The 288358-nt window shown below is 44.3% G+C and overlaps 1 protein-coding gene across 3 annotated transcripts; it reads right to left on the minus strand.

Annotated features, from left to right (window-relative positions):
• Positions 1-20479: 20479 nt before the first annotated feature.
• MYO10 (myosin X) lies at positions 20480-242119 on the minus strand. Of its 3 annotated transcripts, XM_081232993.1 has the most exons (42): positions 241601-242119; positions 230513-230557; positions 229425-229795; positions 195617-195715; positions 144719-144877; positions 128905-129092; positions 117461-117595; positions 115957-116074; positions 115245-115350; positions 114575-114678; positions 105922-106051; positions 104454-104572; positions 103030-103176; positions 102078-102178; positions 101900-101966; positions 101289-101381; positions 100804-100872; positions 99783-99865; positions 97514-97622; positions 95085-95165; positions 58047-58171; positions 57840-57954; positions 52029-52135; positions 50732-50965; positions 50335-50380; positions 48720-49586; positions 47312-47435; positions 43682-43925; positions 40164-40259; positions 37094-37187; positions 36334-36389; positions 34447-34589; positions 33995-34189; positions 32791-32948; positions 30298-30421; positions 29573-29870; positions 28719-28926; positions 27898-28034; positions 26449-26569; positions 25602-26054; positions 23358-23549; positions 20480-21958 (listed from the first exon to the last, which is right to left on the minus strand). In XM_081232993.1, exons 5-42 carry the CDS (start codon positions 144833-144835, stop codon positions 21857-21859), a joined length of 6006 nt encoding a protein of 2001 aa, XP_081089119.1. In that variant the 5' UTR covers positions 144836-144877; positions 195617-195715; positions 229425-229795; positions 230513-230557; positions 241601-242119; the 3' UTR covers positions 20480-21856. The 3 variants fall into 3 exon arrangements, with proteins under 3 accessions (XP_081089119.1, XP_081089117.1, XP_081089118.1); XM_081232991.1 differs by lacking the exons at positions 229425-229795; positions 230513-230557 and adding an exon at positions 115449-115462 and having other exon boundaries at positions 115245-115329; positions 115950-116074; XM_081232992.1 differs by lacking the exons at positions 144719-144877; positions 229425-229795; positions 230513-230557.
• Between the last annotated feature and the right edge of the window lie 46239 nt (positions 242120-288358).

The following is a 288358-nucleotide window of genomic DNA, read 5'->3' on the forward strand; positions in this document are numbered from 1 at the left end:
TTGACCTGCCGGCAACGCAGAGTCTCACGTTTCTGACTTGTCTTTGAAAAGAGTTGCAACAACCCTGTAGAGAGTGGCCAGGGAGGCATGAAACAGCAATGTGGAAACAATCCCAGTACTTTTTTTCCACAAAAGAAAGACCATCTTTCCCCGGGTATTGTCCCCTCTCTTGGTCCTAGTGCAGGAGCTTTTGAAAGATAAAGGATGCTTTATTGTGTCACCTGGCCTTTGCTTAGCACTGGATACAGCCCAGGCGTTGCGATATTCGGAGATTCGTCTCTAGACTCCACAGCTGGAGGGAAGAATTGCAGGGCAGAGGAGGTGAGGAACCCGATATCCCCATTGCCCAAAACAGCATGATATGCTTTCAGAAACATGTCTGCAAGATCCAACACATTCCTCCTTCTCCCCGGAATTCTAATTATTGTTGTCAGGATAGGTTGAGATAGTAAAAGCTATTGACAGCCAAGACACATAAAAGCTCAACTTCAGTTGCTACGTGTGGTTTGCAGCACTTCTCTCCATTTAATGATAAAGTTCCCTACTCACAGCTCTGTGAAATCTTTTCCTTCTGTCTCTTTATTTATTTATTTATTTTTTTGTGGTACGCGGGCCTCTCACTGTTGTGGCCTCTCCCGTTGCGGAGCACAGGCTCCGGACGCACAAGCTCAGCGGCCATGGCTCACGGGCCCAGCCGCTCCGCGGCATGTGGGAGCTTCCCAGACCGGGGCACGCACCCGCGTCCCCGGCATCGGCAGGCGGACTCCCAACAACCGCGCCACCAGGGAAGCCCTCCTTCTCTCTTAAAGTAAAATGCTACCCAACACTGTTTTGCACAAAAAAAACTGGACTGATTGCTCTAATCTGTCCTTTTCACCTCTGACCTCTAATCTACCAGCAGGTAATGTCACAGGAGTAGGCACTGGCCTAGACATATAAATGGGTGCTACTGTGTGTTTTTTCTTTGTCTAATTATCTTTGTGATGTGTGAATAATGTATTCAGTGCTAAAACTACGTAAAAATAATGCTAATGACGCTTAAAATAAACCTTGTCCCCTCGTTTCAACAACATGTCTCGTTTAGAACCCCTGTGGGTAACCTTACCGTTTAAGGTTCTCTTCTGAATTTTGCATCTCTGTGTCCTGGAGACAGAGTGATTAACACTAATGAGCTAGAGGATTTGAAAATATAGATCCGAGGAAAACAAGGAAAATGGGTATGTGTCAGAGGGGAATAAAAAAGGAGAGAGAGAGAGAGAGCAAAATAGTTGTAGCCACTGAATCTAAGCGACAGTTCAGGAAATAACAGCTCAGGCAAAGAAAACCAAAATACTCACAGGAACTCTTAAAAGAGGCCACTCACTTTTCTCTTCCAAAAGTAGCTAGAAAGCTTGTAATAGGAGAGAAAAACAATGAATAATTAATTCCCACTCGAGGAGGTCACGTAGGCAACACCAAGCTAAGCCTTGAATGAGAGGGAAATGCCCCAATATTGGTTTCTTTTTTTCCCTAAAATGTTTCATATTAGACTCCTACAGGAGGTCCTTAAATGAAGGAGCTGTGCATTGATGTTGTATTGTATTAGTCCCGCAGATAGATTTTTGTGTGCTGATAATTTTGTTAAAGCAATTCTACCCTCCTATTCTTACCATATCCTCTAGTCTGTATTCCTAACTTTCCCTAATTTTTTTGCCACTGAGTCAGGAGAACCTAATAGTTCAATCTAAGCAGAGAGAAGTAAGAACATCACGCAACCACGGAGGGATCGGAAAGGGAGAGTGTGCCTGGTTTCCAAGGCCCAGCTCACAAAAGGAATTAGCTATTTCTGTTTTGGGTTGACTGTTGCGCTTATTAGAATTGGAATATCCAACCCAGAATAATCTGTGTTTGATAAGCATTCTGTAAGGGAGGTGCTAACCAGAAATGAACCACAAGATGGTGGCCAACCATACCCAGTTGGGGTACTCAGTTTTACGTGTTATTCCCTAATAATACACAAAAGAGCTTTATCAAGTCTTCAGGAAGGTTAATTTAAGGGACCTGAGGTCACACTACAAGATTATATCCCGAAAAGGTACTATGTATCTGCCCACAGGCATACACGTCAACACACACACACGTGACCAGCAAGGATGATTTCAGAACATTGACTTCCAACCCCTTCCCACCTGCTTTGTGGTTACACTCAACTCAGCAGACTGGCCCACCATTCCGGTCCTGTTGGAGGAGGTCACCGAGAGGACGTGACCGCTAACTGAGCCTCAAGCTGGACCCAGGCAATTGGAGGCGCCTCACTCCCTCCCCTGTCCTTGGAAGATATGTTCAGCCCATCGTTCCCACAGCCGGAGCTGTTCCAAGGATGCAGCCGTGAGAGAGCAGTGTGGTGTTGAGAGCGTTTGGACGGTCAATGTAACTGAAGCCCGTTAAGGCCTCTGTATAAACTCTTAGGATTCTGGTGGGCGGGTGCGGAAGTCCACTGTCTCCCCCGATGGGCTGCTAAGGAGTGTGAGCTTTGGGGCCTTCCTTAGGTGGGCCTTCAGCAGGAGAGTAAAGTGGCCTGGTTTGTGTTTCAGAAAAGTATCTGGGGCAATGGCTTCCATAGAGCCCGGCAGAGACACTGGAAGAGACTTTTTCCTTGTCCTTCGCTAGGAGAGGGGAGAGGAGGAGGAGCAGGGTTGGGACATCTTCGGAACGGCCGGTTGGGCAGGTGGGCACAGGGGTGTGCAGCTCAGGGTGCAGCAGGGGTCCTGGACAGGATCCAGGTGGAGGGAGTGGCCTGTACAAGAACTTGCCAGAGGGCAGGCCGGGATGAGTTCAGAGGCCAGATCAGATGGACTGCGGGGCTCAGAGAATGTGATGAGACTTCCGGACAAACAGATCAGACCGAGGGGAGTTTTGAGTATCAGTTGCCAAGTTCAGACACAATTCTGTGAGCAGTGGAGGATTCCTGAAATTGGTGGACTTTCTGTTTTAGCGTCGTTTCTTTGTTTTTACCAAGGGAGTGATAGACTGAAAGTTCCAGTCTCCTGAGGCCCCAGCTTGATGTCCATCATCAAAGCAAAACCGCGATGTGCTCATCTCTAAATGCGGGTCTCCGAATCAGGCCTTCAGTCTCCAGGGCTATTCTCTAAGCTAAAATTAGACTAGTGGAACGTACTGGAATCGCTGCAAGCATTACATCCCACAGACATCCCTTCAGAGTCTGTATTTGGCTTGTCACCTGTGACTAATTTTAGTTCATTAGAAATCAGGCACAAAACCTGGTGACTTTTGAGGCTGGGATAGTGGCCCAGGCCCTGTTGAGATCATGCAGTCAGGCTGTGTCACATGCATCCTCTTAGACCCGTGCCTAAATGGGCACAGCCAGGGCTGTTCATGGGCACGCTTAAGCTTTACAGGACTCAAGTGACTTCTGAGCCATCAAAGGAATGTGGAGATTATATTTAATATAGTTCACAGTATAGTACATTTGCTTGGAGGCCAATTTATTGTAAGTTGATGGTTTCTGTCTACCCCACTGCTCTCTCCTGTCCCACCCCTGCCCTAAACCAGGCCCCCCAAAACAGCCTTGGGAGCTTCCTCTGGGTTGCAGGGACAAGGGCCCAGCTGGGACTGAAGGCCTTTCTCCTTTCTCCAGGGAGAAGATGCACATGAACTCAGGGTCCCACAGGCTCAGTGGCCTCAAGCTCCCCAGGTGCTAGGCCGCTGGATTTCCCAAACTCTGCCAACCGCTGACATCCAGTGCACCTGTAGACCGTTTTTTCTCCCACTGATGAGGGAGTTCTTGCTCTTGCCCTGTACGCAAGGGAGGTGACGGACTTGGAGGGAAGAGACTCCTTCTTCGGGCATGTCTACCCCAGTGCGTCCCTGTTCCTTATGAGTTACGCCTCTTTCTTAACCCGTCCTGTGTGGGGCTGTCTGATTCCTCACAAGCCCTGTTGGGGAGGACGGCGGGGGGGGGGGATCATAAAGACAGCCACCACCCTGGCACAAGAAGGAGCTTTTACAACTGCCCTGGAAACCACAGTAACCCGCAGTCCCCAGGGCAAGAAATACCGGAGTGAGTTTTGATTCTGGTCGCTCCTTTCTCTGTGTGGAGCAACGATATGTCAGGGTTGCCCACGACAGTCCTGGCTTATGCCTACTGTCTGGCGTGGTTAATTTTTTTTTTAATAAATTTATTTATTTATTTATTTTGGGCTGTGTTGGGTCTTTCGTTGCTCTGTGCAAGCTTTCTCCAGTTGCGATGAGTGGGGGCTACCCTTTGTTACGGTGCACCGGCTTCTCACTGCGGTGGCTTCTCTTGTTGCAGAGCACGGGCTCTAGGTGCACGGGCTTCAGTGTTTGTGGTTCGCAGTGCTCCGCGGCATGTGAGATCTTCCCGGAGCAGGGCTCGAACCCGTGTCCCCTGCACTTCCAGGGGGATTCTTAACCACTGTGCCACCAGGGAAGGCCCTGGCGTGGTTATTAATAGCACTTCGTTTTCTTTCTCAACGGTGTTGGGTTTGGATGATAAATTATACAGGCTGCCCATCCATCTCTCATCTGTCACTAGCCGCTGAGAACGCTTCTTCTCAAAATAGAGCCACCTTCCCTGTCCAAGCTTCGTCACTTGCTGCCTGTCTAAATTACAGTAGCCCCGTGCTTCCTTCTCTTCTGATCCACACTGTACATGTCTCCTCTAAAACACAGCTCTCAACATGGGACACCCACCCAAATGCTTCCAACGATGTCCAGTCACCTAGAACCGCTAAATCAAAATAATCACAAGCCACCTTCTAAAGTCCTGGGTCATCTCTAAAAGTCGTATTCCTTTTTTTTTGCGGTACGCGGGCCTCTCACATTTGTGGCCTCTCCCGTTGCGGAGCACAGGCTCCGGACGCGCAGGCTCAGTGGCCATGGCTCACGGACCCAGCCGCTCCGCAGCATGTGGGATCTTCCTGGACCGGGGCACGAACCCGTGTCCTCTGCATCAGCAGGCGGACTCTCAACCACTGCGCCACCAGGGAAGCCCCCGTATTTCTTTTTAGGCAGATTAGCTGCTCGCTAATCTGGACACTTGACTATCGTCAGATGAACTCACTCTTCACCGAGTCCACACTCCAAGCAAGCCCTCACATTCATGGCTTTGCTGACACGGTTAAACTTTTTCCCATCCTCTCCAGCCCTAGCTTCTCTCTCTGCAACTCAGCCCGCTCCTTGTCCGGAAATCCTTCCTCAAGTGCAAGGAGCATGGGATTCAAATTCATGAAGATCTGAATTTGATTGTAGATCCCAGTGTCCAGGCACTAAACATTATGTTTTATTGATCCTAAAACACACCTTTCCCCCCCACCCACATTTTAACATACCTGAGAATGAAATATGCCTTAAAATCTGTGTCACTTTAGCATCAGTAAAATATAGTAGCTCTCTGGCTTTGTGTTCTAACACAGACTCTCCGAGTCTTGGTTTCCTCATCTTTTAAAACAGGAATAATACCTGAGTCTCAAGACTGTTTTGGAAATGACTTGAGATAACTATAGTCGAGACCCAGGGTGGGGACATCTCCGTGGGAATCTGGATACTATGTCCATACATTTTGTAATCATCACCCAGTATCTCACGGGAAGATGTACCACGTGCAAAAATTGCAGTGGCAACAGATACCAAAAGTTTGTGTACTAATAGAATTTCACAGAATCCTCTGCAGTGTGCTGAATCAGAAACTAGTCTCACCCACAGGGGTGGCTGAACCACAACATTCCACTGAGAACTCTGTTCAGAGGAAATAAGGGGTAATTGGTCAAGTAGCTTTTAGTTGGAAAGATATCATTTGCTTCAAGAAAACTACAAAAACAGCTTTGTCCTTAATTTATTCCTAAGTAGAAAATCTTCAAAAACTGATTTTATGTAAAAAAATCCCCAGGTAGATGAGTATTGGGTCCCAGGTGGATGTTTTGATAATATTCGTTTGGATAATGTTCACTGCCCTCCCTTGTGAGAGATCCTCCCCTTTCTGTACAAAAGTTTGCCCACTCTGAGAAGCCTGGCAGGCAGCCACCCTGGGATACAACTAGCTGACTGGCAAGGGAATCGTTCCTTCTGTGTCCTTGTGTCCAGGTGAGAAGCCCATCCTTTGCAGAAGAGCCCCAAGTACAGATCATCAAGGGTTGTGGTGTAGGATTTTAATTGGAGCTGTCAGTAACCATGAAGAGCCTGAATCAATAACACCCCATGGCAATGAGCTCACTTAGGGAGCAGGTGTTGGTTTCTAACTATTTTCTACCAAAAAGAACCAAGGCTCCTTAGAGAATTGTCTGATAGTAGGTCTGAGTCAGGAACGTGTTGCATGCTGGAAAGCAAAGACATGTTCAAAGACAATTTAATAGTTCATATCAAAAGGACACAGAAGCCAGCTTGAAAGGGATTCCACTGACCAAATCTGGGAAACTTTAAGGATCAAAAAGAATAGGGACTTCCCTGGTGGTGCAATGGTTAAGAATCCGCCTCCCAATGCAGGGGACACAGGTTTGAGCCCTGCTCCAGGAAGATGCCACATGCTGCAGAGCAACTAAGCCCGTGCACCACAACTACTGAGCCTGCACTCTAGAGCCCACGAGCCACAACTACTGAGCCCGCGAGCCACAACTACTGAAGCCCGTGAGCCTAGAGCCCATGCTCCACAACAAGATAAGCCACCACAATGAGAAGCCCACACACTGCAACGAAGAGTAGCCCCCGCTCACCACAAGTAGAGAAAGCCCACGCACAACGATGAAGACCCAATGCAGCCAAAAATAAAATAAATAAATTTAACAACAAAAAAAAAAACAGAGGAAGAGATTGAGGAGAATAAAGAAATATAACAGCCAAGTCAATGTGTGAAAATTGATTGAATTCTGGGTCCAAAAAAATAGCTATCAAGAACATTTGGAGGGAAAATTAGGGTAATTTGAGTCCAGACTGCATAGTAGGTGATCTTGTTGAATCAATGCTGCTTTTCTTAGGTATGATAATGGTGTTATGGTGGTGTGAGAGAATGTCCTCCTCCTGAGTGATGCAATACGCACCATTTAGGGGTGAAATGCCAGAAGAGCAGCCATCTGCTTTCAGCAAAAAGGAATTGTGTATATATATATATATATATAGAGAGAGAGAGAGAGAGAGAGAGATAAATACCGAGATAGAGGAAATGGGTGCAGCAAGATGTTGGTGAATCTATGTGAGGGGTATCTGGGTGTTGGTTGGTCTGTTCTTTCAACTTTCCTGTGGGTTTGAACATTTTCAAACAGATGTTTTTTAGAAGACTGTATGAGAGAATAGGAAATAGAGAACATTTATATATATATTTTTTCTTTTTTCTTTTTTTTTTTTAAACACAGATCTCTTCTAGTTCCTTTTGCCCGAGACTGTGACCTTTAATAATTTCTCTTTTCCAAGAACTCTTGCTTGATTTAAAATCACTGTGACAACAGAGCATGGGAATCATAGCAACAGGAAATGAAATATTTCTGCTTTCTGAAGAGAACTGTAGCTTATCTATGTAATTCAATCTTCTTATATTGAACACCAACTATATACAAGATCCTATGAGAGGCACCGTGAGTGATACAAAGGTAAACAACAACATGGTTTCTGCCTTCAAAGGGCTTAAAATCTAACACATAAACAGGGACTCAACATGTTTTGAGTGGTTATTATGAGCTAAACAAAAGACTAGGACTAGGGATCTAATTATGAATAAGACACAGTCCCTGTGGTCAAAGAGCCCCTTGTCTTTTGAGAAATACAGACACATACATTAATGCCAATATAATAAAACAAGATTTATGAAAATATCTTTATCGTTGTCTAAAAATTATGCCCAAGCAACCAGGGACAGCTTCAGAACAAAGAGTAGCTCTGAGCTAGGATGTGAAGAGGAGCTCAGAATGTTTTCACAACAGATTGGTAGGCATTCCAAGAAAATGGAACAAAATATATAAAAGCATGAAGGTGTGAAGGGATCATGACATGTTTGGGGATCCACAGGTAGTTAAATATAGCTAGAATTTGGGGTATTTATTGAGGAGTAAGAGAGATGGAACTGGGAGTCAAGCTAGTTGATCAAGAGATTTCATGTTACACTGAGGAGTTTGAGTTGCATCCTGTAGGTGATGGGGAAGCTTTGGTGGTAAGTGACGTGATCTGATTCTTATCTTAGAAAGATAACCCTGGTGGTGAAGTGGCAGGTGAATTAGGAGAAGATGAGGGAGAGAGACTGGTTAATGGACTTTTGTAATAGCACAGGCGAGAGATGCTAAGAGCCTAAACCAAAACAGGGGAGGTGGAGACAGAGAAAGGGTAGGTGCAGGAGACATGTCAATCGGCTCTGGTGACTGAATGAATGTTGGGAGGTGAGGGAGAGGAGGTGATCCAAGATAATCCCTGTATTAGGGTTCTCCAGTGAAACAGAACCAACAGAATGTCTGTGTGTGTGTGTGTGTGTGTGTGTGTGTGTGTGTGTGTGTATGGGGACAAGAGGGAGGGAGATTTAAGGAATTGGCTCATGCAATTGTGGACACAGGCAAGTCCAAAGCCTGCAGGGTAGTCTGGGAGGCTGGAAATTCCCACAGGAGTTGATGTTCAGTCTTGAATCTGCAGGCAGTCTGGAGACAGAATTCTGTCCTCCTTAGGGGATTTCAGGCTTTTCTCTTAAGGCCTTCAACTGATTGGATGAGGCCCACCCACATTATGGAGGGCAATCTGCTTTACTCAAAGTCTACTGATTTAAATGTCAATCACCCCTAAAAAAATAACTTCACAGCACCATCTAGAGGTATTTGATAAAACAACTGGGCACCAAAGCCTGGCCAAGTTGACACATAAAATTAACCATCATCCCAGCCTCTTAAAAGACTGGTTATATTTTTGTGCCATTACTAAATTACGGAATAGAGGAGAAAGGCTGGAGACAAATTTGAGGAGAAAAATAACAACAGTTTGGAAAATGTTGAATTTCAGTTGGTCATGTTGTGTGGTCAGTTGGAACAGATGTACAGGGACAGATCTTTCCAATGGGCCAAATTTAGAGGTCTTACTGGAAGCCATAGGACCAGATGAGGCTAGACCACGAGAGACTGTTCATTCATTCAACAACAGATGTCTTCTGGGTGCCTCTATGGGCCAGACAGACAGGGGACCATAGTGTACCCAAGATAAAATTCCTATCCTCATAGAGCTTAAATTTTAGAAGGGTTGGCAGGTAATGAGCAAATCTTCACATAGAAACATAATTTCAAATAGTGATAGGTATAATTTACTGGTGCCTAACAAACCATCTCGAAACTTGGTGGCCTCAAACAGCTTTTATTTGCTCACGATTCCATGGGTTGGCAACTGGGAGAGACCAGCTGGAGTGGCATGTCTGAGATCCATGCTATGGTGTTGGGTTTACTTATGCTTTTGCCATCAGTTGACAGATGCTGCACGGCATTTGGCTGGGGTTGTCAGCTGATGTGTCTCAGTTGTCCCCCTGTGGCCTCTCCAGGCTAGTTCAGGCTCCTCACTTGGCAGTTGGGGTTCCATGGGGGCAATCTCCTATTGTTCAAGCACTTATCAGGCCTCTGCTTGGGTCACCCTTTCTAATGTCCCAATGGCCAAGGCAAATCATATGGCTAAGCCCCGAATCGTCATGAGAGGGGACAACATGAGAGCATGGAATTCATTAGGAAGTGACCATTAGCCTAACAATCTAACCTGTGCTAAGTGCAGTGAAGAAAATCAGAACAGGGTAAAAAGAGAGAGAATTAACTCACAAGAGGGGGCTTTAATGGACAGGGTGGTCAGGAAAGTGACTTTTGAGCAGAGACCTAAATGAAGTAAAACACCTAGTTATGTGAAGTTCTGGAGGCAGGGGCATGCCGGATGGAGGGAACAGCAGGTGAAAAGATCCTGAAGCTAGAACCAGCTTGACATGTTCAAGAAACAAGGAGAGCAGAGTGCATCTGGGCGATGAACAATTATTAGTTACTGCTACGAGGCCAGGTTTTGCTTCCTCACAGAGTTTTGGCCATGTTCTGAATTACTGAGTTTGCCAAATAAGTACCATATGGATAACTTATTATTGTAGATAATGTCATTTATTAAGTTTTAATTATATAGCTCTCCTTGAAAAAATTAACCCTTTCCTAAATATCTTGTGTATCTTCAGACATACAGTTATATATTCTGATTTCAGTTCACTTGAAATTAGTTCAAAAAAACAGGATTTCAAGGAAGAATGAATGTTAAATCACACACAACATGCACTGAGGCCAAGCTATTCTGACCTGGCAATGAGACCACATCTGGCACAGCAATTGGGATGATGCTTGGTTGACTTGGTTTTCACAGGGTCCAGACTTGTGCATTAAAAGGCAACATGATGGGGGCCTCACCTGAATTCTCTAGCTCTTTAGGGATGACATTGATTTCTGCCATTTTCCCCGGGACGCCATGTCAGTTTTGACTTGTTATCCTGGTCACGGAGGGATTCATTTCAGAGACTTCTCCTTGGCCCTGTGCACTCTGGTAGTCTTCCCCTAAGCCAAGGAACCAGTGTGAAGTTGTACAACTACCAAGCATTTGGGGTCTCAGGGAATGACAACCAGCTGGGGCCACAGACACAGTGGACCCACTGTAAGTTGGATCTGGGCAAGGTCTCCATTTCTAGGCCAGACCCAATATTCCTGTACTCTATCAGAGGCCGGTGATGGTGATTAGTGTCTCTAGGTATTAATGTCTACTAAGAGACCTTGCCCAGTAGTCATCAAAATACTTAGGTAACCTTCAGAGTTCAGTTGCCCAAGAAATCCTTTGGTGAAGGATTAGGAGACCCAGGACCACATACACTTGTGGTTTGCCTCCTGCAGACACAGTCTTTTCTTCAATCAATGGAACTGGGTCCAAACACTGGCTCAAGTCTGGAAATTGGGCAAGTGACTATGACTTTTTATTGGGATGGTAGCCTCTTAGCCTTCTGGTCATACCTCCTTGACTTCTTTTCATTGTACATGTTGAGCAATCTCTCACTGGCTACCCATCTGTCTTGCTCCTGGGGATTCAGGAACTAATCGGATTTTGAGTTAATTCCCTTGAGTGTTCTTTTTTGGCTGGCGGAAGAGTTTTCCATATTCGGGGAGAAAGAGTCTTCATGAATAGTTCCTGTCTAGAGGGGCAGCTGCCACCAAACTTTCAGTCTCCCCTTATATAACATACAGTTGTTACTGAAAAGCCTGGAACTGCATTTCTCGGCGTCTCCTGCATAGAAGTCATGCTGCGTGACTAGATCTTGCTAGAGGACTGTAAGGGGAAGTGATAACAGTAGGTAAGAGGCGTACATCCTTATCCAATCAACTGCTCCTTCTCTGCCACCTGTTTCTGCCTAAGGTGACCTTGGAAGGTAAATGTGGAAGAAGGCAGAGCCTGCGTCAGCCTGGACCCCGGAATAACCACAGGAGTATAACCTCCCAACGTGATGCCCATATTGGACTGTTATGTAAGCAAGAAATCACCTTTAATCGTGTTAGTCCACATGTAGGAGTTTGTTTGCTAAAGTGACCCTAACACATGCTCTCTATAAATTCTATATCAAATCTACATTAAAATTGTTTCTGCCTCAGTAGGTTTTTACCAGATTTGAAGGTATGTTTGTGATGGTCTGACTCATATACAGATTACAGGACAGTATCAAATTCACTCTGAGAGGCCCAGGGATGTTTTACAGAGCTAGGTAGCTATTCTTCACCATAACTGGAAATGAAGTGTAATAAAATGCAATATGAATACAATCAGCATGTACATATTTCCTCTGTCCTCAACTTCTTAATATAAGCCATCATTTTAAATACCTGCCCCTGTATTGTGTTTGTGTCATGTACCTCCTCAGGTGCCCTGGCCTTGCCCATCACCCAGGCTCTCAGCATCGAGCTGGCTGACAGCCACCCTGCAGGCCCACACTTTTCCACCCCTTGAGGCTGACCCGCTGTGCGTCTGAGGCCTTTGGATCCTCCTGACACAGATTTAGAGGAAGCGCTCCCCCTATAGTGCATGTGTGTTAGTTTCCTATTGCTGCTAGAACAAGTTACTACAAACTCAGTAGCTGAAAACAACACACGTTTATTTTCTTACAGTTCTGGAGGGCAGACAACTGCAATGAGGCTCACGGGGCTAAATCAAGGTGTTGGTAGGGCTGCTTCCTTCTGAGGGCTCCAAGGGAGAGTCCACTCCATGCCTCTCCCAGCTTCCAGAGGCTCCTGGCATTCCTTGGCTTGTGGCCCCTGTTTGCATCACTGTGACCTCTTGCTTCCTTCTCATCTGCTACTGCTGAATCTGATCTCCTGCCTCCTCATGACACGTGATTACATTGGACCCACAGGGATAACCCAGAATAATCTCAAACTCCTCAATTTCATCACAGCTGCCAAGTCTTTTTTGCTGTACAAGGTAACCGAACAGGTTGTAGGGGTTAGGATGAGGATATCTTTGGGGCCCATTGTTCAGCCTGCCACCATGAGGGATGTGGATTCCTACGTGGCTTTTAAAGGCATCAGATTAAAAAAAAAGAAAAAATGAAAAAGAAAAAGGGACTTCCCTGGTGGTCCAGTGAGTGAGACTCCACACTCCCAATGTAGGGGCCCCGGGTTCGATCCCTGGTCAGGGAACTAAATCCCGCAGGCATGCCGCAACTAAGAAGTCCGCATGCTGCAACGAAAAAATCCCGCGTGCTGCAACTAAGACCCAGTGCAAACAAATTAAATAATAAATAAATAAATATTAAAAAAGAAAAAGGCACCAGATGACATGGAAAGGTGAGGGAGCTGACTCCCCACATAGTGAAATTCAACAAATGGGAACCAAAAGGCAGGACCTAGCCAGGACGAGACTTTTTTTTTTTTTTTCCTCTCTCTGGAGGAGTGCTCTGGGCAGGAATTCCCTGGAGAGCCTGTGCAGAGACATCCCATGTGGCCACAGAGAGGTTCCTGCTGAACACCTGGCTGGGTCTCTTGGTGGCTCATGGGAAACTGCAGTGGGCACGGTGATAACGCTCCTTTGCATTGCTTCCCTTCCTCCTCTGCCTCACTGCCTTATCCTTGCTGCCCTGGGACTGCACTTCCCAAGCATCAGCAGTTAATCTCTGCCTTGGGCTCTGTTCTCTAGGGAATCTCAGCTGGGGTGCCCCCTCCTCCATTGAAAGTCAACATTTATTCCATTTATTCAAGAAATAATTACTGAGCATCTACTATGTTCAGACACGGTTCTAGTTAACAGAGTCACAGTAATAAATACGAAAAGATTTCTGCTCTCACGGGGCTTACATTCTAACTGGGGAAGACAGACAATAGACAATTAAACAAGAAAATATCATCTAGTGGCCAGTGATGCAATAAAGTCTAGCCATCTTATATTTGGTGGTGAAGGAAGGCTTTTCTAGGGAGTTGACACTTAAACCGAGGCCTGAATGACAAAGAGTCACTTGTGCAGAAGCTGGGGAAGGAGAGGTGACCTTAATGGCAGGTGTCAACTTGCCATCTCACATGGATGATTCTAGGTAGCATGCCCTGGGTGAATAGCAGCAGAAATTTACTTTTAAAAAATGCATGATTCTACCAAGCAACAGAAGGCCAGATGGTTTAAAAGACAAAATAAACATTTCAGCAGAGGCTTCCTACTAACCAATAAATGAGACTTGCTTTGTCGTCAAAGGATATGTTTTGTTTCATTTTAGAAATTAGATTTTTCTTTACACTAAGCATCATTTAAGAGGAAGGACCATGAAATTAAAAGTGATGACTCTACCTTCCTCATCTGTATAATAAACTGGGTTATAAACCCGTTTCCTCCTATCTCCAACATATTTTTGTTTGTAGGATTAGCTGACATTGGGTACCGCAGGCATCTTTCTCCCCAAGCTTCTCCACACACTGTCTCTCCAGCATGGTGACTGTCAGGCTCCAAAAGCACATGTTCCAAGAGAGTCAAACAAAAAGCTGCTGTGTCCATTTTCATGATTTGGCTTTGGAATTTGAACGCTGTCCTTTCTGTCACATTCTATTTATTAGAAAGAGAGGAGAATCAGACTCCACCTTCTCAGGGGTGGGTTATCAGAGAATTTGTGGATGCGTTTAAAGCCACCATGATTGGTCCTCTGGCCCCAATTATCGACATTTCTCCTTCATGCATTTCTGAAATCCAGCTGAATGTATGTTGCCAGTTCCACGATTAGGACTCAGTTCCACTAACTAGGCATCATTCTCCATGGGCTCTTGGGTATACCCTCCGAGTCATCCTTCTTTTTCCATAAATGCCGTGGATTAGTGACTATTATGTGCCTCCCATTTCCCTCTTTTTAAAATTAGTGTCCATAGCTGTTATTGTATGCCAGTCCCATTACTGTATGTAAAGAACAGAAGACTTGTCTCTTTAGTGCACAGATCTTCCAGTAAGCAAGAATTTAATCAACGAGCTGTACTTGGGACCACACCCACGGAGCCTCATTCACACCAGAGCTTGATTTCGATGACGAGGTCCTGGGCCTCCAGCCTGAACCTGATGCCTCGGTAGATAAGACTTTGATGAGTCTTGAGAGGGAGGGAGTGGGTTTTTGCATGAAGGGTGATTTAAAGCCAGCGGCTGGGAAATGTGTTCTGTAGCTTAGCATCTGATGGTAAAAGCAGAGAAATGACAGATGACTGGGGAATGGTGAGCTGTCTCTGCAGCAGAGAGCTTTGTGGAGGAATTAAAATCTAGGTTGTCACCGATGAAGAAAATATGAGCGGGGAGAAAGGTCATCTCAGGCAAGAGAAAAATAGGAGCAGACATTTGGGAAAGGGAGTAATGTGGGCATGTGTCTGTTTACATTAACAGTGCATGTCTAATTAGAGGAAGCCGGTAGTGGGATGGTGGCAAACTAGGCCACATAGGATGCTTGTGGCCCTATAAAGAAACATAAAGGAAGTATTTGGATTTTAACATAGCTTTGTGATAAGAGCAAGATTTCAGAGTCAGACGAACCGGGGTTTGAATTTTCTGTCCATTGTAGTTTTGTGATTTTTCAGCCAGTGTGGCAGATTACAAAAATAGCCACAATTCTCCAACCTCTGGTTGAGTGACTCTGCAGAACTTCCATTAGGCCATGGAGTCTGTTTCCGCATCTCTTGGTTCTGGTCTGGCACTGGGTCTTGCTTTAGCCAATAGAATGTGGCAGAATTAACCATGTGCCTGTTTTAAACCTAAGCCTCAAGAGACTTTGCCTGTCCCTACTAGCTTTCTTGAGACCTTGCCAAATGCCACGTGAATCCGCCAATGCCAGCTAAGTGGGGGATGAGCAGAGCTCAGCCATCCCATCTGAGGCCCCAGACACAGGAGGAAGCCAAGGTAAGATCAACAAAGGTGATCTTTGTGCAGCTGGCCTGCAGAGTCGTGAGTGAGACCAGCAGGGAACTGCCCAGCTGAGCCCAGCTCAAACTGCCCACCTATAGAATCATGCCCTCCATAAAGGATTGTTGTTTTTCAGCCACTGGATTTTGGAGTGAATTGTTAACACAGCAAAGCTGTTACAGCTAGTTAAATAAATTACTTTCTAAATCCCAATATCCTCAACGTACAATAGGTTTGCCAACACCTACATCATGGTCACTGGGAGGACACAATAAGATGACGGTCGTGGTGTACCAGGCACTGTAATACGTGCTGAGCAAACGGCAACTAATTCCGTTGGTCACATCAGAGAGATGGTCAAGGGAAAAACACAGTGAAAGGAGAGCGTAAGAAGGAATTACTTAGAAATCCACATTGTGTTCCCTTCTGCCTCGTGGAGTTTCTTCATTCGCTGTTCCACGGGCATGAGTTCAGACAACACACCACGAATCTGCATTTTTTGGCTCATTATTCACTTTTGAAAACCCTCCTCCTAGCATTCTTGTTTTCTGGACCTTTCAACACATACGCAATGGTCCATATACTCTTGCTCTGATACAAATCGACTTCCTATTTTATATATTTATATATTTTATCTCCAACTGGGCTCTAAGCAACTTAAGACAGTTCTTGGGTTTCCTTTGCAAACCCCACTGAGATAGTGTTTTGCTTTTTTATTCAAACAGCAAGAATTTAGTAAATACTCAGTAAATTAAAGTTAATTAAATTTTGTTCTGGTTGGTGTTGATCCTTGGGGTTATCTTATCTCGAATCAAGAGGCCTATTGAATTTCCTCAGTGTCAAGTCACTAAGTAAACTTACAAAGAACAATTCCGCCAAGAGATCAGAGTTATAGGAATTATTCATTTTCTTTCCTGGCGTGTCAGGAGGGAATGGTGAGAACTGGCAATTGGTTCCCACCGAGCAAATGTCTGGATGCCTCAGAGGCAATAGACTCTGTTTACGTCTCAAACTGCTAATCAACTCGATCCTGTTATTACTTGAAAGAGAAGCTAAAAGTTCCTGGGAAAACTAAAGATAGGCACTGATTACATCCTCTGAAAACATATTTAATTTTCCCACGTAATTTTCCCTCACTCAAAATGCTTAAGGCTTTCTAAGCGCCTTCTTTTTTACTTCCTTCAGAGGTTTTCCTCTGAATAAGATGCTGATTTTTACTGAAACGTTATTATTGATGTGTCCTTGCCATGGGGCGCAGGACCCAGCTTCTACCAGCTTTGGAGAGCCGACCGTGCACGTCGTTTCAACTCTGCGTTCAGCGACGTCACCTTGGAGCTTGAAGTCAGCCATGGTGGGAATATTGCCACCATGAGAATCAGCAAACACTACAAAGTGGGACCGTTTTCCCCTGGGGAGCCTGTAAATGAACTGCTGCCAGAGCTCCGGGTGCCTGGGAATTACAGCTCTTGTCATCCTGAGTACAGACACTGGGTCTCAGCAGGAAATGTCAGGGTCACCTTCCCACTGCTGAGCAGCAGATGCTCTAGGTAGGGGGACTGACAAAAGGGGGGCAAAATGAAAGCAGGGCCGAGATATGTGCTGCTGAGTCAGAGCCAGCTTATGGGCTGAAACATGGGTAAGGTACAGCGTGCATGAGACAAGGCCGGAGACAAGTGGGGCAGAAAACACAGGGTGTGTAGTAGAGATGCATCTCTTGGTTAGAAGGTTACAGAAGAGTTTTAAGTAGAAGAGGGACGCCTCTGGGCGTCTGGTCTGTGGAGGACAGCCTACACAGGTCAGGGAGGGAGGTGAAGGGTACCAAGGGTGGAAGCCTAGAGGCCAGTGAAGATGCCATCTGGGGCTGGGGCAAAGGGGGCCGTGGCATGGCTTCTGACCTTTGCCCTGACACCTTCACCCCTGTGCTCATGCTCCCAGGAATCCTTACCCACTGCTGCACGGCAAGACCAGCTCAAGGTGCCCCACCTCTTCCCCTTGGGTTCCCCCATCCCCCATCCCAGCCACATCCACCTACCTGCTTTGGGCACCTGGAACACTACTTCCTGAAATTTGCCTGCCCCCTGCTGTGTGACCTTGGGTGGGCATTTAGCGTTTTCACCTGCATTTGTCTGATCTCCAGAACTTCTCGAGAGCTGAGGCTGGGACTCGTTCACTACTTCTGGCTAAGCTCAGCCCGTGACGCTCCCGGCGGGCACCGTGCTGGCTTTCTTGGGGGGGGTGTGGGGAAGACAGTTTCTGTCCTGGAGAAGCTCTAGTCAAAATTTGGGAACTGATCAAGTAGAAATGAGAGGTGATGCTAAGCCAATCTGTGATGAGAAATGCAGGGAGGGAAATCAGGGAGGTCATTCAATATAGTGGACAAGAAACACAAAGCAACAATCTCCAACCCGCAGACTACATTCCTTGCCTAACGTGTGGAATCAAAATTCTAAATAGAGCCAACGATTGGTTATAAAGGAGATGGTATACTTCTATAATCATCTAAAACAGGGGTCCACAAACTCTACAAAGGCCCAGAGAGTAAATATGTCCAGCTTTGCAGGAGGTCCTGTCACAACTGGTCAACTCTGCTGCTGTAGGGCAATCACACCTCTAGACACCACACAAATCAACAGGTAGAGATCTGTTCCAATAAAACTTTATTTAAAAAGCTGGTTGGGCTTTGGGCTGTAGTTTCCTGACCCCTGACCTAAAAGATCAGAATTATATACTCCAAAAATCGCAATGCCAAACCTCGAATCCAGGTCCAATATTTCCCCGCATGTCAATGATGCTTCTCTGATCAATTGTACAAAACAGGCATAAAGGTGCTGGTTAAATTTAGTTTTATGTGTACTTGTTTTGGTCCCTATTAGATAGTAAGCTTTGGTGGGTGAGGATTTTCATGCTCTCTAAAGCACGTACGTTTATACCCAGTAGACATACACGTATTTCTAGAATATATCAAAGATCCCAATGGATAAGATAGATTAAATACAGAATTTTACTATAAGTGTATATGTGATCTCAACTTAAGGTGCTGAGCAAAAAGTCTTACAAATAAGAGTTTGCTTTCTTACATTTCTGAACTATTTTAAGAGAGAAATCAAGGGGCCTTTTTTTTTCCTCTCTCCAAAGCTGTCTAGGACACAAAAAGGATTAGGCACCTCTAGAGGTACCATGTGGAATCACATCTAAAATATTCTGGGGAAAAAAGCAAGGTGCAAAAGAATTTGGGCTTCCCTGGTGGCGCGGTGGTTGAGAGTCCGCCTGCCGATGGAGGGGACATGGGTTCGTGCCCCGGTCTGGGAGGATCCCACATGCCACGGAGCGGCTGGGCCTGTGAACCATGGCCGCTGAGCCTGCGCGTAGAGAGCCTATGCTCCGCAATGGGAGAGGCCACAGCAGTGAGAGGCCCGTGTACCGCAAAAAAAAAAAAAAAAAAAAAGAATTTATGCTTTTATGTATTTTTTAAAAGGGAAGGGGATGGGAATATTTACGTGAATGTATGCTTGAAACATTTCTGGAACAATATTCCAGAAAATGGTAAAAATAGCTGTTTCTGGGGAAGGAAAATGGGTAAACCGGGGATCATGGCTGGGAGGAAAAGTCACTTTACTCCCACTGTTTGAATTAAAAAAAACCTCACCTATGTGTATCCTCTTTCAAAAGAATTAAAAATTAAGACAAATGAAAAAACAACTAGGTTTCTAAGTCGGCAGCGATGCCATGTTTCATATTGATGCCTTTCTCTGCAATAAGCAGACTCAAAATTACTCCACGCACCCCATTCAAACCTATTAATCTCACACACAAATGAGTGCGTGTCAATCTGGTGAAATCAGAATAAACTCTGGATGGAGGAAAAGTCAGTATTAGTTTCTTAGTTGTGGTACTTTCTGCAGTTGTGTAAGACGTTACCACTGGGGACACCCAGTGAAAGGTGTACAGGCCTCTCTTTACCTTCATGGCAACTTCCTCTGAATCTATAATTGTTTCTAAATAAAATGTTACAATGAAGCTATTGACGAGGAAAGGCCTTTGTGTAAAGAGACCTGGGTCCTAGCTCTGGTGTTGCTGCAATGCCTTAGCCAAGTCACTTTGCTTTTCTCTGCCTAATTCCTCATCTGTAATTGGGGGTGCGGGGCAGCCTTGTGGGGTGTGAGAAGTTACAGAGGGAATCCTGAGTGCTGGGCAGTGGAAAAAGCACTTCTGCCAGCTGCTCACAGGGCCTGAAATGAAAACAAAGACAAGAAAATATCCGAGTCTTAGCTCACCTTCCCTCTCATCACCTCGAGGCCACAGGTGCTGGGGCAGCACCTGGCTTCAGGTTGTCTCCCAATCCCTGTGGAGTGGGGAGAGGGGTCTCACGGACACACAGACGCACCGACACACAAGCGGTTAGAGAGGGACAGGAGGGACTGGTGCTGCTCACGTGCTGTGTCTGGCCGAGGAGCCTGTGCAGGTGAGACCCACGTCCCCGGCTGGTTCTTTGGGTAAATGGATCGCTAAACAAGCCCCCCCTGTCTTGTGCTCACAGTGATCAGGGCTGCCAGTGGATGCAGGACCATGATTTCGCCATCAGGCATCTCGGGGCTCAGCTATAGGAGGCACTCCGACACCCACAATTCAAGTCCTTAGCTTTCTGTGATTTCATCGAACCTGGTCTTTTACCTTCTCAGCTTTCTTGGAGTCATGCTCTGTGTCTAAAAAAGCATCTGAGATGTCTATATGTGTTTGCTTTCAGACCTGGTGATCAAGTGCATGAAACACACAGCTCAGCTTCAACCCTTTGAAGCCCAAAGCATTAAAACCAAAACCCAGGCTTCCCTGGTGGCACAGTGGTTGGGAGTCCGCCTGCCGATGCAGGGGACACAGGTTTGTGCCCCGGTCTGGGAAGATCCCACATGTCGCGGAGCGGCTGGGCCCGTGAGCCATGGCCGCTGAGCCTGCGCGTCCAGAGCCTGTGCTCCGCAACGGGAGAGGCCACAGCAGTGAGAGGCCCGCGTACCACAAAAAAAACAAAACAAAACCCAAAACCCAACAAAAACAAAGTCCATATGGTATTTAGAGCTGCCCCATAAAGAAATTACACTGCATGTTAACTAATATCTTTTATTGTCAGACTTTCTTGAGCCAACAAACAATGATTCCGCATGGCTGTCCATAGGGGTAAGGCAAATTTCCTTTTTCTTTGTGGGTAGACTTAGTTGGCCTAAGTCTTTACAACTTCTCTGTATAAAAATAGAAGTCCAAGACCAGATTATTTTTCTTCTGGTCATAAATGCTGATTTATTTACAGGGGCCTTGTTCAGACCACCATTATACACGTGGGATAAAATAGGTGTGTATTTTATTAAAACCTCAGCACTGAATGTCAGGGTCCTTTAAAGATCCACTCATGTGTTATGCTTTCAAGGAAGGTAGCATCTTTCCCCCATATTCCAACATGGTTATGTTGCAATCTACCCAGAGTGATACGAGCTAACCTTCCAAGAAACATTTTTTAACTTAAATCTCATAGAAACTAATGACTCCAAAAGGCCTTCATACAGTTCTAAAAACAGCCTTGGAGCCAGCTGTTTAAGAGTGGTTTATAAATACAGTTATCTGTAGGCTGCATATCTGTTTGTAATACAGCAGACACAGATGGCAGACTTTGCTACACGTGAAACAAAACTGGAGTCAAAATGTGGCTTTCGGAATACAGCAAAGACAGGAAACTCCAGGATTCTGAGTTGTTAATAAAACCACCTTGTAAAGTAACAGCTGACGACTCTCACTCTGAACTATTAAAATATACAGACGTTTCGCCATTGCACATCCTCTTTCCCTTTGCTTTCGATGCTCACGGAACAATGATGGAAGTGATGGGTTTATGGACACATGCGTGCACGGGTAGGCGCATGCACTTAAAAGATGAAACACAGAGAAAAAGTTAATATATGTCCATGAGGAAGGCTGCCAGCAGCACTCCAACTAAAACAGACCGTCGTCCTCTTGCTCTCCCTCCGTCCCCCCTCCCCGCTCCCTCACCTTCCCTCCCGGGGGAAATCAGGCTGGGAGGTTAGTGCAGAATAGATGGATCAACGCCCCCCCTCCACTCCCCTCAAGCTTAGCACGTCTCCCTTAAAAGGGCGGGAAAGCATTTCTCTTCAGTAGCACAGTTAAGGTGGATTAGTGTCAGTTCCACAAGTTAAGGCACTTCTGGCTGCTTTGGTGGCAGCGTGGGTTTCGTTTCCTCTCTTTTTAAGGCATGTGTCATCTAAAAGAAGTAAAGCTTTGGAAACTGGGTCGACAGCTTGAGACACTGATCACTGGAGTGGACAGGATGAAAGGTCCCCGGAGACACCACCCTCCGACGAGGGGCTTCTGGCAAGCCTGGGCAGCCTCGCCTTGGGCTGCAGGTGCAGGAGCCGGCTGGGGCCGAGGGGGCGGCACGTGGAGATGCTCAATTCACGTGGACCCACGGCCACCTTCACCTGGAGCTGCCCTGGCTGCTCACGGAGCGTGAGGTGCTGTAGCGCTTCTTCACGATCATGCTGATGTAGGCTTTCATGAGCTTGGCCACGTCCACCACCTGCCGGGGGGGAGCAGAATCAGCCCATGGTCACAAGTTTCTGAGGGGCCAGGGGACCCAGGCTAACGACCAGACATCCTCTGCCCAGCGCGGGCAGGCGGGGGCCCGTCCTCCCAGCAAAAGCCACCAGCCTGCCATGCCAATCCACGGTCCAGGCTGTGTAGGAAGCCAAGAGTCAGAGCTGCTTTTCCCTCTTCCTCATTGGGTAGAAGGGGGAACTCGTGGCCTTTCCACGTGTGACGTGTGCCACCTGGTGGTTGCCTGATGTAAAACTGTCAGATTTTGCACGATAAAAAGCCCCCCACCCAAGGACACTAGTGTGTGGGTAGGATCAGGGCTGGGATCACTGTCCCCATTGAAGATACAGGTACACGACAGAGCCCACAATCACAGCTTTTAAAGACTGCATCCTATCGTGCTGGTCAAAACCTCGTGATGCAGCTGGAGACACAGAGCTGAGGCCCGAGGAGCTGGCAAAGCCTCGTGTGCCCGTTCTGTTCCCTGCCAGCTCTGGGAGTCCAGCAGTAGCTATTTCATGGTGCGTCCACCGTCACCCCTTCTGGCCCGTCCCTCCTGATGGCTGGCCTGCGTCCCTGTGAAGGCACCCTAACTGGCTCCCATTTCCCTGATCTCTCTTCCCTTCCAATCCCCCGCACACTGTTTGTAAAAGCACTGTTGTTACACATCACACACAATCAAAGAGCCCATGGCAGTTCCGCGCTGTTTACTGGAGTTGTGCAAACCCGGCAGCCTGGCGCCTGGGGCCCTCCAGTCAAAGCCCCACCTCTTTCCACCCTGCTACACAGCACCTCCTCTCCATCACTGTACACCAACAGCCAAACGGGCAGTGTGTGATTCATGCCCATTTCCCACCTTTGCTCGTTAGCAGCTCCCTATGTGGAGACCTCGACAGGCTTCTCGTATTATCGCTATTATCACATTTTACGCTTTGGAGCGGGATGGCATACATATATAGAGATGTTTTTTGTGAGCTAGAATTAGCTCTATCCAGGTCACTCCCTCCTGCTCCGTGGACACTGCCAGACCCACGTCTCACAGCTGTGATCCACTGCCGCCTCGTCTAGTAAGTTTCACAAGGCTTTATTGCCAAGCTATATATATATATTTTTTGGACCTCTACATCACTTTCCTTTCTCTTCTTTTCCTACAAGGGTACAAGGGAACCAAATTTCCCTGTTGCAGAGGTACACAGAACAAATGTGGGGCTGTCAGATTTTGGCCTGTGAGAAACCTGCAGCTGGGGAAGGAGCACCATGCTGTACCTTCCTATATCTTCAAAGCGAAATATCCAAATAAAATTACTTGGTCAAAGGCATCAGGAAGCGGGGTGTTGTCTTCCTATTTTGTCAAGGCCACGGATGAAAGATTTGCCTCTTACCTCACTGGTTTCAAAGAGCAGCTCCCTCTCATCGACGACGATCTTGTACGTGTTGGCCAGGGGGGCCCCGAAGGAGAGAATGTGCTCATACTGGAAGACTTCCAACGGTCTCCCCTCCCCGCGCTTGTAGACAGACACAGCGTCTGCGCTGACGCCCAGCCAGAGGTCCTGGGGAAAGCCGCCTTCCTTGCACTGCGGGGCAAGAGTTAGTGTAAGAGATCATAAAAGTTAGAAACAGAACATAGAAACCACAAGAGAGGCTTTGAGTCCAGCACTCTGCAAAGAATGCTGAGTGCATTCAGCGTGTCCTTATGCTGGGGGAATTGAAATACAAGATATGAGAAATGGTGGCTCTTTGGCTGCCTTGATGGATTTCTGACCAGCTGATCAATCCTGTGCATCCGGGGAATCCTACTTGGTAAATCCAACATCGTGCTTGGACTCTCCACCTCTCAACATCTGAATTAGCTATGTGGAGGCGGCCGTAGCCGTGGAACTTGACAGTGATTCCCCAGTGAATCAAGCAGCCCGAGCCAGGGCTACTCCCTTCTATCGCTAGTTCTGCCTCCCCGTCCTGTTTTGGATGATTATTCTTCAAATACAAAATCTAGGATCACAGAGGGAAATTCTCCCAATCTGTGCTGAGCAGTTTGGGCTCCTCTTGAAAAACACGTCTCGTGACAAGGAGCCGCAATGACCTTAAGTGTGTATGGTGGTCAACCTCATTGGTTTAACAATAGACCTTCCTGCATGGATCAGTGGAGGAAAATAAGAGCCGGGCTGGCTGTAGGGGATGACAACACAGGGCTATGGGAATCAGGAGGGATACACACTGGTGACACAAAAGAGGAGGTACTTGTACAAAGCATCTGATTTATACTTAAAAACAAATGTAATTGAATCAACCAACCAACCAACCCAAAGAAAGCATCCAATGAAAAGTCATGAAAGGATCTTGGAATATATGATCAACATTTAGATTTTTATAGAGCTTCATTTAAAAGTCATCAGATAACATCCTGAGTGATTATGATCATAAGAAAAACAGACCAAGGGTTGGTTTATCTAGACCAAGGGTTGGCAAACTTATCTGTTAGGGGACAGATAGTGAATATTTTAGGCTTTGTGGTCTCTGTCACATGTACTCAACATTGCCATTTCAGTGTAAAAGCAGCCAGAGAAAAATATATAAAGGAATGAGCCCTGCTGTGTTCCAATAAAACTTTTTTTTACAAAAAAAGGAGGCAGGCAGGATTTGGCCCACGGGCTGCAGTTTGCCAAGTCTTGATCTCAATCATTAGTAAGATTTTCTTTCAATAAATGGTCTACTTAAAAAAAAAAAAAAAGGTCTGTGTCTTTATTCCCGTCTTACCCCTAGGTTCTTTATGACCTTTTTTTTTTTTTGCTTACATTCCATATACATGTGTTAGCATATGGTATTTGTTTTTCTCTTTCTGACTTACTTCACTCTAGAGCATGGACTTGAGGATTTGGGGACAAAGAGAGAGAGTGGCATGGACATATATACACTACCAAATGTAAAATAGATAGCTAGTGGGAAGCAGCCACATAGCACAGGGAGATCAGCTCAGTGCTTTGTGACCACCTGGGTGGGGGATAGGGAGGGTGGGAGGGAGGGAGACGCAAGAGGGAAGAGATATGGGAACATATGTATATGTATACCTGATTCACTTTGTTATAAAGCAGAAACTAACACACCATTGTAAAGCAATTATACTCCAATAAAGATGTTAAAAAAAAAAAAAGGATATGAATCAGTACTGGGTTGATGTGAATTTAGCCAAATTCAAATTGTGAAATACAAATTCTTCCCTTCAAACAGTCATGGGAAAAAGATAAAAATGTAAAATCCAAGGATATCCAAATTTTCTAATTTTATGGACACAGTTCTAAAAAAATTTTTTTTTTAACTTTAATGCAGATTTTTACCAGCACTTTGTCGCTGGGGCTATAGCTTGAATAAGAAAGAATCAGAAATTATTTATGAATAGAGGACACCTTAATTTTCCACTCCCTTCTAACATTACAAGAGCATTGACTGTAAAGGAGGAATAAAACTTTGGGTGGGTGGCGGGTGTGAAGGGTAAAATCTGGGGGCTCTAACAAGAGAGGGTGAGAGAGCCAAGTGTTCCAGCAGGTCCTCCCTCCCCAGGAATCTGACCATGGTGGTGGTCGCACAGACCCCGGTGCAGCCCAGTCCGAGAAGCAGCAGGCAGCTCTCACCTCCACATCAAAGAGCGTCGACCCGTACCCGGGCCACTCCTTGATCAAGGCCATGTACTTGGCCATGGCCTGCTCCTGGCTCATCCCCTGAAACTTCTTCCACTTGCCGACGATGCTGGCCCGCGCGGATGAGACCTCCTCCTTGACCCACATGTCCAGCATCTGCCCCTCCTCCGCCCTCTGCCGCACCGCTGGCCCCGTCCGGAAGCTCCGGCGCAGCGTCCCCTCCAGAAAGCTCGTGCGGCGCTTCTCCAGCCGCTCACACGGTGCGAAGCTCTTGGTGGACTGGCTGATGCGGGCCTTGAGTCTCTGCAGCGAGTAGACCTCCTCCAGGGGCGGCACCGGGGCGTGGGGCGCGTAATCTCCCTGCACGTACTGCAGCCGCAGGGCAGCCAGGACCTGCAGGTTTTCCTCGGGGGCCGGGTAGTGGCCGTGGACGACGGCTTCGTGGGCCTGCAACAAAGCGGTCAGCGGCGCTATGGGCCAGGCACGGCTGTGCGACACCACGCCCGCCTGGCTTGCTCCCTTGTTCCACCAAAGGCCACCTTCCTTAAAAATCGTACCCTAACCCTCCCGTGCTGCAAGGGTCTCCCTCGCATGGGTACCACTGAACACGTATATCTGTCTGATTTCTTACTGCTCCCCACTACCCTCTCCCCCGTCCCCGGAGTTCATATAATACGTGTAGAAGTTTCCGTCTACAAATGAATGAAAGAGCAGCTGACCCTGTCCACGCTGGGAATTCTACTGCCACGTGTGATTTCCAAGGACTAGCAGTTAATGCACGAGGGGTATGAACGGGTTTCACCCCTGCTCGTCTGCAAAGGAGCCTCAGAGCTCTAGGTACCTGTTCAAACATGAACGCAAACTCCACGCTGTCTTCTGGCACGTTGTCTGTGTCCAGGAAGCAGTAAAGTTTGAAGTAGAATTTCCAGGGCTGGTCACCCACCTCTGATGTGGCCGCCAGCCTACGGACGGAAGTCGAGAGAGACTCAGAAAGCAAAATGAGAAATGGGCCATGGGTGACCCACAGGGAGTTCACTGCATATGGTGTATTCTCGGCAAGGATTCAGACATCCTGTCTGTGCGCAGATAGCAGAGAGGGTGGAGAGGGGGATGGCGGGAGAGAAACAAGAGCCAGAGTGAAGTTTATCAGAGTTCCCTTGCTAATTGTATTTACCCAGAGGTGAAAAACACACTTTCATCCTAGTTTCACTTTAAGACAACAAACAGGCAGGCTTCAGGTAAACCGAGCTAAGAAGTATTTCCCGAGTGTCCCGGTCTGGTTAGTCCTAGCTACGCATAGAAAGCAAAGAAACAAAGCCTATTCCTTAAAGAAAGCCTATGCCGACTCTCAAACTATAATATTTATAAAAATTGACACGAAGATTTGGGAGGCTATGTTTACAGAAAGTAGGAATATCCCTCTCCATGCCCCCTCTCCCATTTTGGTTTATTTCCAACAAAGCACTTAGACCAGGCCCAACCTGAGGAGAGGATGTCACTTCCTCTGGGACTTGGAAGTTTGGGGCTGTTCTAAACCTCTTGGTCCCCTGACACATTTCTTAGTTAAAGCTACTCCTGCCCCTTATGCAGCTGGGGAGGGGCAGGGCCCAGCCCTGCTGGAGTCTCGTTACTGGTACTGGCATCATGCTAAAGGAGGAATACCTTTTTTCTCTTTTTTTCTTGTGGTACGCGGGCCTCTCACTGTTGTGGCCTCTCCCGTTGCGGAGCACAGGCTCCAGACGCGCAGGCTCAGCGGCCATGGCTCACGGGCCCAGCCGCTCCGCGGCATGTGGGATCTTCCCGGACCGGGGCATGAACCCGCGTCCCCTGCATCGGCAGGCGGACTCTCAACCACTGCGCCACCAGGGAAGCCCAGGAATATCTTTTGTGTTACTTGGGGGGGTGTGAATATTGTAGGTCCAAGAGATACAGAATGCAGTCTGAAGAGTTTATAAGGTGGCTTCTGTCTACTCGCCCAGCTTCAAAGCTAATGACAAGTGAAAATCTGAGAATCAGAAAATTCCAAGATAAGGGTGACAGCAAGACACCGAGAGAAAGAATGGGGTAGGGGATCAATGATGGGGTGAATCCTATTTGAGACAGTGGCTCTATCTAGGAATCAAGAGAAATAGGCAGCAGAGAGAGATGAGAAATTAAATATGCTTTAACACAGGTAAAATGAGATGAACTCAAATGGACCCTGAAGCCAAAAATGGAATCAAAGTTCAAACCCTCTTGCTCTTAACGTCTTTCCTCTAATCTGCTGGCACTGCAGGGAGAAGGAACTTACTTTTCAAACTTTGCTAATACATCTGCTACGATGGTCCGGCTTTCGACGGCTTTATCGACGTGTCCGTTGTACTCAAAGAGTGCAAACATGTTCCTACTGTCCTCCATGGCCAGGCCTCGGATCAGCTTCTCCACCACCTGGAAAACACGGGGCCTTCAGCTTCCGAAGCTGTGGTTCTAGAATACGCCTTCACCAGAACCCAGAGGGAGCTGCCAGCGAAAGTGAGGGTCCAAGCAACCTCCCAACACTGTCGTGTACGGAATCTCCAAGGCGCTGTTTTCCCCGGTTCTACTGAAATCACTTCTCTCTCTTCCTTGCCAAAGAGAACACAGGTTATTTTGCCCACAGCTAGGGGCAGATGCCGGCCGGTTTCTTGCAAACCCGTAAGCACGTGAAAACTAAAGCCCGTTTGCCTGATAAATTCACGAACTCATAGCGATTTCCACTGATATGTCTGCTACACCAGCTTTTCCGGGTTTTACTGCACTATTCCTTTTAGCCAATTGGTTTTAGGGTACTAAGTTTAAATGGAAAAAAGAAGGAAAAATGAAAGCACGTTCACCTGACCCAACGTGCTAGATATTTGTGTGGCAAACAGAAAAACACTGCAGAAGTGAGAGGCTAAACCCTTGTCACAGCGGACATATCTGAGTCAGGTCTGCAATCTCTACTAGGTATTGACTGCTTCTTGGATTACGTCTGTTTCCTTGGTTACTGAGCAGCTGCGCTATGCCAGCCACAACTGTGCACGACAGCCAGCCTAACTGCGCCCAGTTTTCCGGACATAAGTAAGCACGTGGGCAGCTGGGCCTCTCCCTCACCTCCCCGGCTGTGGTGTGGGAGCTGATAGTGATCTTGCAGGAGCCCCCGCCGTGGCAATACACTGTGGACGTCATCTCCTGCCGATGGATCAGAGCTTCGATTTCATCTCGGGAAGGCACAAACTCTCTGCATTTGGTTTTCTTGAGAGATTCGTAAATGAAGAGGGCGTATTTTTCCATCTCGGTTCCTGGAAACTGTTCCCGTATCCTAGGAGCCAAACACGAACTGTTAATTGCAAGATTTGAGGATGGCTGGCTACAGGGAGCCGGGCAGCCTCAACGTGCTGCAGACCAACACGGTGAATGGGGTCCCAGTGCAGAGCAAACACCAGCCGCTTGCCTAGCTCATCCTGTGCTGTTTAAGGACCAAAAAAAAAAAGAAAAAGAAAAAGAAAAGAAAGAGAGAGAGAAAATCCAAAGAGCCCAAGTATGACCGGGAGCAACTTCTGCTACTAGCTGACCTCTGCAGAGCTATTGTATTTGAAAGAGCCACGTGCCTCATACTATTGCATGAAAATTCTTTCTCCACAGTGAATCAGAAGCTAAATCAGACAGCCTCTACCTGTTTCATCTGGAACAAATATCCAAGGTTTTTTCTTTTTTCCCTGTTTATACAGAGTAGTGGTAATTAAATTTATCAACGTCTGACACTTCAGGACACTACACCCCAAGGGACCTCTCCCTGGATCAGCCCCGTGTGGCTTAGAGAGAAAAGGGTCGTCTGTGCCCTGTAAGCCAGCTCGGGTGACCTAGGAGCCCGACCCACACAAGGTGTCTTCTGTTCCAGGTCCAACTTATCCGAACTGTGTCCACCACACTCCCGACGTGAGCAGCGCCACCCAGGCCACTCGTACCTTCTCAGGTGGAACTTGAGGTACTTGAGGATCCCCCGGCTGGGCAGGAAGGTGCAGCTCAAGCAGGTAAGGATCTTCCAGCTGCACAAGTTGCCCACGCTGCCCGGCTGGGGCACCTTGTTGGTCTGTTTGATGAGCTGGCAGTATAGCTCGTCTCGCAGAGGGCGGAGGTCGTGCCCCGTCTGGAGGATGCCCTGGATGATGGGAGTAGGGTCAGACATGGACTCCAGCTGCTGGAGGGAATTGAATAGTTTGATGGCTTCATCCTGAAGTGTCGTGTAGCCTTTGTCTTTGAGCACTAGGAGAAGCAGAACAAACACGAGTCACATGAGGGGTCTGGAGAAGTCACCCTCTGAACAGCAGACAAGAGGCAGGAACGGGGACCAGAGCTACGGCAGGATGCAGTGCCCACCACGTGCTCTGGACACTCGAATCAGCCAAATAGAGGCGCACAAGTAACTGAACTATTTTACTACGCAATAATGCTTACTGTAAAGCTGGTCTGTTGCCAAGCAGGTTCTGCATTTGACATGCAAGACAACTGTTTAGGATCTGGTTCTCCAGTAGATTAAGGGTACTTGGCGTTCCTGGGGAGTGCTGGCATGTTTTTTAATACAACAACACTGACATCACTATAACCAACTAACGCTAATATGATAGAGCTAAAGAGTTAACAGGGAAACCACAGCACAGTGTCCCGGGTCCAGGAGGAATTCAGGACTCACGGTTGAGGTTGATGTCTCCGTAGGGCAGGGGCAGGAGTGGGGAGTGCAGGGGCCGGTGGGTGTGGCGCAGGATAGGGTTCCGCTTATAGATCTGCTCCACCACGTCCGCGTTCAGGCAGTTCTCCTTGAGAAGAACAGAGCCGTTAGGGAAAGCCCACGAGCTTATCGTCAGAAACGTACACGTAAAAGGACAAAGCCATCTGCATCCTCCTGAACGAGAATGTTTTTCACAAGTCACAAAACACCTGTAGCCTAGGGATGGAGGTGGGAATCCAGCATGAATCACCTCAAGCACGAAGATACCCACAAGTCACGTTTGATGACAAATCACACACACACACATTTTTCTTACACAGCTCATTCTCTTTCTTTGATCTGCATATTTTCCCATGTTATTGAAAAACCTTCTCTCTGGAAATTATATATACTGAAAGAAATTAAACTTTTCTTGCTAATTATTTAGCCATAAATCATTTGGCCAAATCATGTCATCCTTGTCTATAATTCATTTTAAAAACACATTTTGCTAGCTCTCTTATTGGTCTTTTGTATCCTCCCCCTGAAAATGACACGTTAATACGTTAGCAGCGAGACTGTTCTTCCTTGGGCCTCCCTTCTCACTCCTGAAATTTAAGAGCTCTTCTCAGAGAATTTCATCATGTATTTATGTTCCTAAAGCATTAATTTGGGATCTGAAAAAGCCAAAGTTACTTTTAGAACTTTAAATCAACAGAAAAGTTGCAGGAGAGGCAATGAATCATTCTATCGTGGCAAGTTCATTTCTGCTATGAAACTTTTTCAATCATACCCAATTGAAAACCAGAAAGAAATATGTTTTAATCACTTAAAAAAATTGGTATGGACTTAATTAGGGCAACCTGTCTCATTTCTTAAGAAGCATTGCTTCATATCCAAAAATTCTATTTACTCTTTTAACGTCTGATTTCAAATGAATTAGTAAATATATTTGTCTCATTTCTTAAGAAGCACTGTTTCCCATTTAAAACTCTATTTACCCTTTAATGTCTGATTTCCAATGACTTAGTAAATATACGGGTAAATAAGATACAGCTTTGAAGAGAAAGTTCAGCTGATATGTGCTTTTTTTCTCTCCTTTTTCACAAGAAAGCTTCAACAAATTCATTTTTTAAAGACTAGAAATGACATTATTAGTTTCAAGCTCCTTGGGCTCCATGGACAGCTCTGCAGTTTGTAGGAAAACTGACCTGCAGGAATTTGGCTCCAAACACCCAGAAAACATATCATTTTGGAATCAAGAGGCTGACTTGAATTTGGTGGGTAATAATATACTACCAATATATGAGACCCTCTCCCACCTTTAAAAAGGTGCAGTTTGCCTCCTGGATCTAATTAGCTTAGTTCCTTTGATGGACATCAGTAAATAAATACCCACCTCACTATCATTCTGGCATCTTTTCTGTCACAGCTCTGGCTCTTTCCTTTGTATAGGGAACCTGCCCACATGGATAACTTGGAGGAACAGAATAAAAATAATTCCCTTGACCTGCAACTGCATCAGGGGCTGACCAGCTAAGTGAGCAATGCAACCAGAATATCCCATGTCTCCGTTTCCATGCCTGGAAAATGAGCGCCATGATCCTTGTTCATGGCTGCCATTTAATGGTTCATTCGTTTGCTTGTTCATTCATTGGATATACACTCACAGCCACTAATCTTTATAAACAGGAAATTACAATCGAACAAGTTCAGTGTTGGTCCAGAGACCTGGGAGCTTCTTCTGTGAGTTTGGAGGCACCTGATAAGGATTCCAAGCTTTCTAGACCCATGTGGCCTCTTAGTGAATCCACTTGTGTGATCTAGAAACTGCAGTGAAAGTAGAATTTTTTTTTTTTGCGGTATGCGGGTCTCTCATTGTTGTGGCCTCTCCCATTGTGGAGCATGGGCTCCACGGCCATGGCTCACGGGCCCAGCCGCTCTGCGGCACGTGGGATCTTCCCGGACCGGGGCACAAACCCGTGTCCCCTGCATCGGCAGGCGGACTCTCAACCACTGTGCCACCAGGGAAGCCCGAAAGTAGAATTATTGTGTTACTTCTATAAGGTCCCCAACCTGGGCTCAAGTGGAACCTGTGACATGGAGGTTGTCCCCAACACAGATCACACCACATCCCTGTGACTGGGGAGCCCCACACCCCAAATTACAGACCACCGTCCCTCTGCCTACACAGTTCTACAATCAGGTTTGCCTCAGTGGCGATAGGTAACACCTCCCCAGAGACGAGATAATTTTAGTGTCAAATTTCAATTTGACGTCAATTTTTGCATTTTCTAAATGCAGTCTAGCGTTTAGATTTTTAAAAGCCAGGATATATACGAACACAAAATTAACCAAGAGTTAGTTCTGATTACAGAATGAAAATGAAGCTTGACTAACGTTGACGTCTTGATGTTCCCGTGGTGAGAATCCGTGAGCTACTGTAAACCACTATGAGCTGGGCTCCCTCCCTCTCACCTTGATATCCTGAATCAGCTGCTGGGTCGGGGTGTCAATCGGGGCCTTGGTGTCCGTCACATTTTGAATGGCGCTGGACCACCTGGTGGCCTCGTTGAGCAGCTTGGTATAGAGCCGGTAGCAGTGCTTGCGTCCGTACACGGTGACGTTCCAGTAGCCTGCAACAGCAACACGCGTGCGCACACACGTACACACACACACGGCAGCATGAACCTGGGGGACCAGGGTACTGTCCCCGTGCCGGAGTCCCAGAAATCCAGCACCCAGGCCATCTCCACCTGAGCCCCTTCATTAATTCAACAGCTACTTGCTGACTTCCTCCACGTGCCCTGCCCTGCACTAGGTAACCAAAGACACGTGGAATTTACCGTTGCGAAGGGAAGACAAACATTAAAATGAGAAGCCCAGAATTATAATAAATATATAATTAGCAAGGCCTGCTCTCAAAGAAGGAACAGGCATAAACAAAAGTCCAGTTCAAGGCTCTGGAACAAGAGTGAAAACTCTTCCCTCAGATTGCTGACTTTCTTTTTCCCTTCTTGTTCCTTGTCTTCCTTTCCTTTAGATTCTCCCTTCAAAAGAAACCATTGTGTCAAGCAAGCAGTCCCGGTGTTTAGAAACCAGCTGAAAGTGGAATGGAGCGACTACAGTAAAAAAAATACATGAGTATTTTTTTGAATGGAGGAACTGTACTTCAAAAGCACAAAATTACGACTAGCAACAAAAAATCAAAACAAACAACCTAGAAACACCTTTTGTAATACCGAAAGGGAAAAAAAAAGCTTACGTGACCGCTTTTTATTATGCTAGGTTATGTTCACTGACGTCAGGGTTTACCTTTTTTAGGCTGCATTATGACTCTCACGGTACAACGGTGAGAAAGACAAAAACACAGGCATAGAAAAATAAGGCTTCCTGTAGGAAAACTTTTGTCTGTTTACATCTCCTTGCCCTTAGAAAAATCTTTCTGTAACCCAATAAATCAGGACCCCTTTACTATGGTTTACATATCAAGTGTTCATATAGCTAACCACAGACAGCCTCAAAAGATAAATCAGCAAAAGAGATTTTTTTGGGGGCGGCGGGGAACGTAAACACCCCAGGTAGGAAGCTCACTCCTTCGCTCTGAGCAAACCCACACCTCCTATGACTGGACAGGCCATGTCTCAGGCCCAGCCAGTCCTGAGCACACCACGCCGCTTACCTGTCTCTTTGAAGATCTTCTCGTCTGGCGGGACGACCGAACAGAGGCTGTTGAGGACCAGGGTGCCCAACTTCAGGGCATTCTTCTCCGAGCTCTTGTAGTAATCCAAGGAGTTGTGGGTTAGCACAAACCACCGTTTCTTCAATTTCAGTGAAGACATCTTCGGACTGTTTTTCACTTCTTTGTGCAACCATCCTGGAAAGAAAGAATGAAGTGTCAGCTCAAAACTAGGATGAGAAACTTCACATACCAGGAAACAATTTGCATCCGGCTTACAAATGGGTCAGATTTCTATATATCTGCTACAAACGGCCACGATCATTTCTTATTTGATGATTTTTAACAATGTCAAGAGACAAAATGACTCAGAAAAGTGGCTCAAAATGGAAACATGGCAGACATCCGTGTAAATGAAAACAGGACTCCAAGTAAAAAAGCATCAGTGGCATCACCTCTCACTATAAATTCCTGGCCCTCCACTCTGGTGTCCCCCTTGGATCTCTGCAGCAGTGTTATCCAGTGGTGCATCTCCTCCGGCGTATCTGCGTTGCAGTGAAGCACCCGGTTGGCCGTGATGATCACAAATGAGTTGGGTCTGAGCAGTGGGGCGAGAAGGAAGCAAAACCTCTTAGCTCCACTGAAACCACCACCTCCGTTTGACCCAAGACAAAATGCCTTTTTCCCAGCTTATGGGTCCCAGGGATAAAAACGGCAGTGCTATTTGTATTTTACGTTAAGGCAAACCTTGCTCATTTCTGTAGGATTTATTTTATGCCTCATTAACCTTTAAACCTGGAGCAACACATTCTGAAGGTCCTGGAAGGGAAAACATTTCTTCATGCTGAACTTTCCAGATGAAATTCAGTTCCAGGAAGGCTAACTAAGGTGACCGGGAGGGAAAATTTTTTTTTGATGCCTCTCCAAAGTAAATTTCTTCCTGCCTCTGGGTATGGCTTTGGATAATATTTCTGTGGGTGGATAATGAAATGTCAGATACCAGTAACAGGAGGTCAGTAAAAAGGTATAGGTGGAACATCTCATCCACTTGATCATGCCTGGTACAAAGAGCTACCTGGGTCCATGCCTTCAATGCAATCTGACAAGGGTGCATTTCCCAGGCAGGGATAACCTAATAATGGAAATGTACTCTCTCCTGCGTCTCTTTTTAGCTGGCAATGCCCTGAGTCTCTCACAGGCTCTTGCTCATATTAATTCCTAATCATCGAAGCTGGTGACTGTGAACAATGTCTTGCAAGTTTTCAAATGTTCGCTGAAGTTAAGTGCTGCAAGAGTTCAAGGAAAAGGAAGATGAACAGGACTATAATATGGACAGACAGGTGCTCCTTAAAAAACAAGATTTTTCTGTAGTTGGGAAGGAAGAAAGGCGAATACTTGAGCAAGAGAGAAAAGCCTGGGTAGGGATGGAAGGTTCTCGCGTGGATCATCGCGTGCCCAGCCTGCCTGATGTAGGGGTTTAGGAGGAGAGAGACGCAGATCAGAACTTGACTGTCAGACAAGCATCTGGGCTTTAATTACTGACGTGACACACACGTGTTAAAGGTTCCTGAGCCAGGTATGAGAAGGTGTAGGGTGACTAGTAGAAACAAAGAATCTACGGTTCAGAAGAGCCTTCATCAACTGTGGGGCGATGGACACCCCGGAATTCTCACTCGGCCCAGGAGACACTATTTTTATTGTCAACTTGAATACATTTCTACTCTCTCTCTAAAGCTATGTCATTGAAGGCAGAAGTCAATTTTGATTCGTACTCAGAATTCCTAAGCTGCAAAGCAAAATAGAGATGGGAAAGACGAAGGTCACTGGGTACAAAGACCCCCGAGACCGTCACCGAAGATGATCTGCCTTCAAAAAACAGAACCAAACACATGCTATTTTAAGGGCACAGGTAAGGTAGGCATGTCAAGGAAAATAAATGTTTGTGGTTTAATTTATTAATACTCCACATATAAATTGTCATCAAAATCCTTTTCAAATTCATTATGAAATTTTAGAAAGGGGAACTACACCCACCCCTGTGCTGGGATACAGGCATTTTCATCCTGCATGAGTCCCAAGTCTGTCCCTGTATGACTGTCTAAATTAGGTTTCCAAGGTCTCCCCTACTCCTGACCCCTCCAACCCGCCGCACTCCAAAGACACCCAGAGAGGAAGACTGCGGATGAGGTCAAACTGGGTACCAAGAAGGAAGTCTTTGATTGCTGGGGTTGACCAGGTGGGAACACACAGCCTAGAGTTGTTCCCCTGCCCAGAGCACAGAGCCTGTGGGCGCACGCAGGTATCCAGCAGTTACTTTTCTTAAGAGTCACACCTGAGCTTACCTATCAGGGCTGTCCGAGGCGCACACAGAATCAATTAACCCCACATCCAAAGTGCCCTGGAAAGAAGTGAAAAGCAGAGAAACTGAGAGAACCATTCAAGTACAGCACACATCATGATAACACCCCTAGATGATGACTCTCTAAACAGGAAAACAAAAAAGCCTCCTTCTTTGTGTGTTCATTGCAAAATAGTAGTTATCTAAGGAAATGACCCCCTTCATTCAGTACAGACAGCCTCTAGACAGGGCAAAATCTACAGTCCATTCATTAAATAAAGTATAAACGAATCTTTCTGTCTTATTCCTAAAATACTTTCAGTGAAGGGTGTTTACAAACTTCTTTCAGTCATACAACTTTTCTGATTTACACTATGATCTATCATCAAATTTTATAATTGTGAGAAAATCAAACTATCTCTGAAATATGATTTTGTGGCTCTGTTTATGTGCCTGGGATACAGTAATGTCAGAAAGAATACAATTTGGAATTCACTATATCCTTTGGAGAAAAGTGTAATGGGCTTCGCACGGTTTCATAAAAATTGGAATTTTTTTTGAGGTGGGAGAATCGTAATCTATTACTACTTACAATCTTCTATAATTTACTCTGTTTTTCTATATGATTTTTAACCAAGATGTTCCCATTTCTCTCTTTAATTATACTATTTCTTATTTAAAAAAAAAAAAAAAAAGACTGTCTACAAATTCCCAGTCCCCTCTGTCAGGACGCCTCCCTCCACACCCCACCCAGGCTCACGCACCACGGCGTTCTGCGGGTTTGCCTGCTCATCGTGCATCTCCCGAATCTCCTGGTCTGTGGATGCGTGGACCTGACTCAGCACGCTAAACCACTGGCTGTGGGGAGGAGAGAGCAACAGTCAAGGGGTGGCCAACCTCCGCATGCAATACAGTGACACCATTCTCCACATCCTCTGGGAAAACGACATCTCCTCTGAGCAACTTTCTTTCTTTCTTTTTTTTTTTTTTTGCGGTACACGGGCCTCTCACTGTTGTGGCCTCTCCCGTTGTGGAGCACAGGCTCCGGACGCGCAGGCTCCGCGGCATGTGGGATCTTCCCGGACCGGGGCAAGAACCCGCGTCCCCTGCATCGGCAGGCGGACTCTCAACCACTGCGCCACCAGGGAAGCCCTGAGCAACTTTCTTTTAATATGTCTACTCCTCATGGGTAAATGTGGGTTTCATAATACCGAGGAGTGAAGTTAGAAGAAAGAGTCAAGGTGCCTTTAAGTACCATCTGACGCAACTTCAGATCAGTGGGAAGACCCTTACCCCCTGGCCCCAAGGACCTTAGTAGACATTTAATAATGATGATGGTTAAGTTCCTAGAGAAACTGGCAGCAAAAAAAGAAATACTCAGTTCTACCCACACAGTTAGATCAAGGGTCTTTGCTGAAGATATTATTTATAACCTAGGGAACATTCAAGTGCCTTCTCAGTTTTAAATTCCGAGGTAAGAAGGCCAATAATGTAAGAGCATCATCTCAGGGTGGCCACTGGATGTCTATTTTCCCTGCTCATTCCCAGGTGGGGTTTCCAACCACCTGATAGGATTTCCACTTAAGTGAATAAAACCACAGGAGAGCTGGAAATAGAAAACAACTGCCTGGAGTAGAAAGTAGAAAATTATTTTGACCAGAGAACTCTTTTATCTTCATTTCAAATGAGTTTTCTCACCGGCAGCCACATTAGAATCAGATAATAAAAGAAAATGTGTCAACTCCAGAAAAGTCAAGCAGAACAAAAGTCATGATGTAACTAGAAACACAATACATGCTTGAGGAAAATGACCATGAATATCCATCCGTCTCTGTCAGTTCATCCATCCATCATTTATTAAGCAACTAAAGTGAGAGGTACCAAATATGAGAGAGATGCTAGGACATCCTTCTCCTGGAGGGGGCTAATCAGACACATATACACACTCCTATAACTAAGACAGAGGAGAAAGTACTTGGTACCCAATGCGATATTTAAGTAAAAAATTAATACCTATATTTAAAGGTAAGTCATGTAAGTTACTTACAGCAAAGCACTAAAATCTATCTCCTGTGATTCCTGAAGGAGCAAGATGTAACCAAGAGCTTGAAAATACTCAACATATACAGACTCTTAGGGAGACCAAGGGAAACATCTTTATGAATTGGTTCATCAATTCTGGTTATCCCAAAGGCAAGACTTCAGTCATTGCTTTATAAAGCTCAAAAATATACGAAATCAAACACTGAACAACACAAACATTCAAAATGTAGGCCACATGGGATCAGACACACACACACACACACACACATAAAATTTGCTGTTCTTTCCATCTGTACAGGTGACCTCCTTAATACAAATCTCGCCCCTTAAATCAAGTGCAACTTGAAATCTGAAAAGGAAGTTTTAAAAACGTGTTCCACTGGTCAGGGCAAAAAGTCCTTGGCTAAAATATTCCAAATGTTAAATTTAGCAGGTTCATTATGGCACAAAATAGACAGGACAGCTGGGCCTATAATTCAGCTGTAAAAGCTGTGGGCATTCCCTGGACCACAAAAAACCACACGTGGTCTCTAGGAGTCCCAGACGGAATGATGGGGCTCTAATTCCAGGTCTGCTTGTTTTTCCAGCTTGTGTCATAATTTATGGATCCAAGTGGGGTTTTAATTTGTTCCCATGGGAAGAATTATTTTCTTTGCCCTTAATGCTGCTACCATGGTGTTATATCAACACAGAAACATTCAAAGGGCAAGGGGTCGGTTGTAAAGGCCCCGAGAACTCACTAGAAGATTTTAGTGATTTTTCTGAGCTGCAAAGTGAAGAATACAGCCCAAAGGATGTCAGCCTCATAAATCAGAAGGTATTTTCTGGTGTTGCTCGGAGTGGATGACAGGCATCTCCATTGTGACCCTATACACCCACAGGGCAGCAGGAACAGAGACAGACGCTCCACTGTGTGACCCTGCCATGCATCACACGGAGAAGCAAACACCAGCTCTTCTTAATTTTGTGCCACATCTCAGCACTACGATGGAAACCAAGGTCCAGAAAAGTCAGACAACTTGCCCCAGCCAATGAGGGACACCACTGTCCTCCGAGCTCAGTCAAAAATCTAAGCTCCTTAAGAAGCTTTGTGCCTCCATTCAATAGAATTGAGCTTGCGTTACTTTACAGATTATACTACCTTTTCTCTGTACCTCAGTCTCCTATTCTGTAAAACTGGATAACAGTGATACCCTATATAGGGTTGTTGTGAGAATGAAATTGGAGCTAACATATGTGAAGCATTTTGGAACACTGCCTGCAATATAGTAAGTTCCCTAAGTGTTAACTATCTCTTCCAGCCGACGGAATTCTTCACTATCAAGGCCTTAAGCACCCTCCCAACGCCACAGTTCTAGCATTTATTTAAACAGCCAAGGGTTAATGTTCCTGTTTTTTCAACCCTTAAGCAAACAGAAGTTGCTCCCTTTCAAAGCTCAGAAGCTTCCAGAGGGTGGCTTTCAACTGTGTGTAGCAGCACAATTTACATATGCAGCTGGTGACAATAAAAGCCTGAGTGTAAATTAACAAGGGGTCTCTCCAGTGGCATGTGAAGCTGGAAATCTGTGCTTACTGTATGGAACACAGTGCCCAGGGAAAGGGTCCCCAGGAGACAAGTACATCCATCTCTTCCGACTCTCAGTTCTTCAACCATCCTAAGAGAAAAACCCAACTAGAAAATCAGCTAAAATCTTTTCGGCGCCAGTAGGCTCAAGAGTGATCCGTGTGATGTCCAGGCCTGCACAGGAGCGAGGATGTCGTTATGACCAAGTCGACAGCACAGCGCCTCACCTGGCGTCTTCTGGGGATTCAGCGATCAGGTGGAAGGTCCTATCAGTCATAATGATGTCAATCCCGTTTTCTTTGCTGGTGTTATCTATGATCTCCCTGCAAAGGAACACAAGCACCAAACTCAAATCAGGAACACAGAATTCTGAATAAGGGGCAAGAAAAGAAATTTCACAGTAACTGAAATATCAGATACCAACACTTCAGCCTTGATTTTCTGCTTTTAGAAACGATGAAGACCCTTGTGGCCTCTAGGGGGAGGCAGGCTTTTCTCTCTCCAGAAAGGCGATCTGCTGGGTGTGTGTGTGGGGCGGGTGGGCGGGGGGGACCTCTCTTCCCCGACTGGCCCACCCAAGGCCCACCCAGCTCAGGTCCTAGAGCAGCAGCCCCTACTCTGCCTGCCCCCTCCCTTGGCTCCCTGACTGCTCTACAAGGGAAGGACCCCCACAAGGCAGCCAGTCTGGCCTGAGCTCTTTCCCTCGTTCATCACAGCCTTCCATCAAGGTTTAAGGCAGGAGCTGACACCTCTGACTTACTCTGATAGGGAAGAGCAGCATTTGTGTGTTTCTAGATCTCAATTCCATCTTGATCTCATCCTAACACTCTCTAAACAACACTGGAGGTTGAAACTCAGTGGACCAGGTTAAGATCAGGGTAAAACACAAGCAGCTGTTAGGATGAGATCAGAGATGGTGATATATTTTGTGAAGAAATGTGCTGGGGATACAGCCAGCTTGCTTTGTCAGCTGAAGTAGTACAACTGTTCACAGCAAAACATTTATTTTACAACTATGATATTAAGCAGTCTGGTTAGGAAAAAAAAAGACTGTATGACTTTTTAGCTAGAATCACTGAGATGAGATAAAATATTTTTTAAAAAACCAAGAAGATCAGAATTCAGAGAGGAGTCTGTGATGCTTCCTGGGAGTGGAAGGAGAGAGGTGGCCCCGACTGGCGGTGGGGGTGGGTGATCAGCACGGGAGCCTCTGGAGTAGGACAATAATCCCCGGGGGAAAACTGCCCAGACCACGTCATCCTGGACCAGCCACTCTGCTTCCTGAGAACTCAGCTACCCTGCGTGTAAAACGACGGGGTGTCGTGGCTCTGAACAGCAGCGGTCCGTCAGAATCCTGGGAAACGTTCAGAAAACCCAGGTGGGGCTTCCTAGGGTGGAGCCCAGGGACTCGCATTTATAAAAAGCTTCCCTGGAAATGAGGGAGTGATGATACTACTAGAGCCACGAAAACAGTCTGGAAATGACAGGATAAATGAGGTGGGAGCTTCAATAATAGATGGTGAGTGAAAGAGAAGATGAAGGGGGTGGTGTGTAAATTGAAGGAGACTTGAGCAATCTGTCATCCAATTAAAAATTATGAACCTTATTTGGATTCTGATTTGAAAAAAGAAACCAACCCAAAGAACAAGAACACTATCAACGCCACGTATAAGTCAAGTGGGGAAATTTGAACAATGACCAGAGTTTGGACGGTAGAAGGAGTTCATGTTCCTTTTAAAATGTGATAATGATATTGTGACTATATATTAAAAAAGGTCTTGATCCTTCAGTGTGTACTAAATATTTACAAGTGAAATTATATGACGTCAGGACTTGCTTTAAAAAATGTAGTTTAGGGCTTCCCTCGTGGCGCAGTGGTTGAGAGTCTGCCTGCCGATGAAGAGGACACGGGTTCGTGCCCCGGTGTGGGAAGATCCCACATGCCGCGGAGCGGCTGGGCCCGTGAGCCATGGCCACTGAGCCTGCACGTCCGGAGCCTGTGCTCCGCAACGGGAGAGGCCACAGCAGTGAGAGGCCCACGTACTGCAAAAAAAAAAAAAAAAAAATGTAGTTTGTAGGGGGGCAGTGCTGGATAGGGTCACAAATGAAACACACTGGCCATCCGTGGGCAACCACCGAAAGCTGGGAAATGGACACACGGATCTCATTCCAGTCTCCTACCGACGCTTGTCTATGATTGAAGTTTTCTATAATAAAAAATATATTTTTTTCTATAATAAACTTCAGAATATAAAATTAATAAAAAACTCTTACGATGGTGAAACCTTAACAACTCATTGCCTTTTCTCTACAGAATGTGACCAACAGCTGAGGAAGGGCTAACACTTCCTTACCTCTACAATTTTCACAGAACACCTGGAGAACAGGGCTTTGTTAAGCATGTGTTTGCTACAGAGTGAGTAGCAAAAGGAACATCCAAAAATACATGGGTGAAATTCACCATCACAATTCTCTCTCTCAGCCTCCTGGCATCTGTGGCCCCCCTCCTACAGGGTGAAGAGAGGACCATCACGGTATGCAGGGCCAGGGGAAGACTGCAGGAGGTACAGAGCTATGCCACGCTGCTGAAACTTGTAGGACTCGGATTCAAATTCCCACAAACTCATCTGACTATGGAGCATGGTCTCCTAAGGAACCTCAAAGGGGCAGCCTTGAAAAGCCTGATACTCTGCTGTCTGCACTTCACAATTTGGCCTTAAAATTAAATACAAAGACTTTCTTCCCTTGAGTAAACTTTCCACTTTCCAATGAATCATTTTCTAAAGTTTCTAATGCTGGTTGAGCAGGAACCATATGTCGTTTTCAGGTCTACGACTTCAGGAGTTAATTTGGTCTCTCAAAGCTTATTTTTACCCGTGTTCTGAACGTGTATGGTTGCTCAGTTTGAGTGGAGTGTGGCTACACCAAAATAAATTTCATGCTTAGTATCTAATTACCCAAGAAAACAAGCTGCCCCTCAATTCCCAACATTTTCTGAAAACCTTACTTAACTTTTAACAAATAGGCCCTCAGTGGTTCAATGCTTTGGTTCTATAAGAAGGTGGCAAAATGGAATTCCCCAGAGGTCCAGTGGTTAGGACTCAGCACTTTCACTGCTGTGGGCCTGGGTTCGATCTGAGGCCAGGGACCTAAGATCCCACAAGCTGAGTGGCATGGCCAAAAAAAAAAAAAAAAAAAGTGGCAGAAAAAGGGGGTGTGTTGGATTCCAACACCAGCTCTGTTGCTCTCATCGCTGGGTATGAAGAGGTTAGTGTACCCAACAAAGGTGGAAGACAAATGATTCATTTCACACACCTCCCGACTGGCTGTCTGCTCCCAGTTTAGCCATCTATTGGCTACAGCTGGGCTTGGAGAAGAATTAAAAGTGATAGATTGACCCATAAAAGGATGACAAGATGCTCAACCAGTGGCTCAAGATCCACACCACGATTCCTGTGTGCCGCCAATGACATTTCCAAAGAGCTAGTTGTATGTCCAACTAGCATCTTATAACCCAGAGCTGAATGTCTGAAAATTCACAAAAAGTGAATTTCACAGACGAAGTTTTATTTCCCTGATTTCCTAATAATTCAACCCACTGAAAGGAATGATGAGGACTCACCGAGTACCTCTTACAATCTACTGCTTCAAAGAACTTGCCCCAGACAGCTTGTAGGCAGGGACTTAATTGATGAAGCAGCCCCGAGCCCCGGTCAGCAGCCCTGGCCAGGGCTCATCAACATACTTGGCTGTCCGGACTTCCACGGTGCCCTTGAGCTTTTCCTCGCTGTCATTCTCAAAGTACATCAGCTTGGCCTGGCGGAGGACGAACCAGCGCTTCTTCCAGTTTCTCCTGGACAGCGTGGAGGAGCCGCCACCCTTCTTGTGCAGCCAGCCTTGCTTGAGGGCCTCCTGCTTGGAGCGGAACCACAGGAAGGTTTCGTCCTTGAGGACGCACCAGCGGCGTTTCCAGGTGTTCATGAGGCCACCTGTCTCCCCAGGGTTGGGTAGGAAGGGGTTTAAGAAAATCCGTCATATTGGATCATAAGATCAGTAGGTCTTCAGGTCCAGCCCATCCTTAACTTTGCACCAAACGACCCGCCCTCAGACACCCACCGATGATGGGTGAGCGCACTGCTGGGTCGTGTTCAGGGGGCACTGGGCAGGTATCACACTGGCTTGGCTGGATTACACAAGAACGCTTCCTTTTCTCCAAAGCAGCTCCTTCTCACTTAGCTGAGAAATCCTGGTGAGGAGCTTAACAGCAAGAGCAGTCAGGGACTGATACTCTAACCCCGGGTTAAGGCAGGACCAGGGACGGGAGGCGGGGGAGGACCGCCTCCATACGGATGGACGATGCTTCTGCCCAAACGCCGCAGGAAGGGGAAATTAGTTTAAAATGTGTCAAAGTTGACACATTCCTTCCTTGTTTAGTCAGTGTGAGGAACAAAATTTATCAGTGACTCCAGAGTTTAGCAATAAACCCTAACTTACATCGGAAAAAAAAAGCATTATCATCCGAAAATGGCTTCTACGTATAAGGTATAAAATTTAGGAAACAAAACAAAGTAAGACTCCAAACCAAACAGTGACAGTACCCTAAAAATGAGAATTTAGCTGTAATTTATTTAGTGGAAAACTTTTTTTGGTGGAGACAAATTAGACAAGGATATGCAGACATTATGTCTATACAGAATATATTTCTAATACTCTTCTAGCAGGATAATTTTATTTTAGTTATTCTAGATTCCCCAAGGATGCTCAAAGAGTGACATCTTACAACCATGATTCAAAAATCTGCTTCAACAAACCCACTGAAGAATAAATACTGCATCTACTTCAGTAATTATGAAGTGTCCACAAGTTATTTTTTTGATCAGCCAATAATAAAAATAAGGAACATTTAAACGTGGATACTGAAAGTAAGTATAAAGAAAATGGCTTCCTTTTACAGATTAGAAATAAATTTAAAACAGACCTTCTAAGATTAATTTTTTCAGTGGTTGCTTCAATGATTACAGATCTCAACTTCACAGTGGAACAGAAGATGCAAAGACAACACTGGTTTCTCTTTGCAGTGCAAGGCGCGCTTGCTTCGCTGGCTTTTTACAGACCACTGCCCTTTCTCGTATCTACAGCACTTCCTGCTCACCTAGCTGAGAAGCCTTTGTGATCACACCAAGCGCCAGAGCTGTTTCCTAACAAACAGCAAACTTGCCAGGGGGTACCAGAAGGAAACTTTTTTTTCCTTCTTGATTTGTGGCTTTAATCTAGGTTTCTCAAAACAAGCCAAGAGGAAATTGTAGTACAAAGTTATCCTATTATCTTATCGCCTTTGAATGATAAAGGTTATTCACAGCTGTTTCCAAGGCACAGATTACAACAGTCATCCCAAGAGCCCTCACCACCAGTCACTCTGCTGCTCTTACGTCATTGATGGGACTCACTCCCAGCCCTACCCCCCCAATTCCGGGTGTTCCCTTCATATTTCGTCTAGAGAATTTGATCAACGCTCTTAGTTTCGTGACTGTAAACACCTTTAGTAGTAGTAGGCTGGTGCAAACTCACCTACGCTCACAAAATAGAATCTGATGGTTGGTTAGATTTTCCTTATCATTGGTTTCTTTGAAACTTTTGGTCACACTTTAAGGCTTTATTAAACATTAAATGGTAATGTATCAGAGATTAAGTGCTGACGCAGTTACACAATAACTCTTTGTTTTATTAAGAGATAAGTGTGCCAAAACTTCACTTGCTTACCTTCTTGAGCTTTTAATGCTTTAATCTTGGGATTTTAGCACTCTGAATGTATCTTTATTTTTTCCTAATCTTATTTGTTTTAGTCAGACAAGTATACAATAAAAGAATGCCATATATTATAAATAAGAGTGATTTACAGGGAAGTTTTGAGCTAACTTAGGGAACTAGATTAATTAGGGGGAGAGGAAAATATATGAATAATAAAAAGCTTATATTTATTTATTCTGAGAAATGCATGAGAAAATCTTAAAATGCTACGATTAGATACTTATTGGGTTACTAGGTTCTGATTTGTGATTATACATTTTCCTTCATCCAATGAACACTCGATTATTCGGTTAGAATTTCTCAATCTTTTTCATTCCAGCGCTCCTACAAGAATTTCCATCAACCAGTGACTCTGGCCATTAGGAAGCTCTCCCCTAAAAATAAACCTGGAGGGGTATCTGTGAGCACCTGGGGGATCTGAGGCTGAGAACAGCAGAACTTTGAAAAGCAAATGAATGATGTTAGCAGTTAGACAGACACTGAAGATGAGGGGGAAAAAATGAAAAGGAGAAGACATAGATGAAGAAGAGAAAAGAATATTAAGGAGGGCAAAAGAGATATGAGAAAAGATCAATATGCCAACAGAAGAGAGAAGCAAAGGCAAAGAACAGAAGAAACAGGGAAAGGGAACCCAGAATAAAAAGGTTTTCATGGGGGAAGAAGAAAAGGAAAAGGGATGAAAGAAAGGTGGCAGTGAAAAAGAAAGTGGAGAAAAGGGTTGGAGAAAACATAAAACACTTGAACCATCGGCGCACAATGGATCTCGTGATCTCTGCCCCATCCCCAGGATCTGGCCTCTTTCCCCTCATCGAGTCGAGGGCCGTGTGAGAAACCAATCCGCTCTTTAGATGACCCGCATAAAACTCCTACCAAAAATTGGTGATGATTTCTCATGATTCCTGTCACTGATTTGGAAGTCAAAGTCAAGAACATGAATAAGGCATGGGTACAAGGTCCTGATTAAGTACTTTTCCAGAAGAAGGATGCTTCAAGGTCCCCAAATATTAAGGTTCAGTACAGTACATTCGAAGTTCAACAGCAATGCAAAAATACAATTAAAATTCTTCTTGTGAGCAAGGGATAGACAGTAGGCGTCGCAGGCAGTTTAAGCCAGGGGTGATCCTCTCTCAGATCCTTACTTTCCCATGTATAAGGGTGTCTAATAGTCCTGTGGGAGGGAAGGATGCAGCTTCATCATGGTAAAGGGCTGCACCAACCCCAGCAGCAACATACACGTGTGTTCGTATGTATGTGTGAGAAAGAGAGAGAGGAAACGATGTGGGAAGGAAGCAAGGAGGGAAAAGAGCACAGATATGAGAGAGACACGGAGGCAACAGGGAGAGAGGGACTGAAAGCGGTGACAGTGGTTGCAGACCCTGTGTCCTAACGCTGCACATGGTCCAGTAGGGTCCCCCACATCACACCACCACGGCATCCTCCATCCACCTAACAGGACCTCACACCAGGTAAGGGGTATGTGGGATGACTTTCTCAGCCCCCCACCTTCAGCCCCAGTTTCCCATCACTTCACCCCCCACCCAGGCACCAGGCTGGCTGCAGCTCGTACCTTTCATGTACAGGAAGCTGTGGAAGTAAGGCAGCGTGACACAGCTGTACACAGAGTCCCGCCGGAATGAAAGCTCATCGTCCGTATCAAACCGAGAGTCGAAGTCCTCTTCACTATCTTCAAACTGGACCAGGAGAGAGAGAGAGCCAACAGTGAGCAAAGAGGACAGAAAACAAGCAAAGGAAATGCCTAGCACAGGTCAACACTGAAAAAATGAAAACAACGGACACAGAAGCAACACGCTGCTTCGTCACAGCGCAACGGAGTGAGGTCATCAAAAGAATTCAGAATTACAAAATACTGACTTTGGGTGTCAAACGGTCAGTTGACTTGATACGTAACACGAGACATATTTTAATCCCAAGGCTATGTATTCAAAGTACAGCGCTGCTGTTTAAGCATACAACTTTAATCAAACCATCCAAGAGTTAATTCCCTTTAAGTTATTGTGCTAAAAATATCTTCAAGGACTTCCCTGGTGGCTCAGTGGTAAGAATCTCCCTGACAACGTACAAGACACGGGTTTGAGCCCTGGTCCGGGAAGATCCCACATGCTGTGGAGCAACTAAGCTCACGCGCCACAACTACTGAGCCCATGAGCTACTAGAGCCCATGAGCCACAACTACTGAGACTGTGTGCCACAACTACTGAAGCCTGTGCGCCTAGAGCCCGTGCTCTGCAACAAGAGAAGCCACCGTGATGAGAAGCCCGTGCACCGCAACAAAGATAGCCCCTGCTCACCACAACTAGAGAAACGCCGCGTGCAGCAACCAAGACCCAACACAGCCAAAAGTAAATTAGTTAAAAAAATAAAAAAATATATTCTTAAATAAATAAACAAATAAAAATATCTTCAAGCCTTAGAAAGTCAAGGGAGTATTTAACGCACGGACAACGGGAAGAAATAAAAGTAAACTATAAATAAATCTAGAAGCTGGAAAGAGCACGTTTAAGCCCTTAAAGGTTCCTCCCTTACAACCAGAAAAATATACATAACGTCCTGCAGTGGGTGGGTGAAGCTACCGTCAGGAAAGGTCTCTGAGGTGCCCCTGGCAAGTCTCGTTCCAGTTTAGGGCGGGTCTCATTTCCCAACCTCCTGCAAAGCCAGCACAGACACAGCCAGAGTCTCCACTGAAAATGCCAGTTTTCTTAGGCTTTGGGCAAGACGCAGTTCTGGGTTTTGCGTTCAACCTCCAACAGACACCAAGTTCCACTTACTCATGCGACGACCGCTTTTGGCAAGAGAGAGGGGTTTAAGGCCAGCCTTAAGAGCCTGACTTTGGAATCCTGGCCCGTTCTATGGGGGATGTCTTCATCCAAGGGATGGTGCAACGGGGGAGCGGATGACAGACAACTTCCACCCCGATGCGGGCAAGCCGGGGCCCCGGGAGGACAGTGGGTACTCACCGAAGACTGGGCCCCCTCCGAGCTGAACCGGTAGGCCCCCGAGCTGTTGTAGGTGCCCACGGAGCATCGGTAGTCTGGGGACCACTGGCTGCTGTAGGAGTTGGAGAAGGTCACGCTGCTGCCAGAGGTGATGGCCCCGTCCTCGTAGTCGTCCTGCTCACAGCTGTAGTCGCCGTCCGGGGAGGGCAGGCCCCCAGGGGTCTGGGGCATGCAGTACGTGGGCTCCCCGGAGGAGGAGTCGTGCTCCGAGGGGGCCAGCAGCACGGTGCTGTCGGCGCCGGGGCTAGTGGGCACCACGGTGTCGTTCATGTAGGGGTCCTCCTCCGAGGATTCGTCGCTGGTCCGGATGCCACTGGTGCGCTGGTCCGAGTGGCCGTGCTCGCTGGGGTTGGGCGAGTCCTTGAAGGCGTCGTCGTCGGCCTCGAAGCCCTCGTCCACCTCCTCCTCCGGGTAGGGCTGGCTGAAGTTGAAGCTGGGCTTCTCGCCGCAGGCACCCGCGGCCAGGTCGGCCCGCGCGCCTGCGGAGCCGCTCCCCACGGACAGGGAGCGCTCGATGTTGCGGACGCACTCGTCGATCTCGTCGAAGTTGAGCGACTCCAGGAACTCCTGGGCGGCGCGGCAGGCTTCGTCCTCCAGCCGCCGCAGCTCCTCGTCCCGCAGCTGCTGCAGCTTCTGCAGGGAGGCCTCGGTCAAGGACAGCTCCTGGCGCTCCTTCACGCGCTGCAGGTCCTCGATTTCCTTCTCCAGGCGCAGGATCTCTTCCACCTGCTTGTTCTCCTTCTGCTTCTCCAGCTCCCGGGTCAGCTCGGCCTCCCTCTGACTCTCCTGCAAGGCTTCCTGTTCCCGCTGCTTCCTCGCTGCTTCCTCCTGGACACAGAGGAAGGAAGGGGTCAGGTCAGGAAGTGACGCTACGGAGAGTGCGAGCAGCGTCCCTCCTTTGGGATGAGATGTGCTTGCCGGGGGCTGAACTGCATCCCCCCCTCCCCCAAATAGCTATGTGAGGCCCCAACCCCCAGTACCCTCGGAATATGTCTGGATTTGGAGCAGGGCCTTTAAAGAGGTGATGAAGTTACAATGAAGCCATGAGGTAGGGCTCTAACCCAACTGCCTGGTGTCCTTATAAAGAAAAGGGGATTGGGACACACGCACGGCGCACCGGGGAAGCAGGTACGCAGGTGCAAGACCACGTGAGGACACAGCAGGAATCTGCAAGTTACAGAGAGAGGCTTAAGAAGAAACCAACCCTGCCAACACCTTGATCTTGGACCTTTAGCCTCCAGAATTGTGAGACAATCCATTTGTTGTTTAATCTGCCCAGGCTGTGGTACTTACGTTATAGCAGCCCGAGCAAACTAATAGAGTGATTACACTGGTCTAGAGCTATCATGCTGCTGTGATTCACACTGAAATCTTAGGCATTCACACATTTTTACCCAATTGTGATGGGTTAGAAATTGCAGCATAAACATCTCCTCTAAAATTCTTCCTCCTGTATATTTATTTTAGCTTTGAATCCTTCTCCCTATACCTTTACTTTAGTTTCGAATCATTGAGGCAAAGTGTTTGAACTGGGAAGGTAACAGACAAGATGTCACGTGGTCATGGCATTCTTCACCTGTTGGGCGCGGAGCTCAGCTTCTCTTCGTTCCCTCTCTCTTTCTCTGAAAAAAAGACAGTGAAAATAAACGCAAGCAATGAAAAAAATCCGACATCCGCTTTTCAGAGAGCGAACTTTTTAACAGAAGCTTTGCAAAAGACAACTTAGAAGGGTGAGGGAGGGATAGGATCTCTTCCTTTGGCGATACACCTATTCTTTGCGTGGATAAAAATACCACAAAACTGGGTCTTCAACGGGGCCAAGGAATTTTATCTGAGCCACCAAGTGGTATTGTTTCAAACAGCAGGTTCCATAGCATCCACTGGGAATTCCTGCTGCGAGGCTGGATACAGAGCATAAAAACTCCAAAGGTGTCCTCCCGTCTGTTTCATCCAAGCCGAGAAAGGTCCCATACCTTTCCTCCTCCGCCCGCTTCCTTTTTTCTTCCTCCGCCCGTTTCCTCTTTTCCTCCTCTGCCCGTTTCTCTGCCAGCAGCTGCCTGTAAACTCTGCGGGCAATCTGACCTCGGAGTTGCTTCTGGAAAACCACGGCTGCTTTTTTCAGGTGCAAAAACCTCCTCCTCAGAAGGAATGCTCTGTAATTCTTCTGTATAATCACTACACAATAAAGGACCTTCTTGTATTGCTTTCTGAAAATGAGAACAGAAACAGCACAACAGAATAACTGTGGAGGTAATGAGGCTTCGAGCTCTTTACATGAGTTTACGTTAATGTTACAAGACAAGACAGCAGGACCTCGTTTGGGGCTGATCCGCTCATGACAGAGACCCATTACAGGGAGCCGACAAGGAGGCCCTTGTGGGCAAAACAAAACAGAAGAAAAACAAAAGAATAACAACAAACGAAACTCAAGCAAGACCCTATCATCATGTTGGCTAAATAAACACATCACTCCTAATACTGACTTTGAAAAGTCCTGGCAGGAAGTTGGGTTGTAAACAGAACCAAGAGATGTGATATATTTTCCTGCCCTTATGAGGGAAAAAGCAAAGGATCCGCCACAGCAGGACGGCTGTGTACTTGAGAAAACGTAACATATTGTGACGAGCAAGGGTTCGGGTGGCCCGCAGGTCTGCAGAGGTGGACAGAACTCAGATGCACAGGAGAAGAACCTGCCTCGTTCGGCTGACCCTGGAGAGGGGGCCACTGTGGACCCAATGGGATGGCACCAAAGTCAACAGGCGAGCTGCCTGTGGCTTCAGTATGTGACCCAGAGGAACTAGGGAAATGTTTAAATGTGTCGCCCAGTCCCCTGATGTCGCTGCTCTGAGAGCTCAGGAGGCCCTTTTCCCATTTCCTGCCCAGGTCAAGCTAACGAGGTGCTGGCATTGCTAGTTACGAGCCCTGCGCTGGGACTCTCCTTAGCCTGGTCCTGACCCGAAGCCATCCAGGTCTATTTTAAATGAAAGCATGTGGCCAGGGCCACCCCACCTGGTGACACACGGGGGATGCCCCCTCCTGTCCGCGCACTTTTTTTTTTTTTGCGTTATGCGGGCCTCTCACTGCTGTGGCCTCTCCCGTTGCGGAGCACAGGCTCCGGACGCGCAGGCTCAGCGGCCATGGCTCACGGGCCCAGCCGCTCCGCAGCATGTGGGATCTTCCCGGACCGGGGCACGAACCCACGTCCCCTGCATCGGCAGGCGGACTCTCAACCACTGCGCCACCAGGGAAGCCCGTCCGGGCACTTCTTACCGTGCCAAGTAGCCCAAGACGTGCGCGCGGATCACCATGGCCGCCCGCGTCACCTCCTCCTCCCGCAGCTTCTCCAGTTTCTGCTCCAAGGACTCGCGGAGGAAGACCTGCCCAGGAGAGAGCAACATGTCACATCCACAGAATGCGGCAGGCACCGTAAGGCGTTGCTGAGTCAGCTGTGTCTTTGGTGGGTAGGGCTTTTTTCTTTCTCTGATTTGCTCCAAACACAAACAGCCATGGTGTCCAGCACAGGGAATCTCAAACTCCTGGTGGGGAAAGGATTTTTTCTTTCTTTTTTTTTAAACTTCCCATCTGTCACACACTAAGACCTTTGTAAAATACAGTAAACAATATATTACTGGAAAGAAAAAACCAAAGGGGTATATAAAATCCAAGTCCCGTTTTTTCAGTTATTATTAGTTCAACAAGCATAAGATGACTGTGAAATTGCCATCAAGTTTATAAATACTTATCTCACTGTGGGCTGGGACAAATAGTTCATGTGCCAGCACCAGGACTACATAAAGTCTAAGTAAGAAGATATCTAGAGAAACTCGCTACATTAAAAAGGAGAAGGAGGGGGGAGGGGGGGAAGAGGGGGAGGAGGAGAAGAAAAGAAAGGACAAAAGAAAGAAAGGGAGGGGGAAAAATCCAAGAAATTTGTAAAATGTTACTTTGCCATCACATGGAAACTCTCCCTTCATGCCTCTCAAATGATTACAGACAAAGCCTCTTGGGCTCAAAAATAATGCACATAAAAAAATTGACATTTAAGAATATAATTCTATAAACTGTTTGCAATTAGAACTGAATCATTTAAGTTATCTCGGTTCAGCCATCGCAAGAAAACTATCAATAGAATCGGGACAAAGAGATTGTAACTATTTGCTGGCCTGTTTCTGCCTGTGGGCACCTCAATCCTAGGCTTACCATTTATATAAGCCTAAGTGTGTCTGGTAATTGGCATTTGTATCAGAATTCCTAATATTTGAAAAGGTATGAAAATACTGAGACCCTCCCTCCATCATGGTAGCTTTTAATTTTGTAATTTCCAATGGGATGCATAAGGAAGTTTTGAATTATCTCCTAAAAACAAACAAATTTTTTTTTATTCTTTTCTGTTAACGGTCAGCTGGAGGCACTGGTCGGGGGCTGGTTAACCGACATACATCCTCACTCATGATTTCTCAGTTTATGCTTCAGTGAGTCATTCTGGCCTATGATGATGCATTATGTCCTCTTGATGGCACATTTTTCCAGACTCTCTGCTCTGGCTCTTCCAAGACATTTGGGCAGAAAAGCAAATAAAGAATCCCACCACCATGTGACTCACAGAAGCCTTACCTCCTCCTGCTGTGGGTTCCGGAGCATTTGTAAAACTCTCCCACCAAATAATTCTCTCAGAAAAGCTTTTCATACAATGCTCTTCCTATAATTGCAATTAATATGCTCTGCTGATGCATAAAGAGACTGCATCTTGAGCAAAAAAAAAAAAAGTTTAATGTAAGAAACAGCAGCTACGAGCATAAAGCTTGTTAGTTCAGCAATGAGAAAAAGTTTTCAGAAATATGAAGCTGTTTTCATCAAGGCTGGACTTCAAAGAAATATTTAAACTTCTCTTTGAGACGATTTTTTGATATTAAGGATCTTAGTCTAACGCTGTTGCGCTGGTTAGTGTTTAAAAGAAAAAGTAATGAAGTCAAATCTTGAACAAGAGTGGTGATGGTGGTGGTGACATCATAAAACAAAAGCATCGATGCCAACCAGCAGTACATTCATCAGATGAACAAATAGGAACCTTTATGAAGGAAAGAGCGTCTCACACCTTATCAGAAGTCTAGGGACTGTCTTGGTTGGAATCAGAGTCAGAGAAATACCTGCCTTAGTTTCATGCCCATCAAAGAGAGCTCTATGCTCTGCCTATTAGATTTACTTCCACATCTTTATCTATCAATAGCTTCTTTCTCTAACCCGAAGGGCAAACGGAGTAAAATGCTTTAGAGACCTGACTTGGCTTCATTAAGAACATCCACCCTGAATTTATGTAACAACACACAGAAAGTGATGCCAGTTCTTCCAGCCCAGTGGTGTCCGCTGCCACGTTGCCATGTTCCCAGGATGCGGCCAAGATCGAGTCAGCAGGATCCAGCTGCTGTGAGCGGAGGCATCGGCCTCGTCAGGCATCATCAAGCAGCTCAGGAAGGGGTAGTGCCCACTCAGGGGGCTGCTCGGCTAACCTTGACTCAATATCCAATACGAATAGTTTCTCATGGCTTTTCCTATCATTTGCTTAGATAGATCAAGAGCCTATGGATTATTCCAGTAAAATGTCTTTATAGAATACCTCTTGCAGGCTTTATTGCCAGAGAAGAAATAAGGTCTGGCAATGTAGTCCACGGACCAGAAAAGTAAAACGTGCCAGAGTCACAAGGCAGAGGGAAAAGGCAAAACCAGGAAGAAAGAGGGGAGCAGCTGTTCACCTCCGTCTCCCTAAACTTGGCTTCTCATCAGGGACGTACAGCAGGATCTCCTGCTCGGGCTGTTCCAGAGGCTTGGACAGGCCTCCTAGCTTCTTTAGGGATGCTTCCCCAGCAGATAAGAATCCTCGCCTTCCAAAGACCAGATGTGTTTTAAGCCAGTGAATTCAGACCTGGCACCATGTTTAATTTGCTGACTACAGCGCTGCCCACATTTCCCTCTGTCATGTAAGTGTTGACAGAAACTTCTTTACCAGAAGATCTAGATATTTGTTAGAGGTTCAAGGTTTTAAATGCAAAGACCTCTGGCGGCAACACTGACTGAAACACTGCTAGAGTATAATTAAGTGTATAAGTAAGTCAAATGTTGGTCAAGGTCAAGGCTATTTAGTGGATACAATTCAAATGCTCTCATGTTTCCATTTACTTCCTAATATTTACGTGAAATGATAAGCTTCCATCCTACCTCTACTTCCAATGTGTCACCAGTTAAAATTTAACTCCTCTTTAAAGATTTCCTTTTCTTGAATACTCTTCTGATCATGTCAATTCACAGTGAGCTCTCTCCTGGAGCTGTGTCCTTATTCCTTCGAGAGATCACACTGCATAATATATCAGTTGTATGGGATGACTTATCTCCCAAAAACTTAGTAAACAGGGGGCAATCCCCATGTCTTTATGTCTCCGTATCCCTGTGCTACACCCAGTTCTAAGTCTTGCTGGGGCCTGATTTCCATCGTAAATTGTAAATGAAGTTGGATTGATTTTTCAGAGCTCAGAAAAGAGACTGGTATTGGCTGGGTGAGTCAATTATCTTTGATGTTATTCCATGGTATAAGGCAGTGAGACAGGAGGAGGATATCAGTTTATAGAGAATGTAATACCTTTTTAATTAAAAAAAATCAGAGCAGACTATATTATACTGCCAAGAGCTCTACTTGAACCAACTTCTTTAGAAAGTTCTTTGAGTGACTCAACATCCAACAACCTTGTGCCATCACTTTACAGTTTTTTAGCATTTTACAGACACTGACTGAGCTCCTACTATGTGAGCTCCTACTACGTGCATTGTGTTGGGTAGAAGAACGAACAATGAACTCTACATTCTCTACTGGGTGATTGTAGACAAGTCACCCGGCAATACCAAGACAACATGACAGCATGTTAAGTGTTATAACAGGGCAGAAAACAGAAAGATGTCAATGACAGAGGAGGGGGCTTAGCCCAGTTTAGGGGTGAGTTTTGGTGCAGGGTGCAGTGAAGAATGTCAAATAGGATTCCTGTCAAAGCCTGCATCGAAGCAGAGACTTGAAGGAGGAGTTGGCTAAACGGGGTGGAGGGGAGGGTGGAGAATTCCAGGTAAAGAGACCTATACACCTGGGAGGACACACCCCAAGGTGACCCCCAATGAGTTACACCCTTGTTTAATCCTATTAGTGTGGGTGGAACCCGTGACTTTCTTCTAGAACATGGCAAAGGTGATGGGAAATCACTCTTATGGATATGTTACATTATATAAGACTCCAGCTTAGGAGACTGGAGCAGGAGTGTCTCCTGCTGGCCCTGAAGAAGTGGGAGGGCCTGGGAGGGGTTCAGGTGGTTAGAAACTGGGGGGGGGGGCACCTCTAGAAGCTGAGAGTAGCTCCAGGTGGCAGCCAGCAGGAAAAGAGGGTCCAGTGGGTCTGCAGCCCCAGTCCTACAATGGCAAAGACTGGCATTCTAGAGCCACGTGAGCTTGGAAGAGGACCCCAAGCTCCAGAAGGGAATGCAGTCCCAGCTGACACTCTGAGACCCTGACAGAGGACCAGCTAAGCTGTGCCTGGACCCCTGACCCATAGATACCATGAGGTAATTGGTGTTTGTTGTTAAAGCTGTTAAGTTTATGGCTGACTGTTACACAGCAATAGATAACTAATACAATACCTCTGCGTGCCATCTCTACCTTGTTAGATGTTTGCATCTTAAATCCCTGACCAGCTGAAATCCTTCAAGAGCAGAAGAGTATGTTCATTATACAGTTTCCTTTGCTAAGTGGCCTCCAGGTGATGCCTAAATACTTGTCATTAATCTCACATCAATATTATAGACTGAATGCTTGCCACCCCCTACCCCCAATTCTTATGCTGCAGCCCTAACCCCCAATGTGATGGTATTTCAAAGTCAGGCCTTTAGGAAGTAATTACGTTTAGGAGGGTGGGGCCCCGTGATAGGATTAGTGCCCTTATAAGAGGAGGAAGAGAGACCAGAACTCACTCTCCACCGTGTCAGGACACAGTAAGAAGGCAGCTGTCTATAAACTGGGAACGAGACCTTCACCAGAACCTGACCATGCTGGCACCCTGATCTCAGAATTCCTGGCTGCAGAACTGTGTGAAATAAATGTCTGTGCTTAAGCCACCCTATTTATGGTATTTTATCAGAGAAGCTCTGAGATGAAGACAGTCAAACTGCAAGATATGTGTCTCTTTTTCCCTCTTCCTCCTCTTTCTTTTTTTTAAACAAAGAAACTCCTAGGTTAAAAACATAATGGGAGCAGAAGCTTTAAAATATTTCTCTGATGCTGCATTCCTACTTGTAGAGTCAGGAGGATGAGGCTTGAGGAACACCTCTTACTTTTGAAGACAACCATACACTCAAAGGCTGACAACCCCCAGGTGCCTGCATTTCTGCCTCTCCTGTGTGATAAGACCCTGGAGGTGGGTGGCAGAAGGAGAATGGAACCCCAGATGAGAGCCCTGGAAGTTCCCGATACAGGGAGAAGAGGTCATACTGCCAATTTTATGGCTAATTTTTTCTGTTGAGGCCAGACTGCTTATCACTCAGCTAAGGGGTAAAGGCCTCAGTCACACCTGCATGTTTAAAAAAATGGATTTCAACTTGGCTTTCCAGACTGGACTTTGGGTAACCTACCAGATTTCGGACTACTTGCTGGTCTCCCACACAACAGCTCCTGTGGTGCAGGGAGAACATTCAGTATTCTATTCTTATAATGCAAAGTTAGAGGGTCTGGGGTATCACTTCTTAGATGCCAGAGGCTGCCCAGTTCTTCCCTGGCACTGAGTTGCCCATCAGCCAACATTTGTTGCCTGACTGAATGAAAACACACGCACTTAGGATCCGATGCTTCAATGTGTCCCCAAGAACAGAGTTCCTGAAAAGTCAAGGGCTTCAGATGAAAGATTCATGTTGGGAGGACAAAGAGTATGGCTAGCATGATACCATGTGTATCTTCCCAACACTGGAAAAACAGTTGGTTAGCAGTCATCATAGAACACCGAACTCAAACATCTCTCAGGGGGTTGATGGGACGGTCGTTCTTTCTCCGAAATTTTACCTTCGTCTTCCCCAGCTGCCACTCGCTGTTGGAGGTGTCATAGAGCTGCAGCAGGGCCGTGCACTTGCCCCTCACGTCCTCGGGCAGAGCCACGTTCCTCGTCAGCACCTTATATCTGCAAAAGAAGAATGCGCAGCGTCACCTTGTGCTAAAATCCTTTCCCCAGCCCCTCTGCAAAGAAAGAGGGTCTCTGCAGCTCCGTCTTGCCTTTTGTAAAAATCCTGGAAGGGTCTTCGGACAGCATACCCAGCTTTCCGGATCCTGACTGTCTCCAGCATCCCAGAGTACCGCAGCTGGTTGACCACAACTGCCTGTTCAAACTGGTCGGGCATCTAAAACATGCCAAGAGGTGAGAAGATGCCGTTAACAAGACCGCCCCCCCAGCCATGGTTTTACACACACACATTCTGAACCTACACAAATATACAGAACAGAAAACAAACCCCACCCCACATACCCACAGCCTAGCTGTAACAGCCAGCACCCGTGTCAATCCTGCCCCCTCATCCTTAGCCCACTTGCTCCCTGACCTTGGATTTTTTTTGAAGCAAGTCCCAGATAGTACACACTCCCACTTGTAAATATATCAGTATCACTTTTATTTTTTGGCCGTGCTTTGCGGCATGCGGGATCAGTTCCCTTACCAGGGATGGAACCCGTGCCCTCTGCAGTGGAAGTGCGGACCACTGGACTGCCAGGGAAGTGTTCCAGTATCATTTTTTAAATAGAACCACAACACGATCATATCTTAAAAGATACCAATAATTCATTGATATTAACATCCAGGTTCAAATTTCTGATTATTTTACAAATATCATAAACGGACCACCATTTTTAATGCTATGTTTTCCAAAGAATCTTAAGGGTCATGCAAATATCACTTTATTTACTTTTGAAAATTCAATTTCCAGGCATTTTTTTTAGCTGAAGAATGCAGTGACCCAGTGAGGGCTGGGGGAGGGGTTAGGGGCTGGGGAGGGAAAGGAGAGCTTGTAAGTGGAGAAAACAGACAAAAATGAAAAAAAATTAATTTTCTCAATTTCTAGTCAGAAACCCCATTTATCGAGCTCCATGCTATGATCACTAAATAAATTAATCCCAGAACATACAAACAAAAGACAGAGGAAATCAAGCCAAGACTTAACATTCTGAGCCATATTCTCTTATCTGTTCAGTTGCCAAACAAACTGGTGTTGCTGACAGGACAATGGTCTTTCAGGGTAAAGCCCAAAAGTATGCCATTTCCCACTCACAGCTTTTTGGGCAGTGATTTGTTTTTTAGTCCAAACACCCCATTCCCTTTAATTAATTCATATTTTCTTATCTTACACAACTGTGTACAAAATGACTGAAAAATAGTGCCATAGAACACAAGTACATTGTTAAAAAGTGCAAAGATGGTAAAGTGGCTTAAATTTGCGAGCCTTAAAAACACAGCCAGTCATTAACACAAAATCAGGCTGAAAGCCATGTTATTCTGTACGCTTTCCAAGCTAGCAAAAAAATAAATCTGAAGAATGCTCTGCAAATCTCCTTTGCAGCGTTTGATGGAAAAGCTGCCATCATATCCAGCAGGATGACTTGTCTCATATTTAATTTCTCTTACAAACACTGGGGTCAGATGTCTCTACTCAGCAGTATTCTACCGGAGTCTAGCCAATAAATAAGGGCGAATATCCAAAGAACTGGGGCTCACTGGTTTCTGGTCTTAATTATTTCAAATATCCCTAGACGAGAAAGAATAAAATAAAAGCATGAAAAAATTAGCCTTGATAACTCCTTTACCTTATCTTTGGATTGAAACACAGAGAGAGAGGCAACTGCTCTGAGGGTATTTGGTTAAAATGCTTCTGTTAGATTTGGGAAATATAATCGGAACAGTAGCAATCCACAACGACCAGTAGAGAGCTAATATAAAACAAACACTGAATAAGGCATCAGACTTAGTTAACTTTGTTAATTCACAGTCAGGGAAATCTACAAATTTCATATTTAATCATTTGATGCTCAAAGACTTGTTTAATAAATTAAAAAAAAAAACTCTCTAAATCTCTCTCAAACTTTCACTGTTCCTGACCCATACTTTTTTCCTTGCTCCTTTTCTTTCAATCTCTACTTAACAAAGTCCGTACAATTCCTTAGTTTGGCACTAGTTATTGAAAAATATTACTAAAGGGACACCCCATCCAAAAAGTCCAGCCGCACTTACCATCTTCCAGTCCCTCTGAGGAACATTCCACCTTCGGTTTGGCTCTCAGGCCAAAATTCATATGGAAAACAACTGCCACACTGACCTTTTCGCCACAGCTAAAGACACTGAACAATAATGAACACCATTCCTGTGCTTTAAAAAGTGCTCGGTCACCATGACAACCCCTTCCATTCTCGGGCTAATTAGTGTGGTGTGGTTGTAGGATTTCATACAGCCTGGGGAGGGGAGGGCGGGTGGGAGGGAGCCACCAGGAGTGGCCACTCTTTCCAGGCTCCCATTGTGATTGTGTTTCTGCCCTTCACAGAAATTTAACCAGGGGAAGGGGGATCTGTTCGCAGATTGTCGCCCTGGGCAACACACAGGGCAATCACGAGGGGTGTAGACCTGTATTTCCATTGGTGGGTCTCAACTTCCTTTTCTTTCTGGTGAATTGAATGTTCAAAGATGACACAGCTGGAGGGTGGACAAGTCACAACTCAAAGGCATGTGGCCTTTCAAAACTTCAGCTAATGCACTCCAGTCTGTACTGGTAACTCGTTTTCCAGAACTGGATGTCCCCCCTCCAAAGGCTGCCGGCAGTGTCCTAACTGTGGAGTTTTGACGGCCGACAGCAAGGGAGGATTTGGGAAGTGACAGTTATAAACCGGGGCAATTGTAGTCCCAGGAGTCCGGTCTTGATCCGTTTACTGAATATAAATAATTAAACACCTACTATGCGCCAAGGTTTTGTGATTCATGATTGCGGGGGAAACAAAAGGCGGGGGCTAGGTTCTTTTTTTGTCTTAAACCAAAACTCCTCACCAGAGTAGTACATTCATTACAACTGATGAAGCCACATGACACATCCTAATCACCCCAAGTGCATATCTGACGTCAGGGTTCACTCAGCCCTGTACATTCTGTGGGTTTTGATGACTGTAATCACACATGTCCATCATCAGAGCATCGCACAGAGTGGTTCTGCTGCCCTAAAAATCCTGTGCTTCATCTATTCACTTCTACCTCTCCCCAACAGCTGGCATCCACTAATCTTTTAACTGTCTCCACAGCCTTTTTTTTTTTTAAGACTAATTTTTTTTAAAGAGTAGTTTTAGGTTCACAGCAAAATTGAGAGGAAGGTACAGAGATTTCCCTTATACCCTCTGACCCTCACTTGCATAGCCTCACAGGGCTGATTCTGTTTCCAAGGACCCTGAAATTTAGGAGGGTGACAGGTATGCCAAACGCCACTACTTATGTGGTAGATGGCCTACTACAAAACCATACTAAAAATTAAAGTTACGTTCCTTGGGAACACGGGACAAAGAGAAGTACTGAGGGGGTATGGGTGTCACGTGAATTTGAACCCAGGTCTGACCCAGAGTTTGGGTCTCACAACTCCTACTCACTGCTGGAGGGGAAGGGACATTCTACACAGAGAACACAGCACAAACCAAAGCCAAGAGGTGGAAAGAGAACCTGGCATGTTCAGTAGTTCAGGCCGGGATGGAACGCGGAGGTGGGCAGGGACGTGAGCTGTTGGTGGACACGGCACTCAAGTTTGATGCCACTGTTTGCAGGATCGGGAGCTGCCCGCCGGGGGCAGACCTGTGCTGTAGAAGGATCCCCGTGTTGGTAGCAGCAAAACTGGAAACAAGACCAGAGGCATGGCTGGGTCTATTTTGATATCATGCCCATCATGAAGTGTTAGGCGGCCATTACAAAAGAAGACCAAATTAAAGATGCCCCAGTTAACTCTCAAGCCTTTTTGAAAGGTGAGAAAAAGAAGATGAAGAAAAGTATGTATAACAGTCTCATTGTTGTAAAACAATGACCCCATCAAATAAAACACCTGCTCTATGTATGTACACGTGTGTGAATATACACATTTAGATACACAATGTGCAGAAAAGGATAGAAGGAGACATGCCAGGCTGTTATTGAGTGGGGGGCACTATTGTGGGTGGTGGGAAGAAGAGACAGCTGAGAAAAAAGGGGGGAAAATGAGACGGCACTGAAAGAAGGAAATAATCACGTATGTACAATATGAAAAATTTCTATTTGGTTGTATATCTTTGAAGACACTTAACTTTTTTTTTTTTTTTTTTACAAATTAAAAAAAAATCAGGTACAGAATGGATTGTAGAGGTCCTACTTTGAACAGCATGGACATAGAGGCAGAGAAGCAGGGAGATCAGGGTCAAAGCTGCTGTAAGGGAACCTTAAAGTGCAAACAACCCAAATGTCCATCAACTGATGAGGAGACAAACAAAATGGTCTTTCTATCCATAAAATGGAATATTACTGGCCATAAAAAAATGAAGCACCGCTACATGCTGCAACATGGACGAGCCTTGAGAACATTATACTAAGTGAAAGAAGCCAGTTACGAAACACCACGTGTTACGTGATTCCATTCATGTGAGACGTCCAGGACAGGAAATCTACGGGGACAGAAGGTAGAGTGGTGGCTACTAAGGCCTGGTGGAGGGGATGGGGAGACAGAGGGGGGAGAGCCAAGAAGTAGGGCATTTCTTTTTTTATAAATTTATTTATTTTATTTCTTTATTTTTGGCTGCGTTGGGTCTTCGCTGTTGTGCGGACTTTCTCTAGTTGTGGCGAGCGGGGGCTACTCTTTGTTGTGGTGCACGGGCTTCTCGTTGCGGTGCCTTCTCTTGTTGCAGAGCACGGGCTCTAGGCGCACGGGCTTCAGTAGTTGTGGCTCGCGGGCTCTAGAGCACAGGCTCAGTAGTTGTGGTGCACGGGCTTAGTTGCTCTGTGGCATGTGGGATCTTCCCGGACCAGGGATCGAACCGTGTCCCCTGCATTGGCAGGCGGATTCCCAACCACTGTGCCACCAGGGAAGTCCCCTAAGGGATTTCTTCTTGAGGTAATGAACATGTTTTAAGTGTCTGTGGTGATGGTTGCACATCTCTGTGAATCTATGAAAAACCATTGAATTGTACACTTCAAATGAGTCAGTTGCATGGTATGTGATTTATAGCTCAATAAACCTTAGGAAAAAAAGGTATTGTAAAAGCCAGACTGACACGGAGGCATTTAAAATGGACAAAAAGAGACGGGTGCAAGAGAGTTTGTATCCTGGAGACAGGGTTTACATATGTTTAGCTTCAGGTAATTTAATTCTAAAAAAAAAAAAAGTTAGAACTTTCTCCTCTACAATCTGAAAAAATAAATTTCAGAATGCCTAGACAAAACAAATGACTGGTAACAGAGCATGCTAAGCCCTCCACAAAAATCAAATACGGGTAAGCCCGAGCTTCTGCAGCTAAAAATCTAAATAAAGGGCAACAGACGTGCTGGCAAACAGGGACACAAGACAGGGGTGGTGTTTTACAACAACAAAGAAAAGAAAAAATGCATTTATGTGTTAATGAATATGATTACCCTGAACATTACCTAGCCTTCCATAATTTCAAAAATACTGCATAGAGACAATAAGAAGTGTGATGGTGGACTTGGAAATAGTCACCTGTCCACGGTAAGAGGACATTCAATCTGTGCTTATTTAATTAAAGAAAATAGAATAGTTAATTACCTGTGGACCCTGACCCTTGAAGTTCTAATGCTTTTCAGCATTTGAGGTCTCACAGAAACCAATGGAGAAGCCCTGAGAAGAGTCCAGGGAGAGGGGGTGGGGTGGGAATGCAGCCTGCCACACCGAGGTCAGGGGGCGCTGGCAGGGGCCAGCCAGGACTGCGGAGAGAAGGAACTGTCCTCTGATGGCCAAAGTCATACACACTCTGATTAAGCATTACATTGACTAGAAACCGAGTCAGGTGGTGGGAAATCCAGCTCTACTGCTGAGGTTGCCTCAGAGTCTCCTGAAGAGAAAAGACACCTTGGGGGAGAGAACAAGCTGGACAAGGACGCAGGACTGGCACAGAAGCGACTCTTATTTCACTCTGCAGTCATCCACTGTTATGTAATCTCACTTAACATGGATCTATGAGAGCAATGTCTTTTAAATTTGATATTGGGAGAAAACTATTCTCTCTAGAAGAAATGACATGCTTAATCTGACTCTTCACTCATAAATTGATGACTATTATAACTCACGGTAAGTTACTTACGCACCTTGTGCCAAAGAGGAATTAAGGCAAGATAAAATAAACTGAAAATAGATACAGTGATTAAAGGGAACACACAGTAGAAAATGCATTGTATTACCCTTTGTGCCTTGGCTGACAGGAAGCTCAAAGTTAAGTTTCCTTCTCAATACTAACTTCTGTCAACCAGGTATTTTATTTTGCCTTAACTTTTGAATCATTTTTCATAGATGTTAATCAACAGATTCTCAACTCCTTTAAGGAGCCTATATTATTTTTATAGCCTAAGATGGCAACCATAAAATACATAATCTTAAAAACATTAATAATTTTTAAAAAGAAGAATTTTATTGTTCTAACCTCAAAGATCTACTGATGATTATACACATGGAATTTAAAATGCTTGTTTAGCAGCCTTGCAGGAACCAAGTCCTCTTGTTTGTATGTGCGAGGTACCCACAGCAATCCTTCAACTCATACAGCACTTGAAGGCAGAAACCCGATGGGTGGGTTAGATGAGTAATATTATTGCATTTTGCGGATAAGGAAACTGGAAGTGAGCAAGGCTAAATGACTTGTTCAAACCAGTTAATATTTGCTTAAATCAAACAATTAAAGCTCAAAGAACTTGGCATTCCTGAAAACTAGTATGTGAATCAAACTTGATACGAACCATATTTTTCTACTGACATGTTATAAAACCGGAGGCATATTTCCAGAGGATATAATTCTCAAAGGAGTGAGCTGGAAACTTCTTCAGGGAAAAGATTACAATGAAATCCAGGCAGAGAATGCGCCCTATACTGTAGCATTTCCAGAACACTCGGTCTTTTGGGCACATGGAGACAGTTTCTAAAAATTTTAACACTAAGGAGGGGGCCTTAGGGACAACCTGTCAGGTGCTAACCTGGTGTACATACCGGTGATATAAAAAATCACAATTCTAAGGGCCACGGCAACGTAGAGCAGAAACCAGCACACTACACCATGAATTCAGCCAAATATCTATACACAGAAATAACTAGTGAACAGAGGAAACCTTTTGGAAAATCAAATAGCAAACTCTGAGCAAATCCACCTCCAGTCACTGGTCCCATTAACACAGACAACGAAAGGCTGACAACGCTGTTACTTTGTGTCTCAGCGTCAGAGGACTGACAGAATTCACATGTGCCTTGACCCACTTGTGGTTGCAACTCCACCTGCGTCTCCTCACTGGATACCACCTGCCAAGGACAGGTGCTTGAGAAGAGCCAATACAGCACAGTGGACAGAAGAACACACTCAGAACACGTTGAGCTCCATCCCGTGGAAGGAGCCCGCAGGTGACAACATATTTAATGATGACTGCTTTTGCTTTAATAATAAATGCAACTTGATAATTCATGCGGGCGCTTCTGAACACAGGCTACAATTTATTTCCAGAAGTGGTCCTTTTCTCCCTTTTAAGAAGACGCTTAGGGCTTCCCTGGTGGTGCAGTGGTTGAGAGTCTGCCTGCCGATGCAGGGGACACAGGTTCGTGCCCCGGTCCGGGAGGATCCCACATGCCGCGGAGCAGCTGGGCCCGTGAGCCATGGCCGCTGAGCCTGCGTGTCCGGAGCCTGTGCTCCGCAACGGGAGAGGCCACAACAGTGAGAGGCCCGCGTACCACAAAAAAAAAAAAAAAAAAAAGACGCTTAATTTATTCAAAGTCTAAAAAGTAGCCACTTGATAGGCTCTCAATGTCTTAGAGATGAGGTAAAAGTAAACATTACTTACTGTTTTCATCAATCAAAAGTATTTATTAAGAACCTTCCATTAACTGAGCAACCAGAGGCAACTGTATAGGATGACCCACAGCAAACCCAGCCCCTGCTCTGACCTGACAAATGCAGGTTCTCTTTGGCTCCAATCTGCTTGGAACGCAATATGGAAGCAAGCCCTGGGCCTGGCGAAACGGGTCCTCAGAGCACAGAGTAACCAGACATGGGATCTGAGCATTATGCCAACACTTGTTTTATTGCCCTACCTTAGTAGCCTAATACAAAAATAAGTTTTTTAAACTTTATAAGATTTACCTCCAACCCAACACTGGTAGATTGTTTCTGAAAGTGAATGGTATAACATTCTAAAATTAATTACAATGAAAGAGTTCTACTTTCCTCATTGTGTTTTTTAATGGCCCCTGACTGTCTTCCTCTGTGAAATACTGTAAACTTTATCTACATATATACTAGCTCTGCCTTGGAGGGGCTTATTACACAGTCCGTACCGTGGAGGATTAGTATCCAGCATCCCAAGAAATGTAAAATAAGTTGATTCTTTGGTAAAACCATTACATGATTCTTCATTTTGCTAAGGAAACACTGTGGAGTGAGACACACCAGCATTACAGAGACAATTTAATAGATTAGGAATATTTGTAATTGCATTATGATCATGGGATATACCTTTACCCTAATTCAACTTGAAACACAAACAAGCAAACAAATCTGAAGAAGCCTGATAACCCTTCATCAACTTTAAGAATTAAAAATTACCTTAGAGTTTACCAAGTCAATTATGTTACACTTAGAAGGTATCATGCCCAGCCTTACACTGAGTGGCGAAAAGACTCCTGTCCTCACTCCCTACTAATTAACAAATTAACAAAAAATCAAGATGTGAGGCCTCTCCATCTTTATTTGCTGTCTTTGTTACATCAAATTCTCAAAAGCAGTTAATAAATAGCTTAAGTTTATCATGCTTTGAACCGTTTTCAAAAGCATGGTTATTAAAGCAGAAGTATAACTTTCCTGACCTTGACAAGGAAGTAAACAAAAGCCAATTAAACTAGAGACAAAGGGTCTTTGTCTCACATCAGTCATTTCTCTTGGGGCAGTTCAACATTTGACACAGTTGTTGCCACTTGCTAAGTCCCACGTTTTGAGAAAAGAGGCAACCACATCCCCCTCCCAGGGGAGGAAGGGGAAGCATCATGGTTAGGTGACTGGTTAAAGCTGTTGGTCAGTCCTGGGGGGTCAGATTACAGAGCGTGGAAATTTCTCACTCACCCAGTACAGCCTTCAAACTACACCCTTCCCAGACGAGCACAGTTTAAAAGCAAGGAACTTCAAGCTCTGTTATAGGTGGAAACTGTGGTTCTCACCTCAGATCCACACAAATCCCAACTACTTAATGGGAAGAAAACTTTGAACATAAATAATCTACACATGCGTACATGAAACCTTCCTAAGGCACAGCCTTAGCCCTATTATACCCCCTCCCTGTTCCTGAACTTACAGCGCACCCCAAATTAAGACAAGGGCTTCAATTTCACATTGGAGGTCCCCCCCCAGTAAGCTCCAATCTACCTCTCCAGTCAGTACACCCACACACACCCTCCACGTTTTAGTTAAATTAGAGATAACTCTAGTTTTCTGACTAGAACCTTCACTTCCTGTTTTATCTCGGCTGAAGCCAACTTCTCCACCTGAAATGTCCTCCCGTTGTCTCTAACTGTTGAGTTTCATGGATCTTTTAGGGGTTTCTCAAATACTCCCTCCTCAATAAAATTGTTCTGGATGTATCCAACTGGTGCCATCTGTGACCTTGACCATGCTGTTCCTGGTGTCACATTTTTTTTTTAAATTTAAGTATAGTTGATTTACACTGTTGTGTTAGTTTCAGGTGTATAGGGAAGTGATTCAGTTTTACATATATATATATTTACATATATATTTCTTTTTCAGATTCTTTTCTATTATAGGTTATTACTAGACACTGAATATAGTTCCCTATGCTATGCAGTAGGTCCTCGTTGTTTATTTTATATATAATAATGTGTATTGGCTAATCCCAAACTCCTAATTCATCCCCCTCCCTTTTCCCCTTTAGTAACCATAAGTTTATTTTCTATGTCTGTGAATCTATTTCTCACATTTTAAAAAATATCCATTAGAAATATCCATGTGAACCTTCATAAGAGTATAAGTTCCTTTGGGCAGGAGCTGAATCTTATGAATTTCTCACTAAATTGCTGACCACTGGACTCGACACCTCGGATAGGTACCCACTTATCCTACTGTATTGCATAAATGAAAGGGTGGTCCTGTTTACAGCTGTTTCAATGTATTTGTTTGGTGATAACTTAGAAACAATATCAAAAGCACAGTACACGAAAGGAAAAACTGGTAAGTTAGATTTCATTAAAATTAACTTCTCTGTGAAAGATACTGTTAAGACAATAAAAAGACAAGCAATACACTGGGAAAATGTTTGAAAAATACATAGCTGAAAAAGACTGTAATCAAAATACACAAAGAACACTTACAAGTTGACACTACGAAAAAACCCAATTTTTTAAAAAGGCAGAAGATCTGATCAGAGACACCATCAAAGGATCTATAGGGATGACTAAGAAGCATATGGAGACACACTCAACATCAGATATCTCAGGAAACTGCAGATGAAAACAATGACATGCCACTACACACCTATTAGAATGGTAAAATCCAGAAAACTGATTAATACCAAGTGCTGACAAGGATGTGGAACAACAGGAACCTTAACTCACAGCTGGCTGAATGCAAAATGATGCAGCCAATTTGGAAGGCAGTTTCTCACAAAGCTAGACATAGTCTTAACGTATAATCCAGCAATCACACTCCTAGGTACAGTCATTCGTCTGTACCTACAGGGGACTGGGTCCAGGACCCCACCCTCCATGGATACCAAAATCCACATATGTTCAAGTCCCTTATATTAAATGGTGTAGTATTTGCATATAACCTATGCACATCCTCCTGTATACTTCATCTTTAGGTTACTTATAATACCTAATACAATGTAAATGCTACCTAGATAGCTATATAAATAGAATGTAACTGCTATGTAAATAGTTGCCAGCATGTGGCAAATTCATGTTTTTCTTTTTGGAACTTTCTGGAATTTTTTCTCCTGAATATTTTTGATCTGAGCTTGGTTGAATTCCCAGATGTGAAACCCTTGGATCAGGAGGGCTGACCGTATTTACCCAACTGAGGTGAACACTTATCTTCACACAGAAACATACACGTGAATGTTTATAACAGCTTTATTCATAACCATCAAAAACTGGAAGCAATCATCGTGTCCTTCAATAGGTGAATGAAAAAGAAACTGGGGTACATTCATTCAACTGAATATTATTCAGATTTTTTTTAAAAAAGCTGTCAAGCCCTCAAAAGACACAGAGGAACCTTATATACACAGTGCTAAGTGTATGTATGTGATTCCAATTGCATGATACTCTGAATAAGGCAAAGCTATAGAGATGGTAGAAAAATGAGTGGTTGCCAGGACCTGGGGGAGGGCTGAATAGATAAAGAAGAGGGAAATTCTAGGTTGGAGAAACTATTCCATATGATTCCATAACAGTGGCTGCGTGACATGATACATTTGTCAAAATCTGCAGAACTTTACAGCAAAAGAATGAACCCTGGAGGATCATCCCAGGAAATAGCTCAGATTGTCACAAAAGAATCTAAATGTATTACAAATGTATGAAACAACATCATGGGAAGGACTGGGGGGAAAACCTGCAACTAAAGGAGCTTTGGACATGGATTCTATTCAGCCTAAGACTTAGAGGCAAAAGGAGTCACGATACTGATACCACTATAGGTTTACACTGGAATGGAACAATTAAATAGATGGATGGTGGAAGAAAACCTTAACGAAACGAATTCTACCCAACTAGAGTTGATTTACTTTCATGAAAACAGCAGCAGAAAAACCCAACTCTAACGCTGGCTTAACCTCAACTCTAAAGCATGCCAGTCACAAGGTCCAAGCAGTCCTCAAAATGTGTTTCTAGAGAACAAGCCAAAAACACAGCTCAATACCCACCTATTTTTTCAGTTGTTTATATGACACAACTGGAATGTGTTTCTATGGGAAAGAGTTCAGGTCAGGATGTACTGAAGGCACTTTTCAGCACAGTATTTAATAAGGACAATGTAAAAGAAATTGGGAGATACAAGCAAAGCCTTGTTTTCTCCATTATCATTAAATGAAAGAATAATGCATGCAAAGGTTTTCTTTTTTTTTTTTTAAATCAAAAATATAGAGAATATATGTAATGAAAAACCCACAGCTCTCCTGGAGAAAACCACCCTTGCCAGTTTCCCGTGTTTTCTTCCAGACATATTCTATGCATGTATAAATGTAGGATTGTGTGTGCCTGTATACAGATGCATGCATGCACATACAAATAAATACAAGCTTCATTTTTTTTTTTTAAAAAAAAAAGCAAAGACATGTTTGAGAAAAAAAAAAAGCAAAGACATGTTTGACGTTTTGCTCTGTTTGCCTAAGACCTTCCTGGAGAATTCCCTGTGAGGACATACAGATCTCCCGTGTTTTTTCACAGCAGCACACTGTGTCATTACCAGAATGTGTCTAATCAGCTCCCCATGGAGGGACATTTAGGTTGGTTCTACCCTTCGCTGTTTTCTATTCAGCTTTTACTGAATGAAAGGAACTAAAGTGGAACCCTGGAGTCCTCACACCAGAAAATCTCCTGTCAACACTTGCACCCTGACCCCCTTTGTTTCATGGTGAATATGCAGTCTTCTACTTTTGGTGCCTACGGTTAGGAGCCCCCCACAGAACAGAAAGGTGATCACCGCAGTGTGAAGCTTTATAACCTCCTCTATCTCTGCCCAACCTCGACCTCTAAGGAAAGGTGATTACTGAGATGCCTCATGTGCGAGACAGGCTCTTGTTCTATGAAAGGATGACACTGTGGACTCCGTTTATATTGTGTCAACATCAGTTTGACATTTTAATCAATCGGTCAGAAACTAATTACTGAGGAGAAGAATAACTTGCGATTTAATTCTGCCAATTTTCTATTCTGTTCCAGCATGTGAGACCATGGAATTTGGGGAGTTTCTCTGTCACACTGTATAACAAGGTCATTTAATAGTATTTCTAGTCCAAATGATGGATAGAAACCTAAAGGGATGGCTTATGATAAAAAGTTGTGTGTTTAATAAAAACAGCAGCTACCTATTCATGGAACAGCGACCCATTTCCGCTCTACATGTATCTCTCATAACCCTTACAGCCACCCTAGGAGTTAAATCAGTCCATGATGATCAAATTAAATTTGTGATATAAGGTGAGGAGAGGCAGCCATTTGGGAAATGCTGACATTTGCAGAGCAATGTATAGCCCAGATGTCATGTGTTCATCTCTGCCTGTGAGGTGGGCAGGGCAGCTATCAGCATCTTCATTAAACAGGTCCAAAGAATGAGTGACCTGAGCCACATCGCACAGCAGTTACTGAGACAGAGGAACAACAGGTACCCACTTCTTCCGACATCAGAATCTCTGCAGCTTCTGCCAAAGCTTCCCTAGAATGCTGTAACTCCCCTACTTATCCACAAGTTCAAGTCCAAAGAGACTTCGTGTGAGTAGATGCTATGAGCCTCTGTGGGTGGCTGATGTGCATCTGTTCTGGTGCCCAGATTAGACTGTATTTATGAATCTCTAGGGTGGTGGTGGTGGTAGCAGAACTACGACTATTCGTAGTAACAGACTAGGAGCAGCAGCAGTCATGGCCGCCGTAAGAATGAAGGCTCACGGGTACCAAGGACTCAGTGCCACGCACCACACTCACTTGGTACTGCTAGCTTTTCTTTCACTTCGGCAACTCTGAGGTTGCGATCGTCCTCATTCCCGTTTTACGCATGCATACCCTGAGACACAGAGAGGTTAATTAACTTATCCAGGGTCACGAAGCTCCTCTGGGACAGAGCCAGGGGAGAGGGAGGGTCAAGCCTGCATTAAAAGCACAAGCTACGCTGCTCCTCTGCAAGGTGCAAGTTCAGGAGGCGGGGTGGGAAGTTCCTGTAGCTCCAGAGTATTCATTGTTTAACAATGGAGTTTGTTTCCGGATACATTTGCCCTAAATATCCCTGAATGAACTTCATCACAATAGCTATCTTGGTAGCAGACTTTAAGCCAAAACAGAAGTCAACTTCTGAAGATTAAAACACAAATGAGACAATACATTCAGTTAGAGCGGTGGCTGGCAAAGAACAGCCTTGGAGCCACATCTGGGCTGCCATCTGTTGTGTAAATAAAGTTTTATTGGAACACAGCCATGCATTGTAACTGCTTTCACAGGACAGTGGCAAAGCCTAAAATATTTCCTATCTTGTCAATTACAGAAGAAGTTTGCCAACCTGAGCTGGAGAATGAAAGCCAGGGGAATGGCACACTCAAATAGTACAAACTGAACTGTGTTCCAAAGGTAATTATACACCAGATTTTGAGAAATCAATATGGAAATAAAATAAAAAATACATCAATAATTTTGAAATTTATTACACGTTGAAATAATATTTCGGATTTGTTGGGCTAAAGCCTAACTTCACAAAAATTTCTTTTAAGTGTGGCTACTGGAAAAATTTAAATTACCTACATGACTCACATTTTAGTTCTACTGGATAGTGTTGCTCTAATAAATTAGGCTGAACCTCTGCTCTGTAAGGACTTGGACAGCTGGATACTATATTCTACTTGCATTTGTTTGAAACTTGGAGCATCTTTTACATAAATGAACTATCAGAGTATTTTAATACACGGCTTAAAGAGAGACAAATAACACATACGTCTTCTCATTGAAAACATTACCCATTGTTCAAAGGTGAAAACCAACACACAAATAACCTGAAACAGAAGAGACCTCATGAAGAGTTTTCGTGAGGCCAATGACTCTAAACAAAGAAACGAGACACGAAGCATTTCCAGTAACTTCAAATAAAGTATGAAATATCAACACAATGACTCTCAAACAAAATATGTTAATTTCATTTTCCGAATGAATTTATGTTTCGTTTCCAAAGTCACTCCAGAATATTCCGAGGGCATCACATTTGTTTTATTTTGAACAAGTCATTGAACCCAGAATCTTCAGCACCCAGAAACTGAGCACCACTGGGGGAAACTGTGTAACAGAGTTAGACTGAACAGGCCAGAATGGGAACACAGACACTGTGATCTTTCTTCCCCCCAAACTTGGCAAGTAAATGCTTACAAAGGCTATATGCCTAACAGCTCCCAATGTTTGGCCCGAGCACCTTAAGTGGGTCCGTGGGACACTTCCTCTTTTGAATCTTAGCTGCTATTGTGCCCACGTCACAAACTTGTTTCCAAACTGCATAAATGTCCTGAAAACCACACGTATTAACATTTGGTCGAGCGCTTCCTTGAGTTACAAGAATACAGGCCTCCTCCATGGCTTCTTTCTTCCATTCTTAGGCCTTTCCGGTTTCCTGCCTTTAACAACCGGCCCTGCACCTGCTGCTCTGACCGCCCCTCCTCCCGCTGGCTGTGCATGTTGACTAGTGCTCACTGCTGGGTTTCCTCTCCTCCCCTGCACACAAGGGAAGCAGGCAGACACCCCCGCTCTGCCTTGCTCTGGGCCATGAATTCCCAGCAAACCCTGCAGGAAGTTCCTGGTCTTCGTGCCTGCACATCAGACCCCTCACGGGGATGAGGCCCCCCGGTGCCCTCTGCCACTCACGTGGGGAAGACAGAAAGCAGTGTGTTCCTGCAAAAATGAGACCCCCTGGATCGCTAACAGTGGAGCTGGCGTTTAATTCTCACCACTGAAAAGAAGAGATGGTTTCCTTCCTAAATTAAACTCGAGAAGCAGCAAACAATGGTATCTATTATTTAAATATGGGTGACTCTGTACAAAGGATGTTCGTTACCTTAACTGAATCTGAAAGAACCCTATTAAGGCAAGCGGGCAAGCCAGGAAGATTATTCCATCACATGCATGGAGGAAGTGAATCGGATACAACTTGTGTGCTGTGCCCAAGGTCACGTGACTGGCAGGCACTAGGACCTCTGTCTAGATTCTGGGCCCTTCCTTCTTGTAGGAAAACCAGGTGGGCATGACTCCAAGTGTGGCCTGTGACAGGTGCCAGGCCATGAGGAGATGGACACTGAAAGTAAGAGTAAGCATTTAAGAACTTCTGCAGCAAGATGACATGGCCACATCATTTTTATTCTAGTTTTCAAAAGTACCAGTCCAGACTTCCCTGGCGGTCCAGTGGGTGGGATGCAGCACTTCTACTGCAGGGGGCACGGGTTTGATCCCTGCTGGGGAACTGAGATCCTGCATGCCATGTGGCGTGGTATTAAAAAAAAAAAAAAAAAGGCACCAGTCCACAATGAATTGGCAAGAATAAAGAGAAGTCCTCTCTTGTTATATGTAATTTGAGAGGTGCTGCTTTAGGAGGTACCAATGTCAATTTTGGGTCATCCTAAGAAATTTCTTGATAATCATGTATACACAAACCTGCCGTTATTACACTATTATCAATTTTGCATGAAGTACTAGACTTATTCCCCTTTCTATTGTTTAACATCAAATCAGGCTCAACAGATAAGGAAAGTGTACTTATCTAAATCCTTTCTCAAAACTGTTACAAGCATAAAGTGCCTATTCGGAAAATCTGATATCACATCTCTGTTAAAGAAGTTCTCAGAACTGTACACAAGATAAAATCCAAACATTTGTCTTTCCGCATTTCCAGCTTCATCCCCTCCACTCCTCATCTCAAGTTTTATTCTCCAGTGGGGCCCATGAAGCCTCCCTTGTTAATGGAACTCCCACTGTACTCAGGGCAGCTGTCCTGGGAATGAGATCATTCTAAGTCAACTCTGCAAACCCATTCACCTTTGCCAGATATTCACTCTAACTTCCTGTGGAGTGAGGCTCAGCCACAGGCTCCAGGCTGGCCCTAGAACCAAGCAGAGAAGCCAGGACCAGGGAGATGTGAGGCAAATCTACTGAGATTTATTTTTTTTCTTCTTCCTAATAAAAGGAGAGCCACTCCTTTTGGCCCAGCCCTGATTCCTTTCAGAGGTAATGTTTACTCCAAGAGGCCAAAGCCTTTGTTTGCTTTATTCAGAGACGCATCCCAAGAGTACAAGAGATCCTCAAAAGCCATCTGTTGAAAGAACTGAATAAGGACGTTCTGTGAGGATGTGATGGTTGCCACTATGGCAGCCATTTTGCCACCTTGAGGAAGGACCAAGGGAATTGCAGATGCATCGCTGTGAAGCCGTAATATTGCGAAGCCTCTAAAAAATGCTTCTTCTAAAATGTGATCCTTATGTATTTGTATGCTGTGTAGGTCACTGTTGGCCAAGTTATTTTGTGTCCTGTCACTGAAGAGTTGGGGTCTGCCCAAAGGGACATCAAGGGTATCGTGTGTGTGTGTGTGACACACCTGTGTGGTCTCTTGGTAGATGGACGAGGTCCTGTGGAGGAAGGGAAGGATCACCCCTAGGAAGGAGGAGGCGCCAGCGAGGAATGGGCTTAGATTCCAGAGAGATCAAGATCCATGGTGAAGACGCAAGGCTGATGTATGGCTTATTACTCTATAGTGGTTAATACCGCCAGCCTCAAAAACACTCAGAAGGCAAATGAGCAATGGAGCAGAGGTCAGCAGTGGCGACGTGAGCTGGTGTGTTACGTCAAAGCCAGACAGATATCCCAGGGTTGTGGTCCAGTTCAAATCTAGGTCAGGGAAGACAGGATCAAAGACAGAATGCATGGACCCAGGTTCCATGGCCACGGTGAGAACCGCTAGGTGGCGGCCTCACTGGAAGCAGCCAAATAGTTAGGAGGCCCGGGACAGGGTGGTGCCAGGAAGGTGGTTCTCACAGTGCAGTGAAGACCTGACAAAGTGGGGGAGAGAGGATGCTACGGAGGAGGAGGGCGGGCGAGCTGGCTAAGAGCAGATGTCCTCAGGCCCCGGCTGGTTCACAAGGTGAGGTCACGTGCAGAAGGGGGAAGCTGACATCACACTAGGGGTGTGGGAAGGCTTCGAGGGAGGGAGATGAGAGCAGGGAGGTCTCCTCCTCCGAGGCTGGCGCAAACGTGCCCTAGGAGCCACTGGAGCACTTTTCTCAATACTGTCCAGCAAACCACAGAATCTGAGAAAGAGGAGGACAAGAGCATCACCCAAGATGAGGCTGTCCATCTGGAGGGAGGCAAGGTCAGCGAGCCAAAGGACCTTACAGACGCCACAAGTTCATGATTAAATGGCTCACGCCTCCTCCCAGACCTGGGACATTGTTTTGTGCCTGGGCTCACCTTGTGATCATTTGAAGCTGGACCTGTGATGGTTTGAGCACTCTTTAAAATATGTGGGCCCACCAATGAAAGGCCCACTAACGAATCCAACTGAGGCAAGAAGATAATGAAATCCCAATGCAGGTTCACGATCAAGAGAAACTAAGGGACTGAGGTCTACGCGAAGAAAAGCAACATGTTCACTCGACGAGGGAGTAAAAATAATGGACGGACGAGACGGCCGGTTGGAGGGCAAATTTAAATTCTGCATAGGTTACACACATGTAAAATTAGGGGTTCGTAGATCAAGATTTAAAAAAAAATGGAGGGCTTCCCTGGTGGCACAGTGGTTGAGAGTCCGCCTGCCGATGCAGGGGACACGGGTTCATGCCCCGGTCCGGGAAGATCCCACATGCCACGGAGCGGCTGGGCCCGTGAGCCATGGCCGCTGAGCCTGCGCGTCCGGAGCCTGTGCTCCGCAACGGGAGAGGCCACAGTGGTGAGAGGCCCACGTACCGCAAAAAAAAAAGGAAAAAAATTTTAAAAAATTGATCATCCTGTCAGTTAATATGTGTTGAAAGACAACCTCAGAAAAACACAGAGAAAAAGTGGGGAGGGAGGGATGGACTAAAGGTTTCTCCTAAATCAGACCACAAACCGTGGTAAAGCCAACAGAAGGTCCAAACCTTAGCGTAAACCCCGTCTGGAAATCCTCACAGGGCAGCCTCCCTCTTGGGTATAATCTGTTGCCATTTTATCTAACGAATGTAATTAAACCCTTTTTATCTTGCTAAACTAAACTTCAATCTCTTCTCTGTTCACTGCTGTTCTGTTTCTACTTCTCCATCCACCATACTGAACAGGTCACAGTCCCCTTTTATTCAGACTCGCTGTGCAAAACCATGCTGAGAAATACAAATTAGGGAGGCAGCTGTCGCTCTCTGTAGATGCTGGCAAGGAGGCTCAAATCAGTCATGAAAATGCTAAAAAGCTGTGAAACTTACCCAGTGGTTTATACAATCACCAAGGTCATGTCGAAGTGATAAGGATGCTGAGGAAGAAAACGTACAGCAGGGAATGAGGAGGAAAGAAAGAGAGGATGGAGTCCAGGAGCCAGACATTCACCAACGTCCAGGAAAACATGTCAAACTGAGAGTTGTAATACTCGGCCAGAGTTATTACTTTTACAATGCTACATCAGTAGGTACTAAGACATGCCATCATAGTAGCATAACTCAGCATACAGATAATAATCCGGAACACATACTTGTATGGGTTCTTTTTTTTTTTGTGGTACGCGGGCCTCTCACTGTCGTGGCCTCTCCCGCTGTGGAGCACAGGCTCCGGACGCGCAGGCTCAGCGGCCATGGCTCACGGGCCCAGCCGCTCCGCGGCATGTGGGATCCTCCCGGACCGGGGCACGAACCCACGTTCCCTGCATCGGCAGGCAGACTCTCAACCACTGCGCCACCAGGGAAGCCCTATGGTTTCTTGCTTGAAGGTATCTGAACTCCCAAGACAAAAGAACTTCTGACCCGCTGGAAACCAGAGGTCATCCACCATGCTTAGTTCCAAAAAACCCTGTTCTTTTTAAAAAATTAGGATGCAGAGGAAAACAATGGTTTTTAGAGACAAATAAATAAAAAGCCATATTGGGACCAAAGAGTTTGAACTGTCATAAAAAGTAGGAAAATAAAAATAGCACCTCGGAAAAATTTGAGCCTAAACCCAGAAATGTCAAATATTAGAAAAAATATGATTTCACCAGATTCAGGTTAGTTGAGCTGGAAGGAGTCTGAGAAATCACCCCATCTCACCACCCCATTTATACAGGAAGAAACTGAGAAGAAGCTACCAGTCTACGTTTGCTTAAAAGAATTCACTAAGGAAAGAGCCACCTCTTTGATAATGGATGTAGCTGATTTATAAATATTCATCAATACAGGCTGGGCTATCAGAAAAAAGTCAAATGGAGAACTTTACTTGAAAACTGTTCCAAACGGTCTTCTCTGAGAGAAGTGGCATCGTATTGGCAGGTCCTTGGTAAATTCTACTTTCCCAAAGGAAAATGAGGGCCTGGTGAGAAGGGGACATGGGGGAGTGCAGCTTCCTAGGAGTCCTTTCTCTTGCTTATTCATGTATTAAAGTGGTTGTCTGCAAGTCATAATGGGAAATTAGCCAGCCTTAGACACAGCCAATATCTGTTAAGTATAAATTAGGAACGCCACAAAATATTCCGCTGAGCGGTTGGAAGTTGCTAGGAAACGGGAGGTCAGGCGATGCCCAAAGGCCAGGTTATTCCCATCCCTGGGGCCTGGACAGGACTGGTTCATGCCGAAGCCCCAGCATCGCAGAGCCAGACCACAGGCTTCTGAATCATGTGACTCAAGATGCTTAAATCTGGATGCCCCTCTTGGCCTTCTACTTGGGGAAAGGACCCAATGAGAAAATCCAAGGAAGACACAGGAAACAGAAAACATACATATGACACTAATACACCCTTTCTCCTCATCTGTCTTTAGAATAACATGATTTCCTGCACATCCTTTAGTAATCCACTTTACTTATGAACACTTACCATGTTTCCCATTCTTAGATTTAAAGCATACTTTTCAGGGTTCTGATAATACTTTTTCCATGAATTTGTTTTTAAACACATCTACCCCCAAATGGATGCATATGCTTCATAAATTCTATTGGAGGATGTGGTGCTGAGTTAGTAAGTGGTGAATAAGTTCAAGAAGAAACGAACGCCTCTTTATGTTTGGGACCCTCACAGTCAGTAATGGAAGGGCCGCACCAACGCACACACGCTGCCTCTTTCCAGAGCAACAAATATGTTCATTATTATTTATCAGCCACCACGACCATCAGTGGCAGGTGTGTGCCAGAGTCTGAGCCAGAAGTTTTACACACATGATCACAGTCAACCTTGTAACCACGCTAAAAATGGGTGACTTGTCCCCACTCCATCAATAAGCAAACTTGAATTGCTAGACCAATGTCACGTGGCTGGCGAACGACAGTGAGTCCAGCATTTCCTGTAAGACTCCACTCAGTCCACCACAATACGCAGCCTCCTGACACATCTTCGCTAATCATTTTAATCCAGAAATGGTGAAAAGATTAACCTGTTTTATCAACCTGTTTACTATAGAGCGTCTGAAGGACAGATTGCCGTATTCGCTTACACACAGCAATACAATCTACGTGTCCTTTGAGAACTATGAAACCTTATGCCACTAGCCTTGGAATATGTAGAAAAAAAGCCCAGGTTAAATGACTGCTAGAGTCACTGGGCTGTTGGGATTAGGTGTGCATTAGACGTTAAATTCTGTGTTTTAGGCCACAAAATCATGGGATCGGTGTTGCTTAGAAACACTACTGTGATACATCGCACACTGGTGAATGTTTCCAAAAGTCCTCCTGGGTCTGTCTCCACCTTTTCCCCCATCAACGTTTTGGCATCGTCCACTATGATCCGAGGCCAGTCCGTGATTTATTAACTGAAACGGAAATGATTTAGACGTGACCTATTCATCAGTTCATTTCTTCCTATATTTTTGCACCCACCCCCTGAATATAGTTAATATTCAACCAAAGAGTGTTGCTTCATCTATCCCTATACGTCAGTTACGTCTATTCGTCTCTCCCTACAGCCTCTCTGGGCTCTGCGTCCTTGGCAGTTTACAGTCCCCAAAAGAGTGCAGTCCGGGTTTTAGGCTAGTTTACCAAAGCAGAACCAAGTACAGAAAAGCCTGAGTACCCAAGCCAGTTTGCTAAAGGCCCTTCGAATATTCCCAAACCGCGTTCTCAATTGTTTAAATACTTTATACCAACATGTTGTAACAGGGAGAGTGGATGTGCTCTGAGCAGGCGAGGTGAGTAACGCAGAACAAGTGGCAATTGTATTGTAGTTAATTTTTTTTTAATCGATCACGAGAAGGGAAAGGCTTTAACTCTGTCAACACTGGCAGAGCTCCAAGTTTGTGTAAACCAGGAAATGCCCCGAGCACAGCTCCAGACACAGCAGGCGTTCCTGAGCAGAAGTGGCCCATCTGCTGATGCAATGAGGCTACAGACAATGGCTGGTCCAAGAGATGGTCAGTTCCACAGAGATTTGCAGTTTTTTGTACCGTTTTGCACCTTTGATACCCGGCCCCAGCACTAACAGGTTGTGTCTGAACCCGGGAAATCCCAATCACGTGACACCACCACCAGGTCCGACCTGCCCTTCCACCTCCACACACGACCTCCTTTCCCTAATTTGCAAGGTGCCTCCGACCAAATGGCTCTCAGGGCTGCCACTGTGTGTACCCATGGTTCAATGTAAACTGAACAGTCTAAGCGTTACTGGAATTGATGTAATGAAGGCACTGAATCAAATACAGAGGCCAACTTTTCAGAGTTAAAACAAAAGAAAAAGGAAAAGAGAAAAAAAAGAAAAGAAGTCAAGTCAGGCTAATGTCCCTTCTGCCATTTCTCAAGCTGCAATCAACATATTCAAGATTCTTTACGTGTGGCTCCAATCATCTGGTGGGCTTTGTTTTTCCAGCTCAGCAAAATTGGCCTCAGTCCTCTACTTACATAGTGTAACAACCTTATTTAAACTGTCTGCTACTTATATATATAACAACCTTATTTAAACTGTCCCACTGAAAACAACATCAAGGGATGCCTGAAAGACTTCATATGCAAACCCTTGTCCTGTGCCTAAAGCTCAGAGGCTGAAATCTCAGTAACTCAAACTTACTGTGCATGTTCAAACTTCATTTTCTTGTATCTAAAGAGACTTTTGAAAAAAACATTAAATAGTATCTAAAACGTTGTTCACTGGTGAAATTTTCACACATTTTTAACAGGGACACTTTCATTTCATAATGGCAAACTTTTTGAGTCTATCACAGAATTCTTAAAGCTAAATAGTATTCCCTTTTTAGTGAAATCCTGGCAAACGAAGCATCTGGCACACTTTAATGAGCTGTTTTATCCTTTCACAGTGGCTGAAACTAGGACATCCATTCATCTGAGAAAGTGGATAGCACAGAGCGATTACGTAATCCTGCAGGATATGCAGGATATCCAGGGCACTCCACCCATCCCCCCAAATTTTAAATTTTCTAATACTACTTACTAGGAAAGAAAGCAGTAATATATGTTTCATTTAATGATTCAATACCTGTGAAAAATGTTAAAGGATATTATTTTCACCATATATTCATCAGTTAAAACAAGGTTCAAAACCATAACAAGTGCTATAATAAAAATTAAGTTGTAGATGCATTTTTTACCAAGAGCAACAGAAAAAATAAGGATAAACCCAAGAAATAATCAGCATTGACACCTTAACCCAGTAACTTCCAACCAGGGGCAATTTCGCCCTCTGGGGGACATCTGGAGGTGTCTATAAACATTTGGGGGAGGGGGGGTGGGACTGGCATCTAGGGGGAGAAGGCAGGGCTGTTGCCACACGTCCTGTAATGCACAGGACAGTGCCCCTCAGCAAAGAACTGTCCTGTCCAACACGTCAACAGTGCCAAGGTTGAGACAATCTGCCCTAACCTGATAAATTTAAAAAAGGTTAAACAAGGAGGTGGAAGGAAAAGGATGTGAAATTTAATTCTGGACACATTTCAGTTTGAAGTGCTGGCCAAGCACAGACCCAGGAAAAAAGTAGGTTACAAAGCTGGGCTATGAGGCCAAAGCTTAGAGGAGGGTTTCAGGCTGGGAAAACACAGCAGAAAGGTACTCACCTGGGCTGAGAGCAGAAGGAGAGAAGTGAGCGTTTCTTTGGGAACAGCACAGGTGAGGAGGTGAGGGAAGCACCCGAGGCCAGGCCTACACCCAGGGAACCAGTCAAGAGAGGGAGGGGGAGGGGAAAGGGAGGGGGGAGGAGGCTTGGTCAGAGACGTGCCAGGAAGGAGGAGGTGGATGGCGATGCCACAGCCCTGGGGGTGGGAGGTGGAGATTAGGAGGGCAGGGCAGAGAAAAACTCTACCTGGAAGCTTTCAGCAGGACAGAGGCAGAGGCAGCTTGGATGGCATAGCCTCAGAAATAAGAAAACGGGTACGGACTCTTTTTAGAAATGTTCAGCAGTGAAAAGAAGACTGCTCTAGGGGGAACCCGGTCAAGTTCCTATTCACTCCCACCTCCCCTTTCTTTTACATAAATAAATACATATATTTAAATACAACGAAAGTATCAGCGAGGAGATAGGATCCTGGGAGAAGGAACCCTTTACAGCCCAAGAGAGAAAAACTGATGGACTATGGTCCCAGGGGAGGCAAGAAAAGTTAAATCAGGAAGATAGGATGAGACTGTCCTTCAGAAAGGCTGCAACAATTTAAACTCCCAGTGGCAAAGTACATGAATGGGAGTTTCCTCAAATATTCACAGACCCTGAAACATGTTATTGAAAACGGAAAACCAAAAACTCATCCAATCTTCACATTGGCAAGACTATCTCACTATTTTAGGTTTTATTTCTTTGATTATACTATTGACGTTGTCAGGTTATTTTACATTTGTATTACACCTTTTGCAAATTTCTCGTTCATGTGTTTTACCCATTTTTCTACTAAAATGTTTGTTATTTTCTTATTGATTTGTGAGGGCTCTTTATAAGGCTCTGAATCCCTTGTTATACATTGCAAAAACTTTTGCTGTTGTTGGCCTTAATGAAGGCCAAGCTGTCCATGTGTGTATGTATACATCAAAGTCATAACAATGTGCATACTCTGATTTTAGCAAATAAAGTTCTGAGAATTTACCTTAAGGAAACAGCCTTAAACGAGCACAAATATTTACACACATGAATAACAGTAAGTAGCACTGTTTACAATAAGAAATGAAATAATCCAATAATAGAAATTTGACTTAAAGCACAGCCACTGACGAGTGTATACAGTCATGAAAAAAAGCACAGGGATGCTTTAAGATATGTTAATAAAAACAGAATTACCATATGATCCAGCAATTCCACTCCTAGGCATATGTCCAGACAAAACTCTAATTCAAAAAGATACACGCACCCCTACGTTCACAGCAGCACTATTAACAATAGCTAAGACACAGGAACAACTTAAACGTCCATTGACAGATGAATGAATAAAGAAGATGCAGTGTATATATACAATAGAATACTACTCAGCCATAAAAAAGAACAAAATAATGCCATTTGCAGCAACATGGATGCAACTAGAGATTATCATACTAAGTGAAGTAAAGCAGAAAGAGAAAGACAAATACCACATTAGTTTTATGTGGTATCTAAAATATGACACAAATGAACCTTTCTATGAAACAGAAACAGAATCACAGACATAGAGAACAGACTGGTGTTTGCCAACGGGGAGAGGGTTTGGGGAGGGGTGGAGTGGGAAGCTGGGGTTAGCAGGTGTAAGTTTTTATATATAGAATGCATAAACAAGGTCCTACTGTATAGCACAGAGAACTATATTCAATATCCTGTGATAAACCATAATGGAAAAGAATATGAAAAAGGATGTATATATGTTTATAACTGAATCACTTTGCTGTACAGCAGAAATTAATACAACACTGTAAATCAACTATACTTCAATAAAAAATATTGATTAAAAAAAAGTAAGTTACATAATTGAGGTAGACTATGATCCCAATTTAAAGGAAAAGGTATATATACGACAAAATGTAAGCAGGATTGTCTCTTGGTAGTAAAATTATAGGTAACTGTAAATTAAAGGTTTTTTTCTTTGTATTTTGCATATTTTCCAAATCTTTTATAAGCAATAAGTATTGCCTTTATACTGGGGAGGGATGCAGGCAAAACCTAGTAACTATTGTAATGATGTTTAATGAATAGTTACTATTCATTGTAGTAGTATTTTTGAGTATCAGGGAAAGAGCTGGCTTGAGGAAGAACAGGGGAACTCCCCAGGGTCAAAGGCCAACACAGGGAAATGCTGAGGAGCCGGTGAAGGCAGAGAGCTTTCTCCAAGTCTGAGAAAAGCCAGGGACGTTCAGACTCTGAGCCCGAGCACCACACTGCAACCTTCCCCCAGTACCCATTCTCTGGTCTCCAAAACCCGGACCCTTTGCTCCAGTCATTGAGGGGAAACGCAGCTTTTAGAATCGATCCTTCATACAGATGCTGGGTGAGCTGTGGTGAGTTTTACAGCAAAGTCACAAACAGAAATCTCACATTAAGGGGGCTGCCGGCGAAAAACATTAGTACGGAGCCACTTAGGCTAGAGAAAACACACACAAGATCACAGTCTGCCTATGATTGATAGGTGGTCTGGGACTGGGAATGGCTCAAATGTTGGACTGGGCTGCTGTTCTGACTGGATGCTATTCTAGAAGTTCATCAAGATAAGCCAAAAAATGTACAGCCAGAGGGCTGCTGGGAGGTGGTGTGGCTACCCTTCACAGTGGGTGCAGGGGAAATATTTACTCATCTTGGCCGATGGCACCTCCCAGGTGGGAAGCAAGCAGGGCAGTCTGGGGTGCCTTGGCAAACATACCCTTCACCATGCCATGGTGCTCATCGGAGAGAGTGAGATATTACTTATCTGAGAGTGGGTGTATTCCCTCACTGCAAACAACAAAAGGATTCTGGAACTGGGGATCTATATGTTTAAGCACAGAAATACAGGTAAGAAAACCCAGAAGTACGACACGATGAAAGAGTCAGAAAGAGTCAGAAATATGTGGCACTTTCCTGAAGATGACTTACACTTCGTCTTTCTCTTATGATGGTTATTAATTTTATGTCAGATTAATTACCCTTAAGATTGAAAAAACTGATGGTAAAAATAAAATGTTCTAACATTCGGTTTTCCCTTGGCACTAGAAATTTATTTCGGGGAAAGCAGATTTGGCTAAGTAGCAGCCAGCCACATTATTATTCGTTTCTTTTAAATGTAACTCAATTTAATATGAAAGACCACCTTCACATTTAAAACACTTATTCCCTTAAAGGGCACTTTTAGCAACTGAATAGAAATCAGCTGAACACATTCAAGTGGCAGTAGAAGCAGAGATTAGCATTTCAGACGCTCTTTATTATGTTCTTTCTTTAGGGACTTCTACTCTGGGGAACAAGAGGATCTCAGCAAAATGTGTCTCATCAGGTTTCTCCCGGGCAGATTGCAAAATATCGGCAAGTTTATGCTTGTGTGAAACAAGCACATGATATTAAACAAATCACCATTCAATTCCTGTAACTTTTCCCAGTTCCATACTTGTGTATCAACCAATTTATAATACAACTTATAAAGATGCCGATTCTTGTGCAGATTTCTTTAAAGGTTGGTATAAAGCACAGGGCAAGAAAAAGCTGCAAAACTGTAGCCTATAATTTTTAAAGGGAAATTCTTTGACATAACAAATTCAAACAAAAGAAACGACCACTCACCATTTCCCAGTGCAACCTAATATTAAACATGATTTTTCCTATAAAAGATGAATTCCATACCAAAAAATATATTGCGTTATCAATGCCTTATCCAAGAGGTTACGTCTTTTGTTTTTACAAAGCATTAGTAGTTCAAACTTGTACATGCAATCAAAATCAGCACTTACCCATTTGTTTAGAAACTAAACACTGCTGGTGCTCAGAGAGACGGCAAAAACCTGTTTTCCTCAGGCTTAAAAAACTCCTCTACAAAAGTCTACAGTACTGTGATCACTGTGAAACTTATAAGCAGTGCAAATAAGAGAAAAACCCCTACCTTGGGTTTCTTTTGCCCCCTTCAGCTTTTGTCCACTGTAAATGGCTGCATCTTTAGCAGTCCGGGCTACAAGCATCTGAGCCGACAGACACAAAAACGGGCTTTCTTCAGCTCACTGCTGTTCCCAGTCTTTTATGTGGTGTCTAGGGCTCTGCTTGCTTAATTCCTGATTCTTCTGAAAGAAGTCCAGCCTGGTGAGGCTGGCGGGAGAGCAACTGCCGACGATACTTTTGACCGTCGGAGCAAACAAATCACCTTGCATGCACCAACAAACGTGCAAAGTCATCTGAAGGTCCAAATACTCTGAAGTTTCAAAGATGACTAATATTAAAAAGGAAAAATGCCCCAGGACAAAACCAAGCAATTTAGTTGTGATCTTGGAAAGTCCACCCTGAGAACAACACCCCTCCCTTGAGCCCAGTTTCATTTCTGGCTATTTATCCTGGTCTTTGCATAGCGCTCCTGAATAGTTGCCATGACAACTCTGTAAACAGGATTCAAGTGACCACTGAGGGGTTTAGCGGGATTGTTTTGTTGAGGGAGAAGAATGGTAGCTTTAATGCTTCCTCTACTAAAATTTCCTGGAAAGGGAGAGCTGCCTTTTTTCAGGGTGTGGGTAGGTGATGTTCTCAAAAGTCAAAGGTGCTGGCAAAGAGTGCTCCAGTTACAGGGGGAAGAGACAACAGGAGTGGCGATCAGAAAGCCAGGAAGAATTATGGAAGGTTACTGAATGCCAAGTGGGCATTTTCCAGCAAGAATGCAGAGGAAGTGGAATCATCTCCAAAGGCTGTTAGGACTAAGTGAATGTGGGGAGGACTGAGAGTCTGACAATCCAGATAGTTCTAAAAACCCCTCGCCCCCGGTTCTCCTATGCTGTCTCTCCTCCATTTTTTTCATCAGTCTCTTCTCTATAAAGCAGTGTCATTCAGATTGTGTGCCATAGAAACTTCATTCTCAATCTTCACCCTTTGGCCAGGCAATCGGAAACCATCCTATTCTTATAAACTTTTACTTGAAAAAAACATTCACCGTGTTATGAATAGATTATGAACATTTAGCACTTTGACACATCACAATGGTATCATCTGTCAAAACTCAATCATGGGACACGGTGAACTTTAATGTTAACTCTGGATTTTAATAATAATAGATCAGTACTGGTTCACTAATGATAACAAATGTACCACACTAACGCAAGATGTGAATAATAGGGGAACGTGTGTGTGTGTGTGTTGGAGAGGACAGTGATACGGGAACTCTCTGTACTCTATGCTCAAATTTTCTGTAAATTTAAAAATATTCTAAAAAAGAAGGTCTATTAGTTTTTTTAAAAAAATGAAATTAGGGGCCTTCCCTAGTGGCACAGTGGTTGGGAGTCCGCCTGCCGATGCAGGGGACACAGGTTCGTGTCCCGGTCCGGGAAGGTCCCACATGCCGCAGAGCGGCTGGGCCCGTGAGCCATGGCCGCTGAGCCTGCGCGTCCGGAGCCTGTGCTCCGCAACAGGAGAGGCCACAGCAGTGAGAGGCCGGCGTACCGCAAAAAAAAAAAGAAAGAAATTAAAATGTTCATCCCATAACCATATCAAAGACTAAAGAAAATTTAAAAAAGAAAAAGAAAAAAAAAGCAGCAGCTAGTTACAACAATCTGCCAAGGGTATGAGATTTAAAACTAAACTCAAAAAGGAAAAGGTCTGGCAATAGTCTTAGCTTTTCCTTGATTCAGCTTAAACTGGGGGTTAACCTTGTGAGGATGAAGTGAGCCTATTTTCCAACCCAAACACGTAACGCAAGTATGGACTGCTTCATACAGTGCAGTGTAGCTGCTTCATGTCCCCGTTACCTCATTTAATACCTACAACTGCTCCCCTAAGCAGGCACCATTACTTTACACACTTTGGAGAAAAGGAAACAATCCCAAGGCCACAGAACGGCTCAGTGACAATAGGCTGGACAGATACCCAGTCACACACCTTTGATGTATTTCGATTTCATCCCAAGGCTTCAGGGGCCCTGCACCTGAGCAACGGCCTTCCCACATGGGTGGGGCCTCTGTGTATCAGAGCTCGCTAGACCCAGGGCACCTTGCACCCCATGTCTCAGCGGGAGTGGAGCAGGGCCACCTATGCACTGATGAAAACCAGTGAATGGAAGATGCGGAAATGCAGATTTCATTCAGTACAAGTACAAACTTTCCCATAAATAGTAAGAGCTTTATAAAAAAGACAACAGGGCTTCCCGGGTGGCGCAGTGGTTGAGAGTCTGCCTGCTAATGCAGGGGACACGGGTTCGAGCCCTGGTCTGGGAGGATCCTGCATGCTGCGGAGCAACTAGGCCCATGTGCCACAACTACTGAGCCTGCGCATCTGGAGCCTGTGCTCCGCAACAAGAGAGGCCACGACAGTGAGAGGCCCGCACACCGCGATGAAGAGTGGCCCCCGCTCGCCACAACTAGAGAAAGCCCTCGCACAGAAACGAAGACCCAGCACAGCCCCCCAAAAAAATTAATAAATGAAAAGAAGGCTCAACATTAAAAAAGAAAAAAAAAAAGACCACAGGGTGCCTTTAGGTGAAAGGAAAGTATATTCTCTGTTCCTGGGAATTATTTAGGAAGAGGGAGGATGATCCTTTTGTGTCTCATTGAAAGGGGATAAACCGACCATATTTCATCAATTCTTAACGCAAACATGTTCCCCTCTCAAATTGCCTGAATGCGTCTGTGACTTGCTGACCATCGTGCCGTAATTCCATACACGGATGTGCATGGATTTCATCACAGCTTTTCACTGTCTTTGTAAATCACAGGCACTATTGGAAGTACTTGCCCCGAGTCCAGCTGTCCTTTACATGTGGTCTAAACACTCCTCTCTAGAGTCATCGGTGAAACAGAAAGTTATTTTATCTGCAGAAAGGCCTGGAAACAGGGCGACAAGGTGTGACTGTGTTATCAGTGAAGCAAGGATTTGTGGTGGACGCATGACCGGTGTGACTGTGTTATCAGTGAAGCAAGGATTTGTGGTGGACGCCTGACCGGTGTGACTGTGTTATCAGTGAAGCAAGGATTTGTGGTGGACGCCTGACCGGTGTGACTGTGTTATCAGTGAAGCAAGGATTTGTGGTGGACGCCTGACCGGTGTGACTGTGTTATCAGTGAAGCAAGGATTTGTGGTGGACGCCTGACCGGTGTGACTGTGTTATCAGTGAAGCAAGGATTTGTGGTGGACGCCTGACCGGTGTGACTGTGTTATCAGTGAAGCAAGGATTTGTGGTGGACGCCTGACCGGTGTGACTGTGTTATCAGTGAAGCAAGGATTTGTGGTGGACGCCTGACCGGTGTGACTGTGTTATCAGTGAAGCAAGGATTTGTGGTGGACGCCTGACCGGTGTGACTGTGTTATCAGTGAAGCAAGGATTTGTGGTGGACGCCTGACCGGTGTGACTGTGTTATCAGTGAAGCAAGGATTTGTGGTGGACGCCTGACCGGTGTGACTGTGTTATCAGTGAAGCAAGGATTTGTGGTGGACGCCTGACCGGTGTGACTGTGTTATCAGTGAAGCAAGGATTTGTGGTGGACGCCTGACCGGTGTGACTGTGTTATCAGTGAAGCAAGGATTTGTGGTGGACGCCTGACCGGTGTGACTGTGTTATCAGTGAAGCAAGGATTTGTGGTGGACGCCTGACCGGTGTGACTGTGTTATCAGTGAAGCAAGGATTTGTGGTGGACGCCTGACCGGTGTGACTGTGTTATCAGTGAAGCAAGGATTTGTGGTGGACGCATGACCGGTGTGACTGTGTTATCAGTGAAGCAAGGATTTGTGGTGGACGCATGACCGCCACTTCATTCTTGCAACTTACAAAGCACGCGCCTGGAGATAAGGCAGCATCGTGCCCTGGTTAACTAGGTAGAGCTCCTGCTGCCACAGTGATGCGTGGACGACGGTGCCCTTCACAACCGTGGGAGTCTTTGATTCAATACGGTAATAGATGTTTGGGCTGAATGACGTACAATTCCAGAAAGTTCAATCAAAATGCTCAAATCCAGTGTTTAACCTTCTAGGTTAAACCCTTGTTATCCGGCAGATTTGCACATCCAGACCTCCTTGCCCAATCATGGCAGGGAACACATTCCCTAGGGGGACCCCACTTAGAGATCTGAGTGCTTGAGTATGAAGCTCCAAGCCCAACTCAAAATGTTTGTGAATGAGTCTCCAGGGCTATGCTTGGCTGTTCCAAAAGGGATCCAAACCCTGGAGGTTTGCCGGGGGGCCGGGGCGGGGGCGCCATGTCTGAGAAGGGGGTCAGCTGGGAAAGGGAGAGAGAACCCATGAACATAGAAAGACTGGATCACAGTAAGAACATCACTCTGATACTGACCTCGTGGTGTATCCCTGGGGTAACTTCCAACTATACAAATTGAAGATGATCCAAAAACAGTTAAACCAAAATGGAACGCATAGCAGTAAGGATGCAAGATAGAGCGTTAAGTCTTCATCTTTGGGAAAGTCAAGTACTCACACACCATGAGCAACTCCATGGTGTCCTTTTATGAGCAATCGGATTCAACGTTCACTGAGCACATATGACAGTCTGGATGCTGGCTGAGCTACACAGCGGGGCACAAAGATGGAAGAGGCAGGCCCTGCAAAGTTGTACTTGGTCAAGGTCTTCCGTATTTGTGGAATACCTTATTCAGAAAATAGCACTGAGGTAGAGACACCAAAGCCTAAAAAGAAATGTAAAAAAAAAAAAGAGATGTAAAGGGTCACTGGAATAAAGTTTCAGTAAGGCTCAAGAGAAATAAGATGAATAAAATGAGAGAGAAAAAGATCTAGGAAGAATAAAATAGGACAAAAAAATTCAAGCTAGGAAATATGCTACAATATCATCAGAATTACTTAAAGAAATGTTTCGCCTCTGTATAAAAAAAAAAAAAACTAGGGAAAAAAATGGCAGGCAGCACCTGGATCACACAAAATATGAGTCCCCAGGATTAAATGTGCTCGATTCATGAAGCCATTAATCAAATCATGATGCCTCTGGAAACAAAAGGCTCGTGTTTCCGTAATGCCAGCACAGCGTTCTCACTTCATGTGTGGTCCTGAGTGTTGTATAAAAGAGGGAACTAGTCTGGTGTCAGCAGTGGCCCCATGAAAGAGAGGGACACAGGTCAGCAGGCGTCATTTAAGAGGAAAGCACTGGCCTCCTCTGAAGGCTCTTAAAGACGACTTCGGTGGGACACGCTTCATAGTCCTCGTGGCTCGGGGCCTGAAGACAGTGCTTTAAGACAAGACGCCCACAGCCAGGCCATCCTGTGTCTCCAGCTTCATCCTCCTGCTCGATGTTCCATGTTCCGGCAAATACAACTGCAGTCCGGCGCACGGACCGCACGGCTTCCCTCCTGGGAGGTCTGGTCTCCGGTCTCCCCTCGGCATGGACACCCCTCTTCCTCACTCTTCCCCTAGATAAACCTGACCCCCTGCAGCCACCTCTGCTAGAATAGCCTTCCCCCAGCAGCTCCCAGGGTCAGGGCCACTCAGGGGGCCCATATCCTGCCTTTTTGGAGAAGACCTCACAGAATCTTTGAGGATGCATTTATGCTGGGTCAAAGCTCAAAGATGACCCTGCAGGAGTCAAGGATGCTTCCCCCTAGAACCCGAGAGCTTCTCACATCCAACCCACAGAAGTTACTTGCACCAGGCAAGGAGAGAAGGCAGAGATCACGGGACACCCTTGGGGAGAGATTCTCAGGAGGCAAAGCAGGTTTTCTTCGATATAGAAATCTCCTGGGGTTGGTTGGGGCACTTCTGGCCAGAAACACTACTGCCTAAAGCAAACCACAACAGAAAAAAGCTATGAGGCCACGTCACCCACCAAAAACCGTCTGATGGAGAAGCTTGCCCTTTGTAAACTGGAAGTTCTAAGCCGAGGGGAGGACGGCATCCTTTGGTGTCGTCTGAGGCAAAGAACTGGCTGCAGGCCAGCCCCTACCAAGAGGTACGCCTTTATTTTCTTCATAACTTAGCACCAGGAGGACTTCTCAGCAACGTTAGTGAAGTGTCTTCTTTGCAACGCTCAAGATTAGCTACAAATTGTTCACAAAAAGAAAGAAGTCCACATACTCTAATAGTTGAACTGACATAACTGTTCCAGCATGTCAGTTATGTTCTCCCCGCTTACACCAGCTTTTCAAAGCAAAACATAAAAATCCCAAATAACGAAAACCCATAGTATTCCCACAAAAGGATTTCTAGATGCTTGGGGCCCAAGTGCCCATCCTGAGCCTCACACACTTGCCAAGGAGAGGAGGCAGCCTGTACCACAGGCCTGGGGCCCAGGGGGCCGTGTGTACACACTCGCCAGGCCACCACTGGAGCCCTGGATGTGCTGCACAGGCTCCTAAAAGCACCCAGCCGCTACTCCACTTTTTCTAAGGCCCCAGTTCTCCAGGCCCCAGGCTTTACAGCCATTGCTCTTATGCCTTTTGGGTCACAGAATTGCCAAAAGAAACCTCTAGAAGCTGCCCAAATCCATGATCTACATACCTGAACGATGTACAAGACACCTCTGTATACGTACATCTGAATACATCCTCTCAAGCCCCCGTGATCAACATCTGACTTGAGGAGGGCATGAGGTGAGGACTGGAAATACACATTCCCCATCTCTGGGCAAAGGCAAGCAAGATTTTCCCTGTGAGATTTATAGAAGCATCTATCTTTGGACAAAAGAAATGTCATAAGAAACTCTAAATGAGGGTTGTTTACATATATTTCATATATCATCACCAGCAACACTCCAATATTTGCAATGGAACTAAATGAATACTAAGCGAGTTGTAATTTACTATTTCTATAGTCTAATTAGCCCCTTCGCACTTAATACCACACCTACATCTTAGGCCTCAGACAAGTCAGTTCTCATGTCTGACTTGCTGGGTGCCTTGAAAACGGCACCAAGACGTTTTTCAAAGTCTTCTTCAGCCCATCTGCTGGCAGGTTATTAATTAGTGCCTGCCACCGGTCAGGAGGTGAAAAGGGCTGTAAGCCAACAGAAATGGAACCAGAGACTGGGTTGGGTCATTTTTTAAAATGCAAACACCAAAGCCATTAGGCACAACCAAGTCCCAGCAAGGAAAAATAAACATCAAAAACAGGCAATTTCTTCAACATTCTGGCTGCTGATGTGCTTTCAAGCAGGCCTAATTTCAAAAGTAATTACGATTTAAAGGAAAAACTAAGTCCATGCCATCCAAGAAAGAAAACAAAAACATGGAGGACTGAGATTTTTTTTTTTTTTTTTTTTTTTGCGGTATGCAGGCCTCCCACTGTTGTGGCGTCTCCCGTTGCGGAGCACAGGCTCTGGACACGCAGGCTCAGCGGCCATGGCTCACGGGCCCAGCCGCTCCGCGGCATGTGGGATCCTCCCGGACCGGGGCACGAACCCGCGTCCCCTGCATCGGCAGGCGGACTCCCAACCACTGCGCCACCAGGGAAGCCCAAGGACTGAGATTTTAAAGTTCAAATTTCTATCCTTATAAATAAGCACTGGCAGGTCCCCTCCCTTTCTTTGAATCTAAGGTGCCAATGGCTGTAAAACTGCACAATTACTGTGCCACTAAGAAGAGAGAAAAGAGTTCCCACTTAAACTGTGGTTCGCCAAAAAGCTGCAAGATGCATCTCAATACCCAAGACCTTAAATTGGGGGAAAACATGCATCTTTAAGTTATGGTATTATTACCCCTGTTGTAAAAAGAAGAAAGAAACACTGGCAGAGGTTACACAGCTCCTGTGAATGTAGACCCAAAACGCAAAGCCCATTTGTATCATCTTGTAGATCCTGCCCACTGGGGTTTTATAAAGCACAGCAGGTGGATATAAGCCAGCTGACGTGGTACACGGTTATGTTTTAACTATTAATTTCCAACATTATGTCAACACAAGCTATGTATTGTTAAGTTAGTTGCCGTTTTTTGTGATAACCTCAAACATTTTACTATAAATTTGAAAAATGGAAAGATGAGTTACTATGTCAACTACCAGAACCGATACACACCAACTCATCACAGATTTACAGAACCCCAGTCTCGGCTACTTTACACCACACAAACGCCAAACTCTCCCCATCACATCTCAGAGTAAGGTAACAAGCCAAACAGATTATTCTCCCCTCATTGAGTTTTGCCTTCCTAGAAGACAGAATTCAACACTGTGGTTCTTATAAAAAAAAGGTTAAACTCTAAGTGAGGAATCACTGTAATATTAAGTCAGAGGTAACTGGTAAACAAAATAAAAATAAGATTTAGCATCAGCAAAGTTACTGACAGCGGCATTATGGAACATAACACAGTCTCATGGGAAACAGTTCAGGTCAGATTCCTTATCTTAATCCTTATGAGGACAGCATCTAGTTCTTCCACATTGAGAGGCCCCTGACATTATTATTTTGTTGGGGGGGTTTCCTTTCTTTACAGGGGAACTTAGAGCAGATGTTTGCCAAATCAAAATAATTTCAGTTTTTTAACAGCACTTCACGGCAAGTTGCCCATTTAGCCTTAGACTCAACAGCTGCATTCACCTAATACTAAATCTTTTTTGTTCAGATAGATTCTCTGTATAAAACTCACATTGTTTCTGATCAGGATATGGCATTAAAAAGCTAAAACCAAGAGCCTAGACACAAAAACTTCTGACGACAGGAGTCTTCTAATTAGTTACAACCAATGAGTAAAAGTCCTTAAAATCCATCATTACTACTTAGAATACAGACTCTCTGTCATGTTTAACAATAAAGCAAAAGAAAATAAAATGAAAAAGAACTCTACCACAACAAAAAACACACCAACCATTTCTTCCAAAAAAAGGTATATCACATTCTGGAGCTTGCCCAAGAATTTCAAACCAATGCTTACAATAAAAATGCAAAGGCTTCACAATGTTTTCTTTTAAACCAGATTTCTCTAGAGCATAATGGCATCATTCAAAAGCAGACAAATAGGCCCAAAAGACAAAGGAATTTCTTTTCCAGTGAACGTTATGTTATAATAATGTCATATACATTTCCAACCATCTATAATGAAAGGACTTTGGAGAAACCAAATCTCTGAGTCACCACACCAGGAGGCAGTGTCCTTCAATAAGACAGTGTCAGTCTAGAACAGTTGTAAATCTTACCTTCTGCATGTTTGGCTTGATACAGCGAACAAAGAAAGGATTAGAGGAGCTTAGCGTTGCCATTAAGGAATGCAGGGAGTCCTATCAGAAAGGAAAAAGTAGATGTTGATTTAGTCTCTTATTATGTCTTTAAATTTCTCAGCACCCTAGGCACTCATCAGGAACAAGAAAAAGAAAACAATATAAATCTGAGGAATAATAGCATTTTCATTTTTAATCATGTCATTCTAATAAAACAGAGGTATTATAATTGTCATAGAAGTTATTTTACATATGCAAAACTCATTTAGTACTTTCTCAACATAGTACCATTAAAAAAAAAAAAAAACCTGTTCTGTTAACCAGCAAAAAAACCACCCTGGGATATTTCAATGTTTATACAGAAAACCTGAGAAGTATCCACTCTCCACTGAAGCTGTTCCTCTTAATTAATTATTTCCATCAAAATGACAGCTTATACCAGTACCTCACTGGTCTTTGAGCTAAAATCTCTCATTCTTCCTTCAAATCACCAGGCAGATCAATCTTCTGTAATACTACCGTTTTTTCTTTAAGTTTTGTTTTAATTGTGAAGATTTTTTAACATTTACCAAAGCAGACAGAGCATGTAATGGGTACCCATTATCAGCTTCGGCCGCTGGCTCATCTCACCTCATCTGATCCCTGTCCCCATACACATTTCGCCCACTTCTAGTAGAAAAGCAAATCCCAGACCTTGTGTTATTTCATTCCTCAATATTTCACTATGTATTATCAAAGGCTAAAACTTTAAAACATACAGAGGTAACCACCAGATCATTCCTGAAAAGATTTAACACAAATTCCTTAATATCAATGGGACAAGGTGCAACTAGCTCAAGTTTTATTTTAAAATACTCAACAGTCTCGAATTTCATAATTTTTAAATAGTGTATTTTTTGAAATCAGAATGCAAATAAGGTCCCCGTAGTAGTGTAGTTGGTTGATATATCTATTCAGTCTATTTTAATCCGTTGGTTTTCCCTCCGTCTCCATTTGCCTGTTTCTTTCTTCTTACAATGTTACTGTTGAAGAAACTAGGTTGTCTACTACATTGATTAGTTACTTCTGTGCTCAGAAAGCTTTAGAATTTCTCACAGATGACAGAATGTCCTGGAATTCATGGCCCTTCATGCTCTGGTATGGTACCTGTTTAACTTCATACAAGGTGTCCCGTCCTCTGGGGACAGGACTCACATTCCTGACTCAGGAGTCTGCCTCTTGCCTTTGTCTCTGCCTGGAGGCCCTACCCACTCTCTTCCATTTCCTTGATTCCTAGTCCAATTTAAGTCCCAAACATCCACAAAGCCTTCCAAGACAACTCCAGGCAACAATGACCTAGAAAAAGACAATGTAACAACACCGCTGGATGATGAAGAACCTAGGGTTTAGAGTCAGACCCACCCAGGTTCAATTCAAACCCTAGCTTCAGTCCTCAGGGGGACTGAGCAAGCCTCCATTCTCTAAACCTCAGCTTACTCATCTATGAAGTGGGGACAATAATACGTACTTCTAAGAATATGGGATAAGTGAACAAGGTAGCATATATAAAGTGATGAGCCCAATGACTGGAACACAGAGGGTGTATAATAAACGGCAGCTATTATTATTATCGTATCCTGTAAGGGTCACACCAGCCCAGCACTGTCAGCCGTGGTGCTATGGGTCCAGTTCATCCCCAACCACGCTGTAAACAGACCTTACACAGAACTCGCCCACCGCCTCGAAAGCATCCAACTCTGATTAACTAAATGGAAGAGAGCCTCCCAGAGGGCAAATTTAATAAAGGTCTGTTGACTGACATGCCTCCAGCTTCCCCTCATGCTAAGATTTGGGGGTAAAGCAGAACAATTAAGTTAGAGAAATGGTCTTCATGTCATCTGCCTCTAAACTACCTAAAAGGCTTACATACTTAAAATGCATGGAAGAATGTTTCTTATTTTCCCTGAATTCTGGACATCTGGAAAAGGTAGCTGACACTGATCTTGTCTAACTATGCACTTGGTTATTCTTCCTAGTTATGATACTGTAAACATACCTGGGAAAAATCAAAACAATCCAGACACAGGAAGAAAGATACTTTATATGCACATGAGTCTTTAAATACAAATCAGAGTGATCCCACATGACCAAACAGTCCTTCTTATGAAGACCTACTATTTCGTAAGATTAGAATAAGTAGCTATTTATTTTTAACAAGACAAAAAAAAAAAAATCTACATTTTTTTTTTTCATCTGGCTCAGAAAAAAAGTATATTTTCTTCCTAGAGCCCTGTCTGGTTTAGAAAAACCAGATAGAAAAAAAAAAAACAACAAAAAACTTTATATACCTCACAGATACCCATTTCCTATTTTCAATTCTTAAGATCACAATAAAGATGGATCCATCCAGGCCAGCAGCGTAGACTAACCTTGAATTGCGAGCTGACCGTGGGCCGCCGATGTTTGCTTCCACATTTCAAGGTATCCTGGTTCGTGCGGCTTGAAACGTGTTCAAAGAGGTCGTAGATGAAGTCGAACCTGTGTGAGCGGAGAGCAGGAGGCCGTGAGGGGTGAACAACCGGCTATTAGGTGCTGGATTACTGGAATCACAATGCATTTCCCCACTGAAAATAACACACCAAGGCCTGGAAGAGCTAAGACAGCGGCCAAAGATTTCACACCAACCACTCTCAAAGAGCTTGAGGCACTGAAAACAGACGTGGCCGCTTAGAGTCTTGCAGAAGAGAAGGGGACTGGGGTGAAGACGACTCAGGGCGACAAGCCACTTAGGACCGCTGAGCTCTGCAGAGATTCGGCAGCCTCCACGCCCTGTGGAAGGGAGGGGTTTGCCTCGTGCACCGCAGGGTGGCGAAGATGCGACCAGGTAACATCGCGACCAGGTAACAAGGTGGGGAGATGCTAACTCTGGAGCGGGACCCCCCTCCGCCCCACTTCCTAGTTGTGTGACTTAGACACGATGCTTGCCTCTCTCTAGGCCTGTTTTTTCATCTGGAAAATGGGGGTCACTTTAGGATTTATGCTATAAAGCTGGGGTGAGAATGAAATGAGGAAATGAAGGGAAAAGGCTGAGCGTGATGCCTGGCACCTCCTAAGTGCTGATGTTTGTTGTTATTATGATTTAAAAGTTCTGTAAAATCTACTGCCACTACTGAGAAAGTAAAAGGCTTCTCAGGAGTTTTTTTTTTTTTTTATCTTCCTTGCACGGAAGATGCTCTGGGCTATAAAACGGGGGTGGGGTGTGTGGGTGGGGGGTGCCTTCGCGGGGATCAGGAATGAGACGGCCTGGCATCCACGTCCCTCAGGGGGACAATGCCAACACCTTCCTCATCACTTCTCTTCTGCTTGACCCTTTCTCACTTGCATCCCAGGGTGATGCTTCATGCTCACTCTTTGAATTTCTCTGTGCTTTGAGCACTTTGGAGAAAAGCTTTGGGTTCCATTAAAATGTCACAGATGCCAAAGGCAAAAGAGAGCGGCGGCAGCAAATAGCCCAAGCCCCTCCTTCTACAGAGAGAAACCTGGGGCTGAAACAACGTTCTTCACCCCACTTCCACAACCTCTTGACGTTATGACAGCGGCAACCAGTGAAAGGCCATCTCGTGGGTCTCCAGGCCTGTGCTCTTTTTCACAACAAAATGTTCCAGGTAACCTCAAGACACTGCTTTTATTTAAATGTATCACTTTAAATCTGCTTTGAGAGGTAGGTAACCTGCTAGGGTATTTTTTAAATGTCGCCATTTTTACAGGCCTGAAAACTCATATAAAAATAAAAATAGCTGACGAGGTTGTAATTAGGGAATCCTCATAAAAGAGGGTTAAAACAAGTTGAAAGATCAAACACTTCCACCCTGAGCTTCTAAGCTGACACTTTAGAAGGGTTCCCTTCGCCCCAATTCTATCTAAGTGACAGGGTGGTCACATAATGCTTTCATTTCTAAAAGTATTCCAGCTTTTTAGTAATCGTGCTCTCCCTCCTTAGATATTAAATAATGTGTGTTAGAGACTCACGCTGGATCTGATACAGGTATTGACAACTTTAAGGCAAGGGTTGTTTTCCCTCCTTTCTCTCTTAAAAAGCCTCCTAAAAATAGGAAGCCACCTGGTTTATACGTACAAATAGCTGAACTAATCACTAAAACTTTCAGCATGTTTTCCTTAACTACCGATTTAATGATGTGAATTTACAATTCATGAATGAATAAATGAATGGGTCATTAATCATTTTAGCTGAATTAATACTTGTTTATTTCTCTCGATACCCCTTACACTAATGAGAGACATAGGGTCCTACACACCCAAGGCTGAAGTCAATTTAGCGCACAGCTCTAAGCTTGCTATGAAGACAGTAGGTCATACTGGTTAAAACCTTAGGTCCCTGAGCCAAGCAGACCAGATCAAATCTAGTTGAGGGATCTCGGGCAAGTCACTTAATCACTGTAAGTCTTAATTTCCTCACCTGCATAACATGATGGATTTACTATTCCAATGCTACCTCATTAAATTGTAGTCACTACCGCTAGTACCATTTTCTATCTCTCGGATCACTTTATTGATGAAATACTGCCCGGGGAAGAAGATGATAAACCAATTGCCCACACATTAATTTTTTCTGTATTCGTGAATTAAAAGCATCTGCACAAACATCAGTCTGACATCTCGGGGAGGAGGCTGACGCACCGGCTTTCCCTCAGCAAGTTGAGAAGATCATCCCTGAAGGTATCTCTGTTCTTCTCCAAGATGCCCCGCACGTCATACTGCACCTGGTTTTCCAAAATAAACAAGGCAGAACTGATCAAAAGAATCACTTCAGGCCATAAGCATCCCCTTTAAAAGCTGGGTCCATGAAAAGATGTTAGTTCAATATATTTATGATCGGCTTCTGAAATTACTATTCTTTAAATACCAAATGGGCAAATATCAGCAAGGATCTTGATTAAGAAGTTACCTCTCCAAGGGTGTGGAGAAAAGGGAACCCTCCTACACTAAGCTGATGCAGCCATTATACAAAACAGTATGGAGGTTCCTCAAAAAACTAACAAGAGAGTTGCCATGTGATCCAGCAATCCCACCACTCCTGGGCATATATCCGGACAAAATTCTAGTTCAAAAGATACATGCACCCACTATGTTCATAGCAGCACTATTTACAATAGCCAAGACGTGAAAGCAAACTAAACATTCATTGACAGAGGAATGGATAAAGAAGATGTGGTACATATATACAATGGAATACTACTCAGCTATTTGTAGTAAAAGAATGAAATAATGCCATTTGCAGCAACATGGATGGACCTAGAGTTTATCATACTAAGTGAAGTCAGAAAGAGAAAGATAAATACCATATGATATCACTTATATGTGGAATCTAAAATATGACACAAATGAACTTATCTACGAAATAGAAACAGACTCACAGACTTAGAGAACAGACTTGTGGTTGCCAAGGGGGAGGGGGGGAGTGGGAGAGGGTTGCATTGGGAGTTTGGGATTAGCAGATGCAAACTATTACACGGAGAATGAATAAACAACAAGGTCCTACTGTATAGCACAGAGAACTATACTCAATATCCTGTGATAAACCATAATAGAAAAAGAATATAATAAACTGAATCATTTTGCTGTACAGCAGAAATTAACACAACATTGTAAATCAATTATCCATCAATAAAATAAATTTAAAAGAAAAAAAGGGAGTTACCTCTCCAGCATAGTGTTTCACTCCAAAATTGTTGACTGCAACTCTGGGCTTCACGTAAAAGTGGTTATTCTAAAAAAAAAAAACAAACAAATAGAAATGCCTAATTTCACTCACTGATTTCCTGACAGTATAACTATAACTGACAGTGAAAACAATTGCAAAACCCACGACCTATCAGAGGTTTAGGACACATCGTGTGATGCACTTCATCAAAACCAGGCAACTCTGGTCTGTGTCATTACAGGTTAAAAATGTTAAATTTTATACACTAGCTAAACATGGGCATATTCTGACAAGTAGCCTACAATCTATGGCTTTGGCTTATTTCCATTTAGTTATAGCAGAGAAAAGCTTTCGTTTGAAGGAAAAAAATTCACTGTGGGAGGCACAGTAGGGTCAACGGCACCGAAATCTGTCATGTGTCACATCTTAATCCATAGATGTGCTATTCAGACACAAGGAGGAATTGGCAGGTTTGGACATACAGCATGCTGATTGTGTAACTTCTCCAATAAGGTGCCGTCTGTGGCTTGAGGAAAATGGCTTTCTTCATTGATAAGGGCTAGGAGACCAAGTTTCTAGAAGAGGGGAAAAAAGGTTAAATATGAATTAGAAGTTTTTGGCTCTGTATATTTTTACAGCTCCTTTCCTCTCTACTCTCTATCAAGTAAGTGGTCAAAAGGGCATAATAACTTCTCAGATTGAAAAATTCAGAATGACTCACTATTAAGAAATCTAGTTCATTCCATACTAAAAAAACTGAACCCCCTGCAATTTGGTGGACAAAACTTTTACAACTGGCTAATCCACTATCAGAACTGCAAAGTTTTTGATGATGACTTAAAATCTATGGGAAGCCAATGTGCACACTGTTGATTCTTAAAGTATTGACTTCAATGAGACAATGGGTTTGAAGCAGCCAAATATTTAAATTCAAACTTGCACATTTACATGTATGTTTCCAAACGGTCCACTGTGCTCTAAACATTCACATCTTTGATGTGCGTGTTAGTACAAGCTGTTTTGTTCCCGTAAATATGAATCAGCCCAGCTGGACACCCTTGGGACTGTTAACAATTCTTCAACAGTGTGTTACCTTCTCAATCAAGTCCAGGCATTCTCCATTGTCTATCCAGTCAATATCTTCCCACACTAAGCCTTCTCTGTACAAAGATTAAAAAGGGCCAGGTTGTAGTAAAATATACCTTCAAAACTATCCAATGTAGGGGCTCATTTTCTTAAAAAAATTGAAATGGAATTTGATGAGTCCTTACCTGCTATATTCCAGTTGCTCTAAAGAAAATATATGCTTGTTGAAATATTCCTGAAGTTTCTCATTTGCATAGTTTATATTGAACTGCTCAAAGTGATTCACCTAAGGGGGGAAACCATTCAACAAGTGTCTTTAGAGCCCTCACTATTACATAAAAAGGCCAAACAGCCACTATGGAGAACAGTATGGAGTTTCCTTAAAAAACTAAAAATAGAGCTACCATATGATCCTGCAGTCCCACTCCTGTGCATATATCCAGAGAAAACCATAATTCAAAAAGATACATGCACCCCAATGTTCACTGAAGCACTATGTATAATAGCCAGGAAATGGAAGCAACCTACGTGTCCATCGACAGAGGAATGGATAAAGAAGACACGGTACATATACACAGCGGAATATTACTCAGCCATAAAAAAATGAAATAATGCCATTTGCAGCAACATGGATGGACCTAGAGATTGCCAGACTGAGTGAAGTAAGTCAGAGAGAGAAAGACAAATATCATATGATATCACTTATATGTGGAATCTAAAAAAAAATGGTACAAATGAACTTATCTACAAAACAGAAATAGTCATAGATGTAGAAAACAATCTTATGGTAACCATGGGGGAAAGGAGGGGAGGGATAAATTGGGAGATTGGGATTGACATATACACACTACTATATGTAAAATAGATAACTAATAAGGACCTACTGAAGAGCACAGGGTACACCACTCAGCAGTCTGTAATGACCTATATGGGAAAAGAATCTAAAAAAGAGTGGGTATATGTATATGTATAACTAATTCACTTTGCTGTACAGCAGAAACTAACACAGCATTGTAAATCGACTATACTCCAATAAAACATTTTTTTTAAAAAAGGCAAAAAAAAATCTGCAGAGAAACATATCAATGTTCGTTTCAAGAGGTTTGCTTAAGATGATCGAAGTCGCTGGAAGCATACCTCAAAGTTTTCAAATCCAAAGATGTCAAGGATGCCAACAGACTTGAAGTCATCTTTGCCTTTGATCCTGCTGTTGATCTTCTTGATCACCCACTCGAAGCAGCGTGCGTAAAGTGCCATGGCCAAGGAGTCCCTGCTGTCTACTGCCTGTGGGGAGAGGAGACAGGGCCACGGTGCCCAGATGACCCCGGGCAGCCCAGACAGGCAAGTCCATCCCCGCCCCACTCGGGAGACACTCTCACTCAACATCTATGCACCCCATGTCAAGTAAGCCAATACCATCTAGGAAAACACAGCTGTCTAAAGAAAGGGTAACCTGGAGCTTGCTAATTTACTTTACAGCAGGATTCACCAAGAATTCCTTGAAGTCAGGCTTTCAAATTCAACTTTATATACTGAGTTATAAGAAAGGATCTGAACCCACAGCTACAAATTTTATCAGGTTTAAAACAATAATTAAGACCTGACCTCTCTCATTATCATCTTCTCATATTTTACTCTGTACACATAAAAGTTTTCTTCATGGCATGCTTAGCATTTTTACTTATCCAGTCAAGAAACAGCTATGAGTGGCTTCCCTGGTGGCGCAGTGGTTGGGAATCTGCCTGCCAATGCAGCGGACACGGGTTCGAGCCCTGGTCTGGGAAGATCCTACATGCCACGGAGCAACTAAGCCTGTGAGCCACAACTACTGAGCCAGCGTGTCTGGAGCCTGTGCTCCGCAACAAGAGAGGCCGCAACAGTGAGAGGCCCGCGCACCACGATGAAGAGCGGCCCCGGCTCGCCGCAACTGGAGAAAGCCCTCGCACAGAAACGAAGACCCAACACAGCCAAAAATAAATAAATAAATAAATAAATTAATTAATTAAAAAGAAAAAGAAAAAGAAACAGCTCTGAGATGGGCTAGCAATATAAGAGGCTCAAGGCAGTAGCAGAAGCAAAAATAAGTAACACAACATACTGTTGCATTGTTTTCATTAATAATAATTATTATTATTATTATTACAGCCAATGGTTATTTAATTCTTACTCTGCACCAGTCATTAAGCATTTAGCATATATATTTTTATTATCATCCTTACTAGAATCCTATGAATTCAGTGTAATTATCCTTGTCTTACAGAGGAGGAAACTGAGGCATAGTGAATAAATTTCCCAAGAACAAAATATAATAAACCGAAGAGGCAAGACTCTAATTCGGGAAATGTCCATCAGGCCCATTTCTCCTAATGACTCTGCTACACTGTCTCTAAGAAGACAACTGAACCACTTTGTGCACTCCCCTCAGTGTGGATGTCTTCTTTATTTTGATCCTGAGCCAAACTCATTCAAATGGTTCACTGCAGCTACTTATTCGAAGCAAAGCCCCAGATCTGCAGACCCAGGAGCATCTTTAAAAGTTGCTTTGAGGGCCACACGCATACCTGTTGAACGTTGAGAGGCGTCAGTATCTCCTCCCCCCGGAGGGACATGGATCTCTGGGTCAAGGCGTCTGTGAGCTGTACCGGGTCCAGCCCAAGTAACTCTGCAGACCTGCCCAAGGCTGGGGAGGAAGGACAAGGCAAACGTGGACACACAGGCCATGGGACCCCGAATGGGTGCAAAGCCAACTCCACAGAGCGACACAGTAAAGCAGAGAATATTCCTAAGTCCCTCAGGCAAGACCTATAGGACAGACGTTCTACTGGTAGGTTATTCACTCCTTTAATAAGTCGTAGGTTTACAGCAAAGAACCTGGTGCTTGGACCGAGTATGGTCCAAAGACCCCGAGGCGGGTTCCCCCAAGGGGGGTTCCCCCAAGACCCCCAAGAGGTTTGCAAGGTCATAACTATTGCAATAATAAGACTAAGATGTTATTTGATTTTCCACTCTCATTCCCTCACCAGTATACAGAAGAATATTCCAGAGGCTACATGACATGAGGTAGCCCAACAAACTGAAGGCAGAAGCAGGAGAATCCAGCTGTCCTCTGTTACATCAGATATTGTAAAAATTTACAAAATCGTTAGACAATGTCACTCTTCACTGATTTGTTTTGGAAGATGGTCTTTCAACTAAAATGATACTTATTGTAATATATGCAATGGGTTTATTATGGTTATTTTAGAGCGAATTTATTTTTTTTAAACTGCCGCTGTTTTAATTTCTAATGCAGTAAACATCAACAGATATGACCCATAGGAACAAAAGCTCTTCGGAATTCTCTGTGATTTTAAAGTTATTAAGAGGCACTGGGAACAAACGTTTGAGAACAACAGGCCTGCAGCCCTGGGCAAACTCGAGGGCTACTTTCAACTTCAACTCATCCAATTCCCAGCCTCCATGCCCTTATCCATGGCGTCTAACAGAAAAGTTTAAAAAAATAAATCACTCCAGGAAAATGATAACTGATATTGTTATATGTCTATTAACTCAATCTTGACAACACATCTCTGTCGTGCACTTCACAGATGAGAAGTCACAAGTATTGAAGGGATAAGTAACCCGAGAAAACAGCTTGTGGCAGAGCTGGGCTACGAACCAATCATTCTGGCTTAAAAATTAATGGTCTTAACCATTCCACTGTGGCAGCCTTCAATAACCATGAATAGCTGTGGCAACACTTAACTCCTGATTCATAACATTTCTCCTACATCCAATTCTTGTCGCTATTTCCTCTTATTGGGCCCACTGTCCTTCCTTCTTAGTAAACATGAGAACACAGCCAGTAAGCACTTGTCAGATGCTTTGACCCTTTATTAGCTGACCGTTCACATCAGATACAAAGTTCTGTAGCTCTTATGCAAGGGCTCAAAAATTTTTTTCTGTTAAAGGTCAGATAGTAAGGATTTTAGATCTATGTTTCCTAGAAGGCAAAAGTCAAGGAAGTAAAGGAGGGAGGAACAATCTTACCTGTTTTGAAGGAAACTTGTGCTCCGCCAGCAGTGATAAATTCTATGTTCCCAAGATGTAATATACCAGCAAGCAACCTCAAAACTTCCCGAACTTCTTCCTTGCTAAACTGCATTACCTCCATTGCCGTCTAGAAGAAAATAAGGTATTTAATTTTTAATCTGTTTTCATACTAAAGAAAATGAAAAATGCTCCTTCCTCAGTAAAGTTATTAAGTATTATTCTCAAGGCAAGAAAGCAAGAAATAGATGTATGCTCCCTCACTTTTTTTAAGATTTTTAAAAAATTTATTAATTAATTCATTTATTTTTGGCTGCGTTGGGTCTTTGTTGCTGCATGCGGGCTTTCTCTAGTTGCAGCAAGCGGGCTTCTCATTGCAATGGCTTCTCTTGTTGTGGAGCTCGGGAGCTAGGCACATGGGCTTCAGTAGTTGTGGCATGCAGCCTCAGTAGTTGTGGCTCGCGGGCTCTACTGTGCAGGCTCAGTAGTTTGTGGTGCACGGGCTTAGTTGCTCCGTGGCAAGTGAGATCTTCCTGGAGCAGGGCTCGAACCTGTGTCCCCTGCATTGGCAGGCAGATTCTTAACCACTGCGCCACCAGGGATGTCCCGCCCCCTCACTTTTAAATGATAAAGACTTTACACAGGTACACATAAAAGAAAAGTGTGACATTAGGAAAGAATTGTAGAATACTTAGAGATAACCCAATCAGTAAGATAAAAGTAAATACCTGCCTTACATACAAGACTCCTATTTATGCCATAAAAGAATTACCCCAGAGAATCACACTAATGATGGTGACAAAGAAATACTTTTTCTACATGTATCAAAATATAATGGAACATTTATTATTTTCCTACACATAAAAAATGGTGGGGGTGATACTTCATGAGGCTCCTCTAATGTAAACTTTGGGGACTTGTCTTAAGTTTAAATGCAGCAGGGACCCCAGTAGGTGGAATGAAATTCTCTATCAGGGGCTGGGCAGATAGGAGGGTCTACTGTTCCTTTTATAAGAGATGCTGATGGAAAACCTGAGTGGATCTAGATCTGTCTTCCCTGGACAGTCATCACATCGCTATTTTCCATTTCTCCAAAGGATTTTTCAAGTCTTATTTTGGCCTCTGGATACTAAATGGAAGTTAACATAATGCCGATTTGGGAAAAATAAAAATAAACAGGCACCTACAGGGGTTTTGTTCCCCAACAAGTATCTAAGCTGAAGCCAGGCATCTTCTGAATCAGATCTAAGATTTGCTCATTTTCTCTTATGATTTGGGAGCCATATTCTCATCAGAAAAAGAGCTAAATAGCCCCCTCCAACACACACACACCACACACACTCGTGCACACACAACTGAGGACAGAATCGCGGGCTGTACTGATGAACATAAGCTACAAAGAGAACTCGGATCCATAATTGTTACAATGACCACAGGAGATGGAGAAGAAGGAAGCCACACAGCACTTTGAAGCCATAGAAACTGAAAAAGGAAATGACTGGAGATTCTAAAATGTGAAGAGTTTAATTTCTTTACAAGGAAAAAAACAAAGCCAGAAACAAAGGGCAAGAACAACAGACAGGGAAACAGAATTAAAAGAAAAAAACTGTAAGGCACGGAGCAAGAGCTATATTAAGAGACACATGAGCAATGAAAATAAAATAGGCACTTCTCGTAAGAGGAAATGCAAATCCACAAAGAAATGTTTTCCTTCCTAGAAACCCAATATGCACAACTTGAAGAAAATGAGATAACTTCTATTAAATTAGCAAAAATTCTTCTGAATGATAAAATGGGTGAAAGTGAGGTATATATGCACTAGTCACTGGTAGTATAAGTTAGTATAATCTTTTTGGAAAACAAGATTATGCGGCAGCATTGTTCTGGGCCACATATGTACATAATCTTAGAATGTTCAGAGAGGTTACTTAACTTTCTCAGGGTTACACAGCCAAGATTCAAAGTCAGGCCTGATGAACCCAAAGTCTAGGAACTTACTGTCTATCCAGCTCTATGCTTTTTTCTTTTTATGTCCTTAGAAAGTCCATCTCCTGTGGAATCTCCCTTCACTGCAACACTGGAGATTTGTTCTGAGGAAAATCTCAACAGGAAAGAAAGTTTTGTAAAATATTCACTACAGTGTTTTCTTAACAACACTTTCAGAGAGAAAAAAAAATCTAGCTCTCCTACAATCAGACAAGTCCAATATAGCAAATGAACTTGTTAGAACGGTATATAGTTTTTAAAGGAAATTATGAACATTATATAGAAACGATATTTATGATAGCTGTATGCAAAAAGTAAAAAATTATTTTTGTAACTAATTTTTTCAAGAAAATCATCTGGGAAGAAAATCTACAAAATTAAAAATAGTTGCCATGTTACTGCTGGTAGGTTAATGGACACTGCGTTCGATGATGTCTTTTAGTGTTGTTGACATATTTTCACTGTCACAACCGAGTCTCTTAATGGATGAATGGGTAAGTAGATTGCTGTCTATTCAGTGGAATACTACTCACCAGAAAAAGAATAATTGAGTGGTTTGGATGAGTGAAAGAAGCTAGACACAGGAGAATAGATTCTGTATGATTTCATTTACAGGAAATTCTAGAAAAGACACACTTTCCTAGGTTTCCTAGGGCCGGGGCTGGGGCTGGGATTGTCTAGGAAGGGGGACAAGCAACTTTTAGGGTGTAGAACTGTCCTTCGGTTTGACTGTGGTTGTGGGTATATGGGGGCATAAATTAAAAGTTCACTTTATACACTTTCCATGAGGGCATTTTATTATAGGTACATTACAACGCAATAAAATTGACTACAAAAAAATTAAAAGACAATGAATTGTTTAACCAAGGTAGAGAAGACTATCATTTCATGGGTACAGACAGAAACTGACACAAAGAAGAGGAACTATGAGCCCAGTGCTTATCAATCTTTAACAGCCTACGGGAAAATAATTATTCAAATTTACTTATTCTAAAAGCAAAGAAATATGGTTAAGAAATACAGATTATTTATTATGCTCAAGACTTTTAAAACAGTGGTAAGGACCTAATCAGACCTCGGCAAAATAATTATAAAGTACCTATGCTGTGAAAAAGTTAGTATTTTCCCTTTCTATGACTAAAGTTTTCCTCATGTATCATAAGACATATTCAACACTAATTTATAAAAATGTTCTAAGCTCATTTTAGGATGACCACAGAAATGAAAATTTTCACTGTTTAAGTCACTTGCCTGGACTCTATATAACACTAAAGAAGTAAGATCTTTCATAGACTCGTGGTTGCCACAGGTGGCAGGAAGGGGGGAGGATGCAGGGGAGGGTTGGAGTGGGAGCTTGGGATTGGTAGATACAAACTAATAGATAAACAAGGTCCTACTGTACAGCACAGGGAACCATCTTCAATATCCTGTAATAAATCATAATGGGAAACACAAAAAACCATATATATGTACAACTGAATCACTTTACTATACACCAGAAACTAACACAACATTGTAAATCAACTACACTTCAACTAAAAAAAAAAAATCTCCTCTATACCTGTGTTAAAAAAAAAACGAAAAAAGATCTTCAAAAAATAAGTTCCCAGTAGTAGACAATTTCAAACTGTAGAATGAAAAATATCAAAAAATAATCTGTGAAAAAAATTCTTGGTTAAGTTCTGAAAATACATACAAAGATTACATATGGAGATATGAAAGCAAGTGAATAAAATGGGCTCACTGTCTGAACAAATTTGTGACTTCTTCACTTTCAAGTTTAACTCTAAGTGAATTAGTTAGGAGTGTGGTGACAAGTGGCAACTGCATTAATCAGACCATGGGGTAATTTAATGGCTGCAAACAATTATCACCAGCGCCAGCAAGAGTCTCCATTCATTGTCTCCTACTGTCCTATTTTACAGTCTTTTTAGTAGCAACCTCCACCCCTTTGGCAAGAGCAGCCCCTTTAAGCCTTCTTTTAAAAAAAAACTTTTATTGAAATATAGTTGGTTTGCACTGTTGTTAAGCCTCCTTATAATTATGTTTTCTCAACAATATGGCTCAAGACTCAAAAAAAAAAAAAAACCCCTGGGAAATTCTCAGCACAGTTCAGAAGCGCTAAATAGCAATTTAGTTATAAAACTGGCACAAAGTTATACAAAATGTTTTCAATAAAGTCTTTATTAAGCACATAGAAAGCAAGTGACTGTGTGCGTGGTGGGGTGGTGACGACAAATACACGATACAATCCCAACCGCTAAGGATGAAAGGAAGGAAGCCAGGCTTTTCACGCTAGAAACAAACAGGGAAGAGGGACGGATTTCAGGTACAAAAGGTACATTCACTCAGGGTCTCAGCGGTGAGGTGGGGAGCGCCATCCAAGGGAGCCAAGGGACCTCAGGTGAGTCACGAACAAGTGAAATGAATAAAATGGGGGGAGAGGAGCCTTGTTCTGGGCACAGTAAATCACACGTTAAGTTCTTTGGTAATTCATTGTGTAATTTTATATTAGGCAAGATGATGTTATTTTATAATATAAAATTTGCTTCAACTCCCATATTTTCCAACACTGAACGAGACTGAGGTTTTTAAATTTAAAAAAAAAATTTAAAAATGGCTCAAACCCATGTCCCCTGTATTGGCAGGCGGATTCTCAACCACTGTGCCACCAGGGAAGCCCGAAAGGTGGATTCTTTTTTTTTTTTTTTTTTTTTTGCTGTACGCGGGCCTCTCACTGTTGTGGCCTCTCCCATTGCGGAGCACAGGCTCTGGATGCGCAGGCCCAGCGGCCATGGCTCACGGGCCCAGCCGCTCCGCGGCATGCAGGATCCTTCCGGACCGGGGCACGAACCCGCGCCCCCCGCATCGGCAGGCGGACTCCCAACCACTGAGCCACCAGGGAAGCCCCAAAAGGTGGATTCTTAACCACTGCGCCAGCAGGGAAGCCCGAGACTGAAGTTTTTAACTGTGGCAAAACTGAGGTATAAAGTCAGCCCTTTATTTATTTATTTTTAATTTTTACTGGGGTAGAGTTGATTTACAATGTTGTGTTAGTTTAGGTGTACAGCAAAGTGGATCAGTTATATGTATACATATACCCACTCTTTTTTAGATTCTTTTCCCATATAGGCCATTACAGAGTACTGACTAGAGTTCCCTGTGCTATACAGTAGGTCCTTATTAGTTATCTATTTTATATATAGTAGTGTGTATATGTCAATCCCAATCTCCCAATTTATCCCTCCCCCCAACGTGCCTTGGTAACCATAAGTTTATTTTCTACACCTGTAACTCTATTTCTGTTTTGTAGATAAGTTCATTTGCAGCCTTTTTTAAGATTCCACATATAAGTGATATCATATGATATTTGTCTTTCTCTGTCTGACTTACTTCACTCAGTATGACAACCTCTAGGTCCATCCATGTTGCTGAGAATGGCATTATATTGTTCTTTTTTTATGGCTGAGAGCCCTTTAAATCTTTATGATATCTGACTCACGAGGAGTCAGCTTATGGATGCATGGGCTCACATCATCAAAAATCCATGGGTAGGGGCCTCCCTGGTGGCTCAGTGGCTGAGAGTCCACCTGCCGATGCAGGGGACACGGGTTCGTGCCCCGGTCTGGGAGGATCCCACATGCCGTGGAGCAGCTGGGCCCGTGAGCCATGGCTGCTGGGCCTGCGCGTCCGGAGCCTGTGCTCTGCAATGGGAGAGGCCACAGCAGTGAGAGGCCCATGTACCGCAAGACGAAAAAAAAAAAAAAAAAAAACTGAAAAATAAAATCCATGGTTACACCCAGTAAGACCTAAATGGTCAGGAAACCCCAGTCCTGGTCCATGGCCAGGAACACCATTAACATTCAATATTTGTGGAGTCAAAGAATGAAGAGATTATCACTCATCAAAGACTCTTGTTACTCCCCCACGTACTTCATCAGCCACCATTCTGGTGGGTCAAACACAGGGAGTAAAAATAAATTCGTTGTTACTACTGACTTGAAATAGCTTCATCCTGACTCAACAATTTGTAGTGCAACTTGGAAGGCTGCAAAAAAAAAGGCTATGAAATTTAGCATAGGTTCACCATCTCTGCCCCAGGAAAAACTAGGTTCCTTAAAATGGCTCAGGATCCCTCACAGGTACATATTTATATTAATGTCAGTTGGTATCAATAAGGAATTCTAAAAATACATGAATTCTTAATGAAATAAGCAAAATTCTTAAAAGGTCCTATTGCCAGAGTATACTGACATTAAAGTTGATAGAAAGGAATAATGTTTTTTTTTTTAGTAGCTGAAAATACCAGAGGTGACATCTTCATATGTAATTCACAGAAATAATCTCTCTCCGTTAACATTTTAACACATTCTTCAAACAAATGTCCTTGAGTCCCAATGGAATGTGGTCCCTTCCCTTCCTTTAACCTCAAAACCTCTGGGAAAAGGAGCTTTATGGAATTAAAGTATGAAGATACAAATTTAAATGGTATTTGATTTTGGAAGAAAATAAAGACAAATTACCTGATAAAACAACATAGCATAATCTATTATGCTAATAATAGCATAATCTATTCCAATCGTCTTTATTTCTTCAGCAGAATGTAGGGATTATATATATGGACACTAAAAAGTACTTGCAAACTAAATATTTAAGTATCTATAAATAGAATTCTTATAAGCCTGTTGTGTACATTCACTATGTCAATTTCCTGTGTAAATTTTTCTTCCTTTCTAGATGACATGTCCTTTCATCGTAGGATCAAATTTCAAATGCCAAAACCTATCATTTCAATTTAAAAATAAAAGCTAGCACTCACTGAAAACAAGCCAAGCTCCACAAGCTTCTTTGTAGCTACCAGAAAGAGCAAACAATTCTGAATCAGAAAACAATGCCCCAAGAGGAAGCCATCAGAGTACCCTCTCTCCAGGCACTCCCAGGACGAGGGAGGGCCTCGCTGCCCACTGGCTCACTGTGGCCAGTCAGCTAGTCAGTATGGCCCTGCAGTGACACTGCAACTTGAATAACTGGGAGTCTGTCTACCACTGCAAACAACCACCTTCCATCACAAAGTAAATGGAGAAAGCTCGTGTAGTTAAAGAAGTCCAGGACGCCAAAATAAAATTGAGAAAGAAAATTTTAAATACTTAAACATCTCTTAAAGTCCAATTTGCAGGGCCAAATCCCATGCTGCCTAGGGTAGGTACACAGCAAAAGGTGCTGTCAGCGGGAGGCTTTTTGTTAATAGGATGAAGGAATGAGAGACGACAGAGACACCTCTCTACGTGATAAATGGCAGAATGCGACATCTTTAAAAGAAAGGCTGAGGGGAAGATGATCACGATATTACAGCCTCATCTGTTTTTAATTTCAGTTTCAGTTTAAGGATACATACATTAGATGTGGGGAAATGATGTGTGATATATATCCATTTAAAAATATACTTTGATTCCATTCCACAAGGCATTCTTATGAACAATCTAGAAAAGTAAATGGGGATATAGAACCAAGCTGTCGACAACAACTAGAAAGACAAATCTGGGTGCACGGAAAGCAGTGACTACCTACCTGCCTCCTGGTTAGAGTGTGGGATTTGGAGTTAGTTAGACTGTGTCTAGACACAGGCTCTATTAGGTGCTGTGTGTGGTTAGGCTGGTCACCAACCTCTCTGAGTCACAGAACATAGACAACCATCGTTCTACCCTCACAGGGTCGTTAGAAGCAGAGAAATGGTAAGTCCGCAGAGTAGGCGCTCAGTCGGTGTTAGCTGCATTTATGATGCATCGATTCTAGATCCGCTGAGTCCAAATGCTGAACTAACAACTCTGGCACAGGAACTGAGAGCATGCTGGTGAAATCTACCAGCCCCACTCAGTCAGGTGGGGCTGTTAATCATGCTCGATGACCAGGCTTCCTAAATGCAGTCACTTTATAACAAAGTCCCGGGAAATCTGAGAACTGCAGGAAACCGCACAGGTCCACACTGCAGAGTCTTAAAATGACTACTTCTGTGTGATCAGAATCGGTTACCAGAATGAGGCTATGAGAACAGGATGAGACCCGAACAGTCACCTGGTCTAATTGTTGACAGATTTCTTTTTAACTGTAGAACCAATTATGCAAAAAAAATTTAATTGTAAGCCCCGAAACAGAGGATCTACTTGCTCCAGTCCCAAACCTGTGATTTTTTGTTTTGCTTTTCTGACCGCTATTCCAAGCCAACCACCCATCTGTCCTGAATGTCAGACATTCACCCATCTTCTAAAGAGAGAGGATTCCCTTCCATGACTTGGAACAAGAAGAAAGGACCTATTCTCGCACAGCAGTACAAATGTGATTTCTTTTTTTATTAAAAAAATTTTTTTGAAGCAGAAATGAAAGCTGTCACTTTCTTTTTTTTTTTTCTTTTTGCGGTATGCGGGCCTCTCACTGTTGTGGCCTCTCCCGTTGCGGAGTACAGGCTCCGGATGCGCAGGCCCAGCGGCCATGGCTCACGGGCCCAGCCGCTCCGCGGCATATGGGATCCTCCCAGACCGGGGCACGAACCCATGTCCCCTGCATCGGCAGGCGGACTCTCAACCACTGCGCCACCAGGGAGGCCCCGTCACTTTCTTTTTTTTTCTTTTTTTGGTCACCTTTAATAAAGGAAAATAGGAAAATAACTTACAATAACGTCCCTAAAGGATTCCTGGTCACTGATTGTCTTGTCTCCTACACATCCAGATTGATTCAAGTAGTGGTAGTTTTCTGGCACAGATAAATAAAATTCTTCTACAAAAAGAAAAAGAAAAACACAATATCAGTATTTGGCCAGGGTAAGACATAATTTAAAAGAGTTTTCACTTTGCAACGTTATTTTTTAAAGTACAAAAATAATTCTATGCTCCTAATGGTCCACTATTAAAATTAAAACATTCCCTCTTAATCATCATCTAGGAAAAAATAGAATTATTAAATTCGATGGGATGGAAGAAAATGTTACTGAAAAAAGTAACTGATGAGGATCCTGTGTTGATTGGTTTTTTAAAAATCCAATGTTTAGAAATGAGCGTTATTTGGGTGTGACTTAAAAGTAAAACCAGTTGTAATACATTATGTATGCTTCACAAATATTCTTTAAATCCGAAAAGAACTAAGATTCCAAAACAAACCAAAAAAATTCACGATTTCTCTATTGATGATTTTCCCCCTACGTTATCTGGCTCTAAATGAACTCAGTGTCTTCGGTCATCTCACACATTTCGTTTCAGTTGGTGGAAGAACAACAAAGTCCAAACAGATGTCTCCTCATTCACAGATGGGTTTAAAGGCAAAATGAGCTGCTGTCTCATACTCACCTTTCTTTTCATGCTCTAGCCCTGCCAGCAGCGCATAGAATATGTGATAATTCCTTTCCCCGGGATTTTGCCTTACTACTCGGTTCTGTGAAGAGAAATCAGATTTCTGTTCAGAGATGTTTCCTCTGCTTAATGACCATGAGCCAGTAATTGCCAAAAACAGTTATTGTGAGAGATAATGTGAATTAAATCACGTTTACTTACTTTTTCTAATAAATCTTCACGAATAAGAAATGGCAAGTCAAGGAACAAAACAAGGATACAGGATGCTCAATGAGTCTTTAGTTTTCTATTCTTTGTTGCCCAAGTAATTACAATTTCCTGTGTCTTGGACATTGAGACTTCTGGTGCAAAAGGTAAGCAAACAATACAGACTGTTTCATCAAAATCCAATTTCAGACATGACACATGTACCCAGGAAGTATCACACTAGTTAAAGAATTGATTTCAAACAACAGATAGATGATGTTTGGTTAGGAGTCCAAACCTGCAGATTAGGGACATGATATCAGAACTTCCCCAAAGAAAGATGGTTCCTTATCGCCTAGGATAATTAACAGGTCAAGCACAGTAATACTGGAGCAGTAACTAGGTAGAACCAGAAAGAAACGTTTCATATCCTGTATCTGTCCTTAGGATAAGCAAGAACAGTTTCCACTAGAGAGTCATAGTACTACAGACCAAAAGCTAAATGAAATAGGATACAATCTACAATTCTCCCACCCTGGATATTTCCTTTCTGGCAGATGTTCAGCTGAACAAACTTCCCAAAGCGACTGGAGTTGTTGTTATACACAGTTTTGGCGTTGCCGAAGGCTTCCATGATGGGGCTGTGAAAGAAGCCAGGACATCAGCGAGTGTTAATTAGGGTCCATCTAAAACTGGCAACGACAGTCCTCACCAATGGCAAAGCAGACAACTGCAAGAAAAATCTGAAATCAAAGAGACCTGTGGTGATCATGTTTATTTACAGAAGAGCCAGATTTTCCCAGCACTTGCTGAAATGGGTTTATAATACACGTCCATCTCGGGGCAGAGAACATGCAGCTAGGTGTGCGGGCAGAGGATGCTACAGAGTCAAGGAGCCCACGATGGCTGGTCCCCATACAGATTAGCTTATATACGAGAGCCAGGAGTTGCCCAGGAAAAGCCCCCGCTTGAATTCTAGGAAGTGAAGTCCCAGCCCTGGAAATTTCACCCATCTGTTGTACGTCCCGGGGGAACATAAACTTCCTTGGGTCTCCTCCGACTGTAAAATGTGGTCAGACTAGGTCAGGGGTCAGCCATCTTTTTCTGTAGAGGATCAGATAGTAAATACTTCTGGTTTTGTAGGCCATGTGGCCTCTGATGCAGCTACTCAGCTCTGCCACTACAGCTCGAAAGCAGCTGTAAACAATACGCAAACGAGGGTATCTGTGTTCCTATAGTTTTATTTATCAAAACAGGCTGCAGGAGGAAGATGAAGACGGTCTAGAGACAGATGGTGGTGATTGCTGCACTTCACACCACTAAGCTGTACACCGAAAAATGTTGGAAGTTATACACTTTTTGCTATGTGTATTTTAGCACAATTTAAAAAATAAATTTTGAAGGCTAAAAAAACAAAACCTGAACAGGCTGTAGGATACCGGCGTCAGGCTGAAGTTTGCTGACTCCTGGACTAATTTCTAAGTAATAGGACCTGAAAAGTCCCTACTGGTTCTAAAACCTTATAAGGCACCAATCAGACACAGGGCAATTGCACATTTTAATTAGAATTTCAGAGGCTACTGCACCATGGCCCTCTTTCAAAGCTCTGAGGTCACTGCCATTGATGTGGCATTGTTCTGCAACAGGAGAGGCTATACAGTGCCACTGTGCTCATAAGATGCCTCCAAAGATTTGACCACTAAGCCCCCTGTGATGTGGTGGATGGAGGCTGGAATTTCTGCCGAGAACGAGGCCTCCCAAGAGCCAGTCAAGAGCTGCCAGGTAAGAGGCAGCTGCAGAATGTGCCTCACTCACTCAGCCGCCAACTTAAACGTGGTGCAGCGACGGGGGCTCAGGTCATTAGAAATCGCTGTGTGTGTGTGGAGACTTTTCCTTGAGGAATCGTGAAAGCCAAGTTAAGAAAAAGGGAAGCGAGCGCCCCAACTTTCAACTCTTCCTTAACTAAGCCAAACGGCGAGGAAAGTGAATCCTATTAGCTGGAAACGAGAAACACGAAGGTCAGATACCTGCTCTCAAGAATGGCTTGTTCGACACACGACGTCTTCTCCTTCGAGGACAAGTCCAGAGACTGCTGACTGATGGCTGATAAAAACTGGAGGATCAACTTGGTGCTTTCAGTCTTACCTGCCCCGCTTTCACCACTGAAAGACAACATGCAGAAATTTGTGCTTCTAATTAAAACAACAACAACAAAAAAAAAACCCAGCTTGGCCAGTGTCAGTCCAATTCATCCACAGAGCAACTTTTTTTTTTGAATTTTATTTTACTTATTATACAGCAGGTTCTTACTAGTTATCCATTTTAGACATATTAGTGTATACATGTCAATCCCAATCTCCCAGTTCATCCCACCACCACCACCCCCCCGCATTCCCCCCTTGGTGTCCATACGTTTGTTCTCTGCATCTGTGTCTCTATTTCTGCCCTGCAAACCGGTTCATCTGCGTCATTTTTCTAGGTTCCACATGTATGCGTTAATATACACTATTTGTTTTTCTCTTTCTGACTTACTTCACTCTGTACAACCCTTGAACAGTGGGAAAGAGCTCAAAGTGCTGAGTTACAGAGAAGAGTCCCTCCCCCTGGCAGCTGCGTGGCCTCTGTGTTGCAAATGACTCCCTCAGCCTACAAGCTAAACAGAAGGTACCACCTTCACGAAGCTCAGGCAATAAGAGGGACGGTGCCTTTCGTGGCAGGTAAGCTCTGCAAAGGCCGGGATTGGTGTTTTGTTCACTAAAGTGTCACAGACCCCTCAACAGTGCCTGGCTGGTGGCAGACACTCAGTAAGCATCTCTTAAATGAATGAACATGTTAGTGGCAACTTTCTGGTAAATATGCACAAAAATGCAATCATTCATAAATACTGAGGGGACAAGGGAATGAACCTGCAGGTACTCGACCCACACTTGGGCACTTTATTCCCATAATAATCCCACGAGGCAGGCAGCGGTTAAGGGCCCAGGTCAGAATTGAACAGCAGGTATGTCAACTTCCAGAGTCCTGCAGAGATGCTGCTTCAGCAATGATTCACGAAAAGTGAACAAAGCAACCTCGGGGCGCTGGAGCTGGGGAGAGTGGGGGGCAGGGCAAATGAGAGGAGTTAATGGGATGTGAGTTGGGTCACAAAGGACCGGCAAACGTCAGCCAGGCAAAGAGGACAGCGGAAAGATTCGGGGTCAGACGACCCTGTGAACGAAAGCAGAGAGGCCAGAGGAGCTGCGGGAGGTCTACAGGGGTGGGATTCTGGCTTGGTCAACTGGACCGAGACCAGAGTGGGCAGAGAAAGGGCAAAAGGATCGAGGTCGATGGTTCCGAGGCCTCCACAGGAGACAGAAGGCGAAGGCCAAGCCCATCAAGGTCACCCGTGAGGAACACAGCTCTGAAGTCACGCTCAAGAAGGACTGCGGGTCCCTCAGGGAGACCAGCTGCTGTTATGATCTAGGCATGTGGTGGTCAGGCCATGGACAAGTACAACCAGGCTGGAGATGAAAGGAAAGAGATGGAGATGAGAGATCTGGAAGGAGAGACCCAATCAATTCCGTGCAAGGCACCCTGCTCGGTACATGTAAGAGGGCAAAGAACTTAAGAGAAAAGTAAACCCACGGCATAAGTAACGGTACATGAACACCAACACTATCACAGGGTAACAGGTTCATATCTGATCAAGGGGGGAGATAAACAGATGGGGCCTCCACAAGTTCTAACACAGCAGCCCCCGTGGAGTGTCAAGAGCTAGGAGGTTATGAAAGAGGAATTTTGCAGATAACACGGTGAATGATTAACCACATGTAATAAAGGAGAGGAAATGACTCAGAGGTGACACCATCTGTGCCCTGCTGGATGCTGCAGGCCCAGGGGAATCTCCACTGAGCGAGGCCAATCATGGTAATTCCATTCCCTGCACAGGCGATAAGGTGGTTGCCCGTGGGCAGGTGTCAGCCAAAGAGGCTTAACGTCAAGTGTGCTGAGGCTCCTGGGGAGGGATGCTCGCATGCGCGCGCGCGCACACGCACACACACACACACACACACACACACACACACACACACACACACACACACACACACACACACACACACACACACACACACACACACACACACACACACACACACACACACACACACACACACACACACCAGACAGAAAGTCCCTCTGGCTGCAGACGACAAATACTTGGGAATCCACAGCTATCTTGGCAAGACAATCAGAGAAGCGCCCAGTGGGAGTGGCTGAACCCACAACACTGACCCCGCCCCTGCCTTGCCGTCTGAGATAATCAAGGCCCACGCAAGTGACACCAGCTCTGGTGGGCTTTTCTGTTATCAGCAACCAGAATCTTCCCAGGGCGGGGCTGAGCATTCATCTCTGTGTAGCTGGCACCTGCCTAACCTAGGGGCTGGCACAGAGGAGACATTCAGCAAGGGGGCACTGAATGAGTAGCAGAAGCTAAGAGAAAGTTGCAAGAAGAGATTTAAATAATTCTCGGTACTTAAAAATATATATCCCATCTACCTAGCAGTTAAATTTTGTTAAAACAAACAAAACTGAAAGGGAGACGCTCTCTAGTTATAACGTGTGAGGCAGAAGCCATGTTTCACACGGTCCCCAAACCCACCTCTGTATCCTCCAGCACTCAGAGGTGGATGGCCTTTCAACCTCCCTTGCGGGAAGGACGGCGATCAGTAACCAGGACCGAACGTGGCCAACTCAACAACAAGGCGGCTGAACTGAGCAAGGGGGGTGTCCGCTATTTCCACGTCGGGTGGCTAAACACCCTCATGGTCCTCTGGGCTCCCTGCCTTCCAGGCCTGCCGTTTGGGTGCCCTCAGGGTGGCACATCTCCAAAACAAAGCAATGTGTGGCATAAAGTCAAGTCTCTCACCTTCCCACATGGGGCTGTGAAACAGCAAGAAATAAGCCACTCCTGTGTTATGCCTCTGAGATTTGGGGGATGTTACAGCAATTAGCACAGCAATTAGTCTACTCTGACAAACACGGTCATAATACAGACGTGGAGAAAAAGCTGTTCAAATTGGACAGCAAAGACTCGTCAAGGAGAAAACCCAAGATTTGTATTGTCCTTCACCCGTCAAGGATACTGATCTACCACCAGCTTCAGCCCACTTTTTTTTCTCATTGTAGCAAATTTTCTTCAAGCATCTTCTTTAAGTATATCTTTTTTGATACATAAGTAAAACTTGAAACAAAAATGAAACTCGGATTTGTACAACAGTAGTTCTCAAACTGGGCTGGACATGAGAATTACCCGCTGTGTCCCTGATCCGAACCTGTAAGGGTAGAATTCAGACATCAGTATGTTTTAAAAATTTCCAGATGATTCTACTATGAAGCCAGGGTCGGGAAGTACTACTCCTGAAAGCAATTTCACATAATTCAGATAGGACTGCACCAGGAGATGAAAAAGGCGACTGTATATACGAGGTTGTGGAAGTGTCGCATGAACAAGGCAAATAATATAAATAACTCACAAATTGTTAAAACCCAGAAATATGCCAGATGTCCCCAGATGTTAACGTCAAGGTAACAGGACTCACTTTTCTTTAACTCTCCTCTTCTTCCTCCCCTCCCCTGCCTGTGCCTTTAACATTCCTCATGAAAACATTTACTGAGGGTCACAAAACGTGATCTTTAAAGCAATGGAGAAAGAGCATCTCCGCAGGTATTCCTTCCTTCCCTAAGTATCCATGTGCCTACTGTGGGTCAGGCTGCACTGAGGGCTGGGAAAACACTCCTGAAACAAATGGCCACGGACGGTATTTATGACCCAGCAGCAGCAGGAGATATCAAAGAATCATAAATGACAGTTAATGCTGTCAAGTATAAATCTCAGGGGATGGGAGGATTCATAATTTAGATGCAGGGCTCAGGTTCAGCGAAGGCCTTTCTGGGGAAATGACATTTAGACTGAAATGCAGAGACACGCACAGGAGTTAACTGGGTGAAAACTGAAGGACGGGGAAAGCGGGGTGGGGGGGATGGGAGGGAGACCCTCCCTTTCCTGCTTGAGGAAAGGGCTTGGAGCCTTGGGGGAAGGGAGAGCGGCCTGCACAGCCAGTCGGGAAGGAAAGGGAAGGGGCTGGGGTCCCACTCAGAGGCCACTGTTTTCCAGTCAAGTATGGAACTGGTTCTTTTCAATAGGGGAGGGGAGAGAGGCTGGAGATGGAGTTTCATTGCCAATGGCCAATGATTTCATCCATCGGTCAAGCCTAGGTAATGAAGCCTCCATAAACCCCAAAAGGACAGGGTTCAGAGAGCTTCTGGGTTGGTGCACAGGTGGAGGTGGACAGCGGCTCCCTGGAGGGGGCAGGGAAGCTCCCCCACCTTTCCCACGCCATGCCGTGTGCATCTCTTCCATCCGGCGGTTCCTGAGTTATATCCTTTTATAGTACAGCGGTGATCTAGGAAGTAAAAATGTTTGAGTTCTGTGTGGTGCTCTAGCAAATTAATCAAACCCAAGGAGGGGGTCACTGGAAGCTCCAACCTAGAGCTGGTTGGTCAGAAGCACAGGGGACAACATGACTGGTATCTGAAGTGGAGAGAATGGCCGTCTTGAAGGACTGAGCCCTTAGCAACCTGGGGGATCTGACGCTGTCTCCTGGTGGACCGTGACAGAAGTGAGTTAATTGCTTGGTGAACCTGATTACACACGCTATGTGATCATATAGCATGTATATTATAGCATTATAATGATATATTGACTAAGTATATACTCCTTTGCTTACTACATCACAGAACTATAAAGCCAGAATAAATTACATAATTAAATACAAACAAAATATAACACCAATAAAATCCAAATTCACAAGACTAACCTAACCCCCTGGTTAATGTTGTTTTACTCAAACTGAAGCGCTCCTTGCACTGTGACTGTCCACTGCTTCTCTTGTGAGCCTGGCAGCCTCTTCCACCACGAGCGCTGTGATGAGTCACGTATTCCACCTGGTTCCTTTATTCCAGCCTCGATAAAATATCAACTCATACGGCCATCGTGATGTTAATTCACCTTCACTTACAGCGAACACATCACTTACATATCCAGTCCTGCATTTTTCTCATTAGCCTGTGGCAGTTACAGTCCTAACCCTTGGCGCCAACATGACCACAAACACAAACATGGACTTCAGAGAAAACATGTTCACCCAGATGAACCAAAATGAGTTGATACCGTTAAAAAAAAAAAAAAAAAAAAACGTTTTAAATCGTGAAACTGAAAAAGGGAAAGAAAAATAATCAAAGCACTGATATGGGGCCTCAGGGGCCATATTAAAAGTTCTGAGAACTTTTCGTAGGCAGAAGGGAAAAGTCTCAAGACAGTTTTTAAGCAGGAGTGCGTCACGATCGGCGTCAAGGTTTTTTTTTTTTTTTTTTTTTTTGCAGTATGCGGGCCTCACTGTTGTGGCCTCTCCCGTTGTGGAGCACAGGCTCCGGACGCACAGGCTCAGCGGCCATGGCTTACGGGCCCAGCCGCTCCGCGGCATGTGGGATCTTCCTGGACCGGGGCACGAACCCATGTCGCCTGCATCGGCAGGCGGACTCTCAACCACTGCGCCACCATGGAAGTCCCCGGGGTCAAGGTTTTAAAGAATCAAGTCACCCGGTGAGGAGTATGGAATGAGGAGGGTGGATCAAGGGAGACAAGAGAGGAAGCAGGAAGTGAGGGCAGAGGGTGAGGGGAGGGGGCAGCAAAGAGGAGAAGCCGGCGGCCCCCAGACAGACGGTGGAGGGAGGAGGGAGGGGACGGCTGACAGCCCTGGTCTGGGTGGTTGGTAAGTGACAGGGAAGCGGGAGAATGACTCGGGAGAGCCAGGGAGCTTGCATGTGGGATCTTCCTGGACCAGGGACAGAACCCAGGTCCCCTGCACGGGCGCTGGTAACACAGCAGTTCACGTTTATCAATACTCACTGAACTGGATATACGAGATTGGTACAGTTTACCGTAGGTCATTTGACCTTAATTACTGGGGGCAGGGTGACTCTTCTAGATCCAAGAATGACTTCCGGATCTCAGGCTTGGGACCTGGTAGGATGGAGAGTGCACTTGCTAAGAATGAGAAGCGTGAGAGAAGGAACCTGTTTCTGGGAGAAACTTAGGATGGACTGACGAGGTGCCACCCCTGAGATGCCCACCAGACACCTCCGTGATGATGCCTCAGGATGTCTGGACACGCGTGTGGATCTCAGAGGAGAAGTCGGCAGGGGAGGCACTGAAGTCTGGGGAGTCACGCAGATGCAGAGAAGGAAAGGCAGGCTGGTCATAAGATGAGGACGTGGAAGATGACGGACGAGCCCAGAGAATGAGGGAGAAACCAGAATGATGGAGCAGCTCAGAGGAGGGCAGGGCAACGTGTGGAGACAAAGATGCATCTTTTTTTTTTTTCCCAAAGATGGAACATACTAGAAGTTTTTGAGTGATAATGCCAATGATCCAGTAGAAAAAAAGAGGCCCAAAAATCAGGGGCAGTGAGGCTCAAAGATGGAGCAAAGTGCCCAGGAAAGCAGGGAGGAAGGATCAAAACACACCTGAGGGGGGCTTCCCTGGTGGCGCAGTGGTTGAGAGTCTGCCTGCCGATGCAGGGGACACGGGTTCGTGCCCCGGTCCGGGAAGATCCCCCATGCCGCGGAGCGGCTGGGCCCGTGAGCCATGGCCGCTGAGCCTGCGCATCCGGAGCCTGTGCTCCGCAACGGGAGAGGCCACAACAGTGAGAGGCCCGCGTACCACAAAAAAAAAAAAAAAAAAAAGGAAACAAACAAACAAACAAAACACACCTGAAGGAAAGGGCCTCTGATGGCAACAGGACCCTTTATCCACCCCGGAGGCTAGTATCCCCTCCAGTGCAGGTATCGGCCAACTGTGGCCCCCAAGTGTGACCTTCTGCGTGTTTTTATAAATAAAGTTTTATTGGAACACAGCCTGGTGGTTCACGTGCGCTCTATCTACGAGTACTTCCGCACTCCAAGGGCAGAGTCGAGTAGCTGTAATGGAGCTGATCTCAGCCACGGAGCCGAAAATATGTATGTCCTCCCCGGCCCTTTACAGGATACCTCTGTTGACACCTGACATTCTCCATCCTGTGAATCAAATTGCCCTGATTCATGTGATTTTCTCAAAATATATACTCATCACTCCACTGCTTGCAACAAGACTTCGGAAACTTCTCTACTGCCTAGAGGATTCGATCCGCAGGTCTTAGCAAGCAGGACAAAGCCCATAAGGTGAGCCCCTGCACCAGGAAGTGGGACTCTGTTCCGAAACTAACACAGGGAGTCAGAAGTTCATGTCCTGTGCCTGTAGCTCACGTTCAAGTCTCCTTGGCAGGTCCCTCAACAGCTCCGAGCCTCGGCTCCCCCAGAGAAGGCTTCTGGTCTTTCTCAATGAATGGCAGTTCCCTCTTGGCCTTTCAAACACCAGTTCCTTCATGTCCTTAGCAATTCCCACACCTTACAGGCGTACCTTCTATTTGCATACGTTCCTTGTTCTTCCACATGTTTTTGCGGGTACTTCTGTGCCCTTCCTTCCCTCTGTGCCTGCTGCTGTTCCCACGTACCAATGGACTCACGATCATACGTCACTTTCTCTGAGACATGTTTTCGATTCCTTGCTGAGCATCTATTGCCATCTTCTCTCAACAACCATGTCCACATTTCTACTTAAGTATTAGGCAGGCTGTATTGAACTCACTTATTTACATCAGTTTCTTCCCATCAGAGCAAAAGTTCCCAAAGGGCAGTGATCGGGTCTTTTCTGTTCTAACAAGGTAAACTACCATTTGATATGAGCGTCAGGCAGTCCCCATGCTTTATTCTGGCTGGTGCCCTTCTGACACAGGATGCAAGTTTTGTTCACTATTCCAATTCAGTTATTTCTAAAATACTACTAGAATAGAAAAAGACCAAACACCCAATTATTATTCCAGAATATAAAAGACACAGTTAAGGAAAAAATCACTCCAATTTTGGAAAACCAAAACTTCCGCAAAGCAAGCAGAGGTCCTAAACCAACAGCTGTTCTGCCCACCCATCCTTTGATTGACAGCTGTTGGATGCTGGCCCTTCTATCAGACACTGTCCTGGGCAATGAGCTGCACAGATGAATTAACCACAGGCCTTGCCGACACTACATTAAAAGTTCATATATACTGAAGAGAGAAAAACAGACTGAACAAAATAGACTAAACTCTGCCTGCCTCAAACTGATGTTCACTTAAAACGTACAAGATCAAAATCTGACCTTGTCAGTTAGATTTTTAAAAAGCTCATGGAAGTTGTAAACATATATTTATATTTTAGAAGCTATAACAGCATAAGCATTGGCTGAAACGTACACAAGAAGGGTAAAATAAAGAGCTTAAGAGAGAGAAACTCTTGAAAGTGAGATCAACAAAAAGGCTTGGACTAGAATCCACCAGACGAGCAGTGCCACAGGCTCGTAAAGTGAGAGAAAAACTGATCTATGTGGTCCCTGCCTAATTCCAAATAGGCTTATTTTCTGGTTTCATAGGTAATTAGCATGAAAGTTTTGAAAGTAGTAATATGTTGTACCACCAGGGGGCAGATCATGCCTGAGGAAATCTAAATAGGGCTACTGTACCCTACAATTTCTATTTTTATACTCCGTTTTCTCTTAATTCCCACAGCCCCAAGCCCCACTAAAAAAACTGCAAGAGGCCTATTAAAAACCAAAACACATTTTAATGAGAAATCTATTCTTAAAGACGCTGTTTCCTGAGTTACTTTAGATAAATACAGTTACTCTTTTCACATCAGCCTTACACAATGGGAGCTTTCTGTCTGGGGTCCCCTCTTACTTCTCTCTCCCAGCGAGCCCCGCCTTCTTTTTAAATGCCATCGTCTCTGGCAGGAACATGCCAACCCCTTTCCGTATTATTACACACACATATATATATGCACAATGATCTCATTTGATTTTTCACTTTCTTCCCAAACTGCTCTGTCTAACAAGTGATATATGAGTCATGCTCTCATTTTTTCCACTGAAAGTAATAAACACGGCCAATTATCGATGGCAAATATTTAGGTATCTAAGTGTGGAAAACAACTTGATCTTCCTAAGATAGATTAAACTCTTTCTGTTAATCTTATCAAACTATATTCTGTACGCTGAAATAGTGATCTTAAATTCTAACTCCTGAACTTCAGTGAAGTCATCTAAAAGAGCCCACAGATAGTGCTCTAGTCATAAGGCAAGTTAATTAATTGGGAAGGTGACTCTTAAAAGCTCTGTTTCTTGGGTTTTTTGTTTTGTTTTTTTGCAGTACGCGGGCCTCTCACTGTTGTGGCCTCTCCCGTTGCGGAGCACAGGCTCCGGACGCGCAGGCTCAGCGGCCATGGCTCACGGGCCCAGCCGCTCCGTGGCATGTGGGATCTTCCCGGACCGGGGCACGAACCCGTGTCCCCTGCATCGGCAGGCGGACTCTCAACAACTGCACCACCAGGGAAGCCCAAAAGCTCTGTTTATATACTAAGCATTAGCTTCATTTTTGATTAACTGCAAGTTACAATGATTCATATTTACTGAAATGGATAAATGGACAGTCCCTCTATCCAAGTTGTTTCTATAGCCCAGTGCATGCGCACCGTTAAGGTAATAAAGAGGAGAGAAGGTATCTGCCCAGGTGCTTCCCTGCCCTTAAAGAAAGTAGCCAATAGAGGGAGGCAGGGAGAGACCATATGAACGTGTTCTACCCTCCACATTCATATAATTCTGATTGATGACAAACGAAGGACCCCCGAACAAGAGTAATGGGTAAATATTGCCAATAAGAAGAACACAGTCCCTGAAAGGAGCTGTGTGTGTGGTACCTGCAGGCACCATGACAGCACGCCCGTGTCAGAGCAACAAGTGATGCCTGCAAAGTCCATGGCACGGCGTCCAAACGCAGCGGAAATGTTGGCCGTTATTCCTTATCCACCTTCAATCAGATGCCACGTAGGACGGTGTGAGCACCTCCCAAATGCCCTCCTTTCTCTCTCCTGGAGTTTCAAGGAGGGGCCTCCTCTGGCATGTCTGCCCCCCACTCCCTCCCCAAAGGAGGTGGCTTCTCTAGCAGGTGAGCTGGCGGGAAGCGCTGGTCAGCTCCTCCCCATCTGGGAACTGGTTTCCAAAGTGGTCCTGGCCACCAGTTACCTCTCTGTACCCCGACCAGGTGGTAATTCTGTCTGCAATTCGGGGCTCCCGATTGGCTGGGAGTCTAAAGCTGACATACGGCACTCCATCTGCCTCCTGTGCCTTACTTCCAACTGGGTTGGAAATCTGGGGGCGGAGAGGGGGGGTCTTATGTGTCAGCCTCCCCAAATCCAAACACCCTTTCGCTTCCCCTTGAAACAGTAATAACTGTTTCGCCACAAGTTGGGAAAGAAGATTTTGACATCTGTTTTCGATGGCTTTCTAGCCCCATCAGCAGTTTTAGTAACACTGTCGGGTCTCAGTAACAGCCGAGCTCCACGAATGAGCGCCCAGGACGCATGAGTGAAGGGCTTGGACGTTCCACGGCACTCAGCACGTCTGCTCTGGATCTCATCCGGGGGTGTTCTGATCGCCACCAGAACATGATTCCAGTATAAACAACAGGAGCCAATAGGATGTCACTAGAATACAGGCGGTAAGACCCATTTGAATTACTCAATAAAAATTAAATATCTTTTTCCTACTGTATAGCACAGGGAACGATACTCAATATCCTGTAATAAACCATAATGGAAAAGAAAATTTAAAAAAAAGAATGTCTATACGTGTATAACTGAGTCACAATGCTGTACGGCAGAGGTGGGCACAGCATTGTAAATCAGCTACACTTCAATCAATCAATCGATCAATAAAATATCTTTAAAGTAACACACTCTATTGATATATTTTTTAGGAAGTTCCTAGCAGTAAGTGTTTGGAGAGTGAGGCGTCTGGTAGTTTATTTTAATAAATGAGCAAGACTCGGCTGAAACAGATGTCAAGACCCTTTTCCCTCAGCACCCCCCTGCAAAAAATTAATTGAAATAAGCATGCCTTTCTATCATTCCCTCAACATATGATATAGTAAGTCCCACTTCTGTGGCTAATTCAAAGGTCAACTTTAGGAACACCCAATTAAAATCATTAAAAATTCTTAAATTTGGGAGATTCTAGGGTAATCTTCTCCTACTGGCAAAAACCAAAACCTTGCTCCAACAGACAAGCATTCTGATGAGTATTCTAGAATATATAAAATATTTTAAATTTGGAAGAACTATGTAATGTTTCCATAAGTCAATAGAAGGACCATGTCTAGCCACTGGAATAAACCAAAGAATAACTCGTGTCTTTTGGAAGCTGTAGTTGTCGGGCTATTCAAAACGGAAAACTCCATCTGAGAAATCTGGGGGTTGATGTGCTAATAAGCGGGCTCCGTGTCTGCGGCGGCTGCTGGCTGGTTACCTGATGAGGACGCACTGGTTGTCGTGGCGCTTCCACAGGCAGCGGTAGCACTCGTTGGCGATGGCGAAGACGTGCGGGGGCAGCTCGCCCAGGTGGCACCTGCTGTAGCGCTCCATGGCGTCCCGTGAGTACAGGCCGGCGATGGTCTTGTAGGGGTTCACAGAGGCGATGATGGAGCCGATGTAGGTCTGCGAGGACAGGGGGTGGGGACACAGGGACCCGGGTTACAGGTGGCACTCGGGGCTGGGGGGGGCGGGGAGTGGGTGGGCACAGGATCTCACCCCCACCCATGCTGGGGCAGAGACAGAAGCAGCTCAGCGGGGCTCCACGCCCGGAGGGGAAGAGATGCCACCTCTCACACCAGAGCCGCTGTCTGAGCTTGACCAGAATCCGCCGAGTGTACGTTAAGGGGACCAGTGACTCCTGAGCCCCACTCACATATTTTTCCTTTACCTTTGGGGACAAATCTTGTGCAAAGGAATGAAGCCATTTCAAAGAGCACTGCAGTGAAAGGTAAACAAGAGAGAGGATGGTGACACAGTGAGGCCCAAATCCCTATTCCCCAGTGACCTCCTGACTCCGATCCTCATCTAGTGGCTATTAGGAAATGACAGGATTAAAGAAATAAGAGAAACAGGGCGGGGTGGTGGATGAAGAGTCACTGCTTAATGGGTACCGGGTTTCTGTTAGGGATGATGAGAAAGCTCTGGAGGCAGACAGTGGTTATGGTTGCACAACATGGCAAATGTATTTAGTACACTGAACTGTACACTGAAAAATAGTCAAACTGGTAAATTTTATGTTACATATCTTTCACTTTTAAAAAGCAACAAGACCATTTTGAAAGCACTAGGTATTCTTTCAGTAATCCCAAACACCGTGTGAAGTGCCATGTAACGTATCTGGAAAATAGCTGACTGGCAATCTTATCTTTTCTGGAACCAAATCCAGGCCAGAAATTAAGCAAAATCTTCAGAGCAGCCAAACAGAGGCTACAGAGTTCTTAAAGCAAAATGCCTCATGCCTCCTCCACATGGACGTAAATGACTCATTTGTCCTTCTTCAAGAAAGGCTAACGGAGTTTGAGTGTCAGACACAAGTGCGGCAGCAGATGAGAAGGGGTGGGGGTAGGACCCTGCAGCCACCACCACCTACCTGCCAGCTTCTGGGGTGTACGCACTGCACCACGGGCTTGATGGAGAGCTACGGGCCGGTTCTGCCCTCTCCCCCAATTCACGCATTGAAGCCCTAACCCCCAGTCCCCCCAAATGCAAGTATGCCTGTAGACACGACCTTTAAAGAGATGATTAAATTAAAATGAGGCTGTTCAGGTGGGCCCTAATCTCGTCCTTATATGAAGACGGAATTTGGATACACCAAGAAACACTGGGGACGTATGTACGTGCACAGGAAAGACTATGTGAAGAAACAGGAAGAAGGAGGCCGTCTGCAAGCCAAGGAAGGAGCCCTCAGGAGAAACCAACCCTGCTGACACCTTGATCTCAAACGTTTGAGCCTCCAGAGCTGTGAGAAAATAAATGTCTGTTATGTCTGTTGTTTCAGCCAGCCAGTCGGTGGTCTTTTGTCACGGCAGCCCGAGCAGACTAATACACAGGGCCTGACCCTTTCGCCCCTCACAATAACCCTAGGAGGCTCACGGTGTTATTACACCTACTTCTCAGAGGAGGAAACTGAGGCAGAGTGATAGAATTTTGCATTCGGCCACACAGCCAGTAAGTGGTAGAGGTGAGATGTGAATGCAGGCAACCTAATTCCAGAGCCTTCTCTTCACATTCACTGGCAGGGGGTGGCAACACCGCAGAGCACAAGAAAAGCAAGAAACACTGGACAGAAAGTCTAAACATCCTGAGTACATCTGTACCATATTATAGCAATTTGTAATCATTTATATTCACAGTGACTGCCAGGAACATCAAGTATCGTGTGTCCCGTCTTAACTGTTTTCAAATGTAAGGAGGTCTATAACATAATATACTATTTGGAAATATTTTGAACCAAAACAAGGTTACAAAGGTCAAAGAGTTATTACTATGTGACCCAACAATTCTACTCCTAGGTATGTACCCAAAAGAATGAAAAACTGGTACTCTAACAAATACACAGCAGCATCATTCGCAAGAGCCTGAAGGTGGACACACCCCAAATGCACATCGTCAGATAGATGGGTAAACAAGATGCGGTACACATCCACACACTGGAATGTTATTCAGTTGTGCAAAGGAATGAAGTACTGATACAGGCTACCATGTAGATGAACCTTGAAAGCAGGACACTAAGTCAAAGAAGCCAGATACAAATGTTCACACATCCAGGGCAGGTAAATCCATAGAGACAGAAAGCTTGGTGGTAGTTACCATGGGCAGAGGGGAGGGTGGGGTGAGGGAGGACTGGGGGAGTGACTGCTTTGCAGGTACAAGGTTTCCATTTGGGTGATGAGAACATTTTGGAACTAGACAGAGGTGCTGGTTGTACAACACTGAATGTACTAAATGCCACTGAATGTACTTTAAAGTGTTTAGTTTGCTGTTATATAAATTTCACTTCAATTTAAAAAAAATTAAAAGACGTGGAGCTTTCCCGTATGAATGTTCAGGTCTTTGGAAACCTCCACTCTCTAGAGAGGCCACTTTTCCCTGTCATAGCACTATGTGGAGGATGTGGCCAGAAAGGTGGAAGCTTTTTCCTCTGGGGAAGGAAAGGGTCCTACTTCTAAAGGAGAGCAGAGAACCACACGCTTCCCTGGAGGATGCCAGACACTCTCCATCAACGCCTTGGCCACAGGTGCTCATGGCTTCTTTTACATCGACTGTTGGCACAGGTGAGGCAGGCAGGTACGTGATGCTTGAGGCTCTGGATGTCTGGCCCCTTTCTCTGGTTGGTCTAAAACGTCAGGCCTATTTCTACCTTTCCAGTAGTTGTATGCATTATTATTTTTATTCTGTGAAATATCAAGACCGTCCATTTTCCTGTGAAACATGTTCTTTTTCCTACTTTGGCAGAAGTCGAGACAGTCAGTGCCGTCCGTGTTTATACAGATAGGTAGGCGTGTTGCCGATCCCCTTTCTCAGCTACAAGTAAAACAGAAAAGCCAGTCAGGGCGTCAACTTGACTATTAAATTTAAGTAATGTTAGAAGAGTAAGCCATCATGAACATATCTTTTTAAGAAAATAACATGCCTAAGTCGTGAAAATGTTTGCACTTCCCATCCATAACATATGTGTATGGTGGTCGTAAAATTCTGAGATGAGACTTCTTAAAAATGTATTGATTCACTCATGATAAACATCATAACCTTTTACTAAAAGCTTTCCTTTGAAAGTGGTTATTTTGGGCAAAACCTCATAGGCATGCTACCCCTTCCCGGTTGGGGAACTAGTCTCCCAGCATGGCTTAGGGCAGGGGTCCCCCAGCCCCGGGCCGTGGACCGAAACCGGTCTGCAGCCTGTTAGGAACCAGGCCGCACAGCAGGAGGTGAGCACCGGGTGAAGCTTCATCTGCCGCCCCCATCACGCACATTACCGCCTGCACCATCACCACCCCCCATCCCCGTCCGTGGAAAAACTGTCTTCCACGAAACCGGTCCCCGCTGCCATAAAGGTGAGGGACTGCTGGCTTAAGGTATCACTCACCCTGACAGCGTGCATGATGTGGATTTCGTATGGGGGCAGGACACCTAAGGCTTGTTAGCAAAGATGAAGACAGAACACCCACAATGGTCTTAATGCCTAGTTTCGCTTTTGAGTAATTCACATCGCACTTGGCCCAGTGAAGTAGCTGGAAGGTGTTTCAGAAGGACAATGTGGTCGGCGGCGTGGCAGTTACAGATGACACACGTCTGCCTCGCACCCAGTCCCGGGGGATTCCAGAGGAATGAAGCCGGCCTCTCTGAACAGCAGACGGTCAGCACTGAGGCAGCCCCCAGAGTGGCAAGGATTCTGCTGGTGGTCACGCCGGGTGGACCCGCTAACGCATCACATACCTTCCTAGACCGAGCCCGGTCACCGTCGCGCAGGGCGAGCTGGTGGCCTGTGATCTGAGGCCCAACCAGTGTCTCTGGCTCAAAAATCATTCCAACACGTCTAAAGACTGTTCCACTGTTGAGTCGCCATCTTATATAATTTGTAGCTGACAGTAACGTTAACCAATGGACTCACATGTGCCAACAGGGACAGCAAAAAACCGGACTGAATTTGAGCCCAAACTCAATAACCTGATATCTCTCCTTTAGAAAAAAAAAAAAACAACTAAAGAATACATAAAATGTGTGTTTGGCTGGTATGGAAAAAGAATCCAGTTTTTTAATAGTTATTTTTTAAGATTATAGGAAACCTTGCCTCATTTAGAGTTAAAAATGTCTCCTACTGTAAGCACCTCCACTTACTTCCAGACATAAATTAGGCTCTTAGAACACGAATGCACACGTTTTACTGTTTCACCTTCTCACTAACGACCTGAGTCATTTCTTAACAGGCTTGTCACCAGATTTCAAATGACAATTAAGTCCACAGGTTTCCAAAACAACTTTACTGATATTTCAGAACCGTGGGACACACAGGACAATCTGACCTGTGCAGACACACTGTCGCACACCCTCATTTGCTCCGACCTAACCTTGACCTCTGGGCAGCGCAGAGGCCACGCTTCTGCCTCGTCTGACCGAGGAAGGAACAGTGCCCGTGAGTGAGGGTGAGGGCAGGGTCCTGGATCCTGGCGTGGGGTGCTGCCCTCGGGTCTGTGAAGACACCCTTCCCCACTCACCTACGTGCAGCATGGAATCGTCCCAGCCTCTCCAGCCACGTCGCCAGTGGCCACCGTCTCCATGTGCTGTACACCCCACTTTCAATTAACTCTAGAATCAATCCCCTTTTTCTCCATCTCCACCGCCCTGGCCTCACTTGCTCAGATGTCCCCGAAAGTCTCCTTTCCCACTGATCTCCCACTCGGTCTTGCATGTTCAATCCCAGCTTCACATGTGACCAATGAACATGTGAAAACAAAAACTCTCCTGTGTAAAACTCTTCAAATAGCTCTCACAGGAATATTCAGGAAGAGAGTCTGAGCACCCAAGTCCTAATGAATTATTCTCCTAACAGTTCCAGGAGTGGGGACTGCGTCAGCTACTTAACTCACTGAGTTTTCATTGTTGGTGCCCATCTTCGTGCCCAATGGTACTACTGAATCTCCCTAAAAGGAATGTGTAAAACAGCGTGGCAGGGCTTCCCTGGTGGCGCAGTGGCTGAGAGTCCGCCTGCCAATGCAGGGGACACGGGTCCGTGTCCCGGTCCGGGAAGATCCCACATGCCGCGGAGCGGCTGGGCCCGTGAGCCATGGCCGCTGGGCCTGCGCGTCCGGAGCCTGTGCTCTGCAACGGGAGAGGCCACAACAGTGAGAGGCCCACGTACCGCAAAAAAAACAAAAAAACACACAAAAAAAGCAACGTGGCAGCAAGAGTCACAGTTCCTAATGGTTTATTCAAATTAGGTGAGATGGTTGAGGTCCATCAGCAAAAATAATTACAGCCGGGGCACCTCTATCTTCTCTCCCCCTACCCTGAACATACCACCCTGCATGGATTATTTTGTCATTAAAACAAAGGCTGCATGGGTAAGAGGTTTGCGGAATAATAAGGAAAGTTCAACACGTAATGTAAGTAAATACGGACACTGGGATTGGAGGGGATAGAAGAGCCGAGCTGTGAGCGAAGCACCAAGCGAGGCAAAGCCACGACGCAGTAAGAAACCCTAAGAGTTGTGACACAACAGTGTGTCCCATGCTCGCACCACTGGTCACTCTCTAAAAAGGTATTTTTTATTACTGCCCCCCAAACCACCATGAAAACGCCATGTGCACTGGAACTCTGGATACGTGCAACTCTCAAACACCAGGAGGGGCCAGGTGCTGGTTTCCTCATACTGGATTCCAAATTCCACGAGAATAAATCTCCTGGTCATTTTAACGGCTTTTCAGAAATAGAAAGTATATTCTATTTTGAAGCACGTAAAAATTTTTTTCTAGTCGGAAAAGTTCCACATAACTCACCAAAAAAATACAATTCCTCGCCCATTTTAATAACCTGGAACAGCTGCAGTGCCTATTGCTATGAAACACTGGGAGAAATGCGCTGCATTGCTTCAGTGCGGAATCTACCAATTCAAGGTTTTCAAAAGGCATAAGGGTATAATACGTATATCTAGTCCCCCACCCAAAACAATTGAGTATAACTAAGAACACTAAAAGTGACCCAGTGACCTCAGATGCACTCTGCTGGTAGAAACGGAGGATCCATGTTACCGTTGGGAAGTCACTATTCCAACACAGGAAGAAATGATGGAGACAGCATGATTGGGTCAAGTCAGAAGACTGGAAGTCCTCACCCTGGACCTACCTTCCCTGGTACACTGCTTAACCCCTCGAGGCTCGAGATTCCAATCAGTAATAATAGCACGTCCTCTGTTACCCCACCTGATCACCATGTGAAAGTATTACGTAAGTCACAGGTATGTATTAGAGTTTTTGTTAATGAAAACAAAACTACAATGGCTTTTCAACATGTGGGTCTGAAAAGCTGGATGGAGATCAAGTAAACTGAAATGCACTAGGGAAACTGGTTCAAGTCAGTGCCACAACTCTTCTAAAGGGAAGGACTTGTTAAGAAGTGGGAACTGGGCTTCCCTGGTGGCACCGTAGTTAAGAATCCACCTGCCAATGCAGGGGACACGGGTTCGAACCCTGGGCCGGGAAGATCCCACGTGCCGTGGAGCAACTAAGCCCGTGCACCACAACTAGCAAGCCTACGCTCTAGAGCCCGCGAGCCACAACTACTGAGCCCGTGTGCCACAACTACTGAAGCCCACATGCCTAGAGCCCATGCTCCTCAACTAGAGAAGCCACTGCAATGAGAAGCCTGTGTACCACAACGAAGAGTAGCCCCTGCTTGCCACAACCAGAGAAAAGTCCATGTGCGGCAACAAAGATCCAATGCAGCCAAAAATAAAATAAATTAAAATAAAATTAATTAATTAAAAACAAAAAAAAAGTGGGAACCACTAGCCAGATTTACTCCCCACCCACCATTCTCCTCTTTCCTTCTCTCTCGATCATCACAGCTAAACATAGCCATGACTTACTTCCCCAGATCTCTACCTTGAATGCAGCTTCAGTTTTAAATTGCAGATCTGTATACTCAGCGGCCTGCTTGGGCATCTCCACTTGGATGCCCCTAAGCCCAAACTCAACATGGTCAAGGCTGAACTCCCCCAAACACCTGCCTCTTCTCACACAGTCACATCTTCACAAATGGCACCATGGTCTACCCAAATGGTTGATCCAGAAACCTAGCAGTCATCCTAAAGAAGTCAGCCTACTGCCCGCCCCCAAACCCAATCAAACACCTAGATTCTACCTCTTAGTATGTTTCATACTCCAGCTCCCCCAGGATTGGTTTGGAATCCCATCATTTCCCATCTGGTTTGCTGGTCACCTCTCCTCCTAGACCGGTTATACCTGCTGGACTCATCCATCATCTGCAGCCAGACTGAGTTTCCCCAAAACTCACCTTTGACACTGTCCCCCTACCAGCCTTCATAAATGAATTCAAGGTCACTAACTCACACCCAGTGTCCTTCTTCACCTGCTCTTGACCATCTTGCCAGCCAGCTGCACGCAACCCTCACTGCAGCATCTTGCATGTCCTGCAGCCGGACAAAGGCACCACGTTATTTGAAATCTGTGCTCATGCTGATCTTCTGCCAGGAATGAGCCACCCTCCCTCTTGGATGAATTCCTCTAGGGATTCCTTCAAAACTCGGCACAGTTAGTGCCTCAGCTGGAAATTATTATCTGACCCCCTCGTACCTCTTCCTGCAATGCTCATTCTTTGTGTTCCCAGCACTTTTATCACACTCATTGTCACCCTGAGCTATTGTCAAAGATTTGCTGTGTCTGCCTTCCTCAATAAGCTAGGAGGTCCTGGTGGGACAGTGCCTTTCATTTATTCAATCTTTCAAGAAACAATTACCATGAGCAAGATGAATTTTGCATCCTTGGAGTCTCACACACAGCCTGGCACACAGGCAGGGCTGAATGAACATAGATATATTAGGGGCACACAAATTCACTACCAATCCACCAAACAGGTTCCTGTTTTAACTGCATTCTCGTGCTCTACAGCCACCTTCTCCCTAACAAAATTACTTGCCATCCTTGTCCAATTAAACAATTAAAATCGTTAAGCGTGCAAGTTGGTTGAAAAGAAAACTTGATCACAACCGATAACTCAAGATGTTACTAAATTCAAGCTCTTATATTTAGAAATGACATTTCCATTTAATCTGAGTGAATTTCTGACTCATATTCCCTCCTTGTTGAAAGGAATCTGACCCAAAAGAGGCAGGAAAGGGAAAAAAAAATTAACAAAAACAAAGTTCCTAATTGCCACCATCATGTGCCGATGTAGAAATGGCAACCCAAGGCATAAATGTTTGGTCAAGTTTAAAAATACACAGAGTCAGACAGATGGTTACAATCATCTTTTGGCAACACCAGCCTTGATTTCATGTGAAAAAAAAAAAAAAAACCTTAAAACCACACTGTATTCAGCTGTTCCTGCTATGAGACAAATGCCAAGCCTGCCGGCCATCCGGTCTTCGGGCCATCTATGAGAGGCGCGCTGTTACTTGACACTGGCTTTGGAAAGGGACGGAAAACAACCCCCCAAAATCTTCTCTGGGAAGACTGAACTCAAGGAAATGAATCTCAGCTTTAGATCTGCAGGCCTGCAACAGTGAACTCCACAGCCTGCCCTGCCCGGCATGAACACTGCAGGCAGCCCAGGTGACCTCACTTGCAATCCACACGTCGTCTTCAACTGGCTGCTGCCTGCCAACACCTCTTGCAGACTTCGAAGTTAATTCAGGAACCATGTCGAACACATTTACAGATTCGGTCTGGAAGGCCACCTAACCAGAGGAGTATATTTTTGAAACACCTAAAAATACATGAGCTGTGAAGCATCTTCTGTGCTTACACCAGCAGTTATCTTTAGACACAGCCTCACTTGACTCTCAACTCCGCCCCGTTTGTTCGGCAAGACCAACAAACGAACCCATGAGGTGGGTGGACCAGAGCAGGGCGTCCTCTGGAGCCCCCCCAAGCCCATAATTGCAGCCGAGCCCCAAGGCTCCCTGCGGTCTCACCCTGATGGGTTTCCAGCCATTCCGTAGAGGCTGGGACAGGAGGCTTGCCCACACAGCTGACCCAGAGCAGGATGAACCTTATGATGGAGACAACGTGTTTCTCTTCCACTGGGCAGGAAACAAAACTGCCACACCACGGAGCCACCTTGGCTGCTCCCCCACTGTGGACCCGGAGCTGACAGTCAGTACAACAGAAACCTCAGCTGCTCTGGTCCATGTGGTGCGTAGATGCTGGGTACAGAAGCTGAAACGATCCGGGCTCCAGAGAATACAACGCAACAGGCCTCCAGAACCCAGCTCGTCTCTCCCACTCTCCTCTCCTGGCGGACCTGCCAGCGCTGCGCTCAGGGCCATCAGGGCTTGACGAGGCTGGGCAACATCACCGCCAGCCCTGCTACTGCACCTCCTCCGCCACACGCCTCACATCGAACTGCCTCTTGCTCAGCGCCATCTCTACCCCGGTCCAAAACCCTCATCTCTACACCTCTGAATTACTGCCACACTCTCCCAGCCAATCTACCCTCGAAAGACTATACCACATCACTTCCCTATCAACCCTTCTAAATGTTTTCTCAGGGAAATTCTCTCTTCAAAAGCCTTTAACAAGGACAGTGTAGCCTCTTTACCACCAAGCCCAAACGCTGCTGCTTAGCTTTAAGTAACGTAGGGTTTCTCGGCATGACTGACATCTGGGGCCAGATAACTCTCTGCGGTGGGGCCATCCTGTGCACCTTGGGCTGTTTAGCAGATGCCTGGCCTCTGCCTACTAGGTACCATCAGCATCTCTAGCTACGGCAACCAGAAAGGCCTCAAGAGAGTGCCAAATGTCCCCTGGGGGTCACATCACCTGGTTGAGAACCACTGCTTTTTTTTTTTTTTTTTTTTTTTTTGCGGTACGCGGGCCTCTCACTGTTATGGCCTCTCCCGTCGCGGAGCACAGGCTCCGGACGCGCAGGCTCAGCGGCCACGGCTCACGGGCCCAGCCGCTCCGCAGCATGTAGGGTCTTCCCGGACCGGGGCACGAACCCGTGTCCCCTGCATCGGCAGGCGGACTCTCAACCACTGGGCCACCAGGGAAGCCCAGAACCACTGCTTTTAAAGGTGTCCTGACTCCAGCCTACCTATCCCACTAATTATTTGATGTTCCCCAACACACACCAGATTCCATCAGCAAAGGAACCTTCTCCCGGTTTAGTGAAGCCATCGCACCAAATGCACTCTCATCTCTCCGCCTTCATGGATGGCGTCTCACCAGCCTTTCCTCCTGATCAACTCTCCTCCCTCCTTTGTACTATCATTACTGCCGCCCCCCCCACAGGGCTCTTCACGGCCAGCTCCGGCTTTCTCACCCACGTATTTGTTCCCTCTCCCCATCTCTTATCTCGCTATACGACACATACCCCTCCTCTCCGAGTCTTTAGGGACTTACAGGTGTGGGTACTTGTCCCCACCAGGTCTCCTCAATGGTGGGAAGAGACACAGGAGGGTGGGACTCACGGGACCCTCTCCAAGGTGCCAGGAAGCTCACAGATAAGAGGCTCAGCGTGGAAGTCTGGGGTGGGGTCCCAGGTCGGGAGCTGAAGTGTTGAGCAGAGTTCTCACCTGGGAAGTCGCCAGAGGATGAGAGAAGCTGACAAGGTGGAGTGTTAGACGTGAGAGCCTGGCTTTCTAGGAAGGGAATCCAGTATTTAGGGCATGAGGCAGGGGCCCATGCAATGCAAAGAGCAGAGCTGCTCTAACCCGGGCGTCAGAGCCAAACAGGACCAGCGGCAAGGCTGGAGTCATGGAGATCTACAGACACGGGGGTCTGCACAGCCTCTGCCTGGAAGGAGCAGTGCCAAGTCCCAGGCGGGAACTTTGCAAATAAAGACCTGGTGGTATTAGATGAGAAAGATGGGGAGAGAGGTACAAAGGTCAGCAAAGTTCCTCAAGTGCTTTCACTTGACACTTTATTGTAAAAACAGCCCTGTCAGATGCGGGGGGGGGGCAGTTATGATATCTGACCTTTAAAAAACTTTTCTTTAATTGCCATAGAAAAATTAAATGGTTACTACAGAGCCCAAGAGGAGGCGAGTAGAGAAAAGTGGGCTCAACTTTGGTTTGTCTACTGATGCTTTACCCCTTCATAGCTCTCTACCCACATTTGAACGGAGGATGCTCAAGGCTAGAAGAAATATTTTACTGGGTCTGGTAGTGTCCTCAGACAACAAGGGTGGCCCTCGAGGAGAAAAAGAGTTAATGGTCCTTCTTAGCCCAAAACAACAGACTCCTCTACCTGGAGATGGGCCTGCTTACCAGCAACCTGTGCTGCTCGGACCAGAAAGCCAACAAATAATGTAAGATCCAGGGTGGTGGGGGAGAGAACAGGAGTCCCTTCTCAATAACAGGACTCAAAGGAGGGCGCCTATGGCAGGCAGAATAATGCACCACTCTCCACCCCACCAAGATATCCACCTAATTCCCAGAACCTGAGACTATGTGATGTTGCAGGCAAAGGGGCTCTGAAGATACATTCAAGTTGTAAGCTCTGAGACTGGGAATTATCCAGATGAACCCAATCTAATCACACGAATCTTTAAAACCTGAGAAACTTCCTTGGCTGCAGTCAGAGATGAGGAGAAAGGAGGAAGAGATTTCAAGCATGAGGACTAGATCCAGGGTTGCTGCCTTTGAATGTGAAGGAGGGGGCCTCTAGCAGCTCTGAATCAGCAGAAAGCCAGCAAGAAAACGAGGACCTCAGTCCTACAACCACAAGGAGCTGAACTCTGCCAACACCAGGTAAGAGCAGGAAACAGACCCTCCCCTAGAGGCTCCAGAAAGGAACGCCATCATGCCCACACCTGGATTTTAGTCTGGAGAGACCCCTTCAGACTGACCTACAAAACTGCAAGAAAATTCCTTTCTGTTAAGTTGGCACAGTTATGGTAATTTGTTAAGCCAGCAAAAGAAAACTAATACAGCACCTCTGTTATAAGCCAAGTCATTTTTTCCCTCTTTAAAAGATGTGGACAAGCATCACTCAGAGCTGGGATAAGAGGTGAAAAGGCTGTGCTTTCCTCAAAGGTGGTGGCTTTGTCTCAATGGGGCAGAGTCTGGTAGGTACCAACACCCACTGCAAACAGCTTCAGCAATGAAAATCGAGGTGGCTGCTGTATGGATAATAATACAATTATCTAGGTCCTGAAAGGAAGGCATATAAGGGTATAATTAACTGAATTGAGCTGTAAACTGAGTGTACAAAAAATCCTGTGTTTTTCCCTCAAAGGGGAGGGAAAAGGTCTTCATCCCAGGAAAAAAGACCAAGATCCTATTCATGTGGTTTACTGGGCAGTTTAAGCTGTCAGGTTTACAACATCATCGTGGTGGGGCTGGGGAACAGACTTTTAAAAGGCTCTGCCTTTTAAGCCTCTTCGGTAGTTTTTTTCCTGCTAATTGACTTACTTTTTCTTGACTACTAAATGTGTAACAAGAACTTGCACCTAAAGACAGAAGAATATGAGTTCTGAAATATTCACCTGTAAAACACAGATACCAATAAAGAAATTTTAAATCTAGCTTCACCTTTATCATCAACTATGTTATTTCTAATATGAATGTCATTTGTTTTACAAACATTTATTGCACCACTGCCAGGTGCCTTGCACTGTCCTTGGCTCAAGAAAGACAAAACAGGTCCTTGACCAACCGAGCAAGGAAACTGCTGTGTAAACAAAGTTACATGGCAGTGTCAACTACGTAATGCTAATAATGCAGGCACGGTACACGGTTCCCTGGACACCAGTAGAGGTGAAAAGGAGGAGGTTTCTGAGATGCAAACAGAGGGGAGTAAACGCACATGTGTTCTGCGAGCACATGCACAGAATGGAATACACGGCCACTTTTACATAAACGTGTGTGAACGCTACCTTTTCTGAAGAACATATGGAAAATGCTGTAATATACGGACTTAACATAAGCGCAGCCAGTCAGGGCTAGGACACGACTGAATTTCTCTAGGCAGGGCTGTTTGAAGACATTTGCCAAACATTAGGTCAATCTGGCAAAAATGACACTTTTCTAAATCTAAAAAGAAGGCAAATAAACATCCTTTCTTTAAAGCTGAGGAAAATTTCACATTAAACCCACAAATATCTAATTCCTCCTCTTTCCCAATTCTCCTCTCCTGGTCTAAGGGAGGATAAATTAGAGGAACCCCAATACTGAGAGGGCCTTGAGTCTCAGCACCTGCTAGCTATTGGAAAGGTTGATATTGTTTTTCATCATAATCACAGGCATACTGCCAAAATTAAACATTAACTCCTAAAGAACAAAAATTACTAAAACATCAAGGGTTTTTACAGTATTAAAATTTGGTGTTTTTTAAAAAAAAACTATGAATTTGAACGTGACTTGAAAAATAAACACCTATAAGCAGTTGCCCAGTTTACTATAAAGACCAACAGGCAGGGGCTTCCCTGGTGGTGCAGTGGTTGAGAATCTGCCTGCCAATGCAGGGGACACGGGTTCGAGCCCTGGTCTGGGAAGATCCCACATGCCGCGGAGCAACTAAGCCCGTGCGCCACAACTACTGAGACCGCGCGTCTGGAGCTTGTGCTCCGCAACAAGAGAGGCCGTGACAGTGAGAGGCCCGCGCACCGCGATGAAGAGTGGCCCCCACTCGCCGCAACTAGAGAAAGCCCTCGCACAGAAACGAAGACTCAACACAGACAAAAATAAATAAATAATTAATTAAAAAAGAAAAAAGACTAACAGGCAGATGGAAAAGAGAAAATCTGTAGTCAATCATTCTTGACAGATAAAGTAATTTATGTACTTTAATGTCAAAAAGGGATTATTATAGAAGTGATTTTTAGATATTACTTTTATAAGATAAGCACAGTCACACTTCATAACAATTAAGGGGAACATGTGCACGACTGCCTTTTATATAAGGACATGCCTCCAATCAAAATAGCAATCCCACAAATAAGACGGGTTCCCTTGAACCCAAATATGGGTTCCCTAGATGGAACCTTCATACACTGGGTTTTTTTTGTTTTGTTTTATTTATTTATTTATTTATTTATTTTTGGCTGCGCTGGGTCTTCGTTGCTGCTAGCGGGCCCTCTCCAGTTGCGGCGAGTGGGGGCCACTCCTCACCGCTGTGCATGGGCTTCTCATTGCGGTGGCCCCTCCTGCTGCAGAGCACGGGCTCTAGGCATGCGGGCCTCAGTAGTTGTGGCTCGCAGTCTCTATAGCGCAGGCTCAGCAGCCGTGGCACACGGGCCCAGCTGCTCCACGGCATGTGGGATCCTCCCAGACCAGGGCTCAAACCCGCGTCCCCTGCATTGGCAGGCAGATTCTTAACCACTGCACCACCAGCGAAGCCCGGAACCTTCACACACTGTTGATGGGAATGTAAATTGGTGCAGCCACTGTGGAAAACAGTATGGTGGTTTCTCAAAAAAAAAAACAACCCAGCAATTCCACTCCTAGGTATATAATCCCCCAAAAACAAAAACACTAACTCAAAAAGATACTTGCACCCCAATGTTCATAGCATTATTTACAACTGCCAAGATATGGAGGCAACCTAAGTGTCCATCAGCAGATGAATGGATAAAGAGGATGTGGTACATACATACATACAATGGAATACTACTCAGCCATAAAAAAGAATGAAATTTTACCATTTGCAGCAATATGGATGGACTTGGAGGGCATTATGCTAAGTGAAATAAGACAGAGAAAGACAAATACTGTATGATATCACTTATATGTGGAATCTAAAAAATACGACAAACTAGTGACTATAATATAAAAGAAGCAGCCTCACAGATACAGAGCACAAGTAGTTATCAGTGAGGAGGGGGTAAGAGGCAATACAGGGGTGGGGGGAGTGGGAGGTACAAGCTACTGGATGTAAGGTAGGCTCAGGGATGTACTGTACAACACGGGGAACGCAGCCAATATTTTGTGATAACCGTAAATGGAAAGTAACCTTTAAAAACTGTATAAAAAATAAATATCCCCCAAGATGGGCTCCAGAGCCAGAAAAAAAAAAGTGAAAATCCATAAAAGGAGAGAAATCAAGAAAATGAGAAAAAAAGATTGAGCTCTGCTTGTTTGCAAAGCCACATTTTCCCCCAGCCCTTAATTGAGGAAGTCAAACCACTCTGCGTGACTTCTTTAGGAAACAGAACACTTACGAAGAGAATGCACTCACAAGAAGGAGGAGGTCACATTACCCTTCCGTACAAAGTCATCCCCCTCACAGAGTCAAGGCAATCAGCATGAGAACAGGATTTATGGATCCAGTCTCTAATTTGGCAAAACACCTGAAAACATAATTTTACTTAGATTAACTAGAGGTTCACTAAAGGAAATATTCTCTGAAGACAAAAATAAACATTGACTCAAACTGGAGTGATTTGGGTAACTTCCCTGGTGGTCCAGTGGTTAAGACTCCACACTTCCACTGCAGGGGGTGTGGGCTCGATCCCTGGCTGGGGAACTGGGGGAACTGAGATCGTGCAGGCCGCACTGCATGACCAAAAAAAAAAAAAAAAAAAAAAAACGAACTAGAGGGATTTTTTAAGGGCATGAAAGTGGAACTTACATAGATTTGGTTTCTCTTGTAGCGCTGGTACAGGTTATGCATGATGGCACCCCCGTGGAGCTCAGTCAAGGTGGCCATGTCATCCACGCCCTCCTCATCCATGGGGTCCATAGCCATCACCTTCTGGTGTGTAATTGTGCTCTGCTTGTATGTGAAGACCTGACGGGGGTGGGGGGGAATGAATTCAACGGTTTAGTTATCAGCGATGAACAGTTTCCACGACGTTTCCCCAACTTACAATACGACCTCAGTACAGTATCAGCAAAAAGATCCAGAATCCACCAGCAAGAAACAGACTGCAGAGAACTCTTTCATTTCCTTTATGCCACCTACCTATTTTTAAAGGTAGTAATTATTTTGAAAATTGCCATTAGATGTTCCTAAAAGACATGAATAGTTCAAGTACTAAACATCCTTTGGGAATCACAGAAATGATAAATTTTCAGTTCACTTTTCTACCACTGACATAAAGCCGGAACAGTTAAGAAGCTGGCTGACCAAGCTTTCAGAAAGTAATTTGATTTCACTATATAATATATTCAAAGGACCATGTGATATATTTCAAAGCTTCCTAATAAAGCCTTCAATTTAAGTGTTACATAAATTCACCATATAGCCTGTACATTTGTTCAGACATTGAAACACATCTCCTCAGGAATGTCTGAAAAATCTCCTTGGACATGATCCCCTCTCAACTGAGATATACAGCATTCACGTGATCTTTAGGCAAAACAAATCCTCTCAAATGTAAAATACAATCGGTTCGCCTGCTTGACAGCCTGTCTTCCTCTAAATTCCAAACACCAGTGGTGAGTGCTGCATACGTCTCGTAGAGTGTACACAAGACAACTCTGATACTGTAGGACTGACCACAGAATGTGCATGTATTTCTAAAATCTACACAGGGCTCTTTTATCACCACTGGTTGGGTCGAGGATTAATCACATCCAGTCAGCTCCAACCACTGACCAGTTTGACCAGTTTTACAAACTCCTGTACATAAAACAATCATTCAGTGATGGAGGCTGCCTCCTATTTATTCATTGTATACTTTTACTATATTCATCCTTAAAATACAAACACCAAGATGTAAAAGCAAGATGTAAATAACACAAAAAATGCAGTCTTCATAAGCACATGTGCTCACGTGTCCACATACACACAACACAACTTTTTCGAATACTATCTGCAGGTTGGGGAGCTCTATTTTAAAATATCAACCCGTTGCCTTCATGGCAACAAACGGTATGTTACTGAAAAAGGGAATGACACACTAAGAAAGGCAGAAGTACCAACCCAATGGTTTCCACAAGCCACAAAAAGTGGCATGTTTTATTTTTCCAGAGAAAAATGAAAACTTCAGCCGTGGCATTTCTGCCTCATGAACCACAAGAGTCAGTCAACACCAGTCCTGAGAAACTGCTTGAGGCCAGGGCAGACCCCAGACATCTCTTCTGAGGCCCAGCCACTTTCCCCAGCTGCCTCCTGGGCCCAGACACCCGCCAGGAGATGTGTGGTCCCTGCCTCCTGGCGAGGGGGCCACTGTGCCACATAAGTGCCCCACAGGGTAGGACAGGCCTGTGGCCACTGAGGGAGTGCGTGTAACGTGGGCTGTGCCACAGCCAGGATAACTAGGTATTAAAGAAGAATGCGCAGGAAATTCCAGAGTGTGGGAACACTTAGGACACCAGCCCTTCACTTTAACTCATCAACACCATGGAAGAAAATTAAAGAAACAGATTGAGGCTGAGAGTAGCCTGGAAACTGCCAGAAGTGAACGGCTGAACCTCTCTGCCCTTTCCCAGCTCGCTCTATGCCTATGGGGCCAATCCGGGCAGGTTTTCCAGAAACTCTACAACTGAGCAGTGTACTTGGGTTTTTCCCCTGCGGTGACCATGAGGCTAGCCCGTGGCCAGCTGAGGCATGCAGAGCAGTGTCGTGTCACCCTCTGCACTCAGCACCAGGGGGACCTCCTTACCCTGCCGGCTCAGCACTCCTGCCAACACGAGGGCAAGGCAGTTACACAAGTTCCCCAGGACAATCTTCTTGTAGGCAAGACGACAGGGCACCAGCACAACTGCCTCCTGCTCAAGCCCCTGCAGACTCACCCCACATCAGCAAGTCTTTCCCAGCGTGAACCCTTTTCCTACTCATTGTCTCTGAGTATACTGAGAATTCCAGAATTGCAGGATAGAAATAATTTAGAATATTACAGTTGTTGTCTGTATTTCTAGCGATTCTGCTTTTTGGAAATAACCATACACACCTTACAACTGCCACTGAAGATTTACATAACGACTAAATACTTAGGTCATATGTAAACATTTCTTTGTCTTTTTTAACGCTCTGGGAACAGCAAGGCAATGCATGAGTCCAAGTAAGCAGCTCAGAGTTGGGCACCTGGTCTCTGAAAAAATGGCTAAAACTGTAAATAGAGTCCCCACCTCTGTACATTTGACTTCCTCGTATGTTTTTAGGCACACACAGATGTGGGCACATGGCCATTCCAGAAGTGGGAAAATCAAGAGAACTAGCGCTATTCCTTCTCCTGACCTCAGGGAGACGGAATCATGATGGAAGATAACAGTTACGAAAACAAGAGGCTGTGAACAGAAAAGACAGAACCATCCTGCCAAGACAGAGGCCTGCAGCTGCTCGAAACAGTGATTATTTCAAAGAAAAATGGGATAGTAGAGAAAATGTATTTGTGAAGGAAAGGCATCCATTCAGTGATGGGTTAATATTTGTAAAGACTTTACAGTGGTGCCTGGCACATTGATAAGTGTCCGATAAATTAACGAAGAAAATCCATACATTCAAGCAAATATTTACTGGTATGTTCTAAGCATCGGGAATACAGCTTACATTCCAGTAAAGAGAAGGAAAAAACAGAAACGGACAAGTAAATATATAGCATCGTGCAGATGGTGATGAATATCTATGAAGACATAATTGAGTGTAAGGTGACTAAGCACCCAGAGGGGTTACTTCGTGTTAAGTGTTTGAGGATACCTCACTGATCACGTGACATCAAAGTAGGAACACTAAGGAAGTAAGGAATGGAAACAGCCCTCTGCATTCGTTGTGTTAAAGCATATTGGTTGAATAAACACCTAATCTGGAAATATTTCAAAGTTTTAATAAGACTCACAATCTTATTCAAGAAATTTTAAGGAGACCCCCCCGAACTACCAACAGTCATTCCTAGGCAACAATGAACAGCGTACTAGCTGCACAAGATAATCCCCAAACAGCAAAAAAGAAAATTCTAGGTTTAAAGAATGGAATTCTTTTTACAGGAAATTTCTGGAAACAAACAACAGCCAAAACACAATAACAAAATGAATTCCTCAAAACCCAACTCAAAATAAACTGAGTGACTTTGACGGGGCATATACTAGAAGAAAGGTGGTATGGTTAAGAAAAGGAGCAAAATATAGACGATTAATAGACAGGAAATAAATGTAGAAAAAATGGGGCCTCAGAACAAATAGCTCCTGTATAGAAACACAAGCCACTGGTCACAAGACAGACTGGATTAAGTGTGGGAGCAGAACAAAGGCCACCAATCAACACGATTGGAAAAACAACTCAGAGAAGGTCTGCCCAATGCTGGGTCCACTTCTGTATGAAAAAATGAAAAGGCATGAAGTCAATTAATTAGATTAAAAAAACAGCTGAGCCATTATCAAGCCCCTTTTATTTTAATCTTAGGATAGTACAAATATGGCAGGAAACCTCCATCATGCTCACATGGGAGTTTTTATTGTCTACAGTGATACACACAGATTTCCCTTATTACAATTCGTTAGGAACCCCCAGTCATAAAAATGTAACTTTTCTGATTAAAGAGAAAGAAAAAAAAACAAAAACAAAAAACCCTCATCATGTCCTCTCCTGATGGACGGATGGGATAGAGGGTGTCCTAAATCTGGGCAACTTCATCTCCCGTAAGCCTGGCGTTTCTTCTAGAGCAGTTCTCAATTTTGCCTCCCAGGGTGCAGCTGGCAAGTTTTGTAAACATTTTTGGTTGTCACAACTGTGGGAGAGGGGAAAGGATGCTGGCATCCAGTCAGTAAAGGCCAGGAATGCTGCTATAAACATCAAAGAATTATCCAGCCCAAATGTCAGGAAGCCAAGGTGGAGATACCCCAGTCTAGGAATGCCCTGGTATGGCATCCAACCAGATGTCTAGGTACATACCAGGAAAAACTGATGAGTCAGCCAATGCCATCAGAAAAACCTTTCATAAAATAAAGACAAGTCTTTTGGAAACAATTTTAAAAATAAAAATATTTAATAGAGGTAAATCAAAGGTCAGCACGGCAATATTATATAATTTAGTTTTTGATTCGTATTTGACCCAAGTTAGGAAGGGTGATGGTGATAAAGATGATGATGGTTACTAGGCAATGGGGTTTGCTTATATTTTTTATTATTTTCTTCTTTCTTAAATTTTTATTGGAGTTGATTTACAATGCTATATTAGTTTCAGGTGTACAGCAAAGTAAATCTGTTATACATATATCCACTCTTTTTTAGATTCTTTTCCCATATAGGCCATTACAGAGTACTGACTAGAGTTCCCTGTGCTATACAGTAGGTTCTTATCAGTTATTTATTCTATATATAGCAGTGTGTATATGTCAATCCCAATCCTCCAATTTACTCCTCCCCCCCTTACCCTATGGTAACTGTAAGTTTATTTTCTACATCTGCAACTCTATTTCTGTTTTGTAGTATTTCTGTTTTGTAGAGTTACAGATGTTATTATTTTCTAATTGTACTACATTATAGTCAGACAATATGGTCCACACTATTTCCACCTCTGTCTCCCTGACCCAGCGTTCTTGTACCTGCTGTTCTGGGCCACTGACATCCCATTACTCTCCTCCTTGACATCTCCGCCCAAACGTTACCCTCTCAGAAGGCACCAGGGGTCTTGTCTGAAGGACACCCTGCCACCTTCCTCCTTATTCTATCACGTGTGCTGTCTTCATAGCTCCTAGGACAGTTTGTAGTCACTCATCTAACCTATTATCTTCCTCGTTTCAAAACCATCTCCACCCCAACTCTGAGACCTCTGGTCAGTATCTTTCAACTCTTTGGACCACAACCTACCGAGGAAAATGTGTTTTATACTGTAAACTACCATACGCAGAGTTTCATACGAGTTTTGTAAAACAGCACAATGTTTGGTGCATCCCAATATTTTCTATTTCTTTTAAATGTCAGTTGTGACCCTCTGAACTGACTTCACACCTCACCATGGTGAAAACTCAGTTTGAAAACTCTACAAAGGCAGGAAGCATGTCTATCTTGTTCCTCAGTGCCCAGCCTTGGTCCACGATACAGACTCAATAAATACTGAATAAATGATCCTGGCCTTCAAAATGGGTATACATACAAGGAGAAGCAGAGTCGGGTAATGACCAAAACATGGCCTTGGAGTCAGATCTGGCTGGACTCCGTTCTCCTAGATCTATGTTTTTATAGCTCAGGAACAGTGAGCTGGACACTTAACTTCCCTGGCCCATGATTTTCCCCACTAATAAAGAAAAATGATGATCATAATCCTTACTCATAGAACTACTGTGAAAGCTACAGAACATAATGTAAGTAAAAGTCACAGCAATGGGCACCAACGAGGGCTTAGTAAAAGGGAGCAATTCCTATAAGAGGGTCATGTGCAAGGAACAACGCAGAACATTCTCTAAGCAAAGAATCCAGAGTCTTAGAGACAGAGGGACCCCTACTGTTCAGACAAGGGCCTGAACACCAGCTGTGAGGGGCGGGAGAGGGCGGGCAGGGGGAGCGGCTCATTCAGTTCTACGTTTTTTACGATGATCTTGACTAGCACAGTATCTGCTGAAAACTATTTGACACAATGCTTTCTTCTTCCATTTTAATCCCTTTGCACAAACCTGGCTGGCCTCGTTTAGATTTTCTCTGGAACTCCACATTGTTTCAGGGCGGAGGACTCTCTTAATTTTCTTTCCATCTTTCTTTCATTTACTGGCTCATGAATTAAAGTGTAATCGGCGAGAAAGGTTAAGACCTTTGCCTCCTGACATGTGGCCGACGTGAGCGATCATGTAAACCAAAAACAAGCTTCCTCATGTCAAGCTTCACGGACTCCAACCCTCATTGGCTATAATCTCAGGCCAGGCTGCAGAAGGAAGCCACCTACTTCACTGAAACTCTGCCTTGGCCTGTTCTGCTGCTGCCCTAGCAGACTGGAGAAAGTATTTGGAACACAAGAATGTGAAGTCCGATAGAAATTTCCATTAGAATCCAATCAAAGGCAAAATGATACATGTGTACTCTCCTAGTGTGTCGGGGGGGAAAACGGCACCAGTGCTTCGCTTTCAGCTCAAATGTGTCATCTTAATTACATGGCACAGGGGGGTAAAATGATCATTATATAAATAAAGATTCTGTGACGTTAACCTCCCCCTTGAGTTTGTGAGATAACTGACTTCTAATTATAGATAAAACAAAGATTATTTTCTTTTTCAGAGACTCAAACGGGTTGTGAGATTAAGTCATTTAAATTGTCAGTGGGTTTTCAATGCCCAGTATGGCGCCGTGCATGACATTCGGGTATAAAACCAAAATAGCAAAGATGGGTGGACAGAGAGCACTGGTACTCACTGAGCACTGGCTGCATGCGTCAGGCACACGTGATCCTCAGCAGGGGAGGAAACACCATTGCTCGTTTCTTAAAGAATCAATTCAAGAAGATTCAGAGAAGTTAGGAAACCTACCCAATAGCACACAGCACAGCTAGCATTCAATTCCTTGGGATCATGGAAAAGGGGCATCCCACCTTAGGGGGACGCTAGGTCAGAGGCAGCCTTTTTTTTTTGCGATACACGGGCCTCTCACTGTTGTGGCCTCTCCCATTGCGGAGCACAGGCTCCGGACGCGCAGGCTCAGCGGCCATGGCTCACGGGCCCAGCCGCTCCGCGGCATGAGGGATCTTCCCGGACCGGGGCACGAACTTGTGTCCCCTGCATCGGCAGGCGGACTCTCAACCACTGCGCCACCAGGGAAGCCCCCAGAGGCAGCCTTTTGAATTCCAGCTCTGCCACTAACTGGCTGGCAGTCCCTGGCACGTTCAGTGGAGTCAATGGTTAAGAACCCTTTGAAGGAGAGCAGGAGTGGAGGGGGGAGGGGAAAGCACACTGTGCCCCGCCCTCCCAGTGTGCTGGGTGTAATCCCTCACTTATTCTGTGATGTTTCATTTATTTACTCTGTCCAGCTCCCTCGGTCAGTCGTGCCAGGTTGTGCGCTGGAGCCCAGGAATACAATGATGAATTAAATGGCCTCCTTCGAACAGCTTACTGACCACCGAGGGGTCAGAAAAATAAACAGGCAATCCTAACCACACGGTGGGGTCTGTCACACAGGAGAGTCCCAGGGTCGGATGGGAACTGGCCACGTGGGACAGACCACAGCCAGCCAAGAGCCGATACAAAGCTGAGACACAGCACAGGGCATCCGCGTAGCAGAGGGAGGCCGAGGCGGGGGCTCTGTGCACGGCAGTGGCGCTTGGCCTCGGACCTAAGGGACCGAGGGCTACGTAAGCAGCTAAGGGGGCAAACACTTGTACCTATGCATCATCGCGGACAAGTCAGTACCAAATGTGACACTGAGACTGCTGTTCGAGAGACGAGATTAAAGAACAAATCTCACTACAAAATGCAATTCAAGGAGGCCAACTTTCTAGAAACTCCACGTGAAAGCAGTGTCTGAATCACCACTGGGAGCGATTGCTACACACACTGTTGTCCCCCAAATGGAGGGTGTCTTCCTGCTTTCAGGTGCACAAATACCACTGCCAAAAGCATCAACGGTGATAACGTCCAACCTGACGAAGTCAGGAGGCTTCGGCGAACAGTCACTAACTGTCAGTCTTAACCCCGAACCTGAACTCTCCAAGGACAATGCAGAGTGTGCAGACAGACAGAGAGGATTAAGAGTCCAAGAAGCCTAAGACACCCCGGAAGCTAACCTGCGGACGACGCATCTGCCCATGGACACGCAGAGCCCTGCTATACCACCAGCAGTGCGAAAAGCAGCCCGCTCACTTGTACCAGCCCCGAAGGAAGGCCCAGACGATACACTGGCCCTGACCCTTCCTTGGCGAACCGCAAAGAAAAAAGTTAATGGTCATAGTGAGCTGGCATGGTTGGAAGGAATGACTAATACACAAACACGCACACACAAAAGAACATCCTAGAGTATCTGCATATTAGGGGAAATAAGATCTCAAATCGGCACTTATACACATTACGAATTGTGATTTTATAGAAAATTATGTACAGATTTATTTCATTTATTTATTTATTGGCCACACCATGCAGCATGTGGGATCTTAGTGCCCCGACCAGGGATCGAACCTGTGCCCCCTGCATTGAGAGCACAGAGTCTTAACCACTGGGCCGCCAGAGAAGTCCCTGTACAGATTTCTTTTAAATGCTAAATTCTATTACTTTTTTTTTTCCATAAGAGAAAAGTTTAGGAAAATCTTCTGTGCAAAGAAAAATCACGCTTGATCCAGCTGTGCTAGGTTATGTCTTCTAAAGCTTTCTCATTGTTGCCACCACCAGGAGGGCCCAACCTACCCTGAAAAGGACGATCTTCATGTTCCTCAAGCTAGTCTTTCCACGCCGAATTCAGTGTTAAGAAAAAGATCACTATTTTCTAATGTGTTTTCATGACAGAGGTATACTAAGGTAAATTTATGATGAAATTATGCTGTGCACAAGTACAGTATAATCCTAGGTTTATTTTTTTAAACACACACAAGGGCAAGCACAGAGGCATACACATACCCCCCCACACACACCAGCAACTGTACTCTTGGGCATTTGTTCTGAATAAGTGAAAGCTTACGTCAGCACAAAAAATTTACACGTGAATGTTCAGAGCAGCTTTATCTGTAACAGGCAAAAGCTGAAAAAGCCAATCCCAGTTTACATGTTGTATGATTCCATTTATACAGTATTCTTGAAATGAGTCAATGAGAGCAAATGAAGGCCAGACTGGTGTTGCTGGAGGCTAAGATGGGTGGGTGGGGCGTGGGGTCGCCTGCTGGATCCTTGTGCTGATGGAAAGGTTCTGTACCGAAACTATCTGATGCCCTGGTTGCGATACAGTGGTCCAGTTTTGCAAGATGTTATCATCGAGGGAAACCAGGTAAAAGGGTAACATGGGATCTGTCTGTACTAGTGCTTACAAATGCACGTGGATCTACAGTGGTCTCAAAACAAAAAGCTTAATTAAAAAAAAAGTTTTAGGGCTTCCCTCGTGGCGCAGTGGTTGAGAGTCCGCCTGCCGATGCAGGGGACACGGGTTCATGCCCTGGTCCGGGAAGATCCCACATGCCGCGGAGCGGCTGGGCCCGTGAGCCATGGCCGCTGAGCCTGCGCGTCCGGAGCCTGTGCTCCGCAATGGGAGAGGCCACAACAGTGAGAGGCCCGCGTACCGCAAAAAAAAAAAAAAAAAAAAAAAAAAAAAAAAAAAAAAAAGTTTTAAAATACATGCAAAAAGCCTAGAAGAAAATATATCAGAACTCCAATAATGGGTCACAAGCTTGTAGGTGTTTTTTTGTTGTTTTTTTGTACTTTTCTATGACTTTCCCTGTTTTCTAAAGTTTTTAAACATTTCTAGGCTTAAAGAGAAATCAGTCCCATCAAAATCATTATCAATGAGCATATCTGGACACATATAACTAATTCAATGAATCTTTTAAAAATGAGTATTGTACATCTGCTTTCAAAAGAACAACAAAAAACAAAATGAAATAATCAACCTCCCCCAAGGGTCACCAGCTATTAGAAAGGGCTTTCCTAACCCACCTATTTTACACATAGTAAGTTTCAGCCCAGAGAAACTCTACAAAGCAAGAAGCAGGGAAGGGAGGAAAGCCCAGGAGCCCCAATTCTTGAGACAAATGGTTGACCAGCTCTTACTTCTGTCTAATGTCCTAGTCCTTGTTCTAATTCAAGTGCCCCTTTCTGATCCCTTTTTCCCCAGTTACAAGTCCAGACCCCTAACTAGAACTCTGGTATAGAATCTCCATTCCTGTAATTCCAAACCACCCTGATGTGTCAAAAGCATCTCAAAAAAACCCCAAAACAAAAACAGACCTCCTCCACGTCAGGAATGATACTCTCATTGCCGGCTTCCCAAGCGAGAAACCCAAGGCCACCTAAAATCCCTCCCCTTTGCTGGCCACCATGCCTACCTTCCAAGTCCTGGCAAATGATTGACACCAACTGGATTCCATCATCTCTCCACTCCCTCCTCCTGACTCAGCTCTCACCACTCACGTTTCACCTGGACCCCAGTAACTGCTTCCTAACTAGTTTCTCTGCCTCCAGACTCCCGTGGTATGAATCCAGTGGTTCTCAATTTGGAGGCTAAGAACAGTTTTGAGTTTTAACTTTAATGATTAAAAAAATGTTTGTACTACGTTTAATGACAACTTTTCCAGGCACTGATAACTCAGAATGGAAAGAAACTTCCAGAGATGAAACTTTGGTTTCTTTGGCTGGTGTTTCCCAAACTGGAATTGCCTAGGACCTGGAAGGGGACGCCACTCAGGTCTGAACAGCACAGACTTGGGTGGATTTGAACCCTACTCTGCCGTCGACTGGCCGAGCAATCTCAACTTGCTCTGGTGACTCTGCGTTCTCACTCTCAGCTGCACCAGCTACAAAACGAGGAGAATAATAGTACCTACATCTCATAGAGTGTTAGGGAGAAAAAGGAGTCAGACAATGCCCATAAAGGATTTGGTACAATTCTTGGTACTGAGTGGGCAACTCAGATATTTCCGTTGTTAGGTACTGTTACCAGTGATGTAATCTGATCGCGTCCTGATTGAAACTCTCTCACGGTTTGTTCCCAGTCACTTCCAGGATAAGCAATAATCTCTTTAATGTGGTTTCCCTACACTGCCTCTCCTGAGGGGCTCCTGCTGCTTCTCCAGCCGCATCAGTCTCTGGCCCCCTCTCCCTGCTTTCCACACCGCGGTGAACCCTCTTGGGGTCTGTCCTGCATTCCTCCAGGTCACCCCTCTTCCCAACCTCAGCCACTGTGCCTCACCCGACTGCAGTGTCCTTCTCTTCCACAGTACCTTGGACAGAACCCTCTCCTGTCACCACCTTATGCTGTAATCTCCCCTCTCCTACCTCTGACTAGGAACTGGGCACAGCCAAACTTTCAGCTCCTGGGTGGAAGTGACTGATCTCCTGGGTGGAAGTGACTGATCTCCTGGGCTACCACGATGAGGATCTGGGGCTGCAGATGGGCCAGTGAAGGAGGGCAAATCATGATGTGTACAGCAGCTGGGAGTGAGCTGCCATCCTTGTACTGGACCTGGACTGGGCCTCATGAAAACCTCTGGGTCCTCACTGCCTAGTCAAACATCTGGCACCAGTGGCTACTTACTAGCTGTCCATTAAAGGGATGAGCACCAGCTGTCCTTCTAGGAGGCTGAGGTCATACTGAGCACCTTGCGTCTGTCACCTAAAACCTAACTCCAAAGGCTGAGTTGTAACTGAACATTTTTCATTTATTGGCTGTCTTGAAACTGCCTTTAAACTAAGTAATATGATAGTAATTCCTTGGCTGCTCTTAAGTGAAATGAAAAAAGCCTATTTGGGCCAAATACTCATACATCGTGGAGTTTCAAAACAGAGTCAGAATCAATTTTACGAATCCTGTCTTTAAGCATTCTGTTTCTTTGTGTGCCACTCATTTCCCGGTGTCAAGTAAGAATTAAGAGATACCATGCAAAGTATCTGTTAATCCAGTGAACAAAAATAGAATCAGAATGACTCCAGATTCTAGACTGAAACCAGAAGTCATGTTTGTCTGCTAGTTTGGTAAAATATCTACAAAGGGGCAAGAGGTCAGCTTGGCTCAAACTGATGGTACAAAACTAGGAGAAAACACAGCATCCAGGAGATAATAGGCAAGGCCAGAAACAAAGCACAACAGCTTAGAACACGGAACAGTGAACTCCCACGCCTTCCCTGTGTGCCAAACCCCACCATCACCAAAGAAATCTCTAGAGATGTCAGCAAAATGCTACTTGAATTACTGAAAGAATTACAAAGAGGCAGAGGGCAGAAAAAGACTGAATAAAATACAGGTCACTAAGATGGCAAGGATCTCTCCTAAAAAGTGTACTTAATAAGAAAAATTAATAGTAGGTACTGAGCTATTTTTCCATGTACTAAAATACATGAACAAAATAAGGGGCTAAAAAGAATACTGCTTGTTTGTTTTCCACTGAAAAGTATCAACAAGGCATTCTTGTTTCTCTATAAATGTCTGTGAATGCAAAAAGGTATAAAAGCCCTGCACATCTTCTGCTAGAAATCTGGTCTGAATATCTAAAGAGCCGGAGCACCTGAGGCTTACAGAAAACGATGGGAATCTGGTCGAAATCTTAAACTGAAGAGCAAAGGTTATGCGGGATCAACGTGGCCATGTTTCTGTCAATATCATCACTCTCTGTATAGCTTCCCATCCGCCACTGAGCTCTCCCCAAAAGAGTTTGGACGTCCTTCCTTTCTGGCAATATCCTTATAAAACCTTGGCAATATCCTTATAAAAGCTAGTATCTCTTCAAATTTCAATTTTAGAATGTTATAGATTCAAAACACAGTACAAAGACAAAGGGGCCCCCACCCCGTCTCCCTCCCTCCCAAATGGTCCATATTCCCATCAGAGAGAAGCTCTTCATCACAGATGCAGAGACCCCAACACTGCAAGCCTGACCCCCACTCCTCCTTTCACTACCACACACCTACGATACTCAGGCTTCACCCATCCATGCCAATCCACCTTCATCTACTTTCCAGGGGCAAAGATAATGGAGAAGAGCAGGTGGAAACTGATAAGAACATGATGACGAAAATTCACCAAGTGACAGCCTCTCACCTCATGGACATCTGAAAACTGAGAAGTTGCATCAAACTCAGAGCAGCCAATTCCCTCAAAGACCCCAAGATTTGCATTAGAAATGACTGGATAAATCCACATTATTTTTATCACTATATATATATATTAAAACAAATGTTTTTAAATTCCTTTCGTCTTGATAGCTATATATGCTCCTGTTAAAAGTATGTGAGTTAACACACTGCTGGACGCAGTGTAAAATGGTGCAGCTGCTTTGGAGTTGTCCAATAGGGCAAACAAAGTTACCATCTGTCCCACCAATTCCACACCTACGTATAGGCTCAAGAGAAATGAAAACAAATGTCCATGGAAAAAAAGTTATACACAAGTGTTCCTAGCAGCATTATTTCTATATGCCAAAAAGTGAAAACAATCCAAATTGTCTATCAACAGATGGGTGGGTAAACATCATGTGGTATACCTATACAATGGAATACTATACAGCAAGAAAAAGGGATGAAGTACTGATAAATGCAAACACGGATGAACCTTGAAAGCATTATGCCAAGTGAAAGAGGTCAGACCCAAAAGGCCACACATTATATGATCCCATTTATAGCAAATGTCCAGAATAAGCAAATCCCGAGACAGGAAGTAGATTAGTGGTTGCCAGGCACTGGGGAGGATGGGAGGGGAAATGGGGAGTGACTGCTCATGGGTCTGAGGTTTCCTTCTGGGTGGTAAAAATGTTCTAAAACTGATTGTGGTGATGACTGCACAACCCTGTGAATCTACTTAAAACCAGTGAACTGTACTCTTTAAATGCACATCTTCTGCTAGAAATCTGGTCTGAATATCTAAAGAGCCGGAGCACCTGAGGCTTACAGAAAACGATGGGAATCTGGTTGAAATCTTAAACTGAAGAGCAAAGGTTATGCGGGATCAACGTGGCCATGTTTCTGTCAATATCATCACTCTCTGTATAGCTTCCCATCCGCCACTGAGCTCTCCCAAAAAGAGTTTGGACGTCCTTCCTTTCTGGCAATATCCTTATAAAACCTTGGCAATATCCTTATAAAAGCTAGTATCTCTTCAAATTTCAATTTCAATGTGCATTCTCTACAGGAGGTGAATCATACCTCAAATTGTTGTCTTTTAAAAAAAATACTTGACAAACTGGAGAACACATATACCACAGAACTCCACGCACTGGAGTGAAGGTTCAGAGCCCCATGTCAGGCTTCCCAACCTGGGGATCTGGCAACAGGAGGAGAAATTCCTAGAGAATCAGACTTGGAAGGCTACCGGGATTTGATTACAGGACTTTGACAGGACTGGGGGAAACAGAGACTCCACTCTTGGAGGGCAGACACAAAGTAGTGTGAGCATCGGGACCCAGGGGAAGGAGCAGTGACCCTAGGGGAGACTGAACCAGACCTACCTGCTAGTGTTGGAGGGTCTCCTGCAGAGATGGGGGGTGGCTGTGTCTCACTGTGAGGACAAGGACACTGGCAGCAGAAGTTCTGGGAAGTACTCCTTGGCATGAGCCCTCCCACAGTCTGCCATTAGCCTCACCAAAGAGCCTGGGTAGGTTCCAGTACTGGGTCACATCAGGCCAACCAACCAACAGGGAGGGAACCCAGCCCCACCCATCAGCAGACAAGTGGATTAAAGTTTTACTGAGCTCTGCCCACCAGAGCAACAGTCAGCTATACCCACCACCAGTCTCTCCAATCAGGAAACTTGCATAAGCCTCTTAGATAGCCTAATCCACCAGAGGGCAGACAGCAGAAGCAAGAAGAACTACAATCCTGCAGCCTGTGGAATGAAAACCACATTCACAGAAAGAGAGCCAAGATGAAAAGGCAGAGGGCTATGTACCAGATGAAGGAACAAGATAAAACCCCAGAAAAACAACTATATGAAGTGGAGATAGGCAACCTTCCAGAAAAAGAATTCAGAATAATGATAGTGAAGATGATCCAGGACCTTGGAAAAAGAACAGAGGTAAAGATCAAGAGGATGCAAGAAATGTTTAACAAAGACCTAGAAGAACTGAAGAACAAACAAACAGAGATGAACAATTCAATAACTGAAATGAAAACTACACTAGAAGGAATCAATACCAGAATAACTGAGGCAGAAGAACGGATAAGTGACCTGGAAGACAGAATGGTGGAATTCACTGCTGCAGAACAGAATAAAGAAAAAAGAATGAAAAGAAATGAAGACAGCCTAAGAGACCTCTGGGACAACATTAAACACAACAACATTCGCCTTATAGGGGTCCCAGAACGAGAAGAGAGAGATAGAGGACCAGAGAAAATATTTGAAGAGATTATAGTTGAAAACTTCCCTAATATGGGAAAGGAAATAGCCACCCAAGTCCATGAAGTGCAGAGAGTCCCAGAAAGGATAAACCCAAGGAGAAACATGTCGAGACACATAGTAATCAAGTTGGCAAAAATTAAAGACAAAGAAAAATTATTGAAAGCAGCAAGGGAAAAACAACAAAAAACATACAAGGGAACTCCCATAAGGTTAACAGCTGATTTCTCAGCAGAAACTCTACAAGCCAGAAGGGAGTGGCATGACATATTTAAAGTGATGAAAGGGAAGAACCTACAACCAAGTTTACTCTACCCGGCAAGGATCTCATTCAGATCCGATGGAGAAATCAAAAGCTTTACAGACAAGCAAAAGCTAAGAGAATTCAGCACCACCAAACCATCTCTACAACAAATGCTAAAGGAACTTCTCTAAGTGGGAAACACAAGAGAAGGACCTACAAAAACAAACCCAAAACAATTAAGAAAATGGTAACAGGAACATACATATCGATAATCACCTTAAACGTGAATGGATTAAATGCTCCAACCAAAAGACACAGGCTCGCTGAATGGATACAAAAACAAGACCCATATATATGGTCTCTTCAAGAGACCCACTTCAGACCTAGGGACACACACAGACTGAAAGTGTGGGGATGGAAAAAGATATTCCATGCAAATGGAAATCAAAAGAAAGCTGGAGTAGCAATACTCATATCAGGTAAAACAGACTTTAAAATAAAGAATGTTACAAGAGACAAGGAAGGACACTACAAAATGATCAAGGGAGCAATCTAAGAAGAGTATGACAATTATAAATATACATGCACCCAACATAGGAGCACCTCAATACATAAGGCAACTGTAAACAGCTCTAAAAGAGGAAATTGACAGTAACACAATAATAGTGGGGGACTGTAACACCTCACTTACACCAATGGACAGATCATTCAAACAGAAAATTAATAAGGAAACACAAGTTTAAATACCACAATAGACCACATAGATTTAATTGATATTTATAGGACATTACATCCAAAAACAGCAGATTACACTTTTTTCTCTAGTGCGCATGGAGCATTCTCCAGGATAGATCATATCTTGGATCACAAATCAAGTCTCAGTAAATTTAAGAAAACTGAAGTCATATCAAGAATCTTTTCTGACCACAACACTATGAGATTAGAAATCAATTACAGGGAAAAAACATAAAAAACACAAACACATGGAGCCTAAACAATATGTTACTAAATATCCAAGAAACCACTGAAGAAATCAAAGAGGAAATCAAAAAATACCAAGAGACAAATGACAATGAAAACATGACAATCCAAAACCTATGGGATGCAGCAAAAGCAGTTCTAAGAGGGAAGTTTATAGCAATACAAGCCTACCTCAAGAAACAAGAAAAATCTCAAATAAACAATCTAACCCTACGCCTAAAGGAACTAGAGAAAGAAGACAAACAAAACCCAAAGTTAGTAGAAGGAAAGAAATCATAAAGATCAGAGCAGAAATACATGAAATAGAAACAAAGAAAACAATAGCAAAGGTCAATAAAACTAAAAGCTGGTTCTTTGAGAAGATAAACAAAATTGATAAACCATTAGCCAGACTCATCAGGAAAAAGAGTGAGAGGACTCAAATCAATAAAATTAGAAACGAACAAGGAGAAGTTACAAAAGACATCGCAGAAATACAAAGCATCCTAAGAGACTACTACAAGCAACTCCATGTCAATAAAATGGACAACCTGGAAGAAATGGACATATTCTTAGAAAGGTGTAAACTTCCAAGACTGAACCAGGAAGAAATAGAAAATATGAACAGACCAATCACAAGTAATGAAATTGAAACTGTGATTAAAAATTTTCCAACAAACAAGTCCAGGACCAGATGGCTTCACACTTGAATTCTATCAAACATTTAGAGAAGAGCTAACACTCATCCTCCTCAAACTCTTCCAAAAAATTGCAGAGGAAGGAACACTCCCAAACTCATTCTATGAGGCCACCATCACCGTGATACCAAAACCAGACAAAGATACTACAAAAAAAGAAAATTACAGACCAATATCACTGATGAATATAGATGCAAAAATCCACAGCAAAATAATAGCAAACAGAATCCAACAACACGTTAAAAGGATCATACACCATGATGAAGTGGGATTTATCTCAGGGATGCAAGCATTTTTCAATATATGCAAATCAATCAATGTGATACACCATATTAACAAACTGAAGAATAAAAACCACATGATCATATCAATAGATGCAGAAAAAGCTTTTGACAAAATACAACACCCATTTATGATAAAAACTCTCAAGAAAGTGGGCACAGAGGGAGCCTATTTCAACTTAATAAAGGCCATATATGACAAACCCACAGCAAATATCATTCTCAATGGTGAAAAACTGAAAGCATTTCCTCTAGGATCAGGAACAAGATAAGAATGTCCACTCTCACCACTATTATTCAACATAGTTTTGGAAGTCCTAGCCACAACAATCATAGAAGAAAAAGAAATAAAAGGAATACAGATTGGAAAAGAAGAAATAAAACTGTCACTGTTTGCAGATGACATGATACTGTACATAGAGAATCCTAAAGATGCCAGCAGAAAACTACTAGAGCTAATCAATGAATCTGGTAAAGTTGCAGGATACAAAATTAATGCACAGAAATGTCTTGCATTCCTATACACTAATAATGAAACATCTGAAAGGAATTAAGGAAACACTCCCATGTGCCACTGCAACAAAAAGAATAAAATACCTAGGAATAAACTTACCTAGGGAGACAAAAGACGTGTATGCAGAAAACTATAAGACACTGATGAAAGAAATTAAAGATGATACAGACAGAGGGAGAGATATACCATGTTCTTGGATTGGAAGAATCAATATTGTGAAAATGACTATACTACCCAAAGCAATCTACAGATTCAATGCAATCCCTATCAAATTACTAATGGCATTTTTTTACAGAACTAGAACAAAAAAATCTTAAAATTTGTATGGAGACACAAAAGACCCCAAAGAGTCAAAGCAGTCTTTAGGGAAAAAAACGGAGCCAGAGCAATCAGGCTCCCAGACTTCAGACTATACTACAAAGCTACAGTAATCAAGGCAGTATGGTACTGGCACAAAAAGAGAAATATAGATCAATTGAACAGGATAGAAAGCCCAGAGAGAAACCCACGCACCTATGGTCACCTTATCTATGACAAAGGAGGCAAGGATATACAATGGAGAAAAGACAGTCTCTTCAATAAGTGGTGCTGGGAAAACTGGACAGCCACATGTAAAAGAATGAAATTAGAACACTCCCTAACACCATACACAAAAAATAAACTCAAAATGGATTAGAGACCTAAATATAAGACTGGATACTATAAAACTCTTAGAGGAAAATACAGGAAGAACACTCTGGCATAAATCACAGCAAGATCTTTTTTGATCCACCTCCTAGAGTAGTGGAAATAAAAACAAAAATAAACAAATGGGACCTAATGAAACTTCAGACGTTTGTACAGAAAAGGAAATCATAAGCAAGACGACAAGACAACCCTCAGAATGGGAGAAAATATTTATCAATGAATCAACAGACAAGGGATTAATCTCCAAAATATATGAACAGCTCATGCAGCTCAATATTAAAAAAACAAGCAACCCAATCCAAAAATGGGCAGAAGACCTAAGCAGACATTTCTCCAAAGAAGACATAAAGATGGCCAAGAAGCACATGAAAAGCTGCTCAACATCAGTAATTATTAGAGAAATGCAAATCAAAAATGCAATGAAGTATCACCTCACACCAGTTAGAATGGGCATCATCAGAAAATCTACAAACAACAAATGCTGGAGAGGGTGTGGAGAAAAGGGAACCCTCTTGCACTGTTGGTGGGAATGTAAATTGATACAGCCACTATGGAAAACAGAATGGAGGTTCCTTAAAAAACTAAAAACAGAACTACCATACAATGCAGCAATCCCACTACTGGGCATATACCCTGAGAAAACCATAATTCAAAAAGACACATGCACCCCAATGTTCACTGCAGCACTATTTACAATACCCAGGTCATGGAAGCAACCTAAATGTTCATCAACAGACAAATGGATAAAGAAGATGTGGTACATACATACAATGGAATATTACTCAGCCATAAAAAGGAACAAAACTGGGTCATTTGTAGAGACCTGGATGGATCTAGAGACTGTCATACAGAGTAAAGTAAGTCAGAAAGAGAAAAACAAATATCGTATATTAACACATATATGTAGAACATAGAAAAATGGTACAGATGAACGGTTTGCAGGGCAGAAATTGAGACACAGATGTAGAGAACAAACGTATGGACACCAAGGGGCGAAAGCGGGGGGAGGGTGGTGGTGAGATGAATTAGGAGATTGGGATTGACATATATACACTAATATGTATAAAATGGATAACTAATAAGAACCTGCTGTATAAAAAAATTAATGAAATAGAATTCAAAAATTCAAAAAAAAGAATTAATGCTACATAGGAAATTATCAGGTCAACTAAAATATTGGCATATGGCTGTTTGCTTGGATAAAAATATTGTACCAATATTAAATTTCCTGAAGTTGAAAACTCTAGTGTGTAAATGTAAAAGAATATTATTATTTAGAGGAAATGCTCACTGAAATATTTGGGGGTGAAGGGTTTTATGCAAGTAACTTACTCTTGAATCGTTCAGAAAAATGTTATATATATATATTATTTGTGTGTGTTTGTGTGAATACATGTAGATCTAGATGTATATGGAAGAGAAACAGCAAACAATAAATCAAATAGAGTAAAATGCTAATGTGTGAACCTATGATACGTGCGTGTTCGTTGTACTATTGTTATTCTTGCAACTTTCTTTAAGATTGAAATTATTTCCAAAATAGTTAAAAAAATAAAATATGAAAGCTTTTTCCTTCCTGTTTTTTTTTCTAGGCATATACATCACATACAGAGATGTTTTAAAACATAAAGAGGATAGAGCTATATATTAAAAAAAATAAAGATAAAAGTAAAAAAAATACTTGAGTTAAATAAGCACTTGGCCCCGACGGTGACACACGCAGACACTCCATATACACTGGTGCACTTCCCTCGCGGGCACACTGAGCCCCCCTCAAACGCTGAAACTCACCAGCTGGAGCCCCTCTGACACCATGCTGACCACCAGGCCCCAAAAGGGAATCAAGGGCAGGAACTCGGTAAAACCAGCACTCCCGGAACGAGGAAGGTCAGCCCGAGCACGACAAGTGGACCCAGCCCATAAACATCAGAGGCTCAGAGCTGAGCACGGAGCAGTGCAGCTGAGCCCCAGGCAGTCTGGCGGGGCAGGGCCAGGAAGAGAGCAGAGGACGGCACGGATGGAGCCGGGAAGGAACAGGCTGAGGACGCCCACGTCCCCCTCACACCGGCCTGGCCTGGCCACTGTCCCTGGGTGTGCCTTGCTCCTTCCCGCCCCCTGTTCCCTGCCAGCTGTTCTCCAGGCACACCATCATCTTGCCACCAACCCGTCCCTGTCTGGTTTTACACCTGCTTGTGTAAAAGCACCGCAACACTAACAAGGGGCCTTGCCATGCACATCTCGTCCAAGGTAAAGTGCTTGTCCACCATTCAGACAGGAGAGCCCTTTGCTGTTCACCTTCTGGGTGTTTAGCACCCAGGCCCCGGCCCCTACATGCCTCTGGCCTTGGTTTCAGTGGTAACAGGACAGGACTCCACACACTTCCAAATGCCATAACGCCCCCGTCAGGAAGGCACTCAAGCTCCATAAAGCATGGGCATCTTCACTGTGGCCACATGGGGCAGATACAGGTGTATGTGGTGGATACAGGTACACCTGGCCCCTGCCCCAGACGGTCTGCCTGGGTAGAGGTTTGCAGTGGAGGTTTCTGCAATCGGCTTATGAAGAGAACCACACGGGTGACAACTGAGAACCACTGAAGAGCACCCGAGACCATGGTCTCTCCTCGACCCTGGTCTCTCCTCGACCCTGGAGCACAGTCTGAAAGCTCCTGCCACGTGCCTGACGCGACCCTGGAGATCCCTGGACCAGAAGGCTCCTGGGACACTGAAATAACAGTTAAAAAGAGCTTGGTGCAGCACCCAGCCATGGTCCACACGTGCTGATGTTCTACTGAGGCACCCCCAGGTGACTGGGTGGGGAGAGAGAACCCAGGAAAAGGGCCCATGAAACAGTCACCATGAACAGACAGGGCACTGCCAGCAGGACAGAATCTATAGGATATTAAGCAGCTGAATATTAGGGAAGAAGAAATATTAGGATTTACATGCTTGGGTGATTTAGTACGACACTTCAGGGAAATAAAAAAGTGAGGAGGGGACTTCCCTGGTGGCACAGTAGTTAAGAATCCACCTGCTGATGCAGGGGACACAGGTTCGAGCCCTGGTCCAGAAAGATCCCACATGCCGTGGAGTAACTAAGCCCGTGCGCCACAACTACTGAGCCCACGTGCCACAACTACTGAAGCCGACGCACTCTAGGGCCCATGAGCCACAACTACTGAGCCTCCGCTTGTGCAACTAGAGAAAGCCCGCACTCAGCAACAAAGACCCAATGCAGCCAAAAATAAATAAATACATTTATTTTTTTTTAAAGTGAGGAGGAAGAAGATTTCAGAGATTCTGGTAGCAATTCAGCACTTACGTAGTAAAAAATAAATACATAAGTAAACAACCCCCCAGGTTCAACACTACCTGTAAGACCAGGGTTCAAGTCTCTGTTCCCCCATGCCCTTCACTTTGGCAACCCACTTCATTACGGCCACAAGAGGCGATCTGTGTACTTTAATTCCAAGTGTAGTGGGAAAGGAAGGAAGAAGGTAGGAGCCTGGGTGGCCAGGTGAAAGATGGGCAGACGTGTGCATGCATGAAGGAGATGAGAAGGACCTGGGCGAACAATCTAGCAAGCTCTGGCAATCTCCGGGCAGGTTTCCTACTGACAGGCTGTGGCCCCGTGATTAAAAAGAAAAATTAAAACAGAAGAGCCTAAGCAAGTGCACCTGCCCTAAGAGACTCTTTGCTTTACGTTTCACTGGCAACATTTGATTCTTTCTGTTCACAGAAGCCCTTGTGAAAAAGGCTGTGGTCTAGTACTTACCGCTCCAGGAACAGAGCTGCTCCTGACACAATGTAAACTACATCAAATGTATAGTGTTTACATGTCTTCAGAGGCGGTGTTATAAGTTGCCAATATGGTACAACACAAAATAGGCTCTAAGCCCTTATTTTAAAGATCTGGCTGCTACAAATAAACTTAAAACCAATAAATGGGGGGGGGGAAAGAGTTTCAACATAGGGAGAGCTATCTTTGTTTAAAAATAAAAGAGGTGATTTAAAAATGTTTAGAAGCTGCTTACATATCCCTAAAAACAGCCCCTCACCCCTGCAAAAAAATATATTATTAAGAAACAATGCACGTTTTCAAATGAATTCAGTTTTAAAGTTGTTAAGGCCTTTTCATTGTGTATTAGAAGAATTATTATGGGTAATTATTTTGTGGGTTGAGCTAAGCCTATTAAAATGGAGACAATACTTCTATACAAAAGGTAGGAACGAATTATTAGCAACGTGAACAATCCTGTTAAGCGAGCTAAAACTCAACAGTCAAGACAGATTTTCCAGATTTTAGAAAAACGGCTTAAAATGTCCTTCCTTCTACTGACACTGCAATTTGCCTCCATGAATTTAATACCCTTTAAATTATGTGTGAGTAAGCATGAAGCAGCAGAGCTGGAGGTTCATTTCCATTAGAAAATTTTTTAATTTTTCAGATTTCTCCAAGATAGAAAGGACAGTTACAATTCACCAGCTCCACAGACCATCAAAACAGAGGAGACTTTGTGGTCTGAGACACTTAATCATTAATTCAGACTCTCCAACAAAGCCACGCTCTATTTGAACTTTTAACAATGGAAGCTGAATCCTATGTCAACTCTTCTCACAAACTATTTTTCATTAATAAGCTTTTCATAAGTGTGTCTAATAATTAAAGCCCATGATCTCTTTGTCCTGGCCTCATTATTCCAGAGTCCGGCGGGCTCGGGCTTGGAGGGTTTTCACTGGTCCAGTACATATTAGCTCACACCCGGGCTCAACCGTAACGGTTCCTGCTGAGATGAGCACAGTATCTGATAACTACACAAGGCAGACTGAATCAGAGAAGCCATGAGACTAATCTTTTGGGGGACTGCTATGTAGCAGTATTACTACGTGATAAACAGAAGATCAGGTGGCCAGTACATTCTTGGTTTCACAGCATAAAGTAAGCCCTTAAAAAACAGCGTCTTACAGAAAATCCTTCACAAGTATCTGTACCCTTTCGAAAATGTGTCCCCACACCTGTCAAAGTGTAAATAAGTGTCATTTCTTTTTATTTTTTTAAAATATATTTTATTTATTTATTTTTGGCTGCATTGGGTCTTCGTTGCTTCACGCGGGCTTTCTCTAGTTGCGGTGAGCAGGGGCTACTCTTCGTTGCGGTGCACGGGCTTCTCATTGTGGTGGCTTCTCTTCCTGCGGAGCACGGGCTCTAGGCACGCGGGCTTCAGTAGTTGTGGTGCACGGGCTTAGTTGCTCCGCAGCACGTGGGATCTTCTGGACCAGGGCTCGAACCCGTGTCTCCTGCATTGGCAGGTGGATTTTTAACCACTGTGTCGTTTTAACCCCATAAGTGTCGTTTCTGACGCCATGTGTTGACTGAGATGGGGGTCTAAGGCATCTGCTCACCTGCCTTTTGCAAAAAGCTCTTTTGTTCAAAGTGCATTGCCTCCATGCCTGGCCCCATGCAGGAAGCCGAGGAGATAAAAGACAGATGAGCAAGGGTGCCAAGAGCCAGTCAAGGGAAGGGGCGGGTGGGGAAACTCACCCTGAAAGTGCCTTTAAAAGGTGCTGCAATAAAGGTGCAGGGGTTCCAGGCAGAGGGAGAGGAACTCCACCAGGGAAATCAACTCCTCACAGGGATCCTGTCACTTCGGTGATGTGACCTGACGTGAGTCAATCCACTACCTTCCTAATCTGTCCAAAGTCGGTAAAAACACCCCCTCCCCAGTTATAGGGCTGTGTGAGCATCAGACAGGTGGCTACCATGCACAGGTCGAAAGGACCTGGGAACTTAGGCATCGCTGCTGCCAACAGATGATGCCTGCCTGTTCCCGTCGACTCAGTCCTCACCGACAAAGGCTTGTTTCTTTGGAAATCCTGCTGTGGACTCTGGTTCCGCTTGCCCCGCTTCCTCCTGTCCCCCTTGTGCCCTGAGCCCACGGCTACTCATTTATGAGGCCAGTGCCTCCAGTCCTGGCAGCGGGCTGAAACCACCACACACAGCTGGCCCAGGGCAGCACCCACCTCCACACATCACAAAACCTCCCCCGTGCTCCAGCTTAAAGCGTGCTCCCCACTCCACCCTCCCCTTTTAAATTTCTAAGGCAATGACCTACTCCCAACATTTCCACAACCTGTGTGTGCACATCTATACACACGTATATGTATGAATACACATACACACATGCATATATAATTACGGCAATTCTTAACTAGATGACCAGGCAGGTACCTATATTCTGTCTGGCAGTCAGTCCTCTGGGAAGGTGCTATTCTACCCCCAATTTTATAAATGAGAAAACTGAGACCTAGAGAGCTCAATTAACTTGGCTAAAGTCACGCAGTTAGTATGTGACAGGCAGGGCTGGTAGCCGAAGGTCCACCAATCAGAATATGTCAGACTATGAAACAAGTAAGGCTTGTGTACCCCCAGTGCATGTTATAGTTTCCTGTTTCAAAATATGTTGTTTCGTTTGTTTCCCTAAGGTCCTAGAACTCCTTTATCTAACTTTCTAAATAATATTAAGACAGTCACTGTCGCCTGCCCATTGCTAAAAACCAAGTTTAAAAGAAACAGTATTTTAAAGACATCTGTGCAAAGTACTTGGACTTGGCACATCAAGTACGTAGTGGTGGGTAAAATTACAGATTTTCTTCTTTTAAAGGAGTGAAACGGTCACGGGAAATCGGAAGTTAAACACTTAACCAAAAAGCTTCTAGGTCTTCTGAGGTTCATTAAAAGCATCAAAACTTGTTTGAACAAGTTAAGCTAAGAAGGTGAAGTGAGGAAACCAGTAAATAATAATTACCTGGTTACATAAGAGCTTCAAATACTTAACCCATATTACTTCATTGTAATTTATCCCCACAAACAAAAAGCCTCACACACAAGAGGGAAAAAGTGCATTGTCCTAAGTCACTCGATGAATCAGCTACTAAACTAGTCACAAATCACAATCCACTCACTTTTCTGTTCCCTCCTCCCCTCAAAAAAGAAAACACTCTGTTCCATGTTTCCACCCAGTTTTCCCCCTGAATCCTTAAAATGACTCTTTCATATCATATTACCAGAAAACCATTTTCTTCCAAGCAACTTTTATCCACTTTTTTCATTTGAATAATTCTTTATCCATTTCAGGGTTAGTCAGTTGGGCCCTGAGTATTTTACATAAATGGAAGAAACACACATTTCATTCCTATCAGATCCCCATCACATATTAACACAGATCTTTAATTTTCATAGTTTTGTTTTTCCAGTCTCAGAGCACCTTAGTGAGGTAAGTGAACAGGAAATGATTCCTGAAAATAAAGATTATATCCAATGACTCCAAGACTTATCCACACATCTTTTCCAACAACTCTAATTGTGCTACAAAAAAAAAGACGAGCCAAACAAAACAGGCAAATGTGTAGTTATGAAAGTAATTATGATATGAAATGCAGAATATTAAAAAATGAAACAAGAAAATGTACTCAGTTTATCTTTCTGCTGGTTAAATGAATCTACCAGAACTAAATGTCGAGTTGTTTTTTGAAAAGAAAAGGATGTGTGGTCTTACAGCGTTATTAGAACACAAAACTGGTATAAACAGGATCCTAGAACCCACTCCACACTCGAACATTAATTCTGTTTCACCTTGTGTATTAGTTTTTGTCCTTAAAACTAATGTCAACCCAACTGTGAAATTAGGTGAAAGTTGTAGCGACATTAAGAACACGTGTTATACTGACTACATTATTCTCAATCAATGGTTCTTAAATCAAGGTCTGCACAGCTCTGAAAGTTTCACAGAAACCACAGTTAAGAAATTGGGGGCAGAACCCTCCTCATGTAGCCTGTAAAATTTGTAAATTCTCCAGTAAGTTTTCATCTAAAACAGAGGGAGATATATATATATATATATATATATATATATATATATATATATATATGTATGTATGTATGTATGTATGTATGTATGTATGTATGTATGTATATATATATATGTATGTATGTATGTATGTATATATGTATGTATATATATATATTCCTTCTTTGAATTAATTATCCTACAAAACCTAGAACTGAAGACTTAACTAGATATGTTAAAATGGTCAAAAACCTCATCTTTAAGCAAAAGGGATGAGAATGATTTAAAGTGCCTGCTACAAAACTAAACCTCTCACTGAGACAAAGCCCCGAAATTACAAACCTGGAGTTGGGAGTACAGTTCCTCCCATTAGGTGAAAGACCCCTATTGTTTTTTTTTTTTTTTTTTTTTGCGGTAGGCGGGCCTCTCACTGTTGTGGCCTCTCCCCTTGCAGAGCACAGGCTCCGGATGCGCAGGCTCAGCAGCCATGGCTCACGGGCCTAGCCGCTCTGCGGCATGTGGGATCTTCCCAGACCGGGGCACGAACCCGTGTCCCCTGCATCGGCAGGCGGACTCTCAACCACTGAGCCACCAGGGAAGCCCAAAAGACCCCTATTGTTGAATTAATTGTAGTAGGGAATGTCAAACACTTAACTGAGGCTGCTAATTTTCAATAGCCAAGTGAGATATATAAGACAATGGAATGAGTTTTTCATAAAGCTTAATTTCTTCCATTTAAAAAGCTGTTGTCTTCTAGCCTGAAATTTTGTCCTTCCTGCTTTCGGTGCATTAAAATTGTCTTCCAAAGTTAAAATGATGGCCGAAGAGTTATTAAGTGCCTTACCTGACAATATAAAAGATGGGATAACTCTTTGCTGGTCTCCTAGAATATCTGGATGCAGGACTCCAAAGGCCTGAGAACCACTAAGCTACAGGATCCGGCCACTGGGAAACATAGAATGCGGACCAATCATAGCAAAGTCTTCGTGGGTCGTATATGGATTTTGTTTTCCAAGTAAAATGAGGCCAACCAGAAAGTCAGGCTATTAGAGGACTAATTATAACATTAGTTGCAGTGTCATAAGATTCAACAGGATTTGGATGAAGCTTCCTGTACACCAAGCTTTTTGCAACTCTGAAAACCACCTTGAAATCATGGAAGGATGATGGTCATTCCTGCGTGTGAGACAAAATGTTCTGGATGGACCTGTCCAGTCTCTTTCCTTCCTTCCCTCCCACACCTCAGCATAAAGGCTAACACCTGGCTCCAGAGAGTCCATTATCATAAAAAGAAGCCCTCCTAGATTTTGATCATCACAAAAGAGCACAGGTTTCACTGATCATCTTCTGACACCTGTATTATCCTGGTGCTTTGCCGTCAAAAGTAGCTAAAACAGGATGATGAGAAGTTGGGTGGCCACAAAGAGGTTTATAATTAGCCAGTTGGTATTAAAAGGCGGGGAAGATCATCTTCATTGTGTAGGGCTTGCCTTTGCAGTGTTGCTTCCTTAATACGTGACAGGTACTAAGTACATAGGGTGTCAGCACATCCCTAACACTCTCACGCTCCCTCTCTATTCCTCAAACCAACCCTGAAAGGTTAAGTGTTACCATTTTACTAACTGTCCAAAGTCATTCAGTTGGTGGCAGAGTCACAGCTGCAACTCTGCTCTTTGTCACCAAGTCTGCATTCAATCTAAAATACACCTCTTCATGGGGCTTCCCTGGTGGCGCAGTGATTAAGAATCCACCTGCCAGTGCAGGGGACATGGATTTGAGCCCTGGTCCGGGAAGATCCCACATGCCGCGGAGCAACTAAGCCTGTGCGCCACAACTATGAGCCTGCGCTCTAGAGCCCGCGAACCACAACTACTGAAGCCCGCATGCCACAACTACTGAAGCCTGTGCACCTAGAGCCCATGCTCTGCAACAAGAGAAGCCACCGCAACGAGAAGCCCGCGCACCACAACAAAGAGCAGCCCCCGCTCGCCGCAACCAGAGAAAGCCCGCGCGCAGCAACGAAGACCCAACGCAGCCAAAAATAAAGAAATAAAATAAATAAATTTATTACAAAAAAAGAATGAAACACTTTCTTTACTTAATGTCTTTATTTCCTTCTGCATTTAATTTCTTTACTACAGAAATTAAAATTAAATGCATGCTGTTCATGTCTGAAAAATAATGTCACCTTTCCAAACCTTTAACCTCCCCCCACCCACTTGCTTCTCCCAATATCATTTACGACTGGTACTCCCTAGTTAAGTCTTTGGGAAACACTAGTAGCTAATACTGCTGACAGGAGTTGATACCTACCAGCTATGTACATAAGGACCAGTTTCTCCTCCAGACAGCCCAAGAGGCCAGTCTACATCAGCATCATCACCAACATTACTGGTTACAGTTACCATAATTGGCAACTAGGTAAATAGGTATAAGTCCTCGAGGGTAGAGACCATGGCTCTTCTTCAGTTGTGCCTAGGCCATCAGCATATCTTAGAGGCATATGAGATCTTTCAACTACATTTGGAAATACGATTATTACTCAGGAAGGTTAAAATAGCAACTATTTGCAGTCCTTAAATTCTTTGCATTACCTCTAAAGCAGTTTTCTCCTTCCATTCTGATAACTGAAAAATAGCTTCAGGCCATAATCTTCACATTATGTGCATTTACTGATTGCTACAACCTAATCTGCTGCTGGACAACAGTAGAGATACAATCTGCTGCCCCACCTATTTTTTTTAAACACAATGGCTTTTCTACAGGTAACTAAAAATAAATTCAAAAGACAGCTTCTAAGTTTAAGACTAGTCTTAAGAAAAACATTCATAGAAAAGTCAGTTACAACTAAATTTGTATCATTAAAGAGTGTCTTTTTCTATGCCACCAGAAAAAAGCACACACCTATAAAAGCACAAGTCCGCAAAGAAAAAAGGCTGAATTATGAGGATACATTTAGAGACTGTTGCAGGGTTTGTGGTTGGGAGGGAAAAAGTTATCCCACGGCACATTAATACAAGACCAAAGTATTTCAGGTTCTGGCTTCCTTTTCTTGTCTACACTGAAACCAAATCCTGGTTGCATGATTCAGACATAAGTTAAACATCTGGCAAAAAAAACAGATGAACAGCAAATTTAGAGAAACATCCAGTGGTGTTAAATAAATGTACCTACTTCAGAAGACACTTGTTCACAAAATATTTGAACTAGCAAATTTGGTCATGGGAAAAAAAAACCTATTTTTTTCTTCCCCAACTTGGTCTGAAATCTTTCCAACATTTCAAAGCGTCTAAAATATATGCCAACCCATACAAAAGAAATCAAGATGGCAGGCTGCGTACATCTGCCTTAACCTAAAAACAAAAAGCCATTTTGCTCTGTCTTTACAGCCAGCATAATAAAAGCACAAGAAGCCCAGATGGCTCAGACTCTCTTTATACAGAGTAACCGAGAAGACTGACATTTAAACTATTTATTCAGCAAGTCGGATCCTAACGGCAATTTTAGACCCGGAATTTCTATAAGGCAAAGAGAAATGCTTTTAGGCAAGTAAAAAATTGTTCTGATATTCCTTCTGCATATGAGTCCATTCTGCGTAGCCCAGCAATTGTAGGAAAGATGTTTTTTATCAAAGAGCATCATAAATTCATTCAGCTATTTTTTATTTATACTGGCTTGAAGTATTAAACCTGACACTCCAACCCCCAGCTGCTTAAGTTTTTGGGTTTTTTTTTTGCTTTTTTTAAAAAAGAATTTCAGAAAGCAAAATAAAATAAATTCTCAGTTAAAGAACCTAAGAACAGGAATGGACATTGGCAGGGAGAAAAATGAGGAAAAGGCCCCATATCAGTAAGCTCAACCTAATAGCAACTCTGACACCTTCTAGCAAGCACTCTCAAAGCTGCTGGGAGGGAGTGAGGTGGTAAATAATTCACCCTGGGTTTTTCCTGCCATGTAAAATGGCTTTTCACTAAACGTAGACAGCATAAAAACTTTATCTCTACCCTGGGGTCAATTTTACATTTCCGAACTTGAAGTCTTTCAGGGAGAGGATGAAAAAGCAGCCATTATGTTCTGGCGATTTTCTGTTTCCCCGTATGACTTCATACTTTTAAAGAAAAAGTTATACTTAAACCCAGAGGCTGTGGCCCCTTAGGAATCTCACCTCCAGTCGCCTAGCTTCTTTCTGTATTGGAAAGTCAGGTCCCAGGAACTGACAAGCCCCGAAATTGCTTCTGTCTACGTTAACAGAGAAGTGACGACAAACGTATCTTTATGAATGATACTTTAAAAATTAGAGTTTGGGTCACATGGTTGTTAGGATCAAACTGAGATCAAATTGAGTTAGGATTCAAACTGTAGAGAATTATATAAATATCAGTCTCATGCAACACTGCCACACATTATTTTAGTGCTCACAGTAATAATGTGAGATAGTGACCTTTAGAGACTGTTCAGATTTGCAAACTGTGGTCATGATTTTTCTTCTATTTGCTGAATTGGGTCCTCTGGGAAGATCATACCAAATAATGTGAACTTACGGAAAAAATTAGAAGTTATCAATTCATATACAAACATGATATTACTGGTTACTTTGGTTGTGGAAATAGAGAAGATTTGCTAATTGTTGGTTAGAATGGATGGATGGACAGAGACACACATGTAGATGCACTGAACAAGCTCTATAAAAATAAAGTCTACATAACCCACAGACATAGAAAACAAACTTATGGTAACCAAAGCGAAAAGTCGGGGGAGGGATAAACTAGAAGGTTGGGATTAACATATACACACTACTATATATAAAATAGAGAATCAGGGGCTTCCCTGGTGGCGCAGTGGTTAAGAATCCGCCTGCCAATGCAGGGGACACAGATTCGAGCCCTGGTCCAGGAAGATTGCACATGTCGCAGAGCAACTAAGCCCATGCACCACAACTACTGAGCCTGCACTCTAGAGCCACGAGCCACAACTACTGAAGCCCGCGTGCCTAGAGTCCGTGCTCTGGAACAAGAGAAGCCACCGCAATGAGAAGCCCGTGCATGGCAAGGAAGAGTGGCCCCTGCTCTCTGCAACTAGAGAAAGCCCACGCGCAGCAACGAAGACCCAACGCAGCCAAAAATAAATAAATTAAATAAATAAATTTATTTAAAAAAAATAGAGAATCAGCAAGAACCTACTACATAGCACAGGGAACTATACTCAATATTTTGTAATGAGCTATAAGGGAAAAGAACCTGAAAAAGAATGTATACATACACACATATGTATAACTGAATCACATAGCTGTACACCTGAAACTAACACGACACTGTAAATCAACTATACTTCAATTTAAAAACAGGAAAATAAACAAAGTCTACATATAACTTTAGGCATATTAAAAGGGCAACACAGTTGAGGGTATAGATTAAAAAAGTCACCAGGTAACAAAACATGTAGATTCTAGGTCACACATGATGTTTATTTCCTGCTGTCCACAAATGACCATGCACACTGGCTTAATCATGGATGTACAGAAACAGTCCTTCACTCTATGCATATGTAAATTAACTCATTCATTACGGTCTTATTTTCAGGTTTATCCTAAATACATTCATTCAGAAGGCATTACTGGGCAGCAGGTATCAAAAAAAATCAAATCACTTTTTCGCCTCTGGCTTTCAGACGCTAATCGAATTTCTTAATGGTTTGTAAATCCCTGTTGTGATTCCAGCTGGCCAACTACTGAACGGTTAGCATCACTCCTCAGGTTCTGTTGCTCTCCAGGCCTCACCACCCTCAAGCAGAAGACAGCCCCGCAGAACCAAGTGAGGCCTGGACCACATCTGAGAGGCCCTCTTTGCTGCCAGTGCTTCCTGTTTCTCTCTCAGGTGACCTTGATCCAAAGCACTCTGGGCCAAGTCTACTCACACGGAAAATGACAGCCAAAACAAGAGGATCCCCTAAAGTCCTTCCCTTCCCCCAGTTTCCCATGTTCAGCAGACACCCAATAAATGCTTGGGTTAAAATGACCTGTGTAAGCCCCCTAGGAACTTCTTCCAGGAATTCCTCCAAAGCCTTTGCCAGGCAGCCATCAAGGAGCTGAAGAACAACAATGGTACCCATGCGGACCAGTGAGGGGAGAACTCGAAATGAAATGGGGATGACTGGAGATTCCACTTAAAGGGAATCTCAAAAACTCATTATAAATAATTCACTATTTGAGTCATTTCATTCTTTTTTTTTTTGCAGTACGCGGGCCTCTCACTGATGTGGCCTCTCCCATTGCGGAGCACAGGCTCCGGACGCACAGGCTCAGCGGCCATGGCTCACGGGCCCAGCCGCTCCGCAGCATGTGGGATCTTCCCGGACCGGGGCACAAACCCGTGTCCCCTGCATCAGCAGGCAGACTCTCAACCACTGCGCCACCAGGGAAGCCCTAAGTCATTTCTTAAAGTTACATCTTCTCTCTTGAAAAACTGCTACACTTGGACGACGCTGTTGAATGTTGAGCAAACTGCAGTGACTGCTGTCCACCACTCTGAGGTCAGGATGATGACACAGTCTCACCTGTACAAGGAAACAGTCATGACAATCTCTCACCTGCTCGGAAGGTAGAGGCAGGAGGAAATGACCCCTGGCAATCCGAGGTCCAAGACCTATGGCATTACTATTTTTCCAAACAGACAAGAGGCCAACCCTCTTTTCTCAAAGGCTAAGTGAGCCACCTTCTGTGGGGCAGACCGTCCTGTCCTTGAGGTCCTCAGTGTCAGGATGTCTGTCCCTGTGCCACCAGTGCTCCCATCCAAGCTGAGGTCCGTTCTTCTCAGTGAGAGAGAAAAGCTGGTCCACACTACCTAAGGATCCCAGCCTCCTCCTGGCTAAACAACCCACTTCCCGGGCTGTTTCTCTGAACCCTGTTCTCTAAGCTTTAATCATCTTTCCATCTTCTCCAAACTATAGAGAAAAAAAGGTGCCCATTTTCACATATGAGACGATAAGTAGGAATAGTACCGACGTCTAAACTTTTTTTTTAAACACTTCTCCTTTTTATCTCACTGCTCTGAACGATTATTCTGATTTCGGGCTTACACATCAAAATATCACCTTCAGAAATATTCATATGTGACCCATTATGAACCCTACAAAAAGTGGCTATATATGGCTAGCCATTCTTTTTCTTTTTCTTTTATATTTTTCTTTTCTACTTAGCTTTAAAAGACTATTCCTTTTAAATAAAACGTGGCATAACCATACCATGGAATATTCTTCAGCAATAAAAAGGAATGAAGTATTTGCTAGGACATGCATGACCCTTGAAAACATGACGCTAAGTGCAAGACGCCAGCCATAAAAGACTGCATGATTCCACTGAAATGAAATGTAGAGAATAGGCAGATAATAGAGACAGAGTAGTTGTAGTTGCTTAGGGCCGGGGGTTGGGGGGTAACGTGGGGTGGGAAGGTTTAGGGGCGACAGCTAAGGGGTGCAGGGTTTCTTTTCTGGGCAATAAAAATGTTCCAAAATTGTTTGTGGTGTTGGTTAGACAACTCTATAAATATAATAAAAGCCACTGAATTGTATACTCTAAGTGAGTGAATTGTATGGGCTGTGAATTATCCATATTCAGCTGTTAAAAGAAAAAAAAAAGTCAGACCACAGCTCAAACTTCTGCAAATTATTAACTAATCATAGTCCAGGTGCTAAAATGTGACTACAGCCTCTTTTGCTCTTGTAGCTAAAGTAACATCTGCAAACTGTTTTAAAATCTCCATCAAAGGTAGCAATGAGCCGATAATGGATATCTCTGAGTATGACTTTCCTCAAAAGGCAGAAATTATTTTCTCTATGGTATTTACATCATCGTACCATTTCAGAGAATGTCCCAAATGAAGAGCATCCAAAATAAGTATGGGGATTGGGGTGCTGACACCTACTCTCTCTAGGGCTGTCTCCAGTGAATGTTTATGAGACCCGTGGTACTATTTTCTAAGTCAAGTTAAGGTCCTTTGATGAAGGGGGAAAAAAAATAAAGTTCCATAAATGTTTGAAATAAACAATCTTTAAATTTTGGATGTTTTTAAATCAGAAAAAAGTAATTGCTAAGGTTGAAAAATCTGCAATTTTCATCTCCCTGGTTTACTGCTGCTCAGAAAAGGAAATTAGGTTATTCGGACAGGATTTGCCCTCCACAAAGGCATGCTGGCAACATTCCCCGGTGGCCTGATCTGTTCTGAGTCCTCTGTTAACAAAAGCTTCCTGAAACTGGGGACAGCATATGCTCTAGCCCATTGTCACAGGAGAGAGGGGTTCTCAGCATCACCCAGTAAACATGTCATCAGCTCCCTTTGCAAGAGCAAAAGCAGATGCTTAGAGCAAGCCCACTGTGAACTCTGACAGGGCAGGAAGATGGATGCATTTCAGAACAGAGGATCATTCCAGAAGACAAAAATACTTGCTCAGTTCTCAAGGGCTCGCTACTCGCTTACCCTCACTGGAAGACTTAGAAATACTATTAATTATTTCAAAATTATTACAAGAGCTATTTGGAACACCCAAAGAGCAGCTAGATTAATGACGGACTCAAACCTCTGAAATGAAGCCACTGCATGTGGAACTTCTAATACAGGCCATGTGCTGAATTTACAAATGTAATGTTAGAATTTTATGGGAGACTGCACAAGTCTGCTATAAAGGCTTCATCTAGGAAACCCTTTGGGGACATTTTTTCCCTCAAAAATTCATGTGAATAATCAAAACCATCATATTCCACACGGCAGTCCGTATTGCAGTAATTTAATCTTAAGTTCACTAAGATGTACTGACGCAGATGTTTGAAAACAAATATCAAAGAAAGGACTGTTCAAAATGAGTCATTTCTCAGAATATTTTAAAAGTATCAGTGAATCATTTAAGCAAAGGGAGGGGAAGGAGGGCATTTGATTCTACGAATGGGCCTCTTTCTTAGGGAGTCTTGCTTAAACTCCTAGGTTCTGATCAGGGCTGGGACTAGGGTGAGGCAGGTGCCCGGCGTGTACAATTCAAGGATGCACCAATCCTGGGGCTCGTGCAAATCAGCTTCAGCACCTGCAATGACCCTGCACGGTGCTTCTCTATATCTGTACCCTCGGTACCCCACTCGCCTTACCCTAGTCCTGGCCCCCTCTCTGGTTACCAGTCCAATGTCAGTCCAGGATGGCACAGGTGATGGGAGAAAACAGTATATTAAACCTAAGAGTAATCAAGAGCTTGGGAGTTCTAACAGCAGCTCCTAAACAGGAAAATCACTCTCCTTGCTTCTCCAGCTTTGACACCTCACTTAGAAAATGAGGACGATATGATTGCCTAGCATGGCAAACAGCAAGTTAACAATTTAATTACTCTTCAGTATTAAAAATAAGCATGAAGTGTCCAACTTTACACAGCAACCTCCGAAAGTGTGTACGCACAATCAACTCATTCTTGGAAATACTTCCATGAGTCAACCTTCCTTAGAAATGTGATGGGACGTAATTAACACGGAACACAGGCTTTTCTTATTTTTGCTGTGCCTGGGCGTGGCTCTCCACTAAACCAGAAAAAAATACAGTTACAGACTAAACCACTGACAGGTGTTAGTATTTAAAACTAAGATCACCAGACAGTTGCTGACAGGACACTGTTCAAGAATGAGTCCTTTATGGCTGCAGCAGTCGAAAAGGTACCTGGACTGCGACCGTCTGTGTTTCTCCAGAACGTGCTTTGCGGGGAAGACTGTGTATCAGATGCTTGTATTTAGAACATGGATTTTAAAAGAAACCCCCCATGTACAGCCTGCCAAGCCCTACACGCTGGTCCTCAGAGTGTGCACACCACACCAAGCAGCATCAGTAGCACCTGGGAGCTTGTAGAAATGCAGATGGTCAGGCCTCACCTGAGACTCGCTGAACCGGAACCTCTGGGTTGAGGCCCAGGAGTCAGGGGTTTAACAAGCCTCTCCAGGGGATTCTTTTTTTTTTTTTTAAATCTTTATTGGAGTATAATTACTTTATAATGGTGTGTTATTTTCTGCTTTATAACAAAGTTAATCAGTTGTACATACACATACGTTCCCATATCAGGGGATTCTGGTGCCTGTTCCATTCTGAGGGCCACTACCCTACAGGTAGGGTTCCTGGTAGCAGGACACATGGGTTTTGCCACTGTCAATATTTGTCCTCTGGGGGAAGGTATTTCCCCTCATAGGGAAAACAAAATGATGGAGCTTCGCCAACGAATCCATCTACTAGCTGGGGGTTCACAGCACAGAATACTGTGGCTGGCTGCACTGGTAGCAAGTACAGATTCCTGGGCTCACCTCCGCAGAGGCTGTACCGCTGGGTCCCGGGCTCACCTCCGGAGAGGCTGTACCGCTGGGTCCTGGGCTCACCTCCGGAGAGGCTGTACCGCTGGGTCCCGGGCTCACCTCCGGAGAGGCTGTACCGCTGGGTCCTGGGCTCACCTCTGGAAAGGCTGTACCACTGGGGCCCGGGCTCACCTCCGGAGAGGCTGTACCACTGGGCAGGGTGTAGGGGCCCAAGCATCCCAATTAGTAACCCCTCTAGTGACTCCGATGTGTAGCCAGGACTGGGAACCACTGGAAGGCCCCCTGCAGCACTAAACATCACATCAGAAGTAATTGGGAAAAATGATCCTTTAGATCAGGTTTAGCAAACATTTTCTGCAAAGGGCCAGATGGTTAACTTGAGGCTTTCTGGCTCCTGACTGTGCCACTGTAGCGTGAACTCAGTCTTAGATAAACCAATGAATGGGCATGGCTGTGTCCAATAAAACTTCCTTAAATGTGACTTTCTTACCATTTTCATGTGTCATAAAATATCATTCTTTTGATGTTTCTCCAAACATTTAAAAATGGAAAAACCATTCTTGGCTTGTAAGCTGTATGGAAACAGGCATTGGGCACAGGCCATGGTTTGCCACCGCTGCTTCAGTTCAACACTGGAGTAATTACATCAACTTTACTGAGTTCAGTCATGCTGTGTTCATGACAGATGTAACTTCAATACAAACAGCTGCCTTCAAACAAGCTAGATGTTACTTTTTAGAAAAACACCGAGCTTTCATTTGCACACAAACAGACAGCCTGACGACCCACACAGAGCAGTATACTGAACGTACCCGTCACCTTGGAAAGGTCACGGGGCCCCCTCCCCGGGTACCATGCCTCCCAAGTGCCTGTGGAGTTTGAATCCTTACCTTAAAAAGGCAGCGCAATCAGTCTGAAATAAAAGCTGGAAGTCAGTCGCGCTTTCGCTGCAGGTCTGAGTAACAGACACGCCTTAAGCAGAAGTTAGCAGAGGAGGCAGGCACCCACTGGTTAGAAATAAGCCCCTGTCCTCTTCAGCGTGGGGCAGCTGCTTGCCACTCACCCTTCCCTCCGTGGCTCTGCATCTCATCCAGCCCACGTGGGGCTGTCCAAGCCACAGGGCAAGTGCAGGGCTGGAGGGGTGCAGGAAACAGGCCCCTTACTGCCTTTGCCTTTACATCCCCTGCCCCTCCTCCTCCCCAGGCCTTTTCTTCACCCCAGGGCCTCATCCTTCCTTCAGACCCCAACCGCCTCCCTCTTGCCTTGAGGTAGAAACAGATAAGGTTCCCTCAGAAACGAGTATAACTTCATTGAATTGTTGGAACACAGAGACCATCACTGACAGCCTCCGGGCGTGGAGCTCAGTGAAGGGATTTCAGGAAACTGCTTTACCGCTGGGATTTCTCCCAGTACAAATCAGAGAAACCTTTGCAGTGCCTCACAGCCAGAAGGAGAGGTGCCCAAACACCGGGTTCTGTTCCAGACACAGAAAGGAAAGGAGGCAGGGTTGCAGGCGTGAGGAAGATGCGGACAACGAAAGAACCAAACCTGTCTGCAGGGTCACAGCATCAGGAAGGACAGGTCCTCCCCGGAGCCCCAGGCCTCACAGGGCAGGGAGCAGCCCAATGTGAAGTAAACAGCAAATGAGACGGGGAGAATTCATCTCATGTCACAATACACACTGAGTCTGTGGTTCTCCAGTTTCACCATGCAAGGCATCACCTGGAACCTTGTTAAAATACAGACCCCTGGACCACCTGCACAGAGACGTGGACTTGGCAGATGGGAAGGAGGACCAGGGAAGCTGCATCTTTCACGAGGGCCCTGATGACTGACTACGAAGCAGCCAGTTGGAGAATCACACACGGGCCAACACCGCACTAGTGTTTGGGACGTTTAAACCCAAATGTCCCACTCAAACAGAGCATCCAACTAGAGAGGGTGGGACTAGAGAGATGGAGATGAAAAGACCAAGAACAGGTCAATTCCCTGGAGAAAGAGGGAGACGGGGGCACTCCAGGGTCCCTTGGAGACAAGGGCCCAGTGGACAGCTGGACAGACAGAGGGAACTGAATTCTCAGAGATAATGTGGGCATTGGAGACATTCCACAGAACCATCTAAGTGTCCAGAAAAGAAGCTATATAAGAAAAAGTGAAGGCCTAGAAATCATGGGTAACAGGAGCATTTTCTAAGCCCAGTGTGCAAAAGTTGTGCTTTTTCAACAACTTTTTTTTTTGCAGTACGCGGGCCTCTCACTGTTGTGGCCTCTCCCGTTGCAGAGCACAGGCTCTGGACGCACAGGCTCAGCGGCCATGGCTCAGGGACCCAGCTGCTCCGCGGCATGTGGGATCTTCCCGGACCGGGGCACGAACCCGTGTCCCCTGCATTGGCAGGCGGACTCTCAACCACTGCGCCACCAGGGAAGCCCTTTCAACAACTTTTAATGGACTAATTCGATAGGATGCTCATTCGGTCTACGAAATAGTTCTGAACTTGACTGCTTATTAAGTGGTACCCAGGAAGCTTTCTAAAGACACACAGGGCCTGAGTCCCAGCTGCGATTCTGATTTCATTGTTTTGGGGCAGGGCCAAGGCTCTTGGTAAAAGCTTCCCAGTGAATTTCATGTGCAGCCAGGGTTGAGAACTAACCCGGCAGAGGCAGCAACGTGGAAACGAGACTGTGAACAGAAGACGGTGAAACATTAAAATTTAAAGAAGGGGGATTCTCGCCGATCCTTCTACTTCCCTGGAGCAATAAAACAGAATAAAAGCAAAAAGCCACCACAAAGGAAGAGGAACTTGGGAAAGTGGTACCACCACCGGGGCAACCTACCAATCTTCAAGAGTAACGTCAAGAGAAAGCACAAAGGTCATGACCAGAAAGGAGACAAGGACACTCAATCCCAGGCGCCTGAAGACAGAAAAGAAATGAACTCAAGGAAACAGCCAGGACGGGCAGTCACGGGGCCTGAGAAGGTAAACAGGCAACAACTCCCACCTCACCCTGTCCTACCTAACACTTCTCTTCAGGAAGTAACATGATCAAGTGAAAAGTCGATCAAGTCTGGATCCAAACCCCACCTCTACTAACTCATCACTGACCAAGTGTGGGCTCTTGGACATGCTATTTCACGGAAGGTCAATCTCTGTGTCAATAAGTACGGCTGACCACGCCTTCCTAGGGGAGTTGAGGATTAAATAGGAAGGAATATGCAGCAGCATGGTGCCTCGCAGAGAGATGTCACCAGCAAATGGCACTCTCTTCCCTTTACCCATCCTAAACGCCAACCCTCATGAGGAGGACACGGCTTAGAAATGGGGTTCCCCCCTTTCCCACGACTCCCAGGGAGGTGACCGTGGGAGAATGTGGTTCCCTAGTCTCATCATAGTGGCAGGCTGGGTGGAACTCAACATACAGCTAAAGTTGGAATCAGGCAAGAGAGGACTTTCACACCATCCCAAGTCTTGCAATGCGGGTACCCCAATAGGTCTTTGTAGACAGACTGCGTAATCAATTCCCTGTGCGTATCACTGAGTCTTCCGGAAAACTGGTTCCAAATAACAGGCCTATAACTGAACTTCTGAAATGGGCTGCATCTCAGTCACACCCAACGACTGTCTGAATTTGTTCTAATAAATTACCTCGGCATTTTCTACTGAAATTGCACACAGCATACAGTGGTGCCATGTCTGATTCCCACAGATAATTTTCTGAACTGTTTTTGTTTTCAAAGTCTTCACATACATTTTTCACAAAATGACACTTATAATAAAGGTATAGTAGTAAAGCCTCAAAAAAAAAATACTGAGTCTTGATTTAATCAGTTTTCGGCATCACCTCTCCCAGTAGTAAGTTACCACCTGGTCTGAGCTTGGTATCCAGCATTAATGTGCTGACTATTTTCAGTATTCATGGGTATCAAGAATGCAAGGTAGTCTCCTGCTTACCTTCAAGTATGAGCAATGTAATTTGCTAAACTAACTACAAAACAGAAAGCAACCATGGGTCCAAAGGAACAAACCATCAGCCCTTCTCTTTGTGCATGGACACTAGCAATGCAGGACCAGGATTCCTGGGGATTGCAGGAAGAGTCTGGGTATATACCACAGGCTCCCAGAGGCAAACGTTGGCTGAGCTACCCAGAGCAGAGCCTGGAATCCAGCAGTTGACCGAAGATGGGACGCACAGGCAGGCCAGAGGCAGGCTGGAATCCCAATAAATAGGCACGCCTAAGGGATGGAAAGAGGAGGCCCATTCAATGGACCCAGGAAGGAAAGAGGAGGCCAAAGTCGAGAGATATCCACAAAGGAGAAAGAAAGTCAACAAGTTGGCCCAACCAAGGACAGGAAGCCACAGAAGGTCATGACCCAGGGCAGAAGTCATCTGTTCTCTCCTGCATAATCACTGTGTGTGTGGTCAGCTAGAGGCTCACTGGGGCCAGTAAATACTGTGAACAGAGATCCAACCCCTCCCTCCCATCCACCCGCCCAGAGGGGATGCCAGACAGGGAGGGGCCCAGCTGGTCAGTCCAAAGGCTTGGTGGGAAGGCAAATGCCTGTCCTGAAAGCAAGGGTCAGAAATAAACTGGATTCCTAATCCACTTAAGCTGGATTTACTTAAAGGAGCAGGAAGACAGGCCCCGGGGACAGGGGAATCTTAGGGTCTCTCCAGCGAACTTTTCAGAGGTGCGGGGAACAGGGCAGGTGACAGAAGTGGTGTGCACCCTTGGCAAGCTAAGGTCAGCGACACCTGACACAGCCCACGCTCCTCACAACACCAGTGGATCTTGTCGGGTTTGTCGCGGTAAACTGCTTCCTGTTTCAGTGTAGATGTTGAAGTACACAGAATTATCATCTCAGGTTTCAAAATGCCGAACTTTGGAAAAATATTCTGTACCAAACTCAACACCCACCTACTCCCCCTTGAAAAATGAAAGTGCAGTTTATATGTTTTTGGAGTCTATCAAGTGAAATGATTCCTTTGAAAAAGAAATTCCCTTTAATTATCTTCAATGCTCTTTATTTTGCTCTGGTCTTATGGCCTAAGGGTGGTTTAGACAGAAATAACACAGCGAAACTCCCAACAGGACTCTTGTGACAGGAGGCTTTTTCTTCTGTCCCCTGTGGTCCGTTCAGACTTGTGATTTCTTTATTAAAAGTTATAGGATAACAGTCTCAACAGAGCACACATCATTCTAATAACTTGCTTGGCCCCGTGCTGACTACAAATGGAGCTTCACCACGCATTCAGCATTTGAGTGTCCTCACGGGCCAGGCTCTGCTTCTAGGAGCTAAGGATACAGCAATGTGTCCATTCTCAGAGAGCTTGGTGAGGAGACACAGGGAAAAAAAAAAAATCAAATAATTACACGTGATACAATGTCAAGGTAGTGGCCCTCTTGGATGGAGAGGTTGAAAAGGCCTCTGTGAAAAGGTCTTCATCCAGGCATTCATCCCTGAATGAAGGTGGGGAAGGCCAGGCACATCTCTGCAGGACCCAAGTTCTCGAAAGGGAAAGACAAGCCCTCAGTCGGCTAGAGTGACCATCTCTTCCCAAGTTACAATAAGCAAGTGTCCGCACAGAGCTATGCAGATTTACAAATACGCACATGTTTTTTCCTGGAGCTTAGTGCACCAACAATCAGACATTGTTTTTTTCCTATACTCCCAGAGTGAAAATTATTTGACTTTCCATCTTTGAGCCACAAGATGCCAAACCAGATTCTTGGAAGAGATCTAGATAGTCAATCACGTGGCTTTCAGGCCTATAAACAATTTTTTTCACTCTAAACCAAGGAAGTTGGACAAACTGCAGTCTACCTGGTCTTTATAGCAAGACAAAGCCCCAGTGGTGTTCAGTCTCTATAGAGTATAGACTTCTGACTCTAAGAAACTCCACGGGCTGGTGTTTAATATCCATCTCAGAGACGGGTATTTCCAGGATGAAACAGCAAAATGTGAGAAAAGCACAGGAATTTAAGAGTTTCCCAGCTTAATAGAGCTGCATTGTTTTGATGGAAGTGAATTCCAAGAATAACAGATGGACCCATACTGAAGTTAACAGAGGAAACCGCATACATCTGATTTTAAAAAAAATTATCTGCCACTTGTCAAAAGCATGTCCCTCTTTCCTCTGGCTTTCTGGATGGTTGTGCAGCCACCTTCCTCTTGAGAAGGGCCCTTCACCCACCCACAGGGGTAGCACCATCCACCCCCATGCACACATCACAAGGTCAGCGCCAAATGCCCATCGGTGGTCAGCAGATCTAAGTCAACATTCAATTCTCCATCCTTGGACTCTTGAGCTAGGTCTACACCACTTCTTTCTTGACAGTGTCTATTCCTTAAGAAAGAATACAAACCAGAGTTTCTAACGTGCTTGTATACCTAGAAGCAGCACAATGAAAGGTATCCAAGAGGAAAGTAGTTTAACAACAAATTGCACAGGGGGTTAGTGCTTAATGCTTACAGAATTTCTGTCTGGAGTGATGAAAAAGTTTTGGAAATAGTGGTGATGGCTGCACACATTATGAATGTAATTAATGCCACTGAATTGTACACTCAAAAACATTTAAAATAGTCAATTGTATGTAATTTACATTTACCACAAATAAACACACACAAGAAAGCCCAAATTCCAGTTCAAAAAAATAAATTGTATATTTATCCATTCATTTTTCTTTCAACTCAAACTTGGACATTTGTTGAAGTCAGTCAGACAGAGAAAGACAAAAATCATGTGATATCACTTACATGTGGAAATAAAAAAATGACACAAATGAACTTATTTACAAAACAGAAATAGACTCACAGACATAGAAAACAAATTCATGGTTACCAAAGGGGAAGCGGGGGAGGAGAGGGATAAATTAGGAGCTTTGGATTAACAAGTACTGTATATAAAATAGACAACAAGGACCTGCTGTATAGCACAGGGAACTATATTCAGTATCTTGTAATAACCTATAATGGAAAAGAATCTGAAAAAGAATAGATATTTATACATATGTATAACTGAATCACTTTGCTATATACCTGAAACTAACACAACATTGTAAATTAACTATACTTCCATTCTAAAAATGGTTAAAAATTTAAAAAAATTTTTGGACCTTTGCAGGAGAGATCATAGCAAATATTTTACATACCCATCCAAAAAATTGAAAACCCCAAAAGGAATACAATGTCATAGCTGTTAACACACACACATACACACGCACAACAGAATTTAATATGGCAGTGGTACCCCAAAAGCCAGGGCTGTATACTGTTTTAGGGATATGCTTTGCCTCTCAACCAGACTGCAAAAAAACTACTTTGTTAAACTTTACTGTACGCCAAAAATTCTACCTTTAAATCAAAAACATATCGATAAGCTAAAACACACAATTAAAATAGAGGGCAATTAACATACTCTCAGGCATAACCACAGGAAACTGCCTTTTCAGCTCCCTCATCCTACAGAGATGGCGACTTCCTATGGTTCAACGGAACCCACAGGTTAATCTGGCTGGAAGCACCAACTGCAACACCAGGGATACCTGACACTTGAGAGGCTACAGGGAGCGAAAATATAATCTGTTTCTCTCCTTTTGAGGAAAAAATGGGTAAAGTTTCCCCCAAATAAGTGCATTAATATGAGACTGTTTCTCTTTACCAAAAAGGAGAAAAAAGAGATAGAATATACTTTCTGGTTTTTTGTTTGTTTTAAATTTATTTAATTAATTTATTTATTTCTGGCTGCATTGGGTCTTCGTTGCTGCGTGCGGGCTTTCTCTAGTTGCAGCGAGCGGTGGTTACTCTTCGTTGCGGTGCACAGGCTTCTCATTGCGGTGGCTTCTCTTGTTGAGGAGCACAGGCTCCAGCCATGAGGGCTTCAGCAGTTGTAGAACACGGGCTTCAGTAGTTGCAGCACGTGGGCTTCAGTAGTTGTGGCACAGGGGCCCAGTTGCTCCGCAGCATGTGGGATTTTCCCGGACCAGGGCTCGAACCCGTGTCCCCTGCATTGGCAGGCAGATTCTTAACCACTGAGCCACCAGGGAAGCCCTGCTTTTTGTTTTTTAAACAACATAAAAGCAAGGGACTTATGTGCAGGCCAGCTGACTACAAAGAATCTGTCCTGTTGTTCAAGAGTTCGGCTCTGAGAGTCACAGTATCCTAATGACACCACTTCTGCATCATTAACGTCGTCCCCCCAAACTCCTTCCCTCCATCTTTGTAAGTCTAGCTGTCTCCCTGCTGGCTTCCCCCCAACTGCCGCCACTATTCACGGGAGCTGCCCTGGGGGGCCCTACCCGACTTGGGGGGCCACGTCAACTGCTGCTCACTCACTCTGCATCCGCTCACAGAGAAGGAGCTGGCGGGGGAGACCTCTTTAGCCGGCACCTGTCTCTGCCAACAGCTGGCTTTGCCAGTGAAGCCAGGATGGCAGCTTCTGCGGCTGCTGAAAAGGGCTGGCGTTCCTGGGCTCTCGGGGGCCGGCGTGCACAGTCAGCTTCCTCTCAGATGACATTCTCAGCTCGGTTAAAAGCTCCAGGTTCCACACTTCCCTTGAGAAGTTCCTGTTCCCACCTCTGGATGAAATCACTCAGTTCTAGTTGTCTGATTCCTGACAATCAGGGGGGTTGCTGGGTAACATTCGGAGCTCTGAAATGGGAGACATTCTGGGCTGTCCCACGGTCAATTTTCCAGCACTCAGCAGGCTTGCGGGAGATTTCTCTGTGACCCAGGAGTGGAGCCGTACGGGATGTGGAGAGGTCAAAAAGCTGCCACATCCGTATGACATTCAAGGGACACAAAAAGACACCAATCAATGGGGGCAAAGTGAAGGGGTAAAAAAAGCAAAGAAAAGCAGCTGGACAGAACAGAAAGTGTATGAAAAATGACCAAAAGTGCAATGAAAAATCACTACACTAACCCATCATCAAGTTCGACAAAATTGGGCCCACAGTATTAATTCCAACAAGTCAAAGTGAAGGTCAAACCCAAAAGGTTAGAGATGGCTTTAAATGGGAGATGTGATTATAAATAATGTGGGTTATGTTTCCTGTGTGGCCTGAGGAATTCTGACTATCTTGGAGGGTGGGGATGACTTGAAAGAACCAGGCAATCTAACGGCCTTTTTGTGGATTAATAAAATGAGAAGAATAACTTTTAAAACCGAGTCTAATTATACTTGGTGCAAATAAGAGAAGGGCACGGAGGAGGGCGTTTACTTGTAGGTTGGGGTGATTAATTCTCTAACCAGTAAAATATTTCAGAAGACCCCCATAGAGAGACAATGCAAACAGAAAACTCAACAGGATGGTTGCAGAGAGAAGTGTCTTGACTAAGTTGACTGGGGTACGTTAAAAAACTACCCCTCAGGGCTTCCCTGGTGGCACAATGGTTGAGAGTCCACCTGCTGATGCAGGGGACACGGGTTCGTGACCCGGTCCAGGAGGATCCCACATGCCGCGGAGCGGCTGGGCCCGTGAGCCATGGCCGCTGAGCCTGTGCGTCCGGAGCCTGTGCTCCGCAACGGGAGAGGCCACAACAGTGAGAGGCCCGCGTACCGCAAAAAACGACAAAAAACAAAAAACCACCCCTTAAAATACAATTAGGTAAATCGATATCACTATAAGCTATTTCAGAGCGATCAAATTAGGCTCTTTTCAGGAAGGATAATAAAATAGTTGACTCTCAAAGTAAAAAATCTAATTTAAAACTCATTAGTCAATTCTGCAATGTTCCAAAAGGCCGCTTCAGTGATCACCCACGTGCCTGGCAAACGTTTTAGAAAAGACAAAAACATTCAGTGCCAACTTCCATCCTACCCTTTTCACCAAAGTCAGTCTTTTAGCCAAATATGGACCCTGCAGAGCCACAAAAGCACGGTGCTCTTCCACAACTCTGTCCAAGGCTTCACGTGCAGGAAGACAAGTCATTTCTAACTTGCAGAGCACGTGCTGACCTACCCACGTGCTTCACGCTCCAGAAGCCACAACCACGCATTTTTGCAAAGTGTGTTAGCATGTCACTCGCACTTTTCTTTTCCCATCGCCAAGTGCTTCACAGTGAGTATAACATAAGCTATGAGTCAAATGGGAATGTTTTGGTCCTCCGCACTCCTGGGACCAAACTACAGTAGTTTAAATTTGGGCGTGGGATGGAATTTTAGAGTAATATAAAACGATCTCCTGGGCGAAAAAAGAACAGCTGAGCAAATGTGCAAAACCCTCAGAGACTGAATGAAACAAGACAACGGGCCCTTTAGGGCTCTCACCAAAGAACAACACCGTGTTATCTCCTATCTACCCCCTGTCCCCCGTGACCTCGTTTTAGGGTTTTAGTTACCTGTGGCTCCGCTTGGTTTCCAACACGAAACAGGATTTTGGAAACTGCTTTTTAATCCACCTGAGCACTATTTCGCCGCAGTCAGCACAATCCCTAGCCACGCTTGAGGTGAAATGATTGCTGGAATTGGGGGTGGGGTGGGGGGAGGGATGGAACGCACACAGAGAAAGGGAAAGCTTCTCAAGGCCTAGGGAAAATTTTCCACCGCTACCTCAGGCTCTTTTCCTTACCTTTGCTTCGTCCGACACAGTAGCACGGGTGGTACACGGATGGACACGGATGGTACACGGATGGTACACGGAGGGGATTGAGAGTACTTCCTCCTCTTCACTGTAGTAACTACGACCCTAAGCCAGTTCTCCGACTCAAACATGGACCAGCAGCATCCATACCACCAGGTAGCTGGTGAGAAATGCAGACTCTCAGCCCCCAGCCCAGACCTGCCGATCAGAATCTGCATCCAAAACAAGACCCCCAGGTGATTCCTGTATAGTAGACCAAAGGGAAATTGAACTAATAGTTTGGAAGCTCTTCACAGATTCTGAGAGGTCCTATTTTGGTAACATAAAAATTTTACTAGAGGGCTTCCCTGGTGGCGCAGTGGTTGAGAGTCCGCCTGCCGATGCAGGGGACACAGGTTCGTGCCCCGGCCGGGAGGATCCCATGTGCTGCGGAGTGGCTGGGCCCGTGAGCCATGGCCGCTGAGCCTGCGCTCCGCAACAGGAGAGGCCACAACAGTGAGAAGCCCGCGTAAAAAAAAAAAAAAAAAAAAATTTTACTAGAACTGTTTATAAAGATACAGAAAAATTCCCACTTGACAGCTTTTACCCGTTACCATTTGACCTCAAACACCAATATCTTTTTTTTTTCTACTGTGGTAAGATGTACACACTGACATAAAAAGGATGACAATGGCAAATTTTAAGTGTACAGTTCAGTGGCATCAAGCACATTCACATTGTTGGGTAACCGTCACCATGATGCATCTTCAGAACTTTTTCATCTTCCAAAACAAAAACTCTGGACCCATTAAATAACTCCCCATTCTTCCTTTCTGTAGAAACACCAATATCCTAACACCCTTTAATAACATACCAAATTGGGCTGAAATTAGCCCATACTTTGAAAAGTTACCACGGGTTTGACCAGGACAAGGTCATGCTCTACATCTCTGACCCTGATTCCTTCAGGAATCTACATCTGATAAACAGCAGGTGTGCCTGTCCTGGGGACCAGAACCAGGTAATGAACTTTTAACCCTTGGTGGCTACGCCTGTATGTTCCACAGGGAATCTGTAATGTCAAGAGAGGAAGAAGTAGGTCACAAAAGACAGAAACAAAAGTCCTCTGGCCACTGCCAAGCTCTTGATCCACGTGTGATCCACGTCTTTCCAACCTGCCTCACTTTTGTCACATTTTAAACCCTGTATTTCCTACATGGGTCGCCAAGCTAATTACAGTTGTCATACTTGGGAATGACAGAGCGGACAGTGTAAGACCAAGGCTTTGATGACCGAGTGAAGACTCGAAGTCAAATTGGGGAGTTGTTTCCACGTTTAAGTATATACTTTTCTGGTTTAGTTCTTTCTAAAGCCACAATCCATAAGTACCATCAAGAGGGAACAGAACTGCTGGCCTGACCAACCCTTTCCATGCCTCACGGAGGGCTGCCCGTTGACCAGCTGGCAATGGTGTCACAGGACACAGACTGCTGACCACGCGACACAGACAGTAAGTAGCATTAACAGGCTGCTAGAATCGCTGTGACGCCTCTGTGGAGCAAAGCGGAGTTGGATAGGAACAGAAAGCATCTTCAGAATCTCCAAGACACTCCGTTAAGCAAAATAAGCCAGTAACAGAAAAGGACAAATACTGTTATGATCCCACTCATTTAAGTGTCTAAAGGAGTCAAAATCATAGAGACAGAAAGGAGAAAGGTGGTTACCAAGTGCTGGGGAGGTGAGATGGGGCATTAAGCGTTTGCTAGGTACAGAGTCTCAGTATTACAAGATAAAAAAGTTTTGGAGATCTACTGCCCGACAATGGGAACAGACTTAACACTACTGAACTATACACTTCAACGTGGTTAAGATGGGAATTTTAACGTTATGTGGTTTTTATCACAATTTTTCTTAAGAGGAAAAAAGGGAAAAAAAGTAAAGTATCTTTGGGATTAAAACATAAGTCGACAAAAAAAGAAAAGAATTCCCCATTAAGTTCTGTCAAGTCAGGTACACAGTTTAAATATTGTTTTCCCTTTTTTATTATCATCTTGAGAAGTATGTACAAGGCCTGAGAGAAACTGAATTCTCATCTGGGGAAAGTGAGATGACAAGAGGGGAGGAGTAAAGCAAGACAGAAAAATGCTGGCCGGGTCACTTGGTCCTTAGTTTACAGGTCACATCACGCTACCCGAGAACCTGAAGGGAAAGAGACCAGACTGGGCATCAGTGACTGGGAGACACTGCATTCCCAGTGGTCTCTTTGCTCCCCTCTCCCTGCACCCACCCCCACCTCTCTCCATTGCACATCACAGCTATATCTTCACCACCAGACAAATACTGAAGCACCAGTCAAGACTCTTGGATGAAAAAGTAACTGAGGAATTGCAAAAGAGCCCAGAAACATCACTGCTTATTAAGCCAAGAAATGAGGAATGTACCACCAAGAGGATCATCTCTGCTCAAGGTTTTGATAAACAAGTAGCCCAACAGCCGCAAACTATACACCACTGACCTTGAAGATTCTGTTCTCAACACAACTTGCAAACAAAATTCAGCAACTGAGAGTTTTAAATACTGGCATATGATGTCCTTTTAGTCCTTTATGTCTTACATTTTAATATGTGTCTCTGTGGGAGGTACCCATTTCTAAAATTAAAATTCCTTGGGATTAAAGACACACACGACTATATATAAGATAGGTAACCAACAAGGACCTACTGTGTAGCACAGGGAACTCTACTCAATATCTTGTAATAACCTATAATGGAAAAGAATCTGAAAAAAGGAATTTATATATAACTGAATCACTGTGCTATACACCTGAAACTAACACAACATTTTAAATTAACTATACTTCAATTTAAAATTTTTTTAATTGGTTTCCTTATAAAATGGAGAAACTGGGCTCCTTTCACCATTGTCCAAATATAAGCAGTGGGTCAGTTTCTGGATTCAGGTATTTGTTTTCAGTGATATGGCTTTTCACTTGTTTTGCACTAAAGAATAAGGACCCTGGAGCAGTGGTTCCCACAAACAGAAGGAGCATCTTCAGTTGCTTCACGAGGTGGATGAAGAGGCTCAGGTCAGGTCCCTGTCCGTACAGGGACCAGGACACTGATACAGTCTCACTGGCAGGCCAGTAGTTCCAACACTAGGAAAGTTGATGAATTTTAAGGGAAAGTGGTCATGAAACCAATCGGGAAATACTGATATATTTGAACTTTTTCTCAAATTGCTTGCACCCTATACTTCTGATTCTTCCTGATCCCCAGGAAGGAAACCAGCCAAGTGTAGGGCTCTTCTGTCCAGTACTAGTTAGAATACTTTGGTTTCGATTTGGGAGAATTTTTTATTGTGTCTCTCCCACACTCGAGGTGTGCATTACACATTCCTTTTGGGATTCTGTTGTATCACTTAGAAAAGATGTTTAAGGTATGAAGGGCGAGAAGAATGAGCACACGTGCCCCTACGCAGGGCCACCCAAGGAAGCAGCACACGGATGTCACGAAGCTGCAGGGACTCTGCTCACCTGACCATAGTCCGTCCGGAAGACAATGACGCCCTCTGCACAGGAATTTACGGTACTTGGAAAATGCTGGCCATTTTCTCTCAGCCAGACCCGTGTTCCCTGTAAACAAAACAAGCAGGATTTAACTATGAGTTTGGATTGCATTTTGTGGCAAAACACCACTCTTAAAATTACTATGACTACTACACTCCTTAAAAATCACCTTTTGAAAAGCAAACATCTTTCTCAAATAAGCAAGGAATGAATCTTCAAAGAAAGCATCACCCACAGCCTTACCCATGTACAAGTGTGACTGAGACAGAGGCCCACCAGACAGAGAAAATAGTACTAAAATGCAACTGAGGGACTTCCCTGGTGGCGCAGTAGTTAAGAATCCACCTGCCAATGCAGGGGACACGGGTTCAAGCTCTGGTCCGGGAAGATCCCACATGCCACGGAGCAACTAAGCCCCATGCGCCACAACTACTGAGCCTGCGTGCCTACAGCCTGTGCTTCGCAACAAGAGAAGCCACCGCAATGAGAAGCCCGTGCACTGCAACGAAAAGGAGCCCCCGCTCACCGCAAACAGAGGAAGCCCGCGCGCAGCAATGAAGACCCAATGCAGCCAAAAACAAAAAATTGATGAATTAATTAAAATGCAATTGATTTATGTGGATTATCTCTTCACATACATGCTTTAAGGCAAGCACCATTATCATCCCATTTTACAGATGGAGACGTGGAGGCCTAGAGGTAAAGAAACTTGCCCAGCATCACACATCCAGAAACCACAAGTCTAACCAGGTCACCACACTGCTTCACCCCAAGTCAAGAACTCTTTGGGACCTTCAGGCTCCATCTTCCCGGGTCCAAGCCCCATGCACTTGCCCACTTGGAGGGCATCAGGACACTCCACTGACTTCCTACTTGGACCAAATCCACATGTCAACTAGACTCTCCAAGAGACGGATGAAGTTTTAGTAAATATCACAACCCAATCCACTGGTGTGAATTTTGGTAGGATTCCACCAGACACCAAATGCACCGCAAAGTTTGCAATGATATCCCAACAGATGACAACTTCCAGAGCCTACTGTTTTAACCTGGGGCACAATTTTTTGGCATTCATTTCATTTCCCTTTTTTATTTCTCCACTGGGCAAATAAAATGACAACCATAATACTTAGCCTTTCAATGCTGAATTTCCTCTTTCTTTGATTTCACAACATGAAAACCGTTTGTTTTCAAGGACAAGTGATAAAAAAAAGTTTGAGGAAATTATTGGGTGTTCGCTGGTCAAATTATGAAGAGTTTTCTTTATGGGAATTCTTGTACATGGTGATGGGAATGTAAATTGGTGCAGCCACTATGCAAACAGTAAGGAGGTTCCTTAAAAAACTAAAAGTTGAACTACCACATGATCCAGCAATTCCACTCCTGAGTACATATCCAGGAAAAACAAAAACATTAGTTCCAAAAGAAACACTCACCCCAGTGTTCACAGCAGCACTATTTACAACAGCCAGACAGGGAAGCAACCCAAGTGCCCATCAACAGACAACTGGATAAAGAAGATGTGTGTGTGTGTGTGTGTGTGTGTGTATGTGAAAATTACTCAGCCATAAACAAGAATGAAGTACTGCTATGTGCAGCAACATGGATGGAAATAGATAAATTATGCTTAGTGAAATAAGACAGAGAAAGACCTCCACATGGGTATCCCCTTTCTCTTTATTGTGGGAATTTTAAGTTGTTAACTCCAAACTTCTTCAACCCTCCCTCCGTAGAGGTGTTGAAACCCTCCATGATAAAGATGGAGAACAGCATCAAAAATGAGTATGAAGTGTTTCTCTATAAACCCTGAACTGTCTTATTTAAAGAACACATGTAACACCAACACGGCCGAGTTGCCATGCCTGCACAGGTCAGTCACAGACCTCCAATTCCCACTTTGGGCTGAGACACAGGTAACATCCAGAAAGAAGGACACAACTGTTGGCCAGTCCCGATTTCTTTATTAGCAAACAGCTCCTTTCCAAAAAGGGCGTTTACTACAGGCATCTCTAAGCCTGCTCTTTCAAATATCATTCCACGCCAAAACTGCAGCATTTGTAATGTTCTAGAAAGAGACTTCCAAGTGCCTGAACTACTTTTTCATCCTTTTTAAAATTCACGTGTCAGGGCTTCCCTGGTGGCGCAGTGGATGAGAGTCTGCCTGCCGATGCAGGGGACACGGGTTCGTGCCCTGGTCCGGGAAGATCCCACATGCCACGGAGCGGCTGGGCCTGTGAGCCATGGCCGCCGAGCCTGCGCGTCCGGAGCCTGTGCTCCGCAACGGGAGAGGCTACAACAGCGAGAGAGGCCCGTGTACTCCCCCCCCAAAAAAAAATTCACGTCAGAGACTGCAACATTGAAAGCTTTCAAATACCTCCATGTACACACACACACACACACACACACACACACACACGCTCACTCAAATGGAAATTTTCAAACTCATAAGGTAAAAACTTTTACTCATTAGGTAAAATCATAAAATAATTCACAGCGGACCTCCATCCCAGAATCCTGAGTCCAAAGCTTTGTTTGCTATGACCATCACCTGCTTTGCTTTGATCAAAAAGGATTTCATGTCCCTGTTTACCAAGTATCAAAACTGTCTATTTAGTATGAATAGATATTATGTTATGAAACATTACTGAATTAATATAAATTGTCACCAGAAATAATATAAACCTCCCAACTCCCAGGGGGTACACTGCATGCAGTTTCTTTACTTGAGTTTTCTTGTGGTTCCTTTCACCTTCTCATTTGAAAAAGTATGACCAAGCCCTTGTTGACACAGTCCTTCCTACATGATCAAACACACAGCTCAACCTCCTCAGTCCAAAGGTCTTTCTCAACAGGTGTGAAGAGCTGCTAATAAACAAGTTTTACAAAATCCGGCTCAGATTTCAAATCTAGAGCCCCACTGGCCAGTTCTCCTAAAACCTACAGCGGTATCTTCCCCAGATAGGAAGGGAAATGCATTCAAAACACTCCCTTTGTTCTTTGAAAAAGTTTAAACAGGCAATTTTCATAGAATCAGAATTGCAAAGTAAAACTGGTGAAATGGATATTTTTACATAGATTGTTCTGGGTGGTTTCTCTCAGCCCCCAAACTTTCTGCTTCCATTCTATTCGAATAGAACACATATGCCCAGGTCCAGGAAAGAGGCCACCCACAAGCATTTGAAAATGAAATCACAGAAAGACATTTACCAGACCATCCAAATTTGAGTGGGGAAGAAAACTGTGCCCACCATATGCAAACCATTATATTCTGTCACTGTTAAATAAGACTGATAATTTAATGTACAATGCAGGCATATGGAGAAAGCTCCTAGCTGATGGAGAAAACTCACAACTGGAGCAAAGATATGCCTTTAAAAGTAGGTGGAACAAGTTTGATGATAAAATAGATGTTTTATTAAAACTTGGGACGTTTTCATCTTAATCTGAGACAGATATGTGTTAAATTCAACTTCTAAAAACTTTTTCTGCACATAATCAGCAGTAATAGTTTTACAAGACAAAGCACTTGCACAGAAAATTCCCAGCTCTTTGATCTTCACAGCAATCCTATAAGGAGGCGAGTAATACCATCCCTTCAGAAATGAGGTCCGTAGGGATTCCATTTTTCCATTGCCAACAAATGATTTCCTGGCTCTAATGAAAAAAAGACTGACCTCGGGCTTCCCTGGTGGCGCAGTGGTTGAGAGTCTGCCTGCCGATGCAGGGGACACAGGTTCGTGCCCCGGTCCGGGAAGATCCCACATGCCGCAGAGCGGCTGGGCCCGTGAGCCATGGCCGCTGAGCCTGCGCATCCGGAGCCTGTGCTCCGCGACAGGAGAGGCCACAACAGTGAGAGGCCCGCGTACCGCAAAAAAAAAAAAAAAAAAAAAAAAAAGACTGACCATACCAAGTGCTGGTGACAATGTGGAGAAACTGGCAGTGATATAAAATGTTATATCCACCTTGGAAAACAGTTTGGCGGTTTCTTAAAAATCAAAACATAAGCTCACCATATGTCCCAATAATTCAACTTCCAGATATCTACCTACTCAAAAAAAAAAAAAGTTTTTAAAAAGCCTTGTAAGCAAACATTCATAATAGCCATATACTAGAAATGACTTGTCAACAGAAGAAAAATGCACAACCTAAAAGTTGCGAGTTACGTTTTATTCGGGGATCTTATGGAGGACTACAGCCTGGGAGCCAGCCTCTTGGATAGTTCCGAGTTAACGGTTGCAAACAGGTAAGGGAGGAGCCAGGATATATAGGAGTTTGTGCTGGGAAAAAAAAAAAAAAAGTGGTCAAACATCAAAAGATTACTGCTAAGCACAAAACGCAACATCTCAAGTTAATGATTTTAGTGTTTTTCTATGTGTGGGAAGATGCAAGGGTCTGGGCTCGTTGAAATTATTCCTTAGATATGCATCTTAACTATCTAGTGTCACGATCCTATTTTTCTCCATCCTGAATTCCCCTCAGGGGGCACCGTTGCGGGCAGTGGCTGATGGTGGGGACATTCACTTTTTTACGGGAATGGCAGGCAACATTTTTTTGTCCACACACTCAGATGTCCATCAACTGGTTCAGAAACAAAATGCAATAAATCTACACAAGTCTTAGTAATAAGAAACAAATCACAGAATCACCAACAAGCATGAATCTCAAAAACATTATGCTAAGTGAAAGAAGCTACACACAAAAAAGTAGAGAAGAGGCAAATCCATCGATGCAGAAACTAGATGAAAAGATGCCCAGAGCTAGGTGTCGGGGTGGGCACGCTGCCTGAATGTGGAAAAAGGAACTCTGGGGGGGTCAATGGAACTACTCTAAAACTGGATTGTGCTGATGGCTGCACAACTGTATAAATGGACTAAAATCCACTCAACCGTGAATCTACCATGGGTGAATTTTATTGTATGTAATTATACCTTGGTCATTGCAAATCATTAAAAAAAATTGTCTCCCAGCCTATGTACTTCTCAATGGTACATGAACATGCTTAACCGCTCCATAATGGGAAAAACCCAATCATGTCTCTATAATTGAGCAACTGCAGTATCAAGAAACACACACACACAGCCATAATGACTGCATGGAAGAGCTGTGTTAAAACCCTGAAGATTGGTGTTGGGTTCATTAACGTCTCCGCTCTTCATTAGGTAGACAACTCGGAGATTACAAGGCTACAAGGAGACGTGTCCGAGCTCATCTCCAGGTGAGGCTGTGGTAGAGGGCATCCCTGTCTCAATGACTGGCCCCCCACCCTGGAAGATTATCATAAATCCTCGGCCAACTGTGTGTGACTGCAGTACCTCCTAGGGCAAGAAGTTGCACCTATCTCCTCCCTGCTACCATGGAAACACGACGTAGCTCTGCAAAGCCTAAAATATTTACCTTCTGACCCTTTACACAGAAAGTGTACTGATCCTCATTTAAGAAGATAAAACCTCTACCATAGATGTCAACTTACTGTTGCCCCATTTTTAAAAAATAGATTTTTCCTTTTAAACTGTTACATTTCTCTTCTGATTTGAAGAATGATTCTCCTCCCTGAACTTTGAAAAAAAATGAGTTTAAAAATAAGGTAGGAAAACAACCCTAAAAAGAGATAATGATGATGGACTTTAAATACCATGCTGTGTGGCATGTTCTAATTACAGATTCACAGAAAAGAGAACATTCTTTAGCCAAACACACAGCTCAGTCTTAGACCCAGAACAGGGCGCCACACTTATTTTTCTCCCGTAACTGCTTACTTGGCCCACATTGAGCACCGTGGTTCAGGAGTCTAACAAGCTACACGATAAAGTCACAATCTGTTCCTCAAATGTGATCTGCTCTTTTTTTTTTTTTTAAAGACAAAGAGGTCAAATAGATTTGTAATGGAAAGATTAATATGGTTATTTAAATCTGCAGTAAGTTAATCAGCCAACAGAAAGTTCTCCTCTTTTGCCGGCAATGACTTAGTAAAGAAGTAACCTGGCTTAGAAGATGTCTAATGTAACAGGCTGGGACATGGGGGTCGCTGCTCTTGAAGATACTGAATTCCAGAAACGAGATGTGGGTAAAATGTGTTAGTACAAGGATTTAAACAGTATTTTAAAAACTGAGGTATAACTGACATGTAACATATTAGTTCCAGGTGTACAACATAACGATTTGATATCTGTATATACTGAGAAGTGATCAACACAGTAAATCTAGTCAACATTCATCACCGCACATAGTTAATTCTTTTTTTCTTATGAGAACTTTTTTCTTTTTGGCGGTACTTGGGCCTCTCACTGTTGCGGCCTCTCCTGTCGCGGAGCACAGGCTCCGGACGCGCAGGCTCAGCGGCCATGGCTCACGGGCCCAGCCGCTCTGCGGCATGTGGGATCTTCCCGGACCGGGGCACGAACCCGCGTCCCCTGCATAGGCAGGCGGACTCTCAACCACCGCGCCACCAGGGAAGCCCCCTTATGAGAACTTTTAAGACCTACTCTCTTTGCTAACAGAGTAGCAAATATACCATACGGTATTATTAACCCCAGTCACCATGCTGTCCATTAGGTGCCCAGGATTTATTTTATATCTGTAAGTTTGTACCATTTGACCCCCTTCACCCAATTCCCCCAACCCCTACGTCTGGCAACCACTAATCTGTTCTATCTATGAGTTCGGGGGCGGGGGTTGGTGGGGGCGGATGTCCCCATGTAAGTGAGATCTCTCCTCTTTTATAGTCATTTTTGTTGTCGGTGGAAGTAGGAACACCTTTTCATCAACTGAACAGATGCTAGTTTTTTCCAAGCCTTATCACTCAAATCCACCTCAAAGGACACAGGGCGTTTATAACATACAAAGTTCTAACACAGCTTCCCCCACCACATCACTACTGACATTTTGAGTGAGGTAGTTTTTTGCTGAGGGGAGATGACTGTCCTAGTTGGGAACCACTGGTCTAGAGTAACAGAAAGTTCTAGAGCCAAAGCCAAATTAAAGGAGTTTTCAAACCCTTTAACTGAAAGCAGACTCCACTGTCGCAATTCTAGGAATTTCCACAACCTCCCAAAGTAGGGTCAGCCCAGACACGGTCTACCTGGGGCAGATCTAATTTCCGGTGACCTTGGCTGGGTGGTTACACAGGGAAGGGAGGGGCCTGTACAATGTGATTCAAAACATCTGACGAGCAGAAGGAAGGAGGTCTCCGAGGCAGACGGCTGGACGGCAGTACCAGGGGGACTCCCTCCTTTTTCTCCTCTCTTTCCACTGTGCTATTTTGGGTTTTTTTTAATGTACTTTTCATGTTTAGAACTAACAATGTTTTTATGCGGACAACTGGAACTGCAAAGACGAAGCCTCTCCAAACCCTGTGCTCTTTCACCTCAGGGGAGATTTCAACCCCAAGTCCTTGCAAAACCTCAATGCACAACTTGTCAGAATGTTTGGAAACGGTGCAGGTGAGAACGAAGTGAAGCATCATCACGCGTACAAAGTGGGTATGAAAAATACAGGGTGAACACGAGCAGTGGGGACAAAGGAGCATTGCTGGCTGGGGACAAACTTAGAAATGAAAGGAAAAGGTGGAAGCCAAGGCATCTCCCCTGCAGAGACAGCCACCCCTCGAGAGGGGACCTGGAAAAAGTGAAACAGCTGGGCAGCCACCGTCCCCAGCCTCCCTACTGCAGCGGGTGGTCCATGAATTCCTCGCCACGCAGCAGGCAGAGCATGGGGCCACCGAGGCTGAGTGATCCCCTGACTCACTTCCTCCTTGTGACTGTGAGGCTTCAGACCTGAAGCTGGCACTCCTTTCTGCACAACCGTCTCAGATGCCAAAGAGCCCAGGACTGACTGCTTGGCGCCCAGTGGAACCTGGGCAGTTTCAGGCTCAGTGCTCAAAGGATGCAGAACTCAGGTACTGCGGGCCCAGCACCAACTGCTGAGGAGGGAAAAGTAATGACAGGAGGCTGTGAGCACACAGCCCGGAATGTCAGAAACATGCGGCGTAAGGAACCCAAGTTTGTACCATTTCCCTGTGGTTACGGAACAGCGATGGTGTTTGTTTTCTATAATAGGCAACGCCAAGAACAACTGTTCTACACGCATCAGAGCTGATGCCACCATGAAATTCCAGGGGAAGATGTATTGCTGACACTCATCTTCAGAAGTCAGACAAAACTCCTCCCGCACAAACACTCCCAAAGACTGTGTGAGGAGTGTGGCGTTAACTCCCCAGACTGGCCTATAGAAGTCTTTAAAGGCACCGCTTTTTTTTTTTTTAATAAGGAATATATTCCAGCTATCTGTAGCTGAAATGCGCTTGTAGCTGTCAGCTACGTCATCATCCTCATCAACATCATTTCTTGGGCCTGCCTATGGGCCTAAAGATCATTTATAGCACTATTCCCACAGGAAGATGTGTCATGTCCCAAACACCTAACCATCAACACATAAAAAACAGTATGTTTGTAAACTGAGACTGCCTACATTCAATACTATAAAGTTCACAATCTGTCCCGTGCCCCTGGACAGCTCCCAGTGAGAAGGATCGTGTGGCATCCATATTCTTTCCCGTTGTCCGCCCGTAAGGTCAAACTCTGTCACCACTATGAGCTGCAGCTTCCATGCAGAAAATAACATGAAGAGTACATGAGCAGTAGGAGGTGGAAAGGCAGAAAAGAGAAGAAAGAAAACAGTAAAAGATTTTGCCAACAATAAACTAATCTTTGCTCATTGTTGCCCAGGTGAAGATACAAAGACACATTGGCATCCCCCGCTCCCAATCAAAACAAAAACAAATTATGCTAACGGGCAAGATACCTTACTTATGAACTTGTAATTCTTTAAAAAGTTTATTCGGACTTCCCTGGAGGCGCAGTGGTTAAGAATCCGCCTGCCAATGCAGGGGACACGGGTTCGAGCCCTGGTCCAGGAAGATCCCACGTGCCGCGGAGCAACTAAGCCTGTGAGCCACAACTACTGAGCCTGCGCTCTAGAGCCTGCGAGCCACAACTGCTGAGCCCGCGTGCCACAACTGCTGAAGCCTGCTTGCCTAGAGCCCATGCTCCGCAACAAGAGAAGCCACCACAATGAGAAGTCTGTGCACCACAATGAAGAGTAGGCCCCGCTCACCACAACTAGAGAAAGCCCGCACACAGCAACAAAGACCCAACACAGCCAAAAATAAATAAATAAAATAAATAAATTTTAAAAGAAAGTTTATTCCCTGATTATGGGGTTCCAACTTGCCAACTGATTCCATCCTGGCTCTATATTCTAATTTTCTCTGCCTTCCTCATAAATCCTCCAAACAGCTTTTCAGTTATTCTTTCAAACTACAGTGACTAGAAATAATCCCAGAAACAATTTGACACTGAAAGAAACGAGACATCTCCAAGCCGCTGAGACAATCTCAGACAGTGTAGGAATGTGACAATCCAAGGAACAAAAAGCAAATTATTCCATCTCTTAGTTAACCCATCATCACACAGCCAACACATATGTGTTTAAAAGAAAACAGAAAATGGACCCAAAGAATCAGCCAGCACACCTAAAATCCATTCCATCTATAAGTCACTTCACCCATAAATCCATCCATCCACCCACCCGGCCAGCTTTGCACAAGCATCTTTTGAGCCCCCTTCTACGTACCAGGCACTCTGAAAAGATTCACCAGTATATAAAACCGTTCCTGCTCTAAAACATTTATATGTTAGAGGTACAACTATGCCTGTTCTAATACTCTCTTCCTATATAGTCTTTCTTCTGAAGAAAGGAATTAGGTAACAGAAAGAGCAGAAGAATAAGACAAGGAAGAGAAGTAGGTAATTGGGAGGAGGCCTTGCAGACTTCATAAAATGAATACAACTGTTCTAAGAACGCTCAAAAACCTGGAAATCCTGTCTAAGGGACACAAAACAAAATAACTGGCTTCAGAACTGCGTTCCATTCTTCCTTTTAGTGGAAACAGTAGGAGATACAGAACAGAAGGGACAATAAAAGAACATCACAAGATGTCTTCACTCCTCGTGGAACGTAATACGAGACGTCCTCTACCTCTTATTTCCTAGACTTCTGTCCTTTTCTATTCTTGACAAGAATACTTTTCTTTCAAACACACACACACACACAAACAAAAACTGGTAAGATAATCTTAATGAAATCCTGGCTGTATTCTGGCTACCATCTGTTTTCAGAAAAAATACACAAACTTACTCAGGAGTTTGTCATTACTTCATAAAAGCGAATGACCCAAGAACACAGTAGGAAGTAAATAAACTTGAAACAGCTATTTCTCATTTCGGCTGCGTACATGCTCCTTAATTCCTCTGCAGAATTTTATTGAATTCAAAAACATTTAATCTTTTTCATAAAATCCTACTTCCTGAATTGAGAGTTGCGCACAAGAAATCATCCAGCCCCAGAGTGACAGGTAACATGCTGGTGAGAACGTGAAAAAAACTAGAACCCGCGTACCCTGCTGGTGAGAATGTAAAATAGTGCCGCTGCCCTGGGAAACAGTCTGGCAGGTCCTCAAAAAGTGAAACATAGTTACTATATGACCCAGGAATTCCACTCCCAGCTATATACATGAGAAATGAAAACATATGGCCACACGAAAACCTACACATAAATGTTCCCAGCAGCATTATTCACAACAGCTCAAACAGGGAAACCAACAAACTGAAGAACAGACTTTTTTAAAAATGTGGTATATTCAGAGAACAGAGTATTATGCAGCAATAAAAAAGGATGAAGAACTGATACATGTTACAATATGGATGAGCCTTGAACACATTACACAAAGTGAAAGCAGCCAGTCACCAAGGACCACATACTGTAGGATTCCATGTATATGAAATGTCCAGAAGGTAAAGCCAAAGAGACAGAAAGCAGATTGCTGGCAGCCTAGGGCAGGTATAGGCAGTGACTGGGAATGGGGGGTGACTGCTAATAGGTGTGGGGTTCCCTTTATGGAGTGATGGAAATGCTCTGGAGTTAGATAGTGGTGATGGTTGCACAACTATTCGTATATATTAGCGTTCGTATATGCAAATATTATACCAGTAGTATACTTAGTGAATACACTAAAAACCACTGAATTGGATACTTTAAAAGGCTCACTTCTATATGTGAATTATCTCACAAATAAAAAAGAGGAGAGGGGGAGAGAGACAAACAGCTACAAGAAAAACAGGCTCACACCTGACTTCATTCACACCCTGGATCCAGTGACCCCAAAGGCCACCTTCAACCCTGACCCCCCTCATTACACAGGTCCAAGAAACTCCTCTTTCCAGTTTACACTGGTTTTTACTGAGTCTCCATCATTTACAAGCAAAGGGATACCAGCTATTATTTTTGCAGCAGACAAATGTCATGACTTTCAGAAGACATCTAGAATGCAGTTCACTCACCCATGTCAATGACCATAAGTTTTATATGCTTTCCCTAGAACGTCAAAACGAGTTATTTCAGGGCTTTGACGACGTGATGTATGTTAGACTAGGATTTTATCACCTGTATTATAGGAGGCGGTGGCGGGTTTGTTTCACTAGCCAGTGAATTCCCAGCACCTAGAACAGGGCCAGACACACTGGATGACGGATAAGTATTCATTCACTCTCAATCCCAAAGCCTATCTCAGGGCCCCGCTCACTGCCCAGGGAACACACGGTGGCATCTGCAGGAACCGTGCTGCTCACAGAGAGATACAGGGTCACTCAAGCTGTCAGGAAGAGGCCACAGAAACCGCACTGGATGCTTCCCCAGAAGGTGTGGACTCAAATCTAGGTCTACTACCTGTAGCTCAGGACAGCTGTAAATTACTTGAGACTTCTCCATGCAAATTGAGGAGTCATCTAACTTGTCTGTTGTACAAGCCCAAGAAGATCACACGAGACAGCTTACCAAAGTGCTCCGAAGCCACAGGGCCCTTGACACAGCGTGGCAGTATCTATATTTGGGGTCTTGCTGCCAGTACCTCCCAGGTCACACCCAGGAGGGCTTTCAGCCATCGTACGGCTTGCATTTCGCTTTCCTCTGAATGCCAAGCTACAGAACCTAGAAACACACAGGCCTAGTTTAAATAACCACGGGAACTGACCTCTCCTCCCAACCACCAAAACTACGACTTCGGTTGCTTTCCAGCTACGAAGCACTTAAAAATAACTTACAAAGACAGGCTACACCCATCAGGAAGGTGACGGGGCTGCTGAGGGTGGTGGAAACAGTGTAAGTGACCGAAGTGCCTGTGTCTGTTCCATTCGACATCTACCATGATTTTATCTAAATAAAATTATTTCTCTCCTGTGCCAAAACCCATTCCATCTCTTCTTGGGTTCCAGAGAGATCTGGGTAGAGAATGACGCTGTCTTAAAAAGGCAGCGTATCCAACAGCCCAGTGGCAACGCCAGGTTATGTCTCCATCACTAACTTGGGCTGAAATCTGAGATTCTTCTCCAAGGACACAGGCCTCTCCGTTGGAGGGCAGGTACAAGACATGGAGGAGAACACAAAGGCAGCTGGCACACGACAGGCCAGAGAGGCAGAAGGCTGTGGGGTTTGTGGTGGTTTGGCTGTTGTTAAGTCAACCTTTTATTTTTTGAAGAGTTTCAGATTCTACAGAGAAGTTGCAAAGCTAATACAGACAGTCCCCACACACCTTCACTTGGGTTCCCTCAACTGTTAACATTCATCACAGCTAAGGAGCCAACACAGATGCATTACTATGAATGCAACCCAACACTTTGTGTGGATTTCACACCAGTGTTTCCCTGATATCCTTTTCCTGTCCCAGGATCCCATCCAGCACATTCTACCTAGTCCTCATGCCTCCTCCGGGCTTCTCTGCTCTGTGACAGTGTTTAAAGGCCTTGGCAGTTTTGAGGAATACAGGTCAGGTATTCCGTAGAATGTGCCTCTATCAGGGACTGTCTTAGGTTACCCTGGAGTGTAGTGGTTTCCAATGATGGTTCAAATCCAGGAGTCCAACTGCCTGAATGGGAATCCTGGCTGTACTGCCTCTTAGCCACGTGGCCTGGGGCAAATTAACCTCCACAGCCCTCGGCTTCCTCATCTTCAGAAGAGCAGAAATAAACCCTCCCTCCCTCCAGGGTACTGTGGAGATTAAACAGGCTAACTCGGAAGGTGAGGGGATAATCAGGAATTCTCCATGGAGAGACATGGTCCCCGACTGACTGAACAAAGATGCTGGGCCAGAGACACAGGACAAAGATTCGTCACAGACAAACCTGACTTCCAGAAACCTGCGGTCCAGACCTGATGCCACGGGACTCATCTGGGGACGCACACAGAGTACCCGCGTGTGGGGCGCTGGCGAAGGAAGCAGGCCTCACGGGAGCGGGTGTTGTTTTTTTTTTTTTTTTTGTGGTACAAGAGCCTCTCACTGCTTTGGCCTCTCCCCTTGCGGAGCACAGGCTCCGGACGTGCAGGCTCCGCGGCATGTGGGATCCTCCCGGACCGGGGCACGAACTCGTGTCGCCTGCATCGGCAGGCGGACTCCCAACCACTGCACCACCAGGGAAGCCCAGGAACAGGGTTTTGAAGGATGAACGGGACCCCCCCGCCACGGGCCAGTGGGAGTCTCAAGGTGAAAGGTCCAATTTCCTGCCAATTAGCTGAGGACCAGTGACGAAGATACACTGTCAACTGGCCTACCTGCTCTACTTAACCACCATCTGTAAACTATGAACAGCTCCACACACCGAAAAACGAAGGCATTCACCTTTCTCTAGTCCGAGAAAGAAAAGTCTCAAACTCTAACCGACCAGGTTCTAGAGACCACTGAAGCCTCCCCACTTACCAGTAAAACGGGGGCCAAATTACATTGTTTTCCAATGCAGTAGACTTTTTTCCATCTATATTTGTTAGAAAACAAACACAAAAAAACCCCCAGCAGCCAAGTCTTTGAGGTATCAACTTTTTTTTTTTCTTTTTTTTTTTTTTTGCGGTACGCAGGCCTCTCACTGCTGTGGCCTCTCCCGTTGCGGAGCACAGGCTCCGGACACGCAGGCTCAGCGGCCATGGCTCACGGGCCCAGCCGCTCTGTGGCATGTGGGATCTTCCCGGACCGGGGCACGAACCCGTGTCCCCTGCATCGACAGGCAGACTCTCAACCACTGCGCCACCAGGGAAGCCAGAGGTATCAACTTTTAATTCCACCTCAGTCCATAAGACTCGAGTCACTCAAAGCTTGGACATTCTCAAGATCTCCTCGAGTAGAACTGATAGGTGGGCGGAAGCAGGGGCCAGGGCTGTAGTTAAGACCCTACCTGCGGGGGTGGGGGGGGGACATGAATAAGCCAAGCTCGGGGGCAGGCGGGCGGGTGAAGTCTGGAGCCTGCAAACAAATCGGCCCAGGGCCACTGGGGTGGGTGACTCGAAGCTCTGGGTCCTGAAGCTAAGGGAGGTTCCTTCCGGACCCCTGGCTGCCAGGCCCCACTGGCACCAAAGCGGCCCTGGCCCAGTGCGAAGGCCCTGTGCTCCCCTTTCTCGTTCCCGGGAAACCTCTCACTACCCGCGGGCCAGCGGTGAGAACAACAGGCTCAGTCCAGCCAAGAGCTGCTTGCCCAGCGAGGGGCTAAAGGAAATTTCCTAGGAGTGGAGGCCAGCAGCCCAGTCCTCCTCCGTCCCGCCCGCCTCCGTCCTCCCCAGACCACTCTAGCCACACCTGAAGCACACACACACACACACACACACACACACACACACACACACACACACACACACACACACACACACACACACACACACACACACACACACACACACACACACACACACACACACACACACACACACACACACACACACACACACACACACACACCCCCCCCCCCCCCCCCCCCCCCCTAACTGCCCCGCTCAGTAAAAAGCCCGATTCGGGCTTCCCTGATGGCGCAGTAGTTGAGAGTCCGCCTGCCGATGCAGGGGACGTGGGTTCGTGCCCCGGTCCGGGAAGATCCCACGTGCCGCGGAGCGGCTGGGCCCGTGAGCCATGGCCGCTGAGCCTGCGCGTCCGGAGCCTGCGCTCCGCAGCGGGAGAGGCCACAACAGTGAGAGGCCCGCGTACCGCAAAAAAAAAAAAAAAAAAAAGCCCGATTCATGGCTGGCAGCGAGGGCTTGCGTGCAATGCAACCCCACCAGGGTGAACCCCTGACACAGGGGGGCCCCTCTTATGGAGCAGGGTGGACACGGGATGGGGGTAGGCGGGGCCAGGCAACAGCTCCACTGAGGCAGGACTCTGCCCCCAAGGCCAGCTTCAGGCCACTGCCCGGCTCCGGCCTCTCCTCCCGGCCTCACATCGTTCTGCAAGACGCAACCCTCCTCTACTTCACGGCAGGAACGCAACTACGGGAGAGGAAGCTCAGGACTCAGACGTCAGGCCGAGCAAATATCCAATAAGCTATCACGGGATAGAAAGGGTCCAGAAGGGAGGCTCTCGTCCCCTGACCTTACAGCAGAACCAAATGCCCATGGAGCTCTAAAACCTGCACAGCGCCCAGGGACTAACTCCAGACAGGCAGAGCTGGAAGGGTGGGACTGCACCCTGACTCTGGGCCCAGGCCTTCAGGGCGGGGTGGGCGGGACCCAAACAAACGAGGGCTCCTTCCTCCCCGCATCGCAAGTTCACCAATTCAGACATCCTCACACCTCCTCTGACTCCTAGGAAACACCTGATGCCCTTCTTAGACCCCTGCGCAAAGCAAACTCCAGCTTAAACGGGTACAACAACTCGCTTAAACCACTGATCTGAACAGCTGCCCCAAGAGGGGAAAGCATCAGATCCAAGCTAAACCAGGAAGGAAGAGAGGCAGGGAGGGAAGGAAGAAAAAGAAAAGGAAGGAAAAGGAAGTCAGTCAGTTAACGAGGTGAACAGCCTGCCCACAAAGCAGAATGCACTGCTCGAGAGTAATTTACTATGCACGCGAAGTATGTCTCCGCCTCTCTAACTTACCCCAATAATTTACGCTCATTGCAAGCCAAGTGTTTGTCTTGAAATTATTTAGCCGAACGTCATTTCCAAACATGTTATTTAAAAATCATTTTAGAAGTTCTCACAAAACTGCACCTCTAACAAAACTGCCTTGCTAATAAACATTACCTAAAAATGTACACTTTGGGCTTCCCTGGTGGCACAGTGGTTGAGAGTCCACCTGCCGATGCAGGGAACGTGGGTTCGTGCCCTGGTCCGGGAAGATCGCACATGCCGCAGAGCGGCTGGGCCCGTGAGCCATGGCCGCTGAGCCTGTGCGTCCGGAGCCTGTGCTCCGCAACGGGAGAGGCCACAACAGTGAGGGGCCCACGTACCGCAAAAAAAAAAAAAAAAAAAAAAAAGGGAACGCTTTGTAAGCAAATGCTCTTCACTAGCATTATCAGGGACTCTGCAGTACCACCACCATTGCATTGGCCCGCCAATAAAACACCATAATATCCAAGATTACTGAAAGTGCCATACTGGTGCGTGAAACCAGCATCCCTGGACAAACCCACGTAAATCTGTGTTTAACCATAACTCAGCTGCGCCAACGGCAATGCATCTTCCTTCCAGACTTGCACACAATGCCTGGGTACTTCTCCCTCTTACTAGCACCAGGCAAACTCGAAGGCCTCTTACGTCGTACAATCCAAGCTTCTTTGCCCCCCCCCACAAATGCCACAGCAGTGTGTCAACAGACCCTGGAAATCTAGAGAAATCACCACTCATCTCCACTGCCTTGATCCAGGCGACGGTGATGGCTCTCCTGGGGACATCGTATTTGGGCTCCGAAATCCAGTCATTTAGAAGGGCAGAGCCTAAAGGGTTCAGAGACTCCTTCCTTTGACGGGAAAGAGCAGAAGTACCCGCGTCCACCACCAGAGGTTTCTTTAAAATGCAAGTGGATCACAGAAAACCAGTGAGGACAAAAGGTGCCTAACCGAGAATTCGGCCTGATCAGGGTGACCCACCAAACGGCATTGAGCATTTGAAGAGGTGTCACTACAAGTCCACAGGCCCCATTCATCTCAAGAACTCCTTGAACTCTTGTTGCTCTAAGAAAGCGCTGACCTGCAAGTCTGCGTGCCCTCTCGCTGTCATCAATCACAGACTGGGAGATAAGCCCAATTCTTCCGAGAAGCACTGCTGGCGGGCAGGGGAGGCCTGGGAGGCCGGGAACAGCTGAGCAAAGTCCCAGAGGAAGTTGTAGTGTCCCCCTTGGATAACAGTGGCTGAAATCAGCTCCCAGGACTCCCGGGAGAGACTTCCAGGAGCTCCCTGCTCCCTGGAGGGCAGTTCCCTAGGGACCCTACTTGCCTCCTAGGTAAGTGTCTCTTGAGCCCAGCGCTCCCCAACAAAACTGATGCAAGCCACATACACGGTTTTAAATGTTCTAGCAATCACAAACCTTTGGGGAAAAGAAAAGAAACAGGCGGGATTGATTTTAATAATATCTGTTCAATAACATCTGTTACTTAACCCCACAGAGATTATATGTTTTAACTGCAACGTACAATCAATATAAAACTCAAGGGTTTCCCTGGTGGCGCAGTGGTTGGGAGTCCGCCTGCCGATGCAGGGGACACGGGTTCGTGCCCCGGTCCGGGAAGATCCCACATGCCGCGGAGCGGCTGGGCCCGTGAGCCATGGCTGCTGGGCCTGCGCGTCCGGAGCCTGTGCTCCGCAACGGGAGAGGCCACAACAGTGAGAGGCCCGCGTACCACAAATAAAAAAAAAAATCAAGAATTTTATTTTCTTTTTTTCCGCACTGATTCTCAAAGCGTGGTGAATATTTTACACTCAGTGCACACCTCCGTTCAGAACAGACATTTTCCACATGCCCACTAGCCCCGTGCGCTAGTGGCTACAGCACTGGACCAGGAAGTTCTGTTAGACTCTACAGATGTAACTTTGTGAGCTAAGATGGTGGTGTGTGTACAAAGGCATGAATGCAATGTCTTCTTTTTATTTGCTTTTTCTCATTTTCGGGAATATATACAACGTCCCAGTGACAACCAGCAAAGGTAAATATGAATTACTCATCCTCACCTGCCCCAACGTCACCTACCTTTTAGTTCAACATTCACCTGGGGGATATAAAAGAACAATCTTTGTCTCTAATCTCTGAAATAACAATAAAAGAATGTGATAAGTCAGAAGTGCTCTAAGAATGTGAATTCCACATGCCCAGTATACAAGATGATTAAAACAGCTTGGGGGAACTGGGTACACAAATTGCCCTGTGACATTTTTTTTTTAACCAAAGAGAGGAAGAAAAACATATCTGTTTACTGTAATACAAAACCCACAGCCATTTTAGCAGCTACGTTTTCTAAATTCTTGAACTCATAATTGCACATGTCGGCTCGTTATCTGAGTTATTGGTGGCTTAGAGTTAAGACAAATAAAACTAGACAATTAATTATACATTAAGCAGCAGAAAGTATGTGCTTTTCACCCTGAAACTGCCCTCTTCTGCTCGCATCCATGACCAGATACGTTGAATGTGGTAACAGAAAGAGGAAAAAGTCTTGCGGATGTAATAAGAGTTGTCCAAAGCAATTGTGTTTTTAACTGGGGTTTCCGTGAGCTATAGGTTAGAAAGTGGAATGTACTTGAGGAAGAGTAAAAACCACCCTGGAGCCCAGTGTGCGGGGATCTGAAGATTGACTGCAGAAAAACTGGCAGATTTCCCCAAATACCCAGCAGAGAAGGAGGCAAGCAGCTCTGAGAGGCAAACTGGCTGTTCACACCCTAGGGGGTCGCTCCATCCAAGCCATTGGTCCAACCCGGCCAAGCCATTTGTTCTCACTACTTCCCCATGTCCAATCCGCCTCTACCCCGACCTCGACCCCCGCCCTAGTCCCCTACACCTGATCCTAGCCCTCTTCAATCCACAAGCCGCCTTGGAACCAGCATGATCCTTGCAAACCCTCCTTCCTGTCTTGCTTAAAGCCTCTTCCATGCAGACAAAATCCCTCCTGCGGCCTATGGCCTATGCACACTCTGACCGCTTCCTCCCCCTTCAGCCTCGCCTGGATTTTTCTCAGGTCCCACCCAGCTTGCCCTGAGTCTCTGCCCGCTGCCCTGCCAGCAATGCACCCTTTTAGCCTGGGCATCAACCTCACCCACCCTGGGAGGCCCTGGCCTGCTCGCTGCACCTTTGTCCCATGACGGAGAAATCAGTACATAAATAAATGACTCATGATACCAGCCCTCCCTGCTAGATGGGAGGGCTGGCACCACCTGGGCTAGGACCGACAGAAGGATATATATAGACTTCTAACAGTGACCCAAGGACATGGGGACTTCGGCACAAACTCCACCCATCTTGACGCTGGGTGAGGAGAGTATGTTTGTCTTTTACCAGCCCTGCCCTATTAATGATGACCTTGACCTTCTGTGTCTTAGTTGCCCTAAACAGACCTCTACAGCATTTAAGTAGGTGAGAAAGCTTGTATTACAGATTCTGGGGCTCACATTTGTAGAAACCAATAATAAAAGTGATAGCTATACCCTAAAAAACACAGCACATCCTGGCCTGTTCACCACCGGCTCTACTGCGCTACCCCCCAGGGCTGGCCAGACTCCTTTTCTAGACACAGAAGGGCACTCGGAATTCCCACCCCCCAATGTCTTGGCTCCCTGGAAGCTTCTAGAGCCAGACCATCATGAAGCCATATTCTCCACATTTAAAATGACTGATTTGAGAGGCCATTTTGCTTTTTCAGTCCAGGAGAAGGTGTGCAAAAAGATTTTCCAGAACTCTGACCTGGTGGTCTACTTCTCTCATGAAACCCAAGGTAGATTCTCCCCTTTCAGCAAATTCATTGTACCTGTATCTCACCACCACTGCCACCCAAATTCCAAATGCATTCATTCACTCTGCAAATGTTGACCTAGCCCTTGGCTGACAAGGCACCACGCCAGGGTCAGGAAGTCACAGAATTCAATGACGGGGACATGGGCTTCGGGATCCAGCAGACCAGACTCCAATCCCCCCACTGACCACGTAACCTTGGAGAAAAACAGTAACGGGACACCCTGACCCTGTGCCAGCCGCCATCCTAAGCACTTCACGTGCGCCCACTGGTTTAACTCTAACCATCCTAGGAGCCAGCAACGGATAATGCCTCATTTAACAGATGTGAGAAACGAGGCACAGAGCCATTAAAAACACCTGACCAAGGTCCCAGAGCTAACAGGCGGTGGAACGGGTGTGCTTTTTCTTTTTTGAAAAAACACCTTTATTCACATGGAACTCATGTCCCATAAAAGGATTTGCACCCAAGCAAGTCCATCCTCCTCCTCATCCCACATAATTCTGTCTCTCCTGTCACTTAGCTTTCCTGAGCCACAGTTTCCTACTTTACAAAATGACAATGACCAACAGTTAGGGGGTTAAATCAGGGAATGAATATTAGTAAAAGCAGCCCAGCCAGTACCTGGCTCAGAGAACGACCCAACAGCCTGAAAATGAATAAAAGACAGTCTGCTCTCCAAGAGTTTAATCTAATCAGAAACAACACTAGTAAATACAGAAAATAGCCATAATAAAATGCAGAGAGAGACAAATGACACAAGAAGGGCAGATAAAAACACAAAGGGGACTTGTGTGTTTAAATGGGGGATCTGTATTCCTGCAGCTGAAGTATTTGCAACAGAGAAGCCGAGCTGGGAAAGCCGAGTTTACCATCACTCAAAACACAAAACACAAACTGCCGGAGAGTGGCCCAGAGCCTCTGTTAACAAGATGAGTCTTGCGTATCTGACACATATAACATGAGGCAATGAATCACGCTTGCTGTGGAGGGCAGTCTAAATCCCCTTTTCGAGAGACGGTTTTGATTCTTTCGGCAAACCAACACACACTTGGCTTCCAAACCCTCCGAAGGAAACACTTGCAAGAACGAATTTAGTGTATTCAGCCCCATACACGTGTCTGGTCTCATTCTGCAAAGCTCACTGTTGTCTTCTGAGGATAATCATCTCCCTTACTGACCTTGAAACCCTTTTCTCCCAAACTGTTACTGACCTTGGAGCCAGAGTCCCAGGGCTCTCAACAGAGAGGGCGGGCGGGGGGAAGAGGGCTGACAAAGGAAATGGTCTCCCGCACTAAGGCCAGCCACTCTCCCACAATCAAAAACCCCCCACCTGCCAGGGCCATAGGCCTATTTCAGGTCCACTGATTGGCAAGGGCCACCAAGCACAAAAGGTCTGCAGAGGTCGCCTGCAGCAAAAGACAGCATTACTTTAGACGTAACCCACTTTCAAATATGTTTTATGGCTCCCAGGAACCCAGTGACACCAAGTGATCATTTGTTGTTTGCTTTAGAGAATACACTCCCTTCTCTGGGTGGAACTAAGAAATTTAACTCCTGATTTCAAAGATATTAACTGGCCGGCCGGAGCGTTCGCACGCAAATCACCCTGCGCGCTGACCCACACGCAGACAATGCACGGGTCCGGGGTAAGAGCTGGGGGAAGTGAAGAGTAACTTGTTAACAAAGTGACATCTGAGGAGGGAGAACAATCCAGCCATTGTCGAGTCCGATTTCCTGTTCCATATCTTCCGTGGCAAATTTAAAAAAAAGGGGAAAAAGCCCCCTTAGATTAGACAGACACATCCTCAACTGCAGACTCTGTCAGAAGCAACAGAGACATCTTGGCGTTTTTCACAGAAGTGCTAAGTGTCTCTCACCCACGGCCCATATCCATTACAGGCCCTGAGGGTACCCACTGCCTGGCACAACAGCTGCTGTCCCGTCGCTGGGCCACCGGCAGGCTTCTGAAAGGGCGTCCTGATGGGAATGAGGGGTAGGGTCCCAAATGGACCTCCCGCAAACCCTCCCCAGTACGGACTGGGATGAGGACCTGGAGGGTTGCTCCGAGGACTAAAGGAACGGGCATGCCTTACTTCAGAAAGGGCCTAAAGCAGGTTTCCCAACGTCAGCAACACTGACAACAGAGGCGGATAAGTCTTTACTGTGGGAGGTTGTCTGGTGCACTGTAGGAAGTTTAGCAGCATCATGGGCCTCTACTCACTATATAACCCCGACCCCCAAGTTGTAACAAGCAAAGATCTGGAAACATTGTCAAATGTCCTCTGGGGCCAAAATACCCTCACTGAAAGTCACTGGTCAAAAGGGAAGAAAACTGTTTAATGCCCACTGACATCCCACCTGACAGCGGTTTTAACTTGTTAACCACCAAGGTCTGGACATCAAAATCCAGCATGGCCCGATCCACCTCAAATCATCTCTCTAGGCTTTCTCCTTCTCCACCACCAGCTTAAAGGTCTCTACCATCACCAGGTGCAAAGCTGACAGCCTCACCCATCCCATCTCCCAAACCAAGAAGTGCCAGAAAGCTGCAGATCCTGCCAGGCCTTCCACGGACATGTCTCCTGATTTACCCCCTCTCCTCTCAACCCCCTTGGCTGATGTGGAGAAAACTATCTACATTCAAGAACCCACCATGAGGTACTTCCCTGGTGGCGCAGGGGCAAAGAATCCGCCTACGGATGCAGGGGACACGGGCTCGATCCCTGGTCCAGGAAGATCCCACATGCCGCGGAACAACTAAGCCCATGCACCACAACTACTGAGCCTGCGCTCTAGAGCCCGCGTGCCACAGCTACTGAGCCCGTGAGCCTGGAGCCTGTGCTCTGCAACGGGAGAGGCCACTGCAATGAGAAGCCTGTGCACCGCAACGAAGAGTAGCCCCACTCGCCGCAACTAGAGAAAGCCTGCACGCAGCAATGAAGACCCAACACAGCCAAAAATAAATTAATTAAATAAATTTAAAAAATAATAATAAAAAATAAAAATAAATAAAATGTAATATAAAATCTTACCTTTACCTCTCTACTATTAAAGAGTAAAAAATTAATGAATCTCTTAAAACTAAAGCAGAAATCACCTCTGAATATTATCTTAAGCAGTTATGAGCAGAAAAGCTATAAATTCCTATCAGCTGGCAATACTTAGGGTGAATGATGAAACCAATATACAACTGTGTGATCATGCATGTGAAATCACACATGTGAGCAAACGGACGGTCAAAGGATGAGCCTCAGGCTCCTGTGAATGAAGTTACCATTATGTTTTCTAAAGACTCTTTTACCTCTGGCGTATGTCGGCAGGGGTGTGTGGGGTATGGATAAACCATTTAAAATAAGTTTATTAGTTAAACCAATTGAAAACAGAGGGACAAAGTGGGACCTGTGTTAAAGCCACCCTGACACTATGCTCCAAGGCCACGGAAGTACATCCATTCCCTTCTCTCTAAATGCAGGCCTCCTGCCAGATAGAAATCAACATAAATAAGTACAGACATATACATATTACATATATATAAAATATATCAATAAATAGACATTTTCATACAATGTGTTTTATACACACTTATTTATATAAAATCAGAGCCAACACTAGAATATTATTCGGATGTAACATGGAATGAAGTACTGATACGTGCTACCAAGTGAATGAAACTCAAAAACATGCTAAGCGAAAAAAGTCAGACACAAAAGGTCACATATTGTACAATACCATTTAAATGACATATCCAGAATAGGCAAATCCACTGAGATAGAAAGCAAATTGGTGGTGTCCAGGGACCGGGGGAGGGGTGAATGCGGAATGAATGTTTAATGGGTTTGGGGTTTTATTTGAGGGTTAAATTAGCTCATAAGGGTGAAGCCAACAGGATTAGTGTCTTTCTATGAGACCTCGCTCATCCCACATGCTCTTTTTCTCTCTCCCCACATCCATGTGAGGGCACAACCAGAAGGCAGTCCTCTGCAAGGCAGGAACAGAGTCCTCACCAGAAACCAAACCTGCCAATACCTTAATCTCAGACCTCTAGCCTCCAGAAACATAAGAAACTAAAAGCCTGTTGTTTAAGCCACCCAGTCTGTGGTATTTGGTGATGGCAGCCCGAGCTAAGACAGTAGAGTTATGATCAAACCCATTTTACAAATAGGAGCATGAGGCACTGAATGGTGATGGTCAAAACCAACTTATACATGGGAACACGAGGCACCTGCCCAAGGCCACACGCCCAGCAAGCAGGAGGACAGCATCCAAACCCAGGCGGTGTGCTTCCACGGCCTTCCCTCTATACTACGTTCTGTGGGGAGGTGCTCAGTCTTGGTGAATGAATGCAAAGATGAAGAGGGATGGAGCAGAATCTTGGTATGGCATCCAACCCTCCAAACCTCTCATCTCTGCACAAAAAAAAAAGAAAGAAAAAAAAAGAATAGTAAACTTTTAAAATTGAAAAATAAAGTTTTATCCCAAAAGACAAGATTATCCAACTTCTATCCCTGGCTTAGCCAAGTACAACAAAGAATAGTCCAAAAAGACTGAATCACATGGGGATCCATTCTGAAAATGCAGACATTCAACCTAGATACCACCCTTGCAAAGCGGTTTCACAACACAGTAAATATTTTTTGGAAGCAAATTAAAACTAACCCAAAGGAAAAGAGAGGCCATTCTAGTCCTTTCTTTTGCTCCAAAGTTAAGAAACATCACTGCCTCACTATGTAGAGGACACAAGCCCCAGTCAAGTTGTGCTTGGCCCACTCGGTGAAAACCAAAATGTTCAGCATTACTTGTCAACATTTTACAAATTGGGAAAATTCACAGAAATCTACATATCTGGTCTCTCTTGAAAAACTAGAAGACTGGACTCCCCATGGTGGCACAGTGGTTAAGTATCTGCCTGCCAATGCAGGGGACAGGGGTTCGATCCCTGGTCTGGGAAGATCCCACATACACAGAGCAACTAAGCCAGTGCACCACAACTACTGAGCCTGCACACCACAACTACTGAAGCCCCCATTCTCTAGGGCCACCATGCTGCAACTACTGAGCCTGCGTCCTGCAACTACCGAAGCCTACACGCCTAGAGCCTGTGCCCCACAGCAAGACAAGCCACCGCAATGAGAAGCCCAAGCACCACAATGAAGAGTAGTCCCCGCTCGCCACAACTAGAGAAAGCCAGTGCGCAACAAATAAGACCCAACACAGCCAAAAAAATAAAATGAAAAAAATGAAAAAAACCCCACAAAAACTAGAAGACCTACATTTGTAGAGACATGGATGGACCCAGAAACTGTCATACAGAGTGAAGTAAGTCAGAAAGAGAAAAACAAATATCGTATATTAACACATATATGTGGGATCTAGAAAATGGTACAGATGAACCGGTTTGCAAGGGAGAAATAGAGACACAGATGTAGAGAACAAATGTATGGACACCAAGGGGGGAAGGGGGGGCGGGATGAATTGGGAGATTGGGATTGACATATATACACTAATATGTATAAAACAGATAACTAATGAGAACCTGCTGTATAGCACAGGGAACTCTACTTGGCTGTACAGTAGAAACTCACACAACGTTGTAAACCAACTATACAACAACAACAAAATCATTAAAAAAAAAAAAAAGAACAGGGCTTCCCTGGTGGCGCAGTGGTTGAGAGTCCGCCTGCCGATGCAGGGGACGCGGGTTCATGCCCCCGTCCAGGAAGATCCCACATGCTGCGGAGCGGCTGGGCCCGTGAGCCATGGCCACTGAGCCTGCACGTCCGGAGCCTGTGCTCTGCAACAGGAGAGGCCACAACAGTGAGAGGCCCGCGTACCTCAAAAAAAAAAATGCATGATGGAGCTTTAATTCTTTCAGGTCTGTGAGCTCCAGCTAACCACAGTCCCCACTGTTCCCTGTAGCCCACAACCTGGATCATTTCACTTTCTAACCTGCCGGCCCCTAATCTGCAATCCTTTTACATAGTGCCTCCTGTAGTCTGGGTCTCCATACAGGTTTTAGAAAACGCATTATTTTGCACATAAAGCCTCCATTAAGGGTAAGATTTTGAAGGAAAATGTTTCAATTATTTAATGGGCTTGTCAAGCAGTGCTCTTAATTAAACTTGGTTCAAATCAAAAGAAAAGGAGTATGTTTTTAGACCAGTCTTGGACATAATACATTAAATCATATCTTAATTCTGACCAAATGGCAGAATAAAGCTCTTTTTAAAAGCATGAATTCTAGCCACCCAAGTGAGTATTCCATTTATAGCTGCCAGGGGTTAAGGCTTCAACGTCTTTTACCCACCACCCTGCCCCACCACTAACACCCACCCCCGCCATGTCACCGCCTCAGTATTGAATTTCAGCCTCCAGCAAGTCAGACTTTTTCCATTAGCTAGGTTTGGGATGATTCCTGAGCTGTAGGCACGCTTCCTGGCCAACCGCCAAGTGAACACTAGAATGCAAGAAAATTGTTTATTCCTCAAAAAATAAGGAACGGATTCTATCTTCCCTTTGGTTTTCATAAAGTTCACCGAAAAGGAGCCTGCGTTTCTCACAGTGCTTCTATTCTGTTGGATAACCTAACCCAAATCTCAAAAGTCACTGCTCTCTTCCCAGTTATAAAACAAACGGTTTTCATATTCAGAATTGAAAGGTGCTAAAAACAAATTTTAAAAGGTCCAAGCAGCTATCGATATTTTCTTATCACCCTTGTCGATTAATTTAAAAAATCCAAACCTTGGGTAACAATCAACTCTTCTTTGACTAGCATGAGAGCAGGCAGCTGTATGCTTGGTCACTTTGGAAGGACTCCTGGCCTTTGTGACATGAATTACTTGTGAACATTTCAAACTGTGATTTTCTGCCTCTCCTCGCACGGCCATCTGAAACTCAAGATCGAATGATTAATTTCAAGTTTCACCCCTGGTGTCAGAGAACCTCCTTTACAAGTCTGTGAATGAAGTCATCTCTTGAGAAACCACACCTGTAGGGCGGATACTCCAGGTGAGGGAGGACGAAGAGACCTGTCATCACTGAGACACCCCAGATGGCAACGAGCCAGAGAGTGAGGGCCAGAGACCAGGAGGGGATGGTCCCACACAGAAGCACGATCAATCCTGAGCAGTGGCCAAACCAGGGGCAGGTGTGTGAAGACAAGTTAGAGCTCCAATTCACGTGTATGTACGAAAGTTCAAAAATGAGGACAGAAAAAGCAGAGCTCCGAATACAACAGGCAGAGCAAAGCCCAGACCTGCAGTGGAGGCCATGGGACACAGCTGCTGAAGAGACACCAGAGAAGGAGTAACCTCCATAATGTGGGTTACTTTCTGCCCCTCAGTGCTGAAAACTTTTATATCGTCTCAGTCAAGGCAAGAAACGATACACCACACTCAGCTCGCCTGGGCTCCTTATGGAAAGAAAGCAGGTCCCTGGGAACATGCTGGGCAGTTAGCTAAGTCAGGAAAGGCAAAGGCACACGAGCAACATCTGATCTCAACAAAAGGAGAAAGACCTTAATATTCCAACGTGAGAGCAGCTGGGCCAAGAAGGCTCACCACAGATCCCACCTGCTGGCCCCACAGCCACTCCAAGTGATTCTGACCCATGACAACCTTTCCAAGGTCCTTCATGAGCTTCCGCTGGAATCCTCTAGGGAGCATGCAGGGCCCATTCTTGAGATAACCTAAATATCCATCATCAGTAAAGCTATGCTGTCAGACAGTGGCTGGCAAAAGGGCAAATCAAAATGTCCATGGCCATCTCCTCACTGGGACCAGTGATATCCCAACAAGCCCACTATGTCACTGTTAATTCTGTAGGCTCGTTATTTCTGCCGAGTCCACTATTTTCATTTTGCCAATTTGCAAATATTGAGTTCTGAGCCCCAGCCTTGTCCTATATTTGAGGGAGTCCAAGACAAAACACACCCTCAACTAGGTACACAAGCCATGACAATAACCTTGAAATAAAGTCGCTGCCAAGCATGGGATCCTACTGCCCTGGGAAAAGTTCAAACATTTGATAAAATCCACAGTCAATCTTCCAGACTGGCAATATCCACCTGGCTCGGAAAGCTGTAATAAGCTCACAAGACATCAACTTGGAAGAGGAGAAATGAACACACAGGCTCTGGAGTCAGACAAGAGACCTGGAATCCCATCTACTAGCTGCGTGACTTGACTAGTTACTTAACCTCTCTAAGCCACAGGTTGTTCAACTCTGCATGGAATTAACAATAGTTCCTAACCTGCAGAGCGTTCAATGAGGTGATGGATATAACAGGCTCAGCAGAGCACATGGCACCAAGTAAGTGTCTCATAAATGTCCTCTATTCTTATTGTCAGTTGTAGAGGTTTATAGCTTCTAGATAAATCTGAGGGACCTTTCAAGGTGCATCAATTGGTCAGCTGTATTTCCTTGGTGTCCTCTGGTGCCCTCTCCATCTAGTCTTGGTCTCAGTAAGGATAGGTGGGAATCCCACCCACAGCCAGATGCCAGCTTTAGCACAGCCTTGGTCTCACAAGCATCCCAGGTCAGTCACAGGCTTGCTGGCACAACTGAATCACGCTGAATTCCATCAACATTGGTCTTTAATGAGCAGTGATCTCCGAAGCAAAGAAATCACTCACCATCCTTGAGTTTATCATTAATCTGAACTAACTGAGCTGGTGAATAAGTCCTTGGTACATGTCCCTTACCAGGCATGGCTTGGTCCAGAGTGGTGAGTCCACGCCTTGGTGATGATGTCATTGCTGAAACCTCATTACCAATACCAAGCCCAGATTTCCATCATGAACCACGTCCAGAGTCCTTAATTCCACATCAGGGTCGGTTAATGTGCAACAAATATCCACTTAGTAAATTAATGTTATGTTAGCAGATAGTGGTATGGACCCTTGTTCTAACAAATTAAACATCCCGTTTAGAGCCCTGAGGAGTCCTTTTATTTAAATGATGCCCAATCAACAAACAAAGCATGCATGACACTAAAATTCATCTAGAAGGATGTCTCATTTACGGGTTGAAAAGCAACGAGGTAATAGAAAATAAATATTTCCTTTTTTGGTCCACCTGCTAGAGGGGAGAAAAAGGTGAGGAGAATCATGGAAAGAACTCACTCCTAGTACGATGTACACTTTAAATATCTTACAATTTTATATGTCATTTACACCTCATTAAGCCAAAAATTTACAAAAAACTCACTCCTACACCACAAATTAAATCCAAGAATTGTAAGATGAACCCAACCTAATTTCCCTCCTGCCTGAAGGTTTGGTGAGAACAGTAAAGGTTTGGTGAGAAACAGTAAGTATCCTTCCACTGATTTTCAGCAAATAAAAGTTCTGCCTGCTGATTCAACTGCCTTTACCAAGCTTTCCGTGATTCATTACTATGGCTTGCAACAGAACAACATACTGGGTGAAAATTAAGCAGAAAGAAAAAAAAAATCACAGCCATCAAAATTGGGAGAAGCAGAAAAGAGAAGGTGTGGGATTTGTTGGTACAGGTTCACTTATCCTGTTCAAAGAAGCTGGCTCTTTCATTATCAGGGTTGCTACCCCAAGTGCTTGGACATTGACAAATGACAGGAGAGGTCAGAGAGCAAGAGGGCAGATCTTGAGTGCTGGCCCCTGCTAGCTTTCTTCCATCTCAGAAATGTACACATCCATTTCCTGATATTCTGTGACCAAACTTGTCCTACGGCCTGTTCCTTTGCTTTTTAGGATAAGTGGAAGCTCCTAGTTAAGAAGGCCTAGACAACTTACTTTATATCCCACTACATAAATACATAGATTTATATATATGTATAAATGTTTTATTTAGAAAATTTTGGAATAAATATAACTAAGATATAACAATCGATCTAGATATATTACTAAGCTATAATAAATAGAATTCAGATACTAAAATTAAATAACAATCAGATGAATGCATCATACACAAACACATATCCCTAAAAATTATACTACAGAAGCTGCTTTGACAGGAAAAATTTTACTTGGAAAACACAGAAAATTAAAATAAAATTAAAAAGGGTTATAGAATCAAGTCAATCTTCTAACTCAAGATTTCCCAGCCTTGGCACTGTTGACGTTTGGACTGAATCAACTTGGGTTGTGTGGGGCTGTGCTGTGCTTTCTAGGGTGTTTAGCAGCATCCCTGGTTTCCACTAGATGCCAGTAGCCCCCTCCCCCCATTAGTGGTAACAACCAAAAATGTCCCCAAACATTGCTAAATGTCCCCGGGGAGCCAAAGTCACTCCCTGTTGAGAATCACTCTTCTATATAAAACAGACTTCTAATTCCATCCCTAATGATGCACCCAGCCCTTGGCAACATCCAAAGTGTACACTTTATGACCAAGAACATGCTGATTCAACCAGGCTAGCACTTTCTTTTTTAAACTACAAAATCTGTATCTTCTTAGGAAGGAAAAACATTAGCAGCTACCATATCACCACCTTAACTGAATTATAGCTTTGAAAAGTTGATTTTGATGTAAACCATTATCTTTTAAAAATCTCACATCCGTTGAAAGCTCAATGTCCAAAATGGGTTTTTTTTTTAAGTTTTATCAATTGTTGTGAACCTAAAACTGCTCTAAAAGAAGAAAGTCTTTATTACCAAAAAGAGAAAAAAATGCATCCTTAAACTTGAATGAAATAGCATTTTCATCTATTTCTGCTGAGGAAGATGTGAACAGTCCTAAACCATGACCAGTCAGCTGAGTGCCACTTACATCTACAGGGCAGACAGAGCGATCAGCTCCGCAGATGACAAGCAAGATTCACAAACTGCACACAGGTTCCATAGCAAATGCGCCTTCTCTCAACATTGCTTCACGGGAATCTGGAGTTTATCAGCAACAGACCAAAGCCAAGAAAAATGACAGGAAATTCAGTGTGACCTTCACCTTCCATAGAGAGGCTCTCCAGAACCTACAAATATTTCATTGAAGCTATTCTTTGAAATCTTCTCTCCAAACACAACTCCTACTATGCCTGTCACTCAGGATGAATGTTCAGTTGCTGCCATCACAAAAGCAATCAGAAGGACTATGTCTTTGGTTTGTTTGATTATAGGAAAATTTCTATCCCCTGTTGCAGTCGCTGGCAAATCAGGTAATTCTTCTGGGGCTTGTATCTCGCGACGTTGGTCTGCTCTCTATGGAGAAGCAAATACACATTCCCAAAGCTCTCCACACAGATTCTGTCTTTACCTCCTTCTCCACAAACTGCTGTTCAGCTTCACTTCTGTAGTTCCACTCAGCTGAATATCTTTGGGTCCAAACCCTGGTTCCACCACTTCCCAGCTGTGTGAACTTAAACAAATTGCTTCACTTCTCTAAGACTCTCTATTTTCATATGTAAAATGGAGATAAGACTGGTACCAACCGTATAAGGCTACAGGGGCAGATTAAATGAATTAATCCATGTCTAGAACTTAGCACAGCCCCAGCCCAAGGTACGTACGTGAGTGATCAATACACTTTTGCAAGTTAAACAACTGGACAAAAGAAAATGCAGATGGCGTGGAGGCTGAAAAGAGCACAAGGGCTAAGCCACGATGCAGATTCCATGTATTCAAATTATTACCAAAATCCCACACCATATTAAATCCTAAATCTACACTGTATTTCCTCCTTGCACAAATAAACCACGGACTTGAGTTAGAGTACACTGCTAGAATATACTTTTTTTTTTTTCCTCTTTAAAAGGTCATTTTGTCCTAAGCTGGGTGTGAAAAAGACAGGATATACCATTTTTTTAAATTAGCTTCCAAAAACTTACTTTCCTTGAGGGAACAGCTATTCAACTTCATCAAACATTTTATAATAATGCAAAAGAACACCCTCAAGGGACCTTTTATTCTTCTGACATATCCTGTTTCCTTGATTCACATGCACATGCCAACTCTAAAGATCCCCATTTAGGGATCTGGTGGAGGTTTAAAAGCCCACGGGGATTTTAAGAGACTCAAAAGGACACAACCTAAGGCATATTTCTGACCCCATCATTTGGTGATAAATCCTGGGTAAAGGAACCTAGTTCTCTGTGCCTCACAGAAAAGGAATCTACCTGATATCTCAAAGACAATAGTGAATAAATATAAAGTTACATTCCCGGTGAAGAGCCATCTGAACTCCTTGAAAGAGATTTTAATTTCAGAAGCACATTTTCTCAACACTGCATACAATCCACAAAAGGGCAAGGCCTAAGGCAGCCAAGCTAGACCACTTTTTGCTACCTGTTTTACTCTTAAAACTGATGACTCATGTTTTAATGTTTATGGTAAAATACTGAAAAATAATAACAATGATGAAAATACAGATGCACAATTTACCCTTCACAATGTATGCAAAGAGTCCCTGACTTGCTATCCAAAATATTGTACGGCAAAAGCCAATCCTCTTAACTTCACAGCCAAGAGCTCATTTTATCAGATGTTTTTTATTCTGATATATACCTTAAAAAACAGGTGATTCCATCTTTAAAATATTTATAGAAAAGGCACATTGGCCTTTTCAAAGAGAACCTTAAGTGAACGTGGTTTTCGAACCCAAAGTACAGTAAGCTAGCCCACCAGACCTACCCAAAGGCAAGAAGGAAATTGTTACAGCTGAAAAAGCTACATTCCCAAGAGACACATCCAAGAATTTCAGTGGGTCTCAAGGTCTGAAAATTAGCGCCAGAATTTACAGTGTGCACCTGACTTCATATCCTTGAAGTTGAACATGGTATCTACTTTTGTGAGAATCCCCAAAGGAATGAAACATTTATGGAAACTCAGGATTAACAAGGTGGTATTCTGATGACCCCATTCTAATAAGGCAAGTAGGGTGTTAAAACACTGGGGAGGCTGCTTGTAACTTTCATCTTCTTAGAAAACTGTAAGCAGTTCATAAACACCGCCTCATAAAGATTCTGCTTCTGGACAGCAAACAATACATCTACTAGATGTGGACCAAAAAACCCTTAGGCAACAGGACCTTGGTATAAGATACTTCAGTCCCCACCCCAAGAGTTCTGCCTGCCTCAGTCAGCAACCATGATGCTAAACTGAACAGGTATGTTTTATATATGAATATGTAACATATGTATATGTGTATCTATATTACAGACATTCACACATGCGCATAGGTATACATACATATATGATATATTAATCTCATATATAAACCAGTTTAAACAAACAAACAAAATCTCTCTTTTACACTTGAGAAGCAACAGCTTACCTACTTGCTGTTGAAACACTCACTGGTCATACTCCAGACACATATTTGGCAGAAAAACAAGAGCAGGTGGGCATTATTCATAGAAAACAGGAGTTACAAGGACAGGAAATTCATATGTGGAGAAGCCCTGTGATAGACAACCTAGGCGGCGAACAGCAGAGCACAGGGCGTCTCTCTAGGACCTAGTGCTCATTCTGGGCTCAGAGTTTAATGACAAAAGGAAGAGGGTAGCAAGGTCAGGGACCCTGGGTGGAGACAGCACAGCTAGGTGGAGGGCTGGCTCAGAAGCTGGCAGCAGGCGTCAGGGGAGTTCAGGCTGCGTGTCCTTGGACCGGGGGAGCTGTCATGTGGCCCCTCACCGCGGGGGTGGGGGTGGGGGGGCGATTAAAACCAGTAAGGAGAGTTCCTTTCCATGGGATTTATTACCTCTCTACATGTTGCTCCCCTGTGCCTGATAAACTCTTTTTTCAAAGCATGGGACCAGAAGCAGTAAGAAGTGGGCTGTAAGAAGGAGCCCAGGAAGAAATAACTGGGAAACACGCCCCTCTCTCCTGGGCTCATCTGCACTGGGCATTCCTCCCAAACTGGCCAGACCCAGGACCAGAGTGAGGGTGAGTCCCTGCTCTGTGCTCTGTGGCTCTCAGCCTGCAGGGTGACCAGCCTTTGGGTGGAGGCTGGGCCTTGTCTGTTCCACCTTCCGCCCAGACGATCCCTCACGGTGGCCATGACCACATACCCGACAAGTCAGGACACTTTCCCTGGCCGTGGAAGTCTTGGCTTACATCAAAGAAACCCCCTTCCATCCCGGCCTGCCAAGATACTGGTGGATGACCGGAATATCTTGGAGCATTCTTGTTCTGCACCCCAAGAAGTCTGGGCTGGTCCAGGTGGGACTGTCACATGTTTCTGACCTCGACAGCCTAGCCATCAAAAGGCACTGATTTCACACAGCTTCTGTCTCGGGGAAAGAGACCACGAGTAGGAATCTGCTGGTAGGTAGGATGGTGAGCAAGGGTTCAAATGCACCGGGTTCGAATGAATCGACCTCAAATTGCTTGAGACAGGGTCCGCAGTCAAAACATTCCTTGACAGCAGCACTGAAATATACTGCAAGAAATACACAAGGAGGGCCATGAGAATCTGAGCTCTCAGCAGCCATGGGACAGAATAGCATATTACGCAAATAACTGCTAGCCTCAGAATGATAATGGATGTTAGCACAGGTATTAAAAGAGTACCGGTACACTGGAATACTACGCAGCAATAAAAAGCAACTACTGATGCACACAGCACGGGTGGGTCTCAAGAGCACCGAGTGAAAAACGCCAATCTCAGAGGATTTACACACTGATTCCACTTATATAACATCCATTTATATAAGAGTCTCGAGTGACGAAATTATAGAGAAGAACAGATCAGTGCTTCCTAGGGACTGGGGGGAGGGTGGGACTGTTTCTCGTGGGGCAGCAGGAAGCATGGGAGAGTTCTGTATTCTGGATGTGCTGTAGTGTTTGCATGGATCTGTAGGTGTGGTAACGCCGCCTAGAACTACACATGCGCACGTACAGATGAGTGGATGTAAAAATCCGAACGAGGTCTGTAAACGGGACCAAGGAAAATTTCCTGGTTTTGATACTGTACTATTGTTACCTATTGTTATATAAGATATCACCCCCAGGGAAGCTGGGTGACAGGTACACAGGACGTCTCTTCTATTTTGGCAACATCTGAGTCTGTATTTCTTTTTATTTTTTAAAAAAAGCAAAACGTGTCAGAATAAAACTGTACAAAATATATAGGGAGAGGGCAATAAATATAACTTACCTCAACATATTCTCAAAACTTGAGAAAATATGACCTCCTTTTTTCCTGGTGGAAAACAACAGCTAGTTTGATTACTCGGTATAATAAATATTTCCCTAATGCTCTAAGGAGAGGACTTTAGGAATATATGGTAAAACACTAGGAGGGAGATCAACAAAAGCTTGAGGGCAGAGGGTACAGCTGGACGTGAATGTTCCCACCAGATGGGACGACACAACATAGATGATAAAACCGATTCTAAGTGTCCAAGTCTCACGGGGAGAGTTTGGATCTTAAAGAGAATAAAATTTCAACACTGATAAATGTGTGCTCCCCATCACCCCAAGAGATGAAAAGCAATTAGGAATCGACACAAATGAGGAAGGGTGAAGAAAGTTTGGGAGTGATCCAAACTTAAGCTGTGGCTACAAAAGTGTGGCCATGGCACAATGATTCTCCACTGGAGCGATTTCACTCCCCCTTCCTCCCCAGGGCATATCTGCAATGTCTGGAGATGGTTTTCGTTGTCACAACTCAGGGAGGCAACTGCTACTACTGCATCTCGTGATCGGAGGCCGGGGATGCCGCTCAGCACCCTACAAAGCACAGGACGGCCCTGCGTTACAATGACTGATCCGGCCAAAATGTCAAGGGTGCTAAGGGTGAGAAGGCCTAGAAAGAGGGCACCCTTGCCCACCTCTGAAAATCTGAGGCTGAAAGCTATGGGAGGGCTGTACATACCCCTTGGCCCTTAGCACACATCATTAAAAGAACAAAATGTGGGCAGAGATAAACAGAAGCAAACCTGTACTAAATGACAGTGGCATACGTTGTAAAAGGTGGAGTGTTATTTTCACCCAGAACTCAACACTTCTATTTCAAAGTCCATGGAAAGATCTCCCAGGGGTAATTAATAGAAATAATAAGCCTTACAGTCACACACAGACACACACAGACACACACACACACACCCGTCAACAGTGTTGTACGTTACCTAAATCCCTACCGTTAGAACCACCACCACAAAACTGCTGTAGCCCAGGGTTAACTCACAAGGATATTTACAACGCAAAGGAATAAGAATTAAAAGAAAAATCCATACAAACGATTCCCCAAACAAATGGCCGATGGCTCCCCAGGCGGTATACAGCAAGGTCCCTTGTGTAGGCTTTGGCCTTAAATGAACATCAGGTACCGGCACTGGGATTTCTGGGGGTCAGATGCGAATCAACATCCCGCTTGTAATTAACTGAGAAGAATGCCTCCCTCCTCCACTCTGGTTCAGAGAAGGACCTAACAAGTGGACGCAGAAATCTAGTATTATGTGTTTCCTCTGTGAAACAATGCATGTCATTAAGACTCTAATAGAAGTTACAAAATCCCTGCTACCATAAATACATCGGTGACAGGGTGTCTCAGCTGTGCCTGCTGTAATCTGCACCGACACCTCTCAGAAAACTTTTGCTGCCAAATAGTCTAAGTAAAAATGTGCGAACCCTTTGAACAAACATTCCCACTCCTGGAAAATTTTATCCTCGAGAAATAATCAGACAAGCCTGCAATGACCTGGGCACGAGAATGTATGTGTCCTGTTTTCTATAATAGCAAACACCTAGAAACACCTATAATGGACACATAAATAGGGATACATGTCCAGGAAGAATGCAGGGCCACTCAGACCAGATATCTAGGACCTCTGTCTTGGGCTGTAGGCTTCAGAGTGCACTGTGAATCACAAAGAAAAAAGAAAGTAAACAAACAGAAGTTCCTCAAATAAAGAGTAAATCACGGTCTTTGGTGGAAAATTATATTATATTAATTTTGAACTTGCAGTAGCAGCAACTATTTGATATAAACTATGGCTTACTTTTAATATTAGCAAAAGCTTCCAAAACCCCCCAAAAAACCTAATTTGGCCACTTCACTTAAAAAAATGTGTTTTTAAAAATTTTAGAGAAAAATTTCTTCAAACAGGAACTACATGTGAAACAGGCAACAAAATTGGTATTTTAAGAAAATATAAGGCAATAAAAACATTTGCATGACTAGGAAGAAAAAGATTCACACGTCTTTATATGTAGACTATTTTCTGGCTGAGATGCATTAAGGTTTAGTCTCATCTGAAAACAGATTTTTAACAAATTGACTTCTGTTTTCAGTTTTCTTTATAATATACACAGGATTGAAAAGTTTGAGGAATATTTTAAGAAACAGTGGAAATTCACAATATTAATGATATGACTTATACAATAAAATTAAAATATTTTGTGCTTCCTGCAGTATCACTAACCTATCACACATAATCTCATTCCTCTTTTTTTTTTTTTTAAAGAAGATGTTGGGGGTAGGAGTTTATTAATTAATTTATTTATTTTTGCTATGTTGGGTCTTCGTTTCTGTGTGAGGGCTTTCTCTAGTTCTGGCAAGCAGGGGCCACTCTTCATTGCGGCGCGTGGGCCTCTCACTATTGCGGCCTCTCTTGTTGCGGAGCACAGGCTCCAGACACGCAGGCTCAGTAGTTGTGGCTCACAGGCCTAGTTGCTCCGCGGCATGTGGGATCCTCCCAGACCAGGGCTTGAACCCGTATCCCCTGCATTAGCAGGCAGATTCTCAACCACTGCGCCACCAGGGAAGCCCAATAATCTTATTCCTTTTTTAACCTAAATATTGCTGTATGAATTTTGTTGACAATGCCAATAACTACTGGCTGCCTTAGCATCCCCAAACCGAAATCAATTAAAGAACCACAATGACTCAAGAAAGGTTTTTTACTTTAGCATTACTGTCAGTAACACCTAAATTATTGTGAAAATCTTGACTGTAACCATATAATTAGTGATTCTGCTGAAATATGGGCAAGAAAAGTAGACCTATGGAAAATTTACTATGGAGTATATGTCTATTACTCACGCAGACATCACTGGTTCATCAATAGGACACCCACACGTGTGCAACTATAATTATCTTCATTCATCTTTCATAGTCTGACTTTGGGCAATAAAACCCATAGCTTTAGACATTTTTCGACTGTGTCCTAATGAAGGTATATTTATCAAGGTAGGAGAAGAGAAGACACTTATTTACCAGTTTGGAAGCTTGATTTATAACTTAAATATTTTACAGATGGGATATGGGGCTTGCATTTGTACTCCTGTCCCCGGCCCTGAAAATCACAGGGGCCGTCTGTATACATGCAAGATCCTTGCCATTTAAAGCTTTTCTCAAGCAACTCTTTTAAATTTATTTATTTTATTTTTGGTTGTGATGGGTTTTGGTTGCATTGGGTCTTCGTTGCTGCGCACGGGCTTTCTCTAGTTGCGGCATTCAGGCTTCTCCTTGCAGTGGCTTCTCTTGTTGCAGAACACGGGCACGCAAGCTCAGTAGTTGTGGCTCGCAGGCTCAGTAGTTGTGGCGCACGGGCTTAGCTGCTCCGCGGCATGTGGGCTCTTCCCAGACCAGGGCTCGAACTCATGTCCCCTGTATTGGCAGATGGATTCTTAACCACTGCGCCACCAGAGAAGCCCTCTCAAGCAACTCCTAAGTGAAAAACATTACAGGTGCGCTTTCACAGAAACAGATACAGAGGCAAAGAAAGCATATACCACAAAACATTAAGAGTAGGACTGAGAGAGTTTTTGTCCTTTGCTTATGGCATTTCCTAAATTTTCTAAACTTAGCACATACTCTTTGCAGGATTAAGGAAAGAAAAAAATTTAAGAATGACATGAAAAAGTAATATTGTAAATCTATGTTTATCAAAGCTTTTGTTTTTAAGCAAGAACACTCCTAATTCTACATATATTCCTAGCAACCCAATTTAAGTATCTATGAAGCTGATAAAACCCAAAAATCAATGGTAGCCACACACATGAGCGTGAAGTCTACCAGAAAAACTTTTAAATAGACTTTTAACACACAAAGTAGATAGCATGAACACAGACTCTACAAAGAGGTAAGTCCACTCCTCTCCACAATGTACATCACTGTCAATGGATACTGCTTACATGTTATTAACTGACCCCCAAAAATGACACTTAAAAGAATTATGAGGTTCTTTAGGGACCCAGTATTAGGTAAGAGGCCAAGTGAAAAAGCTACTTTCTATTCCAACGTCCAAATCTCATTTTACCTTGCCCTTTAATCACTGACAGGTAATAAAGATAAACATCCCTACCACAAAATACAAAAATTCAACATTGCCTACCTTTTCTAATATAAATCTCTCTTTTTTTTTTAATTACCGCAATTTTAAATGCCTTTCTACAGAGGCAATTTTCATCCTGAAGAGTAGATACTGAAGCTGGAGAGAAGATAGAACTATGAAATGCCTAACTGCCATCTGGTCCGCCCCTGCTCTGGCTGTGTTTCAACAGATGTGGCATGGCTTTGCCACAAGAACTCTAACACTTTTTCCTGTAACTGGCAGAGTCACATGATGTGATGTCATGTGACACGAGGGGCTAGATTTAAACTGGGGGCTCAAGTTTCATATATTAAGCCTGGAGGACACATTTCCCAAACAGCTTTTAGTGAGGTATCAAAATGTTTTATTCAAGGAATACTCTATGAGAAATGTTCCGCTCTCCTGTCAAAGATCACTTCACCCACAAGCATTAATAAGCTAACAAGTAAAACAACGGATATAGAGAAACTCTGGGAAGGCGGCCAGAATCTTTAATCGAAAGAGAAGATTCCATCAGAAAACCTCCAAGAGGAACACTCTGATAATTGAGACTTAGAACAGGGAGACAAATGAGTCCTATCCTTTCTTTTTATTAATAAAATAACTACTTCACAAAAATCTAGTTTTCTAAGTGCCGTATTACCTAAATCTCCCTACCATCCTCATGAGGTTGGGGCCGGCAGCTTTAGAAACCACATCTTACAAGGAAACAGAAGGTAATTGTCTTTCCTAAGTAAAAGGCACACCAAACAAAACTTGGAGGCATGTTCAAAAACTGATGAACATTTTCCTGCTGGGTTTGCAGTGTTTCTGGGGCGTGGGCCACTTGTTTTCCCAAACCCCCATGCAGTTTTCAACTCAAAAATCATTCACTAACTGCCTAAGGTTAAGCACTTAAGCACTTCATCAAAGAAACAGTGATGCAAGCATAAGACAAATGACACCCACAGGAGAGCAAAGCATGGCAGCGAAGAGCAGACCCTCTGGAGACATCCTGTGTGGGTTCAAAGCCTGGCCATCACTTTCTAACTGTGTGACCTTGGGCCAGTTACTTAACCTCTCTCTGCCTCACTTTCCTCATCGATGGAGCCTTACTCACAGGGTTGTTAAATAAATTAATTACTGAATGGAAAGTGCTCAGAAACATGCCTTGCACACAATAAGCACTCAATAAACAGCAAACATATTTTTACTGTCTTCAAAGAACTGTAAAATGCTTCATAATCAAGGGAAAAAGTTAGAAGCATCTCCCCTCCCACCATAAAAAAAATCTGTACTCGAGAGGAAAATAACGGCTACACGAGGATAGAATCCCATCCCTAAGGACCTTTGAGTGCAAACGAGGTGATAAAACTTATAAATCGGATTATTTAACCTCTCAAGGCTCTGTCTATTCATCTGAGAAGGAAAAACAAAATAAGTAAAGCCTCTAGCTAAAAGGGGTAAATTCCTAACACAACCAGGACAGAAAGAAGTAGAGTCAAGTTCATAGGAAAGAGAGGAGTGACCGTGAACTAGACTTGTTGGCGATGGTTTCAAAAAGGAGCTAGACAGGCAGGACATCCGATCAGCAGAGAGAAGGGCACACGCGAAGGTATGGAGGAGGACTGGCAATAGACCCTCTGGAACAGAACTCACATGCGGGAAAAGAATAAAGAGAGGTGCAAGATCAGAAGGCCTTGGAAACCGGACTAAGAACGTGAGCTTGACTTTATAAGCAATCTAGATGTGCTTTAGACAGAATTCTGGAAAATCAGCCAGAAGTGTATTGGTCAAAAGGGAGAAAATCAATAAGTGCAATCTAGCACCAGAAATGATAGTGGGAACAGCTCGAAGACCAAGATTTCCCTGCACCATAGAGTACTGGGATTTCAGTCACCATCAAAGGCCACTCCTTCTTAATTCCTAAGTTACTCTAACCTTTTATTATTACTCACTTACCAGGTGCCAAGAGCTTTGTAAATCTTACCTCGAATTCTAATAACCATGCAAGGTCAACACTATTATGCTCACTTACAGACAGAGAAAGGAAGCCCAGGAAGGTCAGATAACCTGGCTGAGAGCCCATAGGTGTGGAGGGTACAGCCAGCCTCCCAGAGGCCACATCTCTTCTGCTCTTAGGGACGAGGCTCTCAATCCGCCCAGGGGCATTCAGGCCCAGAGAGGTGTGGCCCAGCTTCCTGTAGATGTCACTGGCTGCTCCTGCTTGAGCCTGCCCTGCAAATCAATGACCTGAGACTATAAGACCTCTACACGCGAACCTTCAAGTTGCGAACTTTCAAAGATGCGAATGTGTGTTCCATCAACGTCAGGCGCGAGTGAAACTGCAGCTTGCCCTCCGTCTCCTATTGCTGACGATCCTTCAGCTCTACCATCTCCCACCTCCTCTCCCTCCTCCAGTCAGTAGCTCTTCTTGCCTGTTCACCCGATGCCAGCCCTGGATGTCAGCTGCTGTACAGGACTACTGTACATTTCAAGGTACTGTCCTGTAAGATTAAACATGTTCTCTTTATTTTTTGTGTTTGTTTTTTATGTATTATTTGTGTGAAAAGTATTATAAACCTATTACAGTACAGTCCTATGGAGCCAATTGTGTTAGTTGGGTACCTAGGCTAACTCTGTTGGACTTAAAAACAAAATTGGACTTAACGAACGTGCTCTGGAAACGGAACTCGGTCGTTATGTAGGGGACTTACTGAATTACGTAGCAGTTATTCTGAATGCAAAATTTTGAAACCCATTTATAAGGAGGTACCCTATTTCCCATCATTCCATAGAAGAGTGCATTCAAGGCTTGTGTCCTTAAAGGTGACCTCACTTAAAAGTCAGCAGAGCCGGAAAAACAAACACTCGGCACTCTCTCTGCACAGCTCTGGTTAAACAGTGCCGGCCCTACCCACACTGCTCTGGGCCTGATCTGGGGAGAGGTGAGCGCCCAGAAGACCAGGGCTCCCTGCTCCCAGCTGCTTCCGTGCCTTTGCTGCACCCAACATGGCAGGGCCCAAAAGTGACAACAGGAATCCTTGCGGGGTGTGCAGAAAGGGCACGGCACTGTGACTCCACTGTGGGAAAAGAGGACACCAGGGAATGTTCTGATGATTCCATTTTACAGTCGTCAAAGGGGTGGCCTGCAGGATGTGGTGGGACAAGGAAGTCCTCAGCGCTTGCCTTTTGCCCTTGAGAGATGACTGGGGGGCGGGGGGCGGGGGAGAAAGAGCTGTCAAAATCAATAGTCTTATTTCTTTTACCAAGATAAAAAATATCAGTAAGATGTGAAACAAACAAAGCACTATAAAAAGGGGAGAAAAATAGACTCAAGAACTCGTTCTAGCTTAAAAAACTATTTGAACCCCAAGTAACAACCGAAATTAAGACACCACCCCAAATTAAGTGGAAACGAGGAAGGTGTTTCCACTTAACACCTGGAGAGGTGCGTTCGTTCCAGCCCAGGGTGAACCAGGCTGTAAGAAACAGGTACAGCTGGAATGCTTGCCACTAACAATTTCGTGCTTAGCATTAATACCTGCTTTATGTTTGTATTTATGTGTTTATGAGTATCTTACTTGTGTATATTTTACACACTTCTGAAAAATCGAAGTGTTCATATATGTCCAGTTAATGAGCCTCAAAAGATCTTTCGCTTGAACAGCCATCATGCCATGCCTGTTCCTAAAACAAGACAGAGAAGTCCCGCTCGTTTACGTGTCCAGCTGGCATTGACTGGCCCCTCCAGTATTCCAGGCACTGTACCCAGCACTGGGGACTTGGAAACAGCGGCCACTTCAAAACATCAACACGCCTGCACAGCAGTCTTGCCACTTTGCCGGTTGAGCCTTTTCAGTTTGTTTTAAAAATTGCTTCTGGTTACAGATATACCTAACCTTAGGTTCTTCGTGAAGTAACTTTTTAACGACTTACCTCTAAATGCTGAAAAAGCAAATTTCCGAGAAGTGCGCACACAATTCACTCGAGAGATGTCATAAAGATCTAAGGCCGTGAAGAAACTGAAACTCAGTTGGGGAGTGTAGGGCACTCAGTTTCTCCAATCCCCGGGTACATTTTGAGGTCAGTAGCCATCAGCTGCCCGGCACAAGCTTCACAAGCTTCCAGGTGACCGGCAGTCAGAGGCCTGATGCTACATAAAGTGGGCAAGAAAGCTGTGCCTGCAACACGCACGGGAATTAATTCCACGAGGCAACTGCTTCGTGAGTCTAACTCAGTGGGTCTCAACAGGGAATGATTTTGTCCTCTGTGGCTCATTTGGCAACGTCTGCAGACATTTTGGTTGTCACAACTTGGGGATGCTAATAGCATCTAGCGGGTAGAGACCAGGGATGCTGCCTAGCATCCCACTCTACACAGGACAGTTCCCCCACACCAAAGAATTGACTGACCCAGAATGTCAATGGTACCCAGTTTGAGAAACTCTGGTCTAGCTCTAAATAGCAGCTGCGAGTCACATGGAGCTCTTGTTTCCTTGTTATTTGGCCATTCACACATAAAGCTAATACATGCGACATCTCATTCAATTTTTTTTCAATTGTTAACATTAGCTTCAAATTGCTGTCCAACAAGCAATAAGTTATTATCCTTAAGTCACAATGGGAAAAGTTACCAAAGAACAGGACACCACTTCGTGACACAGGAGGCCTTACAATTTTGCCGTCCTTGGAAATATATCACTTCTGCACTTACTCCACAGAGAGATCCATAGAGACAGGATCTATGTTAGGAGTATGTCTTCAATTAATAGCACTGTATAGCCTCTCTGGCCCTGCTGGCTTCCCATTCAAAGTAATTATGGTTAGAGGAAGAACTCTGATTAGAAATTACTACTGACTAGAAATAAATTAATCAGAAGTTAATTTCTGATTAGAAATTAACATTGTAATAGAAATACATCACAAGAGTAAAAGTATAACTTTGAATAAAAATATCCCCCAATACTAAAGTCACCAGCAAAAGAGCAAAAAGGCTGTGAGTTCTATAACAACCTCTTCAACCTTGGGCAAGTGACTTAATGTCTTTGGATTAAGATTCTTCATCTAGGAAAGGCAGGGGATGGAGAAGAAGATCTCTGAAGGCCAACTTCAATATTATATTAATCATGGATATAAAATCCAACAACTAGGTCTCCTTACACTGAACCAAGGCATAGTGTAAGGAGAAACAGTACTTCAAAGTCCAATGGGAGGATACCAGGGCAGGAGGTCGCAGCTGCCCCATGTTATCCTGCAGTTCTCCCCATTTCCACTAGGGGGCAGAGCTCTTCCAAAGGGGAGGTCACTGGCCCCCTGCAGTCCACAGACAGACTTCATGGGGACGGGGACCCCAACAAATCGAATACAAATTCTACGTCTCATCAAATTTCCTAAAGAACTCACAACACAAGAGCAAAATAAAGGCCTCCCTCCCCCCGCCAAAAACAAGTTAAGAATTAGAGTCCCGCGGGCAGAGCCTCAGGTTTTCTTACAGATGAAAGCAATTAAACTAGCCCACTGGTCTTTTATCACTGGTTAACCTGCAACTCCTGCAGAAAGTTCTGGTGCCTTCTTACAGGCATGAAAACGAAGGTCTATGGATTAGCAAATGCTAGTCTCATAATTATAGGTCTCATTTAAAAGAAAAAAGGAGAAATATGTATTAATGAATGATTAATTCGTTTCCAGTCCACCTCTCACCATGAATGTGGGTATCACCTGTGAGACACCACTTAAAAAAGAAAGGGATATTACTATTACACAAGAATATACCACTCTGGCCACTATAAATAATCATCAGGCTATTTATAGTAAGTGGGCATCCAGAAAGTACAATGACTTGAAATAATAAATCCAGTTAAGTCTGAGAAAGCAAGTTAGCCAACACAGAGGCAAACCCTCACCAATCTAATTTGCTGGAAGGTTCCAAAACTGTCCTGGATTTACAAAACATCCCCTGGCTTTCAATGAAAGTCACATCAGACTCATTAAGCCAACTAAGTTTACTTTGAGCCACTTCAAACCTCAAACTTAAATAGAATTTGTTAAATAAACACAACCAAGAAAGGAAAGGGAGCCAAGAAACCACGGTAGCTCTCGATCCCAGAGAAAAGGGTTCTCAAGTCAAGGGTTTCAAGTAACCGTGGTGTCCCGCCCTCAATGACCCTAAAAGGAGCATCAGTTTAATCTTTCAAAAATAACCAATGTTCGCTCTTAACGATTTTCTTTAAATTCGAATTCCATATCTGCCAGGGACAGTCAGCACACATACGTGATCTTTTGATCTCACCCTCTGGAATGATCTCAAATCCTAGAAGAGCACTTCTTGGTGAGCACTAGAACCTAGACTCCAAAGGTCCGACAGGCCGAGAACATGGTGAACGATTAAACCCTCGTCTCTCCCTTCTCACACTTCATTAAGCGTCTCCTCTGGAAGTGTTTGCACCCCTCTCACAGGAAGCCGGCACGTTTTGCAAAGGAAATTCCAGACCAGACCTTTCTTGGAGAAAGGCAAGTCCCCGATGAACGTTTTATTGGGCTTCCTGCACCCAGGCAGCCGGGCAGGCACATCTCCCCGCCGGGCCCCTCGTCCGCCAGCTCACCTCGCGCGGGTCGACGCTGGGACACCCGGTGAGCCAGCCACCCCCGCAAAAGGACGCTCACCTTCGCTGCATCCTGGGGCCAAGTGCGAGCGCGGGACAAAATAAATCCCGCCAGGGATTACTCAGCCAGAGACTCCCCGGGGCTTGATTTCTGGCGACTCCCAGAAAGTTTCACCCTCTCGGGCTAAGTGCGCGCGGTAGCGTGTGTGCGCGCGGCGCGGTGAGCACCTCCCTCCCTCCTGGGAGGCCAGGTCCGGGCAGGAAAGGAGCCCGCGCCCGGCTCACGGAAAGCAGCCCGGCCCGGGACGCCGGCGCCCGCCCTCCCGGCCGCGAGCGCACTCACCTCGGGGAAGAAGTTGTCCATTGTTCCCGTGCGCTCCCCAACTCGCCCGAGTCCGGCTCCCAGCTCGCGGAAGTCAGCCCAGCAGAAGGTCCGGGGAAACCATGCGTGTCACAGCGCGACTCCCAGAAACTCGAGCCCGCGGGGCTCCCCCGCTGCCATCTCCTTCTCCCCTTCTCGTCTTTCGCACCTTTTGTTTGCCCAAACCCAAGTCTCTAACTCATCCGTCCCAACTGCAGCCTTTGTCTCCTCTTTCTCCAAGTTCCTCACTCCTGGGCGCCGCGCTCGCGAGCGGAGAACAGCTGGTGGCACATTCTTCCCCCCGGCTGGGGGAGGGAGGCGGGGGGCTGGGGAGTGCGCCCCCTCCCTCTGCGCTCCGGCCGGAGGCACTCGGGGTGGGCAGGGGGACAACGGCCACAAAGCGAGCCCGGAATGGCTCTCCCAGCTCGAGCGCCGCCCCGGTGAGTGTTCGGGCGCCCGGGCTCACCGGCTCACGGCCACACAGAGACTTGCGGACAGGAGAGCACGGCCCGCCCAGCCCGCTCATCCGGCCCCGCCCACTCGCTCGCCTCGCCCCGCCCGCCAAGGGCTGAGTCCCGCCCACCCAGCCGGCCCACCCGGCCCCTCCGCCACGCCCCGCCCCTGCAGGAGCCCAGCCCTCAGCCTACCCCTCCCCGCGCTTCCGCAAGGTTCGGCCTCGCGCGGCCGGCGCGCCCCGCCCTCATCTTCGCCCAGGCCCCGCCCACTCTGCGCCTTGGGCCGCCGCAGGCTCCGGGGGTGGGCGGAGAAGGCGGGGTCCCAGCGGCTACCAGCTCCCTCCCCGCTTCCTCACCTAGGTGCGGGCGGGGGAGTTGACTCTTCCCTCTGGTGAGAAAGACCAAATAGTCACCAATAAGGAGGGGTTGGGGGATTTTTGTGTGTGTGTGCCTTTGATCTTTAGCACGCCCTAGAACCGGCTCAACGCGGATCTCATTAATGCAGCTCGGCAGATGAGCGACCCCGGGGACGGAAGCGCGGTCCGTGGAGCTGCCCCGGCTGTTGGGCCAGATCAAAGCGGAGAAGGGAGGCTAATCAGAATTTCTGGAAGCTGCCTACCCGTGTGGAGTTTCTCTCCTGCACCCAGGATAAAAGACGTTTTCATCGCAGTGGGAAAATGTAGTTTTGTAAACTGGAAGAGGGCGTGGCCAATTGCACCTTAAAAAATGTAACACTTTCCTGGACCTAAAGGAAGCAGCAGATAGTCAAATGGAAGCGAGATGGATGAAGGGTCAAACCCCCTGGTACTGAGTCCTGGTTTCTCTGGGGCAGGTCCTCAAACTTTCGCGTGCACAGGAATCACCTGGGAATCTTGTTAAAATGCAGACTGGAATTGAGTGGAATGAGCGCTGATAATCTGCATTTCCAGCAAATTTCAGGTGCCTTCAAAGGATGGCACCTGGCCTTGTGCTGTTCTGCAAACTGTTTGGAACCTGTCTGTAACAAGTAGAGAAATTGGGAGCAACGGTTTAGAAACTTTCGTAGCAATTTAAAAAATGCCACGACATACAAGCACATGATCTGTGCACTCTTTGAACCGAGTATAAACCAGTTTGGGTGTTGTCAGACTCGTGGTGACTCATACCTGGCACAGCAGGGTTTTCCTATTGGTACCTGGCAGATTGGAAACAAATGGTTTCTCAAACCACAAATGGTTTGAGAAGTTCTCTCTAGGGGATTTGCCAACTGCTACCCATCCTTTAAGACTCAAGTTGGAAAGTCACATCTTCCATGGGAAGCCTGCCCAGAGATGTCCAGCTACTCGTGCCACTTCCAGCTCCACCTAACCACCGGGCGTGGCTTATTCCTACAACTACCGAGGAAACTATATCTTGTTGGGGTAAAACTATATTCTGCAAGGGTCTTTTTGTTGGTGTCCTACCCATCTTCAGTTGGGAGAATAGAAGCTCTTTGAGAGAGGAAACTGCTTTCAAATTGGTATCCCCAGCCTGTTTCAGAGACTGACTGACTGAATGAATGAATGAATCATCCCCCTAATCCTTGTGTGAAAATTCAAGCATGTTTGTAACCTATCTCAGAGCAGTTCTTCAGCATTAATATCGTTGTACCCACTCCACTCCCCTTTGGAAAGACTCAAGGTTAAATTAATTCATGATGTGCTCTGTGATTGCCCTGTTTCACAGGTTTACACATGTAAGCCATTAAAGATTGTGTCCCAGGTTGCGTGGAAAGTTAAGATGGAGCCAGGATAAATACCAACCACCCCAGGCACCATAGTGCTTAGTCAAATGAGCCCTGCTGCCATCTGTGTTCAGATACTGGCGCAGAGCAATTACAGTCATGATGGTGTTGATCTGTATAGAACATCTTTCAAGAGAGAAAGTACAGGCAGCTGGTTCAAATGAGGATGTGGGTGCGGCTTGGTTCCCAGCATCAGCCCAGCCACTGGCAGCCTTGGCCATGGTCATTTCAAAGTCACTTTCCAATACTGGCTCATCAGTTGTAACAAATGTACCACGCTAATACAACATGTTAATAATAAAGGGAGCTGGGATATAGGGACACTTTACCCTCAATTTTTCTGTAAAGTTAGAACTGCTCAAAAAAATAGACTATTTTTGAAAGTTACTTCCCTATTGATTGAGAAGATATGGTTAATAATTACGTACCCCCAACCTGCCTCAAAAGAATTGTGAGGCAGATCCAGTACATAAGGGTTGAATTTTACTGAATTATATTTCTTTTAAAAGTTGACACCACTTTATCAAAATCCCCTAGGACAGTTGTCAAAATGAAAAAGCAAAAAAACACATGACTCTGAATCTCAGGGGTGGGCTGGGTGCCTAAGAATCTGCATTTTAGTAATCACCCAAGTAGACAATTCTATGTTTGAGCATCATCACTTCATGCTTTCAGAAGTCATCAGATTTTCCATATAAATGCACAGTCTCAGAAAGGTGTAAAGATAAACAGTAGCAGTAAGATTCTATTTGCTGAACAAACAGCAAAGCGCATGTTATTTTAAGCATTCTAAACAGGATATCAACCTTTCAAGTATTTGGGGTGGAATCAGTTGTTTAAAAGGAATATGTTAAATTTACAAGGGCTTTGACAAAATTGGACAGAGAAGGGGAAGCACTGAAAAGTTAAGTGCTTCCTTTTAAGGAGCTGGGTGACCCAATGGTCAAAGCTGTTTGCACTAAAACATTAAACTATGCCCTCTGAGGAGTGACAGAGGCTCACAAGTGTTAATGCCAGAATGGGCACATTTCTCTGAAGCCAAGTTCCTTCTTAAAAAATTTTTTTAATTAATGAATTTATTTATTTTTGGTGTGTTGGGTCCCCGTTGCTGCGCTCGGGATTTTCTCTAGTTACATTGAGCGGGGGCTACTCTTGGTTGCGGTGTGCGGGCTTCTCACTGCGGTGGCTTCTCTTGTTGTGGAGCACGGGCTCTAGGTGCACGGGCTTCAGTAGTTGTGGCACGCGGGCTCAGTAGCTGTGGCGCACGGGCTTAGTTGCTCTGCGGCATGTGGGATCCTCCCAGTCCAGGGCTCGAACCTTTGTCCCCTGCATTGGCAGGTGGATTCTTAACCACTGCACCACCAGGGAAGCCCCAAAGTTCCTTCTTAATTATCCTGCTTATTTCTCAAACATGCTCACGGAGTGTTACATTCGCAAAATAAGACAAGAAAAAAAGCTCAAGTTCCATTCTCTTATTTAGCTGCAAAAATTAACCCATAAGTGACAGAAATTTGTTTGTATATAGATGGGACCAGTTCCCCACTTTAAGGGAGATTTCCATACAGGTATGTGTGTGAGTAAGCACTATGATCCTCTTCTGTTTTTGTTTCCACCACACGTTTGTTTGTTTTCAGTTGACATCGCTTGTCTTAATTTCCTTTGTGATTTCGAATTGAGTCCCTTTGTTGTTGCGTTGCTGTCGGCAGTTCCTAATCTGGATGTGTCTTAGTGTATAGCGTCTTCTTCACGACGTTTGTTTTTAGAAAACACTCGCTCTAATTGCTCCAGTCAGACTGATGGTTTAATTACCAGTTACGGGAAGAGAAAGTGCTGGAGTTTCTTTCACACAGATTAGAAGTTAATAACTGACACAACCTTAAAATCCTGTTTTCCATGCTTAACTAAACAGCAGTTCCTTTGGGTTCACTTATAGTGTTGGATCTTTAAAAATTCACGTGTTTTTGCCTTTTGAACAAGCAAATATTAAGGGAATCTTCGTGTTCTTTAAATTTTTAAACAAGTGTTCCTTTTATTTCTCATGACTTACAATTCAAAAACCCTTGAGGAAGTTTTGTTTTGTTTTGTTTTTTCGTGTGAAACTTAAAACAGTTGTGAAAGCATAAAATTCGGGGGGGGGGAAATACCTGATATATTTCACATTGTAGTAGACTTCAACAGGTACAAACACGTAAACTCGGAAATGAAGCAGGGATAAGACACTCAAAAACTGATTTCCTAGCAGTCATTTTTTCTAAACAAAATGGGCCACAAAGATGTAATTTACCTAATCAGAGAGCCCTCAATGGACAACCGATGCCGGCTAAGTCCCCATCACGTCACACTACGGCAAGAATGCTTTCTAAATTGATATCCCGCACGAACACAGAGTTGTTTCCATAAATGAATCCATTTCCGTTCAAAGTGCTGAGTCCTGGTCCTGCTGGGTGTGATAAATAAATGGTATAAAGATCCATGAGTCCCTCCATGATGATAGATTCTGCCCACTTGGAGTACATTTGACGCCTCCCTTTCTCTTTGATTTCTTTTTGTCTTCACACTCTCTCTCTTAGAACACAGTAGCTCCCAGGATGACTTTCTCAAGTTTACCATTTCTCCATCTCTGTTGTTAATCTCATGTTTACCACTTCCAGACCTTGGGCCCTCACATATTCCCCTCTTCCTGCATCTTCAATCTTTCCTGCTCACATTATCTGAGCCAATAAATATGGTTGTGTCTATTCCACTTGAGAATGGCTGTTTCTTAACCCAATTGCTCCCTGAACTACTGGGCCATCTCCCTTCAGACCCTAGCTTTTCACTGTCTACACTTCATCCCAAGCAATTTACCCTCAGCCTCTTATGAGTGGAGATCATAACCCCATTCTCTTGAAGATCACCATGACCTTGAAATAATCAAATTCCACAGCCTTTTCTCAAACTCCATCCTCCTTGACATCACCCCTCTTTTGAAATTCTCATTTCTCAGCTTTGGGGCCAGCTTCACGGGGGGTGCAGCTATAGAGTTAGTTGCACAGGACCCTAAGCTCAGAAGGGGCCCTGGGCTTCGTTTAATACTCTGTTGTGTTGTCTTAAAATTCTAATGATTTTTGAACCGGGAGCCTTGCTTTTCCATTTTGCATTGAGCCCCATTCTACCTAGCTTTATATAGCCAGTTCTACCTAGCTTTAAAGCCCTGCATTTGTTTGGTTCTCCCATCTCTTTGGCCTCTTTCTCTGTCTCTTTTTTTTTTTTTTTTTGCGGTACACAGGCCTCTCACTGCTGTGGCCTTTCCCGTTGCGGAGCACAGGCTCCGGATGTGCAGGCTCAGTGGCCATGGCTCACGGGCCCAGCCGCTCGGTGGCATGTGGGATCTTCCCAGACTGGGGCACGAACCCACATCCCCTGCATCGGCAGGCAGGCGGACTCTCAACCACTGTGCCACCAGGGAAGCCCTTTCTCTGTCATTTTTACAGGCTCCCCTCCTCTCTCCCTCCTCCAAAATATGGTCAATCCTAAGCCTGCATTCTCTTCTCCACTCTCCCATTCTTGTCATTAATTCTCAGTACTTCAGCTGCCATCTCTTCATAAATGATTCCCAAACCCATAACTCAAGCTCAAAGAAGTCCCAGCCCCACGTTTCCAACCATCTGTTCGATTTCTTCTAGTGAGGTCCTTCTCATCACTCATGCTTCCAAACTAACCCTTCCTCACCCTCCATTCACTTTTACCAACTTCCCTATATATATGAATGGAATAACCCTAGTTCAGTCATCTTGATGGAGTGGATATCCATCATTCAGGGCTGACCCGTATCTTCTGATGGGCCTATCCACATGCTGAGAGTGTCCTCCCATTGGGAATCCCTCCAACCCAATGGATAAGCTTCAAGCTTCCTTTGTGCCAAACATGTGACTTCAGTACTACCAACTGGATGCACCCACTCAAGGTTTTTCCTGGGGAACAAACTACATGAGGACACAGGGGAGGCTCAGAGCGTCAGCGTTGGTGGCAGAGCTGGAGGCAGAAGGTATGTTTTAGTGATCAGCTGTGGGGATGTCACTCCTAGGCTGCCCTAGTGGGGTTTTTAAGTTGGTAGGTGAAGCAGCCTGTGACCAGCCAGGCCTCCTCTGTGCTGTGGTTCTAAGAATTATTTCTGGAAGCTTAGCCTAAAGCTCATTCCTTCAGCCCTTCCAATGATATGGCAAGCTGTGTAATACTGTTTAATAATCTCCTCTTGCTTAAATTCTCTGAAGTGGATTTTGTTTTCTACCACGTGCCAATATCTTAGGAGGAGTGACACCCTTAGACTGAGGAAAGTGGGATCCTGTCCTTGGGGATGCTTTTCTCAAAATGGTCTAAGTCCCATTTGGTACCTAGGATTGGCTGGGGCCAGCAGTGCCATCCAGAGAGGCCACTCTGGACCCAGATCAGGTCCAGTGGTCTGGATCAGGTGGTCTTCAGTCTCTGCCTTTCCCCTTTGGGGTACTCACCAGCCCTCTACCATGCACATGGTGTCATCCAGAAGTCCAGAGCTGGCATTTATGGGGGTTGTTCATGGAGCTAATGGCTGGACCTCAGTCCCAGGAAGACAGCCGCCTAGATTTTCCTGCTGGCCAATGCAATGTGTTTTCCACAGGATGGTGAGCAATTGGGCCACCAGAATAATGCTGACAAGCTGATTTGAGTGACTTTCATTCACCTTGGACACAGGACGACTGCAGTACTCTTCGCCAATGGTCCCCCAGTGACCTTGGGCTTAGCCTGTGTGTGGACTCCTGGGTCAGGTCTCACCTATGTGTTCCAACTGGCAGTGGTACTGCCCGAGCCTACAGCATCGTTGGGCAGTGGAGAGGTGGCAGCCATCTTTGTCCTGTGTGTGTTCCACCCCTGGCACGCAGGAGGATCACTGTAGTCCTTCTGCTGGCTCTGCTTCTCATGCCAGGCAGTCTTCCTGGGTTAACTGCACCCATCTCCTCCTTGATTTTCTAGACAGCTGCCCTGCAGTGTCAATCGGCCCTTGCTATCAATGTCCTTACTTGCCTCAAATCTGTGTGGTGTCGCTGTACTCCTCTAGGTGGACCTTAATCTGAGCCAGATGAGAGATGGACATTTCTTGCACGAATGGAACCACTCTCCCCACTGCACTCATGGTCCCCTTCCCTGGCCTCCCCGTTGGTGTTGGTGTGTGGACAGCAAAGTGCAGTCAACATTGAAATCGACCGTGTACTCAGAATGCCTTGATTGCAGCCTGAAGGGTTCAAGAGAAGATTTGATTGGAAGATGTGTTTTTCAATGGTTCTGCTATAAAATCCTCAGTGGTTATTGTAGCATGACGCCAAGATGAATTATCATTCGCATTTTCTTGCACACTCGGGGTTGGACTTGCATTTGTGACAACCTTTGAGAGTGTCACTGGCAGCCAGTTTCCCAGGCACAGGATGTATGATGTAATGTCATAAACGATGATGCAACAGTACTAAATAAATGACATTAAGAAACTGCAGGGGTCAGGATTTCTATATTGTTTTAAAACAACCAGGTTCTGAACAGCCGGGACACTGTGAAGAAGTTCCCCTATCCTTTTCTCATTATGAGAAATAAGAAATGAGCCACGGATGGCACATTTGACAACAAGAACATGAGGATATGTTTCCTGGATGTGAATTGGAAGAGCTGGTGCCTGGACCCTAGAAGAATCTTTATGTACACTCAGAGGAATAAACAAATACTGAAAGATTCATGATTGTCAACTTTCATGGAGGAATCACTGTACATTACATGGGCTCATGCATTTTGTAATATATTTTTAAATCAAATTATTTATATACACAGGGGTCCCCACATCCTAAGGGAAGAACAGTAGAAAAAACAGCCTAAGGCTGGTCTACAAGTGAGAAATTTGAGGGTGTAATTCATGGGATGCATCCCAGGGCCAGCTCTCTATAAATTCTCTTTAGCAACCTGGCATGGCTTTGATTTCCCCACCTGAAATCGCCTGAAATCACCACTATTGCTTTTGCTTCTTAAATGAGTGAAGAATATTTTTTCTTAGTTTCCATTAAATACAAGTGTGCAGCTGCTGAGAGTATTAGGAAAAAAGCAGATACGTGCAGAAAATTGTTTATATAAAAAAGTCCAGGATAGAGTTGTTTAGAATAGTTACAAAGCTGGACACAACTTAAATGCCCCTTGGCAGAAGATCGGTTGAGTAAATCATGGTAAATTTGGTAAATGCCCAGCAACATCTCTTGTTGGCGTTGAGTTATCTGCTTCTGCATGACAAGCCCCCTAAAACTAAATGGCTTCAGAACACAATGACTTATTATTATTTCTCACAATTCTCTGGCCTGACTGGGCTTGACTGTCGCTGTCACCTGGGCTCTCAGAGCCACCTGCAGGCAAAGGGGTACCAGCTGTGGCTGGTGATGGGACATGGCTTTCCTCCTGGGGCAGGAGCCTCGCTGGGACAGCTGGGACAGCAGGCAGCTCTCTTCCTTGTCTTTCTTCACTCTGTGGAGGACTCAGGATTCCCTTCAGGCAAGAACAGAATTGTAAGACCTTCTGAGGAGTTGCAAAGAAGTCACGTGACATTGCTTCTGCCACATTTTCTGGGTCAAAGCCTGACCTAAGGCCATCCCAGCCAGGCTCTCTTGATGGAAGGAGCTGCAAAGCATCTGTGGCCATTTTTTTTTTTTTTTTTTTTTTTTTGGAGAGAGAAGTGGGAGGGGGGGAGAGTGTTAAAATATACGTAACACCACATTCACCATTTTAAAGTATACAGTGGCTTTTAGTATACATTCACAATGTTTACAGCTATCTATCTAGTTCCAAAATATTTTCATCACCTCAAAAAGAAACCTCATCACCATTAAGCAGTCACTCAGATTCGCACCCATCCCCAGCTTCTGGCAATCACTAATTTGCTGTCTGTCTCCAGGGATTTGCCTATTCTGGAAATTTCATATTAATGGAAGCATGCTTACCTTTTGTGACTGGCCTAGCATCATGTTGTCAAGGTTCATCTATGTTGTAGCCTGTACCAGTACTTCATGCCTTTTTATGGCTGAGTAATATTCCATTGTATGGATAGACCACATTTTGTGTATCCATTTGTCACTTGATGGACATTTGGGTTTTTTCGTGTTATAGCTATTGTGAACAGTGGCACTATGAATACTTGTATACCTGTTTTCAGTTCTTTTGGGTATATCTCTAGAGATGGAATTGCTGGGCCGTATGGTAATTCTGGGTTTCCCTTTTTTAGGAACCACTGAAGCGTACTCCTCTGTAGCCATTTTTAATCCACCATAATATCCATATTTATTGATGTGGTGATAGGAATAAGTAACAGTTACAAAATAACATGTTTCATCTGTAGGCTACAGAAATTTAAGAAAAACAAATGGTGGCTATAAGCAGACATGTTTGTTTTTCTCTCATAAACAAAGCCCCAAGGGTTGGGATGTTCCATAAAGTCTCCAAGGACACCGACTCCTTCCAGCTCTCTCTCTGAAGTGGGCCATGGTGGCTCACAGCCTCGCAGTTCAAGAAGGCAGCCTCAGCTTCCTAGGCTGCAAGAGGCCGTGGGGGACAGTGACTGATGGAGGGGGCAAAGAGCAGGCCCACGATCTCTTACGTGGATTCCTGGGAGTTGTCACATAGCACACCTGCTCGCTGTTGGCTGGAACTTAGTTACCAGCTGTGAGGAATACTGAGAAATGTGATATTTATTCTGGGCTTTTATTTACCCAGCTAAAAACTGTTGCTTGGAAGAAGGAACGAATAGATACTAGGGAACAGAAAGAAAAAACAAAAATGTTTAATAGCTGTTATCTCTAGATAACAAAGGCAGGGCAATCAAAAATTATTATTGACCCTTTTCTATATTTTCTGAATTTTTTGATACCTATATAATCATAAGGTTATTTATTCTTATTTTGAAAAATAATAAAATGTATATTTCTTTTATCAGAGCAGAACTTCATTTATTCTTCCTTTTTTTTTAATTTTATGGAAGTATAGTTGATTTACAATGTTGTGTTAGTTTCAGATGTACAGCAAAGTGATTCAGTTATATATATATATTCATTCTTTTGCAGGTTCTTTTCTCAGTGATTTCTCTGCTCCACAGAAGCTAGAGTGATATCTTAGAATGCACATCAACACTACATTGCACAGCCATGGAGATTCCTCCTCCTGTCTCCCACAAACCTTTACCTTCTTAGCAATTATGCCAAGTTTTTTGAACATGTGTGTGTCATCTCCTTAACCCGATGGAGATAATAAAAGCTGTTATGCATTACTTTAGTTTTTGAGTCTTAAGACTCCCCTCAAGGGAAGTGCAATAATTTATGAAATAGTAGATATAAACAGGGGTGTGCTCATCCTGACTCATAAGAACAAACTGTTAAATTTTCAAAAATGTTGTGAGCCAGTTGTTAAACACAGCCATTAGTCAAAATTAAGTTATATGGGGCTTCCCTGGTGGTGCAGTGGTTGAGAGTCCGCCTGCCAATGCAGGGGACACGGGTTCGTGCCCCGGTCTGGGAAGATCCCACATGCCGCGGAGCGGCTGGGCCCATGAGCCATGGCCACTGAGCCTGCGCGTCCGGAGCCTGTGCTCCGCAACAGGAGAGGCCACAACAGTGAGAGGACCGCGAACCGCAATAAATAAATAAATAAATAAATAAATAAATAAATAAAATTAAGTTATGTGAACTTACAATTAAATAAATTATATTAAAACCCCAAAGAGTAAATACTCAACACTTACTGCTTACAAATTATTCTAGTATATTTTTACTCTTATCGATGCACTTGAAGTTAGTGATATCTCTTGTATCGTATATGGTGGAAATACTGAATAATGAGGCACTTCTGTGGGGCTCTTCCCAGATCCACGTTCAGTGAACCCCTGAAATCAGACACAGTGTGAGCATTTATACCACAGAAATTGGCAAATGCTGTGGTGTAAATCAGGGCTACCCTTTCCATAGATAGGACTAGTCAAACATGGACTAGCAAACTACTAGTTGTAAACTAACTTAGCTTAACAACTACTAAGTAGTTGTAAACTAACTTTGTCTCCTGTAGCTCTACACACGCACTCTCTGCCCTAACCGTCCTTGGTATCCTTTACTGAACATGCTTTTCATACCTCTGGGCTTTTCCCTTTGCCTGGAATGTGCTTTCCTCTCTTCCTTACCTGGTAAAAGCCTACTCATCCACTGAGCCCTGCTTCCAGTGCAGCTCTCCGGGAATTTTCTCCTGATTCCCTGTATTAGTTTACTAGGGCTGTCATAACAAAATATCGCAGACAGGGTGACTTAAACGACAGAATTGATTTTCTTGCAATTCTGGAGGCTAGGAGTCCAGATCAGGGTGTTGGCAGGGTTGGTTTCTTCTGAGGCCTCTCTCCTAGACTTGTAGATGGCTGCCTTCTTGCTGTGGCCTCATGTGATCTTTCTTCTGTGCAAGCATCCCTGGTGGCTCTTTTTGTGTCCAAATTTCCTCTTCTCTGAAGACACCAGTCATGCTGAGCTAGAGCCCATCCTAATGGCCTCATTTTTTATTAATCACCTTTAAAGGCCCTCTCCAAATACAGTCACATGCTGAGGTACTGGGAGTTAGGACATCAACATATGAATCTGGGGAGGGGCCATGATTCCGCCCATAACACTCACCCCGGTTTCACTTTTTATTTTAAACGTTCCCTTAAAACTTTGTGTATGCTTCTACTATAGAAATTTCCAGTCATTTCAAAATTCTCTTTTAGTATCTCTCTGCAACTGCTCTATTGATTTCCTTAGAGACCCTGTCTTACTCATCTTTATATCTTCTAATACCTGACATCACAGATACAAAATGAACATTTAAAAAAAATAATTGAACAGACATAGAAAACAGAATTATGGTTACCAAGGGGGAAGGGTACAGGGAGGGATAAATTAGGAGTTTGGGATTAACATATACATACTACTATATATAAAATAGATAACCAACAAGGACCTACTGTATAGCACAGGGAACTATACTGGAGAACAGGGAACTATCTTGTAATAACCTATAATGGAAGAGAATGTAAAAACAGAAAAATTAATGGAAAGAAAGGAAGTATAGCACAGGGAACTCTACTCAATATTCTGTGATAAGAAGACGGAGGAGAGGGTATTCACTGGAATCTTCTAGAAGAGGGGTAAGGGAACTTTGGGAATGCAAGAGGAAGATAAAGAAAGATAGAGATTGTGCGATGGAAAGAAGGATGGATGGAGTTTTCAAATCAGATTCCCTCCGTGGGCTCAGCTCCTTAGTAAACTGGGAGAGCAGGAGATTTGCTCCTTTGCTCTGATAAATGTACTGGGTTAACTCATTGTTATCTTGAAAGCCAGAGTATTGCAGCCTTCAGAGAGCAAGAGACGAGGGGATTCTGTCAACTGTAAATCATAGAGTAAGAAGGTTTAGGAGAGAGAAAAGGCGGTGTATCCATGGTGACGCAGGATCAGGTCCAAGTCAGGTCCAAGCGGGAAGGCATCAAGAGAAGAAGATGCAGAAGAAGTAGGCTGGGGACCCCACACTCGCTGAGATCTCAGCTGCAGACAGGTGGGGACTCCTCCGTCTTCTCTCTCGGGACCACCATTCTACCTGCGCTTTACTTTCTGCTCCCAGCAGAAGCACCACCTCCCCCTCCTGCTCTCTGGTGCCATCTTTCCTTACCTTCCTCACCCTCTCACTCCACCATCATCTTCCCTACAAGGCCTTTCTGATCAGCTCACCACATGCTCTAGTAGCCCCATCTCTAAATCTCTCAGTGAAGGCACATCGTCCTCCAGCTACCACCCCATGGTCTTCACAGCAAAACATACCCAAGGCATTCTCTCTCCTGGGGCCCCCCACTTCCTTCTTGCTCCTTCTTCCTCAACTGTCCCTCCTCTCCACTGTCAGTGTCACCAGTGATTTCTCTGCTCCACAGAAGCTAGAGTGAAATCTTAGAATGCAAATCAACACTACATTGCACTTAAACTCTACAAGGGACTCCTTTACACTTAGCATCAAATACCAGGGCCTTTCAGTCTGATAAAACCCTGCAGGACTGACCCTGCAACCACACTGGCCTTCTGGAGCTTGATCCTGCCTCAGGGCCTTTGCATGTGTGTTTCCTGTACCTTCAATATCTCTTCACCTTCCCTCACCCCATTCACTCTGCATGGCTGCCTTGTCTCCTTGTTCAGGGCTCAGCTCAGGTGTCCTCTGACCAGCCCATCTAATTCTGCACTGACACACCTGTCACACTGTATCACGTTGCTCCACCTACTTGCTTCATAGTGTTTTATCACTCTTTGAAATTATCTTACATTCTCTTTGTTTTCCTCAGGGGTCAGCAAATTATGGTCCATGGGCCGAACGTGGCACAAAACCTGTTCTTGAAATGCAGTTTTATTAGAACCAGCCACCTCCATTTACTGACAGATTGTTCGTGGCTGCTTCTGCACTAACAGTTGAGTCGTTGTAAGAGATCTTATGGCCCACAGAGCCTAAAATATTTAGATTTGGTCCTTCCAAGAACTGTGCCTAGTACATAGTAAATGCTATAAAGGATGTAGAAAACAAACTTATGGTTACCAGGGGATAAGGGAGGAAGGGATAAATTGGGAAATTGGGATTGGCATATGCACACGACTATATACAACATAGATAACTAATAAGAACCTGCTGTATAGCACAGAGAATTCTACTCCATACTCTGTAATAGCCTGTATGGGAAAAGGATCTAAAGGGAGATTGGTTGTATGTATATGCATGACTGAATCACTTTGCTGTACACCGGCAACTAACAACACTGTAAATCAACTAGACTCCAATGAAAATTTTAAAAAAAGAAAAGAAAAAGAAAGATATGCTGATCCCTGGTTTCCTTGTTTACTGTGTTTACGTCTTTGTTGTCTGCCTTCCTCTATTAGAATGCCAGCTCCCTGAGAGCAGGGGTGTGTCTTTATTTTATCTCCTGCTGTATCTCAAGCAGCCAGGAATGTCTGTCACTGTTGCATAAATGAAGAGGTGATAACGAAGGAGTGAAAGCAGTGTTAGCACAAGCACTTTTATGTTAACATTGGCCCAGCGTAATCACAACACCCATACTGCTAGCATTCTTATCACCACTAAGGGCTAAGGTATATTAACAAGAGCTAGTCTGTGCTGGGCGCTGCTCTAAATGCTCTGCTTCCATTATCGAATCAGCAAGGGGGGTCTCATGCTACCCATTTTATGCAGGAACAAATTGAGACTCAGAATTCAAGCAATTGCCCACCTCCCCACTGCTGAGCAGTGGCACACAGCTGGCTGAGGTCTCTCAAGCTTATGCTCTTTTTCCTGTCCTACCCTGGAAAGACCATGAACTTCAGAATAAGACAGAACTGAGTTCAAAATCAGGCTTCACCTCTCAACAATTTTGTTTTATTTTTATTTTTCTTCATGTTTAGATTTTGGGGGCTGCATCACGTGGCCTGCGGGATCTTAGTTCCCCCACCAGGGATGGAACGAATGCCCCCTGCAGTGGAAGCACAGAGTCCTAACCGCCGGACCACCAGGTAGAGAAGTCCCTACCTCTCTACAACTTTGAACTTGGCAATTTGCTTAGTGTGAGGCTGGGAAATTACCCCCTAATTCCCAGGATTGAATACGATGCAGAAAGTGATGCCTGACACGTAGTGGGTGCTCAAAAATGTTAACTTCCTTCCCTCTTTTTTTAAAGACAACAGATGGGACAAGTTTCATTCGCTCCACACTTGACCTTACTGGCAGTGGACCAGAGCGTGTTGAGCCCGCTGTCCCGCCTGTCCAGGCAGAGGCAGCTGTGTTTTCACAGCGGGGACAGCCCTGACCTGGCCTGGAGCACCTGTGAGCCCTTGTGCCGGACACCTTTCTCCTTTCTGCCCCTGGCCACTTACCTGATTGGAGACGATCCCACGGCCTCTTCAGCTGCTTTGCCTCTGGGACACAAAGTTCTGTTTAGACGCCTTCTGCCTCTACTTTCTCGTGCCGATCACTGCCCCAGAGCAAACAGAGAAATTGCAACCGAACGCAATATTCAGAAGAAATAAAATGCCAGTGGTCTGGGCACTGGTATCTGAATAAGTGCAGAGAATGATGCAAACGGAGAAAGTCATGAAGAGTTTTGCAGGAATCTCAATATGTTAAAAATATATTAATTTGGTGTTGCCAGAAAAAAACATGGGGCGGGGTGGGGGGGTGAGAACAGCGACAGGGAGATCTATTGTGGCTTGTGAATTAGTCATGGAGCTCTTTGAATTAAGCGAGAAACCCAGCCCTGGCAAACTTAAGGGGGAAAGGAATTTATTCGCAGGGTATTGGGTAGCTTGTAGAATCAAAGGGTAGATCAGAGGGCAGAGGCTTCCTCTTTCAGCACCATGTTGAAGAGAGCACCTCTCACCGTGAACACGTTATTATGTTGGATACAACACCATGGGCAGCCTTTAAGATTCATGTCTATCCAAACTGAGAGACATTCTACAAAAATACTTGACGAGTACTCCTCAAACTGTCATCAAAAACAAGGAAAGACATGGGTGGGAGGGAGGGAGACGCAAGAGGGAAGGGCTATGGGAACAGATGTATATGTATAACTGATTCACTTTGTTATAAAGCAGAAACTAACACACACACACACACACACACACACACACACACACAAACCCAAAAAAACAAAAAAAACAAAAAAAAAACAAGGAAAGACAGAAGCTGTCACAGACCCAGGAGGCTGAGACATGAGGACTAAATGTAACGTGGGATCCTGGAACAGAAAAGGGACATTGGTGGAAAAACTACTGAAATGCAAATAGAGTCTAAAGTTTAGTTAATAGTAATGTACCAATGCTGGTTTCTTCATTTTTGACAAATGTACAAGGTAACATAGGATGTTAACACAAAGGGAACAATCTGTACTATCTTTGCAGCTTTTCCATGAATCTAAAATTACTCCCCGCCCCAACCCCAAAGGGCGTTTTTAAAAGAAAATTTAAAAGGTACAGGGAATCCACAAAGGTCCAAAGAAAGGCAAGGTAAAAACCGCAATGGCAGGTGCGTCCCCATGCCAAAGAGGGATAGGAGACAAGGCTGCCTTGAGTTACAGCTGAGACTCTTGAATAAAACATGACTCCTCAAAGGCTATACCCTCAGAAATGCACAGCCTTGAAACTTCCCAACTCTCATCAAAGGTACTGACAAGAAAATTTGTCAATGAAGGCCTTGACGTGGGGTGAAAAATAGAAACTTTCATGGGAACTCATAAACACAAACAGTTCTTCTGCTGGTTTAGACTTTCAATTTGCACTCCCTGTTATGGGCAGAATTATGTAACACTGACACCCATCCCCACCACCAATTCATATGTTGAAGTCCTAACTGCCAGTATCTTGAAATATGACTGTATTTGGAGACAGGGCTTTAAAAAGGTGATTAGGGTAAAGTGAGGCCTTAGGGTGAGCCCTAATCCAATGTGACTTGTGTTTTTATAAGAAGAGGAAACTTAGACATACAGAGAGACCCAAGTAACATGTGGGCACACAGAAGAAAGACCATGTGAGGACACAGCAAGAAGACATCCATCTGCAAGTCAAGGAGAGAGGCCTCAGAAGAAACCAACCCTGCTGACAACCCGATCATGGACTTTTAGCTTCCAGAATTACGAGAAAATCCATTTTTGTTGTTTAAGCCATCCAGTCTGTGGAACTTTGTTATGGTGACCCTAGCAAACTAATAGATTACCCAAGGGCCCAGCAAAACCCAAGCAAAAAATTCATTTTAAGCACATACAATAGGTAGAGCCCTTTTAGGGCAAATCTTCTGGGTCAGAATTCACTCTCATCCCAACATAGTCAGGATTCCCACTGATGAAGACCAGCTGTACGTGAACACATGATAAAAAGAAAATCCCAACAATCAGGGCTTTGGTAAGACAGAAGCTTATTGTTTCTCTCATTAAAATAAGATAGTAAGCTGTCTGCAGCTGGTGCAGGGGATCCAAGGCTCTCGGGGCCTTCTGGTTCCTCTATTTTCTATGAAGCTAGTTGGAATGGGTTTAAGAGACAGTGGACGAAGAAGACAGGATGGCATTAAACAAAGAGCTGCTGGGAATTTTGTTATAAAGGGAAGCAGAAAAATAGAGAGGTGCCTGGAGAGGAAAGTAAAGACAAAAGAGAGGTTTTATTTGGAGATGGAGAAATCATGCAGGTTTGGATACTGTTGGGAATGGCCCCATTGAAAGGGAAAGGGAGATAGAGGGGAGGAAGCATAGTCAGAGAGATGTCTTTGCACTGGTGGCAGGCGGAGAGTTAGTACCCAGACTGTGCAGTAAGAGCTGAATAGGAAGGAGGGCTTCAGAGAAGAAAGAGGTGGAGGTCCCACCTTGCGGGTAGGACCGGCGGGGGGGGGAATTGAACAAGGAGCTCACCTAACTTAAGCTCGAGGGCCTCTCCCTGGTACAGTGTCTTCTAAGGCCTGGGAGAGACCTTGGCCCTCTGTTCCTGTGGTTCCAGGGTTTTGTAAACCTTTTATGAGATACTTTCACTGTAATCGATTCTGCTCTAACCTGAAGACTGTTGTATGTTTTCACTCCGAGACTACTCTGTCACACTGCTGTACATTCTGGGACACTGGTGTGGTGGGAGCATTTTTGGAATGTGTGTCAGGGCGAGTTAAGTGGTGTATTAGTCAGTGTTCTCTGGAGAAACAGATTCAGTAGAATGTGTACACACACACACACATACACGTGTTCATGTGTGTGTGTGTGCATATATAGATGGAGAGAGAGAGAGAGAGAAAGAGAGACAAGGAGAGAGAGAGAGAGGTTTATTTTATGGAATTGGCTCACATGATTGTGGAGGCTTGGCAAGTGCAAAATCTGCAGGGTGGGCTACAGGCTGGAAACCCAGGGAAGGCTTGCAGTCTGAGTCCAAAGCCCGTCTGCTGGCAGAACTGCTTCTTGCTCAGGGGAGTTCAGTCTTCATTCTATTAAGGCCTTCAGAGTTTGCAGTTGCCCACCCACATTATGGAAGGTAACCTATTTACACAGTCTACCAATTTAAATGTTAATCTGCTCAAAAAACACCTTCACAGAAATATCCCGAACAATGTTTGACCAGATATCTGGGCACCATGGCCCAGCCAAGTTGACACCTAAAATTAACCATCACAGATGAGATGTATTTTTGTGTGTTTGGGAATGTTTTCTGTTTGTCTTTAAGTGAATGTGTGCTGAGTGCAGGAATCGCTTCAGAGGATACTCCTGCCTTGTACATGGCTGACTCGGCCGGGATGGAACCTGTGGACGTGAAACCAGAGGTCTTATGAAGACGTGACTGTGACCCCATGCTGCCCAGCACCAGAAGCAGAGGAAATACTGAGTTTGAAATACACGAAGCAAGTCTGTGGAAAGTTCTTCCAAATCTCCCAGCCCAATATAAAAGAAATTTGAACAAAGTCTGCCCAAATTTCCAATAATCCTAATAATGTACATGACATTGCCATTTATTCCTTGTGAAGTGGAAAGAAACTCTTCTACACTATCAGTAATCAAAAGCAAATTCTATTCATCGTGCTAGAGAAAGACTGAATTACCATTCTTAGTCTCTCTACAGAAAATATTATTACCAAACAACCTATCATTTGAAGAAGTGATTAAAGGGTAGGCCGACAAAGAATGTAGGAAACATTATTTAGAGATGAGTGTTCATTCATAACAAGCTTTTTAAAATTTGCAATTTGTGGTGATTTCTGTATTCATTCTCCATAATTCTCATTTTTGGCCTCCTGTTGTACTTGTATTGTGTATTATTTTTTATGAAGTGAGTTCTGCAAGTCGCATAAGCTCTGGGTCCCACAAAAGCAGGATCCGCCCCTGAGAAGGGCTGAGGAGGAGGAGCCCTTGAGGAGGGGAAGAAATCAGGAAGATTCTTGGAGGTCAGAGAGAGGACCGTTTCAAGGAGGGAGTGGCTGGCGGTATAAAATATTCAGGGACTTGAGAGACACTACTGTCAAAAATCTCACACCTGCTCATCAAAAGGCTTTCAGGACTTAAAAACTGCTTCATCATGGGAAAACCTGGCAGTTTAGATGTGTCCCATCTGCCTCAAAATCACCAAGGAATAGGGCTGCCAGATTTAGCAAATAAAAACACAGGACGCCCTGTTAATTTGAATTTCAGATAAAAACAAATAATGTTTTAGTATGAGTATGTCCCATTGCAATATTGGTATCTTGTCTGGCAACACTATCTGGTGAGCTTTTTAAAAATACATTTAAGCAGTTTACTCAGGTGATTCATATGTAGATACAGGTGAACTTGCTCTAGATTTAAGAAAGCATTATTTTAGGCACTTGGGTCTCTTTTTGGGAGAATCCTGTGAACTATCGAAATGATCTCCCCAAATTGACTTCCAATCCAGGTTCACAAATTTGTTGCACACTCTCTATAACTAAGAGGATGAAGTTTAACTTGGAGCAAGCAGGGTGATGTAGTAAGAGTAACAGAGCTGAAGATTAGCCTGTGAGGTAAGGTGATTGTGATCAAAAGGCATTGACCAAAACCAAAACCAAAACCAAACCAAACCAAAACAAAACAAAAAACCAAAAGGCAAAAGGTGACCGAAAAGGTTAGATGTTGGGCTCTTCATTTCCTACTCATTTTAATTTTATATATTTATTTTATTTTTATTACTGTTTTTTCCATCTTTATTGAGGTATAATTGATAAACTTATAAGATATTTAAAGTGTACATCATGGTCATTTTATATATATATATATATATATATATATATATATATATATATATACACACACACATATTGTGAAAGGATTCCCATCATTTACTTAATTAACACACCCATCACCTCACATATTTATCTTTTTTGCATGTGTGTGAGAACATTTAAGTTCTATTCTTGTAGCAAATTATAAGTATACAATTTGGTGTTATCAACAATAGTCACCAAGTTTAATGCTAGCTCCTCGGAACAATCCAGCTTGTAGGTGAAGGTTTGCATCCAGCTTGTTGGTAAAATTTTGCACCCTTTTACCAACCTCTCCCGAGTTCCCTCACCCCCACCCACCCCCTGGCATCTACTTTTCTACTCTCTGTTATTTGCCTTTTTTTTTTCTTAAGATGCCACACGTAAGTGATACCATGTAGTATTTGTCTTTCTCTGTCTGGCTTATTTCACTTAGCATAATGCCCTCAAGATCCATCCATGTTGTTGCAGATGGCAGCATTTCTTTCTTTCTCATGGCTGAGTAATATTCATGTATATATATATATATATATATTTATTCCACATCTTATTTATCCATTCATCTGTCAATGGACACTGAGGTTGTTTCCATATCTTAGCTACTGTAAATAATACTGCAATGAACTTGGGGGTACAGATGTCTCTTTGCCATAGTGTTTTCATTTCCTTCAGCTAAATACCCAGAAATGGAATTTCTGGATCATATAGTAGTTCTATTTTTAATTTTTTGAGGAACTTCCATACTATTTTCCATAATGGCTCCACCAATGTTTATTCCCACCAACAGTGCACAAGGGTTCCCTTTTTTCCACATTCTCACCAATACTTGTGAGGTGAGATCACCTTATGGTTTTGATTTGCATTCCCTGGTGATTAGTGATGTTGAGCACCTTTTCATATACCTATTGGCCGTTTGTAGGTCTTATTCAGAAAAATGTCTATCCAGTTCCTTCGCCCATATTTTTTATAGGATTGTTTGGGGTTTTGCTCCTATTCATTTAAAAAAATTATTATGGAAAAATATACAGAACATGACATCTGCCATTTTAGCTAGTTTTAAGTGTACAATTCATTGACATCAAGTACATTCACAGTGTTGTGCAACTATCACCATTATCTGTTTCCAAAATGTTTTCATCACTCCCCAACGGTAACTCTGTAACAATTAACCAATAACTCCCCCTCCCCCTCCCCCAGCCCCTGTAATCTCTAGTTTACTTTCTCTAGGAATTTGCCTATTATAGATATTTCGTCCAAATAGAATCATACGTTATTTGTCCTGTGTGACTGGTTTATTTCACTTAGGATAATGTTTTCAAGGTTTCATCTATGTTGTGGTGTATCAGAACTTCCTTTATTTTTATGGCTGAATAATATTCCATTGTACATATATACCACATTTGTTTATCCATTCATTTGCCAATGGACGTTTGTTTCCAGCTTTTCTCTAAAGTGAACGGTGCTTCAATGAACATAGGCGCACAAGTATCTGTTTGAGTCCCTATTTCAAATCTTTTGGATAGAGACCCAGAAGTAGAATTTCTGGGTCATTTGGTAATTCTATGTTTAGCTTTCTGAAGATCTGCTGAACTCCCTGCTAACTGTCTACAGGCTACCTATTACACAAGAACAGCCACTGGGCTCCAACATAACAGCACATGGAGCCAGCTTCTTGGGCATTTCACAGGCCCCATGCTCAGGAGCCCACGCTCAGAAAGGCCTGGTGCTGAGAAGGGTTCCATGCGTAGGTTCATCCTCTACTGCCACCATCTTGCCATTCTTAATAATTCTGTCTTTGGACTTGCGTTTTGTAAGTGAAGTCCGATAGGACAATGGAGAAACGCCCAGCATCCCTGTTCTCAGCCATTCCTTGCTGCCCCATTTGCACAGGGTTCGTATGGCCCGAGGAGCACAGAATTCTGGAGGACCAGGATGCATGGGAGTTGAGTGAGGCTCCAAATGAGCACCAGGTAAGTGTGTTCACTTTCTCTGACTGGGTAAAATGGGTGAGGGACTGCTGATATCCCAAGTGGCCTCACTTCTTTTTGCTCTGAACGCAGAAACCAACCACCAAGGAGCTGTATCATATCCTTTCTTATTCATGTTATTTCCCTTATTCACCAACTACGAATGCTGAGAGTGATGGTATAGAAGGAAAGGGAAAGAAAGGGCAGTGCCTGGTTACTTTTCCTTTCAACCTTCTGTACTCATCATTAATTCAAAGACAGAAAGTGGAGGTTAAACATGTGTGCAGCAAGAAGTGAAATTAAAACGGTTCAGTGAGTTTTGTGCATTTCCACTAGTCTTGTAAGAATAAAATATATATGATGTGCGTACAAGCAATGAAATATGAATTGTGTGATTTCTGTGATTCTGCTTATGAGTCAAATGCTCTGATATTCTATTTAAGATTGGCATTGCACAGTCAAAAGAAGGACAGTGAAATCCCTGTTAATAATGTACATTTAAAATTTTTCTTTGCTTAAATGACATTACCTAGCAAATAAAAAAAAAAAACCATGACAAGTCAAGAGAGAGAATACAGCAAGGAAAAAGCTTTTTATGTTTGTGCTTTCAGTGGCACTTTTTTCTTGCTTTTGGAACAAAAGGTCGTGCATTTTTGTTTTGCACCGGGCCCCATAAATTATGTAGCCAGCCCTGACAGCCCCTATTCTCAAATGCTGCAACAGTAGTTTTATGTGCAATTAGGGTAGTGGGGAGGGGTGAGGTGGAGCTTGAAGTGCCATGGTGTTATTTTAGGAAGGGTGGAGTTGACCATGATTTTGTGAAGGAATGCACTTCAGAAAATAAGCACACAGATGAAAGAGCCTGGATACTCAGGCTTTCATTATATATTGTCTCAGCATTCTCGAAACCAAATGAATGACAGATATCCTGTTTTAAAGAAAGAGAGAAGGGGGGAAGGGAGAGACATGGACAGACAAGTCAGATGAGCTTCCTTTTTCACTAAATATAACATATCACACAAAAAAAAGATTTATAAATGAAAATAGGGATAATAATAGGCTCTATATGATCGATAATGTTATGAAACACATATGAAAGATAACTTTTTTGTTCATTCAAAAATCATTATAGGGACTTCCCTGGTGACAAGTGGTTAAGAATCTGCCTGCCAATGCAGAGGTCATGGGTTCAAGCCTTGGTCCGGGAGGATCCCACATGCCGCGGAGCAACTAAGCCGGTGGGCCACAACTACTGAGCTTGCACTCTAGAGCCCGCGTGCCTAGTGCCCGTGCTCCACAACAAGAGAAGCCACCGCAATGAGAAGCCCGTGCACCACAACGAAGAGTAGCCCCCGCTCGCCGCAACTAGAGAAAGCCCACGTGCAGCAAGGAAGACCCAAAGCAGCCAAAAATAAATATATAAATATTTTTTTTAAAAATCAGTATAAACTTCAGTCTGATGGATATTTAAGAAGACTTTATTTTGATAAACTGATCAATAAAATAAAAATAAACTCAATTGTCATGCCTCAGCCTTTTAGATTTTTTTTTTTTTTTTTTTTTTTTTTTTGCAGTACACGGGCCTCTCACTGTTGTGGCCTCTCCCGTTGCAGAGCACAGGCTCCGGACGCGCAGGCTCAATAGCCATGGCTCACGGGCCCAGCCGCTCCGCGACATGTGGGATCTTCCCAGACCGGGGCACGAACGCGCATCCCCTGCATCGGCAGGCAGACTCCCAACCACTGCGCCACCAGGGAAGCCCATCCCATCTGTTTTTTAAATCCCATGGTCAACTGTAGAGCTTAAGAGTTAAGGCTAGGTCTTCTCACAGTCTGCTTCCCTCTTTCCTCTCTGCCTTTGCAGTCTCTTTTACTATCTCCTTCTCCTCCATCCTTTGAGATCATGTTTTCTCTGAGCCTCACATGCATCATAATCACGAGGGGGACTGGTTAATAATGCCAGGGTCACAGAGGTGGGGCCTGAGACTCTCAGTTCTTAGCCAGCTCCCCAGCTGAATCCTTCACTCCTTAAAGTTGATTACCCACTACCGTAAATACTGACACTCTCTGAAATACTGCCCTGATAATCTCTTCCTTCTTCTTTTATGCTCGTGCTGGCTCATCACCTGGCATGTAGTGGATAGATAAAATATTTGTGAAATGAATGAATAATAATGTCAACCAACGCTATAGCTTCAGCTATAGCCAAACAAGGCAAAAGGTATAGCCTCATGTCATTACCTACAGTACGGGGTTGGATGTCAAGCAGGGGAACAGAAGATCCTGGTGTGGCTTCGTTCAGCCTCTAAAAATGCTCATCAAGCTTCCCCAACTTGGAGAGAAGGAGACTGAGAGGGTGGGTCCAGGGAAAAGATAAGGGAAAGGTAGCAGGAGCCACGGCCTTACCTTACCGATCTAGAATATAGCAGTGAGCAAAGGATATGCCAAGCTTTTCCATTTTCCAGGGCTCATCACTGAACTGTGGAGCTGAGTCCTGCAGGAACCTTCATGAACATAGGCTACATCCCTGACTCGATGGAGTGAGCCTTGGCATAGACATTTAATATAAACTTAGACAGGAGATCAGAGCCTGGGTGTTGGGTGTTAGATGATTTCATAGTTTAATCTTTGTATTCTTCATCACTTAAATGTTTTGTAATGAGTGAAGGCCCTTAAAAAATAAAACAATAAAGTCACAGACACTTAAGAAAAAGAAAGAAGCCCCTAAGGAACCCCATCTCGAGAAAGCCCATTTTTGGCTTTTCCCGAGGATCCCCTTAGGGAAGAGATTTCAGCTTGCCAGTGAAAAACTAGCTCTCCCATGGACTAATTAAAGTGATTCATCACCCTGTGAGCTTTCTTCCCTGTCAGACTAAACAGAGAGTATACTGTCACTTACCTAATCCAATACATTTCAGAGACTTGAGAAATTCGGAGTCAGAACTGGTTAATGAAGAAAATGGTTGAAAAAGGGTCCCAAGAAGTACTTACACAGATTTGTTTCGAGGACAAGCACATCTGGGAAGTGAGTTGGATTTTTCATACTGTCCTTCCGGTGTTTCTGTTTCTTCCTTAACCCCAGAGTTGGAGTGACAAATCCTCCTAGCAATTTCATTGCCAAAGTCAGGATTCCTTATGGAAGCGCAGTTCCCATCTCTTCCCTTCCATTGGGGCCACAGGTTGTCTTGTCTCTATGGGTTCCCCACATCACTTTTCTGCCTGGGAAGCAGTAATATTTCAGGCTTCAGAAGCATTGCATGGACCTGCGTTTGAATCTAGCTAGCTACAGGAGGCTTAGATGACAAAATGATTTACATATGAGAAAATGCTAATGCGACTATTTGAAACTAAATCCTATTAATAAATAATATAACCATAACATTCTAGGTGGTAAGATTTATAGTCTTTACATTTTTCTTTATTTTCCAAAATTTGCAAAATGGACACATATTATTTATATACCCAGAAAAAATATATATGTATAACTTAAAACTAAATAAGGGATTCTGAGGGGATTTTAAAAACATTTAGGGACTTCTCTGGCAGTCCAGTGGTTAAGACTCCGTGCTTCCAATGCAGGGGCTGCGGGTTCGATCCCTGGTCGGGGAATTAAGATCTCACATGCCATGTGGCACAGCAAAAAAAATAAAAAAAAAAAATAATAATAATAATAAAATAAAAACATTTATATCCCCTGAACTCTCCCTATCCCCACCACAACAAAATGATTGAATTTCTTCTTTAAAAGTTATCCCTTAAATTAGGCTAACTGGCTAAGAAGGAAATTTAGAACAAATTGAAGGAAATAACTTCTTCATGCAGCTGTGGTCGCCTAGAGGCGTTTGATGTCACAGAAGGTCAAATGGTAAAATGCAGTTGTTAGATGACCTGAAAGGCCCATGGAAGGAAGGCATTTCCAGGGTGTGATGGCTGCAGGAAGGGTAGGGGTCTGGAGGAAGGCAGGCAAGGGTTGCCCTGATCATCATCAGATCATCATAAGAAGAGATGAGGTGTCCAGTTTTAGGGCGAAGAAGAGTTTCGGCTTAACTGGTAACAGGAACGCTCTCCTGACCTTGATTTGAATATTCAGATCAAAATCCTGCTGATACATCCCTCGTTAAAAAGCTACTTTCGTTTTAATGACACTTTTGACCTTTGGTCTGCCCAGAGGACGGGTCATGTGGGGTTATGGTTATTCGTGGATGCACTTGGGCAGTGATGGAGTTGAAAGCCCTGTGCCAGGAAGTGGCAACGCAAAAGGAAATCAGAAGGGAAGAGCTCAGAGTCTACCAAGGAAAATAGAGACGTAAAAAAAATAATTATAGAACAGCCCATTAATGCTGTGATACAAGTAAGGATAAAGCAACGTAGGAACTTGGAAGTAATTCATTTTGCTGAGCTGGGGGTCAGGACTCGTGTGGTCCCAAACTTTCCTAAAGTAAGAATCATCCTGAAACACTTCCTGGAAAAACAGATTCTTTGATTCCAACCCAGACCTGCAGAATGAGAAGGTTCACGGAGAAGCCCAGGAATCTGATTACAAAGCAACTGCCCTAAAGGATGGTTACCTGAGGGCCATTTGGGAAACTTGGGTGAGTAGGAGCTGGTCAGGTGAAACGGGGAACAGAGTTCACCTGCGATAAAGAAGAGCTTTTCAAACTTCTGTGTGCATAGGAATCACCCAGGGCCATGTTGAAATGCAGATTTTGATTCAGTAGTTCTGCGCTGGGGCCATGATTTCATTTCTAACCAGCTCCCGGTTACAGTGAAGCTGCTGGTCAGCCGACCACACAGGGCCTCTCATTGTCTTGGTAAGAAAGAACCCTTAATCTGCACACAAGATCCTTTGTGATCCAACCTCTCTGGTCTAATCTTTTTCTTACCATCCTGTACTCTGTTCTGACAGACTCACCCGTGTTTTGTCTACAAATGTTTGCATGTAACTTCTCTTCCACTCACCCTCTTTCTCTTTGTTCATCAAACTTCTGGCTCCAGAGATGGGATCCTAAGCATTCTTTAGGTCTCCCTTAACCAGCATTTCCTTCAGGAAACATGGCCTGATGCCCCCAAATCTGGGGTAGGCACCCCAGACAGCACCTTTTTACTCTGAATTGGTAACTGCATGTTTGCTTTTCTAAATGACTCAACCATAAGATCTGTTTCTCTATTCCCAGGACATACGGCCTGGCTGTGTGAAACTGCTTCATAAATAAGTGTTCATGAATTGAATCAAATTAACTCAGAAGTCCACATCCAACAGATTGAAAAGCATCTGCAAAGGCTCAGACACTTGAAAGGTGTGCACATGTTTTGGGGACCCAGGTAATAGTTTAGTGTGAGTGGTGCCCAGAAATCAAAGGGAAAAGTAACTGTAAAAATACAGCGGGTTGTAAGGGTCCTCGCAGGCCATGGAGCCGGCCCTGTAGGCTGAAGCGAGTATTGGAACTGAGGACCTAGGTTTAACCTTTTCTGAGTCTTAGGACATTTGAGAATCTGATGAGAGCTATGGAGCCTACCCCTGAAAAATCCCCATGCAAACAAAAAGATTTATAAACACATTTTTGCCATGGATTTCAGGGAGTTTAGAAGCCTAAGGACCCCACGTTAAGAATTTTGACATTGAAGGAGACCCTGTAGGAAAGTACAGCTTGGCAGAAGAGGGTGGATTAAAGCAGGCCCATGGGCCGTTTTAAAAATACAGGTACTGGAACCCAACCGTGTCCGTTCATTTATGAACTGTCTATGGCTGCTTTCTGGAGCTACAAAGACAGAGTTGAATAGTTTCAGCAGAGATCATAGAGCCTGGACAACCCCAAATGGTCCTAGTTAGCTCTTTACAGAAAATGCTTGCTGACCCCTGGATTAGCATGTAGGAGCAGAACCAGGGAGGGGGCTCTGTGCATGTCGGGGTCCAGTAGATTTTCTACACATATATTTTACTGTTGGTGCCTTTAAAAAAAGCTGGATTGCAGAACTAAAGAATTGGGATCCAGCCTTTCTCCACTATTTCTGTCAAGAGTTGGGTGGCAGCTGCCAGACACAGCAGGTGAGCCTCCTCTGGCGCCTTAGGTCAATTACTCAGCAGCTTAGGGCCTCAGTTTCCTCTTTCGTAGTATAGAATAACGGCACTCCTTTTCCCCAGAGGACTTGTGAAGCTTAAATGATATAATGCAGGCCTGGCAGTTAGCTAGTTCTCATAAATGTTAGTTATGAACAGCACTGATGTCTGAAAGAAGTCACATAGTATGGGTTTTACTCGGCCCAGGTCTCCATACAAAGGACTCCGTTTACAACGTAATTCAGCCCACAGCACGCTGCCTGGTGCTGTGTTTGGTTCCGAATCAAAGCTTATCTAATGACTGGATGGATGAATGATGAGTGGTGAGAGCTTTTTATAAACTTCAGAGGATGGTAATGTCTTTTAATGAATTATATGAGAACCCCATATAATTTCGTACTTTTAAAAATACAGTGCTTAGAATGTAAGGGTAATCAGAACATAAGAAATTCTGAACTAGATTCTATTGAGGTGAGAAACAAATTATGCAAAGGATAATTAACTCCCAAATCTTAAATAAAGAGGAAAAACCTCACTGAAGAGGTGAGGCAGGTATGGCTGGCTGACAAAGACATTCACCATTTTTATTTACCCAACCTCCTGCCCTTTCCATTCCTCCTTCCCCACTTGTCAGCCGTAATTCACTTCGTTCCCATCAGAAATATTTAAAGAACCCTTTGTAACAACGCTGCAGTTGTAGAGCAGGATACAATTTATCTCTTAAATCCTTCATAAAAGCCTTTTGTTTTCTGCCTGCTTTTAATCTCTCAGCATGGATGTTGAAACAATTTATGAGATGTGCTTTGCATTTCCTCTTTTTTTGTTTTTTCTCTTAGATCCTTTATCCAAGGTTCCCAATCACTTTAACATATTAACTCTTCTTAGAGGATTTTTTTTTCTGTTTGAAACTTTTTTGAATCATTTCATATTAATTTCTCTCTTTTCTTTTATTGTGGTGAGAACAGATAATATGAGATCTAGTCTCTTAACAAATTGTTGTGTCCATGTAGTATTGTTAACCGCATGCACATCTCGTTCATTCGATCTCTAGAACTTCATCCTGCATGACAGAATCTTGGTACCTGGTGAACAGCAACTCCCCATGCCCCCCATCCCCTCATTAGGGCATTTTAATTTTAATGACACTAAAACATCGAAAGAATAAATGGGATTATTTTAGGACCAGAGGTAGAGGAAAGAGAAAGAAGGTATAAGGGGAGAACTGATCTGTCTTCTAAAAGATTCACTCCTTCCCCATCTGGGTACACTGCATTTAATTGGGGGACATGGGAAGCCTTGGAAGGTTGCAAGAAAATATAGCGTCTACCAGAATCACAATGGCAAGAAAGGCCCCAAATTGCCAAACGCAGGCTGAGATTTGGACAATTACAGAAAGAGGAAAGTCCTGCGGGAACCCAACAGACTGAGTTTCAGTCTGCGAGTCCAGTGTCCCTGGGGCTCCCACTGAGCCAGAGTGGTTTTCATGGGAAACCTTCCGTATCTCTTTTCTCCATGAAGAGAAGGAATAGATCAGCCTGGCTATTTCCTAGTGAGAGTAAAGAGTAGTCTTATCACCATCTTTCCAACACTTCGCACTGTTTGGAGCTGTCATCTTTGCTTTACCACTGGAAGAAAAGGAAGAAAAAAGGAAAGGAGGGAGGGAAGGAAGGAAGGAAGGAAGGGAAAGAAAGAAAGAGAGAGAGAAAGAAAGAGGAAGGAAAGAAGGAAACAAAGAAAGGGAGAAAACAAAAAACTGAAATTTTGTCCTGTAAACAAGTGTGATTTTTTTCACCTTCAAACAAGATTTTTGAGGCTAAATTAGTACATCTCTATAAAGTGCTTTGATATTTTGAGAAGAGAAAATGATCCATGAGTGGGCTTAATCTGGCCTAAAATGGAATTATTTAAAATAAAGCCACAGCGTTTGGGACTAATACCTTTTGTTTCTCTTTGGAAACCCGGTTTTTAGAAAGTATGAGTTAACCATCAATGACTGAGGAGGGTCACTCTGGAGGATATTTACTTTTCTCTTAAGATTTACTTTAAACAGTTTAGGAAACCGAAGAGCAGTAAAGAGTCTAGCCCGGGGTATGAATGTAGTGGATACAAGTGTATGCCTTCCACCAACGTTTGTTTTTTGGGAGTTATATCATCAGCTAAAAACCTGTGAAGCTGACGTGATTTGAGTTAGGTTAAGAAATTTAAAGAAAAAAAACCAGAAAAAAAATTGAGGAATTGCATGGAGCCCATGGTTCAAAGTCTTGGACATGACAGAAGAATAAGTTGTTAAAAAAAAAAAAAAGTACGTATAATGCCATATGGTTACTGATGTTTAAATTTTACTTACCAAGAAAGAAATTATATTAATGAATTTCAAAAAAGGACTTTATGTTTTCTCATTTGTTTCTTTATTTAACAAAATGGAGATACAAGATCTTTCTTTCCCTTCCCTCTTCCTTTTTCCATTTCTGCCCTCATTCCTCCCTACATGGACCTCTTTTGAAATGCGGATGAAGGGAATGATCTTACTGCCAGTTGAACCACAATGACGCTAACAGTTGGTGGGAGGGAAAATCAAGCTTCCTAGAATGAATTTTGCCTGTCACCTCTGTATAGATTTGTGTTCTGTTGAGCTTTATGACTAATGTGGGGTGTGGTGTTGAAACATGTAGCAACACTGGCAGAAATAACCCTTCATACCTTGGTACGTTGGTGTTGTCCACACGTGGAATTGCCCAGGACAGGAAGACACCATGATGAAATTAAATTCATTGTGTTCAAATGAGATAACTAAAGGAAAAGGAGATAGATGCTCTTCCTCGTACAGCATAGAATGCTGCTGCCTTGTTGAACCATTCATGTTTCTTATTATAGAATATTTTGATATCTGTTCTGATAGTTGGATGTATACAGGAGGCGCCTGTATGGTGGTGGCCTCTTGGCTGTGTGAAGTGATTTTATGCTTAGCTGTGGCATTTCACAGATGTTCCCTCCCCTGTCTTTTGTCTGATGGCAGTGTTTGTGGTCTTTGTAGTACAGGTTACACGTGGAAGGCTCTTTCTCTTATATTTTGTTAAGTAGGTAGACACTCATTTGCTCCGATTTATGAATGAGTTTTTCCTGGAGAGGTGGTAACTTTTGCTTGGCATATGACTATTCTTTTTCCGTCATTATTCTCTTAGGGACTTTTTCTTATGTGCTTGCTCATTTCCTGCAGCTGGGCATGATTTGTCAATTATTTCAACAAGCCTGTCCCCTTCTTCCCATTAGTCAAGAAGAACAAGGATAGAGGGGAAGTGGCCAGTCTTCTCTCCCAACAGAATCCATTTCTCTTTCACTTTTCCACTACATTTCCCCTCTCACTCTTCTGTGTTGAGTCTCTGGAGCAGACCCAGATTATGTGAAGGAAGGGCCATTTCATTCATTCATCAATTTCTTCAATAAGCACCTGCTAGGTCTATCATAACTTCAAGACCTATTCTGAAAGCCTGAGTGAATGCTAGAAGACAGACACCTATGAAATGAACATTGGAAGGAAAAGGGGAGAGATGGGTTGACGTGTGCAAAGAGGAAGAAATCAAGGAAACAGAGGTAGGAGAGAACTATGGAATTGAAGAGGAAATTGATGGAATGAACAAAGTGGACAAGAAAATGAAAAGATTCAAATGTGCTTTTTCAAAAAAAGAACAAGGGAATTCCCTGGCAGTCCAGTGGTTCAATCCCTGGTCGGGGAACTAAGATCCCGCAAGCCACAATGTGAGGCCAAAAAAACCCAAACCCAAACAAACAAACAAAACCAAAAAAAATTAATTCAGAAGCGACTATGTGCAAATGATTCTGCCAGGACCCTGACCGTGCAGACCAATTAGTCTTATTCTCTTATCTCCAAGAATTTACAGTTAAGAGCAGAAATCAGACTTTAAAAGATGGGAAGACTTAATTAGCTATACTTGTGTGCTGAGATACACATAAAGAGAACTTTTAAAAAGTAGTTATGTTTTACTTATTAAAGAGCTTCAGTTGAGTGGAATAACAAAATCTAAAAGGTTTAAAATTTGTACCGTGTTGCTTAGAAATCCTTTTTCTGTCTTGTAGCCCAGACTGGGGGCTTTGCAACACCCAGGACAATGGGAGGCAATCCCTGGCTGTGCCCCATCCTCTCCAACCAGAAGTCAGGATGCTCGCTGCCAGATAGCTGGAAGGGAGAAAGGACATATTTTCTCCTCCCTTCCAAAGCTGTTAATGCTCTGTTCGCCAATAAACTATTATAACAATTGATCTCTGTGTGAATTGGATACTCATTACATCTTGCTGAGCAAGGCACTTACCCCAGCAGATTTCCTTTACAAACGACCTCTTCTCTCCCCTAATGGACACTCATCCCCGAACCAATTGTTGGTCCAGGTCACTGGCTCACAGCCTCCAGATACAGACCCAGTCGTTGGAGCAGGAAAGCGAGAGGGATGTTACTCCAAGAAAGACGGCAGTGTGCTTTGTCATATGGCAAATGCTCACGCATCCTTGAAATGCTGAAGGAAGTCAGAGAAAGGAAGTTTGCCAACGGGGTGCTTGTGATATTTTTGGCAGGGATGTTCTCACTACCTGCCACTTGTGTTTGTGTCTATGATGATGTTGACTGCAACTTGAAAAAGAATAGCTACTAAATTAGGATATGATGAACTTCTCAGCTGGAGAGAGAAGTGTATCCAACAGAGAAACAATGTTTGGGACTTGAGATACTGTGTTCTCTTTGAGGTTACATTTAGTTGTTAGGATAAGCAAGGGAAAAAACACTTCCAGAAGACAGAAACAGCCTGGCTGTGTCCAGTCCATGTAAGAAAAATGGAAATGTTTGACGTGAGCTTTACAGTTGTTTTGTCTAAAAAAATTAAGGGCTCTAGGCTTTTGTCCACCTCCTCATCACATCTTTTTATCCCTTTAGTTTGGTGGGGGTTGTTTCTCATGATTCTGCTTTATTTCAGCAAATGTTTAGTGGTTCTGGGTGATAGATTTACTATAAAACTGTTGGAGATTTTGATCACTTTTGAAGACCAAGGGCTTTGGGGGGTTGTCACTGAAAGGAGTTTGAAAGCTCCGAAAATCTCTTCTCTCTGCCTTCAAGGGATAAAATCGTACCACAAATACAATTGTTTTTAGGCTTGCCAAGAGCCTCTAGCATAACAATTCAACACAGTTTGGGCCTGGGCTGGAAGGAAGAGATGAATGCTTTCCTCAGAGGAAAGTGACTGGGGGTCTAGACGGAGGAACCTCTGGGCAAAACCCTGCTCCCTGGAAGGATAATTAGCGTGTAGAATGGTGAGCAGAAACTGTGCTCATAGTTCCCTGTAATTACCCCATCAGGAATGTTCTCAGGACTAAATTGAAGGGGTTGTGGGACCATTGAATGATCCATGTTTGGCCTTTTATCCTAAGGAGAACCTCACCAAGGCAAAAATCCCTTTTCTTTATACTTTGCCTATCGGGAGAGTAATATCCAAAAGCAGTGGTTCATTTGTTAATCCATATTTTAGATCTCTCCACACTCATACCCATACACACCATGTATAAGTGATACTGAATGTAATTATATTGAATATGTTTAATAAAACACAGTGCATAGAAAGGTTGTTTAAAGATGTTAAAATATGTGTAGTATCGTTCCAATGATATTTGGGGGTGAGAGACGTTTCCAAAAACAAGACACTAATGATAATAAAAAGGCATTTTATTAAATTAGACCCTTGAATGTGGTAAATATACACAATGGAATATTACTCAGCCATAAAAAAGAATGAAATAATGCCATTTGCAGCAACTTGGATGGACCTAGAGATTATCACACCGAGTGAAGTAAGGCAGCCAGAGGAAGACAAATATCATATGGTATTTCTTATATGTGGAATCTAAGAAAATGATACAAATGCACTTATTTACAAAAATAGACTCACAGACACAGAAAACAAACTTATGGTTACCACAAAGGAAAGGGGGTGTAAGGGATAAATTTGGAATTTGGGATTAACAGATACAGACTACTATCTATAAAATAGATAACCAACTAGCACCTACTGTATAGCACAGGGAACTATATTCAATATCTTGCAATAACCTATAATGGAAAAGAATCTAAAAAAGAATATATATATATATATATATATATGTATAACTGAATCACTTTGCTGTACACCTGAAACTAACACAACATTGTAAATCAACTATATTTCAACAGAAATTTAAAAAACTAAATTAGACCCTTGAAAACTCATTGAAGAACCCCCTCCCATTGCTCACTAGTCCCCTGACCCCCTTTTTATTTCTACTTTATTACAGAGTTGAGGGACTTGGGATTGGGATAGATTTTACTATCCAGACTCTTGTTTTTCACCCCCTATTTGTATGAGAACAAAAAATAACTCTTACGGAATTTGCTCTTCAAGCCCAAAGTCACACATGTTAACCCGGCTACCTCTTCACCTGCCGCCGGACTCGGGGACCCGCCCCCTTTGCCTTAGAATCCAGGTGCCGCCTTCCGTTCACTTGGCCTTTAACACAGAGCTATCGATTTTTTTTTCTGCTTCTCCATTTGCCCTCGGGAACTGAGAAGTTGTTTTACTGGTTGCTCATTTCTGACTGGCTTCTCCCTGATTCTTCCCTTCTGAGGTTCACTATTTTGCCTGTTTTCTGATGTATTAGTTCAAAGACACGTGAGGAAGAGAAAATGTTATTTATTTTAAAACTTGTTAAGTGAGTAATCAATCAACTGCCTCAAACTTAGAAAATTCTTTTTTTTGTTGGGGGCGGGGCGGCACGCAGTTTGTGAGATCTTATTTCCACGACCAGGGATTGAGCCCCGGCCCACGGCAGTGAAAGTACTGAGTCTTAACCACTGGACTGCCAGGGAATTCCCAGAAAATTCTTAATTCTCCATGGCTGTGTCCATGTGGAGAGGTGCCGTCGAGGTACACATCATTTAAAAAATTTTGGGAAACCAGTGGTGCAACTTATTTCTCTAGGATACTTTTAAGCAGAGTCCCTTTCCCTTTCCTGTCCAATATTTGATTATATTAAGAACTATAAAAATGCACCTCAGACAGTCTGGTGGGCAGTGGACTGACACAGAATCAGAACTAACAGCATTTACAAATTTAATAATTGTAGGTTGAAAAAATGGAAAATTAAGTATAAAAAGATAGAGGCTTCCTTGCTCTAGTAACCCATTACCCTTATAATGATCATCACATTTACTGAAGCCATCAAAAAAGCAAAGGACAAATTCATAGAGACAGAAAGCGGGTTGGTGATTGCTAGGGATTTGGCAGGGGGCAGGGTGTTGGTGTCTAATGGGCACAGAGTTTCCATTTGGGAAGATAAAAAAAGTTCTGGAGACGGATACTGGTGATGGTTGCACAACAAAGGGAGTATACTAGTACCACTGAACTGCACAGTTAAAAATGGCTACAAGGGCACATTTTATGTATGTAAACATTACCACAATAAATAAAGGCAAAAAAAGAAAGAAAAAAAAAGGAGTAATTCTAGGACTGGCTACAGGATGTTACCATTGAATTAACTGGAACGTTTGTTGTTTGAGCCTTAGCAGAGAACAGGCAATAGTCCTCCTGAAATTACTGTTGGGGCATTATCTCTGCAGAAAGAAATGAGGAAAGAAATTTCAACAGCTTAGCATTTATAGGGTACACAGTTGGGAGTAAAACACATGTGAAAAATATCATGATAGAAGGCCTTTATTTAAAGTGTGGTGAAGGCCGCTGACTCATTGGATAACTGGAGTCTTTGGGGCTTGAGTAATGGCCGAGCCAAGAATCCTGGAGTCAGTTAGACTCTTTCCTTGGGGAAAAAAAAAGGGGGTCAAGTCAATTCTATCCCACTCTATCTTGTGTATTTTATTCAACAATGATTTTTGACCAACCCCAAATTCCTCCAACGAGGGAGGAATGTTCAGTGTTTTTGTAACTTGACTAACTGTGGTATTATTCCAAGCAAGGAGGGAAACCCCTACGGGGGCAAGAGGTGGGAAGGAAAGAGCTAAATCGGGAATCTGTTTTTGATCCCAGCCGGATGATGGATGTCTTACAAATGCGGTCAGTGCTACTTCTGATCTCACCCTGAGCAAAGACACTTTTTAACTAGCTGGGGAAAATATCTGGATTCAGTGTAAAGCAACTTGACTGACTCAAGTAAATACCTGAAGAAAGTCAAATTATTCTGATAATGATCTATGCTAATTATTTATCTTCCTGAGGTTGCATTTATTTCTGAGTGTTTTCTGGTTGGGGTAAAATGATAACTTACGGATCAGGTGCTTGATCAGGTGGCTGTTTTCTGTGAAGTTGTGGTACTAGACTAGCAGGAATCTGGTCATCTTAAGGATGCTGCTGAGTATTCTCAAGCAAAGATATTCTGGAGCCAGACTTCTTGGCAATAATCCCGTGTCTGCCTCTTACAAGATGAGACTTCAAGCATTTGTCCACATCTATGTGCCTCGGGTTTGTCATCTCTAAAAGGATGACTGCAATAGATCTTACATCATAGGTTGCTGTGAAACATGTTTTAAAACCTGTAAAGCACTCAGAACAGTACCTGGCATGTAGGAATTAGGCTGTAAAAGTTAGTTGTTATTACCATGAATCATTTCTTCTTTAGAGGAAGACATGGCTAAAACAGTGAGGGTGAAGGCTGGTGTGGTAGGTCTGTTGCCTGTGATTCAGAGACCCTTTTGTATCTGCATTGGAGAGTTCAAAACTCAGTGACTGTATCAAATCATCAAGTGCATGTTAAATATATTACAAGCTTAGTTGTCAATTACACCTCAATAAAGTGGAAAAGAAGGGAAAAAACTCTCCGTGGCTGCTATACACATGTATAGACGAAAATAAAATACTGGTTTTAATGAACCATTCCTGCATTCACTCACTTATAGATTTACCATGTGCCAGGCACTGGGGATACCAAGTCAATTATGACTTGACTTATTGTGATGCTCAGTCCAGTGGCAAAGACACTTACCTGAAGAGATTATTATGCAATATGTAGGTGCAAAGATAGAGGTATGTACAAGGTATCACTGAGATGTGATGGAGGGTCTGGGGAGAGTGGGGAGGAATAGTCAGGGGAAATTCCTGGAAGTAATCCCCTAAGTATGTGTTTGGTCAAATAAAACTTGATTTAAAAAAAATCAGTAGGTGTTTCAACCTGTGTCTCTAAAAGGTAAGAATTCTCTCTCTCTCTCTTTTTTTTTTTTTTTTTTTTTTTTTTGCGGTACGCGGGCCTCTCATTGTTGTGGCCTCTCCCGTTGCAGAGCACAGGCTCCGGACGTGCAGGCTCAGCGGCCATGGCTCACGGGCCCAGCCGCTCCGCGGCATGCGGGATCCTCCTGGACCGGGGCATGAACCCGTGTCCCCGGCAGGTGGACTCTCAACCACCGCGCTACCAGGGAAGCCCTCTCTCTCTCTCTTCTAAACAAAATACTATTATTACCCCTAAAAATAATAATAATGGTTGCTTAACTATAGTATAATACATGGTCAATTATCAATAGTCCTCTACATGTCACATTATTTTTTAGTTGGTTTGAATGAATCAGGATGCAAAAGGTGTATCTTGTAATGGGTCTCTTAATCTTAACTGTCCCTTAATCTATATTAGGTGCCCCCTCCATTTCTCTCTCTCTCTCTCCCTCATTCCTTATAATCTATTTGCTGAAAAAACTGGGTTGTTTATCTTGTATTCCATAGAGGGATTTTGCTAATTACATCTTCATTTTCCTCTATTCCTTCTATTTCCTATAAATATCATGTTAGATTTAAAGGCTTTTTCAGATTCAGGTTCAGTTTTTTTGGGGGGGGTTGGTAGATGGGCCGAGATTACTTCACAGAGAGTGTGGGCCATATCCTTCCGAAGGCACATGACCGATGGTGGTCTCTCTTTTAGAGATGTTTGCAGCCATTGATGGTCAATGGTTAGGGCTATTCATTCATAAAGGTTGTAAAGTGGTCCTATTCTAATTCTATCTTTCCTTCTTTGGCTGGAATCCCATAGAGAGTAATTTCCCCTCATTTATTATTTGCTTACTTAATAGTATATACAGTTGGTCTAGGAAAGGCAAGTCAAGTGCCTGGTTGAAAATACATATTAACAGTGGCCCTGTGGTTCCATAAGACCCACAACCTTTAATGTCAGTAAAATTCTATTCAGCAAACATCTTTACTAAAGCAGGAAGGTGAACCGATGGGGTTTTATAAATACTTGGCATGAGAAGAAGAACTTTCTGCTTATAACACAGCTTTAAAAACACTCTAACTTTCCCCCAAGCTTTTAGTAAAAATCGTTTTTTTTTACAGCAATTACAAAAAGATAATCTTGCTGAACTGAAATCCTAGACTACATCTGATATCATTTTAGTTTTCAGTGACCTACTTACTGCGTGGCATGATTTACAGTTGAGGTTTATGGCTTTAGCAAAATAATGCTTTGCTCATTCACTCAAAAGGAAAAGAAAATCCTCTGTTTTTTATTCTCTAGTATGGAGTGAAACTTTTAAACAGTCGCGGTTAAGTCATCATTAAAACAATTTTGTACCTCAGACCTAAAATAGACGTGCACCTTAGCATTGATGTATACAGAGCCCGAGTTTCCTAAAAGGCAAAGGAAAAATATATTCCCATGACTGTGCGCAGAATGAGTAAATTACACAGACACACAAAAAGGCTAATTAAAAATGGAACATTTAAGAAGCATTGCATTTTAGGTGTTTTGTGAAAGTCCCTTTTAAACTTAGTCCCAAGTGAAATCAGTTGTTTGCATTCGGTTGGTGACATGAAACATTAACAGTAGCAGAAACAGGGGTAACCTCTGGGCTGCTGGGTGGACCCTTGTGTGACCTCAAAGTTCCAGACTCCTTCCAATGGGAGACTGGTCACCCCAGATTCTGACCAGCTTTCCTCTTGCCCTCTCCCTCCAAATCACTTAAATCCTTTGTCTCCAACTACATTAGATCTATTCAGTGTTTCCCCTTTTAATGCCTCCACAATTTCTTAACATCTACAAAGAGCAGATTGATTCCCACCATGCCAGCAGGAAGCAGTGGGGTGTGCGTATTGAACGGGCCCCAGCTTGAGGAGCAAGCCAACAAGGGGAATATTGTCTTTCCTTTCATTCTTTCTTTTATTTTTTTAGAGCATTTTTCTTTCTTATCCAGATTAGTCTGACCTCCGCACAAGACAACTATATATTACTTTTAACGGCAAACTTGAATGTCGCCTGGGTTGCGTTGGTGGTTTTCCATGAATGTAATACAGTAATCCCAGTGGAGCTACCTCAGCCACTTACTACTCTTACCCTGATAAAAATACTTTGTTGGGGCTATTAGGACGTCTTTTATTTTTAATCCAGCTGAAAATGGAAGCATTACAGAGCTTAGAAATATTAATGAGAAAATTCTCTACTGTCCGTGGCAGAGCGCCCCACTCGTGCAGGGATAGAATAGAAGCATTTTGTCCCAGTTCTACCTCATCAGAACCATCTTGACTGAAGCTTTCAAGCGAGGCTTTTAAGAAAGAATCATATGACACACACGTATACAAAATGGAAATACCCTGGCAGATAAAATTAGCATTCTCTTATTGCACCTGTAGTGCAAATGCTTATAAAAGGAGTTGCTAAATAATGTACACCCTCTGATGATCTAAAAGCCAGCTGTGCTCTTTTCTATTTTAAAAATCCTGAGGGTTAAAGTCTCATCTAATCCTTTCTTTGTCAGAGTTGCTGTCAAATGATCAGACCCTTGGACATTTTTTCACTTGGATCGGATGGGTTGTATTGAATCATAAGCTACTTTATGAACAGATTGTCCATAAGCCTTGTCGAACCTTCTAGTGTTTGTTTATTAACAGATAGAAATGGACTTGCCATCTTATTCTTGTTCTAACTAAATAAACCTGTGCCAAAACCCAACCGGGTACTTAAAACAGATGGTTCTCATCTTTCTAAAGACATGACTTAACTATCGTATTTTACCTCTAGGCACAGTCCTGTCAGGATGATTTGTGAGATGGCACAGTCATTGTAAGTAGGAATCACCTGGAAAATGAGTTTTACTTGTTTGTTTCATGAAAACAGAAAGAAAAGTCCCCCTCTCTTGTGGTCATCCTGTGGAGGCCTGAAGGAATCCCACCCCAGATTTGGTTGGGAGGCCAAGGCTGATGATACCACACAAGCACCAAGAGGGTAGGAATAGTTGGATCACTCACATAGTGAGGCTTTTTGCGGGGAGCAGGGCAGGCTCCCCAACAGGTTCAAAATGGGCTTCAGGGGCTTCCCGTGTGGCGCAGTGGTTGAGAGTCCGCCTGCCGATGCAGGGGATACGGGTTCGGGCCCCGGTCCGGGAAGATCCCACATGCCGCGGAGCGGCTGGGCCCATGAGCCATGGCCACTGAGCCTGCGCGTCCGGAGCCTGTGCTCCGCAACAGGAGAGGCCACAACAGTGAGAGGCCCACATACCGCAAAAAAACAAAACAAAAGAAAAACAAAAACAAACAAACAAACAAAAAATGGGCTTCAGAGAGTAGGTAAAGGAGGCCAGCTTGGCTTTTTACTATATTCGGAGATAGCCAGAGGTGAGGATTTCCACATATATCCCAGAGCTTGTGTGGTTTGAACTTCCCACTGGTGTCAGAAAGGGGAGCACCTAGGCTTCCTCATCAGCTAGACAAGATGGGAAGTGGCGGGAGAAGGAAAAGTGGGAGTGGTGGCACGTGAGAGCCGTCAGGGGTCAAACATCAAAATGGGGTCAGATGCCATATTACAGGTCACTTTACATTGAAGACCAAAGGCACTGTAAAAAATGGTAAATATTTTTAGATTAATTCCAAATGCTCCTTGAGAAGTGAAGATTTGGGGGGGGGGCGGGTATTTGGAAACCTTCTAAAATTCTGCTATGCATTTCCTTTTGGGGCTTTTAGGGAAAAAAAAATTTATGCAGTCAGCCAATCCTCTCTGTTTCTGATAAAACATTTAGATACAAAGTCATAAAGTGTCTAGATTATTACTGAAGACATTTAAAAATTGTTGCATTCAAGCAAATCAACTCTTACTGTTGGTAGATTATTTTCACTTTCTAACCTAAATCCTTTGGGCGCTAGGTCAAGGTACTTCTTGGTTCTCCCATTACACTTGATAGACTGATGGGCCATCAGAAGGCCAAGGGACATTAGGGGTTGTTTAGGATAATCTTACTCATTACTTAGTTGGAGAAACTTGAGGCCTATAAGTGTCTAGTGTTAGCTGGGATCACACAAACTAGAATCCAAGCCCTGTGTCTTGTCTAATGCACCTCACCTAATTTAGATCAGAGGGTTTGGTTGTCATATTTTCCTAGTTTTCAATTTTAATGCTTTCTCTTCAGGATGCTAGATTTTTAAAAAACTCATACATTTTATATGTTTTTTCCCCATAATCTTCTGTCTGAACATACTGTAGAATTTTTATATGAATTCTAAAGTAGGGACCCTGTATTTTAAATATTACACTGGAAATGTTAAATTATATATAAGCATTGGGTAAGACACCCAATAACTTTTTGTTTAATTCCGTGTACTTTAATTTTTGAAATAACATTAAATATTTGCTTTGATTTTTTCTCCCATTTTGTGCTACATTCTAGGAGTTTTTAAAAACTAAACTTTTAATTTTAAGGTTTTTTAAGCTTTACATAAAAGTTTTGAAGGTCACATTTCCTTAGCTTTTTATCTAATACTACTTTTCTGTCCCACCCAGGACACCACATCACATTAAATCATGTCTCCTCAGGCTCCTCTTTGGCTGTGACAGTTTCTCAGGCTTTTCTTATTTTGTTTTGATATTCGTGACAGACTCAAGGACTCTTGACTGATCAAGTATTTTGTAGAATGTCCCTCAGTTGGGATCCATCTGATGTTTCTCTCATGATTTGACTGGAGTTATGAGTTCTTGGAAGGGACATGATTTATTACTCTTGATATTAACCTTAATCACCTGGCTGAGATAGTGTTTATCAGATTAGGGGTAGGGCAGAATGTTCTGGAAACCCATAGATGCAAGACAGGAAGGACAGAGGGATTTTATGTAAGATTTCTACACGCAAAAAAGTTACTCCCTTCCATATTATACTCTGGAAGAAGGTTCTTCTGTGCCACCTAAACTTAAGGGGTAGTTATGCTCCTCCACCTACCAAGGGGTGGAATATGTACATAAATTATTTGGAATTTTGCATGAGAGATTTATCCACTATCTATTTATATCTATCTATCTAGCGAGCTATAATGGTATGTACTCACAGATATTTATTTACTAATTTGGATTATAATCCAATACTACTTTATTTTGTTACTTGAATTGTTTCAGCTTTGGTCATTGAGACCTCTTTCAGTTGGCTACTGTCTTTTTGACATACCCCTTTCATGTTCTTTTTTTAAAATAAATTTATTTTATTTATTTATTTTTGGCTGTGTTGGGTCTTCGTTGCTGCACACGGGCTTTCTCTAGTTGTGGCGAGTGGGGGTTACTTTTAATTGCAGTGTGTGGGCTTTGCGGTGGCTTCTCTTGTTGCGGAGCACAGGCACTAGGCGTGCAGGTTTCAGTGGTTGTGGCTCATGGGCTTAGTAGCTGTGGCTCCGGGCTCTAGAGCACAGGCTCAGTAGTTGTGGCTCATGGGCTTAGTTGCTCCGCGTCATGTGGGATCTTCCCGGACCTGGGCTCAAACCTGTGTCCCCTGCATTGGCAGGCGGATTCTTAACCACTATGCCACCAGGGAAGTCCCCCCAATTACATGTTCTTTTTAAAGGACTTTCTATTTTCCAGCACTATAAGATGCTCCAGTTTCATCCTGTATATTCCCTGTACTAGTCCTAGAATCAGTCATTTCTCTAAGCAGCATGATTTTTTTAAATTGAAGAATTCTTTTTTTATCTTGGCACTAGAAATGTGAGGTGTGCTTGTTCTACTGGGCTGTCATTGCTTCTAGGTGGTCCATTCAGCCAACAGAGCAAGGAAATGTGTGTGCATATTTGAACCCTTGTATATACGTACATCTATAAGTATTTCTGGATGTATCCACCTTTATATGAAGTTAAACATGAGTTCATACTGATGCCTCCAACTCTAATCCAGTACCACACAGATTATTCTAGCCTCCTTCCCTTGTTTGTCTGTAACATCCCGCTCCAACAGAGAGAAACCTGGCTCCCACCATCTGCCACCCATTTATTTAATTGTTCAGTCCCAGTTATACATGTGTAGTGGTTTCAGAATTGTTAATCTTTTGGGGATATTTATCTTGTTTAGGGATATTTTTTAACTTTATCTTTCAACCCATCTCCTGAGTGTTTTTTCCCCAATCTCTTTTTCATTTCCAACATCTCTTTTTCTTTCTCTAATGATTCTATTTTTAAAATGGATTGATACCATTACAGAGTCGAAGCTTGTAATGCCTGCTGCATGATGGGTCAATAAACTGAGAGATGAGGTGCTGGGGCAAGGAATAGCAACTTTATTTGGAAAGCCAGCAGACCAAGAAGATTGTGGACTAGTGTCCCAAAGAACCATGTTACCTGAATTAGAATTCAGGCTTCTTTTATACTAAAAGGGTAGGGGGTGTGGCTGGTTGTTGCAGACTTCTTGGTGCCAGAATCCTTCATTCTTACAGCTGTCCACATAGGTCTGGTCACGATGTTCCTATAAACCTCCAACAAGACAAATGGTGTTCTCTGTTCTGCAACTTTTTATCTCTACATGAATGGAAAAGTGTTATACCTTTAAAGGCCAGAGCCTTGAAAATGAGCAATCCTGTATATTTCAGCATATAGGCAACATTCTTTAACAAAAGAATGACCAAATGCAGGCAACAGAGAACAAGGGTTAGAGATCCAGTATGGAGTCATGTTTGTTCTTCTCTGTTACAATAGCTTCTCTTCTCTTCCTAAGGATATTAATTGCGGTTTACAGAATTCATTCTGTTCTCAGGATTGCCTCTGTTTCTTCTTCCCTTTGTTTGTTGATATTGGCCTCTGTCTTTTTGTCTTAGAGACTTTCTTCAAAAATCTGATGATCTTTGGTTACTTAAATATGTCCAATTGTGAGGCACAATGATTTAGAAATTACTAAAGTGCCTAAGTAAAACACTATCTAAATAATTTCCTGTGCTAACCTACTGACTGGTTGGTTGTAATTATGAAAAGGAATGATATTATTATTGATGAGATGCTCATCTATTGGTGACTAAAAGATACTCCCCGAGTTATAAGTCAGAATTAGGGACAGAAGCTTATCTTTAAAATGTAAAATACCCTAGAGATTATAGTGATTACTATTTTTATACACTAAATAGCTAGCTAGGTAGATACAGAGTGAGGCACCAAACAAGCTGATTGGCAGCTGTGTGTCTTGGACTAGGACTTCTGGACTGTGGTGGGTGTCTTCAAGGTGGAGAGCCAGCATTTTCACTGGGGAGGGGGGGTCCCCCAGGGCAGAGCAACAACTGTATGGTGACAAATGCATTTCACACAATGAGTTAGTAAACACTCACAGGTACCAACCTCCCTACCCAAATTTCACGAAAAAATATTTAAATTTACTAAGTGCAAAAATACTCTGGAGAGTGCCCGCGCAGCGCCTCGGCGTTGCTGCGTCACTGTCCTGCCTGTCTGGTCTCGGTTCGAGGAGTTCGCACCCAACTTTCCCTGGGGTGTGGGCAGCGCTGGCCGTTTCCCGCCTTCATTCCCGGGCCCGTCGAATCGAGAAGGGACTTCTTCCGTGGAAGTCCTCACCCCCGCCCACATTCTCCCCAGCAGAGCTTTTTTCCGGGACTGCAGGGGAGCGGGGAGGCGGAAGAGAGTTCCGGAAAGGGGGCTTGTCCTGGGGAACTGCGCCAGCGCCCCCAGAGCAAACACTTTGGGGAACAGAAACTGTCTTGTTTCTTGAATGTTTCTTGAATATTTCTCTAAATTACCTGAAATTATTTTCTCGGCCTTTTTTGGTTTTTAAAGTCACAGGGGAAAGATTACGTTAAAACTGTTTTAAAGGCAGCGCTGCTCTCATTTCATCTCGGAGGGTACATGTTTTACTTTGGCACCGAAGGTAGACGGGGTCTGCAGGCTGCCCAGGCGACCGTCTTCTAAAACCGTGTAGGGACCTGACCGCCGCCTCCAGTCCCCCATGCCCGGCGGGGTGTGCGCGACTCGGCCCAGGAAGCCCCGGGCGCTTGCGGGCCCCGCGGCCCTGGCCTAGTGGGAGCGCTCCGAGGGCGCCCTTTCCCAGTCCCTCCCTTCGAAAGCGCTGGGCGGAGGTCGCCGCCCAGGGGGCCCCTCAGATGTTGCAGTGCAGGAGCGACACCCGTACTGCCACAGTAAAGGATGGGGGCGGGCGCGACCTTGTGTCTAGTCTAGGTCTGAGTAATCTGCACCCGTGGGAGTGCCTACCTCCAGGGTGAGCTGTTGCTGGTCTCGAGAGTTCTAGAATACGAACGACCGAGCAGCCGCGTCTGTAGGGGACCGCCGGGGTTGAAGATCGTTTTAGGTCCCATTTGCTCCGAAAAGCCTCGGCCCCGATGCCAAAATGGTGTGGGGACGTGACCGTCCAGGATATTCCTTCACACCAAATGTGTCCCCCGGCCGCCAGACGCAGGTTCAGTGACTCCCCGGTCGCAAGGTCTGTACCCTTTGTCCTGAGCCCCAGAGGGCGGCTTCGGGGATGCCATGGGGGTGCACACGAGTCTCCCCCAAATGTGGAAGACAAGGGCATTATTGTCACCCAAAAAAGTCGATTCCTGGTGGCCCCAGCGCCTCACTAGACATTTGTTCCCCCCTTTCGATGTGAAGTTGGCCAGTGAGTGATGTCGAAGAGGCATGGACAGGGTAAGAGCTGAAAAATTCATGCGTGGGGAGAGGAAGCTCGTTTTCCTGCTTTAAAAGGGCTTTCTAAAAAATAAAAAATAAGTAAAATAAAAGGGCTTTCTGCATGCCCCGGCCTCCAGTGTCACCGTGGTCGCGTTTTAAACAGCAGAATAGGAACCTTGACCTCCTCTCCATGAGAATCCAACAAAGCAGAAAATTTCCTGACGTATTATACATCCGGGACAATATGAAACTGTCCTTTTGATTAAGTGTTGATTGTGGTCATGAGCAGCGTCCAGTCAGGACATAAAAAAAAAAAAAAATACTCTGGTGTTGTCCATTAGAAAACTGTCATGACTCACTAAACTGATTCCACAGTCCAATAACAGTTCAAGACCAAAACTTGAAAAAATTTAGTTCTAAAGGCCTCTCTGAATTGGTCTCTGTCTCTTCATCTTGATTTTTTTAACCACTCCCTGTCCAATGCCCTTGTCATATCCAAACTACTTAAAATTCCTGAAAGTGCTATGATTTCTCTTGGTTCCATATTTTTTTTGCACATACTGTTCTTCTGCCAGATAAGCCGCCTCACTTTTTTGTTGGCTAACTTTTTCATGTTCCAAAGATTCAGCACAGACATTATTCATCTTGGAAATCTCTCTTGACCTTTGCTTCTTTCCTATTTCCCACTCATCCCTGGGCAAAGGGATTTTTATCTCATCCATTCTCTTTTTTCTTTGTTTCCATAGCTATTAATACATATGCTATGATCACATCTAACACAAACACACAGACACACACACACGCTAATA

This window comes from Mesoplodon bidens, assembly GCF_964165515.1.
Source record: "Mesoplodon bidens genome assembly, chromosome: 4".
NCBI classification, from domain to species: Eukaryota; Metazoa; Chordata; class Mammalia; order Artiodactyla; family Ziphiidae; genus Mesoplodon; species Mesoplodon bidens.

Excerpts from the sequence above, each read along its gene's own strand:
- MYO10 (XM_081232991.1), bottom strand. The coding sequence starts at position 241,621 with ATGGACAACTTCTTCCCCGAG. Across the intron at positions 52,136-57,839 it reads GGCAGCTGGGGAAGACGAAG|GTCTTCCTCCGCGAGTCCTT; the intron begins GTAAAATTTCGG and ends TCTCCTGGGCAG. Across the intron at positions 40,260-43,681 it reads GTGGAAGTCCGGACAGCCAA|GGAGATCATAGATAACACCA; the intron begins GTATGTTGATGA and ends GTTCCTTTGCAG.